At 50.1% G+C, this 285,625-nt stretch overlaps 3 protein-coding genes and 1 long non-coding RNA gene across 10 annotated transcripts in view; 3 read left to right on the forward strand and 1 right to left on the reverse strand.

The window, feature by feature from the left end:
- CNTNAP2 (contactin associated protein 2) overlaps positions 1–28,178 on the forward strand; it is a 1,162,155-nt gene extending 1,133,977 nt beyond the window's left edge. The window contains exons 22-24 of the mRNA XM_037515219.2: positions 4,173–4,412; positions 21,355–21,435; positions 23,270–28,178. Of these exons, the coding sequence (XP_037371116.2) occupies positions 4,173–4,412; positions 21,355–21,435; positions 23,270–23,469 (521 nt within the window). The 3' untranslated portion in view covers positions 23,470–28,178. The remainder of the gene's footprint in view (positions 1–4,172; positions 4,413–21,354; positions 21,436–23,269) is intronic.
- A 101,156-nt stretch (positions 28,179–129,334) lies between these two features.
- On the forward strand, positions 129,335–179,769 carry CUL1 (cullin 1). 2 transcript variants are annotated; one of them, XM_054692751.1, is made up of 22 exons: positions 129,335–129,382; positions 149,470–149,770; positions 158,541–158,715; positions 160,344–160,511; positions 161,511–161,561; positions 161,763–161,853; positions 162,502–162,665; positions 163,663–163,825; positions 164,536–164,666; positions 166,244–166,351; positions 166,432–166,538; positions 169,885–169,933; positions 170,261–170,392; positions 171,506–171,623; positions 172,638–172,714; positions 173,123–173,254; positions 173,965–174,057; positions 177,242–177,289; positions 177,367–177,449; positions 177,949–178,054; positions 178,369–178,482; positions 179,220–179,769. In XM_054692751.1, exons 2-22 carry the CDS (start codon positions 149,631–149,633, stop codon positions 179,298–179,300), a joined length of 2,331 nt encoding a protein of 776 aa, XP_054548726.1. In that variant the 5' UTR covers positions 129,335–129,382; positions 149,470–149,630; the 3' UTR covers positions 179,301–179,769. The 2 variants fall into 2 exon arrangements, with proteins under 2 accessions (XP_054548726.1, XP_037371640.1); XM_037515743.2 differs by lacking the exon at positions 129,335–129,382 and adding an exon at positions 129,757–129,813.
- A 4,079-nt stretch (positions 179,770–183,848) lies between these two features.
- Positions 183,849–235,561, reverse strand: EZH2 (enhancer of zeste 2 polycomb repressive complex 2 subunit). Of its 6 annotated transcripts, none has more exons than XM_037515346.2 (21): positions 235,540–235,561; positions 219,448–219,628; positions 215,112–215,235; positions 214,504–214,605; positions 203,460–203,576; positions 198,598–198,718; positions 197,732–197,872; positions 196,668–196,770; positions 196,124–196,287; positions 192,596–192,687; positions 191,021–191,261; positions 190,225–190,394; positions 189,744–189,838; positions 189,245–189,285; positions 188,796–188,921; positions 188,122–188,300; positions 185,801–185,896; positions 185,318–185,399; positions 184,830–184,910; positions 184,652–184,736; positions 183,849–184,173 (listed from the first exon to the last, which is right to left on the reverse strand). In XM_037515346.2, the coding sequence occupies exons 3-21, from the start codon at positions 215,226–215,228 to the stop codon at positions 184,113–184,115; spliced, it is 2,214 nt and encodes a 737-aa protein (XP_037371243.1). In that variant the 5' UTR covers positions 215,229–215,235; positions 219,448–219,628; positions 235,540–235,561; the 3' UTR covers positions 183,849–184,112. The 6 variants fall into 6 exon arrangements, with proteins under 6 accessions (XP_037371243.1, XP_037371228.1, XP_054548731.1 ...); XM_037515331.2 differs by having other exon boundaries at positions 214,477–214,605; XM_054692756.1 differs by lacking the exon at positions 188,796–188,921.
- Positions 185,234–188,026, forward strand: LOC119248866 (uncharacterized). Its single transcript, XR_005125996.2, has 3 exons — positions 185,234–186,085; positions 186,521–186,751; positions 187,465–188,026. It is a non-coding gene; the product is annotated as an uncharacterized LOC119248866 (long non-coding RNA).
- Positions 235,562–285,625: the final 50,064 nt, after the last annotated feature.

The following is a 285,625-nucleotide window of genomic DNA, read 5'->3' on the forward strand; positions in this document are numbered from 1 at the left end:
TCATCTTTATGCGAAGCTCTCCGTCAGACCTCACGGACGGCCTGAGGTCTCTGGCTCCGTTTCATAAAAAGTGGAAAATTAAGTTTACGATGTTGTTTCCTACTTCATGGTGTCATACCCCCAAAAAAATATTGAGGGGGGCTGTAAGATGAATAAAACGTAACAAAAACCAGCTGATGACTAGACCCCATGGGCTACACAGGACGAAATTAGGGATGATGAGAACTCTCTGGAGGAGGTGATCGAGAATGTTCAGCCAGCCCCGACAGACAGCACAGCCGCGGGTCCGGGAGGGGCGAGGAGCGGGCTTTTCTCCCGTCTCTCTCCCCCCTTCGTGTCTCACAACCGCCGGCCTGTCACTCGGTATTCAGGGCCTGCACGCAGCGGCGGGAACGCAGCGCGATGTCATTGCCCACTCTCCTGCAAGCCAGTGTCGCGCGCGTTTCATTGGAAGGTTTTCCCAGGAATCGTGTCGGTTTTGTAAGTGGGCAATTTGCTGTGGCCCAGAGCGCGATGAATCTATGACATGAAGTGCTAATCACAGCTTAAGCGGCTCATTTCAGGAGTGACTGGGCTGCGTTTCTCAGATCCGCATGCTTTAGAGCAGCCCCACCCCGCGCGAGGCCCCGGCTGCGGCTGCGGCATCTCCAGGCGGAGGGTGGCTTCTTACAGCAAATGGTATTTTAATCTTGGGTTTCTGTGCGAGACCAGCCCCGTCAATGTCAGAGATCTGCATAACTCACTTGTAATGAGCTCCAATCACAAAAGCGACAACTTAACGATCGCTTGTTGGGTGTTTGTAGTGTGAATTTTTTTCCAGAGCAGCATTTAGAGAACTTTCCGGTGCTTTCAATAACACTCACAAAACTTGACATCAGAAAACCATTTTGTTGCCTCAGGTACTAAAAACAAAAACAAAACAGTGTTTAAAGCCATCTCTAGAAGCCATTAAAATTTAAAAAACAAAACTCACTATCCCATTTCTTTACGGAGTCCCTGATTAAAAATACCCCAAATCCAAATGAATATGGAGACCATATGGTCTAATCCTCAGGGAGAAAACAAAACCTTGCTTTTTCTGTTTTTTATTTTTCTAGGAAATGTAAATATTTCTTCACTGGCAAAGCCTTCGCTTCTCTGGGCCTCAGTTTTCTCCCCCACGAAGTGGGGTAGTCCCACCTGGAGGGGAGGCTGAAGGAGACTTAGGGACGTGCTCCGTAAAATGTGCTGACCTTGGCGCTCAGCCGGTTTACAGCAGATGCGTCAGTGACACTGTTGTTGCCTCAGGCCAGAGCTGGAACATCAGGGCCCAAATTGGGGGCTCTGGTCCCAGCTGGGACCTCACCCCCGCCAGCCAGATCTGGAGCTGCTTCCTCTCCTGGGGGTCAGAATCCTTGTTCTTGTCCCCAGGGCAGCTTTCAGGAAAGAAACACAGGAAGGAGGAGAGACAGAGACGGCGGGATCCCCCAGGAGCGTGGAAAAGGCCAGATCCCCCAGGAGCATGGAAAAGCCTGCCTGTGATCCTTCACTCCCTGAACCCCCAGGCCCCCTCCTGGGGCTCCCCTCTGCCTTTCTGCTTTGTGTCTTTCTCCCTCCCTGGGGCACATCCCAGAGACACTCAAGGGAGACCCCTCTAAGAAGTGAGGGTCCCCCATGGCATCCAGAGCCCGCAGATAGAGGCAGCAGTGGGGCAGGGGTGCCTGCCGACTCTGTTAGGTGACATGAAGTGAATCCAGAGCCAGAAGTTCCCAAGTCTCTAGCAGAGGAGACAAAGCGACACCTGGGGACTCACCGTGGTCTTGTAGTGGCTGAAACAGGGCAGGGGACGCTGGCAACGGCCGGCACTTCATCCCCTGAGCAGCTAACCCAGGCCAAAGGAGGATCCTGTCTCCCCAGGGAATTTGGGGGCCTGAGGAGCTTGTGGGAGGCCTTGCTGGGAGCAGTCTCTGCATTGCTGCTAGAATCACCTCCCAGGACAGGGGCCAGCTCAGTCCTCTGTGGCTTAGACATCTTTGAGTCTCCCTGGAAATGCAAACGTCTCAGCTTGGGGTTCAAGGCCCTTCCCAGCCTGGCTCTCTCTGGTCTGAGGATGTTTCAAGGGCCGGCAGGTGGCTGGAGGGAGCGGATGGAATTCAAGTATCTGACCTGCTTGTGTGGAAAGCAAGTCGTGAAGGTAGAACAAGGAATTCTGATAGGAGGCAGGAGACCAAGGAAGTTATCAGGCAGCCTGCAATCAGGAGCTCACAGGAGGGCGCGAGGAGCGGCCAGCCGGGGACAGTGGACTTGGCCTTGTCCTGGCCGTCGGGGAACCGTGCAGGTTTACACCACGTCGTAGGTACATTCTACCTCCTGCGCCAAGTGGAAACCGTGCTCCGACTCAAAGTTACAGGCTGAATTTTGTTGCAGGAGAAAATTATGGGGACTCGAGTAGAGTGTCCTCTTGTGCTGGCCTAAGACCCTCTTGGGATCCCCAGAGCCACCCTTGTTCATCTTCCCGTGATCCTTTTCATGGAAATCCACATGGGGCCAGTTCACATGGGTCAGTGAGTGGATTCTTTACTATGGTAAACAACCAATACACCCACTTCCTCTACCCACAGGCCTAAAAGTTCCCTCTCTACTGACTGTTCCTTAATGGGCAGTGCCTTTTACACAAGACTATTTCACCTGCGTTGGTTCTTCAGTAAGAAACATCACATGGTGGGAGAGGGAGGACTCTCTGGTGGCGCCAAGGGGTTAAGACGCAACACTGTGAAGCTATCCACTGCCACTGCAGCACGAGTTCAATCCCCAGCCGGCAGGGAGCTACCCACATGGCACAGCGGACCTCTCCTGTCTCGCCTACTGCTCCCCTCAGCAGTGTATTTCAGTAGATCCTCCTGTTCTGCTCCCCACTCTGTCTCTGGTGAATCCTCTTACCACCCCCGCATCTCTGGCCTGCACCCCAGCTCTTGTATGCATAAATAAATCTTTAAAAAAAAAAAAAAAAAGAAACATCACATGGTCTGAATTGAGCCTTCTAAAGGCTTCTGTTTTCCAAAATCTGTTTTCTGCAGCTCAAGTGGAAGGGTCAATGTCTCATATCCTTGTCCGAGCAGTGAAAAGTAGCCTCGTGTTACCAGTATCACCTCCCGCCGGAGTATCAGTTGCTGTGCTCGCCTCTGGACCCCTCCGCACATCACCTGGGCTCGCAGCTCTGCATGACCACTCCCTGTGGTCACGGTGCCCGTTACTGTGGCCATGGGCATGAGAGTCACTGATGGGTTTGGAAAGACACAAATTGCAGGCTCCCACCCACCCCACCCCCACCAATTTTCTGCTTGGCCCAGATTTCACAATTCTAGAAGTTTCCCAGGTAATGCGGATGCTGCTAAACACACTTAGGAAGGCAGCCAATCAGAAAGGACTAGATGTTAGGTCTCTAACATGAATTTCTGCCAGATAAATTCTAAAACGTAGGGCGGAGGGTGAGAAGGACACTTGCTGTTACTAATTGAACTGGCGCACCAGGTGTGCTTATAAGTCAGACGGTGGCAGTGCCTTTGCTCGGACTCGCCCTGATGTGAGTGTTAGTTCAGGAAGATGTTGAGCTCAGTCGGAAGGAGGTGGTGATTCTTGAGTGTACTTGTGTGTCGCTGATTGGGCTGGGAACCTTCCCTGACTGGTAAACAGCCATCAGTTGAAGCTGGGGTCCTGTGAACCTCAGAATTTCAAGGGGATTGGATTCTGAAGATGGAAATGCCCCCGTTCTAGGCTGCAGGAACTGTTTTTATTTAAAATAAAGAATTCTAAGGAAGATATTAAGAGTCATAGTTGACCAGGTGACCTGAGCTGGGGCGTTGCTCACTCTAAGAAGAAAGAAAAATGGACCAGACCCAGGGCCGTGGTGTTAGTTTCAGCAGTAGCTCAAGTATCCGGAAGGTAATTGAACAGGCAGTATTTTATTTTAATAAATACCGTATTATTCTCACCCTGCCACGTCCTCGCATACCACCGAAGCCTCTTGGAAAATGACATCTCCAGCCCTAAGCCTTGTCAAGCCAGTCCGGCTCAGCTGCAGGAACACCTCCAGCGGAGGACGCCTGGACACCGACTCTCTGCATCAGACACATTTGACAGCTGGCCCGGGTGAGTGGGGCAAGATTTTTACTTTCTCTTTCTTTTTGTTTCAGAGACAGGGAAGATTGAGCAGGAGATTCACAAGTACAACACCCCCGGATTCACCGGCTGCCTCTCCAGAGTCCAGTTCAACCAGATCGCCCCTCTCAAGGCGGCCTTGAGGCAAACCAACGCCTCCGCTCACGTGCACGTCCAGGGCGAGCTGGTGGAATCCAACTGCGGGGCCTCCCCGCTAACCCTCTCCCCCATGTCGTCCGCCACAGACCCCTGGCACCTGGATCACCTGGACTCAGGTAACATCTGAAGAGTAGGGGGCAGAATGCTTTGCTTCTTTAAACCTCAGTTTCCTCCTCTGTACAGTGGGGTTAATAACAAGCTCGCTGGTGATGCAGGTGGAGGGTTAAGGGAGGGAAGGGACGTCAGGGGCCTGATTCACAACCGTCCCTGTTGCTCGACGCCAGAACACACCCAGGGGGAGGAGCCAACATCACAGCCGGGCAGTCTGATCAGATCACACCCTCGCCTTGCCTTGAAGGCCCCCTCAGTTTGCAGCTTCGGACCAAGTTCTAATATCAGAAGAACTTGCCTGAAGCATTGCAGACATTCAGCTCCTGGTGCCATCCCGCAGCCTCTCAGATGCTTCATGGGGAGTTCTAGCTCACAAGGCCCCGTGAATCTAGTCCTGCTGCCTCAGGAGAGAAGCCCTGTCACTGGAGAGCACAGGCTGAAACAAGAGGCTGTAGCTACTGGCTGCTGCACTCACTGGATGAAAGTGCAGGGTCCGCACAGCACCCAGTGGTGGAGCACCCATAGGAGCTACTCCTCACCACTTTCACATGGACCTTGGGCAACTCGGGGAACCTCCCCAAGCCTCTGCTTTTTTGCCCATGTGGGGACAGAGTCGGGTGTGAGTTCTCAGTGCCCTCTGAGTCCATATGGGTCAGCCAGGCACCGCATGCTGTTGCTGATGCTGAGGCCAGAGAGAGGCTGGGTGGGGGTGAGGCCTGGTTCCCACCCCATCACCACCTCTCACCAGCAGTGGCACCACCTCCTTCCAGGCAGTCAGCTCAGGGAACCCCGTGTGAGAGCCTGTGTAGAAAGCACTTAGCGGAGCTCGAGGTGCTTGGTGAGCTGTAAAGTGTGGTTCTTGTTAGACGCAGCTCGCTGTGATGCCTGCAGGTCCAATACCACTTCCACACCCACCCTCCCTGCCCATCTTGGAAACACGGTGCCTTGGATTGCTTTGCACACACCCCTGCCCGGGCATGGCGTTATCGGCTTCCAGGCAGCCCTGCCGCGGTGACTGCTCGCCAGGATCTGTGCAGCGAACTCCGTGAGCTTTGCAAGGAGCCCGAATTGCCCCTCGTCAGAGTAGCCAATTTACAGACTTAACAGTCCTCTTTGTTCCTCACCCATGGATTCCTGTGCTACAATGAGGGGCGCTGTGTGCCAAGGGCACTTAGGAAGAATCCCCTTTGTAAATGCAGGGAGGACCAAGCAGCGGGCTGGTGTCCTCCTGGGCTGGCTGGAACAAAGGGAAGCCTTCCTGATGCTGAAAGACAAAGCAGAAGTGCGAATCTGCGATGAGAAAAGACATGTCAGGGCCACAGAGGCGCAGAGACGTGGCAGAGAAGTTCCTCCCAAAGCCGGAGCGGACGAGGGAGGCAAGACTGGGTCGTTGAAAGGCTCAGTCGTCTGGGTTGTTCCAGGGCCCCCTGCAGAAGGCCACGCGTGCGTGGGATCTGAGTCAGCCACCAAGAAACTCGTCTCTAAAACATCTAGATGCTGCGTTGGGCCAAAACACGTCCCTATTCAGCATGCCAGATTAGCAGATTATTTTATAGGCTTTATGGTCTGTGAGATGCATTTGTAAGAGCCCACAGTGCGAGTCCGTCTGTCTTTTACATTCAAGGTTTGTGCAGGACAGCCCCATTCTCTTGATCGAAATAAGGAAACGCCTGTAGGGAACCCTGCTGATACCAACATTCAGGTAAAATTCTGCAGCCCGGAGATTACAGCAAGCCTGTGCTGTATCGTGTATGTTCCATTTGCAGAAAAATGTCCACTTGCCGGGAGGTATTGCCTGGTCTGACCAGTTGTGTTGATGGAATCATATACCATCTTTTCCATAATTGGGGAAATACCTATGAAGAAATATGTATCAATACAAATAGCTTTGTATTTTTTTTTTTTCATTTTTATCGAAGTAGCATTGGTCTACAACTACCTGTAGGTTTCAGGTGGACAGCATTGTAGTTCAACATCCGTATATGCTACATTATCAACTCCACCAAAGTCTAGTTCTTTTTTTAAAGATTAATATATTTATGCATACAAGAACTGGGGTGCAGGCCAGAGGTGTGGGGGGTGAGAGGATTCACCGGAGACAGAGTGGGGAACAGAACAGGCAGACTGACTGAAATACACTGCCGAGGGGAGCAGCGGGTGAGGCAGGAGAGGTCTGCTGTGCCATGTGGGTAGCTCCCTGGCCAGCCAGGGATCCAACAGTGGCTGGTGATAGCTTCATAGTGCTGTCTTTAACCCCGGTGCCACCAGGGAGGCCCCCACAAATGGGTTTCTAAATAAACAAAGGGAGAGAACGTTTACATGGTGCTTGTTTGTAAAGGTGCCAGAAGCAGTCTCTCCTCTGGAGCCTCTGGAGGGGGATTTGTGGTGGGTTGACCTGGGTCTCCTTCCCAGGAACAAACGCTATGCAAATGAGGAAACTTACCCCGACGATTTCCCAGAAGTTTCTACCTTTAGTAACATAAGGGAAACTCCAAAGAGATTTCTTTCTATACCAGTTGTATCCCAAATGTCTTCAGCCTAAAATCATCTCCCCCAACTCCAGGGATTCTGCCCGGGTCCCCACATCAGTAACAGCTCTGTCATGTGAGCCTGATTTTATTCCGAATTCTGATGTGAGGGGTTTGCTTTTTTTCAGATCATCTTCCATGTGTGACTAGAGTAAGAATTCTTGCTATCAGATATTCAGAAACCAAACAGCAGTGTGTACACAAACATGTCATCTCTAGCTAGAAAGCATGTGTTTCCTGAGTCTGTGTAAGAATGTGGGGCAGGAACAGAATGGGGCGAGCGCTTGCTGGTCCTGGTGTGAATAGAAGACATTTGAAGGAGGCAGATGGTTCACGCAGGGCCGTGGAAAGGCAGGCCTCAGAGAAGCTGCATGAATGGCTCCTGGGAGCTTGTAGAAATGCATGTCAGGCTCCACCCAAACCCATCGGCTCCACACCTACCTTGTAGTGAGATTCACGAGTGACTTAACAAGTGCACCTGGATTACCTGGGGGGCTTTCAAGAGTCTTCAGTATCCAGGCTGCCCCCTAACGAGTGAAATCAGACCTTCTGGGATGGGCTGCAGCTGTCCATATGGCTGAAGCTGATCCCCGTGTATAGCCAAGGTTGAGTGAGACTCACTCGCCAATAAGAAAGAGACATACTTAGAGGCCCCTAGATGTAAACCTTTGCAGGTTACCAAAAGAATAGAAAAGTAAATACCCAAGTAATGAGCACAGAAATACCTGTTATGAAAAACCACGAAGCCTTTAGGAGGTGAAGTCACAAATAGAGTCTGCAGCAATAAGTTTGCCAAAGCTTGGGGTCCTCTGGCCATTTTATAAGGAAGCTCACCCAGATAGGGAAGTTTTTATCTCAGCTCCAGGAGAAAGGATCTGGGTACTTGCAACTGGAAAGAGACTTGAAGCAAAGGAACAAGAAGTCCACAGCGGGGGCCCAACTCTGGCTCTGAGGAAGGTCCATCATCCTAGAAGTTGCTGTACCCCAGAAAGAGCCTCCGTTTGAAGTGGATGTCAAATTATTTAAATTATTGTTCCATTTTTTGAGTCAGCTGCAAACTTAGCTTGAAAAGATTTTTTTAATGCTGCCTTAAAATGGTCATTTCTACAAATAAATCATGCCTCTTGTTGAAGTATTAAAGGGGTCCCTTGGGTCACTAGCTTCATAGTCAAAACAGGGTGTTTGCTTTGCAGAGACCTGGTAATTAGAATTCAATTAGAATTCATGGCATTCTTCCTGCTCCCTCGCTTATATTTTAGATGACTGTAAGTGATGAAAAGAGAATGTATTCCAAGGTATGCTGGCTTCGTGTGATAAGATCCTTTTCTCTTCTGTAATCCTGCTGACTGAGCCACTCTAATGCCTTTTGGGCTCTGTTACTGTTTTCCAAAGTGAGGGACATTTACAGTCGGTCAGGCTGTGCACTGCACAACTCCACAAGGCCATTTGCCCTGCCACCCGTGACTCCTGGAGCAGCGCCACCTGGTGGTCTTGGTAGGGACTCACCAGATCATTAGGCAAAGAGTTGGCATTCTAGAACGTAATGTAAACTTACCTCTTGTTCATTTCTCTTCCAGTCCTTTTTATAATAATTTGGTCAGAGAAAGTGACTGTTTGGTTGCGACATGCCTTTAACAGGTCTCCCACCCTTACTGCCCCCCTTGAATAAGGAGAGGGTGACCTTCTGCTCAGAGGCTTAACAGGCAATAGAATTACTCAGCAGGGTTATTAAATTAAAAATTGCATCAGTGGGCCTCCCCGGTGGCGCAGTGGTTGAGCGCTGGGTTGCGAAGCTGCCCGCGGCCTCTGCAGCGCCGGTTCGATCCCCGGTTGCTCCCCAGCCACCGATGGAGGGTCCCACATGGCGCGCAGACCCCTCCTGCCGCCCGCTGCTCCCCTCAGCAGTGTACTTCGGTCCCTCTGCCTGCTCTGCTCCCCGCTCTGGCTCTGGTGAATTCTCTCACCCTCCTGCGCTTCAACAATTAGGTTCTGCATGAATATGACCAAAATTTGTGAAGGTCTTCCCAGGGAGTGGGGTTCTGTACCAAACCAGGCAGACAACAGGATCCTCACGAGTGTCAGGGCCAAGCCAGAAGCTGCATTTTCACAGGTGGAAATGATAAACGAAATGATGTTGCTTTAAACCAAAGCTGCAGGATTAGAAACATCCAGTCCATCCTTTTTCTACCTTGTTTTTCCCTTTGGTAATAGGTGCAGTCCTTCTCTAAGGCATACTATAATGACTATTTTCACAACAGTAATTACAAGGTAGAATAAGTCACCCCCAGCCCTTCCATTGACCGAGAGGTCACGAGCAGCAGACAGGTGCTGGATGGACCTTTCCAAGGTATGGGTTTGTTTTTTTTCTCTTTGTCAAATCCAGGGAATCTTGTGTCCTTGGAATGGCAAGGATTTGCCAGCAGAAAGTCGATTCCAGATGGCAGTGCGCTTTCTGTAAAATATAAAGGCACAACAAACACTAGAAAAACAAAATCCCAGAGTCTGATGCCATGAATTTCTGCACCACAAAACAATTTCAGATTGTAGCCCAAGCTGTTTCACAGGCCGTTCCTATCAAGCTCTAGGGAGTTTATTATCTGCGACGTTGGGTAGAGGATCGGACCAAAGGCCAGATTCGAGGATCATTTTAAAAAATATTGTGAAGGTCGACGAGACAGCTGAAGACGTCAGGTTTTGTTTCCTAAAGATTCTGCTGCTATCAAGAGCGGAGCCAGTTACTATTTCACAGGACTGCTGCCAAGTGTGCACAGGGCAGGGCCTGGCATCTGGCGAGCACACAGCTCTGCTCATTTACCTGTGCCTCTCTGCAGGAAGGCCCCGGGGAATCACCCCTGGAAGGTGTTGGCGGTTGGGGTCACCATCCCCAGGGTAGCCCTGTGATCTCTGGCTCGCACCCTAAAGCTTACCTGTATCTGAGGCTGACAAGGCTCTTGACCAGGAATTTTCACCACCCCTCTCAGAGGGAAGGGGGCTGGACATGGAAAACCCAGAACATTCTACATCTTCCCTTGCCCAGGTTCAAGGTCAGAGATGGTCAGGGATCCAGAACCCCAGCCCAGGCTTGTCTAGCAGACTTACTCAGGTTGACCTATAAACTAGCCCTCTTAGGGATCCAGTTCTCCCCAATAAATTGGGCCCCTCCAGGGACCCTTAAATAGCAGAGGGGTCAGGGGTGCCCACCCTAGCGCCTTGGAATAGCCAAGAAAAACTTAGTTGCCCCCCACAACCGGTCTGCGTGTTAAAGTGGACAAGTGTAGTTCAAACCCCTGTCAGCTGAGAGTGATGGTCCTGGGGCTCCTCAGTGTAACCCCACTTGTCCAGGAAGCTCCACAACGCACGGGTGCCTCATTGGGCACCAGGCCTCGGCTGGCCACACCCCACTGCACCCCACACGGAGTCTGACTCCTCCTGCCGCAAGTCTCCACTGCCAAGGATTTTAATGATTCAGTTTCTCATCTAGATTTCCAAATTTCCTTTCCACCACCTGAAGAGAAAATATTTTTAAATCTTCGCGTGCCCGCGTGCAGAGAGGATGCCCGCTTTACCACGGCTCTCGCCAGCCCCGCTCCTTCCTGGTCGCAAGCTGGGGCCTTTCTTCACCACCTGCAAGCACTTACCCTGTCTGCCCCGTTCAGGGGGATTTCATTGTCTCCGAGATTCCTTCTTTCATCCTTGTGCTAAGATGGCACGACTCGTGTGCTTCCTTCCTGACACCCCATCTTTTCATTACCTGCATCCCGCGTGCTCCTCAGGAGCCGACAGAACATGCGTGACCCCCATTTCCTCACGCGCCCCCTTCTCCTGCAGACCTGCCAGATGCTGCCTTTCTGCCAAGGCCGCGGGCACAGTTCTGTTGTTTAAGTCCAGCGTGATAATAAAGTTTCAGATCTTTGATCTCACGCTTGTGTGGGCAGCTGGCCCGGTCTTTCGTTTCCATGGTGAGTGGCTTTGCACACGTGATTTTGGTGAGTGGAGGCACCTGCTTTTTTTTTTAATCTATTTTTTTCTTACAATGTTTGCTTGCTTTTCTCAGGTGTAGTCCCCAAAGAATTTCCACCCCTAATTCACCAGTTCCCGCCCTCGTTTTAATCCTTGTCCCTCCCCTTCCCCTGCAGAATGTCTCTGATTCATAGTTGTCTGTTTATTTTTGTTTTGTTTTGTTATAGTTTTGTTGGTTTTTTTTCCTTGATCCCCTATATTCCTCCTATAAATGAAACCATCCAGTGTTTTTCTTTTTCCTTTCAATTTATTTCGCTGAGCATGATCCCTTCTAGCTCCATCCATGTTGCTGCAAAGTGCATGTGTTTATCTTTTTTGAATGCTGAGTAATATTCCATTGTGTATATGGACCACATCTTCTTGATCCAGTCATCTATTTTTGGGCTTTTGGGTTGTTTCCAAAGCTTAGCTATTGTAAATAGTGCTGCAACAAGCATAGGTATGCAGGTATCTTTTATATTAATGTTTCTGTGTCCTTTGAGCAGATCCCTTGGAGTGGAATTGCTGGGTCTTATGGCAGCTCCATTTTTAGTAGACTGAGGAACTGGAGGGACCTACTTTTAATCTTGACAGCAGCTGTTAAAGATCACCCCCCAATGATGCATAGCCCCTCTGCAGCCCAGTAAGATAGGGGTGTCTCCTCCTCACCTCTACCCACTCAGGACATCATATTCTTTTAAATCTTGCTGTAATATTTTATTTGGAAAGTGAAATTTTAATTTGGAACTTGTGAATCATGAGTGAGATGAGGTGACTTCATGTGAGCTTATTAGTCCCTGTATGTTTCCCCATGAACTTCCCGTTTATATTCTTTGACCAAAGAATCATCTGTCCATTTATATTCCTTCCTGTTGGTTTGTTGCTCCTTCACTACTTGACCCACCATTCTTTATGACGGAAATGAATATGTTGCTACGTGTTTGAATGTTTTCCCAATTTGAGCTCATTTTTTGTCATTACAGGGTTCCCCCCACCCCGGGGAAAAATTCCTTCTAAATTTTAATAGGTAAAATACAAAATGTCTCTTGGTGTTTGGTTTGTGCCGTGCTTTCTCCATTCGGAAGTTATTTTGAATATGTAGGGCCAGCAAGCACAGGGCAGGTCACTATCAATTTGGCAGATGGATAAAGGAGTCCCAGAGCCCTCGGTGGATCTTTCGGGCTTTAATGCTCTCAGGGAACCGGTCTCACAAGGAGGCAGGCAGGCAGGGAGGCAGGCCGGGCCGGGCAGGGGGCTGAGGGGGACGCAGGCAGGCAACGAGCCCCCCAGCCAATCTTTATACTTCTCTGGGCTCTCTGGCGTCATCTCATGGTCTCGCCCCTTCTGGACTTACACCGGCCGCCCCCTGCTTTTCACCCGCCTCCAGGCTCAGGTGTGCACTTATGCGTGCCCATGCTCCAGGCATCCACAACAGGCACGCGTGCCCCGCGCCCATGCTCCCCGGTGCCTTCTGCAGCAACACAATCAAAGCCACAGGTGCTCGCCAGAGGCTAGGGGTGCGAAAAGCCAGTTACCCCACACATTATTCCACTTTATTCCACAAAATCTCATGATTTTGTTTTATTTATAAGATACAGATTTTCTCCCCTTGAAATGTATTTGGATGGGAGAAGCAAGGGAGGAAGCTTCCTTCTTTCTCAGAGGCCGCCTGGTCTTTCCAGCCCTGTGGCTCTTGCTCCCTGTCCCCGCCCGTCCTATTCCGAATCGCCCTTGGTGTTTGGCTTAGTCACCTCTGGGTTCCCGGACCTGTTGCAGCAACCTGACTTCACAAAGCAGGGACCAGTTGTGCTAACGACTGAGCTTCTGTCATACTGTTAGGGGGAAGTTCCCAGTGTCTTTGGCTTTGACCTGGGGTGAGGGTGGAGTCCACAAAGCCTATATGGAATTTGCTTTGGGACATCCTTTTCCCCCTAACAATACCATTCATCTCGTAAAGCTAATTTCCCTTTTGTGTTTTCTTCCAGATTCTCCTATCCTCACACGTTTCCTTTACATTTAAAATAACCACATTATTTTAGAACTCCAGTCCTTTTTTGAGACTGTTTAGAGATTTATTGAAATTTGAATTTTATCTTAACGACAGCAGGATGGACATCCATCTAAATAACGTCTTCCTGTCTGCAGAGGATGCCTTCCCGGCCCCTCCTACAAAGTCGTCATGAAGATAATTTTAAAACATTTCCCTACAAGGGAATTTCTAACTTGTTCCTCCTTTTTTGGCCAAGCACAAAACTCAGAATTCCTAAACAAAACTCTCTTAGGTCAGCTAATCTGGCACCTAATTACATCAGCAAAATTGGCCACAAAGGCACCAGATGAGTGTTTCATTGATTAGGAGGAGGGGTTTGTCCACCAGGGGCCACGAATCTCAGGGACCACCTCAGATTTCTGCCTGCACACGTACCTGACACCCACACAGCGCTTCAGCCGCCCGGTGCTTTGCATAAGGATTCCTGTTTTGCTAAGTCTTACCAGGATGTTGCAGAGGGTCTAATGCCACCTCAGTGTCTACGGAGGTGACCATGTGCTTTCACTTCCGTGATGGGTTAGTGGGCTCCCTCGTAGGAATCGACCCTCCAGTACTGAACCAGACCTTCATTCCCTGCATTACCCACATTTTGTTGTGCTGGGGCATCCTCTTAAGGTGTTTTTTTGTTTGTTTGCTTGTTTGTTTTTTACTAATGGCTTTATTTAGTTTGGGGTTTTTTGTTTACAGCAACCATTGTTGGGTGAAATGGTTTATTGTGTCCTCTTACTGGAGGGGGATGGGCTTGAGTTTTAACCTTATGGCAACTTCATAAAAAGAAAGAAGGGCCCACCCAGCAGGGGAGGTGGGAAGTTTCTAGAAGACACTAGAAGAGAAACGGGAAGCTGTGTCTGACAGCCACAAGGCTGGACGTGGGACAGGATGGGCATGGAAGCAAATCTTCCTTCGAGTCCTCAGACGGAATGCAGCCCTGCCCACCCTGCAGCCCCCGGCTCCCCAGGCTGAACTTCAGTCTAATTTGCGGAATGATGCAAACCAGTGCTTCAGATCCCTGGGGGCATTCCTGCCTGCAGGTCATAGGTCAGAGGCAGCACCCAGGTGATGCCCATACTGCAGTGCCCGGGGCCCTGAGTGGCTGGGGTAGAAATAGCGCAGCAGCGTCCCCGAAGCCTGCAGGGAAAGCTCATTCTCCTGGAAAGCTCCTTCGCCTGCAAAGGCGCCACATTTCTTCGGGCATGGCTCTCTGACGGCTCTCTCCATTTCTTTTATGATAATTGGTCTAATTAGACTTTCTTTCTCATGTGCAGTAATGCTTTCTTAAAGATTTTTATTTTAGAAATTCATGCCTTGAATCTAGGGGTCAAATTCCTTTCTACAGCGTAGAAAATACGCTTTCATAATTTCCAGTCTCGAAAATTTCTTACTCGTATTTTTTATCCGTAAGCTTAGGTCTCTCACCCCCACTTTCTCTTTGATTAGGTTGTCTTCCTTAGTTTCAAAGAACGGGCTCTGGGTTTAGTCCGGTTTTTCTGGGTTTTTTTAACCTCTTTAAATTTGTTTCCTGCTCTTTCACTCTGGCGCTGAATTCAGTTCTGTTCTCGTCAGGACGCATGTGTGTGTCTCATGGAAGCCTCAGAGTTGAGAGATCTAAGGCCAAGCCTAAGACTCACTCTGAGACACCCCCTGCCCCCTGCCCCAGGGCTGAGGCCAGTCTGGACCTGAAAACCAGACTCACCTGTCACCCGAAGGGGCCCCCGGGCTAGCCAGGTGCCCGCGTCTGCGGAAGAGCAGATCTTGCAGACTGTTCTGCAAAACTGTAGGGATCTGGGGAAGAAATGCTGCAGGAGCAAACATCCCTGCGTGCCCCAGGGAAGGGGGGGTCCCCTCAATGTGCCTCCTCACCTGTGCTTTCCTCCGGCTTCTGTGCTTTCCTAAGCAGAATTCCTTAACCCTGAATCTACCACAAGGAGCACAGACCTCAGTCTGGGGGGCTCCTAATCTCCTCCCACTGTGGGCTTCTCTCAGTCCTAACCCTCCTCTTCCTCCGCCCGTCATCCCTTCCAATGGACTTGAGCCCAAGGAGGTTGGGCTCGGCCCGGTCTTCTCCCTGCCCTGGCTTTTTCTTGGGCATCTATGCCAGTCTGTCATGCCGTCGGGTCCCGAGAGGCCCTGGGGTGCACCGGTGCACGTGTGCCTCTGGCTTCCCCCTCCAGAAAAGGCTGAAAGAGTTTTGAGAATTGGAGGTTTAACCGTTAGAAAACCGGGGAGGCTAAGGGCAGAAGCTATAACCTAGATTTGTAAGCGACTTGAGTTGCTAAAATGCTCCCCGTGTGACTTTATTTTTATCCTGACCGAGGCCTGTGTGGCAGGCTGGGTGTACGTTATTTAGCCCCACTTTAAAGAGGAGAAAAGTGGGACTTGGGAAACGCCTTCACCCCCTCCGCGAACCCCCGTGGATGGCGGCTGGCTCCACGCCTGCCTGTCAGCGGCCCGGGGAGCTTCTTGAGCACCTGGTCACTGGCCCCTTAAGGTCAGACAGGGCTGGTGGTGAGGGCTCAGGGCAGGGGCGTCAGGTCTGAAGTGCTGGCGGGGGAAACACCCCTTCAGGCTCCTGCTTTCTCCACTCTCCTCCTGTGAAACTTTGAATTTACACGCGAAGGAATTCCAGTTCTCTACCCTGAACTGTTTTCCTCTCTTCTTCTGTCACCCATTAAATACATAGTGGAGGTCTGAAATAATTTTCCTACATGTGGGTAAAATTTCTACTACTCAATTTCTGCTACTGTTTTTCTTAATTTAGGGGGGAAAAACCCTCTGAGACTTCTAGAACCAATTAAATCTTTCACAGTCTGTTGACGTGAGTGTGAAGAACAGTGGTGACAGGGCCACCTGGGGAGGGCGGGGGTTGGTGTTTATCACATCCTCATAAGGACGTGGCCCCCAACTGCCAGCACCAAAGTGGGTCCCTGAGACCCAAGGCTCATTCAGGAAGAGAACAGCTCACAAGACCGTTCCTAGCGTGGGGAGGCAGACTGCGTTTTCTGCCGTCAGCCTTCTTGGAAGAAGAGACATTGTCTTGGGATTAGAGTGAAAATTTTCACTTGTGCTAATGCAGCTGAAAAGAGTATTTTAAAAGCCAGGGCCCAAGCGGGCACGGATAAGACTTGAAATATGTGCAGAATTAATTTTTAAACGTGCTTTCGCTTCGCTCACAGAGCCCTCTAATTGACCGCACAGCGGGGCCGGGCTGTGCGCACCCCCAGTTTCAGGCCCCCCACCCCGCCCCTGCGCGCTTGTGCATGCCAGGGCCGGCTTTACTGCTGATAGGGCCAAGGCCATGTGGACACGGGCAGGGCGAGGCTGCGGGGACTTGGGGCTTGTTCTCTGCATCCAGGCGGTTCCTGCAGGTTCTGCTCGTCGCAGATGAAGTGTTCCGTGCCCTTTATTCCTCACTGCACTACCTGGAAAGGTGTACACACAGGGTGACAAAACCAAGCGTGTTAATACACCGGTTTCCAAGAGAGCCTTCCGCAGGGGAAGTATGGCCTTGGGACTTTCTGGAAATTTCCACAGAGGGGGCGCAACGTAGACCTTGACCCTCACCTGATTCCTCGGGTGGCTAGAAGAGGCTCGCGTGGGGAGCTCAACTCTAGATGACGCTTCTGGTGCCGGCCTGTCGGGCACAGAGGAAATCCTCATGCCTCTGGGATCCCCCCGGCTGGCGAGGGATCCAGACAGCGTCCCAGGGGTTAGGAAGGAAAATCAATTTAACAATTACATATGTGGGGAGTTTACAGAGTTGTAAATTCTAAAAGTGGGTGCTGGGGATATTAATCTTGTGTTTAGGACCTGGGCCGTGACCTCATCCTGACCCTGTGAGTAGCGAGGCGCTAGTTAGCCACGTCCACTGAAGAGGCTACACCTGTGAGCCCCCGCCTGAGTCACGCGGGCCTTAGAGAGGGGCAGAGATGGCGTCACCAGTCAGGAAAAGGGCCGAAGCTCAGGACATGAGGATCCCTTTCAATTAGGGTGGGGACTTAGGCCAGAAGCTCCTCCTCATTGCTCTTATCCCAGAATTGGGGTGGGGGGAAGCTGGGTCACCCCCCTGGTGGCGCAAAGAGTTAATTCTCCACACTATGCCGCTATCTGCAGCGTGTGTTTCAGTAGATCCGCCTGTTGTGCTCCCCACTCTGTCTCTGGTGAATCCTCTCACACACACCCCCACCTCTAGCCTACACCCCAGCTCTTGTATGCATAAATAAATCTTAAATCCTTTGCGGCCAGAGAGGGCAATCTGAGGGGACCAGTTCTAAGGATCTTGGGGTATCTGATTTGGGCACCTTTGAAAGTCGTCACCAGGCTCCAAAGCCGAACCTGCTGGCGTCCAGCGCCCTTGCTGACCCTCGCCTGCCCCATGGAGTGCGCTCCCACGGAAGCCTCAGGCCCAGGCCTGCTGACGGCCGCTGTCTTCTGAACGCGCCCAGTGCTTGACCACTGTCTGGAGCAAAGGTGGAGGACCACGGCACGGAATGCCTTCAAAAGATGCGTTTGGGGCTTTTTTACTAGGATTGGCTGTTTTCCTCTTATTTTCTCACCCACTGTCTCCTTACATATAAGGTTGTTTCCACGATGCAGCACACCCAATTCTTGCGGACGCTGCCTGGCCAGTGAGGAGGCCACAGACATGATAACTGAGACCCGGTGACAGGGCTGCTCACGCGGCCAGGAAAGTGCCTACACCTGTCACCTGGGCATCATCAAGGGCAGGCGTCGACCTGGGGCCCCGGGCCACTGGGTGCCATGTTCTGACTGGCCAGGCCAGGCCCAGGGCTGCCTGGCACCCGTAGCGCCACCCGGGCAAGAGCCAGCGGTGCTGATGCAGGATTCTGTCAAAGAACAGAAAAACCAACCACCCAAGATTTACAACAAATGTGTCTTCTGTCTCATATCCCTGTGAACACACCTGTCACGCCAGGAAGCGCTGTGCTGAGAGGCACCCTTTTGTCTGAGAGACTTGCTTCGGGAGAACTAGCTTGTAATTTAACCAGGGAAGGTCTCTGAGGAGTTGCCTCCGAGAACCATTTATTGAGCTCCTTGACTTTTTTTTTTCCTCAACTGCTCTTCATATTGATTAGTAATAAACGCTTCCATCTCCATTCAGAACACTTAAGACTCATGCTCAGGGTTGAAAGTGGTGTCCCTACTGTAGCTTCCTCTGCCCTTGAGCAGAAACAGGGCGGGAGAAAAGAGAGCCACGGGACTTGGGCAGGTTAAGAGCACCCAGTGGTTCTGCCTCAAAAAGACTAGGTCCTCACTGCCCACCTAGCACCCCCTTCCATTAAAGCACATGCTCAACAGCTGGGGGGTGCCCAGGAGTCTCAGGAAAGCCCCGCTGCTCCAGGTGAGCCCTGGCCTGTTAGAAAGGCCACGCCTAGTCCCACTCCAGACCAGCTAGCTCAGAATCTGCATCCTCACAAGGCCCAGGGTATTTGGAGGTTGGAAAGCACTGGCCAAAAGCCCCCCCCAAGAACCAACTCAGTTACTGTCCCCTCAAGACACACCAGAATGAGGCCAAGGAGAAGGAAAAGCTGTGAGGCGCCATCGCCTGCCCCAGGGCTACCGGGAACAGGGCGGGGGCTGTTGGGTCCTGGGTCAGGAGGCTGTGGCCACACCTGGGTGCATTCCAGAAATTTTTTTCAGGGGTTTATTGGTGCCTCCCAAATGGACCCTACTCCCCAGCATTGGGGGCTCTTTCATTCCTGCCTTCCTGATAAGGCAGTGATATCACCTTCCTGATATCACCCCGTGACAGAGCCGGGTGGGGGGGGGGTCACCCACCCCCACAGGGCATCTGACAGTCATGAGTGAAGGAAAAGGCCACTTCGGGGTCCCCCAGCCCCTCCTGGGGCTCCCTGGACTTGCGAGGTTCAAGAACTGCAGTGAGAGGCACAGAAAGTCCTAACAGTCAGACAGCACCCTTGGGGCCTGCACCCGCCAGCTACCTGGCCTTACAGCTGCCTGCCTTGTAGCTGCTCAGTTGGAGAGGCAGGCAGGGGCCCACGAGCCTGTAAACGCCAGCGTGACGCCGTCACCCGCAAGGATGGTGACGTTCTCCAAGGACGGTCGACTCACAAGCAGGCATCACTGAGAATCCCCCACTGGCCATGGCGCCGGCCTGGGCCTCTGACATGGACACAGACACCCTCATCCCGGGTTTCTTTTCTGGAATGCAAAGTCTGGGCTTCTATCAATAACAAGCTCTTTCCAGTACAGACACCTTATTCATAATTCATCACAAAGAACGTCCCTCCAGTCGCGTCTGGGCGGGTCAGTCTTTTTTTGGAAAGGCAACTGAGGCCATTCAGAAGCTGGTGAAAAAATAGGAAGGAGGGACTCTCATAAAATCAATGGCTCATTCAGTCTTTTCCTATAAACGTGGGCGTTGTGTAAACGAGACAGCTGATGGTTTCTTTTACTCGGTGCCGTTTCACCTAGTCAACCCCTTTGGCCACTGGCTCTGGGACACTCGGGCAAACAGCTGGCCCTCGGCCTGTCCTTGAAGAAGCTGGAAACACTTTCAGAGTCAGAAGCCAAAAATACATAATCTCGTCCCACTTGAAATTGGAAACTCTGGCTGGCTCTTTCTTGAGCAACCGAGGGGCAGGGCCTAGGTGTAAACGCCGGCCTGAAGTTCAGCGCCAGACATGGGGATGACACCCTGCTGGCCGGGACATGCTTCCTGACGGTGCGATCGGCCACAGCAGCTCCCCAGATGAAGCAGAGAACCCTTCCTCTGCAGCAGCAGCATCTGTTTTCAGATCTGCTTCTAAACTACCAGTCGGGAGTGACAGGCCAAAACACGACTGGAGAAAAAGAATGCCGGACATAGAGCTCCGATTAGAAAAGAATAAAGTGAAATGCAATGAAGCAGCATGGAGAGAACAAAGGCATGTCTATGTCTACATCATCTGACCCAGGCCCCCTGCAAAAGCCGTGTTGCGGTTTAAATTAAATTCTAATTAATAGCAGTTGGGTTGAATTGACTCAAATTATCACTTTACATGCTGAAGCACCAATGGTTTCCATGGCAATATTTTCCCTGGGAGATGTCAGAGACTATCTAATTTTTTCGTCCCTGATATGTGACAACCTGAAGCTTTTAGTGCCTTTCATTGTGGGGCGGGCACGCTCGCTGTTAGATCATCTCAGTTTATTTCTGGGTGCACTTAAATGTGTGTGTTTTAGTGCAATTGGTGTCTGAGCCTGAAGTCTACCATTTTACATCTTTTGAGATCAGCACCCGGAGCACTTCATTTACCTTCTCGAGGAAAAGAAAGGGCTTTCCTGCTCCATCTCCTCCTGACCTGCTCTCTGGGACAGGAAGGAATTGGAGGTTAAAGAATTCACAAATTCTTACATATGCTGTTCTTACCACCAACTTCTAAATCACTCTTGCACCCGAGCACCTGCTTTAAAATTCCCCTTAATCGTTCATTCTGTAAACAGATTTTGTCCGTGCAGTTAGCACAATTCCTGAGCTCGCCGGTGTTTCTATGAGGAGGTGACGTTTCTCTCTGCGCCGTCCCATGTTGGAACAAGGGCATGTGCTTTCTGTACTTCCACAGCTGGTTCCCAGGTCTTACTCTACCACATTGCTCGGTAGATGCTGTGGATTTACCCTTGTCAGACAAAGCGTCTTACTCAGCTTCTGAAGTCAGGCCGAGAGAGCTAGAGGCCTTTCAACCTCACTGGCCTTCCTCGGCAGCCCAGCAGCCACCAGCAATGGGGAGAATACCTGGGCTAAATCGCTTGGTTGCCTTAAGACCATGAAATACGATGATAATTTGACAGCCAGTGCAGACAGTCCTGTTCTTACAGTGGATTCTGGGTTCAGATTCTAAAGGGTACCTTGAAATGACCCTTCACATTTGGACCTACTCAGTGTTTGCCAGCGGGTAGTTTCTTCATACTTTAGCTCCACTCAACCTGCTCAACCCTCCAGCAGATGGGTGCAGGGGGCCTCATAGAAGGGAGCGTGTGTGATGGGGAGCTTGCCGTTCAATGCGGTCTCTTGGGCCTCTGCATTTCCAAGAGGATGTTGGTATTGGGGCAAGGTCAGTTGCAATGAAATCATTTGAAATATATCTGTCAAAATGGTTATCATTCTGCTGGCTGGAATAAAATGGATTCTCCTCAAGGGAGTAAGCGCCTTAGGACAAGAAGGCTTAAGTTATCAATAAATCCCTGAAAGTAGGGAGAACAGCAGGAAACAAGGTGGGGAAGGCTGTGGCTCTTCGGGAAAACAAGAGCAAAACGCATCCATCCGAGGTGGGAAAGAAGGGTTGAGGAGTCACGCGACGAAATGCCCAGGGTTAATGGTACACTTGACTCAGCCTCCCTGTCTCTCCACAGCCAGTGCCGACTTCCCCTATAACCCCGGACAAGGTCAAGCCATCAGAAATGGAGTGAACAGGAACTCGGCTATCATTGGAGGTGGGTGCTCTCCTGAGGCTGCTCACCTGTGGGCCTCAATAATTTTCAATAAAGTCGTCGTCTAGGGAAAAAATTCCTTTCGGAGGCAAGTCTGATCTTGACACTACTCATGTCAATTTTGGCTTTATTTTGCCTCTTAAATATGACAAGATGGTAAAGTAGGGATGTGGAGGAACTGCTGACAGGCATAAAAGAAAGGTAGAGGGGAGGTAGCCAGAGTGGGAGTCCCCTATGCCAAGTCATTTCTTCCTCCTGCCTCTGTTGGTCTGTTTTGTCCTCTCACAGCTCACATGGGCCAGGATACCTTAGCACCAAATGAGGAGGGATAGATCAGATGTGGGTTTCTTCATAAAAATGATCAGGAATAGGCCAACATTTCTCAGATCTTCTGGTTGTCTCCTCGCCACAGACAGCTGGAAAATGACCATCCTGCTTGGCTCAGTCATGCTAACCCTGGGGCCCACTAGACCTCTTCTCTCCATGTTTCTTCTGTCTTCTAAAGATGTTTTGTGCTCGCTGAGTCTAGCTCATGTTGTAAACATAACAAGGATTTTAAAGGGAGCCGATCAACTTGGCTTAGCCAGTAGGTTTCTTTTCCATGCGAGGAAAGTAGAGACCTGGGAAGCTAGATGTAGATAGATGACTAAAATTAGAATGATTCAAAGTGGTGCTTAAATTGTGTTTTCCAGCATTCTGGCTTGATCTTATTCTCGTGTGTGTTTATTACTGAGGTATAATAGGCAGTTGTTTAGGGGTAATAGGTCAGTGACTTCTGACTAATGCATCTGCCCCTAATCACCCATATGTCTGTCAAGATGTAGAGCGTTTCCATCCACAGAAAGCTCTGGGGCCCTTGGTGGTCAACCCTGCCCCTGCCCCACTGCCAACCAGGGCAACCGCTGATCTTCTTTCACTCACATAGAGTACTTTCCCCTCCTTCAGAGTGTCAAATGAATGGAATCATAATACGTGACCTGCTGCACTCTGCCTCTCTCATGTGGTTGAGATGATCATATGGTTTTTCTCCTTTATTTTCTTAACATGCTAAATTAGTATGGCATTCCTGGTCATACTTCATAATCTTTTTTTTTTACATATTGCTGGCTTTGATTTGCTATAATTTCATTGATGAAAAATGTCCTATCATTTCCTTATAATATCTGGTTTTAGTATCAGGATAATGCTGGCTCATAAATGAGTAGTGTTTCTCCTAGAGTTCAAGATATGTAGGATTGGCATTAGGTCAAGTGTGTTAAGAGTGTTGTTCAGGTCTCTATCCTTGCTGATTTTCTATTTAACTGCTCTATCAATTATTGAGAGAATAGTGTTGAAATATATTAATACAAGCATGATTATATACAAGTATAATTCTGAATAGGTCTAATTCTTTCTATCCATTTTTGCTTCATTTATTTTGAAGCTATTAGGTATATATGTGATTTGCTTTCTAGAATCATTATTTATACATGTTCAGAAGCATTCTAATCTTCTGTCTAGAAATTGCCTTGATTCAGAAAACTAGGAAAAAGTGAAGGGTCTAAGTGTGTTTTTTTTTTTTTTTTAATCTCTTTTCTCAGATGTCACGGTTCTTTGCTTGTTGTCCACAGTTTAAAAACAATTATTTCATTATCTTGCCCAGTATTTTTACTTTGAGCTCAGCTACAAGTTACTCCTATTGTTCCTGTGAGCCCTTCAAGGCCAGAAAAAGGAAATCTTATTATTTAGAGTTTTGTGTTTTATAAGGGAGGGAGCAGTGTTTGAGGGAACCTAAGTGGGGAAAAGTGTTGGGGGGTACATAAGACGTGTTTAATCTCTAGTTCTCCCGTCCCCCCAGGGGTCATCGCCGTGGTGATCTTCACCATCCTCTGCACCTTGGTCTTCCTCATCCGGTACATGTTCCGTCACAAGGGCACCTACCACACCAACGAAGCTAAGGGGGCGGAATCGGCAGAGAGCGCAGACGCCGCCATCATGAACAACGACCCCAACTTCACAGAGACCATTGACGAAAGCAAAAAGGAGTGGCTCATTTGAGGGGTGGCTCTTTGGCTAGGGGACAGGGAGGGGGGAACTCTGGGGTGGAGGGATAGGGACAAAAGCACCCTGCTTCATACTCCTGAGCACATCCTTAAACTATCAGCACAAGTTGGGGGAGGCAAACAACAGAAAATTCTTGAGACTGATCACCACAAAAAATACTTTTTAATATTTCTTTATAGCTGAGTTTCCCCTTCTGTATCAAAACAAAATAATACAAAAAATGCTTTTAGAGTTTAAGCAATGGTTGAAATTTGTAGGTACTATCTGTCTTATTTTGTGTGTTTAGAGGTATTCTAAAGACCCATGGTAACAGGGCAAGTTTTCTACATTTTTAAGAGCCCTTAGAATGTGGATATTTTTTTCTTGAGAAAAGCTGATGCACATACATATGACCTCCAGCATTCTCTTCGTTTTGCTTATAGTCAACTTTTAATGGGCTACTGTAGTAACTAGTTCGTGTTCATATAATTCCTCTTCTGTCCTGTCAATGGTAAAGAAAGGGACAAAGGGAATTTACTATCTGCCAGTTTTCAGAGACCTCAGTCTAAGCCAATGGTCTGAGGTTCTACCTGACGCAGTGGAAGGAGGAAAAATGTGTGGCATCCTTTATGAAACAACATAGTCTACACAACAGAGGGCATCACAACAGAGGGGAATTAGCTTCCTATTGGGAATGGCTTTATTTCTCATCTAGTTCTGCAAGGTAATAGCGTCCCATGTATGTCGTCTTAGACCTGATCAGTATCACTATCAGCTACAACACCACAGTGACCAGCTATTACAAAAGATTTTAGCCTACACCTATTGGATCACATTATGTGTGTGAGCATCCCAGTGGGAAATGAGAGCTACTATTTGTTTCTTTCATAGTGTAGTGAGAGTGTGGACGCTTCCCAGTGAGTATGTGAATTAGGTTGCTCTTCTCATTTTGCTTTAAAACTCATTTTTAAGCCCCTGTGATACAATCCTAGCAGAGCGTCCACTGAATGGACATGCCGTAATAAAGCCAAGTTATGACCACTATTATTATCATCGTTATTACTCTGAAATCAAATGGAAAACACTGCCAAATTTTAAGTCCTCCATGTAGTGTTCCATCCCAAACAGACAGGCTGCCATGATTCAGGGATCTTCTGTGGCAGCACATTGGAACCTCAGTTTCACCACACAGCTGGTAATTGTTGCTTCTCAGACAACAAACATGTCTAGTCAATCACACCTTGACCAACTATTCCAACAAGTAACTCCCTGATTTTATCTGATGAAATAGGCTTTGAGTAAACAAGTGGGACAAAGCTTCTATAGGACGATCCAAAATAATCAGTTCATTTACTTCTAAAAAGATTACAAACTTTATTTCTTGCATAACTACCATTTAGGATCATTAGGGTTCAGGCTCTTATACTTAATAAACACTTTTAGGAAAAAACTAAACTTCCACATTTGGGGGCATTCAGCATGACTGCTTTTTTCCTTCTCCTGGAAAGGGGTAAGATGAGGTTTAAAATGTATTGGTGCCAGTTTTCTGATGGCCTGCCTCAATAAAATGGAAATTCTGGCTCATTTTGTTAGGGTTATTGATACACTGTCAGGATACTCTGTATAGCTAACTTACTGGAGGATCTCAACTCCTTGAATAATGGAAAGTGTTATCCAGAGCTGCCACGGTACATTTCACCAATACATACACATTCCAGAGGGAGTATTGACCAACAGTTTACTCCTTACACAAGTCAAGGCAACAGAACTAGAGGAAGTCCTTTTGCTCTTGGTTGCTGACCTCAGACATTATTAGAATTTGTCTTGATCATTTTTTAAAAGGTCTTGATCATTCTCCATAAGGCACATTTAAAATGCAAAGTATTAAAGAGTACTAAGTGTCAGCACAATGTAAGATTTGCAAATGACATGCTGAAGACAAAGGGTGTTTAGTTAATCAAGATGACTGCCATTAAGGGTTCTTTTATGTATTGTAAAATTGAAAAAGCTGATTTTAAACACTGTCTTAGAGATGTTTCGTGTTCTTTTAGACCTCCTTTGTGTTATATTACTTTTGCACTTCATGCACAATGCCAGATGGAAATTTATTTCTTGCATTTCCCATGATAGCTCGATTCTTTATGCACAGTCTCAGCACTTTCTTTCCAAAACGAGTAGGGGATTAAAAGAATCAAAAACCTCTCCTGATACTTCAGTGTTCTCACTGTTTCTCTGCCCTCACTACTTTCCTCTTTTTCTACCACCAGAGGCAAAAAATAAAACTAAACATTTCTCTTGCCGAATTTTGGAAGCTTGGGCACAGAAATTGACTGCAGGGATGAGGAGTGGCTCCACCCTTAAGGGGGTTACAAGCCAGCCAGGGGCCAGCACACAAAAGACAGAGAAGGTGTTAGTTGGCAAGGTGGGGTGGAGGGCTGGAAACCTGGGATTGTGATCTTGCACCAAAATTTCTAAGTGTAATTGTGCAGTCCTTATCCAGTGCACTCTCTGTGGTAAATAATTTGCTTGGGTGAAGAAAGAGAAGCAAGCTTTTTCATCCAGCTCCCCTCTCCCTGCAAGCTCAGAACAACACACCTGCCCCCCCACCCCTGCATTCAGACCCAAGCTGGCTCCCAGTCTCGTTTTGTCAGTCATTGACCAAAAAACCTCCTCCTCTGTATCCCGATACACCATCGGTGGAGCACAGATCAGCTGGTGGCAGCCTCTGGGAGTAACAAGAAAATGAAAACAAACCAAACTTTTCTTAGATAAGAGGCCGTTTTAAGCTTCCAGAAAACTTGTGGCCGGTGGAGGGTGGTTTGGGCAGGAGGCCTGCTCTGTAAATAACAAGCACCTGTGTTTCGAGAAGCTGGAAGGGGCTTAGACTGCAGCGAGCACAGTACCACACGGGCACCGCAAACCACTCCCTGGGTCAAGGAAACCTGCGCAGGAGGTAAAAAGCTGTATGAAGGTATATTCCCTGGCTTAATATAGGAAAACATTTCCCGGTGACTTTTAACCAGCTACTCAGAGGGAGAGACTGGTGACATGGAGGCTTTTCTTGAACTCATGTGAGAGTTGGGGTGCAGGTGTTAGACCAATGTCCTGTGGCCCCGGGTTTGATAGACAAGCATCCTTCACTCCCAGGAGCAGAAATTCCGAGGCACAGGAAAAAAGACTTGGCTCTCTCCAAAGAATAGATGTTAACGTGAGGGGTGAGCGGCCGTGGAACAGCCTCGGATGCCACACCGAGAGCTGGACCCGGCGCCAGGCCCTGAAAGCTCTTCAGGAAAAAGCTAACGGCCCCCAGGTGTGAACATGAGCAGTGTAGCGTCGGGAAGAAACGTCCTTCTGTCTCTGAGTCTGGACAGTCCTTCCAAGTGCTCGTTTCTCCCTCGCCATTTTCTTAAGGTGCAAACGTTCTGGTCATCCCTTTACATCTCGCGCCTCCAAACGATAAACACCTGATGAGCACGTCAGAGCTTCTTCCCTTTCGCCCTCCCCGTCAAGCAGTTCTCAAAAGGCAGTTACCCAAGGGAGTTCCAGGGAGCAGCCGCAAACAGGACTGGGATGGAGTCCCCCCGAGACCCTGATGCTAAAACAGGTGACAAACCACGGCCACACCCCTGGCTGATTTGAGCTAAAAACTGGGGGCCCCGTTTGTTAAATGTTTGGAGGACATAGACCCCGAGGGTCAGCTGAACTCTGACCTTTGTCATTCCTGAACCCGTCCTTCCTCACCCCGTTTTTAAGACAGATGTTTCACCTCCTCCATGAGACAATTGTGAGGCGCCCTGGGTTCTCAGTGGCAGGATGCTTTGAAACGAAAGGCCAAAGTCGGGGAGGCCCGTGGACACGCACCCGTGTGCAGGAACGTAGGGTCTTGTGGGTCGTTGCTCCACAGCTGCTCAGTTGTTAGACGGCCGGGGAGCAAATCCGTCAACTTGGGGAGATGCAAAGACGTCAGACCTCACACTCCTGAAGCCCTCGGGCCCCGCTGGGGGTGGCGTGTGGCTGGGCGGGCTTCTTAGCAAAGACCACATAGAAACTGGAGCTCAGCTCGTAGCTGGGGCCCTCGGCCTGTGCGTTCCCTGCATAAGGCTGGATCCTTCCCTCTTCTTCCCTGCAGTACCTCTTGGGCACCGGTAGTGTGTAAAACGCGTCATGACGCAGGGAAGCCGTGTGGAAAGGTGGGTCTCTCCTGCTGAGCAGAGACTGGTAGGAGGTCAGCACAGCAGGTGGACACACAGGGGTTAATAGCCAACGTGCATTTACAAGTTTATTTTCCAGATGAAAATGTGCTTTAAGAACAGGTCTACCAAGCTGGTCTGCACTGCTTCCTGGCCCGGGCTGTCCGCGGGGAGGGCCGGGTTCTGGGCCCGGGCAAACCCAGGGCTCCTCTCACTCGGCCAAGAAGCAGTGCCCAGTGATACTCCTTCTAAGTTCTGTTCTGTCCAGTTTTTGAATTTTTTTCCAGTGAGCATGGTGACTGCAGAGGTTAGAGTTGTGAAAAACTGGGCTAAATATTCTTTCTGTCAAGTCGATTAAGATTCCATCCCTGTGAAATAACACAAAATTTCACTCTCTAAAAGCAACAGCATGTAAACTAGAATGAAAGAAGGAAATTATGTATGTATGCCTAATATTCTTTGTGAATGTCTTTCATTTAACTAAAGTTATATTAGAAACCAGATTGATAAATAAAAAATCCAAAATAGTTTTAATTATCCTAAAAGTGAGTCTTTGTGTTTTGTTCCACTCGATTCTCTTAGAAGCAATTGTCCTACAAAAGAAACTCTGAGCACCAATATCTTTCCAAAATGATGATAATCTTTCCCAAAGTTATGGAGACAAGGTCGCTCCCTGTGGGCAAGTGTTTTCCAGATACCTCCACGGTCACTGGCTGCTGCCCTCCTCACTCTCCTTAGCTGGATGGATACTGGCTTCATGCTTTGGATTCACTTCCACACAGCTTGATAAGATGTGGCAAGGGCGAAGAGAGGCCCAGAACCTACTCAGAGCCGTGTTTGGAACCAGGGGAGTGAGCCTGGAGTGACAAATGGCTCCAAGTCAGTGGAGTAGGTGACAGGTTTCAACTCACTAAAGGTGCAAAACTTGGTAATCCACAAGGAGTGCATCCTGAATTACTTGATGATCCTGAATTATTTCTCAGACTTCAGTTACCATGGGAAGCCATTTCCTTTTAATCAATCCTCAGTAAAGCCTTTAAATGTACATCAAGTAAGTGTGGACTCTAGCACACGCCTCACCTCTGTTCTGCAGCAACTCCCAAGGCCAATGGCTAGTAATGGCCTCTCTGTGTGGGGATTCTGCTTTGCAAACGTGGCCCAATAGGTGCAGGGAGCATGTCATAAAGCCTCTTGGGAAAGAAAGCCAGCCAGAATTTACAAAGAGCACATGTTTAAAGGAGGAACCCCAAGTTCGGGCATAACGCCTCCAACAAGAGCTTGGCAGCCACAACTTGCTCCTTCTCCTGGTCACACTGACCATTAACCCGAGATCCATGGTTCCCGGTGTGGGGCTGTGACTGTGTTTTGCACACGGCCATATTTATTATGTGGCTGGGAGGTCTTGGGGAGCTGTGGGGAAGAGGTTCAGGGGAGGAAAGAGATCTCCCTTCACCTTGTCAGTCATGACATTGCAGGCCGACTTCCCAGAACATAGAAGAGGCACTGAGTATTGTTCTTGAAGGGTTTGTGTCCCCAGTGTACTAGTGCAAGTGTGCCGTGAGCTGTGGTTAGTACATGCTCACTTTTCTTTGCTCACCAGAAACGAGTTCAATGAAACCTGAGCTAAATAACCCCCATACCTGAAGTCTTTTCTACCAGCAAGTCCTGCCCCCCAACACCTCTTCCCAGACACGCCCAACCTGCTGATAGAGCTAAAACACCGCCACCGCAACTGGAGCAGCAGAAGAAAGCAAGTTTCCTGTTCTGATCACATTTCTGTGATTTTCCCATTCCTGCTGCTTCATCCTCTGGGCATATGGGAAGTAAAAGCTCTTGGGACAGAGTAAGGAAGAAAACGCCAATGCCAAGTCTTCATCGAAGGAACAAAATCAACAATTTTTAACTCTAAAGCATGAGAAACTTAGTCATTTCTTCTAGAAATAGGATGTCAAGATCATAGAATTGAAACTCGAGATGTGACAGGTGAAAAAAAGCCCATGATGACAAGAATGAATTTTTTGTGTGTTCACAAATTAAAAAGCTGGGGGATAAAATTCTCAGTGTAGGCGACAAACAGCAAGAATGGGACTCGAGGGCAAGCTTCTCAGTCATGAGCGACAGAAGGAAGCACTGAGCTGGCTTCCCGAGACCTGGAAAGTCAGGGTGGGGCACAGCCTCTGAATGCCAGAGGAAGCACATTTAGGACAAGGAAATTAAAACCTGCTCTAAGGGGGAGCTGCTAAAAATCGTTGCAGGCAAAAACACAGGAGCCTATGATTATCTTCCCAAAGTGACCACGGTAATTTCAATCATGACCTCACCCCTGGATTTTTAAAGGAAATCAGTGTAAGGGGCCAGTTGGTTATGTAGACTCTGGGATTCCCTGGAGAACAAGGCAGACACACCCCTGCTTGCATGAAACTTAGGTTCCAGTGGGAGCACTGAGGTATCAAGCAAATAAACAATATGCAAGGAAATAATTTCTAAGCAGGGAGTTAAAATAAGGCGGTGTGACCCCATGACTGGGTGAGGGAGGACTTCTCTGCTCGGGGACGGTGTCTGGAGACCCTCAGGGAGTGTCAGCCCAGAGTTGCAGGTGATCCAAGCATCTGTCATTAGAGAATCAACTCTGTCCAATAAGGCTGAGAATGCTGTTAGAAGTCACAATCTAGATCTATGCAGCAACCCTAAATCTTCTAGCTTAAAAATATAGTAAGCCGTGAAAAGAAACGTTAGATTCATAAAGCAGTAGAATTTATTGAAATTAAAAACCTGCACACAGCACAACAAAACATTATTCCAGGATAGATGAATCACTGAGGATGTGTGTCTGGACATAGATCCTTCTGTCAAATACACATTATGTTGCAGATAAAATGTTATATTCAGGAGAAGAAAATGGAGTGGGGAAGGGGTCCGAGATAAGGAAAGCAAAATGAAACAAGGAAGACCAATGATGGCCGACGGCCAGAGGGTGACCAAATGCCGCATTCCAAGAAGTATCGTCCTTTAAACCTCAGCCCCAAGGGAGGGGGCACAAACAAGGGTCCTGTGGCAGGAAGCACAATGAAATCAGGGTCTACCTATGGGGAGGGAAACCGATGTGTGTATGGCAAGAGATGTAACTGCTAACATAACAAATCCGTAAGTCACCGTCAGTTAACAGGCAGAAGCAAGGTGGAGGGAGCTTTTGCAGGCAGAGCATTTTGTTCTTTTAAATGCAACAATGGGGCCTCCCTCGTGGCGCGAGAGGTTAAGTCTCAGGACTATGAAGTTATCCACCGCCACTGCAGCATGAGTTCAGTCCCCAGCCAGGGAGCTACCCACATGGTGCAGCAGACCTCTCCTGTCTCCCTGCTGCTCTCCTCAGCAGTGTATTTCAGTCAGTCTGCCTGTTCTGCTCCCCACTCTGTCTCTGGCGAATTCTCTCACCACCACCACCTCCCCCCCCCCGTATACCTCTGGCCCACACCCCATCTCTCATATGCATAAATAAAATCTTTTAAAAAATAATAAATGCAACAATGATCCTCTTATTACTAAACTGGAGGGAAGGGGGCCTGACGTTCCACAACCCCTCTCCCCAGCAGATGGGGACGCAGCAGCCCCTCACCCAAATGGGAAAGCCAACATGTACTTCTGTATCCAGAGCCAGAAAAACCATCCGTATTCTAGACTGACCTGCAAATGACTTTGCTCGTAGCTGGGTGTCTGATTGAAGCATGCAAAAATAGACATTAATTGTGAAATCACTGTTGCTTACATTTATTGAGGAGACATTGGTTTACAGCGCTGTATATGACTTAGGGGTACAGGTTCACACCTCCTCAGATGTACATTATCATCCCCACTCACCAGCAGGGCACCCATAGTCCTGCACCACAGTCCATCGGATACCCCCTCTGCTTTGTTTCTTGCTATTCCACATGAGTGAAATCATCAGGTCTTTCTCCTTCTGTCTTAACTTCATTTACCATAATCCCCACTCACGTTGTCACAAACGACAAGAATTCACCTTATCATAGCTTATCATACACATTCCATTGTGTATATACACATCTTAATCCACTCCTCTGTCCTTGGCACTTAGGTTGGTGAAATCACCTTTTTTAACTTGTACAACTTGTACAGTCCTGCAGCTTAGGGCTGTTTCAGGAGCTGGGCAGAGGTCTATTGTCACCTGTTAGTTCCCTCATTGTAAAGAAAAGTCTCCTGATTAAATCACAGATCTTCCTAGAAGCACGCCTTGGGCTTTGTTGGAAACACAAGATGCTTCGGTAATATATTTCTGGGTGATCAAGTTATAACTCCTCTAAATTAAATTTACAGAACTCATTGGCTTTTATGCCAAGCAGTAACCATGGCATCCCCTTTAAATCATTACAAGTGCAGCAGATATATTGATTACTGCCAGACCTGTCATTGCGAATCTCAGTTTAAGCACTGCAGGAGTGAACTCTAAAGCTTAATTAGTCTCCCCGTCTGGTGTCATAAAACACAAGTCCGGGACATATGGGGAAGAAGCTTAAGTAAATGTGAATCATCTTCAAAACATGAAACCAGCAAACCGAGCAGAGAGCTGGATCTATTCTGAGTCAAAGTTCCTTCCTTGATGCCTGTGCTGCATTACGTGATTAATTGGGAGGAAAATAGCTGCTTGTCCTCCTCAAGAAGGCAATTTCCGTGACAACTGAGGAAAAGGAACAACCAGCCAACATCAGGTCATGTGGGGAGGGGATCTGGACACCATCTCCAGACGCCATCGCTCAGCTCCCGAGGGAACTGTCCCTGGAGAAACCAGCTGTCATTTCTGACACCGACTCCAACAGGCAGGGAGGTAAGTCACAGGGAATCTTTGATCCTTCGTAAATGAATATAATCACATTTCCTGTCCTTGGCACCCTATTCTACAACCCTAAGTGGTCACTACCAAAATTTTAATGGCTGCATGATTCCAACATGACTATCCCCACACTTACTTTACTACCTACTTTACCTGTCTTGCCATTAACTTTAGCTCTCGCATTGAATATCTAGTGTCTAAAATTTCCCTAGTATTGCAAAGAACGTTCTGAATGGATGTTTTTGTTTATTCCTCATTCCTTTATGATAAATCCCTAGAAATGGAATGCCCCACCCACTGGTACATTTGATTCACGTTGCCAGGGGTCTGCCCAAAACCTTTACCGATTTATACTCCTCACACCACCATCAACCACAGGCATGAGGCTTTTCCATCTCTGCCAAATTAAGAAGAGGGAAATACTATCTAAATATTAATCTAACTTCCTTTCACTTGCATTTCACTGATTACTAATGAGGAGGGAAGAGCTTTTCAAATATTTTTGAATTCTTTGAGAATTTCTGTGGGACTTGATCATACAGGAGTAGGAGGCTTTGATTTTTTTTTTTTTTTAATTTGCACCAAGTCCCACTCCCACCAGCAATCTTTGAGAATGTCTGATTTCGGGAAAGGGATGGAGTGGTGTGAACTGGACTCACTGGGGATTGAGCAGGGGAAGCCATTGGACCGGGTAGGGTCTGAACAGAGTGGTTGTTTTGAGCAGGGTGGGGTGTGTTTTAGGACCTCAGAGTGAAGCGGATTGGAGAGTGCAGGTTTGTGGGGGGCGGTGAATAGGAAAGAGTTAGAAGTAAGTTAAGGGACCTCAGTGTGGAGAGGCCTGATGTCTCTTGAAGTCAGCTTTTCCGGAGGGTAACAAGAAGCCATTCAGGTTCTCAAGCAAGAGAGTGATTTACAACGATTGACCCTCTTGCTTGACCAAGTATTTAAATTCTCAACATGTACATTGTTACTGAAAAATCTGTTTTCATTTTTAGGCTTATATGCACACTATCCCAACGCTCATGTGTTCAACTCTGCTCCTCAAACGCAGCCATGGCCCAGCACCCACACCCCCACTCCGCCGCCAGGTATCTGCACACACAGGGCATGTGCAATTCCACATACTGTTTGCCAAGCAACGATTCCTTCTGGCTCGAGTGTCCTCGTTCATTTCTTCACCTGATAAATTTTTGCCAAATCTTTAGGACCACAGCTCTTTGTCCAGGTGCTTGGAAGTTCAGTCCCCAAGCTCTACTGTAGTGTGTCCCCCCTATCAGTCACCTGCTACTCAGAGAGCAACCCTACTTCGCTTTTGAGGGTCTCATAGCAGCAGCAACTAACTCCACCCAGGACCCCCGCCCCAGCCTTAAGAGGTCTGTTTTGAGGATCCCCAGGCAACCTCTCCCACCTGAGAATCACACACACACACACACACACACACACACATCCCTTGGCCAAGAAGCCAGAAACTCTATTTTTCAGAATAGAAAACTCAGGGTTTTTCTTCCTCCAGCTCCCTCTATGAAATTGAAAACGCCCCATCTGCAACTCTCTCATGGGTCAATATTTGAATCACTGGCTCATGTGAGCGGGGATTAGGCAACAGCTCTGACTCAGCTGACGGGGCAGGGCTGGGCAGGCCAAGGCCCCCGAGAGGAAGCAGCATGTAACGAGGACTCGGCCTGGTGCTGGGGGCGGGGGCAGGCAGGAGCTTGACGATGCCGCCCCTGGAAGCAGAATTTAGGTTGGAAACTAGTCCCAGGAGCAGAGCTGAGCTGAGTATTGGCTCCGGGTCTTCTGTTGTCCGTCCAGCTTCCCAAACTTCCCCGGTACACCAACCCGGGCCAGGAAACAGTCTCTGAGCAGTGTCGTCGTGAGGTCTCGTGCACCCACACGCCAGGCGTCCCTGTGAATCCGTTAGACCGTATTTTTCATAACTTCCATGTCTCCATCCTGAATAAAACGCATCTCAGAACGGGCTCCTGCCCTGTTTTTCTCTCATCTTTTTGCCTTTGCACCTGACTTCCCCATAGCCGGGGGCTGGCAGGGGGCTCGGGCCTGGGAGGGAAATCAAGACCTCCTTCCTGGACTCTGCCCTCCCCCGGCACCTCCCCCTAGCCTTGCCTGTCACTGGGATGCTTGTGTGGGTGCGTGTGGGTGCAGGTCACCCCGTAACTCGATTTCCTGGTCCTCCTGAGAACACACTCGCCGCCTGAGCTCCATCTATCACCCCTTGTCAGTGTCCTGGTTACAGGGAAAGACATAAATATGAAAAATGTGCTTTTCGCCCTGTTTTCTCTGACTCTGATTCAAGTCTACCCTTAAATGCTGCAAGAAAAAATGACGAACAGCCACCGCGGTCCGTGCTGCGGCAAGATCAGGGGTCCCAATGTTTCTCCCTCAAACCTTGGGGGTGCAGATATTGGAGAGAGAAGACGGGTGAGCAGGTGGGGTGACGACGCAATTGCAGGAAACAAGCCCAGATGTTTTGTGGTTTGAAACAAACACCCTCTTAAAAAGAACTAGGGGCGACTCTTTGTACAGTTTCATTCCGGACGTTTGGGTTCAGATGCCCGGGTGATCCTGCAACGTGTGCGGAAAACCCGGCAGGGCTCAGCCCCCCGGAGGGAACCCGCACAGGGTCACTGGCACTGCGGGTGCCCCCAGGAAATCCCGGACAGCTGACTCAGAAAAGACCATCTTGTCTTTGTGAAAACAGAATTAAACACAACCTTCAAACTTGGGGCGCCTCCAGGCAGAGCAGAAAATTCAAGGTTGTCCAGGCCCAGCGAGTTTGAGAGACCTGGGACGGGTGGGCTCTGTTCCCTCAGTCCTCGAAAAGTCTAGAAAGTCCATGGCCTCTGAGTAACTTTGCCTCCAGAAACCAAACTGGTCCAGCTGACTCAGTTCCCATGGCTGGTGGGGGCACTTGCTGAGCAGCCCTCAGAGGCAGAGCTGTGCGTCCCAGACACGTGTCATCACTGGACACCCCCCACCCACTTACCTGGGTTTCCTCCAATCTGGGACCTCCTCAGAGCCATGAAGAGGAGGGCACCGTCCCTTCTGCCCACAACCCCCTCATATTTTCAGAGGAACCTGCAATGCAGGGGGTTTTGGGGGGGTGGCACGTGGTTCTGCACACAGACACCATTTCCGGAGCTCACATACTCTGGAGGGAGCAGATGTGACCCACGTAATCTATGACAGGCACAGCCCCCGGAAATGTCAGTGTTAATATTTAATACCATTTGAATAGCGGCCCTGTTTGTCTCACTTAGCCTGGCAGGCACCGTGGGCGGCTGGCGGGGTGGCTGGCCGGGCGCTTGGTGGGAACGCAGCTTGTAGAAAGTGCTCGATCAGCCTGTGTTCAATAATTCAGGCGCTTTGAGAACCATGTCGGGACTGACATAGCGAGACTCCAGCACAGCGGGGAGGCGGAGGCCGCTCCGTCCAGAGGGGGTGGCAGCGCTGCAGAAGTTGACAGCTGCTAAGAGAAGGTGTAAGATTTCGGGAAATAGTGACTCAAGATCTTTATTAAAACGTGACAATCATTTCTCACCCGAGGCCCCATGGCAGGAGCAGAGACCAGCTGTGTCTTTCTAAGCTGCCCCTACCTCCCCTTCACCCCCTCCACGGGGTAGAACTCAGGGCCTGGAGCAGAATCACACAACCATCTCGAATGCTGCTCAGCTCTCAAACCCTGGGACTTGGAGTCCTCTCGAAATCCTCGGAGAGTCCCCGGTGTGACTCCTGTGGGCCTGCTAATCCGAAGTGGCTTGTTCTGCCATTTTGTTACCTGCAGTTCTGCGTTCCCATACAGGGTCAAAACTGGCGGGCAATCAGTCATAGGAGGCCAACCCTGCAGGGTGCCTTTCAAATCAACCAAGAGCAGAAAACTTGATCACCCTGGGAAGGGCGTGCCTCATGATGTATGACCGGGAACGCCTGGGGGGCCAAGGACCTATGTATAAGGGACCCCAGAAGCTGATCAGTAGAGCCTTTTGATAAGATTGAAACCACACACAGCTGGGGGTCTAGGGCTTGATTTCCATCTCAATACTGAGTCACCGCAGTTGAGAAGCGCCTGGGGGCAGACTCCGGCCCCCTGATACTATGATGATGTAGCACATTTTCTAGTCTCACGCCTCCCTTTTCTCGGTCCTCCATCCCCTCAAAACGGATGCTGGACGATTATTCTAAGAATAAAAAGGCCAGGGTCTTGCTCTTTTAGCAGCATCCCGCCTTGTACAGTCTGCTCCTGACTCCTGTTACTCAGTGCGGTGTTGCCAACACAACAACCTCCTGCACAGTGTCTTCAGGACTCCACACTGGATGGTTTCAGAGAGGCTGGAGTCCCCTGCAACGCTCCGGAGCAACCTGCTAGGTTCTGCTGCTGGGGACAGGAGGGAGGACAGGGAGACTGGGCCACAGAGACCTGAGCCACAGCCCGAGCAGCACCCAGAGGCACAGGTGGGCGAGATAAATGACAGCCACGGACATGTGATCCACAGTCGCTGGGGGGCATCCACCCTCAGGAGACTCGCCTGCTTTGGGGGGGTTTCCCAAGCTTCATCACTCTGGGAACAGCCAGTGCAAGGTCAGCAAAACTCAGCACCCAGGCACCAAACCCCAAGGAGGTGCTGGGTGGGGCCTGAGGGCCAGTCTCCTTGGGCACCTGCTCCCCTCATGCTGGGCCTGCTGGGCATCATCCCCCTTCCTTCAGTGTCTCCCTTTTGTTCTAATCACATCGTTTCAGAGCTCTGAGAAGATACGTTTCCACCTAGAAGCCTCATCTGGGCACCCACCACACCGTCTTGCAAAATGAGTTATTCCACTTAAGTGTTTTCTTAGTTGAAGGTATTTTTCCAGCCTGCTGAAGGGTGCGGCCCACTCTCTTTCACCCAGGACTCATGCTTGGGGTCGGTGGCTGGTGAGATGCAAGAGGGGCACCCAGACTGGCGGGCGTTGCAAGCACCCACTCCCGTGGAGCCACACAGGTGCTGTGGGCAAGCCCCCCAGCCCCCCTGCTGCACCCCCACCCCCCACTGGTACAGAGAGAACAGCTACACTGCCCCAGCAGCGTGTGTGAGTCTGGGTTCTGCAGAGAAGCAGAACCAGCAGCAGCTATCCATGAAAAGAGACTTATTACAAGGAATCATGGTTACGGAAGCTGACAGGTCCCACGATCTGCACAGCAAGCTGGAGCAGGAGACGAATGCCCCAGCTCCAGACGGGCAGAGAAAGAGGATCCACTGTCCCCCAACCTTTGTCCCATCCAGACTAGGGCAGCTTAGACAATTCCACCTACATGGGAGGGGGATCCGCTTTTTCTCAGGCTGCAGACGCAAACGTTCATCTGGCCAGAAATGACCCTCACAGGCACACCCAGAATAATGCTTAACAATTACCACGTGGGATTAAACCATCGCAGAGACGCTGGGAGTATTGGCTGCGGGAATCTATATAAGCACCTGCAAATCCCGCCAGTCCCTGGTCCTGGTGCCCTACTGCGGGCCTCCACCAGGGGGCGCTCCTCACCAGACATAGCCACTCGCATAGGTCTGGGCTGATGGCAATAAAATTTGTTCAAGTTTTTTCTTGGGTCATTTCTACAAAATCTTCGGTGATGCTAATGCTCTCTGTTCTAGAACATGGGCCAAGGTACTGTCTCATTTGAGCACAAATGCATCAATTTGATTATTTTAGTTTTAATATATTAGCATGGCGATGATCCCCAGAGAGCTTATAGCTTCCAAGTTATTCCATCTCTAGGTAAATTTGTAAGTCGCTGGATAAGGGCAATATCTTCCACAGCCATGTGGCTTTCTTTGGTGCAGGCTTCTCTCCCTCCTGTCCCATCCCCTCCCCACCAACACACACCTGTCTTAGAATTGAGAACAGGTGTTGAACAGCTGTTGAAACAGCTGCCACGCTGTTTCCCCTGGAAGCAGGGGCATGTCCTTGCAGCCCGAGGGTCATAACTCCCACCAGAACCTGAAGACAGATTGGCGAGTGTTTGGGTTGCCTGGGAGTCTTTGGACGGTAGATGTGGTCCCCTGGGAAAGAGACACCCACCTTGCTTGGGTAGGGATTATAAGGACACTTGGGCTGAACTGAGATCTCACTCTATCTGAGAATAATCCATACGCAATAAATACCGATTAAATCATTCGTTTGAGGCTTGAGTTACATACCACTGGATGGTAAACAAGAGCGTCGGAACCACAGCAAACTTGGTTTGTTTACATTTTCTGGTCCTCTGACTCAGCGTGACCTTGGTAGGATTCATCGAAGGCGCCTCCGTGTCCTTTGGCAAGAGGCACTTAGAAAGTGACACCTTCAAAACCCAGCCGTGAAGGCGTCATGACCTGCCTTTCTAGATGCTTGCTCTTGCTGATTTTCCTTCGCTGAGGTATGCCCTTCTGTCCGTGCACAGCTACATTTCCCCCGGACCAACCTGTGGCTCACATCCACACAGCAGGTGAAGTCCCGCGTGTGACCAAGTGCCTGCCCAGACGTGACATCACAGCGCCACCGTCAGGACGCTCCGAGTCCTTACAAAGCACGACATGTCACGCCAAGTCACCTGAAAACCTCCCCGGGCTTGAAGATAAATCTCTCCCTGATGTTATGAGAAAAGCAGGTGAGGCAAAGGGCAAAGAAGGGGCAGCTCCTGCGGAGAAATGTAATAAAACTTTCCTGATAACCACCGAGACACGGAGGACTTAGGGCTCCCGGGGCCGAGGCAGGCGTGACGTTTTATGGCTGCATCTTCTATTACATTGACTCCAGCGGAGGCAAAACTTAAACGGGGGCTTCCAGGCTGCCTGACTCACCAGAAGATGCCTCCCTCATCCTTAACCTTTTGTGGACTGGTCCAGCTAGCAGGAAACCCGCACAGCTCAGCATGCTGGCCCTGGGCAGGCAGGATTTTAGGCTCCACCACCACTGCAACCCAGGACGCGGGAGAACTCGCTGGCATCCGTGGGGTGATGCCCTCCACAGTGTGGGCAGACGGCGCTCCCCCCGGGGTCCTCGCTTCCACCCTAGCCAGCAGGCACTCGGCGGCACCGAGCGCCAAATGAAGCTCTCTAAGCTGGAAGGCAGGTGGGCCCAGGGGACAGAAGGAGAGGCACAAGGAGAAGGGTCTGCTTCCCTCTCGGCTCCGGACTCGCTCCAGGGACTTGGGGGAGACACGGGGGGCTGAGACATGGAGAGACTCAGGAGAGACTCGAGGCTGAGACCTGCGGGGAGGCTGACAACGGTGGCCTTTATCTTGACTTGGATGTTGATTTTGCTCCTTCCCTTCCAGACTCACACACCCCCTCCTGCCCCTTCCCTATGGGTCCTCACCAGAAGGTGCCTTAGACTGTGGCAGGCTGTCGGGGCTCAGTGGCCCCACTTCGGGCTAGCCCCACGAGGGGATGGGTAACTTTGGGTGTTTCACTGGGAAACTATTATTCCTTCTCTCTCTCTCTCTGCACACTATCCTATGAAAGTTCCCTCACACTAAGAGCATGCTTTGTAATTGTGAGCACGGATGACTGGGCCCCATTAGATCATGCAAGTTAGGGGGCCCCGGGATCCCCCCTCAGCCTGCCCATTAACAACTACCCAAATCTGAAAGATATTTATTTATCTCGAGTGTCAGCAGAAAAGAGGAATTCAGGGCAATTGGAAGACTTTGCCTTGGAGGGGGCGGGGGGGGAATTTTAATTTATTCTCAGCATTCAATCAAGATTTGAAACATACTATTTATAGTTTTCCCTTTTACTGCTATCCTTGAATTACTAAGCCCTAACAATCCTGGTGAATGAAAAAGCCTTTCTCTTTTAAAGAAAAATATACTTTTCCCTTAGGAAAACATCCCAAAGTATTTCCTCCATCCAAGTGAAATAGAAACCTGAAATAAATAGATGCACCTGATGGACAGAACACAAAGCAGGCACCAGCTGCCTCTGAAGCGAATCTGCTCTCTGGGCTGGATTGGAAGCCCAGCTAGACTGGGAAGAAAACCAGCACATTCCAGCTTGCAAGTCCTTGTTGTCTTTGCCTTACTCGCATTTCCTTTGGGTTCTAAAGGCCTGTGTGTTGTGTCCCTTAATGCAGAAATGACCATCATGTGCGGCAGGCAAGACATTCAAGAACATTCTGAGTTGTAAGTAGAGTCTTGGCCTGGCACTCAGCCCTCCCAGGAAACCTCCCCCTTCCAGGTGGCACCCATAGCAGCCGGATTGCCTCAAAAGGACCAAACTCAGGACACACTGATAAAAAGTACAGGCCCCCTTCCCAGCCAGATGGGTCTGTAAGTAGTGTGACTGGACAAGCGCTGTGGGTTTGCAAGATCCCGAGGGGCTGGACGCAGGCCATGGCCTGAGAGGGAGGGGGCCCCTCAGAGACCAGCTTCCTTTTTGCCATATCTGCCTCATCCATTAAGACCTCACTGGCTCCCCCTCTGATTCCATAAACCTGAGAGTTTGAGGCCTATTGATCCCCCCAAAGCACAGCGTGGGCTCTGGAAGAGAGCCAGTGGTGGATCAACTCCTTCTGCTGTTGAAACTGCAATAGCCCCCCCCTCCAAGTGGATGCAATGAAAGGAGAAATGGACCAGACCCTGCACCCCACTCCCCCAGGGCATCTCACTGTGCTTCAGAAAGAGCTGCAGGCATTGGAATTGCCACTGGTCCCAACTGCAATTTGAGTCCTTTTCTTCCTGGTTATCGGGCCTTAGTGTGGATCAAGAGGAAGTGTGAGAGGACCGGGTGCCAGGTGAGATGGGCACAGGGTCATGGGGTTCCCCTTTGTCCCGCACGGGGCAAGAGAAAACATGGAGAAAGATTAAAGAAGCCGTGGTTCCCTGCAAGAGGAAGCCCTGAAGATAACAATGTTTTACTCCAGAGTTTGGGGGTTTTTTTGAAAGATGCTCATAATCGCTACATCATGAAATGGTAAACAAATCTTCACCTTTTCCACCTTTTTATTTTAAAAAAATTCTGTAGAGTTAGGGTGTTTCATTTTTTCCTCCTTTCTCAAATATATATGGTTAACAGTTTCCATGTCATCAACATCTTGTATCATTAAACAGCATTAAAAGTAAGAAATCAAAGAACTTGGGCTACATTTGTCACATATTCAAAGGTGGAGGTGGAATCACAATGGACATAATTATGTAAATATAAACAAATAATGTAAATATAAGCCAGTGCCTGAGGAGTAAAAGACCGGAACACAACCAGAAAGGCAGAGGGTGGTGAAATTAGAACAAATTTAAAGAATACCCAGCTGGGAAATGTAGTCACTACTGTTTTCTAAAGTATGACGTTCAGTGAGTCTCTTTAGGTTCTGCATGTGTGTATACACATGTCCATCCATCCATCCATCTATCCATCCATCCATCCATCCATTCATCCCTCCATCCATCCATCCATCCATCCGTCTATCACCTTCCAAGCCATTTGGAAGTTGAGAATCAGAAGTGTAGCTCTGGATAAAACTAAAGTCTTAACAACATTCCATGGTAGAACCTTCCAGAATGCCTCCCTTTCATTGAGCCATCTTCCCATCCACCTTGGTAGCCCATTGTCTGCTTCTACAGCCTCTGGCTCCATCACCCACACTCCCAGTGGTTCCCCTGATCTTCCTGCCTCAACCACCTGCCTCTAATTTTAGTCACATCTAAAATTTCAAGCACCACAGGAAATCTTATCTCCATCAGCATGACTGTGTAGACGTCAGTTTCCTCCTCTGTAAAATGGGACACAGCTAGTACTACTTCAAAGGTCTGTGATGAATACGTTAACACAGGAAAGACACTTAGGACAAAGGTGACAATGGTCTGCATTCAGCACCTGGTGCCTGCATCACGAGTATTAAAGACAGTATTTCCTCACGCCTCCGCTTGTAAACGGAAGCATTCCACTCCTACCTGTTCTCAGCCTCCTGTCTCCCTCCTCCAACCTTTTCAACTTCTGTGAGCTTCCTTTTTATTATCAACACTTGTACTCTTTATAGTGTTAAAAATAGAAAAAGGGCCCAAAATGGCATCCTTCGTACCAGCCCACACTCAGACTTAATACTTAGTCTCACTGCAGTTTCAACCTCTCCCAAAAGTGTAATGCTAAGCTAAGCAATCGAAAGTTCCCTAATCACTAATGGAATTTTAACAGATGTTAGTCTATTAAAATCATTCTGCCTCTTATACCTTCTCTCTATCATAACTCTTTCTTGGCCTGGCGCGCTCAGCTCTCCCAGGAAACCTCCCCCTACCATCTTTGGCTCAGAGGCCCACAGCTGAAGGACATTTCTTCTAGACCTTTATCCAAACCATTCGTAGGAAATGCTGAGGCCAAAGGCAAAGTCTTCTGCCCCCATAGCAATGTCACTGACTGGCTGAAGGCACTTCCACTCTGAGAGCTTCCATTTTGAATCCTAGGAAATACAAAAAAAATGACATGGTTACATGAAGAAAATGTTAACCAAAAAGAGCGTGTAACTTGTGGGTTTTTTTTTTTTTTCAATCTTGATAATTAACCATAACATTTCCCAGTTTGGGAAACATGGATCAACACCCTGAGCATGAAAATACGATGCCCCCAACACAAATGCAAAATTAAAATAATACTAAGCCCTGAAGAAAATAATATTTTGCAAAGTGACACCAAGCTTACAGGAAAGTGAAATTAAAAAGAGCTCCCCTTAGATTTTTCTCCTTTGGGTTGTGAATGGGTTTGGTGGTGGCGGTGGCTTCTGTTATCACTGGGTCTTCCTGCGGCCACCTCGGGGCCCCACGCATGTGACAACAGAGACTTGTCATCAAGCCTTTCTGAGCACATCTATCCAAACCCACCAGGCCAGTGGAAACAGTATTACTTGAAATTTTTTATGAAGTTACAATAAAATTGCAGAGTTAGAAGGAATGTCAACTCTAGCTAGCCCAAACCCCCATCATTAAAAATACACACGGAAACCCTGGGGGCTGTGGCGTCACCCTTTCCTGTTTCTGTTTATCGTGCAAAACCAGCAGGGCCTTTGAGAGTGAAAGAGTGGACGAAAATATTCATGCCCAGCTTCAATGCGCCTAAGACAGACTTTGCGTAAGTTGACAAGTTGTGTTTCAGATCATAGGCCCAGAGAGTGTTCGCGGCCTTCAAGGAGCCCCCTTGCTGCTCAGAACGAAAACCACAAGAAAAAAAGGAACTTAAATAGCCAGTTCATGGTCAAGTGAACAACATTCAGAAGCAAGGGGGGGCTCTGTTTTGTTACAGTGTCGCACCCCAATTCAAGTAGTGCTGTGATGCCACAAAAAGCAACCAACAAGACTACACCGACTTGCATTTTAAAGCATTTTCTTTGTTCCTCCATTCCTTAAATATTGCCCAAATTCCTATCCCTGAGGAGACCTTGGAGCCAGGTGGCCTCGCACTAAATTCTCCTCTCAGAAGTCCGTGGGGTGGTTACTGGTTTCTGTGGCACCGGGCAGAGGCACGCTCAGCAGCAATACCCTCCACCGTGAAACTCCAACATTTTCATCTGCATCATCTGCTTCTCAGCTTCACGCTGTCAGGGGACTCTACCCTCTTCCCTCTGGCTTTTGTCCATTTGTCCATTGACTTCAGTGAGCGCAGCCCTCGTTCCCTGGCCCAGAAGGGGATCCTGGATTGTGAGCCTCTCACCTAGAAAGTCTCCTTACCTAGAAAGTCTGCTTCTTGGATGAGGCACCTTCTCCAAGAAATGCCGCTGACGGGGCGTGCTACGTGTCCACTGAGTAAAATTTTCTGTCTTATGCGGCGCAAATCATCCCAACCAATACGTGAGACTTTGAGTTCCATTAAGAAGAGGAGACGAGGTTAGAGGTGTTAGGTTGCTCCCGCAAAGTCAAGGGAGAAGGGACCCCCATACACACGTTCTGAGCCACCTCGGGGTATCCCAACCCACACTTCAGCCACCCCAACAAGGCCCACTCTGTGTGTTCAGCTCATGTTTTGCTTATTGAAACCTAAAAGACATTCGGTTCTGGGTGAGGCAAGGTGGGTGGCATAGAAAAAGATGTCATTCTTGTTCCCAACAGAATAGTTCCTTTGGGCACTTACCTGGCCTGCCAGTTGGAGAGATCCCAAGACTGAAGTGCAGAGGCCATCTGTGAAACACACAGGCAGATGCTTATCAAGTTGGCCGCCAGCTGTTGTGAGGAGCTGGCATCAGGGCGGGCGGGAGGGGCAGTTACGATGGTCTCCAGCATCCACTTTCCATGCCTTGTTTGAAGGGCCTTGTTCAACGGAAACTTTGGGTAGAGAGCTCAGAGAGCCTGTGCCCCCGTGACATCATTTCACGGGTGACGTGAGTGAACCCTGATCGGCCTGAGCCAGGGGTGAGCTGAGGGTACAAGTCAGCTTCCCAGACTCCCAGCCCAGGGCAATCCTTGGTGCAATCCACAGTCACGGCTTGGCCTTCGTGCTCACCCATCCTTCTTCAATGGAAAGTCTCTTTACTGATACCGTGGAGATCCCGGTGTGGGGCTAAGATGCGCTCACCCCTGGAGGCAGGTATGTCTGGAGGACCCGATGGACAGGCCCTCCAGAGCCCAGGAGGCAAACCAGTTGCACAGACTTGCCAGCCAGCCAGCAGCAATCATCAGCCAGGCCCTGTGGGGAGGCCTGCGCCTGCCAATCTCCCCAGGAGGTAGTGACTGTTACTACCCCGTTTTATACGCGAGGAAACCAAGGCCTTCGGATGTTGCCAGTCATCCCCAGAGTCACACATCTGGCCAGTCACAGGCCAGGTCCCAGCCCGCCCCTACGCTGAATGGTCACACGTAGGACAGACAGCTGACATTTATGTATTGCCAGTTTGTGGAAAGAACAGTCTTCCAAGCCCTCCACGTGGGGCTGACTTAACCCGGGCCACCTCCAGGCTGAGTCTTCCAGAGCTGCCGTGACAAATGGCCGAAAATTCAGGGGCCTAAAACAACAGGAATTTGTTCTCTCGCAGTTGAGGACATCAGATGCAGGTCGAGGGTAAATGTTTCCAGAAAAGCATAGACGATTTAGCCGTTCAAGTCTCAGTGACCCCAAGGGATTTGTTCTTCTGTTGCTGTGGATTCGCAGACACCCTAGTCCTCGGTGTATGTGGAATTTCTGTCTGAAACTGTATTTTTAACAAGAAGCTTTGTGCTTCTTTCTGCCACCCTGACGGGTAATGTTCTGTTTCTCAGTGAAGAGGAGCATTCCGAATTTCCCTCCCTAACGCGGAGCAGGGGGAAAGCTGTGCCAGCATCGAGCCACTAGATGGCAAACGCCCACAGTCTGAGGCACAGACACCGAACAAATAAATTGCCAACAAGAAAGATGGTTTTATAAAATATGCTCAAAATCAAGCACTCGCTTTATATGTAATCAAGAGGGTGTTTGTGAAAGAGACTGATTCTATTACAGCATAAAATGTGACCCCCACCTACTCCCAAGCTTGCCCCCTAATGAGCAATAAAATTCGTGTGACCCAAGAGGGTTTATGGAGCCAGAAATAGGTTCTCTACGCGCTTCCAGCGGAGCCTCTGGATAAGCGAGAAGGGACTTGCAGGATACTGCCGAGGCCCTGACAGCCTCTCCCTCCCGTAACTCACCCCCGGCACCCAGGGGCCATGCTGGAGTCACACACGCCTGGAGGGGGCCTTCAGCGGGTGCTCATTTACGGCACTAAGAAGGGTGGGTGCAAAGCGTTGGGTCCTGCCTCTGGCACCCACCGCTGAACAGCGGGTCCCTTTGACTCTCTGAGGTGCAAGGTTCTCACCTATATTTACGATCCCTTTTATAAACACACAGATAGACACAATATTTTAAAATACATACTATTCATGTATTTATTGGCAGGGCTAAAGACAACGGCTTTCACAGAGCGTCTGGTTGTCCCATGATTACAAAGAGCCCTGTGGTCTTGGGCAGGGCCCCACGATGCCCTCCCAGGGGGATGCAGCTCCTGCTCCTCAGCCTTTGCCTCTTCTCAGCAAGGCCTCTCTGACCAGATGACTGAAAACTACAGCAAGTCCTCAAATCATGCCGTTGGTTAGGATGCTGTTGGTGAAAAAGAAAGAAAGCCCAGCGAACACTGAACAAAACAACGTCCTCTGTGAACCAGGTTTTGTTATATGTCATTTTGCTTACAGACACATTTTTCACAGCTGTGTCCCGGGCACCCCGGACAGTGCCTGCGGACGGCAGGTGCTATAGAACAATTTAGGAATGGATGAGTCTCGCTCGGACAGTTGCTGGAGATTTAAATGAGGAAAAATTTTTTTAAAGATTTATTTATTTATGCATACAAGGACTGGGATATAGGCCAGAGATGCAGGAGTGAGAGGACTCACCAGAGACAGAGTGGGGAACAGAAGAGGCAGATTGACTGAAATCCACTGCTGAGGGGAGCAGCAGGTGAGACAGGAGTGGTCTGCTGTGCCATGTGGGTCACCTCCCTGGCCGGCCGGGGATCGAACTCGTGCTGCAGAGGCTGCAGATTGCTTCATAATGTGGTGCTTAACCCCTTGCACCACCAGGGAGGCCAAATGAGGATATGTTTATAAAATGTACTGCAATTCCGGCTCAGAGGGTGGTAGTTACTGTGGTTATATGTGTGTCCCTGATCTGAGCCTTCGCCTGTAGAACCTTAGTTCTCCTGTTTCTGTGTGGACATAATCACCAGGCCCCAGATTTGCTACAGGATTCCGTGCCTGGCTCCTCCCATCCCGCCATTCTCACAACAGTCAAGGTCACGTGGGTGGTGGAGGTCCTGACCTTGACCTTGAAAAGAAATAAAGCAACTAACCCATTTGAGGCGCTCAAAGGGCACATTGTGCTCATTTTTTAAATCAGCAAAAGCAAATCAACACAAATATGGTGACAGAAAACAACCAAAATTCATTCTCTCACAGCTCTGGAGGCCAGAAGTCCAAAATCAAGGTGGCAGCACGGTCCCTTCAAAAGATCTAGGGGAGACTCCTTCCTCATCTCTGCCCGTCTCTGAGGGCACCAGCACCCCTGGGCTTGTGGCGCCCCCTCCAGTCTCTGCTCCAGCTTCTGGTGAGCTACTCCTCTAGCGCGGCCTCCCCTTCGTGTCTCTCGTCACGGCCATTGCATTTAAAGCCCACCCAGATGATCGCATCTCAAGAGCCCCAATTTACTTACAGGGCAAAGAACCTCTTTCCAAATAAGACCCCATCCACAGGTGTGGGGGCTTACACACGTATTTGGGGAGGCTTCTATTAAACCTGTTAATGCACCCTTTACTTTTGCTTGTGATTTGAAATTCGGGAAACGAAGCCCTGGAAAGCTGAAGCCCTCTGCACTGGCTAGTCGCGAGATCTAAGAGACAAATTCCAGGAGCTTCCAGCCTCCCTCTCCCGCCTTCACCGAGGTCTTGGCCTACGAATGGGCTGCCCTCCAAGTAGGGTTGTAATTCAAGACGTGGTTTCCCCAAGAAACAATGTCGTAAATGAAGGAAACGTTCTCAAGAAGACTATATGACCTGTGACGTGGTCGAAATCGTGTACGTGTGGATGTCAGAGTCAGAGCAGATATCGTGAAAATTCTACAACTAAAAATAACAAACCACAAAATTAAATAGGAAATAATTTTAGATTTTAAGTACTTAGAGCTGGAGGAGGAAGTAGATTGAGTTTTTGATGGCACTCCTGAGGGACTTGGAAGAGTGAGGTCATGTTCTTTGTCTGATTTAATTTCCTATTTTATGAGTTTCCTTTTCCTAGTACTGCTGCATAACGAGGGTGCGCTTAACCCCGTAAGCTGATTATGAATCAAGCCGGTGGAAGGAACAGGGAGAGAATTCCCCGAAACAACTCATCACCTCCTTTATTCAAAACACTTGCCTGGAAATATTCTGGAACATTGTTCCTGAGCGTGTAACCACTTGATCACAAGCAGCTTGGCTTCTTCCTTTGATTTCTGTGTGTTTTGTTTCTCTCTCCCAGTTTACCAGGTTTGGTAGGCACTTTCTTACAAGGTTGATCAGAGTGACCGTGGTGAAAACCCTTATCATTCTGACTTTAAAGAAGATGTTTTAATAGCATGCCACTAACTATTCAATTTGCTGGAAGGTGTTTGTTGTTGGTTTTTTTTTTTTTTTAGTCAATGCTCTTTATCAAAACCAAGAAGTTCACTTACAAGCTAGGAAGGCTAAGGGTTTTATTTTTGTTTAATTATGAACCAATGAACTTTTTTCTCTTTTTGAGATAACCGTAAATCAAAGATACCCTGTGATTTGCCTCCCTGCCTGTTTGGAGCTAGTGTCAGGGACGACAGCTGGTTTCTCAAGACACAGATCCCTTGGGACTTCTGAGCAATGGCATCTGGAGATGGTGTCCAGGTCACCTCCCACATGACCTGGTGTCCACTGGTTGTTCCTTTTCCTCAGCCTTTTATAGTCCCAGCTACCTCCTCCCTCCCTCCTCTGGGCCCGCTCCAACTTCAGGCCACCATGAATCTGACCATATTTTTACATGCATGGTTTATATGGACATATATCTTCATATGATTTCAGTGTGCTTAAGTTTTCGTATGTGATTGGGTTCGAAGACAATGACTGAATTTGAACTGTAGTTTTTCTTTCTCATACTATCCTTGCTGTTTGAATTTTAAGGTTACAGTATCTTAAGAGACAGGAGTTGGGTTTTTCCCCTTTTTTCCTAGAAGCATTTCTCTCCAATGAAATTATTTCTTCTTTAAGTTTTGGGTAGAACTCTCTAGATCAGTCTTGGTTTAGTGTTACCTTTGTGGACAGATTATTAACCACAGATTCAATGAATTTCTTCTGAAATTCATTGCAATTCATATTTTTCTAGGAATTTGTCGATTTAGTCTGAGTTTTCAAATATGTTGGCAAAAGTGGCCCATGATTTCTCTCCTCTTTGTGATCTCCTGTAACTGTAGCTATGTCTCTCTTCTTTTTTGGTAGTAGTATTTGTGCCTTCTCTATTTTTCAGTTAATCTTCACAGAGATTTTTGGCATTGTGACACTTTACATTATGTGCTTTTTATTCATTTCTACTCATTTACCTTTAATTCTTTTGCCATTTTTTTAAATTTATTTTACTGTTATCATTCTTGCTTCCTAAGGTGAAAACTTAACTCATTAACTCTTAGGTTTTCTGCTTCTTGTTTCGCAGGAGATGATTGATTTCAATGGAAAAGAGGTTATATGAACAAAGAATCAAAATATAACATGGTAGATGCTACAAGCAAATGCATAGTGGTGTTTATTATTTACCTCCTATTATGTAAAATTTCAAATATTCATATAAAGGAAAAAAATAATAATGAGTCCCAAGTACACACCTCCCAGTTTCAACAACTGTAAAGATTACGGTCATTCTCACAGCACAGCTACATTCCTGGCATCATATGAGACATTCCTGGCATCATATGACTTTATGACATCCTGAGACATTCCTGGCATCATATGACTATATCTATAAATATGTCAATATATATTTATAAAAGATGTGGAGTTTTTAAAACACACAACCAAAGACCACAATCACACTTAGAAAAGTAATAATAATTACACATTATTATCGGTGTTAGTGTCCAAATGCTCCTGATCCCCCAGGAAGCTGATTTTTGAACCTCGGGTTTGCTTGATTCAGGGCCCAGCGAGGTCGACACTTGGCATGTGGCTGCTCTGTCGTCACCTCCCGTCATCTGTAGTCTCATCCACTTCATTCATTCTTGAAATCTAGTTCTTGAAGAAATTAGTTATTTGTCCTATTGTTTCACACATTCTAGATTTTGTTTCTTGAATTCTCATCATGTTTGTCAAAATGGTCCTCAAATCCAATATTCGCTGTAACTGCATCAGATTCAGGGTCAAATTTTTGACAAAAGACTTCACAGGAAACGGTAGGATTAATTCTTGGACTAGGGTGTAGTAAGTCTTATCTAGGTATCATGAAGTTTAAAGGGTTTGCTACCATTAATGAAGTGAGTATGATATTGATCTGGTTTGCACCCAAAGAAGAACGTAACTGACTATAATTTCACTTCAGAAACATAGATGCAAAAATCTTTAATAAAACATTAGCAAACAAAATCCAAAGAACATTAAAAACTAAGAAAGGCTTTTTCCAGGAAGGAAAAAATGGTTCCAGAAATTCCATTAATACAATCCATCCTATGAGTAGGACCCCAAAGAAAACTTACACAATCATATCGATAGATGCAGGAAGGTTTTCAAACAGCAACCATTTGTGTTAAAAAGATATTCCCTCATGTTGCTAAAATATATACCTAAGCCCAAAGGTGACTGACTTAGCTAATGAAGAAATGATGGTTTTCCCGCTGAGGTCTAAAATAACTCGAGTATGCGCCCCATCCCCCGCTTCCTTGACAGCGTGTTGGAATTCTCAGCCATGCACGTAGACAAGAGAAATCAGTAAGGATAAGAAATGCAAAGTAGTTAAAGCCATTTCTAATAGATAATGTGCTACATAGCAGGAGTTTTTTTTTTTAAAGGAAAAACTCCTTTAGTTTCTTTTATAAGAAAATTTAATTAAATAGCAGGTTATGAGAGAATTCTAAGATTCTTCAGACCCATCAAAGCCCAGTTGCTCTACCTCCTCTTCCTCTGGTTCAGATGCCATCAATATTTCAGCCTCGTGAGTGCAGCTGGGTTGTTTCCACACACTTGTTTTTAGAGGTTTATAGGGGAACAGAATCACCAGGTTTTCCTGTGGGGATGAGTCTATAGTTTTGTGATTGAAGTTCCTTTGGTCCTTAGGAGGCAATTTACGCAGATTACAACATTATCACCTCGTCGCTTTTTCCAGAATCCTTTCCCAAATATTCTTTCCATCTGTTTTCAATTCTATTTTTTTAAGATTTATTTATTTATGCATACAAGAGCTGGGGTGCAGGCCAGAGGTGTGGGGGGGTGAGAGGATTCTCCAGAGTGGGGAGCAGAATAGGCAGATCCACTGAAATCCACTGCTGAGGGGAGCAGCAGGGAGACAGGAGAGGTCGGCTGTGCCATGTGAGTCAGCTCCCCTGGCTGGGGATAGCTTCATAGCACTGCATCTTAACACCTTGTGCCACCAGGGAGACCCCTCTAATTATTTATCCTAAAATGTAGCACTAATTCTTTTTTAGATCTGCCTTAGCACCTCCAAGAGTCTCTTTTTCCTTCATCAAATTTCCAACTGCTTGTGTCATTTCTTCATATGTATGAAGCATACTTATTTTATATTCCCCATCAGATAATTCTCACACTGGGAGACTTTCTGGGCCTGATTCTTTTGCTTATTGTGTCTGCTGATGGCGTGTGGGAGTGTGTTGTATTTTGTGAGTCCAGAGTCCTTGGAGCTTTCTGGGCCTTTCTGAGAGAGAGTTGAGAGGATATTACTCCAGAGCAAAAGGTTTATGATTTCTTTTCCAGATAACTGGCACAGAAGGTCCATTGCCAACCTGGCCTGGATGAAGTTTAGTTTCATCTGTCAAAACCTAATCTGCAGGAGTCATTTGCTCACAGGTGCCATTAGCCAGTCCCTGGTCTAGTCTGGGTTACTGTCCTGTTCCTCTCTCAGAAGTCTAGTTCATCCTGGTCGCAAATTTGCCACTCAGGCACACTTTCAGTAGAAGGAAGCTTCAGGTCTGGGCTAATCTTGTTGCAAGAGTGAACCAAACTCTTAGGGCAGCCCCACCGCCCCACCCTACCCCCCAGAGGATCCACACCTCATTTAGGCAACACCCTTCCCTCCTCTGCTCTTTCCTCCCACCAGGGAGAGTTAATACTCACAGAATTTTCTTGTGCCTGCTAATCACCGTTTCCACCAATGGATATTAACTACTTGAGGTCCTCACTCTTCCATACTCAAGTAGCTACAGAGAATAGGAATCTTAGTGGAAAATTGGGCAGTAACAGCACACAATGCACAAGCCAAGCCCCATCAGTAGGCCCTACGGGGGGATGGGAAGCAGCAGGGGGTTTGCACCTGAGCAGCCGCACTAGGAGGGCGTTCCTGGCCCTGGCCCTCACCATCACCATCAGATGAGATGGCCCCTGGCCAGATGTGCAGAGATGGCCACGGAGATCAGCAAATTTTTGCAAATATATAACCCATTGTCCGACTTCCATTGTCATGTTGTTCCAATAGATCCTGGATGTTTATGATGAGTATTTCCAGGTGTTTCATATTTTCACTGTTATTGCAAGTAGAAATTTTTTAGTATATTAACTAATTGGGGTTTTTTTTTTTTTAGAATGTATAAAGCTATTTTTTCAGACATTAACTTTCAACAAACAACTTCACTAACCTTTCTAATTTTGAATTGTATATTAGCCAATTGTCTTGGATTTTCTAGCTGTAAAATTATATCAGTAGCAGGCAATTAAAATTTTGTTTCCTTTTTAATAATTTTCAAATTCCTTGTTATGCATTTACTAAAACACTATTCATATACTCAATAACAGTGATGACAGGCCATCTCATTTCTTATTTAATCTAAAATGTGATATCATTTATTCATTCAATGAATATTTATTGTGTGACTGTTACAGCCAGGACTATTCTGAATTCTGGGAATACAAGAAAGGACAAAGCCATTGTAAAAACATGAAGACTTAATTTTTTTAAATGCCATTAGTTCTTATTTTAAGATACACCATTCTTTATAGAAAGAGTTTTTGGACAGTCAGAATATCCCTAGATAAATGGGTTATCTCAGGTGGTAGAGTTTTCTCACATCTGCAAGTGCTCAACCATAGACGAGACAACTCTGCAAGAACATCATAGAAACTATTCCTGCACTGGCTGCTGGCTGGGCGAGGTGAGTTAACAAGCATTCACTAAGCACCCTTCATGTACTGGCTACAGCATTTGTGTGGATTTTAAACACCTACTGCCTGAGACATTCAGAGGTCATGTTTAATTGCTGCTTCTGACAACATTTACCCATTGTGACTTCCCAAAATTCTCTGAAAATAAACCTGGAAACTCCCACTCTAGAACAATCATTCTCATTTCTGAGCCTTTCCAACAGACCAGTCTGGCCAACTGTGTCATAATAATGTATTGTTGTAATTAAGCTTTTTGACAGGAAAGGAACTTGTTTGTGTTCCCAGTCAGGGGACCCTGCTAGGTTTCACACTCTGTGCTAAAGACTGAAACTGAACAGAAAATCACGAAAGAAGCAGAGACATCCATAGGACTCAAACTGAACATCTCTGCCAGCCCCAGAATCTGGGGCTTCAGTGTTGGCCTTTCCTGTTCTGGCTCAGTGGCGTCAACTATATAGACCCAGAAAGCACTGGACTAGCATTGCTTCAAAGGCAGCCATTTGGGACATTCCCCTGTGTTTCCAGTCTTGGTTTGCAGTAGAACCTCCATCTGGTCAACCAAGCTGGATACCTTGGGGTGACCTTAATCTCTCCCTCACCTTCACTATCCATAATCTATCCACCACGCATACCTTCCATCCCATCCCCGAAAAGTGTCTGGACAAAAATCTCTTTGTTTATCACTGACAATACTCAGGCATAAATTTTTTTCCTGGACTATTACAATATTTTCTTGATTTGAGGGTTAGATTATTTTGCCTAGTTTGAGTCTCTCTTCAACTCACTTTCAATCTGCTGCCTGAGTTATTTTGCTGAGTCATCTTCTGATGATCCTAGTTTCCTTACAATACCCAACTGGCCCTAATCACCTTCAACAATATTTCCCAAAATGAGGTCCAAGTAACACTAATACGATAGAATTTTGGTAGGTATTACTAAAGTAAGGGTTTGGCCAACTAACTTAGGGAATGTGAAGTTCAAATATATCTTTACCCTTCTTTACCACAAAGCCTCACAGAGCCTTTCAAGTGCGATTGTGCAGGAGTGTAGCTTATGGGGCTCCCCAAACATATTGATGCTGGGACTCTTTAAAGAATGTTTTGCAGGAGATGACTCTGGAAGACACTGACCTGAGGGATAAATCCTCCTTCCTCAGTATGACATAAAACTCTTCATTATTTGCTGGTGACCAGGTCCCATCCTCTGTCCGGCCTGTTTTCAAACATGGTCTGGGGACATTTCCCATGCGTTTTTGTCACCTGTGGGGGTGGGGGAGGGAAGCCTTGGCAAGTGACTGCCTCCCAGTGAAATGAAAATGGTGTCAGCCTCCCCAGGGAAGCAACATGATAGTGATGTTCTGGAAGACTTAGAAAATGGAAAACTTGAGCCTGCCAAACTGTTCTCAGCGGTGAGAGGGCTGGAGGGGTGGGGTGCTAGCAGATGCAGCAGCTCCCCTGGCAGACAAGCCACTAGGAACCGGAGAGGGGTTTTCTGGGGTGGCGAGTCCAGAAAAGCTGGTGTTAGCATCCTTTCTGCAGACTGCCATCTACAGACAGGGAACCATGGGAATGCAGACTGTCTGCTGCTAGTCTGTCAAAGAAGCCCTTCCTGGGCTGAGTGTCACTCTCTCCCTATCCCACTGGACACCCCCAGGAAGGCTGACATCTCAGAGAGCTGATTCCAAATGATCTTAAAATCTGTCTGAGATGCCCTGCCTGTGCCACCTCGAAGGAGAGGCAGCTCTCCAGCTCCTGCCTTGGGGGAGGACCAGCAGGGCACAGAACAGCTCTGCTCACCCCAGCCTCCTGGCAGAGTCCCACCAAGGCGCTCAACTGTCTGACCCACGTGGCTCATCCTGGCAGCAAGGATCTCCAGGAGTCTCCGCCTCCATTTATCCGTCAGATTATCTGCAGCACAGCAGTTAACAGAGAACCCCAGAGGCTAACTCTGTTTCAAACCTTCTCCATTACTTGTTACCAGACGACCCAAACCTCTCTGAGCTTGCCGTGGTTCCATGTCTGTAGATGGTGGGCCAGGGAGTAATGGTGCCCTGCCCCGTGGTTGTTTGAGAATTGAGATAATACACGAAGAGCTTAGTACAGAGCTCCCTGTCACATAGTAAGTACTGTGGCCTTCGCCTGCTCGAGAACTTGGCCATTGATGTTTCCTCTTCTCTTTCTCACGAGATGCTCATGCATGTCTTTTGCCCATTTGTCTTGGGTCTTTCTCTTCCTGATTGATTTTCTTTCGCTGGCTTTCTGTTATCTTTTGACTTCTGACTTAGAGGACTATTTTATGATTGTTATATGAACTCCTAGAGGGCCCCTACTTGGGGTTCAGATGCAGAGGAGCCCACCCCACAGACACTCATGCTTGTGGAACCAAGTCCGGTGACTCAGATCAGGGCCCCAGATGCCACCTCTGGCCTGATCGCACGTTCCCTACCGGCCAGCAGGGATCACAGAAGACCCAGCACTGATCCCCCAGGATGCTGGTGTCACCTTTAAACGAGAGTAGCCGGCTGACACACTGGCAAAGTGAGTCTATCAAGGATAGCCCAAAAATTGCAATTTGGGAGATGCATCCTATGCATTAGTTTAGCAAATCCACACACAACAAAAAAATCAAGGGAGCTGGCTTATATAGGAAAAAAGAGGCAGAGGGTGGGGCTGTTCAACAGAGGAGTCACTGGATGAGAACTGAGACTCAAGTGGGGGTGACAGCTTCTCGTTGGTGGAGCTTGTTGCTGGGCAGAATAAACCTGGCTTGGAGGGCAGATGGCCACTTCCTGCCAGGGACGCAGTGGGGACAGGAGCCTGCCCGTGGGAGAGTGCCCCCTACAGGCCTTCCTGCCTCCAATTTCAGTCAGTTTCCTTATTTCAAGTAAATGCTGGTCTTCAAAGTCTAGACCTTTCTCCAGACAGCGTTCAGACGTGTTGGCTGAACAACGTCATCCTCTGAACCCCACACACGTGTCTGGTCACAGCCTCTTTGGTCACAGCTCTTAGTGTCCTGGAGTCAATAGTGCCCAAAGCTGCTGCTCTGCTCCAGAGCTGGTCAGTCCAGGGAGCTGAGGAGCCTGGTGACCGCCGCTGTGCTGTGCAGCTCTGCATCCAAAAACTCAGCTCAGCCAAGAGCCTTTGGCTGATGGTGCATGAGCTCCCCCTGCAAGTGTTGGTGGAGGCCCCAGCAGTTGGCCGGGCTCCTGCGAGGCCCAGCAGTCTAAGAAGCAGCTTGGAGTTCTCTGGCTTTGCCTGGAGAGCACAAACCAGGGTCATCCCCTGCAGAGGACACCCGCAGCTCCCTCCAGGCTCTCTGCTAATGGGCAGCTCTCCACTAATGGGCTCAGATGCAGCAGAAGCGCCCTCCGCGGCTGGCTGGGGGCAGGGAACAGAGGCTGGAAACAGCCTCTTTGTCCTCCCTCCCTGCCCCAAAGAGAAAACGTGGAAGCAAGTCTTAAGTTGTGTCCTCCAAAAGTGAAAGTGCAAACTGTGTGAGCTACTTTTACTTCATCTTTCATTTGCAGTAAGTTTTCCACATCAAAGAAAGTTCCCCCAGTTAAAAATCAAACTTGGTTCTGGCGGCATGTTGGGTGCCCTGCTTCCTCTTGCTTCAGTTATCTAAAAATTCTAGAGGTGAAAAGAAAACTCTGCCTTTATTTCCCACTGCTGCCTGGGCCACCAGGAGGGGCCGGCCTCTTTCTGGAGATGTGCTCACCCACGAGTCCCCAGAACCACCTGTGTTTGTCCACCTCCGTTCCCATGAGGCCAACGACATGTGAGCAGAATCCCTGAGTATCAGACACACACTTATTTCAGTTACTGATTGAAACTCCTTTCCTGGGAAAAGTAGAAAAGTCAATCAGTGTTTTCATTTTTTTGAATTCCTAAAATAGAGGTGTTCTTTGCCAGTCAGCTAATCCTACATGAGGAAGAAGGAGAGACAGTGGTCAGGATGAAGTGACCCCACCCTCCTACAGTGCTGACGAAACAAGAAAGCCTTCCGGAGAAAGGCCCTGTTGTTCCAGTGGTAACAGGAATGAGGAGGCCCAGGAACCAAGGCTTCTGGGTTAAATGCACAGGAATATGTTTGCACTGTCATCTGCTTCTCTTTGCCATAAAGCGATTCTGACCCTGGAAAAAGCCATTAAATTTTATTTAATGAATATTAAATCCCAAAGCAACATTGGGAAGCTATCAGAGGAGGCTGCCAAGTTCATCCTCATTTTTTCATCAAGAACATGCAAGGATGGGGCCTCCCTGGTGGCGCAGGGGTTAAAGTCTCAGCGCTCTGAAGCTGTCCATAGCCACTGCGGCACAAGTTCGATCCCCAGCCAGGGAGCTACCCACAGGGCGCAGCAGACCTCTCCTGTCTCCCCGCTGCTCCCTCCGCAGTGTGTTTCAGTGGATCATCACTGAGAGACGAGGAGGGAGGCAGGAAGGGAACCAGCTTGGAAGTGGATGTATCGTAGTTGTGTTAGGATAACGCCAAACCAGATTACAGGGCAATGTCAACGCTAAACTTCGGAGTCAGTGTCTGAAACATTGCCCCAGCTGGCATCTTCCCTCTGGCGCTTGTAATCCCCAGGGAGGCTGGAGTGTCCTTCCAATAGGAACGTGGGTGGGTCCTTCATTTAGGTTGATGAAAAAGGCAAAAGTGAAACCCAAGATGACCTGAGTGAGTTCTCGGTTGAGTCTGCTAAAGGTTCCAAACGCTGGGAGGACACGCCTCAGCATCTGAGCTCCTCCCCGCCACGGCTCACACGGGAACCCAGTTAGGTGTCGTCTGCCCTGTCAGCACTCTCTCCATCACTGACGCAAGCCCACCGCCAACCAAGCAGTGGGTCAAGCCCTGCTGGGCCCTGCGTCCATCGTCCTCCTTGGCTGACTCCAGGCCTGCGCAGGCCTGGGAAGACGCACACAGAGATCATGTGAGAGCATCACGCACTGTTGCAAGATGTGGCTGACCCGGGAGCCCAGATCGTTCGCAGCCATCTTGATTGTCCTAAAATTGTTAGGAAAGGATCTTTTGCTCAGAACGAGAAATGTGCCGGGGGGCTGGGCCAGTGGGATGACTGGCTCTTGCAAGCCTGTCTTGAATGAGGTTTGGAGTCCACAGCCTCTGGTTTCCGACCAGCCCTCTGAGTCCTGGGTGATACTAATGATTCTCCATCCCGGAAAATCACCCAAACTTCAGCTGGTGCTGACGATGCTTTCACGATGGTGGAAACCGAACAGCGATGTGCTTTTAGGTTTGTACCTGGCAAGATACTCTTCGAAAATGACTTCAATGTCCGATGACGATTTTTTTTCTCCAATGATTGAAATAATCGAAACCAGCTAAAAGTACAGATGTAAAATATTTCTGAGTGCTGTGCCATTTTGATGGAAGCTGACAGATTAAAATTCTTAACAAACACACCCACTGTGGAATGCTAAAGTACACTTTCGGGCAATTTTTCAGCGCAATGGATTCAATTTATTCTTGTCACCATAGCAACGGGAGGAACCGCGCTATTATTTTCATCATCGCCTTTCCAATTATTTTCTCTCCCAGTTTAGGCCGTAGACAAAACTGGAAAGAACGGTGTTGGCTACAAAACAGACCATAAACTCATAATTTCCTCCCAGGCTGCTCCTGGAGGCCTAATACCCTTTGGCCATTAGAATCCCACGCTAAAGGCTCCAGATTGGGAGGGAGGAGAGGGTTGGGGTGGGGTGAGGGGAGAAGAGGGGTGGGGTGGCAGGGGAGGGGAGAAGAGGGGTCGAGGAAGGGGAGTAGGGGAGAAAGGGAAGAAAGAAAAAGATTTACTTAAAAACTTGTCACTCTCTCCCTTTTGCGTCGGGGGAGAGCAGAGAACATTTACCAATTGTGCTAAGAAAATGTGCAGCTATTTCATTTTCTTTTTTAAAAAAGATTTATTTATTTATGCATACAAGAACTGGGGTGCAGGCCAGAGGAGTGGGGGGTGAGAGGATTCACCAGAGACAGAGTGGGGAGCAGAACAGGCAGATTGACTGTAATGCACTGCTGAGGGGAGCAGCGGGGAGACAGGAGAGGTCTGCTGCGCCATGTGGGCAGCTCCCTGGCCGGCTGGGGATAGCTTCATATAGCTGCGTCTCAACCCCCTGCACCACCAGGGAGGCCCAACTATTTCATTTCCAGAACGTGTACTCCTTGGGAGTGAAGCATGTAACTCATTGTAACTCATCCGAGGGCTGTGGCTTTTGCTGGGGAAACCCCTTCGGTCCCCTGGGCCGCGGTGCCCACCGCAGGGGAAGGCCACGGGGCAGCTGTAGAGCGCTGGAGGTCAGCGCCCGAGACACCGCTCCTGGGGGAGACCCCGGGGAAGAGGAGCAAGACGGCCGGCACCGGCTTTACCCAAATTCAGCAGCACGGGCCAGAGAAGAATGTACCTGCTGAGCAGCCACCACGTGCACAAGGGAGTTTTCTCTGCACCGGGCAGCAGGCTCAGGCCTGACAGTTTTGGTTTTAAAATTAGGTCACCATTTAGTTCCGCACCCTGGGTTTCAGGAACTAGCCCCCTTGGGTCTCTGACCCCTCCCGCTTCCACCGCCTCTCAGATCTCCTGGGGGCAGCCTAGAATCCAGCCTCAGGACCCCTCAGACACCCCCCCCAGGCACATCAGCCTCCACGCTGTCTGCTGCCCCTTCCTCAGCTCAGCTCAGGCCCCCCTCAAGATACTTTAATTTTTTTTTATCATTTCTTTTGGGTGTGAGTTAGTGGTACAGGGTACAGGTGTGAGTTAGGGGTACAGGTTCACCTCTCCAGCTGTCACCACTCCACGCCCACCCCCAAGGCACCTGCAGCCCACCAAGCCCCTGCAGCCCCTGCTTCCCACCCCCACCCCCATCCCCAAGCCCCAAACCTGCAGACAGAGTCTGGGGTCGTTGGTCTAATTCTGCCTGCGCCTCTGTTTTGTTCCTGTATGTTCCACATGAGTGAGATCATCTGGGCTTGCCTTCCTCCTTCTTGTTTTGCTCACCACCATCCCCTCCAACTGCATCCGCGTTGCCATCAGTGGCGAGATTTCCTCTTTTTTCAACAGCTGATTAGTATTCCGTCGTGTCTGTATTCTTTATCCATTCATCTGTCCCTGGGCACTTAAGTTGTTTCCACAGTGTGGTTGAATAATGCTACAGTGAGCATAGGAATGCGTAGATCCCTTTGAGTTAGTGTTTTGTATTCCTGAGGTAGATATGGAAGGGCAGAATCCCGGGTCATGTGGAAGATCTAGCGCTAGCATTTAGCAGAATCGCCATCCTGTCTTCCGTGGGAACTGGACTCACCGTCGGTCTCCTCTAAATTGCTCCCGTGCTAACTCGTGGTGAATTCGCATACCCTGTCCTCTGAGGGGCTCGGCCTCTTTTCTTCCAGTGATTTTACTCTTTGCCCAACTCAGGTGCTCTGACTCCTGTAGTCACCCCCAGCACTGTCACTACCAGTAACTGTGACCCCAACATTACCTTAACAGCAAGCATCCTACTCCCAGAAGTCCACGGCCATCCTGGCCCCCTCCCTCTTGGTAACCAGTCCCTGTGATCCTTGATCCTTCTGCAGAAGCAGAAACAGATCTTTGTTTCACAAGCAGCAACGATGTTAGAGAAAATTAATGTAAATACATGAGTATATTCAGGTACTTTCTAAGAAATCTTCAAGTATTATAATGATTCTGGTTTTCCCTACAGTTTTAAAGATATTCCTTTATCTCTACTTTTTTTTAAAGAATGATTCCTGGGCCCTCCCCGGTGGTGCAGCGGTTTAGCGCTGGTCTGTGAAACTGCCCGCAGCCTCTGCAGCACCGGTTCGTTCCCCAGCCACCGGGAGAGGGTCCCACATGGCTTGACGGACCTCTTCTGTCTGGCCCGCTGCTCCCCTCAGCAGTGTACCTCGGTCCTTCTGCCTGTTCTGTTCCCCGCTCTGGCTCTGGTGAATTCTCTCACCCTCCCGCGCTTCTGATTGTACCCAGTGCTTGTACAAATAAATAAATAAATTTAAAAAAAAAAAATAAATAAATAAAGAATGATTCCTTTATTGTAAGATTTTCATTTATTTTTGCATAGAACTGGGATGTAGGCCAGAGGTGCAGGGGTGGGGGGGGGTGAGAAGATTCACCAGAGTAAAGTGGGGAGCAGAACAGGAGGATCCACTGAAATACACTGCTGAGGGGAGCAGTAGGGAGACAGGAGAGGTCTGCTGTGTCATGTGGGTAGCTCCCTGGCTGGGGCTCGAACTCAGGCCTCTTGACCAACACAGTGGTAACGCTGAGACTTTAACCCCTAAGCCACCAGGGAGGCCCTATCTCTACTTCTTAATTACTGGTGCTTCATAGTTTAAAAATCAGTCTTGAAAACACTTCCTAGAAAATTTTCTTCAGATATAAAAAAAATTTACTGAAGTACTTTCCATTATAAATATAATATATAGTCATTGTATCTTATGGAAAATATGGGATACTGAGGAGATTTAAATCCCCCACTGCTGCTGATTTTGACAATCACACCTTCCACTCAGTCATGTGCCCCTGGTTCTCTAGCCAGGTCTGTTGCATTTTTTTGCAAGAAAGAGAAACTGGATTTCAGTTCCATGAGCCCAGTTTTCTTCTCCATGCGGCTTGGCTTGAGCCTGAAAGGTCACAACGCACACCCCGAGGCCTCGTGACCATCCTTTCTTCTACAAAGGTACCCAGGCTGATTCCCAACAGGCTGAGAACAGGATGCGAGCACAAGCAGAGGGCGAAATCAAGTCAAAGACCCACCCGCTCCACTCACGAGAGGGCCAGAGGGTGGTAAAGCTGGTTCCAGGCACATTTGAGGAGCTGAGTGTTTATAGGTATTTAGGGGGACAAAAAGGGGTTAGAATAAGACTTCTAGGTTATCCCAAACTGGTTAATATCCTTCAAAGCAAGAAGGCAATAACCTTTCAGTTATTTCTTCAGACAGAAATTATTTGCACCTCTATCAGACAAGCTCTCAAAATAGCATGTTAACTTCATAGACTCCGGCCCTTTAATCATTAATAGACAGCAAGACAAACAGGTACATTGCCCTAAATATTTAAATAATCCGTGGGTAGCCCTGTAAAACAGTGCCCCAAGATGACATTGACAGGGCATGCTGTGCTCTATTTGCCTGATTTCCAAGTTTTGAATATAAAATTAGCATTCAAGGACGCTTGCAACAGTTTCCTCTCTAATTCTATTTAAACTTTTTTAAAATAGCAGGCAAAGGGAATTTTGGGGAGTGGCCTACACTATCGACTGTGCTGGCCAGTGCCTGGGAGAAGGCCTGTGGTCAGGTTACAGGTTTAGCAAATCAAATACTAGCTGCTCAGTTAAAATGAAATTGCAGATAATCTGAAAAGCAGCAAATAATTTTTATATCACGTGCATATAATAAACACATAAAGAATGAATCATGTTTAGCAGGAAGAGTCCCCAAACACTGCTCGTCTGCACGTGATTTTTGTGTGTTCAGTTCTAACGCTCATGAAAACATCCCTTAGCAAGAAGTCCTCGCTGTAACAGACACGTTTTTGTAAATGCATTTTGAATCCATTCATGCCTGCAGCTTATCGCACTCCACAATGCTCTGTGTGTTTGAACACTGCACCCCATTCCGTTCCCTCTGAAATTAGCAATTTAAAATATCACAGAGAATCCTGGGCTAGATGACACAGGAAGACAATGACATGGCTTTGTGGTCGTACACCACCTGGGCATTGGCTCCTGGGGAGATCGACGTAATCACAAATGCTCACTTTGTTCCTGATCTTCCCAAGGCCAAGGCTTGAATAGCCCCCCGTTGTTTACCCTGACCTAATTCAGACTTCTCATGGCTCACCTCTCCTGAAAGCTGGTCTCCAGCGGCTACTTGGCTTTTGTTGATTCACCTCTTGATTCTACGCAGGAGTAGAAAGATTCCCAATCCTTTCTAGGAAATTAATTTTACTTTGATTTTTTTTTTCCAGGCATAACTGGGAGCCTAGGGCATTTCCCCCTTTATCTTTAATAAGAGTGACACGGTGATGGTAAATATTTTTTTCTGAATAAAAAATAGAAGTTGAATAGGTGCGGCATTCTGCAAGATAAAGTCGTATCTCAGAAACTAACACCCTGGGGACATAACATCACTGTGAACTTTCCCACTCATCTCACCTCTAGAACCTTCCAGGGAGGGCACAAACTCCATGGTCAGTTTTGGATCCATCTCAGGAGCAGCCACTCTAACTACAGCTACCTCGGGGAGCTGCTCTATACTCGTGCACTTGATTTCTAGGTTTAATGTAATTCTTCACAAAATCACAGCAGCCTTTTTGTTTTTTGATTCTTAAATCTATATTAAAGTGCCAATAGCCAAGAATGACCAACTCACTGTTGAATGTGCAGGAAAACCTGGAAAGATTTGCTTTCATCAGGGATCAAAACTTATGATTAAAGTTTTGATCATTACGCTAGCGTGATAGTGGCCCAGAGAGGGACAGATTAATAAATCAGAAGGAAGAAACAGACAACATACAGGAGACTTGATACAGACAGTGCTGGAGAAAGGACTGGACAAGGCTACCCGGGCTCATGGCAGACACAAAAATCAACTCCAAAGGAATTAAAGACCTAACAATGAAGAGGAAAAACTATCCAGCACTTTAGAAAGGCAGTGGGGGGCAACACCTTCAGGACAGCTAGCTGTGGTGACACCCAAAGACTAGCTCCAACATGAATCTTACATCCAAGCGTGTGTCACACCAGGAAAACAAATCATGTTTTGGAGACCAGTTTAACAAGGAGCCCAGATGTTGCAGAAGCACATACAAAATTTTCTGGATGCAAAGTATAGGCATATAAATTTTTATTTTAGCAGGGTCTACTAAATAAATATGGAACACCCCAGTCCACTCCCCATTCTTTTCATTCTCCTTTCACGGAGACTCTTCTTGCTTCTCACATGAAATTTGACCTTTTCACTGTAAATTCTAGTTCTTCATTCACTGTAACTCACTCTATTTTCTTTTTACTTCTTTCCATAGGAAGTATTTAAAATAAACGTTCTTTTAGTAAGACCTATTTTTTCTATTTTGAAAGCATAATACATACTCAAAGAAATATATTTGAAAAGAGAAAACCTATTCTGAAATGTCTCAAGTGTGACTCAGCATGTTGCATGGTGATTAGACCATTGGAAATGATGCTTCTATCATCCGTCTGCGTGGTCTCTCTTCCCAATACTTTTGAATGACTACATAAAAAAATCGTAACAGATAGAACTTGAAAGTGGAAAGCGCAAAAACAACTGCACACTTTCCTTCAAACCTGAGGTTCTGAGGAACAAACTTGAATGTTTGAAATATTTTTCAAGCTTTCTAATGACTGAAGAGACCGCCAAGTCATTTGAACAAAGTGATATTTGTACTTCTGGTGCTCATGCCCCTTTGCCTCTACAGAGAAAGAGGAGTGTGTGAGATGGTTCATGGCCAGCCCACGTTGCTGTAAAATCAAAGCCCTAAGTAAATTGGAGTGGTTCTTAGCCATGAGAGAACAGTCACCATGACAGGGGACACAACTAATTTACCCACTCGGAGCAGTTAAGCCCTAGATGCTTGTCAACAACCTCTGTGCCTCTTAAAGCACTACATTCTTTACTCTGTTTCATACAGTTAGGAAAACACAGATACAGCTTCCACTACCTCGTGTTAAGTGAAAATTAAATCTTTTAAACAAATTGTCTATTAGATCATCGAAGTGAGGATTTGAATTCAGGGATTAGTCAACAGATTTTACTCTGTGAGAGCTGTTACAATAAACATATGTGTGAGGGGGCCTCCCTGGTGGTGCAAGAGGCTAGGTCTCAGCACTATGAAGCTGTCCGCAGCCTCTGCAGGACAAGTTCGATCCCCGGGCAGGGAGCTACCCACATGGCACGGCAGACCTCTCCTGTCTCGCCGCTACTTCCCTCAGCAGTGTATTTCAGTAGATCTGCCTGTTCTGCTCCCCACTCTGTCTCTGGTGAATCCTCTCACCCTCCACACCTCTGATCTACACCCCAGCTCTTGTGTGCATAAATAAATAAATCTTTTCCAAAAATGTTTGAATTTAGCTTGTATAGGTGGGAACAGTGAGTTATTGACATTCAGGTGTAATTATTCTCCATAGGAGAGAATTCTAGTTCTAAGTTGTCCTGAACTAAAGATATGCTGGTGTTGGAGGAAGGCAAGGTAGCATTTAACTCTTCTAAAGACTGCCCTGCACAGATGCCAGGGCTGAGTCCCTGAGGTTAAATCTTGATCCGATCATCAGTGGAGGTGAAAAGACTGGTTTTGCTTTCAGACAAGAGAATTCTTGCATAAGCAAGATGGAGGCTGTTCACATATTAAGTCTATGAAGATGACTTAAATTTCTTGCCTGCCGAGACCGTTCCCAGAACATTTTACAATATGTTCACACGGTTACTGTAATAAAATAAATACCATCGTATTTCATTTTCTGAATTAGGACCTCATATTCTTTCGCAAAACTGAACTCTTCACTTAGAAAGATAGACACACCTGAAAATATATTCCATTCCACTAGGCTGTATTTATCCCACCTCTTCCTCTCAAGGTGAAATTTCACATTTTAAAATTGTAGTTCCCTCAGATGATTACCAAAATGGGGGTGTAATGATATCCTGCATTTATGATTATTGATGCACCTTTTTATAGATTCATTTTTATGTTGAACTACTTATTTTATATGCATTGATGAGCATAATGGTAATTAGTTGTCTAGTTTGGTAAATGAGTATCTGGGATAATTTATGAGTGTTTCTAATTTTTACTTTGGAGCTGACATTTTGATATTGACTTGAGCATTTTACATACCTTGCTGGATACATTTGGAAACTCACATTTACAGCGAAGAACATGGCTACAGATATGTGTAAATATAAACGTAAGTCTTTATTCATTCAATATTTATTTTCTTCAAAGTGAAGTAAGCTTCTACCACCCCAGAACAGACTCTCTGGGCTGGAGAAGAATTCCTAAAAATAGTTTGCTTTTTCCAACTTAAATTTATTCAAGTTATCAATTAGAAACCTAGTTGATGTTCAATTTATAACCTAGTCATGTATAAATCTAATAAATTGTATATAAAAATAATAACCATATCGACTGATTCCTTTACTAATATTTTCTTTACTAATGACCTCTCAGTTGACTGTAGTCAACTGGATCAAGTTAACTCTTCTAGAAATTGTGACCAGCTACCACCCACAATGCTTAGTGAAGTGAATCCATGAGAGGTACAAGCAAATCATCCTTAAACATTTAATGTTATTTAGAACATTAAATTTCTTAAATATTTCAAACTAATTACAATTTAATGCATCTGGTTCTCAAATACTTCAAACATTTTTTAAAAAAATGTCTTGGTTGAGTTCACAGCTAACACCTCGGAGACAAGATTCATGTAAAAGTGATTGCTAGGATATGACCCAGTAATCCCACTCCAAAGAAAACCAAAAAAAAAAAAATTAAAGAACAAGAAGAAACAAATTGGAAGGGAAATATGCACTCCTATATTCATTGCAGCAGGTTCACAATAGCCAAGTTATGCCAACAACCTAAGTGCCCAGGGATAGATGAGTGGATAAAAAGAGGTGGAATATACACAGTGGAATACTACGCAGCTTTAAAAAAGATATAATCTTGCCATTTGCAACAACATGGATGAAACTTGAGGGAATTACCCTAAGTACAATAAGTCAGAAGGAGAAAAACAAAAACAAAGTTATTTTACTCCTATGGAATATCAAGAAACAAAACAAAGGAGCAGACAAAATTAAACCAAACAAACCTTAGAAATCTGCAGAACTGAGGTGACCAGAGGCAGTGGGCGGGAGAGAGGAGTAAGTGTGGAGGGGCCAGGGGACTGCGGTGGAAGACTGTGGGTGCTGTGGCAGGTGGTGTAGTAACAAACATCTGAAGAGGCGTGAACCTGTACCCCTAAATCACACACACTGTTGAAATCAACGTTACTGAAATAATAATTTAGTACAAAAAAAGAAATCATATAGATAATAGTTCAAATACAAGCACACATTACCCCCCCCCCTTTTTTTTTTTTTTGGTAGGGAAATGAAGAATTAGGGGGAAAAAGTCCATAAAATGGTCCCCAGCCCCTAAGGGGTGAGAGAGTGGGGATCAATTTTACTCAAGCCCACACAGGAGCTCCGGAAACCCCTTAGGGCTTCCCTTAGAACTGCCCTAATTAGCACCACCAAAGCTGGAGTATGTGGGCCCCAGTACCTCAGTCCAAGGCCACACCTAGGGGAAGGGGAATTCTCAGCGCTTCCACTTGGGCCGCCTGAGGTAAAAGGGCGTCAGAGCGTATCCTACACCAACAACATCTCCCAAGGAAGGCAGACCCACCCTGACTGATCGAGTCAGTTCTGTGAGATAATAAATCATAATTATAAATCCGGTAGATCCAATTTTCTTAACTGTTTCAGTCAAGGTAGACAATTGTTATCACTCCTGTATAAACATATCTTTAAATGTGAGTTTTTCTTTATCTTCTCTACTTTTTTTCCCCCATACCTTCCCGAGGAATGATGATTTTGAGCAGCTCAGGTTTATTGCTTAAAAACAGGACCAAAGACACTCCAGGCCATTCGAGGTAAAACTGCTAAGAGAACCCAAAAGAATCTACCAGAAATTGTCCAGATGGAACCTTCTGAAGGTCTTCATTATTTGCCAGGTCAACGGGGTTTTCTAAATTCTTGTCCTTCAGCTGGGTTTGAAGCAATCACAAAAGTTTCAATTTCTTGAAACCCAATTCCCTTCCCCACAACTGACCCCTTTGTTGGAACAGTGGGGACTTTCTGGAGTCCCCGGGTTTCACTTCATCCTGTTGATAAAACCTCATTGTGTAACCTTCTGACTTAAGGTCTGGCTGTGGCCATAAGATTTGAACTTGACCAGTCCCTGCTCTACTCTCTTTCTCTTTATTACTCTAGTGCACCTCAGGGCCTGCCCACCCTTCAGAAAGTCTTGACTGACACACAGAAACGAAAGCCTGCGGTGGGACTCTGCTGAGACCTGCTTCCATCTGCAGGAGCACACGGCTGCGAGCACGCCCTCCAGGGAGCCGGCGCTCAGACCTCCCTGGAGGAAGACACGAAACTCACCATGCGCACTGCCCTGGGGAGCTCACCGAGTCTATGAACAGCCGCCTCCCGGGCCAGACCCCTGGAAATCCCCCTCCGGGTCCCCCAGTCCCTTCCCTTCCTCACACGCCTCTCCTCCCACCTCTCCCCCGGAGCCTGGCGTCCCTGTCCCTCTCACAGACGTGGAAAGCAAGCACCTGTTGCCTCTCATGCTCAGTCAGCCAGGCTGGGTCACCTTGATCCCCTACACAGCAAAAGGAAGTGGTTTAAGACCTATTTTTAGTGACATTTTATGCAGAAAAATAGATGTCCGGACAAAGGATGGGATGAGATGAAGGAATTCCAAGAAGCCCCCATGGGCCCCTGTATGACTCCCTCCAGCAGGGCCCGCGCCCCGTCGAGCACCCCACGGCCCTCCTCTGTCCCCCTAGCTCTCCACGTGCTCCCGAGGCGGCCCAGCTCGCCAGGTCAGGAAGGAAAGTGCAGCACTGAAGCAGCAACATGGCTGAATCTCCCCAACTGTTTTCAATGCTCTCAGCCATCCTTCTAGTCCTCCCCGGCAGTGTGAGTCTATGGGGCGTCCCGCAGTGGTTTTTGCAGATTCGAGACCAATCTGCAATTCCTTCAGGACACCTGGGACCTATTTACCCATCTCTCCCGAGCCAGTCCTGTTTGTTCCTCCCTGGCAACCTGTAAAATACTTAGCTCTGGGAGGCAAGTGTTGCCGGGCCTAGCTGCCTGGATATGAGCTAACATGAGCGTCTGGTGCCCAGTGATTATAGTTCCTAGGACCTTTGACCAGGTCTCCTCACCCAGGTTTTCCTGAGACTCCTCTGGGAACAGGAACACGTCCCCCAAGCCGGTCTGGATTGAAACTTGAGGGCTGTTGTCCCCTCCCTACCATGCGGGTAACTTCTGTCAAGTCCTCATCGGCTTCCTAAGCTGTTGAGTTCTCCCACACGCCTAGGTGAAGGCCCTTCTTGAATTCCCCCCAGGGATCGAGGAGCCATGACTTATCCATTTAACAAGGTATCTTGGGGAGCAAAGGACAGAAACCCCATTACATAGGCAAGCCAAATAGGGTGTTTATTGCTTCATATCACTGAAAAAGTGTAGGTATATTCTTCTCTGGCCAGGCTGCTTTCAGGGTCTCCCAGAAAGTCCTCGGGATGCAAACTCCCCTTCTTGGTTGGCCCTACTTTGCCTCCAGCAGAGGTCCCGGCAGCTCCAGGGTTGTTATGGCATTTATAAGAGGTGGGCATTTTCCCAGCAGCCCTGGCAAGTTGTGGGGCCAGCTCTGGTTGGCCCAGCTTGGGCTTTATGCTCAGTCACAAGCCAATCACTATGGTCAGGAGCACACAAACCTCTCACTGGTCAGCTGTGTCACATGTCGGGGGTGGGGGGTGGGGAGGAGCAGCCTGCCTGAAACCCAGGGAATATATGAGGAATCCAGTTCCCTGAAGGAAATGGAAGGTGCTAGTAGCAGAAAAGGGTGGCATTGCCTACTGAAAAGGTAAAAACAACAGATGTCTATGCCCTTGGGCTTTATAGAAAGGTAGAAAGGACCTGCAACACTGTGCTCCGTGTAGACATGGCTGTTTCCAGAATGTGCTTGATCCTGCCACATGGGTGCCTGCTCAGCCGTGACACCCAAGAAAGGGCATCTCTCCAGCCCTCGTCCAGGACTGGCCTCCTCCTGGGATCACCGGAGGTGGGCATAGCCCTTCCCTCCAGGGAAAACTCAATTCCTGCCAGCAGTGTGGTCTGACCTCAGGAGTCCGACAAGATATTCATCAACAAGCATTGGATTTCTTCAACCTCTGCCTTATCCAGTCTGAAATAAGACCATGAATGTGGCACCCGTATTTCAGCCAAGCCAAGTCCAGTCCCTTCTCTCCAGATGAATGTCTGTGTGTCTTTCCCTTTCTCCAGAAGCAACAACAGCCATGTCAACTACTGACGAGGGGCCATTCCCGCCGGAGCACAAGGCGTCCGTTATTGGTCTGGGGTTGCCCAGACGAAGCGGTTCAGGGGAGAGCATTTATTTGAAACGCTCAGCATCCAAGAGCTCAAGAGACACCGGATCAATTTTTTCAACTATCATAAAAGCATCCAAGGCAGGGCAGACTGCTCTGGTGTTGAAGGTCAGAACAAAGAGCCTCCAGTTGGGAGAATGGACAGGAGAAAGGGAGGAAGAAGCAGCCCCCCAGGATGGCAACAGAAAGATGAAGCACACGGGGCTCGGTTGCTCCTAGAGGACCCCCACCCCCCGCCAGCCCCAAGGCAGCTGTAGTCAGTCTCAGGAGGCCAGCAAGGCCGCAGCCCAGAATAGACACAGGCCTGCCTGGGGCGGCCGGATCCCCCTTGAAGGCTCCAGAAGGCTGCAGAGCCCGCGTCTCTCTCCACCAAGCCCCTGCCCTCCCTCCGACCCAACGAGGAAAGGCTGGAAACCATCCTGCAGCTTTGTGTTTGAGTCTCAGGGCCTGCCAAAAGCTTGCTTCTGAAAGTATTGCCTGCGCTCATTAAATTCCTCAGTTATCACCCAGTGACGGCCACATTTTTGTAGTTGCCTCTCAGAAGGCAGACACCAAAGGTACCTGTCGTGCACGAGAAAAAGACGTGTTTCAAGTGCTAAAAATTTATTTTGGTTTTGATTTTATTTTTAATAGCTCATCAATGTTACTTAGACTTTGCCTAGAGACTAAAAAGAGAGCAAAGGCCAGAAAGTGCCAGAGACACCTCCCAGGCAAGGGTCCTGGGGCCCCGCCTGGGTGTCCCTTCGCTGCTCCTGCACTTCTAGGGAGGCAGGGTCTGGACAAGGAGCCCGTTCAGTCCCCAGCACTGGGCTTATCATCTGGATGTTGAACATCAAGTGAACTCTGCACCTGGTTGTGGGCGGCTGGGGTATCCTTTATTAGAGTTGAAACTGAAGTCTCTGCCCTTGACTCAGCTGAGCAATGCTGGGAGACACGAAATAGGTGGCATTTCAATAAATCTGCCTTTTTTGTTCTCCACTCTCTGGTGAATTCTTCTTTCACCCCCGCACCACCAGCCTCACCCCAATATTTCTCCCCACTATATGGGGTGCAATATATAAAGTCACCAATGCAATCATGGGGTTTCTCTTTTATAGCAACAATGCCAGATAATTAGGGATTTTCTATGAAAATAAACTGCTTTAAATAAACTGTATTGTTAAATTCACAAAGCATTCATGTCAACTAATTAATCCTTTAAGCAAAGAAAAGCGTAGTTTAGAGTAAGGTGCAGCACGCACAGCCAGGGGTCATTAAGCCGATAAGAAAACACTTCATCTTGCCTTGGTTTTCCTGCTACCTTAAAAGGAACCCTTAAGCTCTCCCTTTCCTAAACAAAACTGTAATTTGAAAGAGCCTAGCATTTTGCAAAGATCACATTCCTTGAAATTAAATCACAGTGTTGGCTTTTCTCAGAGTCAGGCTTGCAAGACTTTCTCAGAGAGAGAAGGCTGGATTTTCCCTGCGGGCTCTTCCAATCAGCCCCCTGGCCTGGGCCCCCAGCAACTCTGTGCTCAGGCGCACCTGGGAGAGGGGTCCCGTGCAGCCAGGCCCCACCCTCACCCCCAGTTCCTGCGTGGTCACAGCTCAAGCGGAGCGGAGCCCAGGATATGGGCGTCCAGCAGGCCAGTCCCGTCCAGCCTCTGCCGGGACCGCTGTGACCTGATTAATTCGGGGGGACAAGATGCTCTTCTCCCTCCCTCCAGTCATTGTTCAGATATTGAAATTTCACAAAGAGAATCAATGGCGGGGGAGGGATTGCTGCTGGCTGGAGAGCAGGCCATCTGTTACCACGGCGACATTTTGGGGCATCTTTGATGAACCAGGTGCCAGATCTCTTTGCTCGTGTATTTCAGGGGGAAGTCCTCTAACAGGGCTCATGACTGAGCCCAGGCTGGGATTTACAATGTCCCCCGATTGGGTCTGGTTGACGAGGCTGCAGGCCACTGCCCCGAGGTCATCCTCTGTCCAGCTAGGAGCCCAGACACAGATCCAGAGAGGCAAGAGAAACCCAGATTTCTGTTCTAGAGGCAGAGATTTTTATTTTTTCCCAAGGGGGGCATCTGCCTAGCATCTCGCATCTCGGTTACAATGTGAGGAAATCTCAGGGTTGACGCGCTAATCACAGAAACGCATAGATAGTCCTTGCGTCTGCTTCGGTCATTACAGCAATAATAAGGCTTGGACTTTGTCTCCGCTCACCCCCGGGGGCACCAGCTGTCTCACCCCTCAGCCCACAGCCCCACAGCCCGGGGTTTCTTTGTCTAGAAATTCAATTTCTTCCTCCCTGGGAATTCTGAGTTATTCTCAACTAGGTCCCCTGGTTTTAACCCAATGTTAGATGTTCCTAAGTTTTTCGCCTTTTTAGAGGCAGTTTCAATAAATAATGAAGTGTGGCCAAAGACAAAAGCAAAAAGACACAACCAGCCTCTCAGCTGAGGGCTGCAGGTTCAAGCTTCCACACAAAGCTCTGGAACTCCAACCCGGCGGCAAGGGATCCTCCTCTGCACCACACACCAGTGCATCTGCAGGAAAGATCAGCCCCTTGCATCATCCCACAGGGGAGAGTTGAGCCCATCAAGCTTCCTCCAGTGACATACGAAGCAATCCAAGGACTCTGGTGGGAGAAAAATCCCAAATTCTGCTTCTTTCTGCTTCTCCAGATGGCCCCAGGGCACAGATGCTAATCAAGCTCTGGGAAGAGCCTCAGGTGTCTCATGTTCCCAGGGCCCATCTGCAAACTGGCTTTAATAGCAATGCTGGGTCTGCCTCTTTCTAGGCCTTTCTGTAAGGCTAACCTGTTTGGCACTGCCCAGAAATGCTAACTTTTCAACCATTTTCACAAACCTTAAGGGATCAATCACACTGCATGGTCATCCTGCCAATAAAGACGATTCCAACCAGTAACTTAAGGAAAAAGATTTTCAATCAACAGGCCCAGCCCAGCCCTGGTGATGGTTGACTCGGTCTGCCCAGGTGGAGCCTCTTCCATGATTCCTCATGATTCTACAAGCAACAATAGAAGGGAAAATCATCCCCTCCTACAACAATTCCAGCTTCTAAACCTTGAAATAGGGATGCCTTTGTGATATGATTCTACATTAACAACACACTTCACCTAACCCAAGTGAGATTTTTCTGGCTAGCATCCCAATACTTTATTTTTGACTCAGCTTAGTAAACTCCCACCCATTTTTTTTCTTTCGGGAGAAAAAAAATATAAAGCTTCTCATGATGATCTGGGACATTAATTCTGATTTTCGAGGGTTTTGATCATTTCTGTTAGGTGTTAATCAGTTCTGGCCATATGGTGAGGGTGAGGTAATTCATTATTACTTTACAATGAATGCCCTTAATTACATTTGCAGTGGCAATATTAGTCCCTTCTGTTTATTTGAGATCCTAAGAGCTGCAGCAACGTGCCCTGAATTACAGGAGGCTGAGTTGCAGCTGACTTTCTGGAAACGCCAGTCGGCATCCTAATCTGTGAAGACAGGAGCAGGTGTGGCTAATGATCACGGGGGGCTGCCCATTGCTGGACTGGCCCCTCTCTCCTCCGGTTTGCTCTGGGCATCTACACTTAGCTGTGACCTCACTCCCACTCACACCACTGGGCTGCTCAGAACCAAGCACCAGCCCTTTTTGAGTGTGCCAGCTGCCTCTGGGGACACAGGCGACTCGGTTTCAGGTTTTAGTGGTGAATTGTCGCCCTGCTTGACGGCAGCCGGGAAAGGCAGCTACTTTTCCAACGTGAGCGTGGGATTTCACAAGCCTCAGCCTTGAAGAGCATTCCCGGGAATTTCCAGCCCCTTATGGGAATGTGAAGCTGCTGCCTGGAGGAGGCCGGCCCGGGAGGGCTCCTTGCCTGGCGAGAGGGTCCGAGCCTGTCTGGCCCTGTGTGGGTCTATTCCAGCAGGGAAGCAGCTCAAGTCAGCTCGCAGGACTGCGGGGAGACCAAGGTAAGTCTGTGGCTCTCAGATGCTCTTAGTGTCATCTGTAGAATCCGCTCATTTGTTCATTCAGCAAGCGCCGCTGGCTGTGTGTCGGGTCACTGGGGCAGTGGACAGACAGAGATGGGGTCTCTGTCCCGAGAGATGGGGTCTTGATTGGCGAGCCGTCCTCACAGAGCAGCCCACGGGGCGTCTGCTTCACCCGCCTGAGGGTGACTTGCAGTATCCAGCACGGAGGCCACCTCCTGCCCGCTGGGGCACAGGGGTGGCCAGGCCTGCGCTCCTCTCTGCTCAGGCGCTTGGACCAAGCCTTCAGGGAAGGCTGCGGAGCCTGGCTCCTGTCGCCTCGCACGCAGGCCCAGCACCTTCCCTGCACACACCCAGCCCCTGCGCCCGTCTCTGTCCAAGGCCTGGGGTTCCTCGCTCTGTCGGACCTTCACCTCGTGGTTGCCTCGGATCCTGACGCCTCGCCCTCGCCTGCCTGACCCGCCTCTGGGCTTGCGTTTCTGCGCTGGGGCGGGTGGCGCGTTGGCACAGTTCCACAAGGAGCATAGGCCGCCACCTCTAGCTCCCCGCCTCTGATGTGCTTTCTACCCTGTCCCAGGTACTGGCTCCGTCCAGCTGCCCACAACTTCATTGCTCGATGTCCAAAGCGCCGCGGGCCCCAGGCCCAGGCAGTCCCCGGGCTGCGGATAGAGGGCAGGACCCGGCGTCAGCGCCTCCCCTGGGAACCACAGCTTCAGGGAAGCGGCCCCCAGTGGGTGCGTCTGCCGGCTGGTGGGGACGCCAGGGCCCTCGAGGAGGTCCACGCGGCGTCGGCAAGAGCCCTGGTAGCTCCAAAGACTGAAAGATGGAGAAAATCCCTCCTTGCTCAGGGCTACCTTGACGTGAGCGCATGAGGAAGTCTTGGAACTAGGAGTGTGAGTGATAGCTGAGGACATGGGTGCACAGAAGAGGTTATCACGGCCCATGCCATCTTTGGAAGGATGGATGGAGCACAGTGGGTAGACCGGATCTCAGTCAGATTAGCTCACTGGAAAATACATCACAGTTTATGGTGGCGGCTTCTGGATGGCTGTCTGGGTTTCCTGTGATTTTTTCCAAACTCCTAAATGTTCAGAATTGAAGTCATAGAATAGATATTTTAGATAGATTTCATGTTTAGATTTTTTAACTATGTTCTATTTAAAATTTAAAGCCAAGACATTTTATTTGAAGTCAAGATAGTTCGCAGGGCTCTGCCTCTGGCCGGGAGTCTCACATGTTTGGAGAAGGCCACCCGCAACTAGGGCCCAGAGGACGCACCTGTGGGGAGGGGACATGAAAAGAGCAAGTCCAAGCTGGGACCAAGAGGGGCGGGTCGGAGCCCAGAGCGCTGCCAGAGAAGTGAGCGCCCTGGAAGGGTTGCACCCATTTAGTGACTAGGCTGAGTCGAGATGAGCCCTAGGGCCCGGCAGTGGGCTGGTCATTTGCTCTGCTGGCAGGAGGGTGAGACTCTGCAAGGAGACCTGCTTACAATCCGCCCAGAGGCTCAGGGAAGGTGACGGGATCTGATGTGTGGGTTGCCCTGGAGGCCCTGGTCTGGCATGACCACCTGGGCGTCTGTCTTCACCCCTAAGGAGGATGTCATCTCTGTGAATGTTGTGGCTCAGGACCCTAAGAGGCAAGCCCCCACTCTGGGCGACAGGGAGGGAGTGAGGAGGTCCCCCCTGGGAATCTTAGGGACTCTAAGAAGCAGGAGGAGGTTGGTAAAGTGCCATTTTTTACTGAATAGATTTTATGTTAACATTAAACCTTCCAGAGTTTACTATCTCTATTCAGTGTTTGAAGCATTCTTGCAAACAATTATCTTTATAAAATGTGGATTTTTAAATATATTTTAATTAATAAACTTTAGCATCGAGGACCAGGCTTCAGGCCCTCACTTCTGGACATTCCCCAGCCCACTTTGTTTACTTGGTGGGTGCTTTGCTTGCTTTGTCTTTTTTCATAGAATCGTCTTGACTACCTTGCCTCAGCCTTGAAACTGATTAGATTTGGTGTCTTGAAAGGGTGCTTTGGTTTAAAAAGGTCACAGTCATAAAAATGTCATCGCAGATTACTAACAGTAAAACGGTGGTTACCAGAGGATGGAGGATGCAGGGGTAAGACTGGTGGTGTTTAAGGGCACAGATTTGTAATAAGGGGTAAATAAGCCACAGAGAGCACAGTAGAACGAATATGGGCCACAAATATTGTATTCTAAATATGTAATGTGACAAATATCACCACAATCCTATGTTTTTTAAAAAAAATACTGAGAATGCAGCAAAAATTAGCAACTATGAAATTATAATAGATCATGTGCAATTAAAAATTTTTACCATATAGATTTTATGGTAGCATGAAAACTTCGAGTTACTATCTCTATTCAGTGTTTGACACATTTGAGTTTGCAAACAAGAATTCATTATCTTGGGCCTCCCCTGGTGGCGCAGCGGTTGAGCGCTGTGTTGCGAGGCTGCCCGCAGCCTCTGCAGCGCCGGTTCGATCCCTGGCAGCCAGTGAGGGTCCCACAAAAAAAAAAAAAAAAAAAAGAATTCATTATCTTTACAAAATGTGGGTTTTTAAATATATTTTAATTAATAAGCTTTACCTTAGAGCAGTTTTAAGGTCATAAAATGAAGCAGAAAATTTCCATATATCCCACCCTCCCATGCGCAGCACCCCCCACCATCAACCCTCATGAGAAAAGTAGAGGTAACTAAAGAAATTTGACTCTTTTGAACTACTCATTAGTCTTTATATATATATATATTTTTTTTTTTTATTGAGGTAACACTATATATGATTTTGGTGTACAGGTTCACACACACCACACCCACCAAGGCTCCCATAGTCCTCAGCACAATCCATCAGAACCCCCTAACAGTAAAATGGTGGTTACCAGAGGATGGAGGATGCAGGGGTAAGACTGGTGGTGTTTAAGGGCACAGATTTGTAATGAGGGATAAATAAGCCATAGAGGGCTAATGCATAGTAGAATGAATATGGGCCACAATATTGTATTCTAACAATACAACCCTTTGCCCCCAACCCTACTCTCCTTCTGCAGCCTCAGTTCTGTAGTAGATTTCTAGGGTTTGTAGGTTTAGTTGTCTGTACCTTTGCTTTGTTTCTTTATATTCCACATGACTGAAATCTCCCACAAGTTCCATGAAGTGACCCTGATGTTCAGGCTTGTCAGGGTCTCCAGCACAAGCCATTCTTGCATTCCTGGGCGCAGCTCAAGCCTAGGGCTCAATATTCAGAGAGAGTTTCCAGCATAGTTTGGCTCCTGTGTCTGAAGAATTGAAGGAGGAAAATAATGGCAGTAACAGAAAAGGGCTTTCTGAAATATGTAAGGAAATGTACTCATTCATTGACGTTCAGCCATCAAGTCAGCTTTGAGTTGCCCTTGGTGATGTTAACAAGGGCTGGAGTCTCCCGAAGCCCCTGCCTTGGCCTTCACCACATCTTCATCAGGAACAGGACCTCCCCCTCCTAGCTGCAGAGTGGCTACAGAGTGAAAACTGGGGTTTCCTCTAAAGAGGGGAGCAGGGCATACCTCTCTCAAAGTGCTATAGTCAGAATGTGGTTCCAGGTCTATTCTGAAACCAATACCTGTCAAGAGGATGGTATTATCCTAAAATCTTTGAACCTGGGTGAGGTTTCCTCAGATACAGGACTGAGGGGAGGAGGTGGAAGCTTGAGTAAAGTCAGGGTTCTGGTAGGAAGTAGGGAGAACACTGAGCAGGCATGGCAGGGCGCCCCACCTAGAGGCAGGTCCTTGCTGAGCAGGTGCTGGAAATGGCTACATCACAAGCGCAGAGATGCAGGGACTCTTCCCATCAGCAGATTCCAAAAACCCTAGATAATCCCTCCCCTGAATCCATCCTTTCCTCACATATTAGCTGAGGTTCTATGTAATATTAGGGTTCTGTGCAGCTTCAGCAGAGATACCCCAGTAAATAACAACAGTTCCACATTAAGACTTCATGCAACAGGAGAGCCGGGTGATGTGTCTGCAAATCACATCAAAAAAAGTCAGAACCACCTTGTGGGCAGTTTGCTCTCCAATATGAGGTCAGAGGAGGGAAGAGGGAGCAAGGAATGTCCCTCCGAGCCAAGGCTGATGAGAGATCTAACTTCACAAGCAAATTCCTGGGCACAGGGAAGGAAATGGGAGGAAAGTTAAAGGACAGCCTGAGGTTGGAGTGTAAGTCGCTCTCCAGCCCCACAGCAGAGGAACATGTCTCACCTAACTTCGCAGTGACCACCTCCCAGTGACCACCTAACTTCTCCACGCTCGCCTCTCCGTGTTGTTCTGTGGACCCAGGGGCGACTTCAACCAGGTCCCCTTCCTGGGGGTCTTCAGCTGGGCTTAGCTGAGGGAAGGTGGAGCAGGGGGTCTTCAGCTAGGGAGGAAAGGGTTGGGGTAATCCCTGTCCGGCATCCCCTGGGCCTCACTGTGTGTGTGGTGGGGGTGGGGGGTGACATTTCTTTGCTAAAAGTCATGGCGTCCCTCAGGCAGCCCTGCCCTGTAACTGGATCCTGGTAAGTGCACCCCACCCTGTTCACCGAGTTATGACAGCGGCTTCCCAGAATGTGTACCCCTGGGGGCTTCATTGTCACTTGCTGGTTTCCCTCAACCCTGTTGATATCCTCATACAAAACCTCCTTCACGAAACTGCTCCCAGTCATCCTGCTTCCTGCCGGGGCCGGGACTGACAGCGACCTCACAGTCAACTGAATTAGCCAATGATTTTCCTGACAGACTTTCCTTCCTATTTCTTGTTTTTGCCCCACCATCATCCTGTTGGCGTCTTTCTCCCTCCCCACTCTCTTTTAGCCTTAAAAACCTCACTTAGCTTATTAGTGTCCACCAGTTGGTATAAGTATGTCACTTTGTCAAATGATCTGCTGTGTTAATGTCCAGAATTAGTCTTTGTCATTCTGACTCGTTCCATTACATATCATTCCCTCCAGCGCTCCTCGTGGCTGAATAGCATTCCCTAGTATAGACAGACCACATCTTCTTGACCCAGTCTTGTACCAATGGGTGTAGATAACCCCATTTTTTAAAAAGATTTTATTTATGCATGCATGCAAGAGCTGGGATGTAGGTCAGAGGTGCGGGGGGTAAGAGGATTCATCAGAGACAGAGCGGGGAGCAGAACAGGCAGACTGACTGAACACACTGCTGGGGGGAGCAGCAGGGAGACAGGAAAGGTCTGCTGCACCATGTGGGTAGCTCCCTGGCTGGGGACCGAACTCGTACTGCAGTGACTGCAGACAACTTCACAGTGCTGAGACTTAACCCCTTGCGCCACCAGGGAGGACCGATAGCCCCATTTTTAAATGAGCAGAGAGTGTGAACAGCCCTTTCTCCAAAAGAAACAAATGGCTGGTAAGCACATGAAGAGATTCTCAACATGATTAGCATTTAGGACGTGCCCTTGAAGGCACAAGGAGAGACCACTGCATAGCAGCTCTGGTGGCTACACTGAAAAGACAAATAATTACAAGTGTTGGCAAAAATGTGGCAAATCGGGCCCCTGTGCATCATGGCTGGGGATGTAAAATGCTGCCAATCACTGGTGCTTCCTCAAAACGTCAACCACAGGCTTCCCACGTGGCCCAGCAATTCCATTTCTGGCACGTACTCCAGAGAGATGAAAATGTGTCCATGGATGTTCATAACAGAATTATTCATAATAGCAAAAAAGTGGAAACCACGCAAATGTCCACCAACCAATCAACGGCTACGTGAAACATGGCACGAGCGTATGAGGGACTTCACTGGACAGGAACGTGTGATTCCACATACGAGACACGTCCACTTCGGCACACCCACTTGGGCAGAAAGCAGACTAGCGGTTGCCTGGGAGTCTAGGGGCAACATGGGGCGTGGCGGCTGACTGGGACAGGGTCTCTTTGGGGGATGGTGGAAAGTTCTGGAATTGGCTGCGGCTGCCACGCAGCACTGTGATTATGCTCCACTCTCTCCTCCAATTACTAGCTCCTCTGAGTTTTTCTTGGCAGCCTGCGAGGAGAGTGGATAATTCCTACCTAAACATAAATCCCAAAGGGACTTAGAACCTATACACTTAAGAAAACCCTCAGGGATCCTCTGAAACTTTCCTTAAAATTCCATCTTGGAGGGCTTGCTGCTTTCCAGCACGCCTGATATTTTATAATTCTCTGAATATTCAGCAAGAAACAAAACTGAGTGTAAGCTCTTTGGCCAGCATGTTTTAGGTTAGGATAAAAGAAAACACCTTTTATCGACCTCCCAGAGCATCTCATTACCACCCTGCCCGGTTCCTCCATTGTATCCAAAATAGCTACTGTTATTAGGAGAACTTATGGCAACTCGAACAAAAGAGAAGTTCAATCACAGGGATCATAGAGCTAAACTTGCTTATGCAAATGCCATTCCTGAGGCAGCTCCTGCCTCAGACGGAGGATGCTTCAGGAAGCCAGGGACCTCAGTAGTGCTGGGACCCTGCGGAATCCCCCAGCACACAGCTGCCTCCGTAAGCGTCCAACCAGCATGTCTCTTGGGGAAGCCCTCAATGAAAGAAAAAATCTCTCAACTTGAACGTTTATATCATCTGACTTAAGCTACAATCTTAAAATAATAGTAGTGGTAGTAAAGCAATGAGATCTCTCTAAAACAATTGTTGCCTCATCACTCTAACTCTGAGATGAAAGGAAACTTTCAAGGAAAATTCTACAGTTCAAAGCCAGTCAAACAGGCTAAATATTAATAAACACTTAGATGAAGCCAGTGACATTGATTTTGCTTGATTCCAATAGGAGCTAATGAGATAGTGTTTTAAACTGTGCTGTGGATGTTCCGGGGGAAAGATAAATCAGCCGAGATGACACAAACCGTGCAATTCTCATGAAGAGCAGCGGCATGAAGCACATGAGCCCCAGAGCCCCGCTGAGGCCTCCAGTGTTCCCAGAACTGGCAGCAGGAGTAAGAGTTTTGCACAATGGATGAGTCAGGCCTCCAAACAAGTGCAGACGGTGGACTCTCCTCTGGCCAGAAGCAAGAGTAGCAGCTGGAGTTGCGGGAACGACTTGGTCTTCTGAAGGGGGACTTGGAACAAATGCAGCAACGCTGAGGATTTTCTTCAGTGATGGCTGCTGACTCCGCAGGCACACCCAGGACTCTGCGTGGTGGGTGTGCACAGGGCAGCGCCCACAGGAACACCCAGCAGTGACAAAAACTAGGCTCTGAAGGAGAGGAAGCTCCCACAGAAACAGGACAGAGACATCTTCCTGACAGCCGGTTGCTAAGTGTGCCCCGGTGATGGGCCCAAGAGTTTGCACCTGCCTCGCTCTGTACCACACCTGGCTATTATGGGGGCCCAAAGACAGACCAGCAGACCAGGAAGACGTGGCTCATATATATACACAGTGGAATACTCAGCTGTTAAAAAGAATAAACTCTTGCCATTGGAGACAACCTGGATGGAGCTGGAAGGGCTGATGCTAAGTAAAATAAGCCTGAAAGACAAAGACAAATACCAGATGGTTTCTTTTATATGCTGGTTGATTGGATTAGCGTTCGCCCTGGTAAGCTCAGGAAGAACCTGTATCCAAATAAAGTCATATTGGAGGTCCTAAGGGTTGAGTTCAACATATGCAACTTTAGGACTAACACTCCTGAAAAAGGAGGAAAGAGAAAAACCACCTCTGACTAAGGCGGGCAGAGCCTTCTGCATGGCAGAGCCTCCTGAGAGAGAAACTGGCAATTCGTCCAGCCCAGACCTTCGGTGATGAGAACTGATTTGAACCAAATATTAGGAGAAGGCAGGGCAGGGCAGAGACCGTGGCCCTGTAGACACAGACTTCTGGCCCCCAGAGCTATGGGGGGACTGATTTCTGTGATGCTTTGTGCTTGTGACCCCAGGAACCTCATTGTAGGATGAGCACAGATCAGGATCTCTATGATCCGAGCAGACGGGTGAAGGAGGAGTCCTGGAGCCCTCAGTGGCTTTTTCAGGCTTTTATTGAGTTCACCAGGTGATGGCTGGCAGGCCTCCTAGCCCCCAGCGAATCTTCACTCTTTCTGGGCTCTCTGGTGTCCTCTCGTGACCTCTGCTTCTCTGCTGGTTCTCTTTCTGTCTCACTTGTTCTTCTGGTGGTTCTGCTCCAGTGACGCCGCCCTTAAAAGCCCAGTCTCAGCCCAGGTGTACCCACTTACATATGCCCACACCCCCCTCCAGGTGCCCGCCATCAGGCATGCATTCAGGACCGCAGATCCATCATCCATCCTACTGGCGGGAGGGCAGAAAAGCCTGATAAACATTTACCCTGCACTCACACAGTCGTAAAGACCCTCATCTCTGAGAACGGTGGGGAGGGGTTTGGGGAAGGGAAAGAGCCGGGCCAGGATGTCCAAGGGGGGCTGAGCATCCAGGCTGAGCAGTCCTGGGGTGTTAAGGGCAGTCCCTGACCCCAAGGAGGGCTGCCCCACTGGGCCTATGTCTGGGTAGAAACGTGTCTCCAGAGTTGGCGTGGCACAGAAAATATCTGGGACCTGCCCAGAGGCTGAGGGGCTGATCCCCAGACAGGAAACCTGAGCAACGTGGGGCTTATGCTGAGAGATTGGACCAGGTGCTGCATCTCAGAGGCCCTGCTAGTTGCCCTCATGCCCCCAGATGGTGTGAGGCTCCCAGAACCAGGGCCTGGCCCACGTTCTCTGTGGTCAGGTGGGCCCAAACTCATTTAGGGTCAGGATGTAGATTTAGCGATTCAAAACAGATTAAGCTAGAGTGTAGCTTGGTCTCCCTGGTGGTGCAGGGGTTAAGCCTCAGCACTGTGAAGCTATTACTCGCCACTGTGGCACAAGTTCCAGCCCAGCCAGGGACCTGACTCACATGGTGCAGCAGACCTCTCCTATCTCCCCATTGCTCCCCTCAGCAGTGTTTCAGTCTGCCTGCCTGCCCTGTTCCCCACTCTGTCTCTGGTGGATCCTCTCACACCCCCCACACCTCTGGCCTGTACCCCAGTTCTTGTATGCATAAATCTTTAAAAAAAAAAAAAAACTGGAGTGTAGCAAAAACAGAAACAAAAAGTGACTTTTCTAAAAATGTGTTCATAGTTAAGGGGGGGAAATATCATAAACTAGGGTTGGGGCAATTGTGAGGGAAAACACACAAGGACCTCGAAGTCAAATGGAGTGACCTGGTGACCAACCGCATATGAGGGGAGCAGAAAATCCAGACTCGCTCCAAGATTCCTGCTTCCTCACATTCCCAGGACGCTGATATCCTAACTCAAGGGGAAAATAGAAGCAGGGGACCTGTTTTCAGGAGGGGAGGGTGTTAATTCAGTTGTAAACCTATTGATTAGCAAGATGCTTTGGCCTCTGCTTCACCCACGCAGTTCCACTGCGCTGTGATATCTGACTTTTGCCATTTTTGTGAATAAAGATGTCCTGACACCTCACTTTTTTATCTTAAATCCAAAGGTGACCTCAAGAGGTTGGTTTGTGTTCAAAGCCAAAGTCATTTCAGTCATTCAGTGGCGGGCACCGGTCACCTGTCACGTTTCAAGGTATTGTCCAGGAGAGACGGAGCTCATATTCCCGAACGCGACATTTTCCTGCCCTTGAAGAGTTCACCAGCTCCAGGAAGATGCTTTGGTAACCTCCTCGAGGTTCTTGGGGAAAGGCCGCTTTTCTTACCATAAAATTGAGCTGGGAGCTTTTCAGTGACAAAGTAGGTCACACAAGCAGTGTGTTCAGTGATTTAGACTCGAATTCCATGGCTGCTGGGGCCTGGCACCCCAGGGCATGATTGCATGTTCCTGCTGCCACATGGCCAGAGGGCAGGGCTGTGTGGTGGCGTCAACCCAGACCAGGAAACACGAAGCCGGGTGGGAGAGTCTGACTCAGCACATGTAGAACATATCGGGGGCACACTCCTTCCAGCAGCAGCCCACCCGCCTAAAACTGCCTTGTGGAGAGCAGACCACACAGTGCAGAACAGCCCGGCCCCGTGTATGCACCGGGCACAGGATATATACTTGTGTGCACGTAGAGAATGCACCGGAAACTATTAACCCCTGGGAACCAGAGATTGTTCTGAAAGAGAGAGGCTGGGGGTAAAATGCGAGAGACTTCCTTTTCCTGTCTCCCCTTTTGTTCTATTTGAATTCTTCATATGAATATGTATTATTTCTTCAGCGAAAACCAGAAGGTGACTAAGCTTTCAAAACTTTTTCAAGTAAGTAAATACATAGACTTGCCACAGGACTCAGCAATTCCACCCCAAGCTATGCTGAGCCAAAAGAACTGAAAGCAAGGACTCAGAGGCTGGGAGACTTGTACAAGCACGCTCCTAGCATCACTAGTCACAGTAACCGAAACAGGAAAGCAACACAAATGCCTATCAACAGAAGAATGATACATAAAGGGAGTTCTAGCCATGCAGTGGAATATTACGCAGCCCTAAAAAGGCATGAAGCATTGGCACCTCCTACCATGTGGCTAAACCTCAAAACCAGTGTAGTAAGGAGAAGTCACAAAAGCCATACATTGTATGATTCCATTTAGAGGAACTATCTGGAATAGATAAAGGCACATTGGTGGATGCCAAGGTGGGGGGGGGCGGGAGGAAGGAGGTTGGGGAGTGGGGAGAAGGGACAAGAAGGAAATGCAACTGCTCTGTGGATCTGGGGTTCGGGTTGTCTCCCCAGGTGATGAAACTGTCTTGGAAATAGAGAGGAGGTGGCTGCATAATATTGTGAATGCACTAAGTGCCACTGTCTTGTTCACTTAAAAATAGTTAATTTTATGTTAGTTGATTATCAAGCCAGTGAAAAATTGATTTTTTTAAAAAAGCGAATGAGTGTGGGCGGGAGGAGCAGGTAGGGGTCAAGGCACAGATCACCTTGGCAACAGCAAACTGTGAGTGTGGGTCAAGGCAGAAGCTGGAAAAACCGGCTCACCACACACAGCCCAGTCTACTCTTTCAAAACATCTGAAAATGGAGCAGACCGCGATGAAGTCAAAGGGCCAGGACGCTTCTCTCGAAAGAGGGTGGAGCATCTCAGCGCAGGGAACAGACGCCACTTCTAGGCGGGCACCGTGGACCTCATTCCTGGAATGCTGTGCTGAATGGGGCCGCGGAGAAGGAGCAAGGAAGAGATGTAAATGGAGGTGGAACAAGGGAGGGGGAGACACCCTGGGGAGAGCCGTGAGGGAGAGACAGGAGGAGAGGCGGCTGCTCTTTGTCCTCGGCAGGGATGGTGGCGACCTTTCTCTTGAGCTCATTGTATGGTGCAGTTTGGATTTCAGGTCTCTGCTTCTGTCCCAGCTCCCTGGGGCCTGCCTGACCCCTTCCTGTGGTTCCCACCAGAAGGTGCCTTAGACCTGCAGCAAGGTTTGCGGCCCAATTGTCCTTATATGGCTGGGTGTTTGCCCACAAGGGGGTGGGTAATTTTTTGGAGGTTTTGTTTGTTTGCTTTTATTTATGCATACAAGAACTGGGGTGCAGGCCAGAGGTGGGGGGTGAGAGGACTCACCAGAGACAGAGTGGGGAGCAGAACAGGCAGATCCACTGATATCCACTGCTGAGGGGAGCAGCGGGGGGACAGGAGAGGTCTGCTGCGCCATGTGGGTTGCTCCCAGGCCGGGGATCGAACTCAGGCCACAGTGGCAGGTGGTAGCTTGATAGCACTGTGACTTTAATCCCTGCGCCACCAGGGAGACCCCCCAAATTTTGGAGTTCTACTAGGAATAACCTTTCTTCCCTTTCTCCTCTGTTCCCCCACCCCCCACACACTAATTCTGTTAGATATTTCGCTTCCTTTGCCTTTGTGTGTGTAGATGGCTGCACCCTCTTCTAGATCGCCCTTCAACAACTTGGGGTGCCTGGGCCCCCCTCAGTCGTGCACTCACAAAAATTCAAAAGAGCAATCACAAGGCCTCCACACCATCCCATCCCACTACGGGCTATTTTCATTTTCTCCCAGCGTGGTCTCAGCCACACAGTTCTTGGAAAAGGCTGAGCCAGCAGCCCCCTCCCTGACACCCCCGCTGTCAGCGCACATCCGCGTGTCGGGATGAACTGGGCACGTCCCTTCTTGCCCAGCCAGGCACAGGTCCCCCCTGAACAGAGAATTGTTCGACTGCAGGCAGGGGCCTGTGGCGTGTGTTCCTGCCCTGGGCAGGTGCGAGAGCACGGCTGGGGACGGCCGCTGTGGCCGGAGAGGGGCCCTGCCATCCCTCCAGAGGCCGGGACAGTGCGCTGGCCCCTGCCCCCTCGACCCCGCTGGCCACCTCATCACATGGTGTGAGTCTGCCTTCTGACTCCACACCTGCGCAAGGACCGCAGGGAAGCTGGGGGTCCATCCTGCACCTTCCTTTGGCCCAGAGAAGATGCACATCACACAGGTGTCTCCAGTGTCACCAAAACATTTGGAAAAGGGCGCACGGAGTGTGAAGCTGGGATCTTTATCAGCTCAAAACAGGGGTCAGCGGCCGGTCATAACCTCACTGTGTTACTGCCCGCAGCTGACATGACAGAGTATTCCAGACGGGGCGGGTCAAGCAACAGAAATCTGTCTTTCACCCCGAATTAATGAAGTAGCAGACAGATATCGACTTTTTACCTAGAAAAGCGGGGAAACATTTCATAGCTTTTCACATAACAAGGCCCCTGTGGATTTGCAAGGCCCTCTGGGCCGCAGGCCGGGACCCTGCCGCTGGGCTGCGCTGCTGTGCCCGATTGATGTGCCCGGAGGTCGGACATTTGTGCTATTCCCCCTGTCTTGCTGTTATAAGCCACCCTGCAATGGAAATCATCCGATTTAAGACCTTTCACGGAGCCAGAATGCTTATTTCCTTTCAACAAATTCCTACATGCAGACTTCGGCGACTTCTAAGGGTTTTTGTGCTGCTGTTTAGAGTCCTGTCTGCAGTGGGGGGGGGAAATTGTTTTTTCAGGGTGCAAGAAATGAGCATATCGAAAGGTCTGCCTCATTAAGCCAACAAGAGGGGGAGACTTAAAACACAGGAGGGAAAGTGACCAGCGACAGAGCAAGGTTCCTGGAAAGAGAGCCGGACTGGGAGGCCTTGGGGCGGGAACACACATCTCTCCCCTCTTAACTGTGTGGGTGCAATGTGCTCAGCGTCTGCCCTCTCCATGGAGCCAGAGTCAAGTCGTCCTCTAGAAAGGGGGCAGGGCGGGACTGGGCTCGAGGCTGCCGTCTAAAAGGATGTCTCTGGGACACAGGGTCATCGCTTCCTGCATTCACCACTCCCCCATAGATACTAGCTGAGCCCTGAAAAACAAGGCCTCTTGGTTGAAAAGACCCGTCCCATCTGAAGCCCGTGGGCCCTGCATACTTGCCAAGCCCACATCTCCTGTCCCATGGCCTGAAACTCCACGTCCACTCAGCGTCCATCCCCTAGGGAAGCAGGTGCATCGGCTCCAACGCCCCCTTCCTAAACCCCCCCACCACCGCATCCCCAGTCCCGCCCCCTGTGGCGACATAAGCAGCATCACCCATTCTAGCCCCTAAGCCTGTTTCTCAGAAATCCGCCCTTAACCAGGTCCGGAGTCCCACACCACCCCCCAGCATGGGCTTCGATTTCTAAGCCTGTTAATGAGTCTCTGGGTGTCTGTCATACTCCTCTTGAAACCTGTCAAAGGCTTGAAGGTTTTCAACACAAAAAGTGAATAAGAACCTGCCCAAATCCTTTTCCAAACAAATCAGCTTGGGTTGTATCCCCCCATGAAGAGCCAATGCCTCCCAGGGTTGGGGTGGGGAACCGTCAGTGGCACTCACGAGCAAAACCCCACTGGCCTAGCCCCAGAACAGCCCCCAATTCTTATATGCATAAATAAATCTTAAAAAAAAAAAAAACCATGAATGATATCCAACCTCACTCATAAAATGCAAAAGCCAGTTAAAACTACCCTGAAACATCACTTTTACCTGTCGATTTGGCAACAATCCAAGAATCTGGTACCCAATTCCGTTGCCAAGGCCACCAGCAGACAGGCCACCTTGCACATCACTGGTGGGAGTGTAAACTGGCAGAACCTGGGAGCGCAGTTTAGCGGCAGCTATCAAAATTACGAATGCTCTGGCAGTTCCCCTTCTAGAAATTTATTTTATGAATCCTCTCCCATTAGTGTAAAATGATTAGAGAGAAGGTTCCTTCTCCCAATGTAGTTTGGCATGGAATATTTGGAATATAGTCAATATTTAGAAAAATAATAAAGATTAAAAAAATTTAATTAAACCTTTCAGCTTGAACGGTCTCTGCACAGCATTTCTGAGGCTCTTCTAGGTAGTAGATGGCCTTTTTAAAAAGATATCACTGCTCAAGTCATTTTGTGTAAAATATGATAACCAAATTTATTATCAGAAATTAATTTTAAAAACCCTTGATCGCCTCCTGAATTAATTCATAGGGCATAGTTTCCATATCAAAAGTTAAAGATAATGAGCCAATAATAATAATCAACATTTTAAAGACTTTTTTATTGTGTTAATAATACTTACCATGAGATCTGCCCTCTTAACAAATTGTAAGTGTACAATCCCTTCCTGTCAACAATGAGGGTTTTTAAATTTTTTTATAATTTAAACCATTTCATTTTATAATTTAAATGATTTTGTAATTTTTGTATCATTTAAATAATTCTAAAATATTTTTTAATAATGAAATCCATAAAAAGGCTCAAGAGCTCGTTCAGAGGTCAAATATCAAAACTTTGTCATTTTGTCACTCTGGCCCTGCATCTGGGACCGCAGAGTTTTGAACACTTGGCACACAAAAGCCAGGGGGTCTGTGCACTGAGGAGTCAGCCTGCCCTGCTCACTGGGGGGCAACTCGGAGCCTGGGGTTGGTGCCACTCCCTGGAGCCTCCAAGTATGGGCAGATGGTGTAGCAGCCAACAGACTCCACGTGGCAGAATAAAATCAATGAAAAAGAAGACAAAAATGCTCTCCCCACACAGATTCCTTGTTATTCTAGGAAAATAGCCCTGGATTTTTTTTTTTTTTTTTTTAATAAAAGCCACACAGAAAACAACATATTTACCACAGGTGTGCTCCATATGAGGCTCCTGGGGAAAATCTCACAACTAACTTGGGCTGAAATGCAAAACCTTTTCCAGGATTTTTGTGAAGGCTGATCCTCTCAATCTTTATAGAGCCATGAGGAAAAAAAACACGTTTTTAACAGGCTTCATCACTGCGCCACCATCGCTTTTTTTTCCCCCTAAGTATGCAATTAATTCAAAAGCTTCATTTAAAGGTAAATTGAGTGGATCGGTGTGGAAAAGCACCGCAGTACGCACCAGATTAAAGATAAAGGAGTGCCCTATCTCTTCGGAACGTCTTAAGGAGGATCGTTTGTCTTTTTTGCTCTTTGCTAGAGGAAGAAGCAGTTGGAAGTTGATAACCAGCCGGAAGCTGTAAAACTGCCTGCCCGAATCTGTTCCTTTTTGTGGTCATTGGGCCAGCCCCGCTACCTTCAGCACCAACCACTGCCCACCTCGGCACAGGCCCTGTGCGGCCCTGCAGCCAGGGCCTCACCTGCCGGGCCGAGGGCTCATCCCACCGAGATTGAATGTGACAGTCACTATCATGTTCCATATGGAGACTGAAAGAAAAGCTGGTATTTGAAAAGTGCAGCTTTAAAAAAAAGTGTAGAAGCATGAAGAGGTTTTCCTGATTTCATTTGGCAAAATTCATCCACTAAAAGTTCACTTTTGAAGAAACAACTGTACTAAGCACCATGGGGTTTTTTGTTTTGTTTTTTTTTTTTACAATTTATGCATACAAGAGCTGGGGTGCAGGCCAGAGTTGGGGGTGATAGGATTCACCAGAGACAGAATGGGGAGCAGAACAGGTGGATCCAGTGAAATACACTGCTGAGGGGAGCAGCAGGGAGACAGGAGAGGTCTGCTGTGCCATGTGGGTAGCTCCCTGGCCGGGGATCGAACTTGTGCTGCAGTGGCTGCGGACAGCTTCATAGTGCTGAGACCTAACCCCTTGTGTCACCAGGGAGGGCCTAAACACCTTATTGGTAAAAGCTAGCCACTTAGCCCTCTAATCGTGGCCATTTTCCCAATCGTTCAAAGTCAGAGTTGCTGTAGTATCTGAAAATATTTGTATTAAATCCTACGGGATAATACATGGAAGGAACTCGGTTAACAGCATGAAGTTCAGCTGCATTAGTTCAACAGGCTGGGTCTAAATCTTTTCCAAACTGTGAAGTTTCCCCCTCTTTGTACAGGAAGTTGGAAAAGAAACTAAAAATAAAGCAGCATTTTACTTTAATTACTGACAGGCATCCAGGCTTTTATTTTTTCCCTTCTGGAATATTCCATTCCATATTGGCAAAGCACATATTTCATAACAAAAGTAGACCCAGAAGAAATGTCGATGGAAACAATCCTACATTAAGGTAAAAAAAAAAAAAAAAAAAAGTGAGCCCTTCTAAAACACTCTGTGCCTGTTCACGCCCTCCCAGAATGCAAGCTTTATTTCAGGTAACCATCCCTCCTCCAAGTGGCTGGTGTCAGGCAGGAGAAACGAGGCCAAAGGCAGGTTGAGCTGAGGTCAGGTTGCTGGAGATGCCAAAGGCTGGTACCAAGTAGAAAAGCAGAACTGGGGATGGTGGAAGTCAGGAAATAAGTCAGTAGCCAGATACCCCAAGTTCAAGCCAGGACACGTTAAACAGGCACTCAGGGATAGATAGATTGGACTGACAGACGTAAGAAGTGGGCAGAGCTGCCTCTGCACAGATGTTCTCTTTAGTCAGGACTTCTGGACACACGGCCTGCTGCTGCCTTAAAGGAGCGGTGCTCTGAGCATGGGGGGGATGGTGGGTTCGGGGTTGTGCAAGCACCACAGCCCCCAACACTGGGGAGGCTTATAAGAAAAACATAAGCTAATAACCACATCACTGTTGTCAGAATAGTAAAATATAGAAAAATAAACTATAGCAGCCTCAAAACACAGAGTAAGATGGGCCTAACACTCATCCCATACATCATTTATTAAAATGGTTTCTGAATACCTGCTGTCGGCACTGTGCTGAAAACTGGGGAGAGAGAGTTAAACGAAATAGCCTGTGCTCGCAAGGAATTCACAGAGAAATAAATAGGCAAGGAAATAAGCAATTTCATCACGGTGCGATACATACACTCCAGGGGGGAATGATGGTGCCTTAAGCTTCGATGGGAGTGTAAGTGCATGACTGCAGGGCACCCAGGGACCCTGAGCTGTTAAGGGTGCATGTTCTAAAAAGGGTCCAGCCACCCCTGTGCCCAAAAGCAAAGAAAGCATACTCTTAGTGTGAAAGGTCTTTAATAGAATTGGTGTGGAGAGAAAGGAAAAAAATTTCAAATAAAAATTACCCCTCCCCTCCTAGGCAAATGCCCACCCAAACAGGCTCAGCCCAAAGAAGGGCGCCTGAGGCCTCAACTTTGCTGCCAGTCTAACATGCCTTCCAGCGGGGAACCACAGAAAGCGGCTAGGCAGGCCCCAGAGAGCTGGGACAGAAACAGAGACCCAAAATTCAAAATGTATGACGTAATCCACATGAGGTCAATATAATGGGTGCGACCGTCTCTCCCAAGAACCAAGAGCAGCCACCCCACATCTCATCCACAAGCATCTCTCCCAAGTGTCTCCCAAGTCTCTCCCTCTGCATGTCTCCTCCAGGTGTCTATCCTCCTGGAGACTTCCTCCTGCATCCCACCTCCATTTATATTTCCAACTTGCCCCTCCCAGCTGCCCCCTATTCAGCATGGCAGGCTGGGAATTATAGTTCAAGGTGGCTGCATGTTAGCAGGGATGAGGAAAGGGTTGCGCAATCATTGCACTGCAACCCTCCACGCTCCCCAGCCCCACCCCCACCACCACCTCTATAGAGGTGTATTCTGTAAGAAAATCCCAGCTGCCCCCCCAACTCCTTCCCCCCAACCCCTGGCTTCAGGAAGTCTGGTTAACAGCCAACAGAGATTATAAGTCCTTGGCACCTGAGCTCTCGTTGGCAAGGAGATGGGGGTGCAATTCGTAAAGTCATCAGGGGGTGGAGTTCATTCAGGGTGTCACTCACTGGCTCAGAGTTCACTTCTTGCCGTGCCTCTAATAGAAAGGTGATGAAAGGCTTCCAGAAGGTATGACATCTAAACGGAGGGCTGTGGGAGGAAAGCAGGAGAAAAGGCAAGAGAATTTCTCTCTATACTTGAGGGTTGAGTTTAATTACTCTCCAGAGCCAGAGAGACTTTGGAAAGAGCTCAAAGGAAGACAATTAAATGAAGGGAATCCCCCCACCCCCTCCCTCACATGATCTATCTGTAAGGAGTGGGGGTAGTAGATAGTTTGGTCTGCGTTGTGTCAAAAGTACAACTCCCAGCATGCTGAGAAGGACACATATGGAGCACACCTTCTTGGTTTCTTTCATAGTGACTTCCCACCGGTGTCGCAGAATGTCTGGGCCCTATTCCTTATCCACAGCAAGTTAAAGAAAGTGATAATCACTGAATGTCAGCTCATCCTTAGGTGGACTTGACGCCCTAGCATCACAATGAACACCACACCACCACACACTTGGGTAACCTGTTTTATAGAAACCCTCTGAAATGCACCAAATATGAAGACATCCCACAAGGAGAGTTGTGACCATCCTCAGTGTCCACAAATAATGAAGTTATGACAAAAAAAGATTCTTCCTACCTGATTCTGAAGCATAAAGATGATGAGAACCACCCACGTTCCAAGCAGTTTTTACATTTGTTTTCTCATTATCATCCCATCAACCCCATGTAGTAGGTTTTACTGTATTTAATTTCTCTAGTGGGGGAAACAAAGGCTCACAGAAACAAAATGTGCCCCAAGTATAAGCTAGCTGTTTGGGAGGGCAATTTGGCAGTGTCATTCCAAATTTAAAGTATGCATCTCGGGCCTCCCGGGTGGCTCAGGTGGTGAGGCTGTCCACGGCCTCCGCAGTGCAGGTTCAGTCCCGGCCAGGCAGGGAGATACCCACATACCACTGCAGACCTCTCCTGTTTTGCCCACTGCTCCCCTCAGCAGTGGATGTCAGTGGATCTGCCTGTTCTGCTCCCCACTCTGTCTCTGGTGAATCCTCTCACCCTCCCGTGCATCTGGCCTATACCCCAGTTCTTGTGTGCCTGAATAAATAAATCTTTAAAAAATTAATAATAAAATAAAGTATGCATCTCCTTTGACCCAATTAATTTTCCATTAGGATCTGTCCTAAAGGGTTGTTTGCTATTTGGCATGACAATGTTTGTGTTAGCAAAGGGGATGGAAGGAAGGAGGGAGAAGGGGAGAGGATAGAAGGAAGAAGGGAGTTTATATATTTTTTTCTTCTAAAATTTTGAGAACTCTGTACCAGAACACAACTGCTATTCATTCTGTTCACCAAGAAATGCCATCAAATTCAGCATCTAACTCCGATATTCTAATCTCAAGGTAGATGCTCAGTCTCAGGAACAATCTGGAAGGTAGAACAATTAGGGTTCAGATACTCATCAAAATATGAGTCAGACCCAGCTGTCAGGCTAGCTCTGCTTCTGTTGTCTCAGCAAAAAGTCAGGATTCATTCTAAAAGCCACTCTGACAGCAATGGTCTCTTAAAGATGTGGCTGGAGCACTTGCCTGGAGATGATACCTTGTAAGAACAGGGTATGATCCGCCATGACAGGTTACAGATCCTAATCAACATATATATTGCTATGTTCTCAGTAGGCAGAACACATGGCTCTAGGTACAAAGAGGTTCCTTGCCACCACTCCCAACCACCCTCTGGGAATCTGTACTTCTGGCCCTACAACATGTGAGTCTAACTATACTTATTCCCAGAGGTGATTTCACTTCCGCCAATGACAGAATAACAATCCCATTGGCCCATGAGCCATGGCTGCTGCCCAGTCACTGTAGAATGCGTGTGCCAGGAGAAAAGGGGCAAAGGAAAGGAGTTACCATGTTGGCAGGGAAAACTGTCTCAGGCCTTCAGTAGGAGGTGGCTGGGTAAGTACACAGGCTGCTACATATAATACCCTATGTTTTACCCTCAGATGATCCGCTGGAACATCTCTTAGTGCTTCACACTGAGTTTTAAGGTAAATGGATGCAAATGGTGGGTGTGGATGGTAGATACAGCCTGAGAAAAGCAAGGCAACCAGAAGCTTACACCCTTCAGAGATGAGACCTAGAATCACTTGACTTGACAAGATCACACATAGATCAGCCAAAGTACTAACTCAGCAAGACAGTCAGAATGGGTCACAGAGGAAGGTGATGATCAGTATCAGTGACAGCCTTGAAATCAACTATAAATAAGAGCAGGTGCTATAGTTCTTCCTACCAACTCTTTTATGTATTCCTGAAGAAATAGGACTAATGAGAATTCTTGAGAAGCGGACCTCAGAGAGGACAGACATGCTATCAGAAATGGAGCTGAATGGCTCAAGGGGTGGACTGTGATGGACACTGGTACTCACTTAGGGTCCCTCTTCAGCACCAGGTCTCCTGTCCTCCAGCTATGATGGTGACAGCTGCATCCCTCCCCGGGACTTCTCTCAGTCATAAGGCACTTTTTTGCTCAGATGGCAGTCTCTTCCCAGGACAGCCCTCCAAGGGGCCAGACCTTGCCAAAAATGTAACTGGCCGACAGTCTTTTAAAAACTGAAAATGTCTCCTTTTTAATGAATGGGGGAGAGTCATTTTTCAAAGTCTATTTCTGGATAGGTATTCTTCGGGTTTAGCAAGGATGTGGGTTAACTCCTTGTGGCAGAGTGTAGCAGGGGAACTGGTTATTCTGCATTCAAACTTGAGTTGAAAGGCCACAAGGACAGATGTTTCCAACTTTTTTTAATATCTTCTCCAGCCAGCTCTGCAACTGCACACCCGCTATCCCAGTCCATCAGCCTTGCTAGTTCTCACAAGAGGCTCTGCCCCCTAACCTAACCCCTGCCCCTCCTCATACCCAAATCCTGACTCGGAGGGTTTTGATCCTGATCTCATTTATTTGTTCTTCCTTCTTATCTTAAAACTTGTGGGTTTTTCAGTTGGCAAAGTTAGACTCTGCATTGGTTTCCTCCATCTTCTGAAGCCTTTCCGCTCAGGGGTTAAATATCGAATGGCTCCTGAACATACCAGGGGCAGAGATATGTTAGCTTTTGAATATTATATGCATACCTCCCTCGCTCACTGGAAGACGGTTTTAGATGACAACGATATGGGGTGCAGCATAGCTTTCAGCTATGGCTGGGCTGCTTTGCAAAGTGTGTGTGTGGTCCAATTGCATGCCCCTGATCGTAAAGTCACCACGCTCAGAACTAATGTCTGTCTGAAGTTAGACAGCAATTGAGCAACCGAAACGCCCCCTTTTCCTGTAAATGATGAGATTCAATCTACTGACTTCGCATAGTCAAGAGAAGAGCCCTGACCTCAGAGAGATAATTATTTAAAAGCTAGAGCTCCTGCCATTTTTAGAGTATGTTATGACTCCCTTATCTCTGAGTTAAGTAACTTAATTAGCTCAAATTCCATGCACTTAATTGGTATATTAGAAACAGAAGAAATAATCACTAATATGATTGCTCAGAGCTTGAATTGAAAGCTTAGCTCTGCTCCTTTTGAACCATGATTAATTTGTGTTTGTTGGGAAATAAGGGTGCGTTTTGGGTACATCAAAATACATTGGAGAGCTGAAGAAGCAAACTGTAGTTACAGTTAAGTATGCCAGAGGGCACTATGGCCCAAGGTTTATGGTTTTTATTCTTCAGTCTACTGGTTTGGGGCAAAGCGATTTTGAATGGGATTAGTCCAAACTGTATTTAACATAAAATGTCTCCTGCAGATTTTTCTCTTTTCTTTGCACACATTCTGTTTTTTTCTTCTTTATCTTCTATTTATGATTATCTCTCCCCCCCTTTTCATTCTATAGTAGCTCTCTTTTTAATGTCTCTTTAGTAGTTTCTCCTTCATTGAACCTCTCTATAAATGAGGGTTGAAACTTTTCCTTTTTGAAATAACACATATGCTAATGATATGCTAATTTTGCCGGGTAAGGAATACCCAGGAGCTCACACATGCTGAAAATGGAATCAGTCAACAGGCCCAGGGACCACATTTTCTGAGTCAAAAATTGGGATGTGTATTCTGGTAAGTCTGAGAGTACGTTTGAGAGCAGCCAGATAAAATGTTTGGCATTGAGACTGTACACTAAAATCCAGGTCACACAGTTGAGTGGGAAGGGAATAATGTGCCACCTCCTACACTGAGGGGTTCCCCACATAGGCTGACACAGTGTTCTAGCATCTTAGACCTAAATCTCCTCTCATTAGTGTCCCAACTCTGGATTATACAATAAAATTGTATTGCACACGGTCACCTGGTCAAGAAAGGACCTCCAGGTGTCCTCATTGGTTCCCTGGTATCAACTGGTGTAAATGCTGTCTTGTAAGGTACAGGGAGCCCCTCTGGAGACAACTAATCCATATGAATGGGGAAACAGGGAGGTCGGGGGAACAGCAGGATAGGAAATAGCTAGGCCAGGTGGGGTGACTCACCCCAAAATCAGGATTGAGAAATGTAGCTATGGATGGGTCTGACCTGGCCAAGAAGAGGGAGGAAGTCTATTTGTTTTACTTCGTATTCTTCTCCATCTCCATCATCCTCATCGGCTGGCCTCTTTCTCTTGGCTCTCTGCCAGATTCGTGTCTTAGAGAAAGAAGTGAGAGGGTCCCAGAAGGGTAGATCTGGAAAGGGAAATTCAGAGTCATCTCCTCCAAGCCCTTGAATTAACAATCACTGAGTCTGGAGCCCAGAGAAGTGGGGTGACTTGCCCTGCTAAGGAGAGGTCCAACTGGAATGTAGCCCCAAAATAAGGACTTTAAAATCAACACTATAGTGTCTCTTTTTGAGAGAATTTTGTAGACAGTGAGAAAGTGGTAATGAACCCTGTCAGGTGATGAAGAAGAAAGAGCATGGGTGGCTTATAGGAAAAGGCAGTGATAGAAGGAAGTAATCGCCTCTCGAAGGAAGAAGAAAATGGTGAAAAGAAAAGATGGACAGAGGGACAGAGGCATAGGGTGTTCGGAATGATAGTGATATCACCAATTAGCGTTAAACTAAGCCATCGGAAATAACACTGTGAGTTCTACTTCTGGGTAGTTATCCAAGAAAAGAAAAAAACATGTCTACAAAAAGACTTGTGCCACAATGTCCACAGCAGCTTCATACATCATATTCAAAAGCTTAAGACAAACCCGCTGCCCATTAGTAGGAGAATGAATAAACAAACTATGATGTAGCCACACCGTGGAATGCTGGCCAGAAATACTGAGGATACTCACATGAACATGGGAGATTCTCACAGACTTTAGGTGAGCAGAGAAAACAAGACACAAAGGACTTACCTGATGGTTCCGTTTGTATGAAGCTCTAGAACAGATGATATTCATTGTAGTAGGGAAAAAAATCAGAACAGTAATTACTGGGGGCAGGTGGTGGGAGGGATGGTGGTGCTGGGGTAGCTGGGTAAGGACATGAACTTCCTGGTGTGATGGTCATGCTCTGTGTCTTGTTAAGGATTTAGGTCACACAGTATGTGCATCTGTCAAAACTCCTGGAAAAATACACTGAAGATCTGCATATTTCATTGGGTGTGAACTTTGTCTTAAGAAAAATAACACCAGGGCCTCCCCTGGTGGCGCTGCGGTTGAGCGCTGGGCTGCGAAGCTGCCCGCAGCCTCTGCAGTGCCAGTTTGATCCCCGACCACCGGCGAGGGTCCCACATGACGCAGCAGACCTCTCCTGCCGCCCGCTGCTCCCCTCAGCAGTGTCCTTCGGTCCTTCTGCCTGCTCTGCTCCCTGCTCTGGCTCTGGTGAATTCTCTCACCCTCCCGCGCTTCTGACTGTACCCAGTGCTTGTATAAATAAATAAATAGATAAATCTTAAAAGAAAAATAACACCAAAAAAGAGTGATCTCTAGTTGATGATAGGCATGTTCAAGTCTTTCGGGGTAGAGGATAAAGCAGTTGACTTAGCAGTGCATCCAAAAATCAGATGGGTTGATGGATGGCAAGATGGAAGCTGTGATAAGAAAGTAGAGTAAAATGTCAACTGCCTAGTCTCAGAGGTGGGTATATGGTCGCTCGTGATGTATTCTTGCAGCTTTTCTACATGTTTGAAATCTTACATTAAAAACTGTTGAGGAAAACTCACTAGAGGATATAGGACAATTTTTTTAATTATTAAAATGCTGCATGTATCAGGATTTTTAGCTGGAATTTCTCCTTAACATAGGTGTATGGAAATATGTCAGAGCAAGCCTAGAATGTTCCTTCTCCCATGTTCTTTGCCCCTTCCTACCTCCTTTTCCTGTCTTTCCCTTATTTTTTCCACTCCTAATCAGATCTGTGGTTAATACAACCTTAGCATTTTAGCCTCTTCAAACTCCTTGTCACCACTTTCCCCGGTGATCCACGTGCCACACGCAGCTCTGCTGCAGCCGGGTACTGCGTCCTAAGAGTTGGTATCCAAGCACCACTTCCTTTGTGGACCCAACCCCGGGCCAGGCTGAGTTCTGATGGGCAGAACTTTGTAGTAGTTGGTGCCCTGGGACTCCAGACTTGCAGTGCTAAAACCACCATGTCGGGAACCCACATTCAGCATTCAAGTTCATTCTTAAATGATAATAGTGAATGAATTCAATTCAATGATTTTTTTTATTTGCAATATCTGATAATGCTTGAATCAGATTCTGCAAATAAAATGCCCTGAAACACAGTGTCTCTTACCCAAAATTGGTTGAAAATTCACATAAGCTTATGATGCCGTTCATGAGAGCCACACATGTGTAAATGTGCAAAAACATGTGGCCTGCCTGCCTTGCCTGTGACCTTCACTTGTGGGGGCCCTGACCTCGTTGCCACCGGCACCCGGCCCTTTTCTGGGCCTCACAACCGTTATAAGTCTATGTCCAAATGCTTCACCTTGACCGTGAACTTGATCGATGATTATTACCACTAAAAATACAAGTTCTTAAAAATATGACCTTCCCACATGCGACATTCAGGGGATGTTCCTTTTTTGGTTTATGGCAGTTTCCCATGCCTCTTCCTTCTTTTCAAGCTTACATATTTTTTTTTTTTTTTTGGCTTCTGGGAAAGAAGCTAATTTTATTTGTCACCAGAAGGAGAGCATGTGGAAAATTGTTCTAGAACTTTCCTTGCTGTGTGTGAATTATTGGCCAAAAAAAAAAAAAAAAAAAACACCCAGGGAAAAGGAAAAAAGTAACCATTCTCAATGAGGCTGCTCCTTATCCCCAAAGGCATTAGGGGATCACCTGCCATTCCCTGAGTACCTGTAACACCCCACCTTTCCCAGCCTCACCCTCCTTTGGCTCTGAGACTAATAACACCCCCTCCTCCTTAGAACATTCTCCTCGCTTGACTTCCCTATATTTATGTTCTCTGGACAGTCTGCCTCTCTCCAACTGCTCCTGCATTTTCTTCCTTTTTGCTTTCACCAAATTTAGACAATCCCTGATGCTTCCGTCATTCCTTGGGTCTCATTTCCCATCGCTGTTCTCTCTTCAGAGCATGGACGGCTACCCCAGTGCACACCTGCCTCTCTCTCCCGCACACAAAGAGAGCTTCTGCCAGACCTTCTCCGCACCCCCTTGGTGACTCAACATTGGTGTTTCCTAAGATGAAACACCCACCTCCAGACGCAAAAGGGGCCCTCTCCTGTTTGTCTGCCCTGGTCTCTGTTTTCTCTGCATAAACAGTTCTTCACCTACTGGGATTGTCAGGGGCAGCTTCCCACTGGCCGGAGTGGGAGGGGACGTGGCCACGCCTTCGCCAACCAGCAGCATCGGATCCTCCTGTTCACAGACACACGTGGAAGCGCAGATAGCAGGTGGCAGGAGCCGAGTCTGCATCACAGCAAGCTCCATGGTTCTTGAGTTCCTCCCCTTGCAACCACCACAGCTGCCAGGGCTCCGAGCATTCTCAAAGTCTCCGCTAAGCCCTTCTTTCTCTGCAGTGATCTAGCTACCGAGAATCCTTCCAGTAAACCCATTAGCTTTCTTTAAGTGAGCCAATGTTTATTTCTTTCATATGCAACCGAACATTCCTATTGATTTGCTTTGGATCCCCAGGGCCCAAGCCTCATATGAGGCGTAGCACACCCTGTCTCGGCCTCAGGTGACACAGCTCCCGTGTCCCCGCTCTTCTCTGCATCCGTGCAGCTCGTCCACCTGCGTCCGTTGCCTTAGAGGGACGTGATGGAGCAGAAACGAGAGAAAAGGCAGAAATGGTCCACAGCGTGGGCGAGTGCTCTGGGAGAAAACCTTCCTTGCGGTAGTAGGATTCTCCACCCAACCCCCACCCCCACCATCTTCCTTGACTAGAGCATTCCCAGGTGAGACAGGAGGAGGAAGGACAGAGCAAGTGAGGAGAAGTGGAAAGTCAACTGGCCCTGGAGGGGGGAGGCTTTGTCCTCTGTCCCAAGGAGAACTTCAGGGAGGTAGTAAGGCCCCACGAAGAAAATTAACGCCTGGGGTGTGTCTTAGTGCGTTGGGGCTGCTATAACAAATGCCATAGAGCGGGCGCCTTGCAGACGACAGTCATTTGTGGCTCACTTCTGCAGCCCCAGAGTCCAAGGTCAAAGCACTGGGAGGTTCAAGTCCGGTCAGAGTCCACTTCCAGTTCATGGGGGGCGTCTTCACCGGGTGTCCTCTCCGTGATCTCTTTTCTAGGGGGCACTAAACACATTCATGAGGGATCCTCCCTCATGAACTAAACCCCCAAAGACACTCCCCCCCTCCGGCCCTGCCATGCCATCACCTTGGGGAAAGGATTTTTTATGAAATTTTATTTATTTATGCATACAAGAACTGGGGTACAGGCCAGAGGTGCAGGGGGTGAGAGGACTCACCAGAGACAGAGTGGGAAGCAGAACAGGCAGACTGACTGAAATCCACTGCTGAGGGGAGCAGCAGGGAGACAGGAGAGGTCTGCTGCGCCACGTGAGTAGCTCCCTGGCCAGGGTTCGAACTCGAGCTGCAGTGGCTGCGGATGCTTCATAGTGCTGCGTCTTCACCCCTTGCACCACCAGGGAGGCCCTGAGACACTTATTCTTGATGTCTGTGGAGCCCCCTGACATTTTTGTGCATTTTTGTGAGAAGATGAGAGAGTTGCATCCGGGGTCTGGAGGCATCGCTGGAACTTGCTTCTGTAGCACAGTGAAGGTTGCTTGGCCCCAGTGGTTACAAGGTGGCAGTGTCTGCCACTCCTGCTCAGAGGGGGCCTGCCTAGTTTGCAAAAGTGAAGTGTAGAATTTTAGAGCTGGGAGGGATGTTAAGTCGCCAGTCAACACCCTCACTTATAAGTGGGGCCAAGGGCAAATTGCAGCCCAGAGATGGGTGGCAATTTACCCAAAATACCAGTCCACGAGGAAACCTAAGCAAGAACCTGCCCTATTCTCCCCACCTTGAGATTCCATGACCTGCCCCTTCCGGCCACTCTCATACAGACCCTCGACTCGCTGTCCATCCATCACCCTGGGAAAACCTCAGCTTGGGTCAAGCCGAGGCTCTGCGCTCTGCACCCTGGGCTGCCAGCATCTGCTGAGACTATCAGACGACCTCACAGATTGGGGCCACCACAAACCCACGACAGCCAGGCTCTGAGGGGCCACCACGATGTCAGCAGCCCCAAACCCTTCCCTGCTCTGCTATCCTCGTCTGCGCTCCAGTATTTCCCAATTGTTCTACCCCCATCCAACTGCTGCCCCCTTCTCTCCTGTTCACGAGAGATTCTTCTGAAACGAATTCCTCTGCTGAGAAAGCCTGGGCTTCCCACCACCAGGCCCACATCAGCTTCCCCATGTTCCCCTTCCCCTGCATCTGAGGCCGATCCTTCCTCCCATGCTCCCAATTCCATCTCTTTTCAAAAAACATTTTGGCTCCCATCAGATGGAGTCGGTGCAAATCCCAGCTCTTCCAACTGGATATGCAAGAAACTGAGCCTCTTTGTTGCTTCCTCATTGGTAAAAAGTGGGTGATGAGACCCAACCTTCCTGATGGGGGTGCTTGTGAGGGTGGAGTGAGATGGTGCATGTAGCTCTTAGAAAAGCATTTGGCACATTAGACCTGGACATCTTAGACCTGGACACCACCGTCCAGAGCAGCCAGCTCTGGTGTCTTCTTCGGCTCACCCTCTCTTCCCGTCTAGGATCTTGTCTCTCCTGCATCTACCATCAAAAGAAGCTCATGAAACACTCAAAGCTACTCAAAGCTTTACGATGGCTTCCCATGGCTCCTGAAATACAGTTCAATTTCTCAACATGGCCGAGCAGGTCCCATGCAGCCCCACTCCTGCCTCCCCTTGTCTCAAGCCCTCGTAACATTGGTTGTTCTGGCTCCTCATTATTCTGCAGGTCTTGGCTTCACCTCACTTCCTCCGGGAAGGCAGATTTTCTCCTCTTAAAGCTAAGGAGGCCCCACCCACTCTTGCCCATAATGCTCGGCTCCGGCCTCAACATTGCATATCACCTGTTTGTTGCTACAGAATACGAGTTCTCTCTCTTTTATTTATCACTGTAATTATTTTATTGCCTGCCTATGCCAGACTTTGAGGTCTTTGGAAGCCTCCTTTGGTTCACGGATGTAGCCCAAGAATCCAGGAGAGGGTTGGCATGGAGGGGTGTTCAGCAAGTACCTGTCAGATGAACTAATTGATACCTGGGTGTCATTTCTTGACAGAGATGGCAGTTTTAAAAAACTTTGGAAAACTGAACTTTGGAAAACTGAACACTGAGAAAAATCTTAAGAGAATCTCTTCTTGTTCAGAGACCCCATCCCTGGAGACACCTGTACAACCTTCCCAGGTGGCGTCTGCACCTCTACTGTACAATAGCAAGGAGAAGCAGGCCCCAGACACCCTTCACTTTGAAGAAACCTCAGTTCTTTCTATGGAAAGATTTTTACAGTAGAAATGACTGTGGGCTACTCTAATGCAGAATAATGACCTTAATCACGTTTGACAGCCCTTTCTACTTAAAATTATTTATGGAATTCCAGTGAGACCTTAGTAAATTAATGACAGACTTAACTTTCAATGGTCCACCCGTCCTAGTGCTTGTTATAATGACTTGCAATATGAGGTTGCTTTCGTTGGTTTTAGAAAGTAGAAAAAGAGAGTTTCTTTGGTTTAGCAATATTCCTTTTAAATTGCTTTCCTTAGGTTGTAACAAGTGAGATTCCGAAAGGGCACGTGTCACTAATTATAATGATTAAATAGTTATTCTTTTTATATTAGTGTTTGGGTTTTTTTTATTTTTGGCCACTCAATCTTGTCCTTTCTTATTCTTCCCTTCTCTCTTCTCTTTCCTCCCTCTTCTTCTTTTAAAAAGATTTTTATTTATGCATACAAAAACCGGGGTGTAGGCCAGAGTTGTGGGGGGATCAGAGGGAGATGAGAGGATTCACCAGAGACAGAGTGAGGAGCAGAACAGGCAGATCTAACAGAAATCCACTGCTGAGGGGAGCAGCGGGGAGACAGGTGACCCACACGGGTGGGTCACTCCCTGGCCGGAGATTGAACTCGTGCAGCAGTGGCTGCAGACAGTTTGATAGCGCTGAGACTTAACCCCTGTGCCACCAGGGAGGACCTTTCCTCTCCTTGCAGGAAAAGGGAAGAATAAGAAAAAGTATATAATATATACATGTGTACATAGGTGGAGGGAGAGGAATCTTCTAATATATTCATATATGGAGAAAAGTTCGTATAAACCCGAATCTGTTAACATATATGTATATTTGTGTACATGTGTGCCTGCATGTCTGTGTGCCTGCATGTGTGTGTGCATGTGTGTGTGTACAGCAGGTCCTTGAATAACATCATTTTATTCACCATCATTTCATTATAACGTTGATGAAGAAAAACAATGAGCACCGCATTCCTGAATGAGGCCACTGCCTCATTCAAGGGTTTGCACACTTCCCACGTCTGCGGGGTGTTCTCCAGTTTCCACCCACATCCTGAAGTTGTGTGTGCCCCATTTGTCAGCGTGTCCACGTTATCCTAGTGTGGGTGAGTGTGGGGGTGTGAGGTGCCCTGAGGGCAGGACAGGCTGGACCCCCTGAGATCTGGCACTGGCACGTGCAGGCTGGAGAGTGGGTGAGTAGGGGAATCAATGGCTACAAATGATTGTTTTGAATTAGAAGTGGGTAGCGTCTTCTCAGAAATTTGGTGGTGTTTTTATGACCAGAAATGGGCCATAGGACTTAAGTTTTGTTTACACCAGTTAGTCTTCAGTCAAATTGGTTTCATTAGGCTATTCCACTGGAGGTCCCTGTATTCAAAAACTTAGTGAGGGCATGGAGGATTTAATGTGTGTGTGTGTATATTATATGTGTATATATATTATACAATACATAATATAAAATTATTATATAAGTATATTAAAATGTAAATATATAAGCTCTAATATATAAAAGAGCTTAGTATGTCTCTTATGTTTATGATGTCCAAGGTCATCTTAATTGGACAAAATTTCCATAAAGGCATATGAACATATGAATGTGTGTGCATGAATATACATATATATGCATATTATATGTGTACTAGATTACATATGTGAGTATGTAATATACCTAAGTAAAATCTACATGTTGGTATATGCCCTGTACGTGTGAATGCATATATGTACACATGTGAATAAATACATAACATGTATGTGTACATGACATAGACGTCATATCTATATCCAGAAGTTGACGTGGCATTCCCGGCACACTGTCTGGCTGCTGAGATGGGTGTCTATAAAACTCTGGAGGAGACTGGAGAGGACAAGTTATGGGGACTCTCAATTTCGTATTTATGTATGACTTGTTGAAACACCTGCTGTCTTTGGGTTCAAGAAAAGCGATAAACAAAAGTGATGGAATCATAAGGAAAATTAATGATAAATAAGATCAGTTACCACTATGGATTTTGATCACGTCCCCACAGAGTTGCCTTGGCTACAGTGGGGACTGTCTAGTGTCATCCCACCTGTCTCCTCCCCTATCCACCAGGGAGAAAGAAAAGTCTCAGTGAGGTAGGATTAAAGGAGAGACCAGGGCTTGTCTCTGCCAGCCAAAGGGGGAATGCCACAAGTATTTTCTCAGGGAATTTCCTCAGTGTCTCCTCTGCCTTTTCTCTGGAGTGCACTCATGTCACAGAATCCCGTGTCCCCCCAAGCACTGTGGGGGACACTCTCTTACTATGACCACTCTCTTACCATGGCCACCACAGGCAGGGGTCTTTGCCAAAGTAGAAGACTTGCTGTTGCCGACAGAATCTGGTTGAAAATTCACTAATGTTTCAATGAGAGTCTCAAGCAAATGTACCCTCCACTACATCATATTTTTCTGATTTTAATCAAGTTGGGCAATTTTGCTTGTGGCTAACTACACTACAAGGAGAGAGTCGTGCAGAAGGAAGTTCCTGAAGTTAATATTGCTCATGTCTCTGTTACCTAGTGTAGGACAAGTCCTAGTTCTCCCCAGTATCTATTTTATCCATCTTCTACACCAAGGGCCAGACTGCGACCTGTTATTATAAATAAAGTTTTATTGGAACACAGCCAAAGATTCATGTATGTAAATTTCAAGCCTGTAGCGCTTTTTGGCTGCTTCCACATTTTAATGGCAGAACTAAGTAGCTGAGACAGAGGCCAGGCAGCTCAGAAAGACTAAAATATTTACTGTCTGGTCCTCTACAGAAACAATTTGCTAGTCCTCATCAATAATCGTGTGACTATGCAGGTGCCTCTTTCTTTCTGCCTTTCCTAATATGCCTGTACTTTTAAAAGGTAAAGAAGTAGTAGTAGTAGTAGTAGTAGTAGTAGAAGTAGAAGTAGTAGTAGAAGTAGAAGTAGAAGTAGAAGTAGAAGTAGAAGTAGAAGTAGTAGTAGAAGAAGAAGAAGAAGAAAAAGAAAATTCAGGTTTAAGCTAGGTACAGGTTGCCTGGAATACACTTCGTGTCTCCCTCCAGCAATTATGCCCGGTGAAGGGTGACTGGTAAGATGCAGTGGAAGTTGAGCACAACTGCATCTCCCAGGAGATGACCCTGAGGCCACCCCCAGTGGGTTATGGAGTGTTATTCAGGGTGCAGACATTCTCCCCAGATCTCCAGAAAAGAGGGAAATCGATTCTTATTCTGGCTGTTTTGCCCCACAACTTCACCTAAACCTTATCGCTTGGGGTTATGTCCATGTTTAGCATAACGTGCCTAAAAAGATCTTGAGAAGACATTGCTAGAAATTCTTAAAGTGATTCCAAATCTGGGACCTGCAGACCATTCCATAAAAACGTGATGGGGAGCTGGCCGGGCCCCTGGTTGGCCTCTGAAGCTTTATTTTTATAAGCGATCATTTCTCAGTTCATCATCCTCGTCCTTAACTAGGTAGGACAGGATGTTATTTCTTGTCATTATAACAACTATTAAAGTTACCACACCCTGCGTAATAGCAAATGCTGAATTCTAAGTGGCTGTGCTCAGGAAGTGCCCTTACTGATGAATGGGCATCTGGGGGGCAGGGATATGCTGGCTACGGTTTGTCTCCTTCTTGCTGTTATTTTCTATTCGCCTTCATTGTTAAGTGATAAAACTGTTCCATCACCACAAGCAAGAAGCCTGTGCCTGGTGACACAGCAGGTGTGGGGCACACGTTTTAACAAAATGCCTTTTTATTAATTTAATGAGCACCTGTGATCCCAGGCTGGTGTTGCAAGAGCTGAAGCCAAGGCGGGAGCCCCACCCCACACACCCAAGGTCTCTCTGGGTCTCATTCTACCGCATCTTCTTCCAGTACAAAGTCTCTTGTCGTTTGCCCCTGCCCTCACCTCTGGTCTTCACCATTCTCTGTAGCACTAAGGTGAAAATACGGGCCGTTCTAGAAATGGAGGAATCTATCTAAATATTTTGTTGTTATTTGATGAGAAGCTGTTGGAAAACTAGAGAATGAATCCTCAGTAAAATAAATGATTAAAGAACATCTTAGGGCTTGGGGAGGGAGGGGCAGCCAGAGAAAGGGAGCCCAGGGGACTAAGGCGGAGGAATAAGGGTGCTTAGGTGTGGGATGTGGGGTGGCCACATACCTCTGAAGAGGTGTAAGCCTGTATCCCTAAATTATGCATAGCTGTAAACTAATTTTACCTCAACCAAAACAAATTAAAGTTCTAGAAAGGAAGAAAAAGATAAACAACTCAAAAATAAAGTCATTTACCATCAGCTCCTCGTGTTCTGGAAAAGGAAACATAGACCCAGAACGTGAGGTATTTTGTCCAAAATCATGGGAAAATTGGGGCCAGGAAACAATCCTGAATTTCCAGTTGAGGCTCTTTCCACCAGTTGCGTCTGTTCCTTTAGCCTCAGGTCAAGTTGGTGGGGAGAATACAACACTGAGCTTGAGGGTTTCACACCTCAGAGAAAGCTTCTAGGCACCTGGGCTGCCTTCGGTGCACTTCCTCGGGTCGCATATGGTCGGGCAGGGCTGCAGCCCACAGCCCACTGCGCTCAGCAAGGAAGCTGACTCTTAGATTCACATATTTCCTGACCAAAGATGAGCACTGGGGGGAAGGGGCACAATGACCAAGGTCTATGAAGTCGGCATTTTACTAACCCAGGAGTCTCAACCCCAGGCTCTGGAAGCCAAGGCTCTTGGGGGACTCCAAAGGGACTCCAAGCTTCAGCCCATGACTGCACACAGCTCTGTCACTCACTGAGTGTCCATGACAGCTCCGTTACAACCCTAACGTGACTTTTTTTTAAAGATTTATTTTTATTTATGCATACAAGAGCTGGGGTGCAGGCCAGAGGTTCAGGGGGTGAGAGGATTCACCAGAGACAGAGTGGGGAACAGAACAGGCAGATCTATTGAAATACACTGCTGAGGGGAGCAGCGGGGAGACAGGAGAGTCCTGCTGTGCCACGTGGGTAGCTCCCTGGTCGGGGATCGCACAGGCCACAGCAGTGATAGTGCTGAGACTTAACCCCTCTGCCATCATGGAGGCCCCCCTAACATGATTCTTAAAAATTATTTTTATTGGGCCTCCCTGGTGGTGCAAGGAGTTAAACATCAGCACTGTGAAGCTATCTGCAGCTACTGTGGCCTGAGTTCGATCCCTGGCCAGGGAGCTACCCACATGGTGAGCAGACCTCTCCTGTCTCGCCCGCTGCTCCCCTCAGCAGTGTATTTCAGTAGATCTGCCTGTTCTGTTCCCCACTCTGTCTCTGGTGAATTCTCTCACCCCCGCATCTCTGGCCTGCACCCCAGTTTTCTATGCAAAATGAAAGAAATAAAATCTTTGAGAAAAGAGCTTGTTTTTGAAGATGATGGTACGTAGTCACCAGAAAAGCTTATGTCAACCATACTTCCGAACACTTCAGGGTACCTGAAAATTATTTGCTCACTTTGAAATCTTAAAAAAAAATGCTAATTTGGTTTACAAGTGTTTTTTCCAAGGAAGGCATTCTGGCAAAATGTAAGTGAGGCCCTGTCCAAATTTACTCAAATGTTGTATTCGTCGGATCCAAAATATGCAATTTCACTATGAATGAAACTCCACAGTAACTCCTCTCTGTCATTTCCTTTCAGCTGTCCACAGTGTGGAAGCTGGCCAAACTTGACATATTTCAGAACTACATAAAAGTGACTTCAAATTAGATGACCACAGTGAGCCAGCCCTTTCTGTGGGTTCTCGGAGGAGCCCACCCATTTCTTAGCACGGGTTCCTAGGGGGACCGCGAACATCACATGAGATTTTCACGTTGGATACAGGCTCAGTGCTGGATCCAATGGCACCATTTTTCTTACCTTTAGAGGCAAAGTCATTTTTCTGGTAAGAGAATTAAGACAATTATCACTTAATCATCTTAATTGTTCATACTACATATTAGAAAAAGTCATCCAGCCTCGAATGCTGTAATTACAGTGTCTTATTCAGCCTTTACTACAGCTGTTCCCCAGACATTCCCCCACCTCTCACTAAAATTGCTTCTTAACATTATGCTGTTTGGCTTCTGGCTGGAGTTTCCTCATTGAAAGGAGATTTATACCATGTATCTGAAGCCCTCGCCTTTTGATTTTTATTTCTCAGTCTGGTGGGGCCAGCTGCCTTTAACAGATGGAAATTCGGTCCTTAAAAAGGCGGCAGCTGCCAGGGTACTGCTGGCACTAGCTCTCCCATTCCATGTTGAATCACATCCATGTTTGCCTGTGGGCTCGCTAGCCACACTTTAAATCATACCTAAATTTAATTTTCATTCCAAACACACTGTCTCAGAGCAGTAAATAAAAACAAGTAATTAGAAGTTTGCAAGTTCCTGATATGGCGATCGTTTGAAGGAGCAGAGAAATGGTGTAAAAGTGACATTTGAGAAAGACTATGTCAGAATCACAAATGGTGCTAAATCTCCGCCCACCCTTCACCCCACCACCCAGGGAAACACAATATTATTAAACCGTAGTCAGATTCCCCCTCAGTCCCAAGGTCTTCTGGAATGTGGTTTTGCACAACTCACTTTCTGAAGCAGTTGACCGCATAACTGTGCCTTTAAGAATCAAAATGGAATGATCCTCATTTGAATACTTTGCAAGATGTATTCTATTAGGTTTATAAATGGAACGCAATCCATTTCTTAATGACTTGCAGCCATCCTTAGGAACAGCCTTCACTGTGCTTTGCTGTTGTGACAGCAACCAGGACAAAAATAAATCTTGTTCATTTCCATTCAATACCGCAGACATTTAAGCCTTGACTGCTCCACACCAGACATGGTGCTGAGTCTAAGAATAGAGATGAATGAAGCCTGGGCCTGTCTCCACGGTGGCTTGTTCTCACTCCAGGGGCATGAGTACAGAGGATGTACAGTGAGGGTTGAGGGTGCACGGTCTTGGAGGTGACGGAGCTCAAACTTGACCAACCTGGGGCCTCCCTGGTGGCGCAGGGGGGTGGGCACGGCTCTGTGGGGCTGTCTGCAGTCTCTGCAGCACAAGTTCGATCCCCAGCTGGCCAGGGAGCTGACCCATATGGTGCAGCAGACCTCTCCTGCGTCACCCGCTGCTCCCCTCAGCAGTGTGTTTAGGTCAGTGTGTTCTGCTCCCCATTCTGTCTCTGGTGGGTCCTCTCAACCCCCACCTCTGGCCTGTACCCCAGTTCTTATATGCGTGAATAGATAGATCTTTAAAAAAAGGAAGAAAAAAAACAACTTGACCAACCTGGGCCCCTTCAAAGGACCAGCCAGAGGGCAGATGAAGGACGGACAAAGTCAATGCGGAACTGGGACAACGAGCTGAGTTTGGAGAAGTCTGAGCTTCTCAACGAGAAGCAGTGGGGACCTGGGGGAAGGCTGCAGAGGGTTCAGCAGGCAGAGCCAGCAGGTGGTGTCTATCTCAGTGGTGGGGAAAGGAGAGGGAGGAGCCCAGGAAGATTTCTGAGTCTCTACCATAGCAACGCGGTGAATGATCTATTAGCCATAAAGGACAACTCAGAAAGAATGGGCTTGAGTTTGGTTTTTCATTCATTTAGTAACAAATCCACATCGACTCTCTCATAGGTGCCAGTCGCTGGGTTGGCATGGAGGGTGCAATGGGAAATGGAGGCAGCATGACCCCACCCTCCTGGAGCTGACCAGGGAGGGGAAACTGGGTGGCCAAGTGGATATAGCTGACCCTGGGACAGCACGGCTTTACACAATATGTTTATGTTACCTGGAAGGCTCCTACTCCGCGGCGGGCTGTTAGTAATTAAATTCTGCAGGAGTCAACAGTAACATGTGGATTTCCAATGCATGGGGTCCGCACCTCCCATCTCAGTGCTGTTCTCCAACCATGGGGATGACAAAAAGGGGAAGGACCTGGCGCTGCGAGAGCTTTGTGACTGTGGAGTTTGACCTTGGGAGGTCACACAGCTCCCGATGAATTCACTTTTGAGTTGGAGCTAGGAAGGCCGACCGGGGCTGGGCTAGTGGACAGAGGGGTGTTCACAGAGAAAACACAATAGCCAGGGGCCCTGGGATTTTCAAAAGCTCAAAGGAACCAGTGTGGCTGGAGCAGGGAGGTCAGGGATAAAGTGAGATGAGCAGGTGCAGCCTGACCACAGAAGGCCTTGGAAGCAGTGGTCAGGGGAGGGACACATGTGTGTGCCTGCTGATGAGTAGCTGCTGCACTGACCCACCCCCGGGTGCCCCCACTGCACCCCACACCAATCCAGCAACCAGTCCCTCTTGTAAACGCCACCTTGATCTGGCTACCAGAAGAGTAAAACTGGTCAGAGGGTCAGCGAGGGCAAGTTCCTTAAAAAGCAGGTGGGAGGGGCTGGGTCTGTCCTGCCGTCAGGATACATGTGATGCTGGCTGCTGGCTTTGCTCACTTCTTTGTGCTCGATCCCTGCTTCGAGGCCATGTAAGGAGATTTTTACTCCAGGAATGATGTGATAGCTTTGAAGAAGGTGACATGGTCAGATACATGTTTTGAGAATATCATTTCAGCAACTCAACACCCAAAACCAAATTACCTGATGAAAAAAATGAACAAAAGACACATGAAAATATGCTCATCATCATTTATTAGGGAGATGAAAACCAAAACCACAATGAGGAACTCCCTGGTGGCCTTGGGATTCAGTCTCAGCACTATCACCGCTGTAGCCTGAGTTGGATCCCCGGCCAGGGAGCTACCCACATGGCGCAGCAGACCTCTCCTGTCTCCCCGCTGCTCCCCTCAGCAGTGTATTTCAGTCAGTCTGCCTGTTCTGCTCCCCACTCTGTCTCTGGTGAATCCTCTCACAGGCTGCACATCTGGCCTACATCCCAGTTTTTCTATGTCCAAAAAAAACCCCGTAATGAAATATCACCTCACACCAGTTAGAATGGCCATTACAAAAAAGAAGAAACTACAAGTGTGGGGGAGGGTGCAGAGTGGTGCAGCCGCTATGGAGATTTAGCCCAAACTTAAGTATAGTTACACCATATGATCCAGCTATTCCTCTTCTGGGTATTTATATGAAAAATACAAAGACACTAACTTGAAAATATATATGGACCCCCATGTTCACAGCAGCATTATCACAATAGCCAAGAAATGCATGTGACCTAAGGGGCCACGGATGGACGGATGGATAAAGAAATGCATATAACAGAATGCACTCAGCTATAAAAACAAGATGAAATCTTGCCATTTACAACAGCAGGGGTGAAACTGGTGGGCATTTTGCTAAGTGAAGGAAGTCAGACAGAGAAAAACAAATACCATATGATTTCACTTCACCATATGATAAAGAAACAAAATAAAACAAAACCCTTAGGTTCTGACAACAGATTGGTGGTTATCAGAGAGCATGGGTGTGTGAAACAGACAAAGGGGGGCAGTTGTCTGTTGGTAAATGGAAACTCGACTTACAGGGGTGACCACAATGTACCATATACGGTGGTCACCCTACAAAACTGTATATCTGGGCCTCCCTGGTGGCATAGCAGGTTGAGCGCAGCGCTGTGAAGCTGTCCACAGCCACTGCAGCACCAGTTCGATCTCTGGCAAGGCAGGGAGAAACCCACACAGTGCAGCGGAACTCTCTTATCTCGCCCGCTGTTCCCCTCAGCAGTGTTTTTGGTCATCTGCCTGTTCTGCTCCCTGCTCTGTCTCTGGTGAATCCTCTCACCCTCCCGTACTTCTAGCCTGTACCCCAGATCTTGCATAAATAAAAATAAAATCTTTTTAAAAAAAAAAACTATACCTGAAATTTATATTACGGTACACACTAGTGTTACCTAAAAGAAAAGCTGAATAACAGACTGAGGCAGGTCCAAAATAAAAGCAGATGGACCAGTCACTACATTAGTGTCCATTCTGCTTTCTATTAGGGTGTTGATTGTGGAAGAGATGGGCACAGACTTGAAAAACTCCAATCAAAACCCTAGTAGCCTTCCTCAGAGAAATCGGCAAACTGATTATAAAACTTATATAAAAAAAAAAAGGCATAGAACAACTAAAGCTATTTTTAAATAGAAGAACAAAGTTGAAGGACTTACAGGATCTGATTGCAAATCTTACTATCAAAGTGTAGCAATTAACTCACTGTCAACGCCTAAAGATGAAGGGCTATTCTAAGTGGAATAGTCCGCCTTTCGTTTTTAGATTGTCCATTGTTGTATATGAAAAAACAACTGTGTTTATTTCATATCCTCCAACATTATTGGATTCATTTATTAGCTAAAAGATTTTAGGGCTGGATCCCTTGGAGTTCCTACGCAGAAGATCGTGTGATCTTCCTATGGAGAAAATTTGACGTCTTCATTTCCCTTTGTGTGTGTGTGTGTGTGTGTGTGTGTGTGTGTGTGTGTGTGTGTGTGTGTGTATTCTTTTTATTTCTTTCTCTTCCCTGGTGACACTGGCTAGAACTCCTAGTACTACACTGAACATGAGAGGTGAGAGTGGACACTCTTGTCTTGCTCCTGACCTTGCAAGAAGGACCTTCAGTCTTTGGCCACTGAATATGTTAGCTGTGGGATCTTTTCAAGGTGATGAAGACAGCTGTCTTTTAAAGGCAATTGACAAGTCAGATGGATGACAAATCAGGGCGATGGTGTCTTAGGTATTCCAAAGAGATGGCCCCACGAGATACAGGATTAAGATACATTTCTCACAGACAGAAGACTGTATCTAACAAAAACATTGGCTGTGGAGTATAATTCAATGATCTTCACAAATGGATCACTCCACCTAAGAAATAGTTTTTTTTTTAAAGATTTATTTTATTTATATATTTATGCATACAAGAACTGGGGTGTAGGCCAGAGGTGGGGGGTGGGTCAGCTCCCTGGCCAGGATCACACTCAGGCCACAGTGGCTGGCAATAGCTTGATAGCACTGAAACTCAACCCCTGCACCGCCAAGGAGGCCCCCTCAACCTAAGAACTAGGATGGCAAAGGGTAACGTGTACCATAAGTCAGTTGCCCTCCCTCATCCTACATTTTACTTGGTTTGGATTTATACAAATATATATATATATATATATATAGATAGATAGATAGATAGATAGAGATATAAAACCAATCACCAATGTTTTCTTCTATGTAGTTTATTGTTGCGGTTTTATATCTAAATCTTTATTCCATTTGGAGTTTACTTTTATATGGTATTAGCAAATAATCCAGCTCCTTTCTTTTATGTGTGGCTTCCCATTTTTCCCAGCACCATTTATTAAAGAGACTGTCATTCCCCTATTTTATGGTCACAGCTGCTTTATCATAGATGAGGTATTGGTGTGTATGTGGATTTATTTCTGTGCTTTCGACTCTGTTCCATTTCCCATGAATCTATTTTGCACCAATGCCATATTGTCTTCAGTACTGTAGCTTTGAAGTCAGGTAATGTGCTACCTCCATTTCTCTCCTTTTTTTCTCCAGCTTGCTTTTGCAATATTATTTCTTGACTTTAAATTTAGACAAACAAAACTCTATCCTTGTTATTTTCTCTGAGAATACTAGTCAGAATGAAAACATATACAGAAAATTCACCTCTCAGCAAAGCACTATTTTCAGAAAATCCTGTTGCAAATACTTTTAATATACTTTCCATAATGATTTTCAAAAAGCATCCTTACAGACCATCACATTTGAGCTGTGATCTGGCATTTTCATTTTATGTTATTCAGTAGAACTCCCTGCTATTAAGTGCATATATAAAATATAAGCTATTAGGAACTTTAAAATCAGACTAAAGTTACCTCAGAGATTCTTAAGAAAAGCTTTCTATAACTTTTTTTATTATTCTTTGACATTTATTTCAATCATCATTTTCTAAAAATTATTTCTTGAGATCTGATTTGACATTGTGCTTTTCTTATAATAATTATTCTACCCTCAAATGTTTGGGCTAAAAGCACATTTAATTTATCCCTGTTCTTTCACATGAATGTACCCTTGACTAGTTCATCTTCCTAAACAGAAGAAATCCTAATTAAATAGTGCAAACACAGCAATTGTTCTCTTACAGTATTTCTGTGATATTTAACTTCCTTTTCCTACCTCTAAAATGAAGTCAAAAAGTAACATAAAGTCAAGAATCATCATTTTAGCTGTAGTTGGGAGTGAGCCTGTGAAGGTCTTTGAGAAGAGGCAGCTATTTTAACAGATGGGCCTGGGCTCAATGTCATGTCAAGGTCATTGCCTCGGTGGTGAAATTTCATAAGACAGCCACTGTTCCTGTGTTTCAAATTTACTCAGCAAGAATCAGCCTTTCGTTCTATAGTTTGTTTTAAAGTTGAATGAGAACACGACTATGTATTTGAAACATAACAGTGAACAAAACCTGTCCTGTGCATTAGCCCACATGATCAGTCCATCAAATCTGTGAAATATTATCATCACACGCCGACTCTCCTTCTAGGGTGCATGGGATAAAGTGACTCAACCAAGATGGCCCATGTCATGTTGAGTATCGCTCAACTGGTGAATGCTGGGGCCAAGTCTAGGCCTTTCATTTCAAAATCCCCTCTTTCCATTGCTTCAGGCTGACTTAACGGCCACCAATGTATAAGTCATAACTCTCAGAGTTGTGCCTTGGAGCACTGTGCTGTGATGAGGTGGGAGAGGACAGGTCTGGGGAACCCAACCCAGCGGGGGCAGTAGCGGCCACTGCACAGTCCAGGTGTAGGAGCTACAGGCTGCACGCACAGTGGGTTAAACAGAAGTTGGCCATAAAGAAGTGTTAATTACGATGAATGGGAAACTCTTTGGTACCCTGGGGTGAGAGAGGCTACCCCAGAAGGGACAAACTTGGAAGAGGTTCAGATCCTGTTGGAGAAGATATGGCTCAGCTCACTGGACAATAGGGAAGTTCATGGCGCTGCCAGGCCTGGAGCTGCAGGTGGGAGTGTGGGGAGCAGGGAGCAGGCAATGAGCAGGTCAGCAACTACAGGCGTGGCCACCGCCAGTCTTGGAGCAGGCAGGCAGGCAGAGGCCTTCAGGAGCAGCTGTTGAATGCCTGCCCCCTGGCTCCACTGCCCTAGGCGGCTGTGTGCGGGCAGTGTGGGGAAGGGGGTGCAGCGGGAGTCCAGAGCCAGAGGCTGCAGAGTGTGGTGTCCAGTCTGCAGAAAGGTTACGCCTGGCCAGTGCTACAGGGACACAGAAGACAGACTCAACATTTTAAGAATCAGTGAGCAAGTGCAGCTGAGTTCGCCTCCAGCAAGCACTTGTTGCTGCCTTGTTCTTCCTTTCGGCGACAGTCATGACAACATCCAACACTGCCGGACACCGAGTCAGATGCAGCTGTTTGTGAGGTGGTGGATCAAAGCATCTATCAAAAAGAAGATATTAGCTGGCACTCAAGGCAGGAGAACCTATGCTCACAGGCCAGAGGGGCGGAAGAGAGAACCCAGAAATAAAACCACACAGTAGTTCAACCAAATTTTGACAAAGGTACAAAAATAATTCAACATGGGAGAGGCAGCTTTTTCCACAAAGATGCTGGAGCAGTTGGCTGGAGGGGGGAGGCCAGGGAGGGGGAAGAGCCTGGACCTAAACCTCACAAGTCAGACAAGAATTAACTCGGAATGGCTCCCAGAGTTCAGTGGAAACTGTGAACTGTGTGATGTTTAGAAAGACCCACAGGAGAAAATCCACAGGACCTAGGACTGGGGCAGAGCTTCTCAGACTTGGCATCAGAAGCATAAGACATAAAAGGAAATTTCGATAAACCGGACACTGTCAACATTAAAGCGCTTTGCTCCGCAGAGGACCAGATTAAGAGGTGAAAAGCACAGCAGCTAAAGACGACAGCAACGGGAACACAGAAAAGAGGCCCATGTGTCCCTCGCAGGCCCGCCCTGGAGAACATGCGGGTCAGGGAGGGTTGCAGACAGGGATCCAGGAGCGAGAGGAGGAGGGACGTGCTGTTAGCAGAAGCCACGGGAGGGGAGTGTGCGAGTCACAGTTACACCACGAGTTATCCCCAGTGTGGATTATGGTGCAGTGGAGGGTCCGCCTGGAAGGGTGGGTTGGGGATAAAGTGCATACCTGGGGCACTGGGGAGCCTCGCTTTCCAATAGCTTAGAGCTGGAAAATGCTCAATACAACCCCAGGTCAGAGAACCCTGGTGGGCGGGAGGCTGGGCAGCCAGAGGAATGGGGGGGTCACCTTGCTGGATGCTGGGATGTGCTCCAGGCTGAGAGGAAGCAGGGGTAGTCAGGGTCGGGGGGCGTCTGCCTCTGTCTCGGGCCCCCAGGAGCCTCTTCCCAGCCTCTGCCCACAGCCTTTCTCAGCTGAGGGAGAAGGTGGGGGGCTCACCTGGGGAGTAGCTCAGATGGGTCCAGCCTGGGTTGGGGAAGGCACCTGCCCCCCACTCTGCTACAGCGGGGTGAGAAGCAGGTGGGTTGGCAAGTGGATGATGGGGTGCCTCCTCCAGAAACACCTTCAGTAAATGCTTTACTTTTCAAAGCTGTGACTACCTTGGGGGGTTTTAAAAATCACTTTATTTTGACCATTAGTTTCACCTCTGCTCTGTACATGTACACACCTAGTTAGAGGACATTTTGAAATTCTGTGGTTGAAAGCAAACTTGGCTCCATGGCGGCTTCTACCAGGGAGTCTTGCTGGTAGGGTCGGGAATTAAGCCTTTTGCACCAGCCAAACAGCATTTCTGAAGTCAGCAATCGCTCAGCCGCTGGGGAGCAGTGGCAGGATACATACCTACTGCTCATCTTTTAGAAAAAGGTTAGTGTGTGGGAAGGAAAGAAGGAAGGAGAAAGCAAAGAAAATATCATCAGTGAAAGAGTGGGAACATCACAAAAATCTACAAAGAGCTGATGAAACTCAACAACAACAAAAACAAAGTAAATAACCTGGTCAAAAAATGGACAGAAGAGCTAAAAAGAAACTTCTCCAAAGAGGAAATGCAAATGGCCAATAGGCATTTGAAAAAAAATGTTCAGCATCACTTGTCATCAGGGAAATGCAAATGAAAACTACCATGAGATACCATCTGACACCAGTGAGAATGGCACCTATTAAAAAAACCAGCAACATCAAATGTTGGCGAGGGTGCAGTGAAAAAGGAACTCTCCTGCACTGCTGGTGGGAGTGCAAACTGGTCCAACCACTATGGAGAGCTGTGTGGAGATTCTTCAACCTGCTAAAGATGGAGCTTCCATATGATCCAGCAATTCCACTCCTAGGTATTTACCCAAAGGACACAGAAACACCAATTCCAAAGAGCACCTGCACTCCTATGTTTATAGCAGCACTGTTTACAATAGCTAAGCTTTGGAAACAACCCAAATGCCCAAAAATAGATGACTGGATCAAGAAGATGTGATACATATACACCATGGAATATTACTCAGCCATCAAAAAAGATAAACTCATGATATTTGCAGCAACATGGATGGAGCTGGAAGGGATCATGCTCAGCGAAATAAGCCAGAAAGAAAAAGAAAACTACAGGGTGGTCTCACTCACAGCAGGAATTTAGAAAACCTAAATAAGGGACCAGGAAAAAGAATAACTATAAGAAAGGAAAAATCAAAATCAACAAACAACTATAAACCAGAGACACATGGGGCGGGGTGGAGAAGAGAGTAGGATCAAAACAAGGAGGGTGGGATGAAAATGCATACATTGTGCAAAAATGAAAAATGATGTAAAAAATATATAAAATAAAATAAGTGAAAAAAAAAGAAAAGAAAGAGTGCGAACATGAGCTGGCTTCCCAGGCGGGGGAAGTTTGAGAGTATTCTGGATACTGAGTTGTGAATTTCCCACCTACCTTGTAGCTCTGTTCCCCGCCCCGTCTGCTCCAGCCAGGGTGTCCCATCCTGGTCTTGGGGAACTGCGGCGAAAGCATCCAGAAGCAGACTTGATGCTTTCACGGTGTCTATTGAAAAACAAAACACCTGCCGGTGGTATTGATGGTGTTGACCTGAGTTTCTGGGACATGACTGGCAAAAGGAAAGCTCGCTCTTGGGAAACAGGATAGTGTGGTTTCTGGACTTTGTCTGAGAGCAGACTAGTCACAAGCTCGTCACCTAGATTCTAAATCTGAATTAAGCACTATCTTTCAAAAGTGGCCAGAGAAATTGTGCACATTCTAAAGGGATCTATTAACTTGCTATTCCACAGAGGAAAAAAAATAATGGGGTGGAAAATAACTTCTCTTGTAAAACAGCAACATGTTATCTTTCGAGGATATGATGGGTTCATTGAGAGCTCCAGCTGCAGCCTCCTTTACCCATTTTTTTCAAGATTTATTTTATTTATTTATGCATAGAAGAGCTGGGGTGTAGGCCAGAGGTGTGTGTGGGGAGGAGGGATTTACCAGAGACAGAGTGGGGAGCAGAACAGGCAGACTGAATGAATTACACTACTGAGGGCAGTAGTGGGGAGTCAAGAGAGGTCTGCTGAGCCATGTGGGTAGCTCCCTGGCCGGCTGGGGATCAAACTCGTGCTGCAGCGGATGCGGATAGGTTCACAATGCTGTGCTTAACCCCTTGCGACACCAGGGAGGCCCCAGCACCCATTTTTTACCCCCCCATGGGAATATGGAGTCAAAAAAGCAATTGATCTCATGGATCAAGAAAACCAAGCTCTCAGGTCATTGGAATGTCTTAAATTCTCGCTGCACATTCTCTAAATACTCTAGCTGTTCTTCAAAATGTATCATGTAAACAAATGGCGTTGATGGGCTAGAAAGTTTTTCCTGGCACAAATATAGCATGACCTGGAGAACATACTTCATCATTCATGACTAGAACGTTCTGTCCAATTGATGCCAATAAAAACTTGAAATAATCCAAGATATACTGCACATGTATTACATTAAATACATGGACAGAGGCACAAAAACCTAAACCCCATTTTTGGCAATTGAAAAGTGAGGGGGAGGAGGACTTTCTCAGAGGCCTGTTGGCCAATGTTTCCGCCAAAGTCTCTGGACACGGTGAATGGAGAGAACAGCTGAGGGGCCTTCCTGGGGAAGGAGGCCCGGACCGGGCACCTGGGAATGACTCATGTCTTCGGGGAAAGAAAAAGGAAGGACATTCCCAACCAAGGACTCTCTCAGGAGACCCGCTGGTTGTCAGCATGGCCACAGCACAGGCCAGGAGGGGACAAGACTGCTGGAGGAGTGGAGCTAGGGAGAGACACTGAGCCACCCAGCAAAGGGGATTAGTCAGTGTCTTTTTTTTTTTTTTTTTTTTGCATAGAAAAACAGGAGTGCAGGCCAGAGATGGGGTGATGAGTAGAGTCACCAGAGAGAGAGTGGGGAGCAGAACAGGAGGATCTACTGAAACACACTGCTGAAGGGAGCAGCAGGCGAGACAGGAGAGCTCTGCTGTGCCATCTGGGTCCCTGGCTGGGGATCGAACTCAGGCTGGAGAGGTGATAGTGCGGAGACTTAACCCCTAGACCACTGGGGAGGCTCACTAGCTAGTAGTGTCTTTCTATGGAGTGGGAAACTGCCAGGTGTTCCTAGGTGAGCGCTATGATGGTACTAGGCCAGATGCTCACCGCGTGCCAGCGATCCCAGGCCAAGAACTCCTGCAACCTGTTTCTTAAAACCATCCTGTGATGGAGGTTCTGGTCCCATCTTATGGTAAAGAAGGTGTGGCATCGATCAATGGAATAGCTTTGCAAGGTTAAACAGCAAGTAATTGGGGGAGCCAGGTCATGCCGCTCCAGAACCCTTGCTATCTTCTTCTTAAGAACCACGTTGGGGGCCTCCTCAGTGGCGCTGCCGTTGAGCACTGGGTTGCGAAGCTGCCCGCGACCTCTGCGGCGCCGGTTCGATCCCCGGCTGCTCCCCGGCCACCGGAGGAGGGTCCCACATGGCGTGCAGGCCTCTCCTGCCGCCCGCTGCTCCCCTCAGCAGTGTACTTCAGTCCTTCTGCCTGCTCTGCTCCCCGCTCTGGCTCTGGTGAATTCTCTCACCCTCCCGCGCTTCTGACTGTACCCAGTGCATGTATAAACAAAACAAACAAACCAGCAAACAAATAAATAAAGCATGCCTCTATTAAAAAAAAAAAAAAAAAAAAAAAAAGAAAAAAAAAAAAAAAAGAACCACGTTGGGCCTCCCTGGTGGCGCAGGCGGTTGAGCACCACGCTGTGAAGCTGTCTGCAGCCTCTGCAGCGCATGTTCATTCCCGGCCAGCCAGCGAGAATCCCACATGGCGCCGCAGACCTCTCCTGTCTCGCCCGCTGCTCCCCTCAGCAGTGTATTTCGTCAGTCTGCCTGTTCTGTTCCCCGCTCTGTCTCTGGTGGTGAATCCTCTCACCCTCCTGTGCATCTGGCCTGTACCCTGGTTCTTATATAAAAATTAAAAAAAAAAAAAAAAGAACCACGTTAAGCCACCCGCTGACTTGTGGGGGATGAACCAGAGGTGAGACTGGAAGCAGGAGACCAGCTAAAAGGCCATTGCAACAGTCCACATGAAAGCTAATACGGGTCTAAACTTGATAGGATTTAATGAACAAATGGATACAGAGGTGAAAAAAAGGGCAGAATGAAAAACACCCGAGACTTAACTTGAATGACTGGTTGATAGAGCTGCCAATGACAGAGACAGAGCTCGAAGGAGAAGCTATAGGGTGGATCCAAGAAAGGAGAAAGAACAACAGTGGGCTTTGTTTGAGGCCAAACAAGTATGAAGGATGAAATAAGAGGGATGTCCCTGCAGAGGAGCACAGCAAGCAGGTAGAAAATCAGACCTGGAGGGCCTCCCTGGTGGCCTAGGGGTTAAGTCTCAGCACAGTCACCACTCTGATCTGAGTTTAATCCCCAGCCAGGGAGCTGACCCACAGGGCACAGCATACTCTCCTGTCTCCCCGCTCTCCCCTCAGCAGTGGATTTCAGTGGTGTAAAGGCAGGACTGGACACAGTGCAGGTTTTCTGATCCAGCAGACCGGGTAAAGGTCAGAGTCAGAGTCCTCAGTGGTTTTTTGCAGGTCTTTTATTGGGATTTACCCGGTACACGGCAGGCAAGGGTGCTAGGGGACCGAGAGGCTGGCAGGCCTCCCAGCCCCCAGCAAGTCTTCACTCTATCTGGGCTCTCCAGTGTTCTCTCTGCTTCTCTGCTCTTCCATTTGTTCTGCGGCTTCTCAGCTTCGCTTTCAACTTCTTCTGGCATCCCCATGACACCACCCTTAAAAGCCCAGTCTTAGCCCAGGTGAATCCCATCTACCTATGCCCACGCCCTATTCCAGGTGCCGCCATCAGGCATGCATTCAGGACCGCAAGAATCCATCATCTCTCCTGATGGAGGGAGGGCAGAAAAGTCTGACATTTTTCCTTACCCTACAAGTGGATCCACCTTTTCTGCTCCCCACTCTGTCTCTGGTGAATCCTCTCAACGCCCACCCACCCGCACCTCTTGTCTACACCCCAGTTCTTGTATGCATAAATAAAAAATAAATCTTTAAAAAAATATATCAGACCTGGGTGTGGGAGAGGTCACAGCTGAGGACACACGTGGAGACAGATATTCTCAAAGACTTCAGCCCCTGTCAGAGGCCCCAACTATTCACATATGTGCTTGTAAATATCTCATAGGTAGGTTGTTTTAGCTACAATTGATTAAGGCTCCGACTGACCCTCTTTCTCCCAACTTCTTGCTCACTCTTCACCCCCCACCCCCCAGGTCTGGTGGCACTGGGGTGAGCCAGGCACCCTGTTTAGGCGGATGCTGGGTCCATATGCAATACAGTTTGGACCTGATGAGACACAGCCAGGTGTTTTCCATGCTTGTAGCAGCTGCTGCTCGTTGTCCTAGGCTAGAGCTTTTCTTGAAGAATCTCCTTCCCCCAATTGTGTGTAGAAGAGTATCGTTGTGAAATCCGATGTGTCCCTCAATTGAGTTGAAGTGGTAATTTGATATAGTTGACAACTGGAGCCATGGAAACAATAAGATTGCACAAAAAGAACGTAGCAAGGAAAGATCATGAGAATAGGCACTTCAGAAACCCACATTGAAGTGGTGGGTGGAAGATGAAAAAAAGGCTATTAGGTTAAAAGAGCCATAAGAAAGTAGGAGTTTGGAAGCCAAAGGATGACTGGTTCCAAGATGGAAGGGCAGGCCAGATGGGGCACCATGGCAGTGCGTAGAAATGGGCCGGAGAGTTCCTCGGAGGTCAGAGTCAATGAGTACAAGTGACTTTTGAAAGAATTAAAGCGTCATGTGCTACATCCAGGGTATCCTGGTTAGTGCTTAGGAATGTTAATTTTATGTGTCAACTTGGCTGGGCCATGGTGCCTGGATATTTGGCCCAACATCATTCTGGATGTTTCTATGAAGGTATTTTCTGGTTGAAATTGAGACAAAAATGTGTAGACTTTGAGTGAAGCAGATTGCTTTCCAGAATGAGGGTGGGCCACATACCATCAGTTGAAGAAACAAGACTGACCTTCCACCCTCAGAGGCCTTTAGGCTTGATCTGCAACATTGAGTCTCCCTGGGTCTCCAGCCTGCAGATTCGGACTTGCCATCCTGCATAATCACATGAGCCAATTCCTTAAAGAAAATCTCTCTTTATCTACCTACACCTCCTACTGGTTCTGCTTCTCTGGTGAACCTTGCCTAACACAGTGCTGGAGGGATACAAACTTGCTTAAGAAGGGCCTCAAGAGGCTCCCCCATGGTGAGGAAAGGGGTGGGAGTCACATAGGGTACAACAGCAGGACAGGATTCACTAGAGAGTTGCTGCTGCAGCTGGGCCCAACCGGGTGGATGGTGTCTGGGTGAGCGATGGGGAGGAGTGGCTGATAGATATGAAGGTGTCCTTAGAGGAGGAAGTGCAGGGAGCCATTTAGACACTCCCAGGAGTCTAGTTTAGAGCTAGTTGCATGTGTACAAGAAACCAGAAGGAGGTAAATAGGGGTGAATCCACTGAAGCCAAATGCAGAGGGTGACTCAATAGCAGCAATTGTTTTGGAAGCAAAGAAGGAATCTTTGAGCAGGAAGGTGGCATTGCCGAGTTTTGTGGTATGAATAATCCCAACGAATGCATGACCTGGGTTTTGTTCTTTCAGCAGCCCATGTGCCAGGCACTATGATAAATACTGTAGACATAGCATAAAGGACACAGTCTGTGAATTCAAAGAGTTCAGTCTGTGAGGGAGTGGGAGATAGAGATGAGAAAAAAGAATGCAGTCTTGATAAACTAATGAGCAAGGACATGGTGTAAAACACAAGGCCATCTAGTTCACATGTGGGCAGGGACTGGGTTGAGGTTTAGAGCGTAGATACTTCTAGAAGTGATTTTAGGACAGTTTTCTGGAACGCTGAATAACTTCCTTATAGAAATCAGCTGAATACTTTGAAAACGAATTGCAATTTCATATGGTTCAACCTAATCAAATGTCATGACAGTGTTCAGGTCCGCAGCTCAGGCCTCAAAAACTTAGTTAATTCATGCCTCTTACAACAGTATTTCTGACTTATGGATGTCAGTGCAAGAGGGCTAGGCCTCTAAATATGCAAAACAGAAATTGGGCAGTTGGGTTTATAAGTCCTTCCATCTCCTTCTATTCCTTAAGACTCTTCTCCCCAGAACCTCTGCCCTCGAGGCCTTCAGGAGATACGCGGTCCTCAGTGTTTCTCTCAAATTTCATTTATCCAAAACTTGCCTTTCTTAGTTGCTAGTAACCTGTGCAAGAAGGAAGGCATCGTGACTGAACTAGCTAATGCTCCCGTGTGATTGACTGTTACCCACCCAGCGCTACTTGAGTCCGTCAGAGAGGACTGCAGGAATGTTTGGTGGGGTTCCAGGCAAGGAAAGCAAGCCTCTGTGTATCTTTCCATAGGGCCATTTATAAGCGAAGGGTTGACAGGTGAGGGCATCCAATCCTGTCCCCCTTCAGACACAGTGACTTTGGTTAGTCAATTTCTGCTTCCTATTTTATATCTAGTTACATTTAATATCAGTAAAATATTGTTTATTTGGCATTTGATGAACCAAAATGAGCTATAAATTTTTTTCTAATGAATTAGAGGATTAAAAAACCTGCTATGACTCATTGTCCTAAGTGGTAGAAATCATATTATTTCATCTCTTTCCTGCTTTCTTTAAATACTAAGCTGATTTAATTATGCCATGTCGTGATAGGATATGGGTAGTTATTTTTCTAAGAGGAGCTAATATTTTAAAAAATCACGAATAATGTATACTTCATGACTTGGATGAAATTAACAAATTAAATGGAAAAATATGATTTGGCTGCTCTTCCTTAAAATACATTATTTCAAAACAAATAGGGCTTTTGTAATATGTTCTAATGCTTAATACAAGAAGTTTTAGGGCTGTAACATTTGAAACTTGAACAAAGGAAAGGGTGGTTCATCAAATCAGTGGTTTCCAAACTCACATCATCAGATTGGTAATTATATCATCATCACCGTCATCATCATCATCATCATCATCAAAGGCAATGTTTATTAACTACTTAATTTACAACAACCTCTGGGGAGATACTATGAGCACCACCATTTCATAGAGAAGTGAAGCAACTTGTTAAAAGCTACCCAGATAAGAAGTGGTGAAACCAGGATCTAAACACACAGCAGTTCCAATTCCCCCGCCCCCCGCCCCCTCCCACCCAATTTCCACTCAGCAGATCTGGAGCAGGCCCTGACACCCGTTGTTAAGAGCCCAGGTGATTCTGACGCAAAGTCGGGTTTGGGGACCGCCCCATTAAATGAATTCACTTTGCACTGGGTGACTAGTTCCTCACTCAAGTCTTAGACATAACAGTTCATATGACCAGTCAAGGGACATAATACCCTCTCGTTCGATTAGTAAATAAATGTGTTCTTCGGGCACAAAGCTGAGGGTCCCCCGAGCCCCACCCCACTCCACCTCACCCCAAGGCTCAGACCATCTGGCACGTGTGAGATGCTGGCAATCAGGGAAAGATTGCAAAAGCCTATGTAGAGGGTGCAAGGCAGGCTTCCGGGGAGGGGACATGAGCTGGTCTTGAAAGTCAGCGTGAGCAGCAGCTGGAGGGAGGCGGGCGCTGTTTCTGTTAAGGAAGAAATGACCGCCATTCGTGAATGCTGTCAAGGCTGGCCCAGTGAGTAGGTCCAACAGGGTTGGACAAAGCTGAGAACTCCTTTTGGGAAGTGACTGGAAATAAATTTGGAGAGATAAATTAGGACAAGATTATGGTAGACTTCAGTGCTGGGTCCCAATTTGGACTGAACCCTTTAGGCAGTGGGGGGCCACTGACAGGTTGGAAAGGGCGAAGATACAGAGATGAAGGTATCGGTCTAGAAAGAACCATCTGCATCGGTTGTGGGGAGACCAAGAGGACAGACCCGGGAGATGAGAACCAGAACCATTTAGAAGATTAAAGGAACCATCTAGTGTGAGGGATATGTCACAGCGTAGCAGATACACGCGACCCGGGAGGAACTGGGCCAGGCCGTGCCTCCAACCAAGTTGAGTGATTTGGAGCAAATCCTCTAATACCTCTAAGCCTTCGGTTTTCTCATTGGAAAATAGGTTTGGTGATAGCAGTGCTTGCCCTGCACAGACTGAGCCAAGATGGACAAAGGATTTCTCTAGGCTGTTGACAAGCTCTAGGATATAAGGTGGGTTGGTGGGTTTTCAGGCCTGTATGAAAGAGGAAATGTCAATGTTATCCATAGCAACTGGGTGTCAGTTGGCCTTCCTTGGTGAAAAATGAGCAGAGGAAGGGAATTAACAGTATTTCAGGAATTCTGCTGGAACTGCAGAGGAATCACTGTTCCCGACAACATTATGAAGTAGGTTCTTTTTTTTTTTTTTTTTGAACCGCCATTAAACAGTTGACTTCACTAGAGCAAAAGAAAGTTTGGGTCTGGATCTAATCACGGTCAGCTGATGCTAAACTTAGGCTTTCTGAACTTCAACATCGTGTCTAGACTTGTAAAGGCATTTTTCATGTCCGTGGCTCTGGCCTACATCTAGTCTGAGTCTACTCTGAATTTTGATACTGACTTTGATCAACTTCAGGATCCCCCTACATGCTGGGTCATCTGAACGAGGGATGTGGATTTCGCTGAGGTGGGTGAGAAAGGTAGAGCCCAAGAGTTGGCCTTGACCTGGTCGGTGGGAGGAAAGGAAGAGGAGGGCCCGGCGGCTGCAGGCCGATTACGAAGTGGACGTGAAAGCCGATGGTGGCCTCTGACTGCTAAAGAGGGTCGTGTGGATGGGAGAGAAAGAAAGAACAGCCAGAAGATGAGGCAGTGAGGAGTGGAGGGTGGTCAGGTGGGCTGGATGCTTCCGTGGAGGAAAAGCAGAGCGGGGGAGGGAAGACAGTAAGGGGAAGGAGACACTTCGTGCCCCATGAGCTGTGGGAAGTCACGGGCCAGATCTTCACACTGAAGATGAAATGGGAAAGGCAGATTAGACAGTGGCCTAGCGGTTAAGCCTCAGAGCTATCTCCACTCTGGCCTGAGTTCGATCCCCCGCCAGGGAGAAACCCACATGGCGCAGCAGACCTCTCCTGTCTCCCTGCTCCTCCCCTCAGCAGTGCATTTCAGTAGGTCCACCTGTTCTGCGCCCCACTCTGTCTCTGGGGAATCCTCTCACCCCCCCCCCCACACACCTCTGGTCCACACCTGTTTTTCTACGCAAAATAAATAAAAAATAAAGAGAAGACACAGATGAGTTATCTGAAGGAAAGGACAGGTTGAGGGGGGTGAGGATATGTACAAAAAATAACGATGTAAGAAAATAAATTTCTTTAAAAAACTATGAAAATACACGCCAACCAGTTCCACAGGCACAGCACTTCGTCTTCACCTGCGAGCTCACCCACAAAGGTGTTACATTCATCCAGGTCTTCTTTTAAGGAGGTTATTCAGAAGAAGTGTCTATTTTGAGGCCCTCCCACAAACTGAAGCATCCCTCACTTTGGGGATGAGGCAAATGCAGTACTTCCACAGCCACCGAGCAGGCAGCTTGAGAAAAGACCTGTCCCCGGCCCTGTTCTAAGAGAAACCCGACCTACTCAGGCCTCGGTGGGCTCTGGGCCGGGCCCCTGTCCCGGACCTAGGATTTCTCCTCCGAGGGGGCACCCTAATCTCTGAATTGCCGGAGTTTGGGGCCAACAGCCATGACTTTCCTCGCGTCTTTCGCCCAGGTCGGCTGAGGTGAGTCCCTCCCGGCCCGCTGGTGTGGGTGCCCAGCCACGTGCCTGCTTCTCCCGCCGGGACGAGTTTTTTGCTGCAAAAGTGGTATTTTGAGGCTCCCCACCCCCACCGCACCCAGCTGTGACAGTGAATTTCAAAGGGACGCGCTCAGCTCCTCAGGCCACGCGTGGCCACAAGCGCCGCCGGGCCCCGCGCGCCGTCCGCCCGGCGCCCTCGCCAGGCCCGACGGCCCCGGCGTCTGTCAGCACCTGCCCCGGAAAAAGTTGGCGAGGAGTTTGCCGGGGCGCCTCGCTCGGCCTCATTCTAGAACGGCCCTGAGGGCGGCGGCCGCGGCCCGCAGGTGTCCGGGGCTGGGGCGCCGACCCCCGCGCCCGCGCCCCGGCCCCCGCGCCCCGGCCCCGCCTGCCCCCCCGCCCGTCGGGCGGCGGCCGCGCTGCTCCGCGCCGAGTCGGGCGGCGGTTCCGGGGGCCGCGGGTGTGGGGCGCGGAGCGGCGGCGCCCGGCGGCGGGGGGCCGAGGGTCGCGCCCCGAGGCCGGCGCCCCGCCCCCTGGGAAGGTGACCCCCGCCCCGCCCCCACCCCGCCGAGCGGCCCGAAGTGGCGGGAAGCGGCTCCTCGGCGGCGGCCCCGCGGCCCGGGCGGCTGGAAAACCCGGCGGCGGCCCCGGAGCGCCGGGCCGGGGGCGCTCAGGTAGCGAAGCCCCCGCGAGCGGGGCCGGGGCGCGGGGCCGGGGCGCGGGGCCGGGCCGCGGCGAGTTTCCGGGCCCCCCGCTCCCGGGCCGCGGCCGGGGGCCATGGCGGCGGCCGTTCCCCGGCGCCCCCGCCCGGGCCTGCCGCCGCGCCGCCCCCCGCGGCCCCCCGCGGCCCCCGCGGCGGCCGGAGCCGGTGAGGCCGGGCGGGCGGGCGCGGGCGCGGGCGCGGGCGGGGGCGGGGGCGGGCCGGCGGCGGCGGGCGGGCCGGGAGGCGGAGGCGGAGGCGGGAGCCGCGGCGCACGCAGCTCCAGGCGGGGCGGCCCGGCGGCGGCGGAGGGACGCAGCCAGACCTTGGCGGGACGGGCGTTCTCGGGGCGCGGGCCCAGCGGCCGGGGCGACGTGGCCGAGCCTGTGGGCCGCGGGCGATGCGGTGAGCGCCGGGCGGGCGGCCGGGCGGCCGGGCGGGCGCGCGCGGGCGGAGCAGGCCCGGCCGGAGCCGCGGTGTCGCAGTGACGGGCCGCGGCGGCCGAGCCCCGGCGCCGGGCGAGGCCTGAGCAGCCGCGCCGCGCCGGCGGAATGGCGGCCGGGCCGGGGCTCGCGGGCGCGGGCGGGGCGGCCGGGGGGCCGGGGCCTGGCGGGCGCGGGGCGGCCAGGCCCGGACTACGCACCGGGAAAAAGCCCGATTCATCGCGGCCGGCGCGCGGCCTGGTGGCGCCGGCCGCCCGGCCCGGCCCCTGCCTGCGGGCCCAGCCGCGACCCCCGCGGCCCGGCCCGGCCTCCCCGCGGCCCGGCGCCTCCTCCCGCCGCTTCCCCGGCCCGGGCTCGCGCGCGGGAGCGGCCGCGCCGCCGGCCCCCGCTTTCCGGCGGCCCCGGCATTGTGGCGGCGGCCGGGGCGCCCGGACGGGGTCGCGGCGGGCCCGGGGCGCCGCGGCGGGGAGCGGGCCGGGGTGCGGCGCGGCGGCCGGGCGGACCGGCGCCCGCGGGTCGGGTCGGGCCGGGCCTGCCCTGCCCGGGCGCGCCCCCGGCCCTGCGCCCGGCGGGAGCGCGCGCTGACCCCGCAGGTAACCGGGGCGCGGGCGCGCGGTGTGGGGCGCGGCCGCCCCGAGCCTCAGGCCACCCGGCCAGGGGGCGGCCCGGGAGCCGAGCGCGTGGTGGTGGTTCCCGGGGACGGGGCCCCGAAGTTGAGGCTCTTCTCTCCGCCAGAAATCGGATTCCCGGTTCCGATTGGAGCCCGGGCTGCTCCCCGGCGGCGGCGGGGACCGCGGGGTGAGCGTGCGAGGCCGGGTCGCGCTCAACGTGGCCGGGTCCGGCGGCCCTTCCCGGGGTGCCGGGGGCGCGGGGTCACGCCGCCCTGCAAGGCCCTCGTCGGGGGACCCGGGGACCCGGTGCCGGACCCCGAGCCCGGCCTCTGCCCGCTCTGCGCGCCGCGGGTCGGGCCCCCGCCACCTGCTCGTGTGGCGTCTGGGGACTTGCTGGGTTGTCTGGCAAAAACAGGGGATGCTGTGGGGAAAGCAAAGCCAGTCGTTTTGTTGGGGAAGAAGTACTTGGACACGAGGCTGCCTTTGTTTAGGAAGGTTTTGGAGCCGAGAAAAGTTTTGCTTGGAAGTTGAGTCTGTGGCTCCCCGGGGCGAGTGGAAAGAGCCGCTTCGCACTTGGAATTGCGTCTCGAGTTCCCAAACGCGCGCGCCCGGCCCGGCCGGCTCCTCACCTCTGTTCTGCCCATGTTTGGAGGTGGAGCGAGAGGGCCGCGAGCTGGAGGAGGGCGGCTGGGTGATCCTCCAGAGTATTTAAAGGCTTGGTTTTTTGTCATTGGTGTCTTTTAAAAACCATCTTGCCAAATGTTTTAAAAAAAAGTTTTAGCTCTACCAGGATTTCTCACCACGTGCGGTGTCTTTCCCTTGTCAGTGCAGGCGCTCGGGGCCCGGCGTGCGTGCACCCCACTCCGCCAGCGGGTGTGGATGCCTGAGCCCACCTGCAGTTCCCAGACTCCTTCCCGTCCCCCTGAAGTGCCCGGAGATCGTGCTGTGGGTGCAGCCTCGAGCCCCACACATGCCCGCCGAATTCCTTGCAGGCAGGGACAGCCCTTACTCTGCGCTCCTGGAGTAGCACGTTCAGCTGCTGCTTGAGTGGATCCACATTCTGGAGTAACGCTGCCACACCAGGGGTTCCACCGCTTCCGACTTAGGGTGCAGAGCGCAGTGGCTGCAGGCGGCTGGTTGAGCACGCGGCTCCCTGGGCACCACTGCCCAGCCCCTCCGTGGTGAGCGCCTCGCTGGCGAGATGGATGCCCAAGCTTCCCTTAGCTGTGGCCATCCAGGAATGTGCCAAGAAAACAGTTGTGAAGCTTTAGCTTTTTTTTTAACCTCAAAACTAGTTTTAAAGTGCAAGTTTTACTTATTTTTTTAACAGATTGCTTATTCCGCCCTCCCCCCCCCCAATAAATAATACAGCAGCCTTGCTTTTAAAAAAGAAGCAGTGTGTGTTGTTGAGGCTCTTCCTGATAGGAGCCAGGAGGGCCCCCCAGCCGGGTCCTGGGTGTCACGACTCCCAGAGTCTGCTCTTGGCCTGGTGCCTTTCCGCCTGGACAGTTATATTGGAGTTCCTCCTTTCTGTTCTCCACATTAAAAATCAGGGCCCCCAAAACCCAGGAACATGTTTGTGTACTGACGCTTTGCTCTTCAGCCCTCCTGGGGTCCCTCCCCTCAGCACAGGAGTCTGTTTGGGATGAAATGTCTTTAGGGCTCTTGGCTTAATTATGAACTTGTCTTTTCGCTGTGTCTGAAGAGAGCGTGTACCTTTTTAGTGACCAGCTCTAGCTTCATCTCCTGCTTTTCTGGATAGCTGCTTCATGGCGGAGAAACAAACAGCAAATGAATAAGTCAAATTTGGATAAAACCCTTAAGTTTATCCACTTGCTAAGGACTTTAAGCTCCCTGTTTGTAACGTGCATTTAATAATGTACACCACAGAGCTACCCTGACACTTAATGGCTTTTAAATTTTATATTCACTTAAGAGAGATTTTCTAAGTCTAAACGAGGCCGAGTATATGGTATTTATTTATTCATGTATTTTTGCTGCAGCAGAGAGCATTTTCCTTGCGAGAGGAGACGTGAGATCTAGCCCCAGTTGAACTTTGCAGGGCCTCTATTTTCTATTTCCTCATCTGTAAAATGAGGTGGTTTTTAATTGACAGGGTTTTAAATTCTCTGGGTCCTCAAAACGTGTGGATTCCATGGGACTGGCATAGATTTTAACATCAACAGCATTTGAAAAACCATCCTGTAAACCACCATCTCCTCCTTGTTTGCAAGCGGAGTTAGGAAGACATGTCTCTAAATTTGAAATTAGTCTTTACATTTCCCTCGGGAACTGGACCAGGCGAGCCGCTCCCCCTCGCTTGGCTTCTCACCCCAGGTCCTCATCCATGCAGCGCCACTTCTCAGGGCCCCCCAGGCTGTTCCCTCTCCCCATTTCCTAGAGAACTGGGGCGCTTCTGTCACTGAAGGGCCGGCTCAGGCCCTGACCTGACATCCCCTCCCCCCGCCCGCCCTGCAGTGCCAGGAGGCCCTGCCTGGGTCACTGCCCTGGCCCTTCTCCCAGACTGGACCAGGCTGGCATGGGGTGCCGCTGCCCGAAGCCCAGCGCATGTTCCCCTCCACCTGCCTTAACGCCTCCTCGGCCCGTGGACGCCCTCCCATTGAGCTCTCTCCCAAGCCCCGTGGAGCAGCAGGTGCTGCTTTTTACCCAGTTAGCAGCGTCGGGGGAGAAACGGTGCCTTTGAGTGGTGAAGCTGGAGTTAGGACAGAAGGACCGCAAGTTCCCTGCACGTTTATGTGATGATGGCCAAGGGGAGGAGATCAAAATGGAGATGATCTGAGCATTGATGGCTGATCATTGATGATCACAACAGAGTTCATCACGCAGCAAACGCCGGTGGGCTCACCAGGAAGGAGCTCATTCTCTTGGTCTGTTAGTAACTGCTGGGCCTTGAAGGAGAGGGTGGGCGCCGATGGCTGGAAGTGAACAGTTCTGGGACTTGGAGACTGTTGTCAGGTCGGGGGTGATACTGTGACTCACTGGGCCCGCAGAAGCCGACACAACCACTAAGAACGGTTCCCATCTAACAAAATGCAATTTTTTTAAGCACTGTGTCAGAAAACACTCTGGAAAACAGATTGTGTGAAATGTGCCGCCACCTAAACTGTGTGTGCCTCAAGTGTGTGTGCACTGGTGAAACACTCCCGTGGTGAAAAGTAGTTGTAATTTTAGGGGAGTGAACTTGTATGCTTTGAAAATATTCTTACTTTAAGAGCCAAAAGATAATACAGATGGTCTCAGGATAGACAAAGTCTTTGTAAGCCTCGTGCCAGAAGTAGGCATGGTATGGGGAAAATCTTTTGATTACTTTAGAGTAATAAGCTTGTGTATGTTAAAATGTCAGAAACAGAATTAAAAGGCATGTGGCAAACTGAGAAAAATACTGTAACTTACATGCAGATTTACTTTCCGTGTTATGAACAGGTGACTAGTAAAAAAGACCTGTAGATGAAAAAGAGGACACCCTGCCCTCCTGGAAAAAAGTGGACAAACTGGTCATTTATGAAACGAAAAGAATTTTCAGCTTCTCTAACAGTGCTCCTAGAAATCAGTAAACCCGCGAGATCACTGTTTTTAAAATTTGGGGAATAAGGTAGAAAATCAACTGCTTCTGGTGCAAGTGTGGGGAGATGAGGTCAGTAGTACTTGGCTAGGGGGTGAGTTCATAAGGTTTTCTGGGAGAAATACCTCGCAGGTGCGCACGGAACACGTGTGCGCTTTGGCGTGACATCGCTGGTCCGCTCCGCAGGATCTAGTCAAAGAAAATACAGAAATGGACAAGCAGATTAGTATCGTCAGGAGGGCACTGTTACTGAAAGCCCTGCTGAGAATCTGTTCTTGGGTTTTCATTATTAAGGTGATGATGTCAGCATTTGGATACATGAGTACGTTTCTGTGATTCTGTGTTTAATGGTAACCTACTGAATACTGAGCTGCTGCTGCAGCAGATGTGATGTCTTGAGTTTTGTTCTTTTGGTGTATGAATATATACTTAAAAAACGTGGTGAGTGTTCAGGGGAGGGGCAGTGGTCTTGGAGGGTAGATGTGGACATCAGCCACAGGTGTGCCGAGGCGCTCGCGCCTACCTGAACCCTGCATCCGTGGTACTTCAGTGGGGGAGGGGAACCCAGAAAGCTACTAGTGATTATTTCTGAGCAGTGGAATTAAGGGTTATTTTCAGTTTATTCTTCCTGGTTTTCTCCCCCTCCACTTCTCTGCAGCGCACGTGTGTTTGTGATGCAGTGGCGTCAAGTGTGGAAACCAAAAACAAGACTAGAAGTGGCAGAGCTGCCTGTGAGCCAGGTGTGTCCTGCTTACCTGAAGGCCCAGCTCACGCTAGTATTTGCTGCCCTTGCGGGCCCCCTCCAGGTGTGTCGGCTTGTCGGTGGTGAGGCCTTGCAGGGGGCTGCGTCCAGAGGCCAGACTTTGTCTCCTCTGACCCTCCCTCCATCCCCTGTGATTTAACCCTTCAGCTCCCTTGGATACCCTAAATTTTACGCCCGCCTTAAGCTCATGAGCCCCGTGTATGTTCTCTCTTTCTTAGAGTTGTCGCCGTGCCTGAGGAGCTGCCCTGGGCTTGCAAGTGTCCTTCTCATGGCAATGCCAACCCCTGTCTTTTCCGCTGGCCTCACGGCTCCTGGGCAGAGGCGATGTGGTCTGAAATGGAGTGTTTCAGCCTGCTGGCATTATGCTTAAGAATATAAATTTGCTAATAGTTAGAAAAAATAAGGTCTTTGGGCGTAGTTTGTGCCGTAGCTGGGGAATTGAAAGCTCGCTATTGACGAGAGTGGGCTCTGCATGGCACGGACCAGACCTGTTGTGGGGAGCGTGCACAGGCCGGTGCGCAGAGATTGTCAGCATCTGCCTCTGGAGAGAGCAGTTCATCATCCCTTAACCAAACGGGTGTGCACCCAGCGCTTGGGGGTAGAGAGTGTGCCCGCCCCCTTTGGGGTGAAGGGCCTCCCCGAGTCCCCTCTGGGAAAAGGTGGACTTGCTGGGCCCATGTGGAATCCGGGCTAGACCAGGCTGTTACCCTCTGGGAATTTAGCTTTGAGCATTAGGGGGTGTTTAGTTTGGAGGAGGTGGAGAAGATAAAAGTCCCCAAGTGCTTTCTTCCAACTTGAAGATTTAAAATCCTTCCAGGGTTGACTCCCGGTCCAGCCCCGCTGTAGTCCTGCCGCTGTGTGCTCCACATTCGGTGCAGCCAAGGTCCAGCGGACACACCTTGTCCCTTTGGGGCGTCTCCCGCCCAGCTTCCTGCTCCTTGCAAAGGTCTGGTGTTGGTGTGAAGCCTGAACTCTGCCCTCTGGGGGAAAGTGGCAGGGAGGGCTTATTAGCCGGCCACTGGTGAGATCAGCAGTCTGTGACTCGGTGTGATGTGAGACTGCCAGCCTGGCCTCCCGGGAAGCCGTGCAGCGAGGACTCGGCCCTATGCAGTCACCTGCTGCAGTTGTGCTGGGCCATAAATGGTGGCACACGGCCTGCGTGTGGCCGCTTGACGTTAGAGCTTCATTTGTCCCAGTCACTATTGTCTTTATAATACAGGAGCTCCGGGTCACCACTGCACCTGTTACTGCACTTTTATTTGTTGTGAGCAATATCGGCCCCTCTATAGTCTGTGACACGTGGGGTACGGGGCTGGGAGGGGAGACCTGTGAGCATAGACGTGTAGAAACGCTGGTTGCAGACTGACGGCCTTTAATGTGTTGGGGTGCACCTGTGCCCATGCATGAGATGTGCCCCTCACTAGTGGACAGAACCCCACTGCTGTGTATAGCGTGGCTCATGCCGAGTTGGGCGCCTTTGCCAAGTGGGGGTGTTCGTCATTCTGTCCTGGGTGGGCGCTGGCTCCAGGGCCTTCGGGAAATACCAGAGGGACTAGGACCCCAGCAGGTGACAGGTGTAGTTGTCTGGAAATAATTTTTACTTCCATCTATTCTGTCTCTAAATCCTCAACCTTATCACGGGACGCATCTGAGAAACGTCTTGAAGCACGTGGGTCTGAATTCTCCCGTCGGCCCTCCTGAGGAGCAGCACGGCACGGCGCCTGCTCTTGGGGGGTGGTAGCTCAGCACGTCTTACACCTGGGGATACTGGTTTGGAACACTTATTGCCAAGCTGCTTCAGTTTTTTCAAAAAGCGAAACTGCCAGAATTCAGTCCACCCAGCAGCCGCTGTCCATTTCTCTCAGGCCCTTCCCTGGCGGGCCCGCCTGGTGGCCTGCCTTCCTCGCCCAGTGGGCCTCAGAAGTGGACGCTGCTCACACGACAGGTCAGGTCAGTTCGGGACCTGTAGCCAGATGTGGTTTCTGGGTCACTCAGGCACCTCTAAGCCCACCTCCCGGGCCAGGTCACCAGCTGTTGCGCGTGGTCTCGGCTTCAGCGGTCGGGGCGATGGCGTCGCGCTCTGCTCAGGGCGTCTGCGTTCAGGAGAATGCCCGTTGATGCCTGTCCTCGTCCACCTGGCTGTCGGTTTCCAGTTCTGTTCTGGCCGCGCTGGTTCTGACCGGAGTCGCCTCACCTGAGCTCCAGTGGGTCCCGCCTGCGCTCGGGGCTCCCCCCAGACCCCCGCCCCCGCGGCTGCAGACCTGCCGCACCTGCTCCCTCGGCCACACCCAGCACCGCTGTCTCGCGCTGGATTTTCCTCTCTGTCCACGGGTCTCCTGTCCAGTGTCCTCTCCTTCCATTTCCTCTCATGACGAAGTCTCTTCCTGATTCTTCGGCTGCTCTGTGTTCAGGCCTTCTGCCTGGTGACGCGGCTGTCGCCTGTGTAGGGTTTGTCCCGGCAGGTGTGAGTCACCTGGACCTGTGGGGCGGCTCTGCCTTTGCACCTGGTCAGCCCCTCACAGTCCCATTGACCCGAGACTGCTGAGCGTCCGGCGTGGGCGCTGCACGGCCTGGGGCTCTGCTGGTGCCATCCTCCAGGCTGGGTGCAGCTCCCAGAAATAGAGCGGCCTTGTGAAGCGCCCCAGCTTGGGAGGAGTTCTGTTAACTCCAGGAGTTTACCTGTAATGATACATTTTGGAAATTTCACTTTGATGAGGCTGATTTATGGGATCCGCCCTTGACTAAGGAACCCACCGGATGATGACCAGGCCCAGCCTGCTAGCACCCTGGAGGTGTGGGTGTGCCAGGAGGTGAGTGCCCGCCCTCCCCCTCCCAAGCTGGCGGCCACACTTGGTGGTCCCCGAGGGCCGCAGTGGAAAGAGCTGTAAAGCTCAGTTGGACGGCTCTCCTGCCTTGCGGGGAGTCACGCTGCAGCTGTACCTGAATAAGAGTATTTTTGTTCGAAATGCCAGCGGAGTGGACCAAGGGAGGGCACCGCCTCCGCCACGTCGCATCTCTGCCCTGCTCAGGTTGCTCTGTCCACTTGCCGGTGCCAGCGTGTGCATCGGGGTGACGGCGTGTTGGTGGGGGTGCGCCGTGTGTGTGGCGGGCTCCCAGGGCTGCCCGCGGCCTGGGTGTGACGCAGCATTTGTCCACACACCTGCGGCCGGGGCGGTATGCCTGTCTCTGCTCTCGGTGGATGCAAAACCCGGGTTTGACGGCACTTCTGTGCAGCATGGAGCACGTGCCCTGCCTCCAGCATTTGTAATGACTGAAAATAACTGAATTTTAGTTACTTGACAGTGGTAGTGACATTTTCAACACGAGGCTTTTTATCACTTGCAGCCCAGAGGGGGGTGGGGCAGAGGGGGTGGGGTCTCTGATGGTGTGGGGGGCTGCAGCAGGAGGTGGTGTGGGGCTGGTGGATAAATGGGTGATTGAAGTGAGAACAAATCAGCCGTAGATAGCACGTAGGAGGGGCGTCAGGGGCAGTCCCTCCCTGGGCAGCCAGCGTGGAGTGCGAGGGTCTGAAAGTTCACTTGCAGGGTGAGGTGCTGCTCAGTTTTTGGACTTAGGGTTAGTTTATCCATATTTACCCCAAAAGAGGAGTAACGCAAAGGGTGAAAAGCCTGAGTCAGGTGAATATCTGGTTCACTCAGGGAGAGGGCAGCTTTCCAAACCTGTTTATTTAGCAGGTGTGATTCGGGTATCGGCGCTCACCGTGGCCCAGCAAACAGCCCCCCACACCTGTGGAAGTCTGGACAGCAGCCTGGCGGCGCTTGGTACCACCATCATGGGTAGCCTCCCCCTGCAGAGAGACCTGCTGCTTGTCCCAGCTGCGCCCCAGAAAAGCCAGTCCCTGGGATGCTGCTTGGTGATGGTGGGCTGCCTGGAGGAGGTGGTCCCTGCAGCAGCATCCCGACACCCACCGGTCAGATGTGCAAGAAGTGTTTTCAGGTTGATATTTGAAGGATTCTGGTATCTTGTGGTAGAAGGAAACGTTTGCTTTAAGAACGAACGGGATTTCAAAGTAAGTTTGAGCTTTTAGTAGCTGCTTCTGACTCCCTAGGCCCACCAGGACACAGGGTTCCCCCTTCTGAGGAGAGATGCCCTTTGGTGGGGACTTTTGGGACTCCTGCCTCCCCAGCATCGTCAGGCATCAGGATCCAGTGAGGCTCTCAGGTGATTAAACTCATCGTGACTCGAGCTGTGAGCACACTAACATGGGCCTCTCCCTTCTGGGAGGATTTCTGTTGTTTTCCTTCAGAATCATGAACCGTGTCGAGTAATCTTCCCAGCATTTTATTGGCATAACACCTTTCTCCCTACAGCAGCCTCCTAAGACAGACAACTGCCATCCCATCCCAGGAGGCACTGCCCCAGCTCTCGCCCTGCGGACGGCCCCACGTAGGGGGTGCGTTCTGCAGGCTGCCCTGCACCTGCGCAGACACTGAAACCAAAGCTGCATGGAGGAGAACACTCACCTTGTAAATGTTCTGTGAACTTTTTTTTTAATTCAAATTTTTGAAGACTGCCGCTCATCACTAAGTTGACCTTGTGGCCCACGCGGGCGTGGATGGCCGGCCTCAGTTTGAAAGTCGTGTGGAGAGAGGATCGTGATTTCCTTGCTTTAGAGAGAATGCAAATGCTTGGAATTAACTACACCCAGGTAGCAAGCAAGACCATTGCCTCGATCTGTCGCCAAAGCACCAGGCCAAACGGGGACTGAAATACAGCCCTAGAGTCAAACGGCCAGATGGTGCGGACAGACCAGTCTGCAAAGCACCTGTCCAGCAGGAGTGATTGGGGCGGTCTGCAGGTTTTCACATTTTCTGAGAAGATGTATGCCAGCCGTGCTGACGGCATCCTTCCTGGAAATTCCATGGTAAAGTGGGAGGAGTCTGAGTGCTGCCTGGATTAAAGTCAGCTATGAATAGAACAATGTTAAGGCTTTGAGCGTGAATGTGGATTAGGATTTAAAAGGATCCTCTTAATTTCTGTGTACCAAATCTAAGGGTACAAATTGTCTCCCAACCCCGAAGATGTTCACAGGAGAAAAGTCCATGCTTTTATGTAACGATACGTGAAGCGTCTCGTAATTACAAAACCACGTGTGTGTTTGGGAGAATAAATTGAATTAGTATGTGCGTGTGTGTATATATTATGTGCAGGTGTCCCCCGCTTTTCAAAAGTTTATGTCATATCACTTTGACAAAGAGTCTGTATTGGTACTGTTTTGCTCACTGAAAGGCTCCAATTAAGACTTTCTCTTTTTAAAAAAAAAAAAAACATTCATGCATACAAGAACCAGGGAACTGGCTAGAGGTGCCAGGGGGTGAGAGGATTCACCAGTGACAGAGCGGGGAGCAGAACAGGCAGACGGACTGAAATCCACTGCTGAGGGGAGCAGCGGGGAGGCAGGAGATCCTAGTCTGCTGCGCCATGTGGGTATCTATCTCCCTGGCCAGCTGGGGCTCGAACTCATGCTGCAAAGGCTGCGGCCAGCTTCACAGCGCTGCGCTCAACCCCCTGCGCCACCAGGGAGGCCCTAAGACTTTCTTTTGTGACAAAAGGCACAACGTGAAAGTCGCTTTTGTTCTGCAGTGGCTACCTGTTCTAGCAGCACCTGCCTGTTCTAGCGGCACCTGGTCCGAAAGATGCCGGCCTGCTCCAGCCCTGGGCGCTTGTGCTCTGGCTGCACGTTGACCCAGCATTCCTGCCTTGCTGTGCTGGGTTATTCTAGGCTTTGTGTCTCATAGGGTATGGTTTGGTAGGTTATTTTATGCTCTAGGAACAAAGTTTTTCTGCGTTAAAAAAAGGAAATTGCTTCTTTGCTTTGTACCATTGTGGCTTAGGAAGGTCTCGCAGGAACACTGTTTTCAGATAACAGGGAGACCTGGAATTAGAAATCCACAGCCTGATCACAAGGAGGCAGTTGTCACACTTCACTTGGGGTACGTCTGAGAGCCTGCTGATTTCAGAGCTCTGGGAGTCCTTAGAAAGTGTGAGAAATAGAGAACATTCAACTGTGAAACTTTACATTTGTTTTTACCCCTGAGTGGTAGATCCTGGCCTGTTTCTTAATTTTTCTAAAGCCATCAGTTTTACAGTTTCTATGACTTGTTTGAATATGTCTTTTAAATTTTATACGCAGTGTAAATGTTATGTGTCCCGCCCCCACCCCCCCAACATACACACGCACCCCGCCTGGTTTCCTCAGCACTGTTGTTATGCGGGTAGAAAATAAAACGACCTAAAAGGAACCATACTCCGGCATGTCCCTCACTTGGCAGGGTTGTAAGCTTGGTGGGATTTTTGGTTTCGTTTTTTGAAGGATCTTCAGAGATTCGGGTGTGCCCCCAAATACTTGAAGTCATGAATTCACCAACATTTCTGGAGCACCTGCGGTGGCCTGGTGCTGGGGCTTCAGCTGTGGATCAGACTTGACTGCCATAAGCGTCTGTGGTCAGGACTTTATGTGGACATAGATTTTTCAGCTGCTTTAAGGACATACCAAGCAGTGTGATTGCTGGACTGTGTGGTTAGAGTAGGTCTAGTTTTGCAAGAAGCCACCAAAGCGCCTGAACCATTTTGCATCCCCCCCACCCCCCCAAGGGCTCTCCTCCCCGCCAGCATTTGGGGCTGCCAGCGCTCTGGCTTGGGCCATCTGACCACGTGTGGTCTGGTCAGCGTGCATCTCCCTGGCGACGGGTGTGGCGTCTCTGCATGTGCGTGCTTGCTTGCCATCCGTGTATCTTTTTTTGGTGCAGTCTGTGGCCCAATTTTTAATAGAATGGCTTTCTTACTGGGCTTTAGGAATTCTTTGCATTTCAGTGCACGGTGCTCCGGGCCCACCATGCCCTTGGCGTTATCTCCAAGCTCCTCGGCGACTCTTGCATGGGCCGCCTGGGGTGTTGTGTCTGCAGCATCCTCTCCAGTTTACCTAGGTTTTCTCCCGTGGTACCTTCTAGGAGTTTTCTGATATTGTCCTTTCATTTTTAGCAAAGGTTTTGCAAATACTGCAAAAATAACGTTCAGCATACTAAAACTACTCTTGCATCAAATGAGTTCATCATTTTTTGGCACAAGCCAGGTGAACCAGAAGTTTGCGGATCGTTTATGACTTTGGATGTTTTCAGAAGGGCGAAGCAGAGCTCACTTGGGGAATTCTGCTGTGTGCCCGGTGCCGAACCAGAGTTTTCACAGATGAGAAGTTGGTATTTGGGTCTTTACTCAACAATCGGAACTGGCCTCACAGAGGGGCCCAGGCGCTGCTGGTGTGTGCCCGGCACTGCCCGTGATCTGGATTCCACTTGTGTCTCCTCTGTGGTCGGCTTAGTCCCATCTGGGGGTGATCTGACTTGGGGGTCATCTTGCCAGGACGGTCAAAGGACCCTGGGTAGAAGGTGGCCGGAGGCATGGGCGCGGGCAGGACGCAGGCAGCTGCGTGTCGGACTTCGCACTCACTGCTGACCACGCGTGCTCCCGGCTGTGCGTGGTGCTGGCGAGGTGTCTGCGCTGGGGTGGGGGGTTGAGGCACAGTGGTTGCCGTGTGCTGTTGTTTCTGAGAGTTGTGCTTTTCGCCGCCTTCAGAATTTAAAGGGAAACTCCCTCGTCCTTCTTCCCTGATGGTGACTGAGGGGGGTGCACACCCCTTCATCCGGGCTGCCCGGGGCTCCGGCGTCTGCCTGCGCCCTCCCTGCAGTGGGGCCTGCTACGCTGCCGCACCTGCCTTTCGCTGGGCTGCTGTCCCGAGCCCGCGGGCGCCCCCTGGGCCCGTACACGGGTGTGCTGGTCCGGCCACCTGCCGGAGGGTCCGAGGCAGGCTCGGCTTGACCCCTTTGGGGCTGTTATGAGTAATAGTCACGAGCGCTCGAGTGCAGGTGTTTGGGTGGAGTTTTTTTCTTTTCCGGGTGGGCCGTTTTCTCGTTTGGGGGCTGGAGCTCTGGCAGCGGAACCAGTGGGTCATGGGGTAAATTTAACTGAACCTGGTCTCTTAATTAGCCCCACACATTCAGTCACTGGCTTAGGGTGAAAACACAGGCAGCTCATGCGCTGGCGGTGCAGTCAGGTCTGGGGGACCCTAGGAGGGGGTGTGTTGAGAAATCCCCCGTTTGGGGGTGTGTTTTCTGTTGTTCCTCCTGCATTGTAGGCCTGGATGTAAAGGTTTACAATGACTTTACCAAGAAGAGACGAAGCCCCGCTGACGTCTCTAGGAAGCCGTCTCTTGGGGTATTACCTGGATTTTATATACTTTCTTGTCAGATGTAGTTGTTCAAACTAAATTGGAAACGTCCCCTTATAAGAAAGTGTGGTAAGAGTAACTTCCGCAAGCCTTGCCTTTCAGCAGAGAAGTCACTGCGTTTATCTGAAGGGAAACATCCTTCCTGGTAGATTACTGATTGCACTAGTTGCTGGTCTGTATTTACAAGATACTAGTCCTTGTTTTGGTATCTTCGAGATTCCTCCTTGATTAAAAAAGTGAAAGATTCTAAATGCAAGCTAGTGAACATTCAGATGAAGTGGACAGCTTCAGTTTGGGGGGTGTCAGGACAGATGTGCCCAGCTCGTGGTTCTCCTGCCCTTCCTGATGGGGCCCGGGACAGCCCGGGCTCGGCCCAAGACACGGTCAGCTCTCCTGGCCCTGCTGCTCCCTTGGAAGTGTGTTGTGTAATCACCCCCCCCCCAGGAAGTGGATCAGAAGCCCCTTCCTCAGGGGACGCCTGGGGTCGCGTGCTGGGGCCTTTGCCACTCAGTAGAGGCTTTGGGAAATGACGGCCTCTGAGCCAGAGTCCCCTTATCTGAGAGAAAGAGGCGGCACCCCGCAGAGCAGAGCAGGCAGCTGTGTAGGGCCCCGCAGCGCCGAGCCCGGCAGTGCACAGTGGACGTGAGGTGTCTTCTCCGCAGCGTCGGGCGTGGCGCAGGGCTGGCGAGCGCAGAAGCGGCTCCTGGAGGCGTGTGCCCAGGGAACGGGCTGTGGGCAAGACCTGCCGCGGGGACGGGGGACTGTGACACTGAGACCTGGGGGACACCCGTTGGTGGTCCAGGTGAGGTCAGAAGGCCTGGACTGTGTGGCGCACACAGAAGGGGCTGGGGTGGAGATGAGGCAGAGGGAGGGCTGATGGAGCGGACTCCAGGGGGCCCGGATGGGAGGATCAGAGCCGACTGGCCCAGCAGCTGGGGAGACGGAGGGGCTCAGCGGGAAGGTCGGCCAGTTGGGGCTGGTGCATCCGCAGGGCCTTCACGTCAGCCTCCAGCGAGGGGCGTGTGACGCGGCCGCGCTGGTGGGTGTTCGGCATGGGGGTGCAGTGGGGCTCTGGGGTTCTGAGTTGGGCATGAGGCTTCTGCCAACTGATTGAAAAAGAGTCGAGAGGGAGGCGCCGAGCTGTTTTCCACATGGGGGTCTGTAGCCCCTTGTAGCGGCGGGAAGGGCCAGAGCAGGATCTCTGTGGTCCTCTGCAGACAGGGTCACGGAGAGTCCTGGAGCCCTCAGAGGCCTTTTCAGGCTTTTATTGCGTTTACCAGGTACACGGCAGGCAGGGGCACCGGGAGGCTGGCAGGTCTCCCAGCCCCCCGGCGAATCTTCACTCTTTCTGGCGTTCTCTCGTGGCCTCTGCTTTGCTGCTGGTTCTCTTCTGGTCTCTCTCACACTCTGCTGGCATCACCGTGATGCCGCCCTTATAAGCCCCGTCTCAGCCCAGGTGTACCTACCTACACACGCCCACACCCCACTCCAGGTGCTGCCATCAGGCATGCATTCAGGACCGCAGGGATCCGTCATCCATCCTGATGGTGGGAGGGCAGGAAAGCCTGACACTTTGTTACCTTACCCTGCGCCCCTGTAAGTCTGGGGAGAGGAGAGCAGGTGGAAGAGCTGAGTCAGGAGCAGCTTGGAGTCGGGCTACTGGCACCCAGGCCCTGGGACAGCACCTCGCAGCCCCACCTGCGGGTCCCAGGGCCAGAAGCCCCAGGAGAGTCGGGCGGGCTCCCAGAGCCCCGTGCCCTCACCGAGCAGTTGCACCTGACCTCAGGCCTGCACCTCCCGGCCTCGGGGGCAGAGCAGCCTGCCCTGTCCAGGCGGCGGCTCATTTACATTTAGCCCAGTTTACAACTCTCTTGACTCTCCACTCGGGACCTTCCCAGCCTCATTCTAAGTGGTGTCGAGCACCCGCTGGTCTGCCAGCTCCTGCTCCTTGGCATGTGTCAGCTCCACTCTGGAGACCTGGCGATGTGGGGCTTGTGGGTGGGGTGCTCCCTGGGCAGTGCATGCCCATCCTCAGGAATAGCAGCTCCCCAGTTCTGCGGGGGCTCCCGGAATCCACCCCCACCCCACCCCTCCTCTTGCTTTTCTACGTTTACTCACATGCAGTAGAGGTTTGCTGAGTTGTCCGGTTCTCATTATGGAAACTAGAACTGCCACGCACCTCTCTTACCGGGAGCCCAGAGTGCAGGCAGCCCCGGGGCCGTGCTGTCCGCAGAGCATGTGGCCAGCGCCTCACCCACTCTACCCCATGTGGGGCTCTTGGGGCTTCCCATTCATGTGTGGGGGTGGCCAGCGTGGGGGCCGCCTTGCCTGTGCCCACGGCGCGAGCGCATGGCTGTGTGGTCCAGGTCTGGGGCCCCGTGCGCACCTGTGCTGCCTGCCGACCCGCAAGGAGAAGCCAGGGCGGGGCAGCCGCAGCCCGTGCGCGGAAGAAGGGAGGCGCCGAGGAGCCCGCGGGGATGTCTGACTTTCCAGCAGACTTAAAATTTACTAAACCAGAAAAGCTCCGCTTGGTCTCCCTCTTTCCTGTGAATGTTACCTGTTCGCGTTACTTCTAACAAAGACTGTATTTGTAGACAGTACAGTAATATTTTGAGCCCTCCCCCCCCCTTTTTTTTTTTTTTTTTTGCATTTTTGAAAACAGGGAGCCTTGCTGGAGCAGCTGTCAGTGGTTTTTTGGGAAAACTTGTGTTTCTTGGTTCCTGCTACAGCTCAGGTGTGAATGATCTGGCACCACTTAACCCTCTGAGCCTTGGCGTCGGCTCCGGCATCTGTCAGCCCTGCTGGGCCTTCATTGATAGAAACAGAGGCAGATGCGAGGCTGCGTCAGTGGGGGAGCCTGGCGCTGGATTTGGGGTGTTTGCGGTGGGGTTGAAGAGGCACTCTATTGTCTCAGTCCTTCAAAATTTACAGATTCCACCTCCAGCGTAGAGATGTCACCAGTTCCCCCAGGCCTTACGGATTTACGTCTCTGTCCTACATGTAGGGTTTGCAGGGAAATAGCGTCTGAGGGGTGCAAAACCGTCATTGGTCAGCCTCTGAGGAGCCCTCGTACCCCTGGCCCTGCGTCTTCCTCACGGTCTACAGGCCTGACTCCACGCCCAAGGTGTTCTGAGCAGCACCCCCAGGCCCCCACTGCCGGCCACATCCGCTCTGCCCTGCGACTGCTGCCTCCCTCCCTGCTTTCCCTCCTCAGCTCTTCGTGGCACTTTCCAGGGGCTGTGTTCTGTCTCCGCACCCGCAGCCCCTTGCTCCTCCTCACAGGTGGGCTCCTGAGAGCCCAGGTGTGGCCAGGGGTGCTTCCCCGTGGCCCTGGCGCCAGCTCAAAGTCCTCCCCATGCCCAGCACCACTATCTCTGGTGACTCAGCTTCTTCACAGAGAGTCGGAGAGTTGCCTCCCGGAGCCCATCCCGTCGGGCCTGCCCACCGCCTGTAGGCCCCCAGGCCACGCCACCGGCGCCACCACTCCTGCCTGTGCTGGCAACCAGGTTCTTGAGGCCCTTCTGTGTCCCTGCGCCCCCAGCCCTTTCCAGCTGGACTCCACCCTTCAAGCCACAATGAGCGCAGTGAGACTTTGCTCCCTGAGGTCTCTGGGCCTTGCGTCGGCTGGAGCAGAAACTGGTTTTAGGGGTTGATGTGGCGGCAGTCACTGCTGTGTCGTTCTACCCCCACTGGGGTTTCCTGGCCTCCAGACCCCACCCTGGCCTCTCAGTAGCGCTGTTGGCTGCGGCTCTGCAGGTGCCAGTCCTTGAGTAGCTAAAAGTTCCTGTGGCTCCCTTCGGCCCTCCTTCCTGCAGTTTCCTGCTTCGCTCCCGAGCTCTGCTTGCCCACGGCCTCGAGGGTCCCGTGTACCTCGGGGTTGCCGTCTCGGCCCTGTCAGCGGAGTCACGTGTGTCCCTGGAGGCCGTGTCACGTACACCAGCGAGGAGGCCACGGCCCACGCTTGCTGCGTGGCTTGCAGCTGGTCAGGGGCCGCCGGGGAACCAGCTTGGTGCAGTCAAGTTTTCATCTCCCGCAGACCTCGGCCCTTGGCATTGAGGGGTGTCGTTGCTGAGTGAGAGGAGTTGGGGCGGTGCGGAGGACCCCAGGGCCATGGGGCCCAGTCGGGACCCACACGCCACAGTCCTTGAAACAGAGCTTGCTTTCCTTTTTTTTTTTTTAATTGAAGTCAGTGCGTTTTTGCATGGTAGATCTTCCGGGTGTTCATTTAGAATCAGTTTGGTTTTGTCTTCTTAGCCTGTGTTCCCTGACTGCCCGTGCGGACCCTGGCGAGAGTGTTTCCTGGGAAACTCAGTCCTGAGCTACATTCAGGACAAAAGGCCTGGCCCAGTCGGGGTGGGTGGGAGACACTGCCGCTTCCCTGAGGAACAGCCCGAGGCACGCTCACCCTGCGGCCCCTGGAGACTTGTTTGGAGAGGACACTGACCTTTGCTCCGGCTCTGCTGCCCGCACTCCTGAGCGCCAGCGCGTGCCTAGCAGAGCTGCTCCGCGCGCGCGCTTTTGAGAAAGCCCTTTCACCCTCCCGAGAGCCAGAGTCCTGGGCGCTCCGTGGTGAGCTCCCACCTGCGCTCACAGGCCCCTGCGCGCCACTAACCTGGTGATGCCGCGCCCTGCGGACCACGCGGTGGTTAGGAAGCCGGTTTCCAGCAGCTGTGGGCGCCGCCCAGCCCTTCGGTCCACCTCCCTTCTGCTGTCACCCCCTGTGCACCCGTTGTCCGACTGTCCTGGGGGAGAAGAGGGTGGGCGTGTGCCCCACCGCCGTGGCCCGGCCAGCCTGGCTGGCTGCCACCTTCAGTGGGGTGCTGGGGTGTCCAGCGGCTTAGGGCCGCCCTGGGTGGTCATGCCCACTGTCACTGAGCCCTGTGATGCCAGGATGTGTTGGAAAAGGATCTGGGACCTAAGTAAGATTCTGTTTGTTTGTTTGTTTGTTTGTTTGTTTGTTTGTTTGTTTGTTTTACTGTCTGCCCTCCGGGCCTCCTGGGGCTTTGGGCTACATGACTGGTTTCCTGGGGAGCTGCTTTTACCCCTTACCACAAACCTCCAGACCTCTGGCTTTTATGACTTCCACTTAAGGTTTCTGACATGAGGTGGAGGGAGTGTAGCGTGTAAGGTGGCGTGTTCCTGAAGACTCCGCAGTGACAGACGCGCTGGGCTTCCGCGGGCGCCTGTGCTGCAGGAGCAGACCCAACCCCTGAGCCGGGGCCCGAGCGCCTGTGTCCCCCGGGAACGACGGGGGTGTGGGGGGGACAAGGTGGCGAGGGAGGACTGGCCTCCCAGCTGGGGGAGCGGTCAGCAGTCAGCCCGCCCGGCAGGGCCCGCGCGCGTAGGACGACGCAGGAAGGTAGAAGGGGAACGAGGGCAGTGCTTTCCCCGGTGCTGGCAGCAATGACAAACGTTTAAAAACAGAGCAATGGAGGATTTCGGTGGATGTGAGAAAAGCTCGTCTAAGAATTAGCTGGGGTGAGAGTGTGGGGGATTTAAGTGATAATTTCCCCAAAGGGGTGAGGGGTGCGGGCTGAGCGAGGCAGTGCCGTGGGAGCCATTAAAATGGTTCTGTGTTTCTTAACCTCTCGCTAGATACGCTGTCCCCGAAATCCTCAGGTTTGGGCGTGATGGCGTGGCACGTCCGCGGTGTTTGCATGCGGAGAACTGACTTAATCCAGCCCGGAATAGCTGGGGCCGCTGTCGGCGAGCCAGGGTCTTGAAGCTGAATTATAAATAGTTTGGTGGAGTCGCTTGATACATTTAGAAACACTTCCAGGACCTGTGTGTTATGAGGGCAGGTACTGTGCAGCCGCAGTTTCCCCCACATCAGCTTGTTTGAACTCCACAAGAACTATTTGAGGAGGGTGATTCAGCCCCATTTTGCGGACCAGGGAATCGGGGCTTAGAGAAGCTGCGTCTCTTGGCCACAGGCCTGGCGGGTGTGGAGCTCAGCACCCGGCCGGTTGTCTGCGTTCAGCGTACGCTTAAAATTTTGATAATTCTTGCCAAATTCCTTTCTCAAAAGGGAGTGACTGTTTTCCTCCACCGTCAGCCACACCAGCATCCGCGTGTTTCCAAGGCGCTCAGTGAAAGAGCATAAAAATCATGGATGGTTCACGAGATCTCATGTTTTTTTCTGTTTATTAGCTATTTGTTTCTCTTTCTTGGCATTTCCTCCGCCTTCCCTTCCTGTGTAAGGTTGCGCCAGAGGTGGGGGGGCGGGGGGATGCGGGGTCCTGCCCCCCGCGGAGCCAGGCCTGGGCACCATGACCTGGCTGGGGTGTGGCTGGGCTCCCGCTGGCAGGGCCATGTGCTGGCGCATTCCTGCACCCCGGGGCCTTGTCTTGGGGCTGGGGGGTCCTGCCCGGTGGGGATGGTGAGGAAAGATTAACTGAGGCCCTTTATTTCTCCAGGTTTGCCTGCGATGAGACTGGGTTCTCTACACGGGACGGACATCCTTTCTGAGCTGCTGTGAATACGCTTGGAATGATCCTGTATATTTTCATCTAATGGAGAATTAGCTGAACCTTGGAGGAGGAGCGCTGCACTGACGACTTCAGAATAGCCATTCACAATGTCATCCAACAGGAGTCAGAACCCCCACGGGCTGAAGCAGATCGGCCTGGACCAGATCTGGGATGACCTCCGCGCCGGGGTGCAGCAAGTGTACACCAGGCAGAGCATGGCCAAGTCCAGATACATGGAGCTCTACACGTATCCCCGCCCCGCGGTGCCCGGCCGTGACGGAGGCGCCGGCTCATGTTTTCTCTTGCCGGTTCTTGCTGTGGTGTATTTGGAGTTCATTTTTAAGCTTTAAAAATTAATTCATTTAGTTCTTAAGATTTTTGATCGGAGGTGAAATCGGCTGGTTGTTGTCTGAAGCAGACTGTTCCCGACAGTGGCTGCTGGCCGTGTGTGGCCATTCACATGTAAAGTCAAACTTGGTCCCTCCGTTGCGGGCCCCACGTTCCAGTGCTCGGCAGTGGGTTCATGCACTTTGTGCGTGGCGCAGAAGGCGCTGGTGGCCCAGGGCCCGCCTGTTCAGAGGCTGTGGCTGCCGTCCCCCTGAGGGCCGAATGGAGGAGCTGCCCCGGGGCGGTCTGTGCCGCACAGCCAAGGACAGGCCCTCACCAGCCCCGGCTGGGGTGCGTGTGCCCACTCCCGGCCGAAGGGCCCCACGCAGAGCCAGGGTTGTGCTTTATGGTAAAGGTTTGCGCTGTGGCTATGTCTTGTGCTGAGAACATCCGCCACTGACCCGTGGCTGGGCCCATGGTGTGGCGTGTGTGGAGTCATGAGGGTGAGAAGGGCGTGTCCTGTAACTTGTGTCCTGTAACTTGTGGACGTTCTGATGCCCTTCAGGTGTGAGAGACGGGCGAGATCTGACCTCGGTCACGGGGCACGGGAGGCCGGCTTGCTGGTTCTTAGGTTTACAGTTGCTGGTTAGTTCTATGGAGGCTTAGGGTGGAATCTTCGCGTGTCAGAGTGCCTTGCTGTCAGATGGGGTGTTCTAACTTAGTGCGCTCAGCTGGATGGTATCTGAGAATCTTAAAAAGTTAATTTTAATTCAAATACTTAATGATACTAACGAAACTTAAAATTTGTTGTTGGTTTCTGTGCATGTTCATGTGTATCTACACTTACACTGTGAAATGCTTTTTTGGAGACAGTTTTATTGCGATTTAATTGTATGCCATCTTGTTCGCCTTATTCTGATATGCCTGGCATCCGTGTCCCGTGGGTACCGGGTGGGTGCAGCGGTGATCGTAGGCCACTCCGTTCCCCTAGCCCTAAGGCCGCTGTCCAGCTGTCTCCGCACTGTCAGAAGGAGAGGTCACACACCTCCCGGGCCAGCCACCCTCTGGGTGCCGCCATGTGGTTGACCCGACTCTCTGGTCCCTGACAGCGCCGGGCTCCCCACCCCTGAGGTGAGGGCTGTTGTCAGGGCTTATGTGGACAAGGCCCTCAGCTCCTAGGCACGTGCCACAGAGGGACATTGGGTCATCTGGCACATGAGGCCAGTAGGGAGACAGCTGCCCAAGGGCCACGCCATATGCCACCCCCACCAGCTGGTGACAGCACAGAACCCTGCTCGAAGGCATCATGGTGGGCGCGTGCCCTTGGCCAGCGCAGTCTACCAGCCTGGGCCAGCAATCTCTGCTGCTTCTGCTGGTCTCAGGTCTGGGTGTGCAGGTTAGCTTGAGCGGTCACGTGGCTTTGTGGAGTCCAAGGCCTGGGAGGGCTGGTTCGTGGCAGGGGGCGCCCTCAGAGCTTACAGAGCACAGCCCGATGGAGCAGGGCCGTCTGACCAAGTGGGTGAGGTCCCTCTTGGGCGGGATATCCTGTCACATCCCAGAATCCTTGGGCCTTTTCTCAAACACGAGGGCCTTTTCTCGACCTTCACGAGGGCCAGAGTCGGGGCCGCATTCTTGCTCAGGCCTCCTTCCCTTTCAGCGTCTTGGGCTGCAGGAGAGAGCTCGATTTCCTTTCCTCTGAGCTGCAAATCCGTGATGGGATTTCTTCTTCAGTGTATTGACAGCGTTATGTTTCAGGCGCTGTTCTTGGCTCAGAGGTCAAGCTCGGGTCCTGATGAGCAGAGCGGGCCTTTGTGGAGGGGCTGCGGTGAGGCCGAGAGCGGCCTGTCGGTCCAGGCATCGGGCCATTGGCGGCAGCGTCTGTCTGTCTTGCTGGACCCCAGGCCCTGCCCTTCCAGGTCAGCTCTTTCCTCTGTGACCATCTTTTATGGCTTCCCTTGGAGTCACCTTGAACTTGCTTGTTGATTTGTTTTTTCTAGATAGAAAAAAATGTAGGTTCTTCCTGTAGTGCTGGGAGCTGCATTTGCTCATTGTTTTCTTAGCCTGGGTAGATTTTCTGCTAAGTCCTCTTTTCCCAGCCCATGCACTAAGGACCAAACCTGTCTTTCCTAGTCCTGCTGCTTTCTTCTCCTAAGTCAGCCTCAGCACATTCAGAAACCACATTTAATCTCTGTCCCGATGCTCTGAGACACAACTCAGGATCAAGGCGTGCAGCCCACAGCAGCTGCCAGCATGTGCCATGCAGGGGACAGGCCAGGACATGCCGGGCCCGCTGCGCCCAGCACCCGCCAGCTGCGTGGCCTTGTCACAGCTGCCGCTCTGCCCAGGTGGGGAGGGTGCTGCGGGGGCCCGCAGCCCCCCTTGTGGGCCTCCATGAAACTAAGGGGAAAAAAAGGAAAGCAGATCAAACAGAGTAACATGTTTTCACAATTGATTGGTGATGACCCTGAAGAAGCCATGTAGAGGTGTGCGTGCGTGCGTGCGCACGCTCTTTATTCCAGACTCTCACTTTAATCTGATGCTGCCCACCTGATGGTCATGGTTTACATCGCATAGACCGGAACGTGTAAGCGTGTATTTTTTTCAAGTGCAAGCCGTGTATTCAGAGATGTATCTGTACTGCTAGGCCTAAGGCTCTGAAGGACATAACTGGTTTGCAGAGAGAAGAAACACAAATGATCGGTGGACACGGGGGAAATGCCCAGCCTCGCAATTATTAAAGAAGGGAAGAATTAAGCACTCCGTTTCCACCCGCCGGGCTGGGGACAGTGTCGGGTGCAGGCAGCCTTGGCGGGCGTGCCGAGACGGCTGCTGTGCTCAAGCTTAGCATCAGTTTGCTCTGATCTTAGAAGCAAATTTAGAACTACAAATATGGAAAGATGAGCTTTGACTTGGTTTTTTTGTTTTGTTTTGTTTTGTTTTGTTTTGTTTTTTTAAACTCTTAACTGTATCCTAAAGAAATGGTTGCGTTCACACTGCGCGTTGCCTGTTCTAACAATAGGAGCAGCAGAAAACAAGCCTCTGTCCTCAGCATGGAGGATTTGGTGCCGGGTGGCTTCTGTCTTAAACACTAGTATTTGTTCTTGTGTGATCTAGAAACAGGCACCTTTGTTTAGAGACAATAAAAATACCACTTTCCCCGGGTATCTTTGATAATCTTAATACTTTGGTCAGAAATAGGAATTACTTCAGCAGGCGGTTCTGGGACCTGGTGCCTTTAGCAGCACTGACCCAGGCCAACTGGCAGCGGCCCCGAGCATGGTGTGTTTCTGGTCACTCTTGCTTTATTTGTTCAGGTGAAGTTTAGGGTTCTGACCTGCATAGTGTAACTTTGTATCCTCGTTTTCTATTCTGCTCATCTTTTTTCTGGCCTTTTGCCTTTCTGTCATGTTGCATATATACATATTCTTTCTAGCTTTCCGATGCCTACTAAATGGGCTGGCTGGGAGAGTAACGGGACCTTGGGCTGGGAAATTCCTCTCGTGGATTAGCAGGAAGAACAAGACGGGCAGCGAGACCAGCTGATGTTGCCAAGGAGGGAGGAGCGTGCTGTCCCCAGGGTGGAAAGGCCCCTTTCGTGGGCTGAGTGGAGATGAGGAGGAAAGTCACAGTGTTTCCTGGAGGGAAAAAGGTGCTCGCGGAAGTGGGAAGTGGCACCTCCAGGGCCTGGAGTTCGTCGACTGGGCATCGCAGAGGACTGGCCGTGGTGCTTGGCGTAATTGGCTACGACAAAGGATCCCGGGAACCTCAGAGGCCCAGTGAAAGAGTGTGTACATGCAAAAAGAAAAAAGGTGTATGTTCATAAAGATGGGTAGGACTTGAAAATGGATGACTTACTGTAAACGCGTGCTGGGCCGAGGATCAGTCTAGAAACTAAGTGGGATTAAAGCAGAACTGTGAGAAAGGGGTCTTCGTATCAGAGCCACCCGCTGTGGTTTGTGTTAGCAGCCTGGGTACACTGATAAGGGCCTTGTGTTGATGGCATCTTCCACCTACCATGTTTCCAAACTTCATCCATGTTGTAGCATTTATCAGTAATTCGTGTTTATGACCAAATAATATTCCATTGCTGGAAAGAACACATTCCGTTTATCCATCACCCACTGACGGACGTTGGGTTGTTTCTGTTACAGGGCAGGGAGGGGGGCACCTCAGGCCCCACAAACCTGCCCGCGCAAAATAGGCTCTGCCATCGGCTGCATCAACACAAAACATACGAGACTTTCATGAAAAGGAACGTTAATACAATTAGTGAAAAATACAGGAAAGGCAAAGAATATACTTTCCAAATCAAGCACCCAAAGTGACCCGTCCCCTCGTGGGTAAAAGTCCACCCAAGCAGGATTGGCCCAGAGCAAGGCCCCAAAGCCTGTCACAAGTCTAAGGCACCTTCCAGTGGGGACCCACAGAAAAGGGTCAGAAACAACCAGACAAGCCCGGAAGGAAAAGAGCAAAATCAACATCAAGATAAAAGCTGCCATGGTCACCTCCCCACGGGTCTCACCCACATCTGTGTCACCCCGTCCACGACCAAAAGGCAAGCGCAGCTTCTTCGTGTGTCTTTCGGCTCCATGCGCCTCCTCCAGGGCTCCTTCTGGCTCCATCCTGCTTCCTTCCTTCCTCAGTCTCCTCTGCAGCTTCTTCTCTCCCTGCTCAGCTCCACCCTCCCTTGGGTGGGGCAGGAAACCTGGAACCTCCCCCTTTCCTGGACCCCCCTGTTACATTTCTACCTCTGGCTGTTGGTGTACTGGTATAAATCTGTCAACAGGTTTTTGCGTGGATGTGTTTTTGTTCTCTGGTAAATCCTAGGAGTGGAATTTCTGGGCCAGATGGTAGTGCTAAGTTGAACCCTTTTGAGACCCACCAGACTTCCAGAGTGGCTGCGCCATTTCATTTCCCACCTGCAGCACGTGAGGTTTCTGTCTCTCCACACCCCAGCTAGCTCCGGGCAGTATCTGCCTTCCAGGTTCTAGCATCCTGGTGAGTGTGATGTCTCCCTGGATGTGTTTGTTTTGTTTTGTTTTTTAAAGAATTGTTCCTTTATTGTAAGATGTTTATTTTATTTATTTTTGCATAGAAGAACTGGGGTACAGGCCAGAGGTGCGGAGGTGAGAGGATTCACCAGAGACAGAGTGGGGAGCAGAACAGATGGATCCACTGAAACTCAACTGCTGAGGGGAGCAGCAGGGAGACAGGAGAGGTCTGCTGCACCATGTGGCCTGCACCTCTCAGGCCAAAGAGGTGATAGCAGCAAGACTTAACCCCTAGACCACCACCAGGGAGGCCCCTTGATGTGGTTTAGATGTGCCTTTTCCTGATGACTCATGTGTCCATTGATTTTTACACCTCCCTTAACTGTGTATTCAGGTCCTTTAACCGTTTTCTAAATGGGTTGTATTTTTAGTTTTGAGTTGTACTTTTGGATATATTGTGAATGCAGACACTATCAGACAGATGATTCCCAGATGTTTCCTCCTGTTCATGTTATGGGTTGTCTTCAGTTTTCTCAGTTGTGTTCTGTGACACAAAAGTTTAAGTTTTTGATGAAGTCCGACTTTTTTCTTTGGTCACTTATACTTTGGTATGGTTTCTAAAAATCCCTTGCCAAATTCAAGGTCATGAAGATTTTTCTCTTGAGTTTTCTGCGAATGTTAGTAATCTTGGTTGTGTTTACATCTTTTATCTGTTTAGAATTGAATTTTATATGCGGTGTGGGGTCAGGGCCCCACCTGAGCTGTTTGCTTGTCCAGTCCTGTCAGCACCACTCACAGAGACACCATCGCTCCCCTTGAAGGGTCTTATCCAAAATCAGTTGTGCACAAACACACACATGGTTTCCTCTGGAGTCTCGAGTCTGTTCTGTAGGTCTCTGTCTTGTGCCAGAGTTGATTGCTATTGCCTTTTAATTGAGTTTTTTTTTTTTTATCTTTATTTTTCAAGGTTTATTTTTATTTATTTATTTTATGTATTTATACAAGCACTGGGTACAGTCAGAAGCGCGGGAAGGTGAGAGGATTCACCAGAGCCAGAGCGGGGAGCAGAGCAGGCAGAAGGACCGAAGTACACTGCTGAGGGGAGCAGCGGGTGGCAGGAGAGGTCTGCGCACCATGCGGGACCCTCCTCCGGTGGCCGGCCGGGGAGCAGCTGGGGATCGAACCTGTGCTGCACAGGCTGCGGACAGCTTCGCAACCCAGCGCTCAACCGCTGCGCCACCAGGGAGGCCCGCAATTGAGTTTTAAAATCATGGGAGTGTGAGTTTCTCAACTTTCTTCTTCCCCAAGATTGGTTTTGGAGCCCTTATAATTCCACGTGACCTTTAGGATCCGCTGTAACCTGTGTAAGAAGCTGCGGGGCCCTGCTGGGAACCACCAGCCGTGACTCAGTGGGGAGCACTGTCCTCCTACCTTTTCTAATTCAGGTATTTCAAGGTATAAATTTCTTGTGAGGATTTTTAACTTTATTCCACAAATTTAGATATGCTATATTTTCATTATCATTTAGTGCAACACATAATTTTCCTTATTTTTGTTTGACCCTTGGATTACTTAGAAATGTTTGTTGTTAGAAATAGTTGGAGTTTTGTATATCAGATCATTGGCAGTGATTTCTAATTTAATCCATTTTGGTCAAAGAATAAACTATGGATCCAGTTCTTTAGACTGTATTGAAGGCTGATTTAAGAAAATGGCCTGTTTGGAAAGTGGACTGTTGAAAACGGGGATTCTGCAGGATGTGGATTGGTGGGGTGTTGACGGTGGTGCTGGGGCAGGAATGCTGCTGCTTTCGGGTCATGGCTGAGCACCTGTCCCCTGCTCCCTGTCGTGGGATGTCTTGGAGGTAGCCCGAACCTGCCGTAGTGGGGGGATTACACCCCTACACCTGGGAGGAAATCAGTTTGCCAGCATGCTGGGTAGAGAGCCAGGTGGAGGTAGTGGAGAGTGTCTCGTTATCTATGTCTTCATTGATTTTCCTCCCACCGCCCCCAGCTCCTAGGTCTGGCTGCTGAGAGAAGAGCGTTAAAAACCTCTCGGGATTGTGGACTTTTCTCCTCTCTTTCATTCTCTCAAATTTTGCTTCGTGCACGTTGAGGCTTTGTTTTTAGGAGCCTATACGTATATGTTTGCCTTCTGAGCGAGGGGACCCTTCCTCACTGTGTCATGCCCTCCTCTCTGGTGGTAGTTTTATGGAAGTCTGTTTTGTCTGATAGTTATTGCCTTTTTGGTCTTTTGATGCTTGGTGTCTGCACGATAATCTTCTCCCGCCCATTCGCTCAGCCCATCTGTGTCCTCACATCTGACTGTAGCTCCTGCAGCAGCACAGAGCAGCTGTTTGTCCTTCTGACCATCTCTGCCTGTGACTGTAGGTTTTACTCTCTTCACATTCATTTCTGAATGTTAATAGGTTGATTTCAGGTCTACTTTTTTTTTCCTGCTCTTTCAAAAACATTTCTTTTATTCCTGCTTCTTCCCTTTGGAATTATTTGAAGATTTTTAGAATTGCACTTGAATCTAGGCCTTGGCCTTCTAGCTCAGCATGTGCTCTCAGGCATTGCCACATACGTCCACTTTTTCTTTTCTTAACATGCTGGAGTTAATACTGTTTGACATCACAGCAATTATTGGGAGTTTCTCTGTGTTATTTCATCTAACTTAGATATCCGTTGATGGAGAAACCTTACATTTTAACACACAGGAAATCTAACCACTAAGTAGTATCTTCAGCCCCTGCTGTCTCATGCTGCTGGCGCTTGGTTGGGTGATGGTGATGCTAATTTGGAAATGAATGTGGAGCTAAACTCTGGGTGGGAGCTTTGATACAGCTTTTAAGAGGTTTCCTTTCCATTCAAATTGTGCCTTTTGGTTTTGGGGGGTGGTCCTCTTTGAGGAGGTGAGCCTGGGAGGGAAGGAATAGCCTTGCCTCTCTGAAGAATACTTGGAAAGAACGAATTCAGTGGTTAAAAATTTTTAAACACTCAGCCCTGCCCTTCAGAGCTGTGAATGTCTGGATACATAAACTTAAGATTTTCCAACTTAAGCGACTGTTCCCCCTTGTCCTCCCTGCCACCAGATGAATCCAGTTGCCTCTGTTCTGTGCTCAGTGAGGCAGCTGAGTAGGAGCCTGGAGGGCAGGGCCAGCCCGTCGCAGTGTGGGGGCGAGGGCGCCCTGCAAGTCTCCTGCAGGCCAGGGCAGCCGCTGTGCGCCGTCAGCCAGGGAGAACCTCCTCGCACCTTCCCTGCCCTGGTTTGAGCCGAGCAAGGTTTTTGGTGTCTCACTTTCTTCTGCTGCATCCTCCATGTCTCTTTCGCTTCCTCCAGTTTTAGGCAAAGTAGCTCCAGTTCTGGGGGAGCAGCTCCTTGGGTGGCACGGTTGGGTTTCTCTGGGTCTTCACAGAGACCCCGGTGCCACGGGCGAGCCCTGCAGCACCCTCCTCAGCAGGCACCTTGGATCTGGTGACTTGAAAGGCCCATTGTGCTCTTGGTGACCTTCCTGCCGAGTGTCCAGCCTCCTCAGCTGGTGCTCTGGGTGACATTCCACCCGATTGATTGTGCTGCCTCGGGAGGGGCTTTCGTTGCTACGCCGGGAGCCGCCTGGTTCTGATATGTTTATTAGGAAAAGACTCTCGTATGAGTCGGGTCAACGACGCGTGTTGATTTCCTTGACATTGCTCCAAGTCACGTCTACAACTACTGCACGAGTGTCCACCAGTCCAACCAGGCGCGAGGGGCTGGCGTCCCACCGTCTAAGTCAAAAAAGGGGCAGACGCCCGGGGGAGCCCAGTTTGTTGGCTTGGAATTATACAAACGACTTAAAGAATTTTTGAAGAATTACTTGACAAATCTTCTTAAGGTAAGAAGTTTTACGTACTAAGCATTGATAATAGTTGTATTTTGTGTGTGTTTGGTTTTTTTTAAGTCGTGAAATACTGGTTTTAACTTCAGTGCCAGACGTTTACTGTTACCTGTTCACTTTCTTCAGGATTAGGTGCAGAAAGGTGTTACCTGGTAGGAAGTTGAAACATTCAACATTCATAAGCCATATTCTGTTTTTTGGTTAAATTAAAAGTTTCTGGTAACTGTTACATCACAATAGTGCTTCTCTTATTACTATTTTGTATTTAGTTGTTAGAAACTGGGGAGCCTTCTAATTTAAAGCACAGAATTGTGAATTCAAGTAAGCTACGCCTGTCCTGAGCCCCGTGGGCTGCAACACCTTCCTTCCGGCCTCGCGATGATTAATGGCTCCTCCGTTGGGGCCACCACTGACCGAGGGGGGGGGGGCCTCGGGCTCTGCCCAGGCTTATGTTCTCTGGGTGTGACATTCAAAGATTTTTGACTTACACAGATAAGGCCACAATGGCAGCATCCACAGTTGTCTTAACATTGTCACAAACTAATTGGCATCGTGCGTGTCACTGTGACAGGTCCTGCCCAGGGTGAGGTCACCTTCATGCTTCCCAGCCATGTGTCCACAGGCCCGAGGCCCTTGGCTCTTTCTGCTTAGTTGTTCCTCAGTGTTAAAATCAGGAGCCGCCTGTGAGCTGTGAGAAGCACGGGTGGCTGTACTGTCGGTGACATCGTCACATTTTTAAAACACTCACATAAATTTTAGCCCAGAATAACTTCTTGTTAACATGTTACAGCTCACAACAGCTCGCATCTTTCTTGGATTTCAGTGATCTGAAGTCTGGCTGTGTTGGGACAGGACCAGGTTCTCTCGGGCTTGTCGGGCCCCACGGGCGGGAGAACAGCCCGAAGGGGCAGCGCCTGGGTGGGGGGCTCTTCCCTCCTGGCCTGTCTTCGGCTCAGACTCTGCCTTTGAGGGCTCGGGTTTTGCAGACATTATTAAACCAAAGGAAAACTCCAAGTTCATTTCCATCAAATGAAAATTATGGTTCACGTCATGGACTTCTCAGGGAAAATGAGGTCTTATTAAAGAAGAAACGTGTACTTAGTTTATTCTCACGACAGTGGAGCTGATGACCACGAAAAACTTAATAGACTTTTATACTTTTAAGTAAATTTAATGAAGGAGGAAGATGCATTAAAACAGTAATTAGTGTTGCCCTCATGACCTAGATTGTTAATAGGACATGTTAATTACATCTTTAACAGAAAATATCAAAATAGGGATGATTTTGGAGTAAATTCCTGACTTGTTAACATGCAGGAATTATCCTCGTATTCTAAAGTTTGAGGGCACCTTGCATGTGTGTATGTACGTAGTTCATGCCATGAAGAGAGACCCATCCCATTTGAGGTACAAAAATTTTTATTAAAATTCCCTCTTGAGCCTAATCCTCGTGAGATGCAGGGGTGAGGATTTGTGTTAAGGAGCACGTTTTTGTAGATGGAGTGACTTGAAGAGCCCGTCTAAGATACCACATACGTCGGTGTGTTTTAGTCCAATAGGATTTGCCTGACTCTGACCTTTGTCATGTGACAAATGGCATCTGACCCCTGCTCACTTGTTCCCAGGACGGGGAGGACCTGATGGATGAGAGTGTGCTGAAGTTCTACACCCAGCAGTGGGAGGACTACCGCTTCTCCAGCAAAGTGCTGAACGGCATCTGCGCCTACCTCAACAGACACTGGGTGCGCCGCGAGTGCGACGAAGGCCGGAAAGGGATCTATGAGATCTACTCGGTAAGCCGGCCGCGGACGCCATCACCAGTGCCCTTTCCTGGTGGCCTGCCATCCTGAGGGGCGAGGCTAGCGCTGAGGTCTTCTCAGAGTAGCCGCCCCTTTCCTTGGTGTTAGTAGCAGGAGAGGGAGCACCTTCTGCAGTCTGTGGCTAGAGTGTCTAGAAGGGAGGAGGGTGAGCAGACTGGCTCCTGAAGTGCAGCCCGCACACTCAGCATGTGCTGTCCAGGGGCCTTCACCCTGCGCGGCCAGCCATATCAGTGGTGCAAGCCCCGTGTCCTGGCAGGCCTAGGGCCCCCCACCCGACTCGGCACCCCCTTACCTGGACTTGGTACTCCCTCACCTGGACTCCGCACCCCCTCCCACCCAGACTCGGCGCCGCCCCCTCCTTGGGACTTCACACCCCCTCCTCTGGACTCAGCGCCTCCCCACCTGGACTCAGCACCCCGGACACACACAAACACCCACCCCCATCCCCTGGACTCGGTGCCTGTGGGCTCTTGTGTCTGGGAGTCTGCTGGGGGCAGCTGGCAGCTCCATTCTCCCCTTTCACTTAACCAAATAGTAGGATCTGCCATGATTCTAGCAGAGTCTTAAGCCGAGAGGGTCTTTTTTAGATTGCAGGAAAAATACATTCTGAAGAGGCAAAATCTGTTTCTTCAACCAGTGGAGCTTTTACTTGGCCCATGGGCCTTCAGAGTGTGGTTTCCAAACCCACAGCGTGGTCCTGCCCACCTGCGGGGCCCCAGCCCAGACGTACTTCATTAGAAAGTGTTGAAGAAATGTCTGGGTTTTCTTTCTGTCCCGCCTGCTAGTGTGAGCTGGCAAGCTGCTTTGGTCAGATCCGCAGCTCTGACTTCACCATGATGATGGGTTTACCACGTTGGGATCTAGAAATCATGATGAGTGCACTTGGGGTCGGGCTTTTTCCTCTGCCTTCTCGGGACATCCTAGTGAACGCACAGGTGCTTTACACGTCCCTCTCCCTTTCTTCTCATGCAGCTTGCGTTGGTGACCTGGAGAGATTGTCTGTTCAGACCGTTGAATAAACAGGTACCTCCTGCTCATGTGTGTTCATGTTTTCCTCGTAAAATCCATTGGAGATTCGCTGTGGGTGGGTCTCCCCTCCTTCTGGCTGTCTCGAGGTCATCTCTCCTCTTGCGTGTGAAAGGTTGGGTGTTGACGAGACACAGTGATACGCGCTGTAGCCTGCAGTTTGCACGCCTTACCTGTTGTCCTGTGTCCTTTCTGAAGGTAACAAATGCTGTTTTAAAATTGATTGAAAAGGAGAGAAATGGCGAGACCATCAACACAAGACTCATCAGCGGAGTCGTGCAGTCTTACGGTACATAGTTCCCTCATTTGGGTGACGTCTCCTAGCCGATGGCAGTCACAGCACTGCTCACCCAGACTCGTTGCAAATGTTTTATTACTATCAAGAATATTGTTAGCATTTGCAGTGGACTCATAGTCCTCTCTGAAGAGCCACTGTGATTCTCTTTGATTGTACAGTCATCATAAATATGCCTTTAAGGAACTTGGATGGGATAGACGTTGAATTGTTTCTGGTCTTATACTGAACTACTGGGATGATAATGTGATGGAGTCATTAGTGGAACTGAGTCATGGCCAGAAGTCTTTATCAGTTTGAAAAATCAAGATCAAGAAACCAATAAAGAAATACCATGTTTTAAAAACTTCAAGTAGCGTTGTATTTCTTTGGAAGTTTTAAATCAGGCCATTTTATTATTTTTAAGGGTTTTTTTTTTTTTTAGAAACGTGAGAGTTCTCGAAATGAACTTAATGGGAGCTTTGAAGCATGCCTGACTAATTTTATGTATCTTAGGGTTTTTTCCTTTATTTTATTGAAACAGTAGACTTGATAATATGCCCTGCCATCCCACGCTTGTGTTTCAAGCGTAAGTTAGACTGGATGCTGCGCTCGGCCTGTTCTGTAGAACAGGGTGATGAAATGCAGTGTGTTTGTTCCCAGTGGAGCTGGGGCTGAATGAGGACGACGCCTTTGCGAAGGGTCCGACGCTAACGGTGTATAAGGAATCCTTTGAATCGCAATTCTTGGCCGACACGGAGCGGTTTTATACCAGGGAGAGTACCGAATTCCTGCAGCAGAACCCGGTCACCGAGTACATGAAGAAGGTGAGCGGAGCCCCACGCTGGCCGCCAGGAGCTGGTGGGCGGGAGCTGGTGGTGTCCACTGGGCTGGGGTGCTCCGGCTGGCCAGCGGCTCTTATGTACTGACTTCAAGTCGTAGCCCAGAGCTGTGCTGTCCGGGGCACAGCGTGGCAGCTCCACCTTTGTGGAGAGAGCGGCCTCCGGGAACATGTCTGCAGCGCGGCAGCCACGGTTTGCTGTGTCTGTGAGGAGATAGGCTCTCAAGAAACAGACTTTCATGTCTGCAGACGTTGAGCTTTTGCTTCAGAAGTGCCCCCGACCATCAAAGTCGTACTAAAGCAGAGGCCCTTCAGAGACCCTGGGTCCTAAGTCCTGGCCTTGGGAGACCAGGCTTCTGCACCACGCATCTTGCTCTCAGCGCAGCGATTCTGTGAGGAGGCTCTGGGGCTTCTGACAAATACAAATACTCTGAGCTTTGTCACTTTCAGTCAAAAATAATGGTTTTTAACTGGGTGTGCGGGTTTCTCTGAGTGTGAAATGGGGCCAACCCCAAAGGGTGAAATAACCATTTACTGAGAAGTGTTGATATGAAGACGTTTGAACTGTTCGTAAGGAAAGGGGAATATTAGCACAGAGAACGTGGGACACGTCAGGACCATTTAAATCCTCTTGGCACTTACAGGGCCCCCTGGTCTGTAGAGGGTGGGTCCCAAGACCCACACCAGGGCCTGAAACCACAGGTAGCGCTGACCCCGTGATCCCGCCTTTGCTCCTGCTGCTGTGGACTGTAAGTGAGGCCCAGTAAGAGACAGTGACAGTGATAACAGCAATCTACTGCAGTGACAGGGAGGTGAGTGTGGCCTCTCAAGATCCCTTCATTGTAGGTATTATTTTGGACCAGTGTTGACCGGGGTGCCCGAAACCAGAAGAGGGGGACTTTCTGTCGCGTCTTACCAGGCGGGGCTGCGGGTGAGCTGACTGTGGCTCAAGCGGCAGCCCTCACTCCTGACTGCACCCCCAGGCGGAAGCCCGTCTGCTGGAGGAGCAGCGCCGGGTCCAGGTCTATCTGCACGAGAGCACCCAAGACGAGCTGGCCCGCAAGTGCGAGCAGGTGCTCATCGAGAAGCATTTGGAGATCTTCCACACGGAGTTCCAGAACCTGCTGGATGCCGACAAGAACGAAGGTGAGCTGCCCAGCCTCGAAACGCGCAGGTCTTTGCCACGGTCAGTGGTTTGGGAATGTTCACGGCTCTGGACTCAGTTGACATTATCACCCCAGTCACTTTCAAAGCGGGGGGCTGTGCCTGCATGTCAGTGTCAGACCTCTGTGTAAGGTTCTGGAAGTGGCTTTAGGGGAGGGCGTCTTCCAGCTTAACTTGGAATGTAGCTGGTGTTTTACCACCAAATACTCCTACCCCTAATTTTTTCCTGGAGTATTTTTCCCGTGAAAAGCCTCCCAGGTGAGGTGTTACTGTGTTTCCCTGAGCCCTTCCCTGTGTCACTGGTACATGCCAGGAACTCAGCAACTGAGGTTGGCCTTTGGCATTGGGACTGTTCCTCTTTGGATCCCAAACACATAGTAAGTGGAAACTTTGGGGGCCCTTTTGTGACTTGTTTCCCAGTTGCGATGGGTAGTCACATATACCCCTTAAATTTTTTGTTCTTGAAATAAATGTGTTTCAGAAACCCCAGATGACGTTTCTGATTACAGAGATTTTTTCCTCTGCCAATGGTTTCTCACACGCAGGACACAGGGCCTTGGCTGCAGCGTGACGGTGTCCTCCCTGTAGCTGAACGCGCACACCTGCCTGGGGCCTGGCTCCCTGCGGCCCGCCCTTCGCAGGAGCAGGTGTGTTTGGTGGGTAAGCAAGGCCTGTTCGCCTTCTGCTTTCAGACTTGGGCCGCATGTACAACCTTGTGTCCAGGATCCAGGACGGCCTGGGAGAGCTGAAGAAGCTCCTGGAGACGCACATCCACAACCAGGGGCTCGCGGCCATTGAGAAGTGTGGGGAGGCCGCACTGAACGTAAGTGCCGGGCCGAGGCTCCAGGCCACTGCCGCCGGGCGTGAGGCTGCGTGGCCCTGCACGTGGCTGTGTCAGGACTCAGTAAATCCTCCATAAGCCCCACCCCCCCCAACCCCCACAACTTTTAGGCATTAAGAACGTCCTTTCTTGACATCTTTTTCCCTTTGTGTTGTCTCACTATTACCTGCTGGCCTAGGGGGCTGCAGAGGCCCCGCCTGTGCACCCCACCCACCCCCAGGGGCGGGAACACTCAGCTGGTTTTCTCTGATGCGAGCGTAGGCAGTGCCTGGAGTTTGAAGAGACGGCTAAGTGTCCGCTTCATCCCTGTTGCGAGCTCCCGTCTTGGGCGTGTGTGGGAAAGCTGTGGGGAGGGAAGCCGCAGGTCTGTGACTTACATGTGAACCAGAGAAGCGTGCCTTGTTACTGGCTCTGCGTGTTTCATGTTCGTTATTTCTGACATACAGTCTTTAATATGGTTTTAAAATCCTTTTCCACCTTCCATTTTGGGGGTTGCTGCCTCAGTGTCACATCTGTGAATTACTAGAGGGATGAATTTGAGCCCCTTCTGGAGGGTGGGAGGGCACTGACTTGGCACCAGGCTCTGTGAGAAGATCTCCAGGTGTCGGCCTGAGCTGGGGAGAAGGCGGGCACTGGGGCGGCGGTGGAGCGACGGGTGCGGGCCCAGGCCGTCGGGAGTCACCCGGCTCCCCCGTGCCACACCTCGCGCTCCAGCGCATGTCCCCAGTGGGTCCATCCAGATCCTCCCCCCCAGACTCTGGCCTGCCAGCAAGCACACCTGGTGGGGACCAGTTCTGGCAGAGCCTGAGCTTGAGGACAGCGAGTGGCGCTGCCGGGGCCATCCGGTTTGACTCCTGGGGGGACAGCGGTGCTGGGGCTGCCACAGGCCGCCATCCTCACACATCGGCAGCGCAGGCGTCATGCAGAGGATATGCTCCAGTTAGTCTCCAGCCACAACGAAGCCCAGAATATGAATTATGAGCAGCACATGTTAGTTAAGCAAAGCTATCGTTTCATAAACCTTTGTTTTCTGTGATCCCTTTTGATTTTTTTAAAAATCACTGTTTTTCTTTTTTTAAGATTTATTTATTTATTTATACAAGCAGTGGGTACAGTCAGAAGCGCGGGAGGGTGAGAGAATTCACCAGAGCCAGAGCAGGGAGCAGAGCAGGCAGAAGGACCGAAGGACACTGCTGAGGGGAGCAGCGGGCGGCAGGAGAGGTCTGCGCGCCATGCGGGACCCTCCTCCAGTGGCCGGGGAGCAGGCGGGGATGGAACTGGTGCTGCAGAGGCTGCGGGCAGCTTTGCAACCCAACGCTCAACCGCTGCGCCACCAGGGAGGCCTGAAAAATCACTGTTTTTCATACAAGCTTGAAATCAGTGATTTTGAGTCCCCAGAATGTGTTTTCTCTTACTGCACATAAACAGACATCCTGTGTGTTCTGAGGGCGACGCCAAGATGGAGACTTTGAGGCAGTGTCTAAACTTTGTCGAGATGTCTTACAGGAACAATTGATAATCCAGTTTAATCCCTGTAATTTTTTTTCTCCCTACGTAAGGACCCCAAAATGTACGTGCAGACGGTGCTGGACGTCCACAAGAAGTACAACGCCCTGGTCATGTCCGCCTTCAACAACGATGCTGGCTTTGTGGCCGCGCTGGACAAGGTGGGTGCCTGGGGTGGCGCCTCTGGCGCGTGAGCCCACCAGCCCGCGTGCCCCCTAACTGTGCTGCGTGTGACCCACAGGCCTGCGGTCGCTTCATCAACAACAACGCGGTCACCAAGATGGCTCAGTCCTCCAGTAAGTCCCCCGAGTTGCTGGCTCGATACTGTGACTCCCTGCTGAAGAAAAGGTACCAGTCACTTGTGTTTTTCTCAGTAAACCCCTTTAATTCTCAACTATCGGATGAGAAAATAAAGTAACATTTTACATACATTAAATTGTAAGTTTTTTAAATTTCACCTTGAGAGCTTTTGTTGAAGCACAGTGTGTGGAGACGCCCGGGTGTCGGGCGGGCCCCAGATGGGCCCTGCACGTGCTTCCCGCTTCCCGGCCCTGTCCTCATTGGGCCTTAGACTCTCGAAGTCTACTTTTGTCTTAATAAACTCCTTTTCTTCGTTTCTCTGTGTACCACGCGAGTGAAATCATGTCTTCTTCCATTTGACTTTTCCACCAAGCACAACACGCGCTCAACGCGCGTCGCAAAGGGCAGGCTTCGTCTTGCTAAGGCTGAGCGGTGCCCCCGCGAACGCGCACGGCGTCTCCATCCTCCGGCGCCAGTTCCTGGCCTCTATGAAAAGGCTGTGTTGACCACGGGGTGTACGTGTTTCTTTGAGCTAGTGGTTCCTGTTCCCCAGGCGAATGCCCGGAGTGGGACAGCTGGATCCTGTGGAGTTTCTGATTTTGATTTTTACGCTGCTGCCGTGAGGCTGCGCCGGCTCACGCGGGCGGGCAGGCAGGCCTCCCTCTCCCCATCCCTGCCTGGTCTCTGGATGAAAGTCGTTCTCGCAGGTGTGAGGTGACGCCCAGGCCCGAGTCGCCTTCCCCTGTAATAGGAGGTGATGAGCCGCCCTGCAGGGGCCTCCTGACCGGCTGTGTGTCTTCCCCGGGGACAGACTATCAGGTCCCGGGGCGCCGGGTGGGCTGGCCCGTGGTGTCTTCTGCGTGTGGTTTTGCCATGTAGGTGACGTTGGTCTCACAAAACGTGTTTGGTAGTTTTCCCTCCTTTGCGACCCTTGGACGCAGCCGAGAAGGAAAGGTGCTGGGTGACCCCTGTGGTCGGTGGCTCCCCAGAAGCCCGGGCCCTCCCCCGCCGGCCATTCGCTCTCTCTTCTGATAGTCTCGATGTCCACGTGTTTGCCCGCTTGTTCAGTTGTTGCCGTAATTGTTTCTGTCCTTTCTGTTTCTGTCGTGTCCTGTGTAGCTTCTCCTTCCTGGCTTTCAGTCTTACCTTTCCAGTGAAGCAGCTCTTGGTGTCAACAGTCTCCTAAACTGCCTTTGATCATTTTTATTATTTCCTTCCTTCCACTGACTTTTGGGTTGTGTTTTTTCTTCTTCGAGTTCCTTCGGTATAAGCTTAGATTTTTTGGAGTTTTCCTGTTTCCTGAGTTATTAGTGACTTTGTGTTTATTCTTAGTAAACCTATTTAAAATACTGCATTTTACATACATCAAATTGTCACTTTTATTCTTTTTGAGAAAATAGCCTAATATGCCTCCTTTACTTCCCTAAACACACTTCATGTTTTATATCACACCCTGCTCACTTTCCCTTACGTTACCAACGTCCTGAAGAACTGCAGGGGGCGCGACCTGTCAGGCGGCCCTCACTCTCGCCCTCGCCCCTGCCGGCGCGTGCTATAAGGAGGAGCCCCTTCTCATCTCCTCCCCGGTGGGTCCTTCCTCCTGGCCTGCACCCTGTTTCTCCAGTTGAGAACTTTCGTGTCAGCACCCACTGGTGGTTTTTTAAAACAGATGTTTAAGCTCCTTGTATTCTGGTACTTTCGCTGCTCTGTGTGTTTCACAAACCTGCCTTCACTTGGGGAGTTGTTTGCTGCTTCACGGTCTTCATATTTTCATCTTGTTACCTCTCCACCGGCGTTTCTCTGACCAGCATGTAGGTGTCCTGAGCTGGAGGCCGCGAGACCTCACGCGGGCCCCGCCGTGGTCTCGTTTGATGTTCTCGGTTTTGTGTGTTTTTGTTTTCCTCAAATTCTCTTTCACCTAAACAGTTGCATTCGTTTCAGAAATTATCACGGCCTATTTATTTTACTTTTCCAAACAGCACATCCACAAGCGTTGTTGCAGTAGTTTCCAGGCCCACAAATTTTACTGGTTTTGATACTGATAAATTATCCTTTAAACAGTTCAGCCCCATTGCAATAAGCAAGACCAGGGGTGCTTATCTTCCCAAGAAAAAGACTGAAAATCAGCCTCACTTAGCAACAGTATTGTTGAAACTCAAGACATTAGCAAAGTGAATCTGTGAGTGAACTAAGGAGCGGTTCCCAGGACGAGATGGTGCTGGCAGAATGCAAGGCTGCCTCGATACGTTGGCTGGGACTCACCATCTGGCAGCACCGGGCAGAGCGCGACGTGGCGTCTGGTAGACGGGCAGAGCGTGTCACTGGCCAGAAACTTTCTCTTTGCACTTTGCTAGAAAACCGTTCCCCAGGCCAGAAAGGATTGAGCATTTGGGGTTTTTTTCCTATTTCTCGCACTGCCAGTCTAACGTGTGGCTTACTGGTAGCTTCTCTGATGTTGTGTCTCCAGCAGTGAAAGCAGACGTCACAGTGGAAAGGCCTCTTGTGACCTGATTTCATTTCTCAGAATTTTAGACACGAAGGTACTTGAGTTTGTTTGCAGAACACAGAAAGTCTTTTAATCCATTGTCCTTTCATCAGTGACCTCATCAGGCCTCTGGTTATGTGATCTGAGTGACGCTGCCGCAGCTGGCAGCGTGCAGACGGGCCAGCACGGCGCTGACCACCGCTGGGGACTAGGCGGAGTGGGCGCTGAGCTGGCCGCTCCAGGAAAGGGAGGTGCCGGCCTGGCAGGTGGGGCCGGCGCTGGGTGTCGCAGCTGTTTTTACGCAGCTGTCCCGCCAGAGCCCATCAGGTCTTTCTTAGGAAGGACTCTTGTAGCAAAACCTTAGAAAATGCATTTGCCCTAAACTGGCCTTCCAGTCAGTACTGGTTCACGGGACTGAATGAACACGTCACGTCCGGACAGACAGCCGCAGACAGAATGCAACCCTTAGCAGTGGTTAAACCCTTCATTGCCTTTCGTGATGAGGCCATTGAAAAGAAACCACGCCTTTCTAATTTTTTAAAGCTAAAGCATATCTTAAAAGTGCCCCGAAAAGCAAAGCATTATAGAAAGCAATTTCTAAAATGAAGCTCATTTACATGTTTAAATTGACTGTCTTAAATGAAAATTCCACAATTGGAAGGACCTTTTCACAAGTATCTTCTGTTGATTTTCACCTTGAATATTGTACGTCATTGCTTCATAACCTGTTACCTCCTGGTGGAGCCATAGTGTGAGCCTGCGGGTCTCTGTAGGTGAAGAAAGTCAACCCTTCCCTTTCCCCACATGCTCAGCTGAAGAGAGCTGGTCGTTTCAGTGAGTCTGGCTGAGGTGATACCTGTGATATTTAATGATTTGTTTTAAAACACTGTCCTCTCTTAAATTTTTCAGCTCCAAGAACCCAGAAGAAGCAGAACTAGAAGATACGCTCAATCAAGTGGTAAGAGGCCTAATAATCACCTCCATTTCCAGTGACCATGTGTCTTCCGGTTGTTCTAAGGTTATTGTGCAGGGTGGCGGAAATGTGAATAGAAACTGAGTCAGTCAGATAACTTGGAAGCTGTGATTTTACTCCCTGTGTTCAGGCCTTATTTTAGCATCTGTCCTCCCCTCATACGTGCTAATTCTAGACCACCTTAGCATGGCTCAAGGGGTTGAAGATAATGGTGTCTGTGAAGACCCGGGGCGGTGTCCTTGCCGTGTGCGTGCCGCGTGCCGGGCACCGAGGCTGTGAGGTACTAAGTTGCTCTCTTGGTGGCTCTGCTAGATGGTTGTCTTCAAGTACATAGAGGACAAAGACGTGTTTCAGAAGTTCTACGCCAAGATGCTGGCCAAGAGGCTCGTGCATCAGAACAGTGCGAGCGACGACGCTGAGGCAAGCATGATCTCCAAGCTGAAGGTAGGTTTCATCTTTCCTTGAGACCTTCCGCTTGTTAAGTCCCCATTAGGTTCTTGGTTTCTCCGGGCCACGTGTCGTCAGTAGATAACGAGTTTGCACACCAAGCTCTGTCCCAGCTGGGAAAGTCTCCCTGGTGTGACCTGATGGGCCGTCCCAGGTCCATTCTCACAGGCGTTCCAGCCCCTGCCCACATTGGGGCCCCTGGGCCTGCTCACCTTTCCCCCCCGCCAAGATTTATTGATGCATACAAGAGCCGGGGTGCAGGCCAGAGGTGCAGAGGGTGAGAGGATTCACCAGAGACAGAGTGGGGAACAGAACAGGCAGATCGACCGAAGTACACTGCTGAGGGGAGCAGTGGAGAGACAGGAGAGGTCTGCTGCGCCCTGTGGGTAGCTCCCTGGCCGGGGATCAAACTCAAGCCTCAGTGGCTGGGGATAGCTTAAGAGCGCTGTCTTTAACCCCTGCACCACCAGGGAGGCCCCCCTTCTGCTGGCTTCGGGATGAGTGGGTGTCTGGTGCTGCTCTGGGCTTAGCTAACTGTTGATGACCTTGTGTCTGGGGGAAAAAGCTTCAGCGCTGCTTGCTGTTGAGTGTGTGTCCAGCCTCTGTTGCAGTCACTGCCCTGTGAGCTGCTGGCCTGTGTGTGTCACAGAGCATGTCTCCTGCCCTGAAATTGTAGTGACGTGGGTGTCTTCTTCAGCTTGGGCTATCGTGACAAAAACACACAGATGGGGAGGCTCAAACAGCAGGCATGTGCGCACAGCTCCAGGGTCTGGGTGCCGGCCGGCCCCGCGTCATCCTGGGGACTAGGGCTGCAGCAGTGGGTCTCAGGGAGCACAGAGGCACTCAGTCCACCAGAGTGAATAAGGAACAAATGGTGTCGTCTTCGACTGCAGCCGGTGTCAGGAGTCCTCACCCGCAGATGCTTGAGTGGTAGTCGTCTGTATTTAAAGACTTAACTCTTCAGTTTATAGGTGCATTACTTGTAAAAGTGTGTCTCCAGCCTTAGTGATAGTTACATAAAATTAAGCTCCTGTCGCGCTGCCACCCTAAGGTTCCCTATGTCCATGCATGTTTCTGCAGAAGGTAATGGCGCTGTCTGCTTCCTTTCAGCAAGCCTGTGGCTTCGAGTACACCTCCAAGCTCCAGCGGATGTTCCAAGATATTGGTGTCAGCAAAGATTTGAATGAGCAGTTCAAAAAGCACCTGACGAACTCGGAACCCCTGGACCGTGAGTAACCCAGCTCGGAGCCCTGCCCCCCAGCCCGGATGAGGGGTGACAGGTGTCACATCAGACTGGTGGACACGCTGCCGGGACAGACGGCCATGACGCCAGGGCGTGCGGTCGGGCTGGTGCCAAGCACATCTGTGCGAGTGGCTGCAGTTGGGCTGCGCCTGGGTCCTGCTTGTAGCCAGGGCCACATAGCCGGGCCCTCTGCCAGCCTGGGCACCACATGCGGTTGTCCGTGTTTTGTTTTGTTTCCCAAACTATCCTTGGGATCATTTCTACGTTTTTTTTAATTGTGGAAGCCGGTTTGGCGGCGTCAGGAACAATCCCGCCGCAGCCTTTGTGGCTTCCGCATGGTGTGGGGCGTGGCCAGGCCCCTGCTGGCTCCCCTCGTAAGCCTGTCACCCCCCAGTGGGGGGGAGGGTTACGCTGTGTGATCAGATGGAGTCCTGTTTTTTTTTATGAAAAATGGGAGTTTCATTTTTCCACAATTAAGGAACTTCCATATTTAACTTGACAGTTGAGTCAGTGGGCGGTTGTCAGCATTAGTGATGAAGGACTGTGGTCCATGGTCACCATGCGTGTCTGTCACACACAGTGTGCGCTCGCAGTGTACGTGCTGCACAGACACCTGCCGTGAGCCATCACCTCTGGGGTCCCGTGGCTCAAGTTTTGTTGAGGGCACTGGTGGCCCTGGGCTTGGCGAGCTCAGTGGGCCTTGAGTGACCAGAGGTTACTCACAGCAGGTAACTAAGGAAGATGAAGCAAGAGAGGCCGTTGATGTCAGAGTTTTGAGTTAGACGTAAAATGAAAAACTCTTTAGAACAAAAGAATCTCTGACTCACACCTTTTACTATTTTTGATTGGCTAAAATGAAATTAAATGCGTTCTGTTAGTAGCTTTATATTGGGGTGGGGTCTTCACTAAGTGTGTGTTAATGCAAAGCCGCTCGCCTCAGACGGCAGCGTTGGCCCCGCCGTGGGAGACGCTGAGTGTGCCCTTAATTTCCACCCACAGTGGACTTCAGCATCCAGGTGCTGAGCTCGGGGTCGTGGCCCTTCCAGCAGTCCTGCACCTTCGCCCTGCCGTCCGAGGTGAGCCGCCTCCTGCTGGGCTAGTGCTGGGGACTGGCACACGCACCTCCAGCCCGGTCTGCGGAGTTTCCCCGGGGCAGCAGGGGCGCCCACGCGGGGAGGGGACAGCGGGGGCCAAGGACTGGCTGCCTCTGGGCCACCTCCACAGAGCACGTCATTTGCATGCTGTTCACGGTCGGGGTGGGGGCCTCGACCTGTGGTGAATCTTGACGTCCTTGTCTTGAAGCATGGCCTGTGGGGACGGTGCGTCTCCGCGCAGTGGGCTCACGGGAGCGCCGGCCGCCGGCGCTGGCCTGTGTCGGGCTGGTTTGTGCCATAAACCCCGAGCAGTGCGCTTCGGTTAGAGATGCCGGCTGTGGAGTAAGACGAGGTAAACCCTCCACATAATCCCACTCTCCTTCCGTCCAGCTGGAGCGTAGTTACCAGCGGTTCACAGCTTTTTATGCCAGTCGTCACAGCGGCAGAAAGCTGACGTGGCTGTATCAGCTGTCTAAGGGAGAACTGGTAACAAACTGCTTCAAGAACAGATACACTCTGCAGGTAAGAGCCCTCTTGGTTTGGGTGTTTTTTAAGTCTAAGTGAAGTGAAGACAGGCGAGAGACCCCCGTCCCGTGATGCAGAAGGCGGCAGCAGGCCTTGGCCCAGAGTTGGGGGCAGCGGCTGAATCCTCCTCCTCCGTGGCCCAGACCTTAGGGTACACCTGAGTATCAGGCGCCGGGTCCTCTGTCGGCGCTCACGCGCAGGAAGTGTGAAAATTAAATGAAAGGTGCCATGGATGCCTGGCTCCTCTCACAGAGCGACTTGCCAAGGCGTGTGGGGGGAGCGGGGGGTTCTGGGTTGTGGAGAGGGTGCTATCAGGAGACCCCATGGACATCCGTTTCAGGACACGGGCGCAGCCCATGTGCCGGTCACCTGAGGTCAACGGTGCGACCAGAGGCAGTTTTCTTCCACGTTTGTGCAAAAACAAATCTGTGGCTGGTGGCTTGCCTTTCTCTGTGGGCCAGAGGGCGCGCGTGTGTGTGGTGTGTATCACAGGGACGGGACGCCTTAGACGGAAGTGCAGTCGCTGGCTTCAGCAGGCGGGAAGCGTGGCGGCTGTGCCTTCGGCACGACTCCCTTTGAACTGGCCTTTATGTTTGGCGTCTGTCTGAAGAGTTAGTTGTGTAAACAAGGCCTTCAGACGTGGGCTGTGTTTCTGGAGTTTTCCGCACATTTAACTCTCCTTTTTCTTTCATTGGGGAACCCCGAAGGCGTCCACGTTCCAGATGGCCATCCTGCTGCAGTACAACACAGAGGACGCGTACGCCGTGCAGCAGCTGACCGACAGCACCCAGATCAAAATGGTACCTGCCGCGCCCTGGGTGCAGGCGGCGGCGAGGGGGGTGGGCTGTGTGCTCGGCCTGAGAGTGTGCTCCTGCACGGAGGTTTCCTTCTGTGTTCGTCACAAAGCTGCCCCTACTGGGCACGCGACGGGCGTCCCTCCTGTGTTTGGCCCGTCCTCGGCTCCCTCCAGCAGAGCTTTTCCTAATGCGCAGCTTCAGTCTCACTTCACGTCTCCGGTTTGTGGAGCATTTGATGGAGCCCGTCGGATCTTTGCCGTGGACGCTGGGAACCCGCTCACAGCGTCCTCTCATGCCACGGTCTCCCCCTGTGGGTGGGCCTGGCCATCTGTCTGAGCGGCCGTCGGTGCGGGGCTGCCCATCTGTACTTCCTGACGACCCCCCACCCTGGGGACCCCACCTTTGAGCCGTTGGTGCATCTGGCTCTGTTGAGTCTGTGCGTGAGCGGGGCTGGCGGCGTCTCCGACTGACCTGCCTCGCGGAGCCCAGGCCCTCGGCCACCTGTGCCATCAGGCGCGGTGTGTCCCCCTGGGCACATTCCCCGCGCGAGCGCGCCCATGGGCTCGTCAGCGTCTTAAGGAAGTTGTCGGGGCACCACACACCCCCCAGCCCTCGTCCTGACGCGTGAGCTGCGCTGGTGCCCGTTGGGTGCTGGCTGGCGACCGGGGACGTCAGCACCCTCCCTGCCTGTTAGCCCCTGGGTGTCTTCTCTGGAAGAAAAGTCTATTGAGGTTTTTTCCTTGGTTTGGGTGGGTTTTGCCCATTTTTTATTGGATGATTGGGGGGGTTTTGCTGTTTGAGTCCTGAGCTGCCGCAGTAGTCCACCGCCCCGCGTCAGGCGTGCGCGCGCGGGCCTTCCTCTTTCCTCGGCCACCTCTTGTGTTTGCCGAAAGCTTTTTGGTTTCATGTAGTCCCAGCTTATTTTTCATTTTGTTGCTTGTGCTTAAGTGTTTAGGCACTTTTCACGGCGCTGTATTTCATAACACATAAAAGCCGCCATCCCACAGCGCCCGCCCGCGTGTTCTGCGCAGCAGCACCTTGCTGGGCGCCGGCCGCCCGCTCCTTCCAGCCCGCGGGCTCTCTCTGCACTTCCTGTCTTGATTTTGATGACGTCCGCTTTTATTTTTCCTGGTGTTGCTTGCGCGTCTGCCGTCGGTATCTCAGGGCCGCGGTCTCTCCAGGGCCAGACGTTCTCGCCCTGCGGAGGGTCCGGGCAGCCCCGTCGCGGTCAGGACCCCTCCGGAGGGCGACTGTTTCTGGATTCCCCGGTTTCCCACCCATCTGTGTCTTCATCCTGATCCTTGGCTTTGTCCTGCCACGTTCTGTTTTTTGCTGTTGTTGGTACTGAGTTTTGGAGCGGAGGCCTCCAGCGCTGCCCGCTTTGAGGAGCGCGCTGGCGTCTGCCCCCTCGCCTTTGCGCGCAAGGTCCGGGGTTAGCAGAAGCGGCAGCTGGGACGGTGGTAAGGATTGCATGGGGGCGGGGGTGTGGACAGCCTGCGCTACGAAGTCCTCTTACTCATGGACGTGCGACGTCTCCCCATTGATTTGGGTTGCCCTTAATTTGAAAGTTCCAACTTGGACAACTTCAGTTACGTCCGTCATAGCTTCTAGCGTGCAAGTCTCAGACGCCTTTGGTCAGCGTTGTGTTGTATCTGGTGCTGCTGCAGAGGAAACGGCGTGTCCATTGCTGGTGTTCGAGAAATACAACTGGTTATTCTCTTCCTCTTGGACCCTGCAGCCTTGCTGAACGCATTTATCCTGATACATTCTGGGTGAATTCTCTAGGGCGAGTCGTCGTTCAGTCTTGTCATCTGCAAATAGAGTTTCACCCTCCCTTTCTTACTGGGTCGGATCCCTTTTCTTCCTCTTTCTTGCCTGATTGCTCCGGATAGAATTTCTGGTACAATGTCCAATAGAAATGATGAGGATCCGTTTTTCACGGTTGGCTGTGGCTCCCTGGCCGCCCTTTACTAGTGAGAAAAGATACCCTTCCGTTTCTGCTTTGTCGAGTGGTTTGGTCATGAAAAGGAATTGGATTTTGCCAGAGTGCTTCTCCTGCTCTGCTGAGGCAGCTGTGTGCGTGTGTTAACGTGTTGTCACGCCGGCTGCGCAGTTGGGCTAACCCACCATCGCCTTCTCGGAATAAACCTGCCCGGTCATGCTGTCTGTCAGCACCTGCTGTGTGCTGCTGGGCTTGGCTTGCTTGTGTTTTGTGGACAATTTTCTTGTCTGGATGTGATTTCAGGGTATGACACTGACCTTGCAGAATGTGAATTAGAAAAGCCACGCATTTTTAAATCGTTCTCCAACTTACTTTCGAGTTCTAGTAACAACATGAGTTTCTGCCCCCCTGTGTGTCAGTCCTTCCTCATCCCTCGCTCCTGTCGAGGGCGGAGGCTGAGTTAGGGTGGGGGCTTCGCTTGCCCCGCGCCCGGGGAGGCGCTGCCTTTCAGCCCCTGACCAGAGGGGCAGGTCCATCTGGCCCACCTGGGCTTGGCTGTCCAGTCAGGACGCTGGCCTGTCCCTCCAAGGCCTGGCGTGGAGCCTTCTGTGGGAGTGGCCGCGCTCGCCCCTGCCTTGGACATCGCTCGTCGGCATTGGCTCCTGAAGGGACGCCTTCGTCACGCCTGCCCTCCACGTGACCAGCGGCTCTCCAGGCTGGCTCCCCGGCAGAGGCATCTCACTCCAGCAGCTTTAACGTGCACTCCCTGACCGGAGTGAAGTCCTTGGGGGGGGGGTAGTAAGCGAGGCCCCCGGGCACGGGGGCCGCGGCGGTGCCCTCCTGCTCCCTGGGATCAGGACAGGAGGCGCCGAGGGCACGGGGAGGGCGGGCAGAGCCGCCGGAGACCGTCTGCAGCGGCCAGTGTCCGGGATGAGCTCGGGACGCGGAGGCCTCGTCCGTGTGGTTGGGGCAGCGGCGTGGTTCCGGGATTCACGCGTAACGGAGCCAGCAGCTTTTCTCCTGGGGGGCAGCGCAGAAAGGGGTGATTTCCCTTTCAGAAGTGGGTTCAGAGAGGTCGTGAGTTTGGGGGCGTTCTCGGGAGCGCCTCTCTCCCCTTCGGGTGTGTCTTCTGTCTGAGGGGCTGTGGTTTTGGGTGGAAAAGTGGGCTGCGGAGCTGCCTGTGTGGCTGCTGCTTCCTCCGGAGGGAGAACTGCCTCCCCCGACCGTCTCTTCCCTCCGTTGCAGGACATCTTGGCGCAAGTCCTGCAGATTCTGCTGAAGTCGAAGTTACTGGTACGTTCGCGCCCTTCTCACGTTCCGCGGGGGAGCCGCTCCCCGAGCTGCAGCGCGGTGACACTTGTTCCCTGCAGGTCTTGGAGGATGAAAACGCGAATGTCGATGAAGTGGAACTGAAGCCAGATACCTTAATAAAATTATATCTCGGTTATAAAAAGTAAGGAGAATCTGCTGAGCAGGTGGTTCTCACCCTCAGCCCCTGGTCTGGCTGCAGGTGGGAGCTGGGGCCCCGGGGGGCTGCCCCGGCCGGCTCAGGGGTCTGGCGTAGACCTTCCCTTCCCCCGAGCCTGCGTGCTTCTCCATTTGACTGGCTTTTGGGTTCTTTATTTGGAAAATAAAGAAAACCCTTAAATGACTCACCCAGAGAGTCTGGTCTCTGGCTGCATTTCACCTGGTGAGGCGCGGGGTGGGGGGCCGGCGGAGGGGCTGAGTCTCCCGGGGCCCAGATACCCGGCTCGGGGCCGCCCGGGAGGAGCCCCTGGCGTTGGGGTCGGGGGCGTTTTCCTTCGCAGAGGAGGTGGTGGGTGGTGGTGACACCGCAGCGGGAGGCGGGTCGGCACGGGCGCCCCCACGGGGGTGCCAGGCACTCCCCAGAGACGCGACGCCTGCCTGCCTTGTAGACCAGGGGTGACGCGTGTCCGCCGTTTCCTTGACAGTAAGAAGTTAAGGGTCAACATCAACGTGCCGATGAAGACCGAACAGAAGCAGGAGCAGGAGACCACGCACAAGAACATCGAGGAGGACCGCAAGCTGCTGATCCAGGTGCCCGCGGTGGGCGCGGGGCGCGGAGGGGCTGGGCCGCACCGGCAGAGAAGTGTTGGGAAGCAAAGAGAAGCGGCCAATGAAGCGGGCAGGCGGCGGCCTGGGCGGGCCGTCCAGAGCTGCTGTTCGCTGTTGTCTTAATGCCTGTGGCTGGGCTCAGGCGTTCGCTTGTCCCTAAGACCTCAGCGCGTGGCATCAGCTGTTCGTTACCTGCTGGGACGTCACCGCGTGGGCACGGGTGGTGCCTCGGCGGCCTTCGGTCAGGACGGGTGGTGTCACGCTTAACGCACCTGCTTTCCTGACTTGGTTTCCAGGCGGCGATTGTGAGGATTATGAAAATGCGGAAGGTCCTCAAACACCAGCAGCTCCTTGGCGAGGTCCTCACGCAGCTGTCCTCGAGGTTCAAGCCGCGGGTCCCCGTCATCAAGGTACAGGGGGTGGGGCGCAGGCCTGCACTGGCGGGTAGAGAAGCCGTAACGAGAGGGCCTGGTCGCTGTTTCGTGGGAAGGAGCGTATCGCGCGCGTGGATGTCTGCAGAGGAGGCTTGAGGCCTCAGCTTTGTGCTGACACGATCCAGAGACGCGCGGATGGGAGCCCGCTGCAGAGCCGGCCCCCCGCCGGGCTGGACCCTGGCCGAGCCCCCCCCCGCTCCAGCGCCCCCTCCACCGGGCCTGTGTCGGTGGTTCTGGTGTTCACAGCGGAGGCCCAGGGTCACCCAGCGGGTCCCCTGGCGTGCTCGGTTTCGGGTATCACCCGTGGGCTGTTCAGGGCGGGAGGAGGCACGCGTGGGTGGAGGCGGTCCTGAGGTGGGGGCATGGCGCCTGGCCTGTATCTGGCCACGAGCCAGTTTGTTCCAGGAAGCCACCCCGCTTCCTGCTAGTGATGTGCTCATTAAGGGGGAGTCTGGCCCAAAGGGCTTCGGCAGCCCCTACCCTGTTCCGGTGTGGGAGGCCACGGCTCCGGGCCAGCTCTGGAGGACTCGTGTCACCCTCGAGGAAGATGAGGAAGAGACGCTGCAGGCTTCACCTTGGGGGCGAGCTTGCTGCCCCCCACCCCGGGCTGTCGTGGGCGGGACCCACACGAGGGTGGCCGGTTCCTGGTCTGATGATAAACGTGTTTTGCTCCCCCTTTCACTACTGCTCCGTTTCTAAAAAACACCCCCCAGAAATGCATCGACATTCTGATCGAGAAGGAGTACTTGGAGCGCGTCGACGGCGAGAAGGACACCTACAGCTACTTGGCTTAGCCTCCGGGGAGGGTCTCGCCGTCCGACCCGCAGCGCCCGGTACCCGGCGGAGGAGCGGAGACCGCCACGTCCGCAGCAGCCAGCCTGCCCCGTCGGGACTCCCTGTTCAAGACCGAGACCCCGGCTCCCCCCCGCCGGTCTCAGGCGCACATCAGAACCGCTCAGGATTGACACATTTCAAGTCTGTAAATATGGACGCCGACGCCATCGAGCCTGACCCGGGGAGGGCGCCCGCCCCGCATCTCCCCCCCGGCCGCCGGGCGCCGCCTGCAGCCCTTGGAGAGCAAGTCTGACTGGACCCACGTGTAACCTGCTATGGAAAACCATTTGTATAGTGTGTTTCATTTTTTAATGTGTGAAAATAAAGAAAATTAAAGGATTTCTGTACAAGTCGCATTTGCTTTTGTTTCAAGGTTTACTAATTTCTATATGTAAATAAAAGCTATAATGATTGTGCAAATTTATATTCCCAGTGTCTTCCTGTAGTGGAAAAGGCTGCATTCTGTAGGCATCTTTAGCATCTTCAAATTGCAAGCCCGTGTGATGTTTGTAATTCATTTTCTCCCAACACCGGGGCTGGTTCCTGAGACGCCGTCGGTCGTGCTGCACACCGGGGCCCCCCCCTCAGGCCCGCGCGTGGTTCCTGTCTGCCGAGTGGCCCCGTCACCCCATCGGCCCCAGGAAGGCAGAGACGCAACGGCCACGCGCGCCAGCCGCAGCCGCAGCCTGCCGTCCACTCCGGTGTCCGCGGCGCCCCGAGCCAGGCCGGCCTCGTTTCTCGCTAAGACCCCTGCGGTCCCTTCCCCGGCGGCGGACGGCGGGAGCCACGTGGAGCCCCCCTCGCCCGCAGCTGCCTGCTTGATGCGGCCCCCGGGACGTGGGCCAGGCGACACCCAACGCGACGCGAAGAGAGTGGACGAGGAAGAGGCCAGAGCCGCCTCCTCGCGGATACCCAGGACATTTTAGAAGTAGCGGTGAAGCAGACGGAGCAGTGCAGCGGGCGGCTGCGCTGTGGACGCCGCCTTCCGGGCGAGTGCAGGGGCCAGTGGTGTCACTGAGCCAAGGGCTTCGGGGCAGCCCTCCCGTGAGCAACTCGGCGTACGAAGCAGGAAGCAGCAGGAGGGGAATTAGAAGCCTCCCGGGACGGCTTCCGAGAGGCCCGGAGGAGTAAAGCAGCTAGTTCAGTGCGCCCGGCGCTCACAGGCCCTTCAGGGGACACTAGGTCCTCACGCCCGACTTGCCACCTCTGCGCCCAGAAGCTGCACAGCAGCCGCGGCTCCTGCCTGCTGGCGGGGCGTCCGCGGGGCGTGTCCGTGAGAGCTCTCGCCGGTGTTTCCAGGCCCTCCAGGGTCAGAAGTGCCTGAGGTGAGTGCCAGGGAGTGGAGGCCCAGGGGCCGGGTGGGCTGGGACGGGCACCCCACCGCCTCAGTTCAGTCCTGTGGGCCTGCCTCGCCCCTCCGGCGAAGGTCCTGTTCCCCGTGGAGGCCCCCGTTCTCCCCCAACTGCCCTAGCCCAGTGGGGGTGGCGCAGGGCCTGCACACCCCCTGCCCTCGGAGGTAGAGGTGTCCTGTGAGGAAGGTGTTTTCAGGGTGATGTCACCTCCCTAAGCTGCTCAGGGGTACCCGAGCACAGTCCTGGGAGGAATCCCCCCTCACACCCCCCGCAGCTGAAGGAGCAGGTGTCCCCGGGCTGGACTCTGCTGTCCACTTGCTGGTCAGCAGCAGCCTGAGAACCTGCAGGCCCGGGGAACGGGCACAGGGGAGCAGGAGATAGAGGACCAAGGGGCCCCTGGAGTTTCACGGGACGTCACTGAGCCTGTCAAGCTGACGGACCTCTTCTACTTTTACAAAGTTTAGGTGTTACCAGAGGAAAATTCTGAAGATCATTCTAGAAATCCCAGTGACGTGACAGTTAACTTGATGTTACCTTCACAGCCACGCGCCTGCCAGGGCAGGTGGACTCAACAGGTGAGTGTGGACCGGGCCCTTTTTGACCTGCCCGGGGTTCGGGAGGCCTTCAGCGCGCGGCACGTGTTAGATGCCCTGCGCCAGGCGATGCGTGACCCTCCCGGGACGGCTTCTAAGAGGCCCGAAGGAGTAAAGCAGCTAGTTCAGTGCGCCCGGAGCTCACGGGCCCTTCAGGGGACACTAGGAGCTTTGAGTCGTGTTCCGATGGGGTGGACATCAGGCCCTGGCGGCCCGGCCACCGTCTAAATGACCCTTCGTAGCTGGCGGTGTTGGCTGGCGGAGGCCGCTGGAGACCGGGAGGCCCGGGGCTGTGCGTCGGCGGAGGGGCTGGGTGAAGGCGCGAGAAGGACTGCGTCGGGGAACAGGAAAGCTGAGGCAGCTGGATTTTTCAGTAAATCACCAAATACTGGAGAGAACCCGGACAGGCAGGACAGTGTCACCTCGCGGTGCCTCCCAGTTTGCCTGCGAGCTCGCTGGGGGTGGGTGCTGTGCGTGGCCTGCCGGCTTCCGGCCGGGGCCTGTGACCTCTGAGAGGAGAAAAGGCTTGGGAGGGGCCCGCAGGCGGCCGGCCAGGCGGCCCGGTCAGGCTCTCCTCCGCCTCCTCGACAACGGCTCCCCCCAGCCGTCTGGATGAAGCGTCTCCACCCTGGTAAGATCCTTAACTCCGTGACCCTGTTCACACCCATGTGCGCGCGTGTGTGCTGTGCACACACACCACGAGGGACACCAGTTCCTAAACCTAGTTTTTCCCCAAATTCATCTTTGTTCCAGGGTGTTTGAAAACCGGTGCGGGCGCTGTCTTTCCTCACCACGAGGCCAGCGAGGGACGCCCTCCTGGTCTGGTCAGGGCCTGGCCAAGTGCGGAGGCGCTTGAGATCCAGCCGCAGCTGCTGTGAAGGGCGCCCCAGCCCTTCTCGGGTCTCCTGGGTGCGGCCCCGCAAGCGAGCAGCGCTCCCATCACGCGGCCGGGGTGGCTGTTAGGGTGGAAAGGCCACAGCTGCGAGGAGCCCCCAGCGGGTAGGATGGGGGGCGGCGGGCAAGCGCTGAGCAGGCCCGCGTCAGGGCAGGGCAGGCTCGGGCAGCTGCTGCCGTGGTGGCACCATGCGGGGTGGCTGGAGGCGGCGGGGCGATGCCGTGGCCAGCGTGACGGCCGGTGGGCTTGTGGCCGTGGCAGCAGCACAGGACACGCGTCGCTGGGCTCACGCACCGCGCGTATTTGCTCCGGCGAGTCCCACGTTCTGTCACGCACGCGTCCTAAAGGCAACGAGGACCCCGCGCTGCGGCCTGACTGCAGCTGTGCAGGGCTGCCGGGAAGCCGGCACAACAGGCCGGTGAGGAAGCCACTCGCACTGCGGTGTTTCCTGGTCTTTGTTTCGTGTTGGAGCTTCTAGACGGCGCCCGAGCCGCGCAGGTGCCTAAAACCCGCCTCCCCCGGCTGTCACCTTCTGCATGGAGAACGGGATTGACACGCGGCCCCCCACTCAGCCCCCCTCACAAACCCGTCGTGCTGCGTGAGCGTCTACCTTGCGCTGCTGACGCCCGCGGCCCGGTCATGCAGCTGTGCTCGGAGACGCGGGCCTGAGGCGGCCTCTCGCGGCGCCCTTGTCCGGACTGCGCGTCAGCCCTGCTGACCTGGGGAGCCGAGACGCGCCCCCCCTTCAGCTACGGGCGTCGGGTAGCCCCCACGGGGACGCCTGCCGCCCCGGCCCTAGATGCTCGTCCGTGTGGCCGGCCCTGAGCGCGGCTCGGCTCCTGGTCTGGGGCTGATGTCTCGCGAGCCGGGCCCAGAGGGGCGCGCGCCGAGGAAGGGGTGCGTGTCTTCTGGGCCGTCCCCGCAGCAGAGCCGGGCCCCCTCGTGCCCGCTCTCCTCCTCCTCCGCGAGGGTAATCGGGTTTGCCGGCTTTGGTTTTGCTCGAAGCAGCTGCTAACTGGTCTCGCGGCCCTTCCGCCGTCTCGTTCCCTTATTTCTGACTTTACTCTCGCGGTTTCCGTCCGACTCTGGGCTTCGCGTCGCGTCATCTGGTCCGGTGACGTTCGTGTCTGCCTGGGGCGGGGCCGCGGTTCCGTGTCCTCCCGGTGCTCTGGCCGCCAGGGCTCCTCTCGGGAGCCGCCCCAGGCCCCCTGCGGTGCTGGCGGCGCCCGTCCGTCCGGAGGCTGCCGCACGCCCCCCCACCCCGGTTTTGGGGTCATTTTTCTGCCTTTTCCTGCTCTCACTGGTGACCCCGTAGCGTGTTCGGCTCCACGTGTGTGTTCTTCCCGCCGCTTACAGTGGCCGGCTGCCCTGGGGCCGCTGTGGCGGGAAACGTGGCTGGTGCGGCCGGCGTGTGTCCCCGAGGTTTCATTTGCACGTGAGGAAAACGTCTCTCCTGCTCCGGGGCTGGACCGTTCGGGGTAAGCACGGTGGGGTGTGCAGGCCCCCACCCCCGCAGCGCCGCTACTTCCCCACCGCCTGACCCCCTGCGCTGGGTGCGTGCCCCGGGGGTGACTCCCCGCAACGACCCCGTGCCCGCGTCCCCGCGGAACTAGAGGGATCAGAGGCGTTTTCTCAGCCGGCGCAGCTGCAGGAAACACACCCCACGAGAAGTTCAAGTATCTTTATTCAAAGTTGAAAAATGTACCACACTGCATTATTGCAAAAATTCACTGGTACAAAACACTTTGCAGCTGGTGAGAAGGCAATAAAAAGTTGATTTTTTAAACTCATCACTATAAATTATTCTTACAGTACTTCGCAAATTCAGAATTCCAAACTGTATTTTCTGTTTCCAGATCGCCCACAGTACTCGAGGTTCCTGAAGCTAAGGCAGCTGTTCCGTGGAGGAGGAGGGGGAGGAGGTAGCAGAGGTCAAGGAATTTCCATTTCTCGTTCGATGCCCACGTACTTGAGGGCATCCGCCTGGCTGTATCTGGAAGGACACGAGAAAGCCGTGAGCGCCTCCGGCCCGCAGGGCGCCAACGCGGCGGGGACGCTCGGGCCTGGCTCCAGAAGTGCAGCGACTCAGGCCCCGGTGGCCAGGGCCAAGAGCAGCAGCTGAAAGAACCAGGCTGTGGCGAGCAGAAGGCACCCCCACCCCTGGCGCCCCGCCTGGGGTCACAGGCTCTGCCCTCCACCACGGGCCCTGGTTCAAGCAACTCCGCGCTCGGGAGTTTCCGAATGGGGCGGGGGACACAGGCGCAGCGTGGCCGGCGGGACGGGCCTGCCCTGCCCTGCCGCGCCGCTGAGGCTGCCCCTGTGAGCGCGAGACCGTCCGCTCCAGAAGGCGAGCCCAGGGCCAGGCACACGCCATCAGGGCCCACCGCCTGCAGGAGGAAACGGGGGCTTTCTCGTGGCATTTTCAAGGATGTGTACTTGGCTACGGCTACGCCCCGGCGCCCGCCACCAACCTGTAATCGAAGAAGAGCTCTTCGCCAGTCTGGATGGCCCTCTTCGCAAAAATCCCTATCCTGTGGTCGCCGTTGACCATCATGACTGGAAAGAGACAGGCGTCAGGGACGGGCAGCCCCCCGCCGCCCCCCATCCCAGCGGTGTCGGCGGGGGTGACCGGGCTGCTGAGACGCTCACCTTTTGCATAGCAGTTCGGATTCACCGAATGATTCGCAAAACGGATTTTATTGCCCTTGCGGGTTGCGTCCACCACAAAATCTAAAGAGGAAAAAATAGCACAAGCCAGTGAACAACTCTGGTGGTAGATCCAACGACGAAGCGGTCATCATTCCGGAACCCTCGGCTTTGCCTTCGGAGGTGCGTAGACCAGGGAGCGCGGAAGCCCTGCCTCCCGAGCACACGCCGCGGAGGGTGGGATCCAAATGCTGCTTTCACACTTGGAACTTTGTCCCCATGTTCATGGGCAGCTCGGGCCTGACGCCGTCACCCCCGCGCGCCCCCCCAGAGCACAGCGGCGCCCTGCCCTTCTCCGGTCCGAGGCCAGCCGAGCGCGCGCGACACTCACGCCCCTGGCACGCACCCGCCTGCCGGGACGGGGGCCGGCGCGGACACGGAGGGGAAGGCGCCCAACGGCAACCCAGACGCCCTCGGCCGCAGAGACCTACCGTTATTCAAGTTGAAGAGGAAGCTGCACATGTATTTATCGTACACTTTCCCTCTCCTGTCTGCCTCATCTTGGGAAATGATCTGAAAAGACAGGGCACAGGCCGTTTTGGAGGTGACGACCAGGCCCGGTCGCCTCTGGACTTCCGGGCCACCCCCAAGACGCCCGGCCGGGGGCGGTGTGGCACTTCACTCGGTCCCGTTCAGTTTCGACTCAGGAATTTCCACACCCAAGTCACTGCTCGGAAAGTCGTCAGCAGGCCCCAGTTGCTGCGTCCTCGTGCATCGGGCCAAGGATCAAGGAGGAGAGACTGTGATGTTCTCCCCAGGGTCCGCTGTGGCAAAAACTGACCGGGACTGACACAGACGCTTTAGACCAAACCCACCTGCGGGAGCCAAGTCCAAGTTCATCGAACCCAACGGATCTGCGCAAACCCAGCCCCGGGAGGGGTGCGTCACCCCCGCGGAGCTGGACCAGGCCTCACCTCACCGCAGTACTCGGAGATGAACTCGTTCTTCTGCACAGGGTCTTTGATGAAGATGCCCCAGCCCGCCACGTCGGACGGTGCCAACAGCAAATGCTAGAGAACGAAGCAGAATCACAGTCAAACAAGGAGAGCAAGAGTGGGCGGGTGGCAGCTCAACCACGGCTGGTCACTGCAAACCCCCAGACCTGCTCTACAGCAGAATGAAGGCCGCGGGGAGGAAGGCCGAGGTGCGCCCGCGCTGAGGGCACGGCCCAGGGCTGACCGCCGCTGCACGTCGGCAACGTGAGTTCCGCACCCACGTTCACCTTGAATGTGACACAGGAGACCAAGTCCGCTCCCCGGGACCCCGACCCCTTGCTCCTTCAAGTCCAGCCACGGCCCTTCCGGCTCTCCAGGGGCCTCTGCTGCTCCCCAGGCCCCACGTCTCGCCCCAGCTGCTTCCTCCCTCCCCAGAGCACGCGGCCGCCAGGAGGTGGCAGGGGCCTGTGGGCCAGCACGCAGGCCTCAGCCAGTACGACGACCTTTGCTGGCGCATTATTCTGCTTTCATTGTACATTTCCTTTCAAGACGTGTCCCTGATGGCCCAGGCCATTCCAGCCCCGCCTCGGCACCGTCCGGTGCGTTCCCAGCTCCCTCCCTGAGCGGCATGTGAACAGAGTACTGCTAAGTAGATAAAACCCAGTGATAGAAAAACATCAGTTATCTTTTCTGTTGTAGGGATCAAAGGGTTTCTGGAGGCGCACACGTCAGCATGAGCAGAATTACCCACTTTGTGAACAGAGGGAGTTTCTCGCACTACAGTAAGGATGGCGTGGTTGAGAAATGGTGAGATTTTTTGGTTGGAACGATGTGCCGGGGGCACTACCACCACGGCGACCTGAGGGCCTGAGTGGACATTAACCGCCTGGGGTCCGATGCCGTCACAGAAGCCACTGCAAGGCTGTTGGGGTGAGCAGATCAGCCCCACCCCCAGATTTTCTAGCACAAAGGGCCTGTATCCTCTGGCCAATGGCGTGATCTCAAGATACCACAGCGCCTGGGGCTGGTCTGGGGCAGAAGGTCCGAACTTGAATTTCTGCTCCTTTTAAGTCTTTTTTTTTTTTTTATAAGATTGATTTATTTATACAAGCACTGGGTACAGTCAGAGGCGCGGGAGGGTGAGAGAATTCACCAGAGCCAGAGCGGGGAGCAGAGCAGGCAGAAGGACCGAAGGACACTGCTGAGGGGAGCAGCGGGCGGCAGGAGAGGTCTGCGCGCCATGCGGGACCCTCCTCCGGTGGCCGGGGAGCAGCCGGGGATCGAACCGGCGCCGCAGAGGCTGCGGGCAGCTTCGCAACCCCGCGCTCAACCGCTGCGCCCCCGGGGAGGCCCTCCTTAAGTCTTTGAACTTGGCGTTTCCTTACCTATAAAATGGGGTTAATTATTCCTAACACCTGAGAGCGAAGGACTGCGTTCAGCGCCTGGTATGTATGTACGAAACTACATATAGCTCTGTATGTATGTACCATGTTGGCTTTTACTGTTACAAAGGTGATTAGGGGAGAAGAAACACATCATTTACCCTGAAAAATAAGATACAGGAGTAAAATTCCTGACCACACAAGCCACCTGCCTCTGGTTCCCAGGCTGCTGCTCTGTAACTCTGGCTGGTTGTTTTCAAGGTGATTAAAGAAACAGGAACGGAGACGGCAAAGCCTCCATGGGAACCTCACGCTACACCCCAAGGAACCTAGAGCCTGGCCGACGAGGACAGCCCTGCCCGGGACGGGAGTGCTGCTGCACTCGGCACCAGGGACACCAGGGAAGTTTACTATTCTTTTTTTTTTTTTAAAGATTTATTTTTATACAAGAGCTGGGGTGCAGGCCAGAGGGGAGGGGGGTGAGGATTCACCACAGACTGAGTGGGGAGCAGAACAGGTGGAGCTACTGACACACACTGCTGAGGGAGCAGCAGGGTGACAGGAGAGGTCTGCCACGCCATGTGGGTAGCTCCCTGGCTGGCCTGCTGGGAATAAAACCTGCGCTGCAGAGAGCTGCACAGCACTGCGCTCCACCCGCTGCACCACCGGGGAGGCCCTAAATGTACTAGTTCTGACGACTAAACGTACAAAGAAATTCCATCTGTTGCGGAACTAGGCAAATGCTGCTTACTCCAAATGTGGTACTACTAAGGGCTCCTCTCGTGCCAAGTACAGTGCTCTGGGGGCGGGGGCGGGGGGCAGGGTGATGCGCAGGGCGGGGCGGTGCCTCAGGGTCTCAGCTGACTGGCCTGAGACCGCCCTGGCACTGACAGGATCCCCTGGAGGCGCCCCACCTACCTTTTTGGAGCCCCGCTGGATGCTGCAGTTCTTGCAGGACACATTTTTACTATCCCAGTGGTCAGCAGCCCCGCAGGTGAGACAGAGGTCAGGGTCGCACTCTCGGACAGCCAGGTAGCATGGGCACTGCTTGGTGTTGCACTGGGCTTTGCACCGGCATCCGGGAAAGCGGTTCTGACCTTGAGAGAGACGTTCTTCATCACCACCACCACCACCACAGAAAAACTCGCAGAACAGCAGGAGCAAGCACGGGGCTGAGGGGCCTCCCGCAGCAGAGGCCAGCCCAGCTCCAGGTTTCAAGGGCATGACAGCTCTACACGAAACAGGTGTGGAGGGGGCGGGGCTCATAATACCCACGTTCTCGTCCACAGGCGCAGACACTTCTGGGATCCCCGCTCACATTCCTCGACTCCGCAGAGTACACCACCTACCTCGGACGCCATCTCTGGCGCCCACCAAGTACCGGAGCGCTCCTTCTGTGGCCTCTGCGGCCTGACCTGCCCGCTGCGCTCCCTCGGCCAGAGACGCCTAAGCCCTAGGACGCTTGGGCTGTGGGGCTCTGGGTCCTGGCAGGGTCAGTGGGGTTCCTCAAGGACACTGGGACGCGGCCGCCTTCTCTGGTGACTGAAATGACTACTCGCAATTCCCATGCAGCAGCACGAAGCAACACTTACATTCTGAACTACACTGACAAAACTTTTCGCAAAAATTTTGTGCGATCACACAAGGGCAGGAGCTATCGCAAGGCTGCCGCGGATGGTCACAGGGCTGATAGTTGTAAACGTGGTTGGAGGAGCCGTCTGGAAAGACAACAGCGTGCAGGTCAGTCACCCACGGCCAAGGAGCCGCTCTCCCCAGGGAGCGGAGCGGGCGCCTTGCTACAGCCCTAGGCCCGGCTCCAGGATGGGCAGAACCACCCCCGGCCAGGGTGCGCGCTGGCGCCCCACCGGCCTCCACGCCGCAGGCACGGGCTGCCAGGGCGCCCCCGGACCTCCGCCGAGCTGGCCTGGTGCACAGACGTCCGTTACGCCAGAATCTCCCAGACTAACGCAGTCGCTACTCAAAACGAACGAGAAGTCGACATTTTTAAGTGACTAATGACGCTGAAGGGAACGCTGCTCACCCTTCTTCAGCTGTATTTTCCTGCAGTGCGCAGCCCACAACCTGCAAGAGCAGAGAGAACAAGGTAAGGCTTCCCAGGGAGCAGGAGGACGAGCACCGCACCCCGGCGGGGGTGGGGGGGGGCGCACCCGGCTGCGTGTTCTCATGTGGCTTCTACTCTCTCAGCTCGGGCATCTGCCGCCACTCCGCTGAGCTACGTGATCAGAAATAAATCCCACTGAAAATTTAGCAACACCTACTACGAAAGCCTGGACTCCCGTGGGGACATTTCCCAAGCTGTCTCCTTCCTAAAGCACGCTGATCCTGAGTTGATTAAAGACACGCGCTCGCACCGTCGTCTGAGGCAAGTCTGCCGGGCCATGGCGGAGCCCCCGTCCGCTGCCCCGGCTCCTAACAGTGAGGTCAGTGCACAAAAAATGCCAGCAGCTGCCAGGGGTCGCCCACAGCTGCCCCCAGGAAGCGCCCCGCAGCCCTCCCTGAGGCCCGGCGGGCAGACTCACCTGTGTTTCCTCTTCTTCTTCCGAGGAGGGGTGTCCACATCCTCGGCGGGGGCTGGGGCGATGATACTAGACTCTTTGACTCGAAATTCATACACCTGACGAGAGCACAGACCCGTGAGCCCCTGGTTCACGAAAACTGGCCTGACGTTCCTTGCCCCCAGAACCGCCGCAGGTCTCCAGGGAGCGTCTACGTGCTGGGGCCATGGCAGGAAGCCAGACCACCGCTGCCTCGCCGGCCCCTTGCAGGGCAGTGCACTGGGTCACATTCAGAGCCAGAGTCACAGATCCGCACCCCTGCCGGCTTCTTGAAGGCACTGCCACCTTCACACCTAACCTGGGGAAACTGCGGCATGACAGGAGGGCGTTCCCTCAGGCCTCTCGGCGGGCAGTGTCCCAGGAGGTAGCCAGGAGCTCAGTCCCCAGCCCGGGCTGCACACGGGCCCTCTCCCCGAGCTCTCTCTGGCACTACCAGCCGGCTTACCTGTCTACATGTTTTGGTCCCAATTAGCCTAGCGATGGCGCAGAAGTTGTCATAGTAGGTGCCGATGAGCACCCTGAACATGGAGGCCTCGGCGCCGCTCCACTCCACATTCTCGGGAGGCTCAATATTTGGCTTCATCTTTATGGGTGTTTGACACCGAGAATTCGCTTCTACAAAACCAAAGGTAAGCAGCGGCTGAGAGGCAAATGGGAGGCCGGCATCAAGTAAACCCCAGCGTGTGCCTCAGGAGGCAGGACAGGAACCACACTTAGACGACACCGAGGCTAGAAACACGGGTGACGTCTCCCCCGTGGATACCCGGAGCTGTTCTCCCCTCAACAGTCTCCCCCGGCAAAAGCCGACGGGGCTAAGCTCACTCTCGGGCTGCAGGCCCACTGAGACCCCCACCAGGACGGCGCTCGTGGCCGGCAGCTGTCCTGTCCTGTCCTGTCCTGTCCTGTCCTCTCCTCCCCGACCTCTCCCGGGGCCTGAGGGCGAGCCGGCCGCATCGGCGCAACCTCGTCAGGCCCTGCCTGGGAAAGCAGGACGGCCACGGTGACACGGGAGAGAATGGACAGGACCGCCAGCTTCAAACAACCCGGGCGGGCACAGAGCGCTGGCCAGTCAGGCTGGGAGCAGAGACAGCAACAGGGTGCAGGGCCGCACCCGTGAGAAATCCCCTGCTCCGGGGCTCTCATTCCAGTGGAAGCTCATCAACCACCAGAGCTACTCCGGGCCCCCCAGCCCCCCACCGCACAGCTGCCGACCGCCAGGCGCAGCCCCAGGTCTGGCTCACCAGAAGAACTGGAGGTTTCGTCTTTCTTCTCCTCTTCCTCTTTGTCGTTGTTCTCGCCCCCCGTCTCAGCCCCAGCCTCCCTGTCACTGTCCGTGTCCTTCGACTCCAGCACGTTGATGGTGGGGGTGCTGGGGCGGCTGCTGTTGTTGGGGAGCCGCCCTCTCCTACGGCCCCCGGGGCGCTTTGGTGGGGTCTTGATCCGCTCGGCCGTCAGGGCGGCAGCAAACTCCTTCGCTCCCTCCTGCAAAGTGAGAAACGTAGACATCGAGGTCAAATGCCAAGACTCATCTTGATGGAGGGAGGAAAACAAAAGCATGGCAGTAAGGCAGGTCACTCAAGAACATGTTCAGAAACGCCCCTCTATCACAGACAGCCCCTTGCAGAGAGATTACTCGTTCTCAACATGCTTCTGATGGTCTGAAAACTTTAGGAAGGTAACTCTGAGTTCCACACAGGGCTCAAACGGTGCCAAACCAGGCACAGCAAGGCAGCTCTGCTTGAGAACCCTAAATAGTGATTGTCATTAGCAAACTAGCGTCGAGACTGTTTTCTGTAACGTGATCTATTTGAAGAGAACTTTTACAAAAAGACTCATTTGCCTAGCGCGCGTGTCCAGGCAGACTCCCCCTCACCCCCTCCACGGTCATAAGTGAAGTGCACGGAAAGAAACCAAAACTAGCATGCCGGACACAGTCCCCTCCTTCCTCACTACTAACACAGCCAGCTTCGCCCGGGACGCACACAGCGCCCCCAGGAAGACACGAAAGGCGCGCTGGGAGTGAGGCTGGAGGGCTACATTCTGCATCACAAGGTATGATCATCCAGACTCAAAGCATGTAACGTCGGCAAGGACATGGGTTACGGAGATATTTACATGTGCCAAATAAAATTCTGCCATGTAAAGAATATTACAAAACAGTGCTTAATTCTATTTTTTTAAGTGGCGATAGAAGGGAGAAGTTGAGAGCAGCCAACAGTTTATACTTCATTCTACAAAAACCAAACTGCTTAAAAATAAGATACCTTCTGCAGGTGCCATTCAATGAATCTTCTGTCCAAAATCCAACGGGCAATATCTACCCATTTAGTTCCTAGGTGGGAGTGGCTTGGTTCAAAGAGGGGAAATGGTAAAAATAAGATAGTACCCATGAAAGAACAGACTTCCTACTTCCTATTTTCCTAACCCCTTACCTTTTCTCCAGAACATTAGAAAACCCTGTGGCTTGTGATAATACAGCCGCGGCAACTCTGGTCTGCAACTCGCCGGGCCCAGCGGCCGCCAGCTACTAACCCCCAGGACTGAGAGCCTCCGGCTCTGGGGGCCACCTGTGCCTCGCTCCAGACCACGCCTGGTCCGAGGCTGGCGCCTGGTCCTAAAGACTGCGCACTGCTAAGAGACGGCAGAGCGGAGCCGTCGGACAGCAGCACGGGCCCGCGCAGGGCACAGGCTGGGGGCTGCAGCAGGGGACTCTTACTACACGGCCCACAGCAGGGCCCAGCCGCAGACGCTCACTTCATAGACCTCCCAAGTGCAGCCAAGCCCTGCACACCCTCTGGCTCTCAGCACACGCTTACCAAGTGCTGGTAACACTGTGGCCCACAAGGCTTGTTGTCCAGAGCTGTCTCTGTGTTCTTCCGCTTGTAAGTGTTGGGTGTGGCGTGGAAAGCTGCAAAATAAATGAAACATAAAGTAGCCAAATACAACATGAAATATTTGCTATCCATCCCACTGTCTGCCACCCCATGGAAAAGGTAATGAGCATGCTCAGGGCAGAAGTCCCCACCTTCCAGGACCTTCCCCCCTGCCCATGTTGCAGCACTATGCCGCCCACCAGCCCCCATCAGAGAAACTGCAAACCCTGCCATCTTTAGCAATATGTAATTTGTCTCCTTGCAAACAAAATCGATGCACGTAACCTCGAAACTCTGATTATAAATATTTGAGTATTTAATCACCATAGAAAAACAATTGATGCTGGTGCTATAATGAAATCAGACTTCCTACTTCTTCATTTTTAAGACGATGTCTTGATTTCTAAAGAAGGCTGGCAATCAGCTTGTCAAATGGGGAGAGAACTGGGGCACCCCTTGTTGAAGATTAGTATTTTAAGATAAAGTTGACAGCCGCAGGACACTGAAATTCCATTTCTTTGAATCATACACAAGTCAGAAATCTCGTGAGAACTTGTAGAGTCCGCACCTTCTCACAGAAAAAACACCAATAAAAGGTTTTAAAAAAGAGAAAGCATTTGAAATTTAAAATTCCCAAACAATGTGATAAGAGGAGGCCGCAAGTGAGGACAAGACAAGGGTGCGCAGGCCAGAGACCCCGGGGAGGCAGGAAACTGGCCCCCGCAGAGCGCTCTTTCGGGGCCTCCTCATAAACGCCTGAAGGTGGTTTCGATTTGCATAAAAACAAGTGTCATATTCATGAAACAAAATCATTTTCTAAATATTTGTAAAAAGCCAGACACCTTGGAGAGAAAATGAAGACAGAAAAAGGGAGGAAACGGTCAAACTGATTGTGTTTTTAAAGCAGGAATTCAAGGCTCAGATTCTGCTCCGAGTGTCTCGTTTCCCCAGAACGTGTGCTCGGCGGTGGCCGGGGTGCCCAGGGAAGGCCTCACGTGCGGTGCGGCCACCCACCGGCAGCAAGCTCTTCGCAGCCAGAGCTCCCAAAGACAGTGTGGGTGGCTCAGACGGGCCCCTAAACTATATACACCACAGACTGTACCTACAGATTGACAGTCTCACCAAATTCAGAGAAGACAAAAAGTGCATGTGTCTGCGCGTGCACACGGCCCCTGCCAGTCCCGAGCTAGAACACGCCCCTTAATCAGAACTAGCTAGGGGAGACTCATCAGAAGCCACAATTACACAGTCTAAGATGAGCCAAGAACAAGTTCAAGCTACAGTAGAAAATTTACATAGTAGCAGTGCTGTAAAAAGCAAAGTATTTTTTTTTTAAAGATTTATTTATTTACGCATATAAGAACTGGGATACAAGCCACTGATGAGGGGGGTGAGAAGATTCACCAGAGACAGAGCAGGGAGCAGAGCAGGCAGACTGACGAAGCACACTGCTGAGGGGAGCAGCGGGCGAGATGGGAGAGGTCTGCTGCACCATGTGGGTCACTCCCTGGCCGGCCGGGGATCGAACTCACGCTGCAGAGGCTGCGGATTGCTTCCTAGTGCAGTGCTTAACCCCTTGCGCCACCAGGGAGGCCCAAACCCAAGTATTCTTAATTTCACATTGCATTTAGTTAAACAACACAGGACTGACTAGGAGGTTTCTCTTAGCAAAGTTCCAGCCTTCAATTCTTTAGGAAAACCAAGTGTATAAACAAGAGTCAGCAAAGCGGACAGAACTGTTGTTCCTTCCCTGGGGCGAGGGCTTGACCAAGGCCCAGTCCTTGTGGCTCAAGGAGGAAAAGGAGCCGCTCCAACTGCCCCGGAACCAGAACGGGGGGCCGCCCCCGAGACCCCAGCGAACATCGCCACCGCTGACGGGACTCGGCAAGAGAACTTCAGAAAATTCAAGAGGACGTAAAGTGCAGGCCCCGGAATGCAGCCCGAGAAAGGGCGTGCAGCCCGGCCTGCGCGCACCCAGGCACCTAGGCACCCTGAGGGATCTGGAAACGGGGGAGGGGGCTGGAACCACACTGCTATCAGGATAACTCCAAATGGAAAGGGCTAGAGGTAAGAAATGAAGCCTAAAATGTACTCAAACCCGAACAGCACAATGGGACACTGGTGACACGCACAGTGAGTACCACTCGTGCTTCACAGTCTACACAGACGCAGCAGCACCGACACTGCCCGTCCATTGTCCATCGATTTAAAAGATATTTTAAGTGTGTTCTACTTCTTTGGTTCATTTGTACAACAAAAAAGGTACATTAAGGGTTTCATCTATATGACCAATTAAAAAGGTTATTTCACTGACTCCAAAGTAGAGTTTCCACCTTTTTTTTTTGTTATAGTGATCACTGAATGCAATTTACCATGGTCTTAATAAAAGTTAGAGGTATTTTATGAAATGACAGTGTATAAAGCAGAATTCATTCAAGAGGACTGTTCTTCAGGGCTGTGTGAAGACAACACTGACAAGTCCACTTACGACATCTCGTGAAATCTCACGTGCACACTGCTATTTCCAGACCAAACACTCATCAGCCGGCAAACCAGGCATGAGCCGCGGCTGATGGAAGGAGATGGAGCGACGACTCAGTGAGGTGACACGGCTGCTCAGGGGGCTTATTAAGTAAGAGGTGCCAGGGACTCGGAGGGGAAGATTCTGTAAAAGGTGGCACAAGACACAAAAAGGCAAGGCCATTGGGGCGTTTTACAGGGAAACAACTCACCCAGGGGAACAGGCCCCAAGGGTGCCACCGCGCCAGGCGGCCGCCCGTCCATGTAATGCGAGAGGCTGGCTTGGGTCAGGGGAACTCGGCTTACAGAACTGGGAGGTAAGAAACATTCACACATTTGAACGTATTGTTCAAAATATGTGCCTCAAAAGTAACAGAAGTGTACTTTCAAATTATGCTTAAAGAAATTTGTTACCTAGAATATTTACTAAAACACCTCATTTCCCAACAAACATCAGAAAAATACTCCATATATGATCACGGACACTTCGTTAAGTTTACGCTTACCTGCATTCAAGTGCAGGGATTTTTAAAAGGAAAAGGTGACGCATGTATGTGGAATTTTAGTAGTTTAGTTATATCGAAATAACTTGAGATAGATTTTTAAAAAGAACCGAAACAAAGTAAATTGAACACTAAATACTGGGCTCTCAAAAAAGTCATGACACACTTCTTGCTTGAAAAACAGAAAAAATAGGTCATGACTTTTCCAACAACCCTACAGGTAGAAATTTATATCAACAATCATCTTTCCAGCCAACTCCTCAGCTGACACACTTGGTCATCAGTATGGGCAGCGCTGCCCGGCCCTCAGCAGGTGCACAGTAACGAGTCACTGTAAAGCAGCCGCTTGGCCAGCAACAAGCCAGGAAGTCAGAGCCTGCTAACCCCGTGCTCCCCCCACCCCCGTCGCGGCAAGTCGGGGCGGTGCCCCCAGCAAGGTGGCACTTACGGTGCAGGAAGCAATCATACTTGAAGCAGCGCCGGCAGAAGAGCGTGTGGAACGAGTGCAGGCTCTGCTCCCGCTGCACGGACTTGGCGTTGGGCCCGTCGATGTTCGGGGTGCACTCGGGGGGGAGCGCGCCTGGGAGCTGCTGCTCAGTGAGCTCCTTGTACCTGAGCAAAGCAATAAAACACAGTAAAGGTAAGCCGAAAGGCACTTTTCTGGACGTGGTTTCTGGGAGGTTTTCTGTTTGATGTTCACCCTGCCTGAGACCGGCCTGTTAAACACGATGCATTCACAGCAATGATCAAATCCAAAGATGCGATTCAGATCACAGCAAAGCTAGCATTTTCATTTTAAATAAACATCAACTACACTAATATTTCTACAAGTGTCTACAAATTTTCTGTGTGTGTGTGTGTCTGTGTGTGCGCGCGCACGCGCGCTCCCTCCAGTGACGGGAGCCCGCACACGCTGCGGGGCAGGGCGGGGCAGGACCAGGCTTGCCTGTCCATAAACCCCCGAGTCCCGTGCGTGCCAAGCAAAGTCTTACTTTTCTTTTAGTTCTTCTGCTGTGCCCTTATCTGGAAACATCGAGGAAATGGCTTCAAAAATTTTATCTGAAGGAAATTTTCGAGGTGGCCGGCTTTCTTTATCTACACAGGGAAATACGAAAGGGAAAAACAGAAGCAAAGTTAACAAGCTTTCGATCTCTCGTTTTCTTCTCCAAACTGCATCTAAGCAAGGCTGATTTTCTAAGAAATCATCCATTTTGTGGTTCACCTACTTCAAATGGATTTTACATGTGCCTGGGGAATGCTGGTAGGTCAAGCTTAGAATTCAAACTGAGCAACAGAACGTTTTCAGTGCACCAGGAGGCGGGAAACTTAGGTTCTAACTGCAGCTCTGCTGCTCCCTGGCTTTGTGCCAGGGGCTGGCGCTGCCCCAACCAGGTCTGCTTCTTTACCTGCATAAAGAGCTGAACCAAATGATCTCTAGGGTGCCTGCCTGTGATAACAATGTTACGCTTCTTTGAAATTGAAACTTCCTCCAAACTCTTCTATACTGGTTAGTAACCAGTTGAGCCCAGCCTCTGCGAGCTTGGGATCTTGGGATCCACTGTTTTCCTAGGAAGCCACAGCCAGTGCTGGGCTGAGTGGGTATCACTCAGGCCTCGTCATCCCCAAGGTGTTCTGGGTTCTTTTTCGCCCCAACAGTTGGCCTGCAATAGTACTGCACCTTTGCACCCCCATCTCAACTAGAAAACAGACCCAAGGAGACACCACCTTGCGCAAGGAGCGGAGTGAGGAGGAGTAAGTGGACCTACAGCAGCCAGCTGGGGCCGGCCAGACGGGGCGTGTGCAGCACATGGTGATGACACCCCCCCCCCACCAGACACCCAAAACGCAGACTGCTCTTCTGCCAACCCAAGGAAATCAAGATGCTCACGTAGAGATTAAAATGTTACAAATCATATTCTAATTTTGATTATACTATAATGCATGTGATATTTAACAACGGAAAAAAAAACAGAGAAAGACAGAATCAAGATCTACTTGTATTGACTGTTTCTGGGAAAACGTCCAAAGCTCCGGGCGGGCCAGAGCCCAGACACACCGTCACGGCTGTCCTCCAGGTCCTTCTGCTTGTCTTCTCGCTCCTCAGGGTCATCCACCTCGTCGTCATCATCGTCGTCATTGTACTGGCCCAGCGCGTTCACCAACTCCACAAAAATCTCGTCATTTATAAACCCACATTCTGGCAAATCAAATAAAAGCACACAGAGGAAAGTGGAAGGTTTGTTTACATGAGCTTTTCAAATCTGGGCCGGTCAGAGCCTGCCAGTCAGCATTAAGACAACAGCGTTACAGTGGGGGGAGAGTAGGCTGGCCTGAGACAAAGCCAGGAAGCAAAATCTAGCTGCAAAACCTTCACCTTCTTGCACCACCCCCCCACCCTCCAAAGCTTCCAGGCCTGGTACGATAACCCGGTCCTCTTGAAGCTCCCTGGGGCCTCTGCCTCCTCCCAAACCATGAATCTGAAGGACCTGCTTCCCAGTCAGCAACAGCTGGTGGTGACAACACACGGCTGCCCCTCCCAACACAGTGTCCCTGGCACAGGAGGCAGCAGCCACATTCTAATGGCCAAAGTTCGGTGCTGCTTAGTCAGCAGAGGGCCTATGCAAGCCCGAGTCCCACTTACTTGACTAATAAAATCTGCATCTACCCCAAAATTAAGAAAATTGTATTTAACGGAGATGGCACTGACAATATTCTTGTTTTAAACAACCATATAAATATCTAGTGCAATCATGATCTTTCAACTCAAAGATAGTGGAAACACTGAAAATTTTAGTCCTTTAAACCCAAGCCAGTACAACACAAAATGTAACCTTGTTACTTTTTCATGCCCTATGCTTAGAAGATCAAAGTATCTCTCAACTTTTTGGCCCCCCTTTCTAAGAAAATACACGTAAGGCTCACCTCTATCCCCGTGCACCTTTCCATCGTAATTTTTTATTAGTTCTTCAATGAAAGTCCCATCTTGGTCTAAAACCTCGTCTCCCATATAAGGAATGTTATGTAAAACAGTTTCATCTTCTACCTAAAAGTGAAAGTACATACATACATTAAAAAGCTTATCCTAATAAAAATATTTTTAATCAAAATAACTAAAATACAATGTTTTTCTTAGACGGTTCATCTTTCCCCTGCTACCACCTCTTCTCCGCATCTGAAATTACAGACGGCAAACGAAAAGCTCCAAGAAATAGAAGGTCCCTCCTCGCCAACGAGCACACCTGAGAAAACAAACTGGTGGGGGGTAGGGGGTGGGGAATGTAACAAAAAACATCGCATGTGATTCACCTAACATGTTGTCAACTATTCAAGTCTCCCGTTCTTTTATGTGCCTCTAAGAAAGGGAAAAATGCAGCAAATTACAATTTGACCCACATTCAATCTGAACACATTTTTATTTCAGATGTTAAAATCTCAGAATCAAAGCATTACTGCTTATGAGAATCAACTATAAACATCATCAGGTGCCCCCCTCCAAAAAAAACCTAGCCTAAGTAAGGAATACCTTGACCACATTTGATAATCTAGTAATTAAGAAACAGTCAACATAATAAAATTCTGAGGATATAAAACAGTATCAAGGAACCACTAAAGTTTATATAAAAAATGATGTGCTCTCATGCATAAATTAAGAACACTCCACAATACCAAACTACCTCAACACTGACAGCACTGAAATGCATGTGGAGCCAATGCCCAGCAGCCTACAGCAAGGTCTGAAGACAAAGGAACAAGAAGCTTTTCTAGAACACTGAAGAGGAAACATTTCCTGACTCATTCTATGAAGACAGCAATATTCTGAAGCCAAAGACACAAAAAGAAAACTACAAGCCAATATCCCTTATAGACGGTGATGTAAAAATCACATAAAATACTTGGGAACAGAAATTGGAAGCATATTAAACTGAATTATACACCATGACCAAATGGAAATCATTCTGGAAAAGCAGGGATGGTTCGACATGTGAAAACTGATCAGAAGAGTAAACACACAACACAGTCAGGACAAAGGGAAAAACACCCACATGATTATCTCAGTTGATGCAGGAAAATCATGTGACAAAATCCAATACCCTTTCTTGACAAAAACACTGAATGGACTAGGAATAAAATGAAACATTCAACAGTGAACATCAAGTTCAATAGGAAGATTGACAGCTTTCCTGCTATGAACAAGGCAAGAGTAATCTCTCTCATTCACCACTTTCATTCAACCTAGGCCTAGGAGCTCTAGCCAGAGCAACTAGGTAAGAAAGGGAAGCAAAAAGCATCCAATAGGACAGAAAGAAACTATCACACTGGACAATACGACCTGTGGTGTCAAAACCCCTAAAGACTGCAGAAATACTGCCAAACTCCTAAATGAACGCGCAAAGTGGCAGGATGCAAAGTGCACACACAAAAGCCAACTGCATTTCTGCACACAATGAACAATCTGAAAAGGAAATTACGGGGTCTCCCTGGCAGCGCAAGGCGTTAAGCACCACACTATGAAACAATCCGCAGCCTCTGCAGCACAAGTTCAATGCCCAGCCAGCCAGAGCAAAAAATCCACATGGCGAAGCAGACCTCTCCTGACTCGCCCGCTGCTCCCCTCAGCAGTGTATTTCAGTCAGTCTGCCTGTTCTGCTCCCCACTCTGTCTCTGGTGAATCCTCTCACCCCCTGCATCTCTGGCCTGTACCCCAGCTCTTGTATGCATAAATAATCTTTAAAAAAAATGAAAAGGAAATTACGAAAGTAACGCTATTTACAGTAGCATCAAAAAGAATAAAATACAGGCCTCCCTGGTGGCACAGGAGGTTGAGCGCCGCACTACGAAGCTATCCGCAGCCTCTGCAGCGCGGATTCGATCCCGGCCGGCCAGTGAGGGTCCCACATGGCGAGCAAACCTCTCCTGTCTTCCCGCCGCTCCCCTCAGCAGTGTATTTCAGTCTGCCTGTTCTGTTCCCCACTGTCTCTCTGGTGAATCCTCTCCCCCCCCCCCCCGCATCTCTGGCATGTACCCCAGCTCTTATATGCATAAATAAATAAATCTTTAAAAAAAAATAAAATAAAATACTTAGGAATTAGACTTACAAACCAGGTGAAACACTTGTACAATGAAAACTACAAAAAACAAAGACAACCTGGGGGTGGAAGCACATCTCACACTCCTGCCCCGGAGACCTACCGTGCTGGCTGGCACCACATGAGCACTACCCAAGACCCTCCCTACCCGAAACCCCACTGCTGCTTCAGGCAGAAACAGAAAAACCTATCCGAAAATGCACATGGAATCCCAAGGGACCCAAAGTCAAACCAATTTTGAAAGAACAAAGTGGGAGGGACTCACACTTCCTGCTCTGGAAACTAACGGCAAAGCTACAGTAGCCAGAACCGCAGTGGGATGGAATCAAGGGTCCACGAGAGGCCTCCACAGACAGCCAGGTGACCTGTGACAGAGGCGCCATGAGCAGGCAGCACCATAAACAACGGGTGCTTGAAAAGCTGGACATTCACAGTGAAGAAAATAAAGCTGGACCTTCACTTAGACATTTATAAAGATTAACTCAAAATGAAGGAGCTAAGTGTAAGCTCTGAAGCCAAACTCTCACAAGAAAGCATGCAATACAAGCCTCATGCCACTGGTCTGGCTTTGCTCTCTTAGAGGTGCACCAGACATAGAAAAGGAAAAACAAGACAAACTGGATTGTATCAATTTTTTTTAACATTTTGTGCATCAAGAAAATCATCAGTGAAAAATCAACCCACATACTGGAAGAAATTTTGTTGTGAAACATTTACCTGGTAAGAGGTTAATATACATATATACCGAGAATTTCTAAAAGTCAACAACAAGAAACCAAGCTTGTCTCAAAACTGGACAAACGACTCAGACAGATACTTCTCCAAAGGCAACACTCGAATGGCCTGTAAAGGTGAAAAGAGCTTGACATCACTAATTATTAGGGAAGTGCCAATCAAAATCACTAGCTACACCTCTCACCTGTGAGGACGGCTACCCTTAGGACAGGAACCCAGAAAACCACCAGCACTGGGAGGAGGCTGTGCACTCTACGGGGGACAGCGTCAACAGCACAGCTGCTGTGGCCTCAAAAACTAAAAATACAGTAATTATATGATCTAGCGATTCTACCTCTGGATAATACTCAAAAGTACTGAACACAGGGTCCAGAAGAAACCCTTGTAAATTCATGTTCATAGCAGCATTATTCACAGCAGCTGAAAGGGGAAAGTGCCCAGGTGTCCACTGCCGGAATAAACGGATGAGCAGCTGGCTGCGCTCACGCAGGCATGTTACCCGGCCACAACGCACACCTTGAGAACGTTCCGCTAAGTGAAATACACCAGTGACAAAAAGACAAATGCCACGAGCTCCCACTTACATGAGCTATTTAGAATATAAAAAAAGACAGAAAATATAACCATGTTTGCCAGGGGCCAGGGAGGGTGAAGAGCGAGTTGTTCGGGGGGCACAGAGGTTCAGCTCACTAGAGGAAGGCGCTCTGGAGCCGATGGCAATGACAGTTCACTACCCCGAGTGGTGTCCTCCAAAACGGCTGGGGTGGTGTAGCTCATGGTATGTGTATCTTACCGCATCCTCCGCCACCCTACCTCTGTGAAGAGGCACTGAATACTGACAGCATCTCATGACAGAAGCTACTGGGCTGGTGCTGTCCGCAGACAAGAGTGCAGGCTTCGTTTTATCATTTAACAACATGCTGCCTGAAACCACTGTAAGCAAAAAGCTCTCAATTAACAAAGCCTCAAAGTCAGACTGAGATGACAGGATACTTTAAGATTTATAACAAGAACTCTTTTACATTTATTTTTAATCCTAAGGTTGGTTTTTGCTTAACACTTGCAATTGAAGATATCTCAATTAGAAAGACAACATGAGAAAAGCAACCATGCAAAGGGTTAAATCTCTATAGATGACATCATTTTGTTCAAACACTAGTAGGAGAACGAAGAAAGCTATTCAGGGCCTCCGTGTGCGTGGAGCCTGCCTGTCCACCCGCGCCGGCGGGCATCCCGTGCAGGGTGGGCCCCTCCTCGCACCCTGAGCTGCTGGGACCGGCTCTTGTCATCCGGCCCCTGAACCAGAACGAGCATGATGGAAAATGAACGCAGAAATACAAGTTAGTGCTGAACATGACACGTATGTGGGTCTCCATTTACGCCCCTGGTTATGCTCCTGTGACCAGAAACATGCCACAGGAACCCAACTCTTGCTTGCATCGATTATTGAAGGTCAAATTCGGCTTCATTATATGCTTCAAGGAGCAATTTCCAAGAATCTGTCAGTGACATGAAATGCAGACGTACTGCTGTGTATTGACCAGTTAGCCCATTGTTAACATTTTGAGAGCTTTTATTAATTTTCTTTTTTTTTTTAAAGATTTATTTATTTTTATACAAGAACTGAGGTAAAGGCAGGGGAGGATGAGAAGATTCACCAGAGACAGAGTGGGGAGCAGAACAGGCAGACCGACCGAAGACAATGCTGAGGGGATCAATGGGCGAGGCGGGAGAGGTCTGCCGCGCCATGTGGGTATCTCCCTGGCCGGCCAGGAATCAAACCCACGCTGCAGAGGCTGTGGACAGCTTCACAGCGCTGCGCTCAACCCGCTGCACCACCGGGGAGGTCCTTGATAGCTTTTTTAACTTACAGTGTATCTTGATTCACCTTGACAAGAAAATAACCTATGCTTTTTTAAGCAAATTATTACCAAATAAGCAGAAGATACATTATTTACTTACCATAAAATTCTGCTGCAGGGGAGACCAAGAATACATTATAGGGACTGAAGCAACCGCATTCAGAGTCTTTAATGGGATGACTTGTGTTGGAAAATCCAAATCACTGGTCACCGAACACTAGAAAAGACAAAATAAAAGTGACTCATAAGAATAAAAGGACCCCTTAAGTCACAGTTATCATGTTATATAAAAAGAGGGGCGCTGCCTGCTCTAATCATCTTGAAGAGGAAATTCACCTAAGACTGCAAAGTTCATTGCAGCAAGGACTCTCTTCCCTCTCTCCTCTTTTTTTTTCCCTCTCTCCTTTTTACTGAAGGAGAAAATAAAGCTTCCAAATTTGCACATTTTCAAAACCTTCAACTTCCCATACTTACCGGTATCAAAACAATTAAAAACAGTATTTAAAAGTTCATCCCAGATTAACTGCTCCGTGCTTTTACTATGCATTTCCTATTTCAATAATTAATGCCTTTCACATCTCAATCATGTGGAATAATAATATATACCAAATATGCTACTTCAACCTCACTTAATAAGAATGTGAACACTTGTTAGATTAACCTTTCTTATCTCTATCTTTCCTTTTAAAAAAATTCAAGTGTCATTTGCTGATATCATGGTACACAAATATTAAGAGTAACAGATCTGAGTTTCAATCACAACAAAACAGATTCAAATCAATTCTCTAAGATTATAATCTCCAATAATTATAGCAAAGCTACCCCTAAGCACTTTCCACATCTAGGCACTACTTTAAACACATTATCATATTTTGTCCTCGTTACGACACTGTAAGATGGGTACTACTCTTAGTGTCCATTTTACAGGTAAGAAACTAAGAGAGAGAAAGCATGAGCAGCTGGCCAGAGCCAGCCATTAGACAGGGCTAGAGTTTAAACCCACAAAGTCTGCCTCTGGAGTCCCTGTTCTGCCCCACAGAGTGGTACCTTAGTCATAAAACCATCTTTCTGGAATGCCGAGTGCACGCATTCTCTTGAAAACCGTATTTCATGCAATCTATGAGACGTCGATGTCAAGGCATATATATCATCACCTCTTGTATCACTAGGAGAACCCTGCTGGCAATTAAACTATAACACAATCATTTCTGATCACAGGAATTCTGAGATGCATGCCAATTTCAAATGTTCAAGTGTTAAAATCTTTGCATCTTTGATTCTATGAAATACGGTAAAACCTGTGCACTTTGCATTGTCTAGGAATCCAGCTTTTCTTGACAAGTATCATTACCTAATTATCAGGCCTCCAGCACCTTCTCAAAAATACCCTGGACATAGATTCATAATCTACAAATCAATGAATATAGAGCAAAAAGAAACACAATCGAGGCAGCAAAATGAAACAAAAAATGAGATACATACACACACATAACTACTAAATGTTTAGTTTTATTGAAGAGTTCTTAAAAAACAGCAGGACCGATTTGGTGAAATCAGAGTGGACATCTTTGGCATCAAGGCCATGCCTGGCCCTGCATTTCACCAGGCCAGAGGCCACCTGACAACAACAGTCAGTCACTGAGGCACAGAAGCAGCTCCTTCCCTGGTGGAACTGGAGGGTAAAGACAGAGCACTTAGGAGGAACTGTGACAGTGACTAATCGTTCACCTGCTTTCGCAGAGGGCAAAGGTAAAGATAACAACACTAGAAAACACATGGCTCCACCAACTAGGAAGCTGTGGCCTCTTAACCAGTCTTCCCGGGCCTGCACCCCTCCCTGCTTCACTCTTTGGCCCCTGATTCAGTTCTTCAACCATCCATTCAACAATGCGACAATAACAGCAGTGAACATTTATTGAGCACATACTATGTTGCAGGCACTGTGCTAAGTGTTTTATAGTCCTCACCTTGGCCTTCACACATGAGGAGACTGAGGTTCAGAATATTAACCTGCCTAGTGGCAGTGGGGTGAATCACCCACCCAGGATGAAGACCCAAGACCGACTCCAACACCAGGAGCTTAATCAGGGTGCTGAAGTGCTTGCCCTGAGAGGCTGTGGGTAAAAGCCCAGTGAGCATGCCAACGCAGGAGGCGTGGGGTTCTCAGCACTCCCCCCGCGTCATCCTCTTCTTCCCAAGTCTTCTTTCCTCTACTGAATTGGTAACTTCGGGACAAGGAACCGTCATCAATACTGAACAAAGGATTACACATCGCCCGGTGATTTCAAGTAAAAGATAAATTGCATTTTAGTAAAACAACTGGAGTTTGGGGTTTTTTCTTGTACTGGGGTGGGGGTCCTAAATCTATGTGCTGGCCCCTCTGAAGTTTTGGAGGTAGGGAGCAGGCTGCCCCTCCAAGCCTGCTCATTGGCCTGTTTTAATACCCCGATCCAAAGTCACACGAAGGTCAAGCAGCTGAACATTCCATCAACCGCTAGACACCTGTTCCATCAAGAGATGCAGAAGTGCTCCGAGTCTACTGAGCAAGGTCAGCTAGTTCTTCCTGGGAACAGAAGGCCTTGCAGAAGCACAGAAACCAAGCCAGAAAAGCCTGTGGCACCAAGGCCGCCTCCAATCCCAGCCTCACCATAATCCCATGACCCGGCTCTCTCAACTGAGTTACACAGGGCCACTGATGGGTGGAAATTAGCTCTCTTCGGAGGGCCACAGCAGTGAGGAGGAGGGGGGCTCTACCTCTGTCAACACACTCAGCACAGTGTCTCAAAGCAAACGAGTAGGCACTCAAAAAATGTTTCTGACATCACAGGCCACATCAGATGTCCCCTGATGAAGAACGCAACCTCCATCTCTCTTGAAAGCTGAGTGCACCTTTTTAGAAAGCAGAAGGCCTACACCCAACTCATTGTCTTTGAAAGTATCCCTAGAAATCGATCCCATTCTTTTACCTATTAACCTTAACTATCAACCACATTCCTTTCACTTATGAAATAATATTCAAATGCAAAGGCATTTGTAGGTGAAAACAAGTGTGGGAATTCTTATTTATGACTTACAGGAGAAAAAAAGTACTCAAAAATCCCAGTTACTTACCAGTAATTTTTTTTTTCTTTGAAAATGTATCATCCTTGACAGTTTACATAACCAACTTTCAAACCACTCGAGTACTGAAAAGGATTTTGACCTCAGGTGTCTCCACAGCATTTTACCTGATCAGCTGCATGGCCTAGACTCAGGGACTCCCTAGGAGACCTGTACCGAGTTACACTCTCTAACCCTAGTTCCAATTTGAGGATCGTGCAAAGAAGTTGCTAGTTAGGATTCACCACCAAAGGTAAGGAAAGAAAAAAATTCTATGAGTTATCAAGGATGCTACATTTTCAGAGAAACACAGCCTACTGGTAAGAAACCAGGTTCCTCTGAGGATGGATAGACTTACATCAACCAGCTGGTACAATAGGCGACTGTGTGGCTGGACCACTGGGAGCTGGAGAGGGAAGTCAAGCCAAAAATAGTGCTGTAGGAGTACACAACCCAACTGAGACTCTTGGCAGAAGGCTGGTTCCAAGTAAAAACTGTGTTATGGAAAATCGTAGAGGGAAGAGCAGGTGAATGGCCTGCAGGGAAGGGAAAGAAATTAACACACCCTACTATGTGCCAAGCACTGTGCTAGAGACTTTACCAAAGTTTACTTCTTTAAAATTCACAACTACCCTATGAGGTAGGTATGACTCCCCCTCTTACAGCAGAACACCCCAAAGGACAACAGCCATAGCTGCTCAGTCCCTGAATAATCTTCAACATCAGGGGGCTAAAGTTCAATTCCATACAACAAGGAGACACAGGCCAAGTTAAAAATATTCTTGGATACTGGTTGGTCCATTTAATCATGCCAGAGACACAATGAACTGCTGATATTGTCTAACATTCTTTTTCCAAGTAAAAACAGTAACACACCGTATCTCACACCCCAGTGTTGGTAGAACATCAGCCCAGGAGTCAGGAGGAAGCCCTGGCTGCCGCCCAACTCTAGAGACCCACCAGGGTCAACTCCCAAACTGCCTGCGTAAGTGGAGAAAAGATAACACCCAAGTTTTAAATTAGCTAGCCTTTCTGATGAAATGGGAGCATATGTAATTTAATTTCAGGTCCTGAAGGAAAAACTGGAATAAGAGAAATATCAAGTGTGGATAAGAAAAACTTGATCACATTCGAGAACTCATAACCGGGTTTGGAAGGCAAACAGGAGAAGGGTAGTTAAGCGGGGGGAAGCGTTTCATTCAAATAGAAGAGTCAGACTGAAAAATGGGGAAAAGTTAAGATCCTGACACAGACATGATCAAAGCAGCTTATCCAGGGTGTTGGAGCTAAGGACTGAAAAAGAGAGTGGCTCATGCCAGACTTTCAGTTATTTCAATTTTTGTTGTTAAATATTTATGTTACGAGCCATTCGGATTAGGGGGCAAACCTCTCAACCCTGCAACGTAAGGTTATTGCTTCCAAGTTCGCTTATAAAAGAAAGATGTTGTCTTCTAAGTGTCAATGGTTATATGTCTTCTCAGGGGAAAAAAATTGTGTGCGTGTGTATATGTGTGGTGTGTGTGCACACGCATGTGGGCATTTAGCATGAAACACAGAGCATTTGTGATATAATTTCAGAAAGGTTAGACCCTTAAAGCTCCTCCCTGCATTCTACCTTCAGAGGTCAGGCTCTAGATAAAAGGGATCAAGAAATACACAAACTCACTTAATCCTATTAAAACCTAATGCACTCTGAGTCTGCAGAGGATGTTTAGGGCAAATCACCCCCCTCAAAATCTGCAGTTTCATTTGAAACTCCAGTTGTGTTAAAATACTGCAGATCCGAAACACGTAGTTACAGGACATAAACTGGTAAACATAAAAACTACAGAAAACATGAAGCAAGTAACCTGAGCAGTGTTCCTTCGTCACGCGCAAACGCAAGTACCTGGTTAAAAACAACAATCCCAGTTACGTGGAAAAATAAGACCATTTCTGTCATTTAAAAAACCAAAAAAAGAAACGGAAGACTAAGACGCAGAACGGAGGGAGCCACGCATGTGTCAGCCCTGCGGTGTGAACAGGCTAGTGGGTCTGGGCAGCGGAGGCCTGGGCGTCCTGAGGAGCAGCTGGCCTGCCCGGGCGGGCGCCCCCTGCAGGTGGGCCGACTGCATGGATCTGCCAAACAGACTCGGAGGCGCTCAGAGCTGCACTAATTATCTAGCGAGGGGTGTTGAAAAACAAGGAAAGTAGAAAAAATTAAAACCCAAATCCCCCACGCGTTCTTTATACCAAAGGGTTCCTGACAGACTGAATACTATGAAGTAAAAATAAAAACAACTAAAAGGAAAGATGAACAGACAATTTTTAATCTTAAAGTAGAGAAAGACTTTCTAAGCCTTTAACACAGAAAGCAAAGAAGTTCTAACTTGACTACATAAACATCTGAAACTTCCATATAACCAAAATACCAGAAATAACATCAAAAGGTGGAAAAAATCTTTAAAACAGATTAAAAAAATTATAAAGTCTTTAAAAATCCTAAGAGGGGCCTCCCCTGGTGGCGCAGCGGTTGAGCGCTGGGCTGCGAGGCTGCCCACGGCCTCTGCAGCACTGGTTCATTCCCCGGTGCGTTCCCCGGCCGCCAGCAAGGGTCCCACAAAAAAAAATAATAAATAAAATAACACATAAGAAAAAGTCCAACCTAGGGCCTCCCCTGGTGGCGCAGAGGTTGAGCGCTGGGCTGCCAAGCTGCCCACAGCGTCTGCAGCGCCGGTTCAATCCCCAGCCGCCAGCGAGGGTCCCACATGGCGCGCAGACCTCTCCTGCTGTGCCCGCTGCTCCCCTCAGCAGTGTATTTCGTCAGTCTGCCTGTTCTGTTCCCCGCTCTGGTGAATTCTCTCGCCCTCCCGCACTTCTGACTGTACCCAGTGCTTGTATAAATAAATAAATCTTAAAAAAAAAAAAAGTCCAACCTAGTTTAAAAAGAACCAAGACCAAAATAACCAATTCATCAAAGAACAATAACCAGCTCTTAAACCTCACTGAAAATTAAAGAAAGCAAACAAGCAAACTGTAATTATTATTTACCTATCACACTGAAGACTGAACTTGATAATATACTGAGTTGAAAAAATAGAGATGAGCAGACATTTCCACAAACAAGTTGACAAAAGTGTAAATGTAAAACCTTCGATGGGGCAATTTTTAATACCTACTAAAATATTAAATACGCATATCCTCTTGAGCTACTTCTATTTCTGGAACTTATCCAACAAAATTACTCCAAAGATGCAAAGATATACATAAAGAATAGAAATACTAATTGCAAAAATAATAACCTTAATGGTCATCATTTAAGGCAATTAATGATGGTCTATCGTAGCCTCAAACATCACATATTATTAAAGAGACTGGAGACCGGGGCTGAGGTGGGGAAGTGACAGCCCTGAGCGGCAAGTCTGTTTTATCTGGCCAGTAATGTCTTAAAACATATTATTAACATGCTATCATACTTAAGAAGAAAAGAAATCCCAAAGACTCAAAGCCACAGGGGGTTCGCCTACTGCTTTATATATTTCTCTTACTTGAATTTCTACAATAATCATTTTGCAATGACCTTTTAACTGGAGAGACAAATAAAACAAGAGTTTCACTGATCCAGATGACATTAGCTAGTATAAAACTGAATCATTCAGCTGCAAAGGCAGCCCACAAAATCTGTCCAACCCTTTGAAATTGGAACTGAAGTAATACTCTCCTACAAAACCTAGTAAAGGAAGATAAACAGAATCCCTAAGCAGTAAATTTAAGTCAACCCACATTATCAAGGGGACTTGTGACAGAAGTTTTAGGTCTAATAAAATGTTCTTATTACTTCAAAACAAAAAACAATGTTTAACACTATGGGCTGGACAATCATTTCTTTCAGTTTTGAAATAGCTGTCTCTCAGTTTTTGAAATAGCTGTCAAAATTTGTTTCTGCAATTTGGAAAGAAACTTGATCTGTGTAACAGTCAATTTAACAATAATTATCCAAACACACACAATATTCTAGGAAAAAAACAGCAAATTAAGAGAAACTGTTGGTTTATCAGTTGCACAAAATAAACATTTGAAAATTTTGAAACGTGTACTCAAACCTCACAAGTTATGTGCTATAGCATTAATATATGGCGACACAGAAATGCAATCACAGCTGACTTTTTTTAAAATCACCTTTTGGAAAAACAAAAAATGCTTACATTAGTTTCCTTCCAAAAGAAAAGGAATCCCTCCTTTAAGAAATGTTCCATCTTTCATTTCTGCATAGAGACAGGCAGCGAGGAAGAAAAAGCTGCAGTGACATGAAAGGTTGAACAGGCAGGAAGGACAGGCAGTCACCGCTCCACAAAAACACCAACAAATGGTTGAAAGAGGCAAAGAACAGCAAGAGCAGCTAAGAAACCGTTTCCTGGAGGCACCAAGAAAGCATGGAGACATTCGGACTAGGAGTCAGAGCAGACACTTAAAAGGGTCATCCATTTATTTCTAAGACGTGGGAAAAATAACCCCACTTCTGCCGCCTGCCCAAAGGCTCACAAGAATCTAGGCCTGCTGGGCCAGATTCACGCTGGTGACACAGGGATCGACGTGTGTCACTGCCCTGGAAGTTAAGTGATCATCAGAGCGCTCTAAACATTGTTACTTTGACAGATGCCTCTCCCCACCCTCAAAAAAATAACAAAATAAAAACACTTCATTTGCAAGTAACAAATCACAGGGGGCAAACTAACAATCCTTTCATATGTTACCAGGAAGGGCAAAGTGCCTGAATTCCTTCTGAACTGGAAGGCACTGGCGTCTTCCTGGTGCTCCTTGTAGGTCAACATTCTGAAGTAGCCCCACATTTAAATACATATTTTAAAAATCTAATGCTTCTCATTAGCAGCAAGATAGAGAATGCTTACAAGATTATATTCTCCTGGGCATCTCCAAATGCAGCTGCAGGATGTAAATTACCAAGCCAACTAACTGCTTGCCCAGGTGCTGGGTGCACAGGTGAGGGCACAGGTGAGGACCCAACATGAGGGGCCGGTGCCCGGGAAGGCGCTTGAAGTTTGCAGCAAGAAACAGATGGATGTACAGGAAGAAATGCACTAATAAGAGTAGCTCCTGGATCCGTTTCTTCTTTAAAACTGGAAAACCCCACTCACCAAAGCCTGTGCACCAATGTGAAGACTTACAGAAAACAGCTTCCAGATAACGACTGAGAAGACAAAGTGACGAAAGTCACCTAGTGACAATCTTCTGATGAAGTCACTTATGATGGTGACCAAGTGTGCAGCCTCTGGCCTGTGTGTACCTTCCCACATTGTTAAGCTTAATGCTCCTTAAATGATTAACTGGAGAGCAAAATAAATAAATGTAAAACATATCTGTCTTCAAGTCAGAGGTGGTTTTAAAGGAAAAAAGACACATCTTCTGTATTAAACTGCACCAGACGTCACCCATGCTCTATAACCACAATAACAAAAAACTAGCTCCCAAAAGTGACTTAAAAACACTCCATACGTAATGGAAGAAGCCAGTGTGGCCCACAGAGGTTAGGGCACCCTCAGACCCTCTGCACTCACTCCAAGCTGCAGCCCGGCCAGGAACATCCAGGAGGGAAGAAGCACAAGACGCCAGTGAGAAACAGAGCTGCAGAGGACTCAAACTGCAGACAGCACTTCTAAAGGATCAACTTAGAAAAATAAGTACTTAATTGAAGCAATGTTAAGACAGCATTTCCAAACATGGGCAGCCTTAGACCTGGGGTAGTGGACACCTTACACCTGCTCCCAGGAAAACCTCAGCCAGACAGGCTGACTTATTTATCCTTCTGCTGCTGACCTACTTTGAACACCCAACTTTTAAAGCATATAAAAGAAATTGATATTTAGCTGGAAATGCTCAGTGAAGAAAAAATAAATAGGGGAATACTCTCGGCTGAAAAGCAGTATTAGACTACTAAAGTCCTTCCCAGTCCTAAAACTTTGATTTACTGTGTTAACAACAAAAAGCTTATCAGAAACTGTTATGAACCTTCAGCAATAGTCAGCGATGGTTTTACAGGGGCAGAAGGGAGGTGGTGTGCAGGACAAGCTCTGGAAACAAAGTCCACTTTTGGGAGCAGCTCAAAAATGAACACGTGCCCTGAGTTTCGAAGCAACAGAACCTAAAGCTGGTGGCTGGAGACCACTTTCCTCCCTCTGCCCGCCTGCCTCGGAAATGGTCTTTTCTCAACCTGTGTGGGGTACTGTGAAGTACCAAGTTTAGAAAAGAATTGTTTTATTAAAATGCCATTTTTGTCTTACAATTTCTCACAAAATTTACAATAAAAACTGAGGTATCTTTACATTCATTGACATTTATCTGTAGCTGACAAAATTTAAAGTAAAATTCAATTAGTAAATGTTGTTTCCAATAAACTATACTCTTAAATTTAACACCCAAACTTACATCATGAGCAATTCAAGCTGTGCATCAATAATGAACTTCACTAATTTCTTAATGTGTCTGAGTAAAGCAAACTCTTCTGGGCCCTCATCAGATCTTTAGAGCAAGCAAGCTGACTTGACTCTGGTAAAGCTTAGTTTCCTCAGTGGGGACCAGGAAGTGGGAGGGGTACAGAGGAGGGGGGCACAGTACAACCACCACAAAATCAAAAGTGTCCCGGTGTGCCAAGTGCCCAGCTGCTGCTGCCCTCTTTCATTACGCTTTGGGTTGCACTGCGAGGCTTGTGATGGGTGGCAAAATTTCTAAATTTTATTCCTACGAGAAAAATAAATGAGGTTTCTTTTTCCTTCACCTCAAAATTTCCGAAAGGTCAGACAAAACTTTCAAAGGAAAAAAGACACAATGTTCCTTTCGAGAACATTCAGAATATTCTGGCTAGCATAGAAAATAATCCCTTTCACACTTGGTATATTAATAAACAGCCATTTGCCTCTAATATCTGGGCCCTGACCTGTCCCAGGTGATGTGGAAGCTGTAAGCACATTATATATACTTACATATATAATTGCAAGTCAGAGTTCTGAAAAGTTGTTACAAGAAAAAAATGCCTAAATAAGAGTCATTCCAAGCCCGTGTCACCATCAAGACCACCATGACGTCACTGAGACCATGTTCAGACAATGTTCCCAGCAGACTCTGCCAGAGACAGAACTGACACTACTCGGGAGCCAGCACGTCACAAGGTCAACAGATCTCAGACGACAGCGATTTATGGCTTGATCGCTGTCTGATATAAAAATAGCTACTCACTGAAAACATTTTCAGAACAAATTCCATTCTTTTGATGCTTCCATCTATTACATAGCATAATTTAAATTCTAAATCACTTTCTTCCCTCTTCCTGATTCAACTCTAAGTGGCATTCCACATCCTATGCCAGCACTTTCAATACGAAACAAGTACTTAAACAGATGCTTTAACCAGAACCCCACTAACTTGTTCTATCTTCTTTAAACCTTTGCCATTTTCTTTACACCTTGCTGCAACCATTTTCATGTGTTAATTATAGAATCTATCACAGGCTCACTGCCTTCCTTTGATATCAGAAACCTGACCAGGGCCGACCTCATTCAGAAAATGCCACAGAAAAAGGAAATTCCAACCTCTCAACACCAAATTAAAAATTCCTATGGTGAGCCTCAGAGTTTAAAACAAAGTGTATAATAAAAACCACTCTCAGTCCATTAGTACGAGAGGAGGAAACAGGTGCTAGGCATGCCTAACTCACACTGGTGGGGGGGTGGACAACTCGCGTCAGAATGGCTTGTTCTAAATAGTGATCTGATGAGGACGTTACAGAGCATTTAAGAGGTTTTACTTAAGTCATAAGAATCAAATTCACTTAACAACAGTGAAAGTACATCCTAGACACTACAGCTCTGGAACCAGTGTGGCCTGCGTGTCCTTAACAGCTGCGGATTAGAAAGAAACAGCAATAAGAAGGCGGCCACCTCGAGTTAGTAACTTGCGCTCAATAACCAACCAACATTCCAGCGGCAAAGCCCAGCGGCCCGAGTCACTGCAGCGAGTTCACCAACCTCCCTGGTCCCGCGCAATGAGCTCACAGAAGTCAGGATGTGCACGGGCTGGATCCTTCGCTGCTTCCATTCTTGGTTTAAGATCTCCGTTCTTTCCAAAATTTTCTGACGGTTGGAACTAAACATACTCTTTAAAAAAGATGAAGGAGAAAAAGTGTTCATTGTTAGAAAATCTGTCATCTCTAAGACAGGCTAAAATCTAGGGTTTCTCCACGATACGGGGAACATGCCCTCATCTGCATGTGGCATTAGTCTAGACGGTCGTCCCCACATTCAGATAATAGGCAAGCGCCGCGCGATGACTCTGTTGAGAGTGGGGGGGGGACAGGAAATTCCTTCCATTCTTTTTTTGTTAACATTGTACTAAAAAAAAATCACAATGACTACAAACATGAAACCCCTTCCTCTGTGTCTGGGCCCAGAGTTCAGCGCAGGACCGTGTTTCAGGGGCGCGCGGTCCCCGTCGGCCACCATCGGCCCACGCCGGGGGTGCTGCGCGGGACCGTCTTGCAGGAAGACAGGGCCCCGCAGATCCCAGTGCTCATCGCTCCAACTATAAAAAACGGTCCCCGTTTAAGTTAAACGTCATTGGGGGGGGGCCCCTAACGCACAGCGTCCTGGGGACAACGCCGTACCTTGACTTCGTCGGCCCTCCGGAACCGCTTGAGCTGCCGCAGCCGCATGTACTCGGACTTGACGCGCTTCCGCCAGCAAACGGGTCCCTTCTCCGACTTCTTCCCAGTCTGGCCCATGGCTGTTCTAAAAGCAAGGGTTTCGCATTAAAATCACTAATTTAACCAGCCTCAATATGATACGTGCTTTGACCCCCAGCCAACCATCCACCACTGCAAGAAGCGACACACGCACACGCGCAGCTAAGGGGGTTCGGCATGCACCGATGCTCTTACAGCATTTCCTTCAAAGCACCAATTCTCATCCAGTATGACTTTTAAAAAAGGCAATATTATTCACAAAGATTCTCCACTCCTGAAGTGGACAAATGTAAGCCCGTGACAGGATTAAAATACACTGTAACAAGTTACTTTTCACCATGAGATCCACACTTGTGAAGGGGGAAAAAAATGTAGAAACACTCTAAACTTTTATCACTAAATTAGCTGTTCCAGACATAAATGCGTAACTTCAAATAACTCCATAAAGCAAAATATACAGCACCAAAAGTAGAAAATACACATGATGTAATAAATGCACACATTACCCTCATTCCACTTACATTTAACCATACTTCTCACCTTAGACAGTGACTTCAAAGTCTGCATTTTTCTATCTGGCACCACCTATTTACCACAGGGGTTTTCAGGCAGCAAGACTAATGGGAAGTGAATCCGCCCATCGTTAGCTGCAAGCTCCAGCAGCTAAATTATGTTTACATGTGTGGACATTATTCCGGATGACCAGCGTCTAATCTCCAGTGGAGCCACATTTCAAATCTGAACACGGGTCCTCTCCTAGAACACTGAAACCATCCTTGTATCTTCAAGGGGTTAGAAGGAGTTTCTCTGATAGGAGAGCAGTGGAAAGCTCTGGAGGTGTAAGTGCAGGAGGAGAAATTGCACAGAGAAAAGCCCTGCAGCCCAGGGCAAGAGGTGGAGAGTGAACCTCAGGTGAGGCCAGGCCGCCGCAAGTCTCCAGACAAGAGGTGCTGGCAGTTTCAGCAACTTACACCGTGACCAGAGAAAGTGACTCAAGAATTACTTCCATCAAAACTTGGAAAGGATATAAAAGTGGCAGAAGATGACTCTCTGGCTGGAATATTCGAATCAACGAGGTGCTTATATAACACCCCCAGGCATAGAGAAAAGTGCCTAAGGGGAAGACTGAGAGGAAGAACAAGGGCCCAGAGGTCAGCGGGTAGCTAAAACCACCCAAGAATGCAAGCAGCCGGTGGTCGGCAGGGCGGGAAGAGGACACAGCATCAGGGGAACAGCGGGAAGGTTGAGCAGAACACAGAACTCGCGCTTATGGAGCCAAGAGGGCGGGAAAAGAAAACATCCGGTGCGACACAGACACAGAAACCCGGGGGAGCAGACCGGGAGGCGGGAAGAGACAGAAGGAGCCTTGAAAGTCAGTGGATTTCAAACAACAAAGAACGAACGCAGGCAGCCCGCGGCCAGCAAGGGATAGGTGCAGGGCAAGTCAAGGCAGAGGTCGGACTTGACCTGTGAGAGGTAGCCCCAAATGACAGGGTCTGCGGGAATGACGAGGAGGAGGAGACTTCCAGGAGGAGGAGACTTCACAACCTGGATCAAGGCTGGGGGAGCTGCAGGGCTGCTCCGCCCTGGGGCGACCTGCTATGGTGGCAGAGGGGGAGCAGACAGTGTGCTCAGAACTGAAGTCTGAAGACAAACCCCAAATGACGGTCTCTAAGGGGCAGCAGAAGAGCGCAAGAAGAGTTCGGAGGTGGTGAGGAAAGGGCCAGAGGACACCAAAGTTAGGGACAGGTGAGTTTTATTTTTAATAATGATTCTGCGGCAATTCTTTGTTTCCATATCTATTAGTTATTGAACAGATAAGCAAGTACTTTCATGCAGACTGTTTTCAGACAGTTAGCACGTCAAGGGCTGGGAACAAAAAAAAGGGGTTATCTGCGCCTGCACCAGCTCAGAGCAACCACCGCCAGCCCACGTGGCCCGCGCAGGACTGCCCAGGCCACGCCTGACCAGACTCCTGGCGCACAAGGTGGCGCCACTACCGCCCACTCCTCTGAGGGCACAGGCCTGACCCCCTGAGGGCCACCGTCCCCCGCCACCCACACTGCTTGGGATAACACCACCACCGTCTCTGACCAAACTAACAGTAAGATTCCCAAGACAGCATCTCAAAGGCGACTCTAGAGCAGTCTCCATCAGAGGCATACATGGATAAAAACCCACCTCGGCGAGTGCCACAAAGCTCTTCCAAATCAATAAGCACAGAAATGAAGAGCCGATGCTACTGGGCGAGCTGGTGAATGTGCAAATGAATGATTCACTTTGGAGAGTTTGTGAAATAGAAATAAGGATCACGCCCTCTTAATCACAGCCTAAGAAGTAAATCTAAAAGTATTCAGACCGATCTTTGAAAGTATGGGGATAAACACGCATATCCATGAAGAAATAGTAAAATTTAAGACACGATTTGGACAAGCCGCACTGCCGGAGTATTCACAACATGTTCAAATCAGTCTCATGCTTTCCACTCCCGACCCGACTGAAAGCTTTCCAGGAGCAAGAGCCATTGTTCCCATCTCTGAGATCGCCGAGCTGGTTGTGTGACTGACAACCGGAAGTTTAAAAACACACACCACAGGCACATGGGCCTGCCCTGAGGACAGGCCAGGCCTCCCCACGGCACGGCACGCAGCCCCGACCTGGCTGCCGAGGGTGTGGGAAAGGAGGTGGCCGCTGACAGCACAGAAAAAGAGGGGGAAGCGCCCCACTATCAAGAAAGCCCAGAGGACGTGACCCTCGGGCAGGCAGGGGACCGCTGCTCCGCCGTCACAAGGCTCGAGTCTGCCTCCCGGAGCTCTGGGATTTCCGCACGAGGCAGCTGGCGCGGCCGTCCAGACCCTGCCCCGAGGAGCCGCAGCGCCGTCCTCAGAGCGGATCCCACAGCCAAGTGCCCCGCGCCCGCCCCCCGGCCCGCGGCTCCGACCCGCCCGGGGACGGCTTCTCCCCCGCCCCGACGGCGCCGGCTCCGGGCCCGCGGCAGGAGGAACCCTCGAGCCTCGGGAGGCGGCACCGCTGTCCAGCTCCTGACCTTTGAATTTCCCACTGGAAGGGCGCTTCCCGCTCCGCAGAGACGCACCCGCGTCGCGCAGAGACGGAAACGGCTTCTGAGCGGAACCGCCGCAGCGCCCGCCCGCGAGGCCGCCGCCCCCGAAGGCCCGGCCGGGCCCCCGCGCACAGCCCGGCCCTCAGAGCGCGGCCCTCGGAGCGCGGCCCTCGGAGCGCGGCCCGGCGCTGGCCCCGGCTCCGGCTCCGCCGTCGGCACCTCCCGGGGCACAAGGCGCCCCGCCCCGCCCCCGGCCCCTCGCGGACCGCCACCTGCGCGGGGGCGCTGGTCCTCCCTCCCCACGAGGCTCCCAGTCCAGGGGTGTCGGCACCCCGCCCCAGCGCCCGGGGCTCCCGCCTCACCCGCGGGTCCCGCAGGGCAGCGGCCGGCGGGAAAAGGGGCCGCTTCCGCTTCCGCTTCCGGGTGGCCCCGCGCGCCCAGGCCTCGAGGCGCCCAGGGTGGCCCCTCAGCCACGCCGAGGCCGCTGCCCGCGCCCCACCTCCTTCGCGGCCTCGCTGAAGCCGCCCTCGCTCGGGCGCGGGGTGCACGCACAGAAGGGGGGGGCTGCGCGGAGAGGGCGCCGACCCCCGGGGCAGGGCCGCGCCCCCGGGACGGCCGGTTGGCAGCAGGTGCGCGCGGCGGGGACACCACCCCAGGGGCTCTCCGGGGCCCAGCTCGGCAGGACAAGGCCCCCCGCGGACACGGGGTGCAGGACGGGGAGCCACGCTCTCCAACGCAACCAAGTCCCGTCGTGACCGCAAGACACTCGGGCCTGGTACAGCCCCAGTCCCAGCCGCGCGCCCGCCGGGCTGCGTCAGGCTCCCGGCGGCCCCGAGCCGCGAGGCGCAGTGGGTGCGGGCGCGGGGCGTGGGCACCACCACGCGGAGGGCAGCTGCGGAGGGCAGGGCTCGCACAGCTGGCGACCGAGCTCATCGGCCCCGACTTGCGTCTGCAGCGCCGGCCGCGCGGACACGGGGCGTCGGATCGGGACAGGCGCGCTCCCCGGTGGACGCCGCGAAGGCGCAGACTGGACAGAGGCGCCCAGGGCCGCCAGGCCCAGACATGAACTCTCACCGCGCCAGCGAGGACTGAAACAAAAGGAACTTCCACAGGAAGAGCCAGGTCTCCCAGGGGCAGAGAAAGAGAGCGCGTGCCGGGCAGCGTGGACTGGAGTCAGAGACACCTGCTCCAACTCACTTGTTCAAACAGATGTGCAGACACGAGAAGCAGCTCTGCCAGCTGAGATGGGCAGCAGACAGCACCGCCCAGCTCCGTGCACAGGCCTGGCGGGGCTGACACGCTGGGAGCCGACACCCGGTCCTCACGACGTCTTCATTCTCAACAGCAAAGTGCAAGGAGGCGGGCTCTGGAGCAGGTTCTAGGACAAGGACAGAAAAAAACAAAAGCCCACATCAGGGAGGAAAGGAACTCTGTCTGACAAGATGCAAGGAGGGGGACACGCCAAAGGCAGGCCCCAACCCAGAGGGCCTCCCAGCGCCGTCCAAGGCGCACCTGAGCAGCCTTAATGGCATCATAACCACGTCGCTGAAATAAGGACCATGCGCCCATGAGACACGTAAGTGACTAAATAAGTGGGAGAGAAGGGGCGATTCTCCCTCGACCCAAATAAGAGGCGTGTTCGCAGCTCTATTCTGGAGCGAGAGCTCAAGGCCCTTCCCTGGAAGACGCAGTGACTGTTCCCAAAGCAGAGCGGCTGGACAGGGAAGGATGATGTCACGCAGAGAAGACACCACCTGCCCCACGTGACCACGGTCAGCACGTGGGTGGAGTCGAGGAGCACAAGTGTCCTGACAAGGTGTGAGCAGAGGGCACCCACCTCCGTGGGCCCTTCCCCAAACCTCATAACCCATAACCTCAGTTTAATCCACAGAAACAGCAAATCAACCCAAACTGATGGACATTTCTACAAAACACCTGGCCACCGCTCCTCAAAACTCAGGTCATAAAACCAAGGAAAGAATGAGAAGCTGTCACAGATGAGAAGAGACTAAGGAGCCGGCCAACACACTGGGCGTGGTGCTGGCTGACAGCCGAGACCCAGTCGTGAGAAACTGGCAGGCTCCAAAGATGGGCTCCAGCTCAGGTAATGGTGAGAAAGCGCTGGTGGTTTCTAAATTCTGACAGATGTATCAGTTGCAGAGATTTTAAATTATTCCAAAATAGATATTACTTTCAGAAAATTAAGTCACACAGCAACCAAATGTAAATAAAGATACTCATTTCTAAAAATGACAACCACTTTAAATGAAAAACAGAAGTATATAGAAAATGTTAAAATGCTATGCAAAATGTTAATAGAAAAAATATATACAAAGATGATATTAGATCTATTTAAAAACACGAACTTAGAGAAAACCAGGTACTAATTTCAACAGCCGTGCCTTTGTAATTCTTAATTTCAAGGGAATTTGAGGGAAAAAATTCCCACATGTAATCCTATTTTAAAACTGAGACATCATTTGAACAATTTACAAGTGGGGAAAAGAGCTCCATGAGCTGATGAGATGATCTACTTGAGGTGTGATAAGGCTTTCCAGCTACGCTGACAGAAGTCAAGAGCCTGAGTCCAGGCGAGGGCCACTGACACACATGAGGAGGTCACACAGACCAGAAGGGGCCCGCGTAGGTCCACACTCCTGCGTGTAAGCTGGAGAGAGATGCCCGCCTTTGCCCCAGCTGGAGACCTGAGTCAGAAGCACCAATCACAGAAAAGTGCATGTGAGTTTGCTGTTTGAATAGAGAAGTGTCAATACACACTCATTCGACAAATATTTATGGAGCATCTAGTTAATACATGCCAGGTACTATTAAAGACACTGAAGACTTAGCAATTAGCAAAACAGACAAAAAAATCTGTGAACACAAAGAACTTAAAATCTACGTGGATAGGGCCTCCCCTGGTGGCGCAGCAGTTGAGCGCTGGGCTGTGAGGCTGCCCGCAGCCTCTGCAGCACCGGGGAAGGCGAGGGTACCACCAAAAAATAAAAAAATAATCTACGTGGATGGAAGCAATCAAAAACAAAGGTGAATGTTTAGCACAAAGGACAGTGTTAAGAGCTGTGAGGGGCAGGTCTACATAGGGAGGACGGATCCAATGAGGTGGCAAACAAGGGCACCCTGACAGCCTGGTGGAGTGCAGGCCGCCGCCCTGCACGCTGCTCCCACTACCAGCCCCAGTTCATCAACGGCAAGTCCAGGAGTAAAGCATGTCCTAATAAAGATTCCAAGAGTAACTGAAGTGCAGGTTTCTGTGACAACACAGTGCTTAGGTGACTGACACAGCTTTCCAGAATCTTCAACTGGCATACAAGGGTTCTGACCTGTTGCTGTTAGAGGAACTACAAAGAAAGGCTAAAAGATAACGTGACTTTTAAGTCATTTTTGTGCAAACAGCCATTGTGTTGGCATTAGAAAGCCATATTACAGAAACAGATTTATTATAAAACTGGCCCTGAAGCTGTATCCTTCTAATAAGCTCTAGTGCCAGCTATTCAGTTTTAACAAAACAGCATCATTAAATGTACTGTAGATTTAATTGTATTTAATTTGTAACTTTCGTTTTGCCACAAGTTTATATATCTGTAAGCTTTTAGGGGGGACATATTAATAAAATTAAAGCAACGTCAACCCTGGGGTTCCAGTCAACATTCAACTTTGAAAGGCATCAAATAGAAGAAAGTGGAGTGCTGAAGTCCTTCGGGAATGGAGGGACTAGGGTGCCGGCTGGGTCCTGCAGCGTAAATGGAGATGCTCTAAGACTGAAACCGCAGTTGTAGTCACATGAAGGACAGACAAGAGAGTGAAGAGAACACAGGCCCCAGGCAAACCACCCTAGCAAAGAACCTGGACTTCAGGATACAAACTGAGACATTAGCGAGCACAGAGCTGTGACTGGCACAGACACACCGACCAGGCAGGACGCTCAGAGAAAACGCCACACGCCATTTTTGAGCATTTGGTCTCAGGACCCTCTTATTTATGGGCTTTATCTATATTTATTTTTAGCATATTGGAAATTAAAGACAGAAAATTTTAAAACCTCAATTCATTTAAAAGTAGGTCTATTGGGCCTCCCTGGTGGCTCAGGGGTTGAAGTCTCAGCGCTGTCAAGCTACTGCCAGCCACTGCAGCCTGAGTTCGATCCCTGGCCAGGGAGCTAACCCACATGGCACAGCAGACCTCTCCTGTCTCCCGGCTGCTCCCCTCGGCAGTGTATTTCAGTAGATCCACCTGTTCTGCTCCCCATTCTGTCTTTGGTGAATCCTCTCACCCCCACACCTCTGGCCTGTAACCCCAGTTTTGGTATGCATACATAAATCATTGAAAAAAAAATAAAATAAGACTATTACATGTTTGAATAAATAACATTTCAAAAATCATCTTTTGGGGCCTCCCTGGTGGCGCAGGGGGTTGGGACACAACCTATGAAGCAGTCCACAGCCTCTGCAGCATGAGTTCTATCCCCGGCTGGCAAGTGAGCAACCCACATGGTGCAGCAGACCTCTCCTGACTTGCCCGCTGCTCCCCTCAGCAGTATATTGCAGTAAGTCTGCCTGTTCTGCTCCCTACTCTGTCTCTGGTGAGTCCTCTCACCCCCTATGCCTCTGGCCTGTACCCCAGCTCTTGTATGAATAAATCTTTTTTTAAAAAAAAGGAAAAAAAATCTCTCTAAAAAAAGTCAGTGGCATCGTTTTACATTTCTGCCAATTTAATACCTGTTTTACTGAGTTTTTTTTCCTAAACCTGTCTTAATAAAAGACAGCTGGATTCTGAGCCTCCCTGGTGGCACAAGGGTTTAAGCACCGCACTATGAAGCAATCCGCAGACTCTGCAGCACCAGTTCCATCCCTGGGCAGCCAGGGAGCTACCCACATGGCGCAGCAGACCTCTCCTGTCTCACCCGCTGCTCCCCTCAGCAGTGGATTTCAGTAAGTCTGCCTCTTCTGTTCCCCACTCTGTCTCTGGTGAATCCTCTTACCCCTGCCCCCGCATCTCTGGCCTGTACCCCAGCTCTTATATGCGTAAAGAAATCTTTAAAAAAAAAAATAAAACACAGCTGGATTCTCATATGTTTCTGCACTTAGTCTATTGTTTGGTTGAAGAATATGAAGAAAATATAGTCCCAATCAGAGTATTTAGCTAGAATAGAGTATTTGAATACTCTTTTAGGAACCTCATGCTTGGATGCTACATGAAAACTGTTCCATGAAAAGAAATTCACCCTGCAAGCCAGCCTGCATGCTGCTCCTGAGGAGGACACTGGTCTCCAGCAGTCGGTGCTGGTTTCTGAAAGTTTAGTTGCCATGAAGCATCTGAAACTGTATCAAAGAACTTTTCCCGCTCTGCTACCTTAAAATGCAAAGTCTACCCATTCGGAATGGCTTGATTTCATAACATCATCACTCCTCACTTGAAAAACACCAGTTCACTAAGTTAACGCAGATTTTCCAGAAGTAGTCATAACACAAAAAATCATACTTGATAACCCACTAATCTCATCAGAAAGATCTCTATTACAGACACAAGCTTTCCAAAGCTCCTAATTTTTGCTTAAGGGTCAAATGTTATCACCACCACAAATACAGCCAGTTGTTTTCCTAAAGTAACAAACAGGTTCCTTTTGCTGAAAAATGTTCCCCAAACACCCAAGTCCAAATAAAGCCCTGTTCAAGGAAAGCTGGTGTTCCCAGCACAACAGTGGTGGCATAGCCACCGGGGCGCGAGGGAATGGGCCCTTCCATTTCTGCACAAATATAAAGGGCATGTGCCCTCAGGATCAAGAGTCAATGAAATTGATGACTTTTATTACTCCATCAAGGACACTCTTACATAAAATTGACTTTTTTCATACACCAGATGCTAATATGCTGGTGGTTTTTATCCACCATTGCCAAGTATGTCAACACAGTAGAAAAAGTCTAATAACAAGAGCATTGCCACTGAAACAGTTTTAACCTCACAGACCCTCTCTGTGGTCCAGACCACACTTTGAGAACAGCTGCTGTAGCACATGCAGACAGTGCAGGAATGAGAAATCACAACACCCGCCTTTTGCTCACCTAGCAAAGAGCCTCCAACAGGCAGGACATTCAAATACTTCTACAAGACATTATTTTGTAGGAATTGAAGCCTAAACCACCACTTACAACTAAAAAAAAAAATCTATGTGAATATATAATGAGTGAAACTTTCCTAAAATTGCCAAATGAGTTTGCCAAACATCTGAGCCAAATTAAGAGACTGACATCTAACAAGACGTGCCAGGATTTCATCCTACACGTCACTACTCTGCAACAGCTCACCAGCCAGTCACACTCCTGACCCTCCTGCTCCCCAAAACAACCCCATCCTACCAACCAACTCCTCAGTAGGCATACTTCACTCTACCTCCATAAAAGAGGAAAAAAAGAGTCTGGCTGCAGGGAACTTTTTGCCTCTACTTTTATCCTGCAAAGAGAGGACACAAATACATGAGTTCACTGCTTGGGGACCCAAACATTCTGCCCTGCGACTTGCAAAATGCTAGTGAAACCTGAGTTTGATGTACTTGGAAAAGCAAGGAATAGAAAGGAGTATTATCAACCTGTTGATAAGAATTTAGCAGCATTCTGAAAGTGCTAAATCTGGGAGCCGAGTGAGAGACAGGCCAGAGTCTCCTGGAGGCTGCCGGCCCTGCCTTTCTCAGGCTGCAGACAGTAGCAAGGGGTCAGGGCTCCCGGACACTGGCGTGCAGCGCTACTGACTGAAGACAGGTTCTTGCCAGCCCTGGCTTAGTGCTGAGGCAGCACAGGAATAGTAACGTGGCCATTGCAGCTGAGAGACAGAAAAGATTCACCTGATGAAACATAAAACATATGGACCAGAGGGCCTCCCCGGTGGCACAGCGGTTGAGCGCTGGGTTGCGAAGCTGCCCGCAGCCTCTGCAGCGCCGGCTCGATCCCCGGCCGCCAGGCGAGGGTCCCACATGGCGCGCAGACCTCTCCTGCCGCCCGCCCGCTGCTCCCCTCAGCAGTGTACTTCGGTCCTTCTGCCTGCTCTGCTCCCTGCTCTGGCTCAGGTGAATTCTCTCACCCTCCTGCGCTTCTGACTGTACCCAGTGCTTGTATAAATAAATCTTAAAAAAAAAAAAAAAAAGGACCAGAAACTAAACTATGAGCCCCTCAGTATAATTCAAAGATGAGACGCGAGATACATACTCTCCCTTCCACATCCCACCAGATGAAGCACTAAGAATAAAAAGGCAGGTGAAGCCCGGCGCCTTTCTAATTAGTTCTGTTGCTTTCCTTCTAGAAAGTCAACTTTAAATCTTACATCTCAAATGAGCCAACATGTAATCACAATCTAACATGCACCGAGTAAGATACTACAGCCATCAGCAGTGCGCTTCCCCAAGTGACTCCAGCACTGACCCTTGCGGGTGGACGGCACCACACAGCGCAGCCCCGAAGCGCACACCTACAATTCTGCACTCGAAAGAACAGTAATCTGTTCTCACACCAGAGGGAGGACGGGCTGGGCTGGCCCCAAGAAGAGGGCATTGATGATATGGCATTTTCTAGCAACTTCCATGGTCATTTTGCTGACATGTTGTTACCATGTATATCGACCCTCAACATTCTGAAGGCAGAATCATAAAATGGACTGGGTGGCTCAAATTACAAATCCTCAAGTATTTACAGAACCTCAGAATTCCAGGCACAGAAAGAAAAAGAAAAATCCTGGGTGGTCTCATAGCAGGAATCTAGAAAACCTAAATAAGGGACCAGGAAAAAGAATAACTATAAGAAAGAAAAAATCATAATCAACAAGCAACTATAAACCAGAGACACAAGATTGGGGCGGGAGGGGGCCCACACTCTAAGGAGGATGCAATTGTATGGGGAATATAAAAAAGAATAAAAAGAAAGCGAAAACAAAAAGAATTTCTATAAACATTGCAAAAAAAAAATTCCAGGCACCCTCCAACCAAGTAACCATCAGCTGGTCGTCGGGAGCTACAAAGTGCCACTTCTTCAGCCACTGGACCCACAGAACTGCCCACACCAAGGCGAAGACCCTTCAGAAACTCCTTTGGCTCCTCTGGACCCTGAATATCATTTTCTCACCCAAAAAAGTGGTAGTTTCAGGAAGAGGTGGAAGTAAAGGAGGCCGGGGCAGGTTAGAGCTATAGGCATCTGTTATCCCCCACACTTAAGGGTACTGCTGAGGTCCTAGAAAACTTCAGGGCCTGAAAGTATTACTTACATCAGTAGTCATCTTTTGATGTTTTTTCTACCAAATACACTGTCTACTGAATTACCTCATTACTAGAATATCACTGATCACCAATAATTAAGCCCTGAGAAAATGCATTTTGAGGTCTCAAGAAATTTACGGGAAAGCTACAAAAATTGACCAACTACAGGGAAATCAGTTGTATAATCCCTGCCATTATGTCTCTGCAATTTTCAGACCAATACTCAGATTTTCAGGCAGGAGAAAGTGCTTCCCTCCAAGCACACACATGTTGGAAAAGAAGAAACAAGGGGGACCTCAAACTCGGGGGGGCTAGAGAAGACAGGGCACTTGACAGTCAAGGTCTAATAGCTGGTATTTCTGTGGGTGCAGCCTCCTAGGGCAAGGAGGAGGCACCCAATAAATACTTGGAGAAACTTCCTTCACTAGAGAATGCGTATGGCAACAGCGAACTGTTCATTACCTGCCGTTAGTGGGTAACTAGTAACAGCAGAGAGTAGAGAAAAGCTGTTTTATTTAAACCCAAGAGTAAATTCTATAGGAAGTGCTTTAAAGTATGAATATGCCAAAACAGATCTGTGTAAAAAGAAACTCTACCACTTTCGTTTCCATTACACACAATTCCGTGAACAGAACTGCACTTCTCTGACACTGTGGTCACCAAATGCGTGGCAGTTTTTCTTTCCCACACCCAACAACTCTGCAACACCAACCCGGCGTTCTCCAGTTTAGCTCACGTCTGACACTAGCCACCTGGAGATGGCAGCAGATCCCACAGGGCACAGACCTGGCAGTTCCAGGTCTCACCACTCCAAAGCCAATCACAAATCCAAGCTAGAGCCTGTGCTGCTGACCCACAGCCTTAAATCAGTGGTTCCCATGACTCCTTCCTAGAGTTTAATTTGCTAGAACAGTTCACAGAACTCAGGAAAGTTCCTTTACTATATTACCTGGTAATTACAAAAGGTGATGCAGGAGCAGCCAGAAAGAAGAGGTGCAGACGGCAAAGCATGAGGGAGGGTATGGGATATCCCTGCCGTCTCAGAGCCCCGCACTCGGCGCCACTGTCCCCAAATCTCCAGGTCCTCAACGACACACAACCCCCACCCCCACCCCTGCCTCCAGCCAACCTCTTTGGGTTTCAAAGGCTTCATTCCAGTGACTAAAACACTGGCCAGTGGTGACTGGGCTCCGTCGACAGCCCCCCGGCTCCCCTCCTCCACTTATCAGGCTGGTTACCCTGGAAACCAGTCCCCTTTCTTAGGTGCTTCCCAGAAGTCTTCTCATTAACATAAACTCAGATGTGGCTAAAAGGGGTTTGTTATAAATATCAAAAGACACCTTTATCATTCTAATCACTTAGAAAGTTGCAAGGATTTCAAGACCTCAGGGCCAAAAAAAAAAAAAAAAGAGAGAGAGAAAAAGGATTAAGACCAAATAAGGAATATAGCATTCCTGATGATAAGTTAGAGTATCCCAATTTGATTGTTTGCGAAGCCAACCTAGTCAGAGACGTTTTTGTCCCAAAAAGCCTTCAGTGCTGCGGCACCGCTGTTGCAGGGGGCAGGGGGAAGATCGGCTTAAACAGCGTCCACTATTATGAATTGACAGAGAAAAGAATTTGAGAGAAATGTATATGATTCAATTAAATACCAGCTGGGGAGAATCACAATTACCTGTGATATCAAGCAATGGCTTGGTATGAAATCAAGCCCAACTTGTCAACCTCTCCAGAAAAATAGCTCGAAGTGGGCAGCAGCAACCAAGCGCCAAGCACCCCATCCTCTGACGCAGGGAGGCAGCCAAAGCCGACTCTATAGGACCTGGTCCTAGCAGCTGTGTGAATCCAGGCAAGTCACTACCCTCCTGGCCTGTTTCTCTATCTACAAATGGAGGCACCTCCTTAAAGGTACCCGGCAGACCCTCAATGACCACAAGGCAAGGAGCAGGGGAGCCACAGAAGCTGCTTGCGCAGGAAACAAGCCTGCTGCCGGCAGAGCCTCGCCCAAGGTCTCCGCACCTCGTCCCCACAGCTTAACCGGAGCTCTGCATTTTGGGCAATTGTTCTCCAAAGAAGTGAAATTACTGACAGGGCAAAGTGAGACGGCTCGTTTCGTCCTTCCTCCTCTAAGCCTGGTCAAGTAATGTTTCTGTCTCTTAAAAGTCCTTACTGCGATGCTCTAGAAATGTATTTTCCAGTCTTTTCTGACCCATAAAGACTTCATGGTAACACAGTACCTTCTAGAGGTTTTAGAAATAATTTTGGAAATTCTGCTTGCACTAGTAAGCAATTCAAATAAACATTTGAGGCCAGAATTTTATAAAAAGGATACCTCACTGCAGCTTTTCTCCACCTACACTAGATCAGTATACTTTTAAAAATGACAAACTTCATCTTAATAGAATCTTTTATAATATTCAAAAAGAGACAACACTTTCCCCATTTAACAAATAATAAGTGGTGTTTGTTTTTAAATAATTAAAATGCTCAATTTTCAACAAATATCAAAAGTAATGTGCTCGGGCTAGACACTGCATGTACCCCAGGTGCGGGGCCAGCCTCAGCCAGCAGTGTTAGTTCTGTCACTTGCAGCCACACAGCAGGTACTACTGTACCTGCAAAGAGAACACAGTGGAATTTCACAACAGGCTATGGCATTAAAACCAAAGAAAAGCTGTTTTTAGTGATGAACTTCTTCCACTGCTTAAAGAATTTTAAATGTTTATATTTTGCTTATAAAGCACTTCTCAAATGGTGTTTAGCATCAAAAGCCAAGGCACTAAAATGGATGAAAAGTCACGGTGCTTTATCTTTTTGACACGTTTTTTTTTTAAACATACTATTACTAGAGACATCTTGAGAGGCTTTGTATGGATTTAACAAATATGAGTGCAACTGGAGAATAAAGATCCTCAGGTAAGTTTGCAGAATCATTCTCTTATGATCCCAATATCAGAGTTTCTCAAGCTGTTGACTTTGCTCAACAATAGATTACAAATATATCATAAATTAAAATCCTGCAACAAGAGCTGACACCACATAGCCCAGCTCCCTGGGGGCCTGCACACCGCAGCCGAACAAACTCACCCGCAGCTTGAAGACTCTGCTTTGGTGGGGAGGGGTTGATCAAATTCACAAATATTTTATTTCTATCTACTATGTACAAAACCCTTTCCCACCAATATTTGCCACAGAGGGGTTTAAAAAAAAAAAAAAAAAAAAACACGAGCTTAAACCACAGGGAAGCAACAAAAGTGCAGTTGGGCTGAGGAGGGTCGGGCTGGGGAGATCCGGAGGGGAGGGGAGGGATAGGGGGGGTGCTAGGAGCCAGGGGGCAGACCAGCGCCTTAGAGGCAAAAGGTGGGGAAGGTGTTTCAGAAAGAGGCCCGCAGTGGGATAGTCAGCACGTGTCAGGGGCCACAGTGTCAGGTTGCGGTCACTGGATGCGTGTGGGATGGGGAGAAGAGGAGGCCCCCCCAACAGCCACCACAAGACCGTGACCTCATGGCAGCCGGCACAGTGGCTTGGGGAAGGTTGGGCAGTTTCTTATAAAGTTCAATCAGTATTTGCCACGTGACCCGGCATCCAACTCCGAGGTGTGTACCCAGGAGACACGGAGACGTGCCCGCAACAGACCAACACAGTGGCCACTCTACTCCCAACAGCAAGACCACGGCCCGCTCCATCCAGAGGCGGGTGGACACAGCCGGTAACTGGGGCAACAGAACACCCCTCGGAAGCGAGGGGACAGCAACACGGGTCACTGGACGCGGGGAAAGGCAAGGGCGGCCAGCCGCGAGACCACACGCGGCACAATTCCACTCACACGACACCTGGACAGGAAAGTCTGCTCGGGGACGGGCTCCATGTCAGCGTCTGTCTGGACCGAGGCGGTGGGTGCGCGGGGTTTCGCATGCGCCAGCACTCCCCACCGCCCCCTCACGCGGCGCATCTTACTGTATATAAACTGCACTCCAATAAAGTTGATTTTTAACTGAAAAATTGATACCTTTCCAAAAAGCAATCTGACATCTAGTCCAGGTTGAAATGCGCAGGATCTTGAAACACCAGCTCCCGTGCGGAAAGCTGTCACACAAACGCTCCGGGACATGAACGTTGTCCACTTCCTTCGAGGAGAGAACACAATGTCCACCAGAGGACTGGCTGGCGGAGGACACACTCAAACTAAAACACTCCGCATTCTACTCACAAAACGGCCACATAGCCCGGAGCAGGGAGCAGGGAGCAGCGAGCGCCTTCTGCAAAGGGCCACATGGCAAGCATTTTAGGCTTGGCAGGCCACATCAAGTCTCTTCGCTTATTCTCTTGGATTTTTGGTTGTTGCTTTACAGCTGCTTAAGAAATGCTAAAATAACTGGTACTTCCTGAACCTTACAAAAATTTTTTAAAAGCCCAGCCTCAAAGTCTGCGTTTCGAAACCAAAGTGCTCCAGTGCACTTTGCCTGAGTCTTCCACAATCGAGTTGTTACCTCACCTCTAGGTCGAGTCAGTACAGTATCTATACAAAGTAAGTGAAAGCACTTGGGGCCAAGCAGAGCAAGCTCTGAAGAAACTGGCTAATTCTTAACAAAGTAGATCTCTCTGTCAAACCTAAGGAAGTTTTCAGAAGGAAATACAGTTCAACCCTATATTAGTAAAATACATGTATAAAACATTCATAAATGAATGTGCTGGAAAGTTTGGGAAGAACATAGTAGGGGACGGGATGATGGGGTAACAGAAGCTTTGTGGACAAACATCTACATTGTGTCAGCATTTTAAACCCAACACTTAAGTTAGATGTCCTTCCATGAATGAGAAAGCACTTGGACTCTTTAAAACAATAGCAATGCAGCAACAGGAAGTCACCTGACAAACATCTGGTGTCAGGTGTAGTTCTGAGGGCTTCGCCTGCATGGATTCACTCAGGCCTCCACAACCAGTGGGGTAACATCACTGCGACGCACAGGGAGGGAACCAGACACCAGTAACACTCGCCCAGGGCACTAACTGGCTGCTCCAGGGCAAGAACCCGAGCAAAGCAATGCCAGAGCTCACACTGAAAATCCCACCGTGGACACACAAAACAGGGTTCACACCATCAAGCTCGGGATGAGAAAGAAATCCTCAAACATCTCTCAGTCTACCCAGGGCATCAGAGTGCACCTCCCATAAAACCACTGTTATGTGTTTTTAAATCAGAAAGTTTTCTGATTCAAATAAATTCACTTTTCTTAGAGCCCACATGTCTTTAATTACCCAGGAGACAGGGAGATAACAGGGAGCAGACTATGTGGGTCCAACAGAATGTAGGTTTGGCTCCTGACCGCACAGTCCCTAGCTGGAGACTCCTGGGTGAACCCTGACTGCCCTATTGGCCTTATCCGTAGGCTTGCCAGGCGTACACTTTGTTGTTCTTTTATTGCAAAATCTATATATAAACATAAAATTTCCCATTTCAACTATTTTTAAGTGTACAGTTCATGGCATAAGTACATTCAAAATGATGTTCAACCATCACCACCACCGATGCCTGAAGCATTTCCACCATCCACACAGACACTCTGCACCCACTAAACAATAGCCCCTCACTCCATGCCCAGCCTGAGTTCCTGCACCCTGACTCCACGTCTGCCACCAGGGCTGGCCTACTCTAGGTAGCCCCCTTTTGGAATCACATGGCAGTTTTTTTTTTCCTTTAGGATCCGGTTTATCTCACTGAGCTGGTTTTCAAGGCCCATTCGTGTTGTGACACATATTGGAGGGCCGAGTGGATATGCCACTGCGTGCATACCACATTTTGTTCACCCATTCATCTCCTGATGGACCGGGGGAGGGGGTTAGAAGAATTAAAAATAAGGTATCTGATGTGACTGTTACCACAAGGAACACAATAAATGAGTAAAGCATCCAGCAAATTGCAGGCACCTTAACATTAAGGTCTTTTTTCCCCACTTTCTTTGGTCTCATTTCTGCACCAAGGAGGGTGCAGAGGCAAGACAATGGGGGGGGGCGACCATCTTAGAGATGGGTGGGTTTACTGATGTACATTTATCAAGCCACTTAAAAGAACAGCCAGGAGTATCCCAGCAAGTGATCCACTGTTACACTGGACTACCTCCTTCAGTTTTACCCTCAAAACCTACCTCCAATCATTCTAATAAAGAACTCATCAATTGGAACTAGATACCTTTTCAATTAAAAGATTTAGCACTCTCGCTAATGCTTCCTCTTTTTGCATTTTTTATACATGGATCATCAATATTGACATCAAAATCAAATCCCACAGCTATTACAAGCTAGGTATCAGGATGATTCATCAAGCTCCTCTCTGGCTGCTAGAAATGCCTAACACGAATACCGATAGTAGCAGCTAAGCCATATCCAATTTTCAGTACCTCAGAGTATTAAACTAGGACACTCGTTGACACTTACTTTTCCTTGTAATCACTTCCTTTCAAAGAAGGAGAAAAACACCTTCTAAGTCGCTTGTGGTGGAAATATTACTATGCCTTGTTTACTTTGCAAATTCTTTTCTCAAATTGTACCCCCTCCACTTCATATTTCCATCATTTATTCAACTATTAAATCCCCATTCTCCAGCCAGCGTGCTGGGTGCACAAAGAAAAATGAGAGGGAGCTTCTGCCTCATGGCACCTGCGTGCAGGAGGCCGTGAACAAGTGCTCACAGCACAACTTGATACACGAGATGTTGAAATCCGGACAAAGCCCTGGGGACGGGAGTCAGGGAAAGTCCAGAGAAGGTAAGTGCATCCTCTGACCAAGAACCTTTCTCTGACTTGAAGGAATTACCCCTCTCCACTCATTGCTCTCCTCCCAACAAAAGATTTCAAAAATGTCTTCATCCCATGCACTGACCTAAAGCGCTTGCCGGTAAGTTGTCCAAGGGGCCCCTCCCCACCACTGCCAGGACGCATATATCCTAGGAGGACCCTTCCCCGCTGCTGGTCTTTGAAAAGCAGATCAACTTTCTTTATCACTATTCATGGAGGCCAACAGAAAAATTAATCCACACTCCTTGCGCATGCCAGCTCGGAGGGAAAAGATGCTGAAAAACCTCAGTGTAACCTAAAGAAACGCACTGGAAATGTTTAAATAGCAACGCAAAGATAATCACATGCAGGCGCAGAAGGCAAAGCTGGTATAAAAGTATGAGAACTTTTTTCCCCTCACTACACCAAGTCAACAAGTGTTTTTTCAATCACTTCTTAAACTAAGCACATTCTCATAAACTTATTTTAACAAATTTTTAAACCAATTCCCCAAAATCTTTTCTTTAAATCTTGTGGCAAATCCAAAGATAGTGATTCTCAAATACCATAATACACGAGAAGGGAAAAGTTAGAATTCATCCCAAATACAAATTTCTGCCAACATCTGCAGAACTAGCCGATCTCATACACCGGGCAAGACTGCCAGTAAGGCCTTTTTAACACGTAATTTTTGGTACCACGGTGAGTGGGAACACTCACCATCTGAACACCCAGGGCAGCACCTGGAACACCTGTCAGTTCCGCTCACCACCCCACGGGCGTGAAACACACACTTGGGCACCGCTTCTGTCTCCATTTTCTGGAGCCTGAAGACAGCAGCACGCTACAGCCTGTCAGGCAGAACACTGTGCCCACGTGCTCCCCAACGCCTTCCTCCGAACACACTCACTTTCCATGAAAACTGAAAGTTTTAGTGAACTCCCCGGCATCTCCGGGGCTTCACAACATCTCCCCTAAAACGGCTGCAAATAGGAAACAGGACTCTCTGCAGTTAGGACTGGAGTCCCATCTAGCGCTAGCCTGAGACTAGGAAAAAGGAATCAGAATGTGTCCTCGCGACTCTCCTCACCTCGCAAATAAAGTCACCGGGACGCGCGCCCGGGCGGCGCACCTGCGCCACCTCTCCTGCCCGAGGACGCAGGACCCGACACCCTCCCGGCGCCCTGGGCGCATCCGCCCCGCTCCCCGGCGCCGCCTCGCCGTTCGGAGGGACCGTCCGCATGTGTGCGTGAGACGCCGAAACGCCGTCGAAATTCCACGGCAGACTCGGAAAGCTCGAAAGTGGTCGCGGGAGCAAAACATCTCCCAACCCCGCGCGGCGGGCGCGCCCCTCCCAGACAAGCTGGAATCCGCAGGCTCCGGGCCACCAACAAAGGAAGTTTGGCCGAGCGGGGACCGCGCACTCCGCGCCGCCGCCGGGGTCGCCCAGCGCCGAGGGCCCCCGCGCCCCCGCAGCGCCCGGCCGGGGGCCCCGCGTCCCGGGACGGGCGCCCCCGGCACCTGTCGCCCCGCCCGGCGGGACCCGCGGGCCGCCGGCTCCGCCGAGGTGCGGACTCCGGAGCGAGCGCCGGGCCGAGTTCCCCAAGTTCGCCGCCCGGACCCTCCTCGGCGAGAAGCGCCCGCGCGGGCCGGACGTGGGGGGGCCGTCGGGCCGGGGCGCCGGGACCGCGCGGAGCCCACGGGGGGCCGGACCCCGACCGGCCCGCGGCCGGCAGGCGGGGGCGCGGGGCCGCCTCGGCGAGCGGGGGCCGGGGGCGCGGGGGGGGTCGGCCGCGCGGCCCCCGCGCCCCGCCCGCGCCCCGCCCGCCGCCGCCAGCCGGGTCGGGCCCCTTCCCGCGCCGGCTCCCCGCGCCCGGCCGTCCTTTGTCTGGGGCGCACTCGGCGGCGCGGGCCAGAACTTGTGGCGTCCCGAGCCGGCGCCGCCGCCGCCACACAAAGGCCGCCCGCGCCCCGCGGCCCCCGCCCCGGCCCCCCGCCCCCGGCCCCCCGGCCCCCGCCCGGCGCCCCCGCGCGCCCCCCGCCCCGGCCCTCGGGGTCCCGCCGCGCCGGCGCGCGGGGCGGGGGCGACGGGCCGGCGGGGGCCCCGGACCCCTTCCGGGGGGACCCCCGCCCCGCCCGCCCCGGCGGCGCCCCGCGCGCCCGCGCCCGCGGCACCGGACGGGCAGACGGCGGCGGGGACGTCCGGGCGCCGCCGCCCCTCGCGGGCTCCGAGCCCCGCCGGCCGCCGGCGCGCCTTACCTGCGCCCCGCGCCCCAGCCCGCGCCGCTCCCGCGCGCCGCCGCCGCCGCCGCCGGGGCCCCGCCGCCGTCTGCGCCGGGGGGTGTCGGGCGCTCCCGGACCGAGCGCCAAACCCGGCAGCCCAATCGCCATCGCTTTTATTTGGCCCCCCCCAGTGCCACCAAGCGCCGCCCCGATTGGCGGGACGCGCGGCGCCGCCGTCCAATCACAGCGCCCGCGGCGCGCGGCGCGCAGGCCCCGCCCCACGCCGCGGCGCCCCGGGACCAGGCCGGGCGGGCGGCGCGTGCGCGGGCGCGGGGAGCCGGCCGCGGGCCGAGCCGGGCGCCGGCTCTTTGTTCTTTCGCCGGGCGCGCGGCGCCTCGGGAGGGCGGCGGGCCGGCGGGGGCGCGGGCGGGGGCACGGGCGGGGGCGCGGGCCGCGGCGGGGGCGGGAGCGGCCGGGCGGGGCGGGGCGGGGCGGGGCGGGGCGCGGGCTTGGCGGGAACCGCCGCCTCGGAGTTCCCGGGCCGGGCCGGGGCGGGGCGGGGCCGAGAGCCAAGTTTGAACCAGTTCGAAACTCGGGGGCGGTAACGGTCCCAACCGCCGCGCGCCGCCCCGCGCGCCCAGCGAGGCCCCGCCGCGCCCGGCCCGGCGGGGTGGGGGGCGCGGGGACCCCCTCCCGCCGCCCGGGGGCTCCTCGAGCCGCGGCGCCTCAGCCCGGAGCAGCGGCGCCCCTCGCGCGCCCGCCCCGGGGGCCCCGCCCGCGCCCGGCCCCCGGGTCGCCGCCCCAGAACGCGCGTCCGGCCGGGGCGCCCCGGCCCCAGGCTGACGCCCCGCGGAGTGCCCGACGCCCGCCACCGTCGCGATGCCTGAGGAGAAATGAGCGTGGGGTGAAGCAGCCTGCGCCCCGGGGACCCGGCCTGCGCTGCTGGGGGTGCAGCTCCCCCTTTGCGTTCTCTGGCCGCGAAGTTAAGGTCATTGTGAAGTTGCAGGAGACGAGCAGGGGGAGCACGGCCGCCCGCCCCCGGGTAAAGGGGGTGCGTTGAGCCTGGGGGAGTGGGCCCCCGAGAACTGCCGGCCTAGAAACAAAGACATTGTGTGGGGTTTTGTTGGGGTGTTATTTTTCATCTTCGATTACATTCTCGAATGACAAGATTTTCCATGACCGTTTGGTGATTGAGGGGTGTTATTCCATAATTTCCCCACTTCTCCTCAGCGCCCCAGCTCGCGTGTCCATCCCAAGTGGACTGTCTGGTGGGCGTGTACGTGGGAGAGACCCGCGGACTCGGGAAACAGCGCTCAAGTACAAGTGCGAGTCTGATGAGTGCCTAGAGTACAGAAAGAAGTAGGTTGTGTGTCTGAAATATGACAATGAAATCAAATTTCGTCTGCCGTGCCCCAGACCCTGCGGGCATCTTCTATGGTAAGGGCTGCCAGCAGACGGGCAATTTACAGTCACTTTTTGAACCGCCTAGTTAAAACTCAAAAGTTAACTACTTATTCTTAAATTGCTTCTCATGGTACGGGTCTTGTGCTTTCTGTTAAAACTTAAAAACTGGGCATTTTTTAGATAAACACATGCATTTTGCAGCAACATGGATGGCGCTGGAAGGGATCATGCTCAGCGAAATAAGCCAGAAAGAAAAAGAAAAATACCGGATGGTCTCACTCATAGCAGAAATCTAGAAAACTTAAATAAGGGACCAGGAAAATAAATAACTATAAGAAAGTGAAAATCAAAATCAACAAAAAACTATCAGCCAGAGACACTCTATGGGGGGTAGAGGGCGGGAGGGGAGGGATTGGGGTCAAAATAAGGGGGTTGCAATTGTATGGGGATTATAAAAATAAAAAATAAATAACAAAAAAAACTGGGCATTTTTTGAAAAAAAAAAGTCATCAGATTTTAAGAAAGCAGATCAAAACAAATGGTGTGAAATAGATCAATTGTTAAGGCATTTAGAATCAAAGAATGATGACAGATCGAGATGTAAAGAAAAAAAATAGCAAATTGTAGAACAGGACATTTCAGCTGGCCCCTGGAGAGGCACAAGATCTGGATTGATGGGCACTTGAGATGGAAAATGGGAGAGGAACTTGCATGGAACAAAAGGCCAGCGCTCCAGCTGGGGCAGCAGTGAGCAGGCTAGAAAGCTGAGGGGGGCCTACACTAAACAGGAGACTGTGATATACATATTTATCGATAAGTTAAATGTGGGGCGCTGACTAGGAGGAGTAAGGATGTCACCGGCTCACCCTACTGTCTTAATTCAGTACCATCATTCAGTGATGGCAGGGGAAAAAAAAAAAAAGGATCTTTTGAAAACATCACAAAAGGACGTCCTTAGGCGTGGAGAACGGTGATGTCCTGCAACTTTTTGTGTGCCGACAAATATTGGGAAGTTGCGGGAGTATTTCATTTTTAATACTAAGAAAAATTATCTGGAGATTTCCAGCCAGAAAAAGCAAGAAAATAGGCGTGCAAGTGTGTGAGTGTGTGTGTTGTGTGTGTGAATGCTGGTTATTAAAGGGGCCTATGTGAACAGAAAACCAGGGTCGAATCAGCCTTTTCTTTTTGTTGAAGATTCTCAGATTAGTTTCCATACTGTACCAGGGGGGTCCCCAGGGAAAGGGGAGGTTCCAGGTTCTCTGCCCCACCAGGGAGGAGGAGACCCTGGATAGGAGTCTGGGAGAAGGGAGCCCTGGAGGAGGCGCAGAGAGACATGGAAAAGCTGCTCTTGAGTCTCTGCCTTGGACTTGTACCCGGTACATAGAGGATATGGGAAGAGACCCTTGAAATAGACGTGGGTGAGACCCATTGGGGAGTTGACAATGGTGGCCTTTATCTTGATTTTGAGTGTGCTCTTTTCCTTCCATACTTTCCTGGCCCCTTCCTCTTTCCTAGGGTCCCCACCGGAAGGTGCCTTAGACTTGTGGCAGGCTAACAGGCCTCAGTGGCCCTGCTTTGGACCAACCCTGTTTGGCTGGGCATTTACCACGAGGAGATGGGTAACTTTGGGTGCTTGATTTGGGAGCTACATTCTTTAATGCACACGAATTGTATTAAAGTTCCTTTCCTTTGAAGGCGCTAGAATATGTTTTGTCTTGAGCAGTGGATGGCAGAACCCATTTAAAGTGGGCAGGTTTGGGTGCTTTGGGGTGCCCCTCACCCTGCCCTTTAACAATACTACTGGTAGGTCATTCTGATTCACTAGTAATGGGTTAAAACCAAAAACACAAGTAAACTGAGTAAGGAGCAGCTCTGCACTGGTCCCAGCTGCGTCCTCTGTCCTGTCCTCAGGGCTTGCCTGGGGGCACGGGAGAAAGTGAAGTGTGCCTGAGTCCACAGCACCTCCCTGCTCCCCTTTCCACTAAAGAATGGGATTTCCTCCACACATCTGTTCATTCACTCAGCATTCCGCAAGCATTTATGGAGGGCTTACTTGGTGGAAGAAAACTTCAGGGGCAAAACTTCCAAGTAAAAGAAAAATCCTCACTTTCCTGGTGTCAACTTTCCAACGGAGAGAAATAAGCAACAAATTAGGTAGCATCTGAGACGGTTAATCAATAAAATGGAGAACGACATGGGCTGCAGGAGTCAAGTGTTGAGTGCAATTTTAAAATAGCAGCCAGTTTTAGCTTTAGCCAGTTTTAGCCACTTTTAGCTTCAGCAGTTTTAAAATACCTTAGGATAGACTTGAACTTTTTTAAAATAAATTTATTATTTTAATTTGGGGGGTCATGTTTTTATTCCTCCATGGGTGCGCATGGACCACCCACTGTCCCTTCTCCAAACCCCTTACGCCAATAAACTGTCCATTTCCCTCCTCCATCCCCTCCCATCCCATCCTCCCACCTTCCCTCTGTAACCAGTAAATTTTTCACTAAGTCCAAGGTTTGTTTTTGCTGTATTTTGCCAGTGTCTTTTTTTAGATTTATTTATTTCTGTATACAAGAACTGGGGTACAGGCCAGAAGTGTGTGGGGTGAGAGGGTTCACCAGAGACAGAGTGGGGAGCAAAGCAGGCAGACCTACTGAAATTGCTGAGGGGAGCAGTGGGGAGACCGGAAAGGTCTGTCGCACCATGTGGGTGGCTCCCTAGCCAGCCAGGAATCGAACCTGCGCTGCAGAGGCTGCGGAGAGCTTCACAGCACTGCGCTCAACCACCTGCACCACAAGGGAGGCCCTGAAAGGTGAAATTTGAAGAAAGACTTGAGGGGTGCTCATAAGAGACAAGGTCCAGGCAAAGGGCAGCCCAGCGCTGGGCCTTTGGTGGTGCTTGCCGGGGTGGTCAGGAACTGGAGAGGGGAAGTGGGAGAGGTGGTACAGGCAGCAGGGGGCCCAGGCAGATCTCAGGGCGTTGGGGCCCTTGTTCAGGCTCCATTTCAGACTTAAGTGAGGACTGAGCAGAAAGGCCACCTGATCGTGAACAGGGAGAAGGCGAGGGCACAGACACAAGCACAGTTTCTGGGGTGGGCCTCGCAGACACTCCCTCCGTGGGCACCACTACCCACTGGTCGTTACTCCGAGATGGGCAGCCTCTGATCGGTCTGCAGCTTGTCAGCACGAAACTGTTCAGACCATTATGTTGTGACTTTGCATTTTTTGCAGCTCTCCCTCCTTTCTCTTAAAATAATTTCTCAGTCCTAGCAGAGATAGAAAACTGATGATTTGAGGTTTTACGCATACAGAATGCAGAACAAAAGTGAAAAATCTGAAAGATTTTGGAGGTTCCCATCTCTGCAGCTCCATGTTATCACACCGCCTGCCACCCAAGACCCATCGCCTCCTCCAGGGTCTCCTGGGGCCCTCCCCGGCCCCCCGCCCCGGGCCGCTCAGGCCTGCAGTCAGAGTCCCAGGCTTGGTGTGGGCTTGGTTTGGTTTTGACTGTTCCTTTGTTTAGTTTCTTTATATTCCACATATGAGTGAAATTATGGTATTTTTCTTTCTTCTTCTGACTTATTTTTCTTAGCATCATCCCCTCCAGCTCCATCCATGTTGTCGCAAATGGCAAGAATTCATCTTTTTTCAATGGCAGAGCAGTATTCCCTTGCGCATGCGGACAGCATCTCCTTTGTCCACTCAGCTGTCCTTGAACACTCGGGTTGTTTCCACACCTTGGCTACTGTAAACAGGGCTGCAGTGAACACGGGACTGCATGTTTCCCTTCAAATTAGTGCTTTTGTATTCTTTGGACAGATACTAGGGAGTGGAATTGCTGGATCATGTGACAGATCAATTTGTAATACTTTTTGAAATATCCACACTGTTTTCCATCAGGGCCGGATCAATTCACATTCTGACCAATACTGAAAAAGTTTCCTTTTTCTTCAGCATGAGTTCAATCCCAGCCAGCGAACTAACCCACATGGTTCAGCAGACCTCTCCTGTCTCCTTACTGCTCCCCTCTGCAGTGGATTTCAGTAAATCCACCTGTTCTGCTCCCCACTCTTCACATCCTCGCCAACATCTGTTTCTGGTCTTTTTGATATGGGTCATTCTCACTGGAGTAGGGTAGAATCTCACTGTGGTTTTTATGTCAATTTTCCGGCTGATAGTGGTGAGTATTTTCTCATGTACAGTTATCACTATAAACTTAAAAGGGAAATTTGAACAAGTGAAATGAACAGATTTAAAGAAGAGGACAATCTAGACATTACCTGGCAGTTTTAAAGGAATTCAGGTATGAAACTGAGAAATACTTAACCAAAATATGGTTACAAATGACTCTGGGGCAGAATATCATTTTAGAAAAATGATACTTGTTCTATAAAGGACTAGTGAGGATTTGAGGAAGCTAAAAATTGATGAATCTGACCATTATCCTGAGCTGTACTGAAAAGATCAACAAATACTAAAAGACATATGAAAGAGAACAATCACTTTAGCAAGCAATAAGAGTAGGGAAGGAAAACTAAAGCTGATAACATGATTTTATATAGAGATACTCAAAATAATCTTCAAAGTATCAAAATTAATGAAGTTAGCAAGGTCACTGGATACAAGCAAGTTTACAAAAATCCATTTCTGTATACCAATAATAAACAAAGTAAACCATTTATCTTTTTAAAGATATCAAATACATAGTAACAAATCTGATTTTTAAAATATATAAGAAGGCCTCCCTAGTGGAAGGTTAAATCTCAAGGGTTTAAGTCTCAGCACTCAGAAGCTATCCGCAGCCACTGCAGCACGAGTTCGATCCCCGGCCAGGGAGCTGACTCACATGGTGCAGCAGACCTCTCCTGTCTCCCCATGTTCCCCTCAGCAGTGGATTTCAGTTGATCCACCTGTTCTGCTCCCCACTCTGTCTCTGGTGAATCCTCTCACACACACACCCCAGGCACTTCTGGCCTGCACACCAGTTCTTTTTATTTATTATGCATAAATAAGTGAATCTTTTAAAAAAAATAAAATATTTAAGACCCATACACTGAATATTACAAAACAATATTGAGAAAATCAAAAAAAGACTAAAAATAGAAGGAATGTCATCTTTTATGATTTCGCAGTTACCCAGACGCAACACAATTCCAATCAAACTCCCAGTAGGGTTAATGAGGGTGTGTGTGCATGCGTACATGCATATGTAAATGTACAAGTTGATTCTAAAATATATGTGAAATGCAAAAGGCCAAGAACAGCCAAGACAATCTCGAAGAAGAAAAATGAAGCTGGAAGATTTCACCGCCATATGTCAAAACCTAGCTTTTAAAAGTTATAGTAAGACAGTGCTACTGAAACAAAGACAGACAAATAGACCAACAGGAAACGAGCTGGCGTGAATAGTATCAGACCCACACCGCTGAGGTTACCTGACCTACAACTGGCAGGCCTGGCTGTGTGCTGGAGGGAGGGCAGTCTTTGTAATCACTGGTCTGGACCTCTTCCTGGAGGGAAAAATCTTAGTCTCTATCTCACACCAGATGAGTCACTGATCTAAATGTGAAAGAAAACAGAGAGAAACATCTTTATAATCTTGGAATGGGCAAAAAGTGCTTAAAGCAGAACAAAACACTCACCATAAAGAAAACAATGATAAATCATATTAAAATTTAAGAACTTCTGGGCCTCCCCAGTGGCGCAGCAGTTGAGCGCTGGGTTGCAAAGCTGCCCGCAGCCTCTGCAGTGCCGGTTCGATCCCCGGCTGCTCCCCGGCCACCAGAGGAGGGTCCCACATGGCGCGCAGACCTCTCCTGCCGCCCGCTGCTCCCCTCAGCAGTGTGCTTCGGTCCCTCTGCCTGCCCTGCTCCTGCTCTGGCTCTCGTGAATTCTCTCACCCTCCCGCGCTTCTGACTGTACCCAGTGCTTGTATAAAAAAATAAATAAATAAATAAAAATTTAAAAAAATAAAGTTCAATGTACTTTCTCTCCTTTAAATAAATAAATAAATAAAATTCAGAACTTCTATTCATCAAGAGATGCCATTAAGTTATTGAAAAGGCAGGCCAAAGAATAGAAGAAAGTCACAAAACACATATCTGAAAAAGATATGTCATCAAGTTATGTCAAGAAGCCCTACAAAACAATTAGAAAAAGAAGCCAAAATATTAGGAAATAGAAAGCCACCTTGAAAATATGATACTTGTCCTATAAAGGACTAGTGAGAATTTGGGGAAGCTAAAAATTGATAAATCACCCAAAAGAGTAAATGAACAAACATCTAAATAAGCATATAAAAAGATGCTCAATTTCACTAATTATCAGAGAAATGCAAATCAAACCACAATGTAACACTACTATATAGCTACTGGAATGGCTAAAACCAAAAAATACAGAAAGTACCAAGTTTTGGGACAGTTATGGAGTAACCAAAATTCTTACACACTGCTAATAGCAATAGAAATTGCATTACAAATGGCCTCCCCAGTGGCACAGTGAGTTGAGCGCAGTGCTGTGAAGCTGTCTGCAGCCTCTTCAGCGTGGGTTCAATTCCTGGCCGGCTGGGGAGAAACCTACATGGTACAGCAGACCTCTCCTGTCACACCCGCTGCTCCCTTCAGCAGTGCTTTCAGTCCCTCTGCCTGTTCTGCTCCCCACTCTGTCTCTGGTGAATCCTCTCACCCTCCCACGCTTCTGGCCTGTACTCCAGCTATTGTATCAATAAAAAATAAATCCTTAAAAAATAAATAAATAAATTGTGTTACAAAGTGAAACAGCCACTTTGCAACCCAGCGCTCAACCGCTGCGCCACCAGGGAGGCCCGAAACAGCCACTTTGGAACATTGAAAAGATAGAGCATCCTTCTAAACTTGAACAAATACTGAAAAATCTATAACCTAGCAATTGTCCTAGGCATAGATCTAGAGGGTGGGTATATATGTGTATATGCATGTGTGTATATTTACCAAAAGACCTGTGCAAGAATGTTTATAAGACACTATTCCTAGAAACCACAAACTGGAAACTACCCAGATGCCCAACAGCCGCAGAAGGCATAAATGAGGAAGAAGGAAAGCCACAGTGTAATGGCCTGAAAGTCGCATGAAAACAGTTTTATAAGAAGGTTGAGGTGTATCCATAATATATAAAGAGTTCTAACAACTCAACAATAAAAAGCAAATGTCCCATTAAAAATGCATAAAGGACTTGAATAGACATTTTGACAAAGAAGATATGAGTGGCTCGTAGGCATGTGAGAAGGTGAATATCATCATTAGTCATCAACAAAATGCAAATCAAAACTAGAATGAGATTTGATTTCATACCCACTTGGGTGGCTATAATTAAAAAGACCTGCAATAACAAGAGTAGGCAAGATGCAGGGAAATTGGAAAGCTCCTACATTGCTGGCAAGGGTCAAATGATCCAGCCACTTTAGGGAAGTGGCAGTTTTACAGACCTTTTGGCAGAGTCTGGCAGGTCTGAAAACTGTGAAACAATCCCACCCCTAGGAACATACCCAAGAGAAGTGAAAATATGTGTCCATTCAAAACTTACATATGAGGGCCTCCCAGGCGGCACAGCGGGTTGAGCGCCGCGCTGTGAAGCTAGGTTCGATCCCGGCCAGCCAGGGAGAAACCCACATGGCGCCGCAGATCTCTCCTGCCTCGCCCACTGCTCCCCTCAAGCAGTGTTTTCGGTCCGTCTGCCTGTTCTCCCCACTCTGTCTCTGGTGAATCCTCTCACTCTCCCGTGCCTCTGGCCTGTACCCCGGCTCTTGTATAAAAATAAATAAATCTTTAAAAAAAAAAAAAACTTACATATGAACAGTTGTAGCAGCATTATAATAGCCAAAAAGTGAAAACAACCCAAGAGACTCCCTAGCGGTGCAAGGGGTACGAACAGCACTATGAAGCAATCTGCAGCCTCTGCAGCATGAGTTCAATCCCTGGCCAGGGAGCTACCCACATAGCGCCGCAGACCTCTCCTGTCTCCCCACTGCTCCCCTCAGCAGTGTATTTCAGTGGATCCGCCTGGTCTGATCCCCACTCTGTCTCTGGTAGATCTTCTCACCACCACCCCCCACCTCTGGTCTATACCCCAGCTCTTGTATGCATAAATAAATAAATCTTTAAAAAAAAAAACAACCAAATTCCATCAACTTTATCTATATCCAACTATGGATGACAACATCCATGCAATAGTGCACTAGACTACTATTCAGCAATCAAGAGGAATGAAGTTCTGATACATGCTACACCGTGGATGAGCCTCAGAAGCACCATGGCAAGGCAAGTGGCCACACACACAAGGCTGCATGTTGTGTGGTGCTGCTTTATATGAAAGTCTCAGATTGCGCATCTACAGAGACAGAAAGGAGATTAGCCTTGCCTAGGGCTGGGGGGAAGAGGAGGAGGAGTAGGAGGGGGTGGCGGGAGGAAGGAGGACTCTCCACTACATCATACATGGTTTAGGGTATGATGAAAAGTTTTAATGTTCCAAAATTAGCTTATGGTGAGGATTGTACAAATCCGTAAATATACTAAAAACCACTGAATTGTACAACTTAAAAGGGTGAACTTTATGATATGTAAATCGCATGTCAAAGTTATTTAAAGAAAAGAAGGAAGGGGTGATCAGTTAGGGGAACAAAAATAGAAGAAGTTGGCCGTTCCTGTCACCCAAAGACCCTGCTGCCAGAGAAATGATATTTGCTCCTAGGGAACAAACGTTCAAGCTAATTCTATAGGAATTTCTATAGTAATAAGACAAGTCCCTTATACATTAAAAAAGGCGTGTGAGCCGTCACCCAAAGGGCTAGGGAAGGCACCTGGGAAGTCAGTCACTTGGAAAGAAGGTCTTAAGGCCCCAAAAGGCAACAAAACGTTAATTGTATTAACATCAAACTCAAAACAAAACAGAACAAATATTATAGGCAATTGTGATGACAGCACCCAAAAGGATGAAGAATGGAGGAGACAGGGCTGGGGGAGAGAAGAGTCTGCCCAGCAGGCACGGACAAGAGAGGGGCACATTTTCAGCTAAAAACACAGGAGTTGAGAAGTGACTCCAGTGTTCAAATTCTCTGAAAATCCAAGTGAGCGGATAAAGTGAACACAGATTTTTTTCATCAAATCCCAAGACGTTTCAATTAAAAGCACCATCTGCATCGTCTTCAATGTATATTGAGAACAATTCAGAATTCCTTCATTCAGTAAATAACTTAAGGAATTCGTGACCCAGAAATACAGTATCATTAGACAAACATAAAGGAGTTTGAAATGCTTGCATAAATGTTTAAAAGTCTGAGTCACTCATGGCCATTCATTCCAAAGACCTTTACTTAACATTTGCTTTGGTCCTGCCCTGTTTGTACCAGGCCATACATATTTCGATCCTAATTTTGTTTTAAAGTGAAGTATATGTACATACATATACATAGGTAGGCATGTCTTTATATATGCACACACTCTCATACACACACACATAGGAATAGAGCAAGTAAAAGAGGAAGACAGGGGAGCGTGGGTCTGCTAATCCCAAGAGGCCTGTTCGGCCACCATTTCCGTCACCTGTGGTTCTGCATTCCTGAGGTCAGAGCTGCCCTGTCAGTCATAGGAGCCCAACCCTACAAGGTGCCTTTCAACTCAAGCAATCAAGAGCAGAAAGCTTGATCACCCTGGGAAGGGTGTGACCAGGAATGCCCAGGGGTGGGGGGGTGGCTCTCTATCAACTGATGTATTAACAAGGGACCCCAAAAGCCCATTGGTGGAACACCTTGATAAGATTGAAACCACAGCTGGGGGTCTAGGGCTTGATTTCCATCTCAATACTGAGACACCAAGCAGATGAGAAGCGCCTGGGGGCAGACTCGGGACCCCTGATACTATGGATGATGTAGCACATTTTCTAGTCTCACGCCTCCCTTTTCTCTGTCCTTCTTCCCCTCACAACAGATGCTGGATGATTAGTCTAAGAATAAAAAGGCCAGGGTCTTGCTCTTTCAGCACCGTCCTGCCTTGTTCAACCTGCTCCACGACTCCGTTTGTCAGTGTGGTGTTGTCAACGCAACAGGGGAGGGAGGCTAGGGACACCGAATAGGAATATTCAAGAAAGCAAAAGGAAACCAAGAAAGGAAGGGTGGGGAGGGCGGAAGGACAGTGGGGTTTGGAGTCGAGGGGTCGTTAGCAATGTCACGGTCAGAAGATGGCCCAGTCAGCGACAGGTCACCGAGACTTCTCCCCAGAGCAGAGTGAACAGGTCCTCTGCAGCCAGTTCCCATGACCTGTGGGGAGGGGCATGGTTAATTCCCTTGGCCTCTAGAGTCATCTTTGTCTAGGATCTCAAAAGCAGTGTGTGTAACCAGGACCCTGAAGTGAGGACCAATCTCCAGGAAGCTTCTGGCGGAGCAATTCCTGGATCCCAGGACAGGATAGGGGATCTGACTCTGGATAGCAGACCTTCCCGACAAGATCCTGAATCTACTGTCTCCCGCTGCCCCAGGTCCAGAGCCACACCCTCCTCCAGCTCTTGAGTGTTCTCCTGGGTTTGAGCGGCACATTCTCCATGCCCCTTTGTGTCTTCCCCCTGTTAGGGGGAAATGATGTCCTGAGCTAATCCCATACATTCGGGGTTGCTCTACAACACCCCCACCCCATCCCCAGTGGACCAGTGGCACAGACTCCTGGGGACATCAGCTGGCCTCAGCTGGCACAGGACTCCAGGCTGTTCTTTTGCAACTCTGGTTTTGCACCAGTCCCACAACAGGCGACTGACATGCTGCTTGACAATTCCCAGTGTTCTATTGACTGGTGACTACAGACTTACCCCTGCCCTTCACAGAACAGCATGTTCCAACTCAGTATTTTTAATATAAGCAATGTTTCCAACTCAGAAATTCATTCCTAACTTGAGGAGAAAATATTTTCCTGCTGATGAAATTTATCAAACTGGTGATAATCTTCTGGAGGAAAAAAATAGTAGCAGTGATAAAACTTCAGCTGGGAACCATATGTTTTAAAAAAACAGCCATTTAAAACTAAGGGCAATATATCAATGAGCATGCTGATCACTTTGCAATGTTGTCACACACATTCACCTATGAAACTCCTGCAAAAAAAAAATCACTGACTAGATGATTGCATTGGAAATTGACCTTGAAAGTTACTTTTCTATAACCTTTCCTACAAGGATTACCCTAGGATAATCTTGAAAGAATGATCAGTGAGTGGCTCAGTAGTTTATATTGTGTAAATGCAAAAGAAGTTAGTGTGTACCAATTCATGGGCATTGCAGAACCATTTTTGCCCCTAATTTTATTATGTTTAATATCTTGTTTATTTTACAAACCAATGTTCTTTTAAAGTAGGCTGGATTCTGGGCCTCCTCGGTGGCGCAGCGGTTGAGCGCTGGGTTGCGAAGCTGCCTGCAGCCTCTGCAGCTCCGGTTCAATCCCCGGCCACTGGGTGAGGGTCCCACATGGCACACAGACCTCTCCTGCCGCCCGCTGCTCCCCTCAGCAGTGTCCTTCGGTCCTTCTGCCTGCTCTGCTCCCCGCTCTGGCTCTGGAGAATTCTCTCACCCTCCCGCGCTTGTGACTGTACCCAGTGCATGTATAAATAAATAAATAAATCTTAAAGTAGGCTGGATTCTAGCAGAAAATGATGAAATTAGTACACTTTTCCTGTGGCGTTTATATTTTCAGATTGTAATGGTTATATGAGTGTTAATGTCATTTTAGAGAATCCACACTCTAATGTCTATTCCAGGTAACCGGTTTTTGCCCTGAATTCCCAAACTAGCATTGTTCTGCAGTTTAAACAAGCCAATCCTACCCTATTGGCTGACGAAATGGACAGGGATTTTTGAGGTCACTTTCCTCTCTTATATTTTTTAGACTTTTTTTCTCTAACATTTACGTTTGGGGACATTCTTGTTTTTTCAGATTACAAAAGAGAGGAAAATCGCCCCCAGCCTATCTCCCAAAGAAAACTATTTTGACCATTTTGGTGTGTTGGCTTTCAGTCTTGAAAAGCAATGTTTCCATTTAATTTAAATTTTTTTCTCGTTATAAAAGGAATGCATGGGGGCCTCCCCGGTGGCGCAGCGGTTGAGCGCTGGGTTGCGAAGCTGCGCGCGGCCTCTGCGGCGCCGGTTCGATCCCCGGCTGCTCCCTGGCCACCAGAGGAGGGTCCCACATGGCGCGCGGACCTCTCCTGCCGCCCGCTGCTCCCCTCAGCAGTGTACTTCGGTCCTTCTGCCTGCTCTGCTCCCCGCTCTGGCTCTGGTGAGTTCTCTCGCCCTCCCGCGCTTCTGACTGTACCCAGTGCATGTATAAACAAAACAAACAAATAAATAAAGCATGCCTCTATAAAAAAAAAAAAAAAAAAAAAGGAATGCATGCTCATTCAAGAAATCTGTCAACGATCTTGATAAATGTGTTGCGTTTTTCAAGATGTGCTGTTAGTGAAGTGCAGAGACCTGAGGAAACGGGGCTCGAATGGGGGGACAGGGGGGACAGTGAGCGGCAAGTCTTGGAGGAGCCTGGCCTGTATTTGTTATCGAGATGCCTGCGCCCTCGCAACTTGAGGCTCCATTTCTCGGAGTCTTTCTTACAAAAATCCTTGCCCATGTACAGAAAGATAAGGCCAGACACTGGCAGTGTTTATAGTAGAAGAAATCAGGAAACAGCTTGATCTGGATCATTGAGGATGCAGCTAGATGAATTGTGGTACAGCTGTGTTATACTTACTTATTTTATTATATTAAAAATGCCATGGGGCGGCCTCCCTGGTGACACAAGGGATTAAAACACAACCTATAATGCTCACCACAGCCACTGCAGCATGAGTTCGATCTCCAGCCAGGGAGATACCCACATAGCACACCAGACCTCTCCTGACTCGCCCATTGCTCCCCTCAGCAGTGTATTTCAGTCATTCTGCCTGTTCTGTTCTCCACTCTGTCTCTGGTGAATCCTCTCACCCTCCCGCATCTCTGGACTGCACCCCATTTCTTGTATGTATAAATAAATCTTTTTTTAAAAACTAGAATGAATGAATTGAAGTGAATAAAGTCAAATATATTTTTATTTTTTGAATGAAAAGTATGAGATAAATCTACATAACACCGAATTAAAAGATCTCCCAAGATGATGGGAGAAATCAAATATGCTTCGAAAATGAACAAAGATATAAAATAAATAAATAGGGGCTCCCTGGTGGTGCAGGGGTTAAATACACAGTGCTACCAAGCTATCCGCAGCCACTGCAGCATGAGTTTGATCACGGGCCACGGAGCTACCCACATGGCGCAGCAGACCTCTCCTGTCTCCCATCTGCTCCCCTCAGCAGTAGATTTCAGTAGATCTGCCTGTTCTCCCCACTCTGTCTCTGGTGAATACTCTCACCCCCATCTCCGGCCGTACACCACAGCTCTTGCGTGCATAAATAAATAAAATAAATCTTTAAAAAAAAAAAAAGAAAGAAAGAAAGGGAGGCTGGGAAGTTGACTATGCAGTGAAAGAGGATGAGCTTGTCAGGACTGGCCTTGAAATACCGGAGTCACAGCCTCAGGCTGCACCTTCTGTCACCTGAGCACGCCCAGGGTCCTGTTAGCAGGAAGGAGGGAGACGACTCCCGGCAGACAGCTCTGCACAGCCGCCCTCCCATACCTGGTCTTCCTGACTTTACAGAGACGGGAAACCAGACGTGGACTTGGGGTTTTACTCTCTTTTTTTTCCTCTTGGTCAGTCAACTGAAATTCTTCTGAGCGTCTGAGTAAGCAGCAGAGACTGCCCTTCCCCCCAGGTGTCCACACAGGGCATTGCAGGGACTCCTCAGAGCCCTGCAGGCCATAATGTGACTAAGACACCCCCCAAGTCAACTCAGCCTTTCCACCTGGCCCCCCACAGTACACGGCACAGTGGTGTTTGGCCGATCGCTGCTGATTAGGATGTAGTAGTGTAACAGGGGGGTCCCCCGGAAAAGGGGAGATTCCAGGTTCCCTGCCCCCCCCTGAGGGAGGGTGGAGCTGAGTAGGGAAATGAAGAAGCTGGAGAGGAAGCTGGAGGAGAAGGAAGCAGGATGGAGGACAAGAAGGAGACCTGGAGGAGGCACATGGAGCTGAGAGACATGTAAAGAAACTGCGCTTGTTTCTTGGTCCTGGACTGGTTGGAACATGTGGGTGAGAGACCCGTGGGGAGGTGACAATGGCAGCTTTTTGATTTTGCTCTTTTCCTCCCCAGACTATTCTGACTGTTTCTGACCCTGTTCTATGGATTCCCCGCCAGAAGGTGCTTTAGACTATGGCAGGCTTTTGGGCCAATCTAGCAAGCCCAGAGATTGCTCTGGGCCAATCTCAAGTGGGTGGACTTTTACCTACAAGGGGACAGGTAACTTTGGGTGCTTGATTTGGAAACTATATCCTTTGTCTTTCCTCTATTGCTCACTAATTGTGTTAAAGTTCCTTTCCATTAAAGGTCTTGTATGTTTTGTCAGAACCTATTTAGAGCAGGCAGGTTTGGGGGTTTTGGGGGTGCCCCTCTTCCTGCCCTATAAAAGTAGTATCTTTCCCCTTTGTAACCAAACTTACAATTGAGGAACCTGATGACGACTCAAATGGTAAAACAACAAAAATGATCCTTTCACTATTATCGTGGCTCATTATGTTAAAAGTAAAAAGACCAAAAGTTAAAAACTGAGTCCCTGCTTCAAAGCATGTCATAATCAGGCATCTAATTGCAAAATATTTCACCTGGGGAACTTAGCTCCTGCTGCTGGGTATCTATAATCTCCGACAATCTGCTCATAACCCATTTAGGTCATCAAGCCTGAGGGGTGGGGGCAGATAATGTTATTAAGTTATTAAGTAACATAGGATTACTTTTAGAAGTATAAACTCTTTGGAAAATACAAAGTTCTGGACTCAGTTGTTAAGTCTATTTTTTTTTTTAAGATTTATGTTACTTATGCATATAAGAGCTGGGGTGCAAGCCAGAGGTGTGGGAGTGAGAGGATTCACCAGAGCCAGAGTGGGGAGAACAGGAGAATCTACTGAAATACACTGCTGAGAGGAGCAGCGGGGAGACAGGAGAGGTCTGCTGCACCATGTGGGTTAGCTCTGTGGCTGGGGATCAAACTCATGCTGCAATGGCTGCCAATAGCTTCATAGTGCTGAGATTTAACCCCTTGTACCACCAGGGAGGCCCTATTAAGTCTATTTTTCCCCCCTTAAGAAAGGCCTGTAGTGGTGTTGGAAATAAGCTTGAAAAGAGTAACCAAGGGATAGGGCTGGAAACCATGGAACTAGGATAGGAGAAGTAGGGTCCATAATGGGAGGCCCTGGAACAGCTTTAGGAACAGCCATATGGGTGGCTGGGAGGCAGAAGTTAGAGGGTATAGGGCATGTATATCATGGCATAACTATTCAGATTCTGGTGCACCAAAAAAAAAAAAAAAAAGAATTATTACCACTGAACAAACATTTCCTGATTTGGGGAGGAAGACAGTAGGCCCTGTTTTAGGATCCCTCCACTGTGCCATCAAATATCAAATCAGGGCCTCCACTGGTGGCGCAGGCGGTTGAGCAACGTGCTGTGAGGCTATCCACAGTCTCTACAGCGCCGGTTTGATCCCGGGCTGCCAGCGAGGGTCCCACATGGCGCAACAGAACGCTCCTGTATCGCCCGCTGCTCCCCTCAGCAGTGTATTTCATCAGTCTGCCTGTTCTGTTCCCTGCTCTGTCTCTGGTGAATTCTCTCACCCTCCCACGCATCTGGACTGTACCCCGGTTCTTGTATGAATAAATAAATAAATCTTAAAAATATATATCAAATTGGGCCTCCCCGGTGGCGCAGCGGTTGAGCGCTGGGTTGCGAAGCTGCCCGCGGCCTCTGCGACGCAGGTTCAATCCCCGGCTGCTCCCCGGCCACCAGAGGAGGGCCCCACATGGCGCGCAGACCTCTCCTGCCGCCCGCTGCTCCCCTCAGCAGTGTACTTCGGTCCTCCTGCCTGCTCTGCTCCCCGCTCTGGCTCTGGTGAATTCTCTCACCCTCCCGCGCTTCTGACTGTACCCAGTGCTTGTATAAACAAACAAACAAACAAACAAATAAATAAATAAAACATGCCTCTATTTAAAAAAAAAAAAATCTTTAAAAATATATATCAAATCACTTTAAAATGAGTCCTTCCAATTAGAATGTCAATCACCTTACAATTTAATATTCGCTTTACATCACAACTAGACCATGAGGATAGGGCACTTGTGGGTGGGGCATTTGAATAACTGTTAGCATTTGAGTCAATCCAATTTATCAATTTGATCTTTTGTCACAGAAGTCTGAGGTTTTTTTCTTTTTTTTAGTGAAGTTTAGAAATGTTTTCTTTTTTACTAGCCTCATGTATTCTTTCATACAAGGTGGTAATTGAAGTGTATAAAAATATGGTGGTAAGCTCTACCCATGGGCCCTAAAGAGCATATTAAAAAGTAAATTTCAATTAAATTGAAACAAAAAATTATTAAAAAGCATGCTAAAGGTGTAAAAGTGAACTTATAAACCAAATATAGAATTTGGTTTTTCCCACCCACTCCATTAGCAAATCCTAAGTAATTTTGACATAACATTTCCCAATTTTAGTTGCTTATTTTTTTTTAGTTACTTATTTTTAATGTAATCTTTTTAATGTCAATAAAAGTGAAATTCTCTCAGCATTTTTGTTGTTTTATGGTATAAATCAGTCTTAGGTAAGCTTAGTTATGTGCCGAAAGTTTTGAATCATGCAACACATTAGTTCATTAATGGGGTCACATTACTGTATTTTCACTCTACGATCAAGTCTGTACAAGGTACAGGATGGTGAAGCGGGGGGCACTATAATAATGACAGCACTGAGCTGCGTGGCACCCAGAAGCATCTGGTAAAGACTTGTCACCATCATCCTCACTAAAGCGTTGCTCCCTGTTCATTAAGTCTCCTTTGTAAAGGAAGCTACACAAGTAAGAGATGGTGCTGGGGGTCTGTATACAGTCATTGCTTAACGACATTTCAGTCGATGCCCATTGGCACACACCACGGTGGTCCCAGTGGACTGCACCGTCCAGCCGAGGTATACAGTAGCTGGACCACCCAGGTGCGTGTGATTACACCCCACCATGTCCGCGCAGGAACGAGGCTGCCTTGGGGTGCATTCCTTAGAACTCGGGGTCTTGTAAGCACCGGCAGCTGTGTGGGTGATGCTGTGGTCCTCCCAGAAAGAACCAGTTGTTACATCTTGACCCGATGTTCCAGCCAATCTCTGATCAGAGATGGCCAATCTCTGATCCCCAAATCAAATCAGAGATGCCCAAATCGCCTCCACTGACTACCCTATGACAACAAACCCACACGCGCTTGACTGACAGGGTCAGGACACTGATTTCCAGGCATGGCTGCTGGAGTCTGCCCCTTCCTTTCGTGTCACGCCTGGCAACAATGAAGACAAATTTCTGGTACTAACAGAACGATGACGCAAAATTCATTCTTGGGGCCTCCCTGGTGGCGCAGGGGCTAAAGTCTCAGCACTATCAAGCAACTGCCAGTCACTGCAGCCTGAGTTCGATCCCCAGCCAGGGAGGTGACCCACATGGCGCAGCAGACCTCTCCTGTCTCCCCGCTGCTCCCCTCAGCAGTGTATTTCTTAGATCAGCCTGCTCTGCTCCCCACTCTGTCTCTGGTGAATACTCTCACCCCTGCATCTCTGGCTTACCCCCCAGTTCTTGCATGCATAAATAAATTTTTAAAAACTTAAAAAAAAATTCATTCTTGGGTAGAGAAAAAAGTATATAAAGGAAGTAGACCAGAAAATTGTGGGGTAAATGTAAATCATTCTTTTTTCTTTGTTCTGACAAGAAGAATTTGCTTTTCTATTTGAGTCCGTTCTCTGCCAGGCCAGTCAAGCAGTATCACTGGCAACTTCACGCTTAAAAAAAATCTAAGTTTCTGGCTCAAGTTATCCACATTTCCTCTCTAACCACAGACATTCTCCACAGCTCTTTCTCTTGGTCTCTTTGGGATTCAGTGCTTTGCACACCATTCTGAATTTGTGAAGCCCTGAATCATTCTGTAAGCAGATGTGAAATGTCTCCTGAAGAGTCACAGCCCAGAGAAGATGGAGAATTTAAAGGAGAGGGCCTCCCCAGTGGCGCAGCGGTGAAACACTGGGTTGCGAAGCTGCCCGCAGCCTCTGCAGCGCCGGTTCGATCCCCGGCTGCTCCCCGGCCACCGGAGGAGGGTCCCACATGGCGCGCAGACCTCTCCTGCCGCCCGCTGCTCCCCTCAGCAGTGTACTTCGGTCCTTCTGCCTGCTCTGACTCTGGTGAATTCTCTCACCCTCCCGCGCTTCTGACTGTGCCCAGTGCGTGTATAAATAAATAAATAAATATTTTTTTAAAATAAAGGAGAGATGAGGACTCTGAGGGTTCAGACAGTGTGGACGGGATCTCGGTGAAAGTCTGGAGCTGAGCTGTCCGTCCCTCCCGGCCTCACAGACCCGCCAGCCAGGCCCCGCTGCAGGAGGGTCTGGGCTCAGGTGTCAGCCTGTGGCCTCAAGATCCTGTTTCCTCCCTGGCTCAGCCCAGTTATCTAAGGCAGGTGCTGCTGGAAGCCCCTGGTCACTGCCTTCGAGCCCACGCTACACCAGCTGCCCCCCGTGTCCTGGCTGAGATGAGTGACCCCAACTTTTACCAGGCTTCAAAAGGTGGGTGAAGGCCTGGGCCCCAGGGAAAACAGCATGAAATTTCTCCCTGACATAATCAAAAGCACAGCGACTTCACATCTACTTTCTTTTCTTTCTTCCCTCTCTGCTTCCTCTTTCCTGGTCTACACACATTGACAGCAGAGACCTGCCATTCTGGTCATTTTGTGAGTTATTTCACTCTTGAATTAAAGACGCCCTGTATAACAGAGCTCGTAGTTCATGAAAATTTATTTCCATACATAGGAACTGGCAATTGCAAAGATGCCGATGCATATAAAATTAATAAACCTGAACACAGCCTGAGAGCAGGACCATGGTGAAATCTACAAATTGAAATTACTGTTGCAGCCCAGAGACATGCGCATCTCAAAGCTAGATGGGTTCCTAACAAAGAAACCCACGCCCCAGGGTGAGCCTTGTGGGGTGGGAAAGGGGTACAGTAGGGACACGTGTGGGATCCCCGGCCCTCCTTGTTCTCAGAGGCATGGTCTCGGTGCCCAGAGTTCCTGCTGGTCAGCTAGGCAGGCAGGAGGCCTCTCACCAAGGACCAAAGTCCTAGTATGCAACATACTTGGAAACCAGTATCCACGGAAAACAACCGGCAGGTATTTTGACCAGATTAGCAAGATCAGCTCGGAACACCTTACTCCTTACTCGTAAGGATTAGCAGGAAGTTAGGTCAGAAGAGAGAACAGGGTAATATGCTTGGCAGGCAGGACAAGGGAGTCCCCCAAGCGATAGCCCCGGGTCACTCCGCCCTAGTCTACAAGCCCAACAACTGCGCACCCCACACCTGTACACTCCCTACGAACTTGCCCCAACACCTTTCTTCTTGACTGTAACAAATCCGAGATGGCCTTTGGATGGGGCGGCACGTTACTGCCCGCGTCACGCCTCTAGGCCTTCCGTTGCCCTGGCACGCTCAGAATTTGGGGGATCTTTCCCTCCTTGCACACGGCTCGCAGCGCTGCCCTTTGCAGGGCAACAGACACGTTCCGGCATCGACATCAGGGTAAGATCACAGCAGACGGTCTAGAGTGGGGGCCAGGGAACTGTTCTGGACACACACAAGAGTGGACAGGAGCCTGAGTGACCCAGGCTGGCCCAAGCTCTTGCATCAAATGTGGGGGGAGAGGCCGGCAACCCCTGGGTCAGCCTGCTACCCACCAACCACCCGTCTTCCAGGGGAGGGCCCCCCTTCGAGCAGATCTTGCAAGACCTTAATTAATTGAGGGTGCGCTCTGTTTCCTCTGAGGCAGGGGATCATACTAAGTCTCAGTTCCCTGATACGAATCAGCACCACGTGCCCCCCACATCTGTCTCCGGCTCGTGCTCCTGTCAGCGAGAGCTGGTGGGGCAGCTTCTGGGGTCCCCAGGCCAAACCCTCCAGCTGGTATCTCTATCCTGCTTCCTCAGGTTTCTCCAAACAAGGTGAACACATGACACCAGGATCTTTTCTCCAGGGGCCCACAGCTCCGCCACTGCGGGTGTCTTTCCTCGAATATTGTGTCCTGAGTCCACGGGAACACTCCAACAAATGCACATCTGAATGTGTTGTGCTCCTGGGAAATCTGACTTTATGTCTCCATTTGTCTAACTCCGCCTAGACTGCAATGTCTATGTATTTCACGATCACTGTAACAGAGAGCAGCAAATCTTTTCATTTTCTCTTCTGATTTATTCAGTTACACCACTGTGCATCTAGAAAAAGCAAGAAGATTGTTTCTCAAAACATTTGAGAAGCTGAGGCCATTCTGCAGGATCCAGCTGTGCACTTGCCAATTTCTCTGGAGTTTTACGCTCCTGGGTTTTCCTTGCTTCCCACCCACCTTCAGCAGATCCCACCATCACTTTTCTCAGCAACAGGAAACTGACTTTTAAAGCATTTTAAACAATTTTAGACCGGAAAAGTTGGAAAACAATACAAAGAATTCCCCTGGACCCTTCACTCAGATTCCCTACATGTTTTTCTACATGTTCACACGCTCTCTATAAAAAGACATATACTTTTTTTTCCCTGAAATATTTGAAAGTAAACTATCTGCTGGTAATAGTTGGCAGTTATCCTTACCAAAGCCAGGACATTAGCACTGATACGGCTAATAAGAGTATTACCCCGCCACAAAATTCAGATCTTACAAATTACCTTACTGCTTAAAAAGAGGCAAATAGGGCAACAGCCTGAATTTCATCTTGTTATGCCCTTTCTTGCCATAATTCTGAGCAGGCAGTAGAGCTCTCAGCGGTTTTTTTGACTGAGAAATTTTTTTGATGTCGACGAATAGAATTTCCTTTGGTCAAAGGCTCTCCCAATTTCTCCTGAAAGCCTGGCTCACTGAAGGTGTAATCCAGATGTCCTACCTGGGGGAGGAGGGAGGAAAAGTGCCTTGAAGAGTAAAAAGAGGCAGGGGAAGGGCTTCCCCTTGGCCTGGAAGTGGTGGCCCTCCCCAGCGCTCGCTGCTGCCCCAGGGAGGGGTCCCACAAGCAGCCTCACTGATGCGGGTATAGAGGCAGCAGGGTCTGCCAGCTCCGAGGACTCTGTGGTCTCCAGCATGGCCATAGGCCTCCCCCTCCCAGCAAGCTTGAATGAGACAGACGATCCTCAGACCTCTCTATAACCCTGGGGGAGGGAGATCCCAAAAGACAGGACCCCAAAATGAGGTTTCTTCCAACTCAATGAACTAGAGTCTCAGAGTAGGATCTCAGTTGACATAAAGAAAACAAAGATGATTTCAGGTTAAACATGGCAGACTGGGGCCTCCCTGGTGCAGCGCCGGTTGCACAGCCTCTGCAGCGCCGGTTCGATCCTCGGCGGCCAGCAAGGGTCCCACATGGCGCGCAGACCTCTCCTGCCATCCACTGCTCCCCTCAGCAGTGTATTCAGTCTGCCTGTTCTGTTCCCCGCTCTGGCTCTGGTGAATCCTCTCATTCTCCCGTGCTTCTGACTGTACCCAGTGCTTGTATAAATAAATAAATAAATCTTTAATAAAATAAAATAAAATAAAAACATTCTGGGGCCTCCCCCGGCTGGCGAGGGTCCCACAAAAAGAAAAAAAAAACACCACTCTGACAAGCACAAATTAATTTCCCAACTATGTTAGGATAACAGAGGTAGGGATTTGGGTTGAAGTGTAAACCCTCATTTTTCAGAGTAGAAAATCCATATGATATGTTTAAAATTGATAAATCAAGACCCAGTTGTAAAAAGCACATTATTTGGAAACATGAAAGTTACTTTCAGGAAATGCAGCTAAAAGAATTAAAAGTGGTTATCTCTAAAGAGAGGATGGGATGAACAAGAAAGTCCTTTTTCTTGTAGAAATCTGAAATATTTGATTTTTTTTTTTTTTTATAGAGGCATGTTTTATTTATTTATTTTGTTTGTTTGTTTGTTTTTGTTTATACATGCACTGGGTACAGTCAGAAGCGCGGGAGGGTGAGAGAATTCACCAGAGCCAGAGCGGGGAGCAGAGCAGGCAGAAGGACCGAAGTACACTGCTGAGGGGAGCAGCGGGCGGCAGGAGAGGTCTGCGCGCCATGTGGGATCCTCCGCCGGTGGCCGGGAAGCAGCCGGGGATCGAACCGGCGCCGCAGAGGCCGCGGGCAGCTTCGCAACCCAGCGCTCAACCGCTGCGCCACCGGGGAGGCCCTGAAATATTTGATTTTTAAAGCTATTCATCACCTATACGGTGACTAATACACCTTTCTTATTTTTTTTTTAAACTTTTTCTTTTTCTTTAAGATTTATTTATTTATTTATACAAGCACTGGGTGCAGTCAGAAGCGCAGGAGGGTGAGAGAATTCACCAGAGCCAGAGCGGGGAGCAGAACAGGCAGAAGGACCGAAGTACACTGCTGAGGGGAGCAGCGGGCGGCAGGAGAGGTCTGCGCGCCATGTGGGACCCTCCTCTGGTGGCCGGGGAGCAGCCGGGGATCGAACCGGTGCTGCACAGGCTGCGGGCAGCTTCGCAACCCAACGCTCAACTGCTCTGCCACTGGGGAGGCCCACACCTTTCTTATTTTTATCTTTTAAATTGTTTTATTGTTGAATAAAGTTGGTTTGCAACACTGCATATGATTCAGGGGAGTGGGGTCACGCCTCCTCAGGTGGAGATCATCACGCCAAAAAGATGAGGAATGTTCATTATAATATCAAATTTCGTAAGATGCAAAATGATGGCACCAGTTCCATTTACAGTATTTATACAACTACTGCGTATGTATTATAAAAAAGACCAGAAGAGGGGCCTCCCTGGCAGCGCCAGGGGTTAAGCACTGCACTATGAAGTGTCGGCAGTCACTGCAGCACGAGTTCGATCCCTGGCCAGGGAGTGACCCACATGGCGCAGCAGACCTCTCCTGTCTCCCCGCTGCTCCCCTCAGCAGTGTATTTCAGGGGATCCCTCTGTTCTGTTCCCTGCTCTGTCTCTAGTGAATCCTCTTACTCCCCACACCTCTGACCTGTACCCCAGTTCTTGTATGCATAAATAAATAAATCTTTTTTAAAAAAAAACAGACTAGGGCCTCCCCGGTGGCGGTTGAGTGCTGGGCTGCAAAGCTGCCCGCAGCATCTGCAGCACCAGATCACCGGTTTGATCCCCAGCTGCCGGGTGAGGGTCCCACATGGCGTGCAGACCTCTCCTGTTGCCCGCTGCTGCCCTCAGCAGTGTGCTTCATCAGTCTGCCTGCTCTGCTCTCCCCTCTGGCTCTGGTGAATTCTTTCACCCTCCCGCGCTTCTGACTGTACCCAGTGCTTATATAAATAAAATAAATAAATCTTTAAAAAAAAAAAAAAACAGACTAGGAGAGAGGTAGAGACCATGAGTCACCTGCCCTGCCCCAGGTCTTCCTTAGTGGATCCCTCCATTTCTTTCTTTTTTTTTTTTTTTAAAGAAACTGCCACGCCACGTGAGTCATCTCCCTGACCAGGCATCAAATTCGTGCTGCAGTGGCTACAGACAGCTTCATAGTGCTGTGTCTTAACCCCTTGAGCCACCAGGGAAGGCTAAGCCCTCTGTTTCTAACTGGGTCTTGGATTCCCAAAGAAAGACCAGATTACACTCCCCCTGGGACCAAGATCTGGCCCATGAGGTGCAAGCAGAACTGTGTGGCAGCTCCCAAGAACTCTCCCTAACATCTATCTGTTCCAGGCACTCCGCCCCTCTGTAAGGTAAAAGAATCAGGCTTTTCTGTCCGCCTGCCATTAGGATGGATGAGGGAACCCTGTGGTCCCAAATGCATGCCTGATGGCGGCACCTGGAGGAGGGTGTGGGCCTAGGTAGATGGGATTCACCTGGGCTGAGACTGGGCTTTTAAGGGCGGCGTCACAGAGAAGCCAGCAGGAGCAGAGAAGCCAAGAGAGAAGTAGAGCCATGAGAAGAGCAGAAAGAATGTGAGAGACGGCCGGAGAGCCCAGAGTGAAGACCTGCTGGGGGCTGGGAGGCCTCCCAGACTCCCGGGCCCCCCAGCGCCTCTGCCTGCCGTGTACCTGGTAAATCCCAATAAAAGCCTGCAAAAGCCACCGAGGGCTCCAGGACTCCTCCTCCTTTACCCCGTCTGCATAGAATCATAGAAAACCTGCCCTGTGGCCCATTCCTGCCATTACACCCTCCCTGCCCCAGCCTCCTCTCTGTCCTGCCGCCCAGACTGGGCAGGTGATGCCTGGACGCTCCTTGCCAGCAGGGTCTGTGGGACCCACACCTGGGTCCAGCGCAGGCATGGGGTATGCGAGGGGAGGCCTAGATTCTCGCCGTGGACAGTCCACTCCCAGCCTTACCAGATGTTGTGGCCTGAATGTGTGTCCCTCCCCCATGCACATAGTGGAGCCCCAACCTCCTCTGTGATGGTGTTAGAAGGGGGGGCCCTTGGCTAGGTGAGCAGGTGGAGTGCCCAAGAATGGGACCCGAGGTGACCACGTGTGGCCCCAAGAGCCAGCCAGCGTGGCGTATCCATTCAGCCAGGGGATGCCGGTGGTTCAGAGGCAAACCTTTGGCGTTTCTACAAAGTAGCAGCTGGGAGGCCAAGCAGGACCAGGACGGTCTTGGAAACAGCACATGGAGGGTGAATTGCTGCTGCCCCCGGCCCCATCCCCCAACAAAACCCTCAAAATAAAGAGGAAACAGATGCCCGCTAAGAGGCAGAGTGGAGAGAAATCAGCTGGGTGTGGGTGGAAAACAAGTCCCACACCCTCGCGCGCCAAGTCCTCACAACACACACATCCCCCAGCTGGGGTTCATCTGAGTCAGACCCGTGGGGCCCCCGCCTGCCCTGCCCACACCCGCGGGTCCCCAGGCGCCCGCGTCAAGCAGGCAGACACTGAAGTCTTCACATCCGCCTCTTCTCCCCGTCCCGGTTCCCCTTGGGGACACTCACCCTAAGCCTTGGTTCTCCCCTCCATGAAATGCTCTTTCCGCTCCAGCTCCTGGTTTCTGTCACGCTGGGCTTGTGGGGTCAGTGCCAGCAAGAGGGACAGGTGAAAGGAGTTTGGAAGTGGAGCTCTAACTGGGGAGCCCGCCACCCCCCTGCTAGCTCCTCAGTCCTGGGCGGCTCCTCAGAGGGCGGGGAGACCCCAGCCTGCAGAACCTGCCTGCCAAGCCCTGCACCAGCTGCCCAGCTTCCTATTGCTAAGGAACAGCTCCTTGTTTTGCTGTATTAAAGGCGAGTATTTGGCTCACGGTCTTCAAACACACTCAGTCAGGTCAAGTCTAAACTAGACTTGAAGGTGTGTAGTAGGGTTGGTGAGAAGAGAGGAATCCTCAAACCCCAGAGACAAAATCTGCAGACCTCGCAGACTAAATAAATGTGGGAAGTGAGAACGAGGTGGGAGGGCGGCAGCTCATCCCGATTGAGGCCCTACTGTGTGCCAGGGGCCTGGGCGGTGCTTCACCTACACCCCCATCAAGGCAGCCTGCATCACCCATCTCCGGCCGAGAGGGGAGCTCGGAGAGGTGAGGGACTTGCCCAGGGCCCTAACACATTTTCTCTTTTGAAGCAACATAACCCGATCTTCAAATGGAGCCTTAAACAAAAGTCCAGTTTGTAGACAGATCAGCTCCGGTCGGAACAGGGTAAGGGAAGGCAAACTATGAGGACCACAAAGAGATCAGAGGCTGCCAGGGGCGTAGGGAGGGGTGAGTCGGTGGAGCACAGAGGAGTTTTTAGGGCAGTGAAACCACCCCGCATGCTATGACCGGAGGATACACACGCACGTTGCACATTTTGCACAGGATGTACAACAGCGAGAGTAAACCTCATGGAAACTACGGACTCTGGGTGTCCCTGCCGGCCCATCGCAGTGACGATGCCCCCCTCGGGGGGAGCCAGAGGGGCAGAGGGTACATGAGAAGTCTAGACAATAAAGTCTGTTTGAAGACAAAAACAAAAGACCAGAGGCCTCAGTCAGTCCCCTTCCCACCTCTCTCCTCTCTTCGGGGTCGCTGGTGCCTCCAGAGTGCCACCAAGGACCCTGCCAGAGAACAGCCCCCCTGCATCACCCACCTCGCACCACACACCCGAGGGCCGGGCAGCTCTCTCCTCAAACGGCTTTGCATTCTGATCCTGGCCTCCTCCGAGGTGGGGACCAGAACCTTTTCCTGGGGCGTGACCCCGCCAGGCACTAGCTCCCCCTGAAGCATCTCAGATCACAAAGCGCTCCCCTGTCAGGGGAACTAGAACCAGACCCGAGGATGTGCTGGCCCCAGGCTGCAGCCCCCCTGAGGCTCTTCAGGCCCTGACAGCATCTCAGCCCAGCCCCCAGCTTCCCACCCTACCCCATGGGAAAAAGAGGCCTGACTACGTGATCGCAGGCAACTCCACCTGCCGCTGTGGGCGTTACTTTCACTCACTCAACAGCCCGCATGAGAAGGCTGCGAGCTGAGCTGGCCGGAGAAGCTCTGAGAGTTCACACAGCGCCTGCCTCACTTGACAGATCGGGGTCACGCCCTGGAGATTGGGGGAGCTGCCTCTCACGATCCGGCACACAGCTGGTGCGGCAGCAGAACAGGGCACCCTGACAGCGCTCGCCTGCAAAATCTCGGGCTGGGGATGAGTTTTCTCAACGGCTCTTTCCAATCATTAAATCGATTCTGACTCGTAAACCATGCATCTTTATTTCCCCGTTTGAAATTAAAAAAACAAAAAAACAAAAAACCTCCATTCAACCCAGCTGAACGCCGGAGACTCAGAGGTTGTGACTGCAAAATTATGTCACCACAGCTTCCTTGACTTTGATGCTTAGGAATTAGGAAGCCAGCGAATGAAAAGTTTCATCAAACCATCAAGAACTGAGAGGCCACGTTTTGTACTTGGCTTCGAAGGTCCTGTTTGCACTAACCTCGCGAACCTCTCCAGGCTTTTAAAAGCCCCAGAAGGTCATCACGGCCAAGTTGAGTCACAGGGCCGTGTGTGAAGAGCCCAGCTCCTGCGCTCGTTCACCACCGTGGTCACACGACGCGCTCCACGGACACGCTCCGTCCCCGCCTGCACCCCGGGGCTCGGGCAGACAGATGAGCGGGCGCACACCGCTTTCCTTGCCAGCGGGCGAGATCGCCCATGTGGCGTGGACACGGGTGTGGGTCGCGGGAGGCCCCGGTCGCCTCCGGTGACGCCGGAGTAGGTCAGCTTGAGGTCTGCGGGGCTCGCCCGAAGGAGCTGCTCCAGGGAATGGAAGGCAGCTTGAATGACAGAAGTGAGACAGCGCCCCAAAGCCTGTGCTGGTGAAAAGGGACTTTTCCACTGCACCGGGAGAAGCTCCGGGTGGATAAACGCAGTTCAAGCCTGGCCTGGTCTGCCCCGGTAGCCACACGTGAATGCAAACGTCCTGGGCCGGCAGTGTCTGCCCCCTTGTCAGCCGCGACCTGGGTTGGTCCCGGTCGCTCTGGGTGTCCCGGTCGCTCTGGGTGTTGCCAGCCTGGGTGGGAGCAGGCAGGGGCGCCCGAGGGCCACTTTTTCTGCCACTCAGGGCTTCTTCCTCACTGTCCCCAAGTTGTTCTTTTTTTTTTTAAGATTTGTTTTTTTTATGCATACCAGAGCTGGGGTGCAGGCCAGAGATGCGGGGGTGAGAGGATTCACCAGAGACAGAGTGGGGAGCAGAACAGGCAGACGGACTGAAGTACACTGCTGAAGGGAGCAACGGGGAGACAGGAGAGGTCTGCCGCGCCATGTGGGTTACTCCCTGACTGGCAGGGATCGAACTCGTGCTGCAGAGGCTGCTTCATAGTGCGGTGCTTAACCCCTGTGTGCCACCAGGGGGGCCCTCCCCAAGTTGTTCTTAAAAGCATTTCTTTAGCACTTGACCCGGGGAAGGTCATTATTACCCTGTGGTCCTCCCCGTTTAGGCTGCCATGTCTGGGCAGAGAAATGAGGTCTGCGCTTGCTCGGCCCCCCAGGGTGTGCCTGACACAGGCAAATGCGCTGGTCCCACCATCCCTCGGGGAGCGGCAAGTGCAGGTGGGAAGAGGCGGCCGAGGTGATGTGGATTTGCAACAGAACAGATTTTTCTTCCCAGGCAGCTACCTCTACTTAAAAAATCTACTCACGCCCTCCCATCGTGTCTCTTTGTGTAGGAACTAATGACCTGGACTGTGGTGGAGGTTCTTGTCACTGTCACCACCTGCTGCACAGCTGTCTCCCGGGCACCTGCCGCTTACTCAGAACCAAACTGAGAGCACCCCCCATGGCGCCCCACGCATGCCTGTGACTCACCCTGGCGGTTGGGAAAGACAGGGGAGTCTTCTCAAGAGTTTCGGAGACAGGACCCCGTGGGGCACGCTGAGCCCCTGTCCCAGGCCCACCTGACACGGCCCCAGCCCTGTGTCTCCACCAGCTGCGGGAGCCTCGCGGCCACCACTGGCCCCATCCTGTTCCGAGAACAGGAACACGGGAGGGTCTGTTTCACAGTGCCCTGAGCCAGGCCAGTGATGCCAGGTGCCCGCCGGGCCAGGTCAGGACAGGACACCAGAGCCAGCTGGGCAGTCGCTTCAGAAGGGAGCTGGAATTTGCTGGGCGATCCCTCCCCACAGTTCCTGCCAAACCCTGAGCTGGCTGCGCTGGGGCGGCCTCACATGCTGTGCTAGACGCTTCTTTCCACACAGCCTCTCCTCTTCCTCCCTGATCGTCACCAGTGCACCAAGGGGGGCCTCGTTCCGTTTCCAAACGGCCTCGGGTCTCACAAACCGTGCAGCTTGATACCAGCTGGCAGGGTGGGGTCTCTGGTGACAGGCCTTCTAGTCGCCTTGGCACGGATGTCAAGGGCATCTGGCAGGGCCCTGACCGGGGTGCCAGCCCACACGTACTCTGTCAGCTTCACATGGAGTTGCTTTCTCCGCAGGGGAATCCTACCCTTCCCGGCCCGCGCAGCTCTGCCGGCCTATGTTTCGGGGAGCCCCCTCCTCAGAGAGGAGGAAGGTGAGAGCGGAGCCTCAAGCCCCACTGGAGAGTCAGGAGGCCTGAAACCAGCCAGGCTCCCAGGTTCTGACCCCTGGCAGCGCCTGGGACAGGGGCTAGGGGTGGGGGGTCAGGGGTCAGGCACCTTCAAAGCCAATACTGACACCTCATCCTCACCAGGTGAGAAGCAGGGGCTTTCCCAGGCTCCCCTGCCAGCGGGTCCCCAGAACCTGTGTGCTGTCCACAGAGGACTGGACGCCCTGCCAAGCCCCACGCCCCTGCGCTCCTCCGCTGGGCTGTTTACGGGGCCGGCGCTCCAGCTTCCAGAGGTACAGAATTCTGGGTGAGTTTAACTGGCAACCTAGCTGGGCCAGGGCTGAGAGTAAGTAGATTCGGACAGTCTCCCCTGAGGGCAGCTCCAGCTCAGGGTCCAAAAGTGGGGACAAGGACAGAGACGGCGCTTTGGCCCTTTGAAAGCAGGGTTCTGTGATCTCAGCATAGTCCTACTCTGCACCCCCATTTCCTGCACATTATAGGATGTTTCCTTAACAGCAGCTCTGGCCTCCACCCAGCAGATGCCAGCAGTGCCTCCCTCCCCAGCTCTGACAACCAAGTCTCCATACGTTGCCAAATGTCCCCCAAGGGACAAAATCACACCCCCACCCAGTCCCAGCCCTGTTTCAAAGCAATTTGCCAGAGAAATTTTATGTCTGTTTGATCTAATAATACAAATATTGGGCCTTGAATGTTGTATGTCTTGGTTGCTTTTTAATTTCATTTTTCGAGTAATTCATTTTTATTGATTTTATTAAAGTATCAGTCTGCAAGGCAGTGGGGAAATAAAAACAAAACAGACACGTCTTTCACCATCGATGGCTCGAGAGGCCCTGTCCCGGGAAGACTACAACAGACGCCCCAGTGTTAAGGCCCATGGGACGAGCAGCATCCATCCCTCGACTCCTGCCCTACCTCAACTGGAAGTAGCAGTTTGTGGGGCCCGGTAGAGCCTTTGAACACTTTAACCTCTTTATTTTTTAAAAAAAAGATTCAATTTTATTTATTTATGCATACAAGAACTGGGATGTAGGCCAGAGGTAAAGGAGGTGAGAGGATTCACCAGAGACAGAGTGGGGAGCAGACAAAGTGGGGAGTAGAACAGACAGACTGACTGAAATCCACTGCTGAGGGGAGCAGTGGGGAGACAGGAGAGGTCTGCTGTGCCCTATTGGTCACCTCCCTGGCCAGGGATCGAACTCAGGCCACAGTGGCTGGCGATAGCTTGATAGCTCTGAGACTTTAACCCCTGCACCACCAGGGAGGCCCCCCAAATTAACCTCTTTAACGTGTGGCCCAGGTACATGGTACAAAATGGCAAAGACACAGCCCCCAGCCACACAGGTTTCCCGTTCAGCTCACCAGCTTCTCCTCTGCGGGATCTTCCTGGGCAGAGGGACCCACCACCCAACCTTCCTCTCCCTCGGGGCAGACTCCAGCCGCTGGCAGGGCTGGCAGGTCGTCTGCGCCTGGGGCTGGCAGGTAGTGCTGCAAGGCAACTTTGCAGGGGTTCCTCCCCGCCCCCCATCTGAAGGGAGGAGGTTGCCATTTGGCACGTCTTCGGGGGTCATGTTTGAGTCTGGGAATGCTATTACCATTAATATGGAGCCTTCCCAGACTTAAAACACAACCCGCCAAGGCGAACAGAACAGGAACCTGCTCCTGTCCTGAGGGGCGGTCCCTGCCTGGGCCAGCAAAGGCAGTTTTGATAGATGGGCCAGAGCTGATGGCTTCCAGCTCTCCGTGATGATATTTTTACTCAGCGTCATCAACTTCAGCTCAGTACATTAATATTTCCTTTTCTGATTACAAAAGCAATAGACGATTATTGTAAAAATTCAAACATCACAGAAATATGTGACTCTAAATGAAAAAATACTTCATAATCTCACTGTGCTGTGCTCCTCACCATAACCACTGTGAAGTCAGCTGTTCAGTATTCCAGAGTCATCTATATATTATATGTATATTTTTAAACAAATGGGGGTCATACTGGGTATTATCCTGTCATTGTCATCCTTAATTACTAAAGGTTACCCACAAAGCACCTTACATAGGTCTCTAACAATCAATCCAGACCAGTTGACAAGAATCTATGGTAAAGCAAAGAATGACCCTGAGAGCATCCCTCCAGGTCTTAACAATGAGAGAAGCTGCCGATGCGCAGCCATATGGTATTATGTTTATTTCCTGCAAGTTCACCCAAAAGAATTGTTCTCATGCAGAATTTATTTAAATGTATGTTTTCTGTCGAACATTATTGAACAAAATAAATATTTCTCCGGACCAGTCTAACCATCTTATTAACAGTAAATTGCATTATCTGAAATGCAATCAATATTTTTCTGGTATACAATGCTCCTAACATATAATTCTAAACCACATTAGCAGAGGGAGAAGCTGGCAGAAGATTTAACAGGCTTTGTCTTGTCCAGCTATTGTTCAGATTCCTTCATCCAAACCCTGCAGTCTGCACTGAGCATTAATTATCAGGGAAGGGAAACGTCATTTTAAAAAAAACAACCTTTGACAAATGTAGGTAAAAAGACAGCACTTTCAGATTTGGAGACCCAAATCAAACATTCCTTCCCAGAGTGTGTTTTAGACTCTAAGAGCTGAGCTGGGTGCTGTGGGTAATAGAATGACGGTTTAAACGCAGTCTCTGCCCTTGCAGAAATTTAAAAGATGTTTTCTCTCCTTAAGAAAGGAGAGAAGAAAACATTCTACTGTGGGCTGGTGTGAGCTCATGCACTGGATCTGAAACAAAACCAACTGCTTTCAAGTATTGCTGCTGCTTAGGGGCATTTGAATATCCCTTTATCCGCACAGACAGCTGGAAAATGGCAAAACCTATGGCTTTCCCGTTCTATGTAGGGGAAAACCCAGTTCTCTCCTCCTGTTTTTCTTCCCTGAGTATCTCTTTACTTTCACTCCTGACACCTCCACCACAAGGAATCCTCTGGACACCAGCTGGGTGTCCTGCCATTTAACTCAGTCAGATACTATCTGTCTGGAGTCATGCCAGATGCCCCAGGTGACGGGGTCAGCCCCAGGACTGACCCCACCCTCTTGGGGTCAGAGCAGCTCACAGAACTCAGGCAAGGGCTGCGTTTATTAAAGGATGAAGGACAGGGCCTCCCTGAGGGTGCAAGGGGTTAAGTCTCAGCACTATGAAGGTATCCGCAGCCGCTGCAGCACGAGTTCCAACCCTGGCCAAGTTGCTGCCCACATGGCAGAGCAGACCTCTCCTGTCTCACCCGCTGCTCCCCTCAGCAGTAGATTTCAAGAGATCCCCCTGTTCTGTGCCCCACTCTGTCTCTGGTGAATCCTCTCCACCACCCCGCACCTCTGGCCTGTACCCCAGTTCTTGTATGCATAAATAAATAAACCTTTAAAATAAACAAATAAATCTTAAAAAAGTAATAAAGTCATTTGGATTCACCAGAAACATTTGCCTTTTGACACCTGTCTGAATTCTTACCTAATTTTTTTTAGGGCTTTAGGCTAGACAGCGAACTGTACCATGTTCTTCCAAAACTGTATACTTACAGAACCATCTGTAATCCCTTCAAAGCAATCTCTGCAAGTCACTACTGGAAAGCACGATGTTCTAAATTCTGCTGGCTCACAAACTACAGAGCCGGAGGCCTCCAGTGAGGGGGCGATTCTTCATCCCATACGCCCCCTCTGACTCCCAGCTTCACCTTAAGGAGGCCAGGCATAAATGACCAAAAGCATTTGTTCCAAAATCCCTTCCTGCTTTCACCTCTCCAAGCTGTACCAATATTTTCATGTACAGTGAGACCAAACCCCTAAGCCTTTAAATTAAAAATGGGAATTAGGGGAGAACATGCCAGTGTGGGGCTCCCTAACACTTTGTCTTCCCAAGCCACGTGTAAACACTCTGTAGCTGAACTTTCCAAGGTCTGAGGGGCTATAGACACAGACAGAAGACAGATATTAAAGTCACAAACTGAACCCAGCCTCTGTTGGTCGGCAACACCACGCTGCTAAGCGTGGAGCAGGCTGCATGGTACAGGGCACTGCTGAAGGAGCAAGACCCTGGCCTTTTTATTGATAGAATAATCATACCGCGTTAGTGATGTGGGGTAGGAGGACAAAGAGGAAAATAGGGGTGAGACTAAAAAACATGCTTATGTCATCTAGGGCTTCAGGGGGACGTGAGTCTGCTGACCAGATAATACTCATCTGCTTGATAACCAAGTGTTGTCATCAAACCAGACCCCCGGCCATGGTTCCGATCTCATCAACAAGGCATCCACTGATCAGCTTCTGGGGTCCCTTAGCATACATCAGTCAACAGCCCCCCAGGCATTCCCAGTCATACATCATGAGGCACACCCTTCTCAGGGTGATCAAGCTTTCTGCTTTTGGTTGATTTGAAAGGCACCTTGTAGGGTTGGCCTCCTATGACTGATTGACCGGGCAGCTCTGACCTCGTGTAGGAATGCAGACCCACAGGTGACAAAAATGGTGGCCGAACAGGCTGCTGAAGTCCAGCAGACCCACAAGCCTCCCCAAGGCAAACATTCGGGTCATCCGTGCATCCTGTTCCTGGGTTCTCAGACAGGACAGACACCAGGAACTTAGTCCCGTAAACTGAGCTGACACCTCCCCCCCACCAACAAGTCCCCATTGCAGATGCAAACAGAAATGTTTACATTAAAACAGTGGCTGGGACCTCCCTGATGGCACAAAGGTTTAAGTCTCAGCACTATCAAGCTATCAGCAGCCACTGCAGTATGGGTTGGATCCCCAGCCAGGGAGCTACCCACATGGCACAGCAGACCTCTCCTGTCTCGCCCACTGCTCCCCTCAGCAGTGTATTTCAGTAGATCCGCCTGTTCTGCTCCCAACTCTGTCTCTGGTGAATCCTCTCCCCTCCTGCACCTCTGGCCTGCACCCCAGTTCTTGTATGTGATGGAGGATAAGAATATAAAAACTGGAAAGGAAATACAAGGTCAAGAACCTAACTCACACAAGGAGGTGGGGGCAGAAGGGATGAGCGTAAGCCATTAACCCAGTTATAGAAACCAAGATCCTTAGGCATCAACACCCAGATCAGGAGGCGCAACACCCAGAAACTATCAGACTGCTACAGGGAGTGTCAAGGGCACAAACCCTCCACCCACAAGGATGAGCCCCTCCCTGAAGATGATAAGACCTAATGTAGCCCCCACAACAGGGCAGCACTCCGTCTGCCCACCTGTGACTACGCAGGTGCTTCCTTCCACCAACTCTCCCTCTGCAGGGCAGCAGCCTCCTGCCTGCCATGACCTGTACCTGCCGGGACTTCTCCTCTCTGACCTCCCTCAGTGGAGGCCGCTCTCCTCAAGGACCCCACCTGTGACCATGCAGGCCTCTCTCAGCCAACCTGTCCCTTTCGGGGCAGCTCTTCCTGCCTGCTGGTGTCTATGCAAGTATCTTTTACTGTCCTATCCCTTTTCTAATAAGCCTGCTCTCCAAATATCACTACCGTCTCTGTCTTGTGGAGAAACTCGCTGCGTGGTGCTGGAACAGGAGCTCTGGTGACACCTTGCCCAGAGTGACCCCAAGGGCCCCGCACTCCAAAAACCCCATATAGACATAAATACATATATATATATATTTTTTTTAAAGCAGTAGCGCCTTTAAAAAGTAAAAACAGTGGCTGCTTATCACCCCAGCCAGTTTCCTCTTAACAGATAACCACTAAGAAGCACTTTCCATAAGTAAAAGCAAGGGCGTCCTCTCCGACATGCACGTGTGCATTAGAGTGCTGCTCTCCCTCCGGGGCCCAGGGCCACGCTTGCTTTCCCACCCTCTCCGAGCTGAGCTCGTCGCCTCCGCCCAAGCCGGCAGATGGACACGCTGGACACTCCCTCACGCAGCGTGTCCTTGAGCACCTCACCCTACCCGTTCTCTCCTCTAACCTTTGCAGTGACTGATGTGTGTGCTGTGACGCTTCCCACTCAGCTGATAAAGGAACCAAGGCACAGAGAAGTCAAGGCCCTTGCCTAAGGTCACACAGCTAGGCCAACAGTAAGGAGCCCCCGGGCACTTGGGCTGAAACCTGGAGCAGGGATCACTTTCCAAGGCCCCCAGTGGATGCCTGAAACCCCAGATGGAACCAAACCTGCACAGACTGTCTTTCCCAGGCACATGTGCCTATGATGAGGTTTAATTTAAAACCGAGGCACAGTGAGAGGTTAACAACAAGTGAAGGAGCTAATATCCAAGATACATAAAAAACTAAAAGAATTTGAGGAGTCTGGACAAAAAAAGATAATGAAAAGAGCAACACCCAGGAGAAAAGGGAGGTGAATATTTAACTGAAGTATCCATCACCTGAAAGACTGTTAAACTTAAAAACAATGGAGAAAACAGGCAGAAGATGAGACCACTGAAGAGCAACCCAAGTTGTCTCATCCCTTGGCAGCCCCTCTGGCCGCACGAGTAATTCCTTCTCCAGTTGATGGAGAACAAGAATAGAAAGACTGGAAGGAGGTGCCCCAAGACCAGAACCTGACTCAAAAAGAGGTGGGGGTTGAGGGGAATAACATGACCATCAACCCAGCTGTAGAGGTTGGCCCCTTGGGCACCAGGGCCTTGTCACAAGGCGTGACACCCAAGCAGGATCAGATGCTCCGGAGTGGAGCACAGGCCTGAGGGGAAAGATATGGAGATTGGGCCTACCCTGGAATCTCTGGTCCCTTTCTAGTTTTGCCTGTTACCCACCATCGGCATCAAGCAGCCCCTTCACGGAGGCCTGTGTCTCCCAAAGAGAAAGGGACTCTATCTCTGCAGTCTCTTCACAGGCTCGGGGCAGCACCACCCCTGCCCGCCTGTGACTGTGCAGGTGCCTCTTTTCACCAACTCTCTCCCTCCAGGGCAGCGGCCTCCTGCCCACCTGTGGCCTGTACCTGCTGGGATTTCTCTTCACTGACCTCCCTCAGCAGGGCAACTCTCCTCAACAGTGCCCACCTGCGACCATCAGGCCTCTCTCAGTTAACCTGTCCCTTTCCGGACAGCTCTTCCTGCCCGCTGGTGTCTGTGCAAGTGTCTTTTTCTCTTCTGTCCCTTTCCCTAATGTAGGGTAAAGAAAATGTCAGGCTTTTCTGCCCTTCCGCCATCAGGATAGATGATGGATCCTTGTCCTGAATGCATGCCTGATGGCGGCACCTGGAATAGGGTGTGGGCAGAGGTAGATGGGATTCAGCTGAGCTAAGACTGTGCTTTTTTAAGGGCGGCGTCACGGGGGTATGCCAGCAGCAGCAGCAGCAGCAGCAGCAGCAGCAGCAGCAGCAGCAGCAGCAGCAGCAGCAGCAGCAGCAGCAGCAGCAGCAGCAGCAGAAGCCAAAGGAGAAGCCAAAAGAGAAGCCGAGAAGCAGCAGAACGAATGCTAGAGAGCCCAGATAGAGTGAAGACTTGCTGGGGGCTGGGAGGCCTGCCAGCCAGCGCCCCTGCCTGCCATATACCTGGTGAACCCCAAATGAAAAACCTGCAAAACTACTGAGGACTCTGACTCCTCCTTTACCCGGTCTGCATAGGATCAGAAAACCTGCACTGTGCCCAGTCCGGCCCTTACACCTAATAAACCTGTTCTTTAAATATAACTAAGGTCTCTGTCTCGTGGAGAAACTTGCCTGGGAAACTCGCCGCGTGTCGCTGAAAGGGGAGCTCTGGTGAAACCTTTCCAGAGTGAACCCAAGGACCCCGAACTAACTCCAAAAACCTCATCACAGTCATGTCAATAGTGGTCATATTCTACTAGAGAACCGAAAAGGCAAAGAAAGTAGTGTTAGGGTCTCGGTGGTGCATGGGTTAAGTGTCAGCACTATCAAGCTACCATCAGTCACTGCGGCATGATTTCTATCCCTGACCAGGGAGTTGACCCACACGGCGCAGCAGACCTCTCCTGTCTCCCCGCTGCTCCCCTCAGCAGTGGATTTCAGTAGATCCGCCTGTTCTGCTCCCCACTCTGTCTCTGGTGAATCCTCTCACCCCTGCACCTCAGTTCCTGTGTGCATAAATAAATAATTTTTTAAAAAATATTAAAAAACAGGGCCTCCCTGGTGGCGCAGTGGTTGAGCGCTGGGTTGCAAAGCTGCCCACAGCCTCTGCTGAGCAGGTTCGATCCCCGGCTGCTCCCCGGCCACCAGAGGAGGGTCCCACATGGCGCGTGGACCTCTCCTGCCGCCCACTGCTCCCCTCAGCAGTGTGCTTCGGTCCTTCTGCCTGCTCTGCTCCCCGCTCTGGCTCTGGTGAATTCTCTCACCCTCCCGCGCTTCTGGCTGTACCCAGTGCTTGTATAAATAAATAAATAAAAAAAAATCTTAAAAAAAAAATATTAAAAAACAAACAAACTCTGGCGGCGCAAGGGGTTAAGATGCAGCCTATGAAGCTATCCACAGCCACTATAGCATGAGTTCAATCCCCTGCCAGCCAGGGAGATACCCACATGGCGCAGCAGACCTCTCCTGACTCACACGCTGCTCCCCTCAGCAGTGTTTCAATCTGCCTGTTCTGTTCCCCACTCTGTCTCTGATGATCCTTCTCATCCCCCACACCTCTGGCCTGTATCCCAGTTCTTATATTCATAAATAAACAAATGTTTAAAAAAACCCCTCTGTTTAAAATAAACAAATGTTTAAAAAAAACCCTCATAAAGACTCAAATGAACCTTTATTGGGTGTGCATGACCTGTGCAATGCACTAGATTAGGTACTTTTGACTCCTGTGAAAAAACAGGGAGAGAAAAATGCATGGGATAAGAAGTTGCTGCTGGCAGATAAGCATTTACCTGTTCCACCTTTTACAGAATGTGGTCCTGGGGGAAGTTATTCATTTCCTCTGGTTTAACTACCTGATGGATTGTTTTAAGGGTAAAATGAGATAACTCTACTAAATCTCTTAGCTGGGCAGGGAAGTAAATCTCAAAATCACACTAAAGGGAGCTGGCAGTGCTAGGACTAAGTGCTCTGGACATGGCAGTGCTAGGACTAAGACAGTCTACAAAGATGTGGGGCTAACATCCTCTCCCCACACACATGGCCCCCACCTCTTTGATCAACACCTGTTCAGATATTTCATGTTATTACCTTTAGGTCAGTAAGAGGAGGAGAAAAATGTTTCCTCTACACTCTCGTGTTCTGTGCTGGAGGCCTGTGAATTAAGCTGAAAAAAAAAAGAATAGTAAGAGGGGGAAACCAGAGTTTGTTTATGGTTGTTGCCCTCAGACATGTGGGAGGGCTCAGTGATGCTCACTAAAAGGAAGGTTAGAATTTGAGATTTAAGTATTTAACATAGTAGGGGAAAGGGGAGGAGAGAAAAGGCCAAGTGAAAGAACAAATGAGCGTCTTTAGGAAAGACAAATGGGTTTGGGGGAGAATAGGAGATAAGAAAGCTTGTGATCATGTTTGTCTACTATTTTCAATGGCCGCTCTATCTTCAGGGCCGTAAAACTCCCCACAAAGCATTTAAGGGCAGACCCACTCCAGAGAGGAAACATACAGCAGTTTCATTGCCCCGAAGAGGCAGCTTTTGGTCAAAAAAGGGAAACTTGGAGAAGGCTTCTTTTTTCATCTGTTGATTCTCAACTGCCTTCAGCTTAAAATAATTTCATGCCAAAATGGCATATTTTAGGGTGTCACATTCACACGATTCCCTTCAAGTCTAAAAAAAATTATTACAAAGAGGAAAAAAGTCCATGTATCTACCAACTTCTAAAACAAAGATAGCAGTAACATAATATGAGATAATATAAAGAAATGGTTATGCAAACTACAATGCCTAGTATATAAATTCCCACCCTAGTTAAAAGACAAGATCTCATCAAGCTGTCGCTAGATTGATGACCCCCCCTTTTAAAACGCAGCATTTGACAACATTACTAATATCTTTCTTAATCTACTGTCTTTCACAGATTATAGGTATTTTTTTAAAATTACTGAGTCAGCTAGCTTAGACTTTAGAAATCTCTAAGCTTTTTGTACCACTGTTTTCTCTAGAACAATTTTTGAATCTTAAAGATCGTAAATCTGTTTTTCTCATTTTTCCAAAATTCTCAACCCAGCCCTTAGGTTACCTATTTCCAAGGTTTCTCTCACTAGCCACAATAGCACATTCGGAAGTCAGCTTGGGTCTTTTCTGAACTACTTCCTGGTTTTGTCTTTCCAGGAAGAAAGCACAGTGAGTTACCCGGAAAATCGTAAGAAAAATGTTGAATTCGCAGCTTCAGTTTGAGAAAAGTGCAGGAAACCGATCCAAGTTTGCCAAAAAGGATTTGTTTAATAATAAAAAATTTATTTTTATTTAAATTTTTTTTCCTATCCTTAGGAAAAAATCAAATGAGACCGCTATTTCAAAGGCCCCATTAATTAAACCTATTATTCTGGGACGTGATTCAGACCCTCCACACGAAACAAGGTCTGGCCCTGTGTGTTCACCGAAACCCTCTCCCTGAAGGGAAAAAACATGTTTTCTTGGCAATGGCTGTTTATTTGCAAACTACTTCGGCTTCGGCGTGGGGGATCTGCTCGTCCTAGACCCTGCAAGCAGGTGGAGCTTCAGGTGACTATTCCCAGCCAGGTCTTGAAAGAAGGACCTGCCCGGAAGTGGGCTGCGGCAGGCGGAGAATTTCTCAGGTGACTGAGATAACCGAAAACTCCCAGAGCGGGCGGGTTTGCTTTGTGTTGAGTTCATGGGGGACTCCTGGGGGTTCTCTACAGCTGTAGAGGAGGAAGGAGACGGTCTCGCTGGGGCCGCCTGCGTCGCCCCCGACCCCGTGCAGGGCAGGGCGCCCAACAATGACGGAGGCTGACGGGCCCCCACGTGCGCGGGCCGGCCGCGGCCACGCGCTCCCGACACTGACGCGCAACTGGCGGCGCGACGGGCCCCGCCCCTGCGTTTGCGCGGGAAGCCGGCCGGGCCCGGGCTTCCGGGGTCCTGCGGCGCGGCGGGCCTGGGGGCGGTGCTCGCCGCGGCGGCCAACCTCCCGCCCGGGTACTCGCGGAGGGCGGGAGTCGCTACCCACAATGCATTTGGAAAAATGACATGCAAAAAAGGTTACTGATTAACATAATCCTTAAAAAACACCACTTTAAAGACCAATTTTTTGGTTTACATTGCACTTAACATTGCATTTAATTGGAAAGTTGTATATATCTTATTTTTCGTGGTTGTAAGAGAGCTCAGAAAAAGTCTCCTCACTTAGAAAAGAATTTCTTTGGGCACTATAAATAGTCAGCGTTTTACCCAGGTCTTTAGTTGGTCCGAGGGCTGTGGGTATTGTTAAGCTGTTTAACATTGTCTCCCACCCACAACCATACTTGACTGGCTTGGTCTTTTGTTTCACTCAAACGTGAAATTGGCTGTTTACATAGATTTATCAAAAACGCTCTATAAAATTAACTTTTAGCTTATAACTTGAATAGAGAAGAATTTTCAGCCTATTTGATGATACCTTTTTCTAGTAAAGTTAACAGCAGCATTGTATCCTTCAAAGTGCCTGGGGGGAAAAAACCCTACGCTAAGCTAAAAGAATAATTTTATTTTAATTAACTTTAAACATATTAAGACAATCGGTTTTTTGGGAATCTCATAATGAAGATTGTTAGCTCCTGGTTAAACAGCTATGTTAGCTCTCATTATAAATCAGGAGGAAGGAGAGGAAAGTCAAGGGAAGAAAGTGCCTTTCTGGCATAATCTCCTGTCTGAGTGTGCATAAAAATACATGGGTATATTTGCATTATCGGTCAATAGAAATCATGGGGAAGTAGACACCAATTATTAACAGTGTTTACATAACTCTTGAGCGTGAGATTTCTGGTGAGGGCATTTAAAGAAACTTCCAGAATAAAAAAGGCCTAGGAAGTTGCTGTAAATTTGATAATTTTGTAGGTGTCTGTGAATGAGTAGATAATGTGTATTGTGCTTTGTTTTGCTGGTATTCACTCGTTTATTTGTTTCACTTATTAAAGTACAAGATTAACGGCCCAGGATGGACATCCAATTTAAAACCAGCCGAAAATGGAGGCGTAAGTCAGTCCCTGCTCCAAGGTGAGCCTTCCCTGCTCCAGGTCCATCCATCCTGTCTGCGGTGTCCAGCCAGCAGCTGCCACCCCTTGGTTCAAGTGTCCGGATCAGTTAGCAATTACAAGATTTCAACACCCTGGCTCTCTTCACTAGCCAACAAAGGTGACTGCTTTGTTGAGAAATAACGCGCCCTCTGTTGTAAATTTGCTGGGGGGAGCTTGAAAACACTGGAAAGAAGACTGTTAAATCTTGACACCTGCGTGGTCAGTGCAGTTCTTAGCTGTAAAACCTCCCCAGAGGTCACCTCCCAGGCTGGCGGCAGCTTGTTGAAAACAGTGGGGTGGGGGCTCTGACTTTGCACTTAAATCCTGAATTAAAAGGCCCCAAATTTTAGGCAACTGGTAGTCTAGAAATGTTAGATTGACATGCCTTTCATGTGACAGGCACTGCAAAATCTGTTTCAGATGATTTTAAAAATCTATTAGAAGTGAGTTTTCCCCTGGGGCGGAAATGAAGATCTACTTCTTGCAGCCCCCACCACCCAGGCGCAAGATAGCAATGATTAAGATCAGTTCATGTTCCGAGTGGCAGATATTTTTTCCACAAAAATTATCTATTTTGTAAAAAAGGAGACCTACAACATAACAAAAACTTAAAATTTAAAAACAATCAGATTATATATTAGAGAGTAAATGTTATGCATTTAGATCTAGTTGAAATGTGTATTATTATTCAGTATCATTCAGCCCTGTCACTCACGGGTTTAACAGTCATCTGACTCCTTGTTATCAAGCCCTTGAGTAATCGCTTCTCCTTTGGGGAGACCTGACCTTGTTGACTCATTTCTAAGAATAGGGCCAAGGCAAAAGTAATGGGGTGTCCCTCTGAGGTGAGGTTAAAACAAGAGTAAATTCTACGGCCCTTCCTCTCTCTCCCTCTCCCCTCGCTGGGGGCGGTGGGGGGCGGCTCTCTCTGCTGGCTCCCCCCTTGCCTGGACCTGGGCCTCAGCTGAGCCCCCACTCTCTGGGGTAGGACAAACGGGCGCTGGCCACATGCCTGCCAATACATTTTCTTTTCTTACTTTCTCTCCTGGTCCTCCCTTGTCCTCACTGAGAAATAAATGTTTGTGGTGGAAGGCACAGAGGCTCAGTAATTTGTTTCTGCCACCTGAGCTGAGACACCCCTCCTCTGCACCTCCTGATTTCATTTCTGCCACATGCTAGCAGCTTGTTCACTAGTTACTCTTTGGAGGCTCACTTTGTTCATATTTGAAATGGCTATCATGAGACAGGGTGGTAAGGTCCTTGGTGATGATTATTTGGATTTGACACCAAAAGCAACAAAACCCCAAATTTTTACTTGAAGTAAAAAAAAAAAAAAAATTAAAGTAAAAATTTCTGCGCTACAAAAGACACCAACAAACTGAGAAGGTAACAGATCCAATGGGAGAAAATGTTTCCAAATCATATAGCTGATGAGGGGTTAATATTTAAAACATAGAAAGAATTCATAAAACTCGAGAGCAAAATAAAAAAAAGGCAGATCTTAAAAATAGGCAGATCTTAATAGACATTTGTCTAAAGAAGACATGCAGGGACCTCCCTGGTGGTGCAAGGGGTTAAGATGCAGCTCTGTGAAGCTGCCCGCAGCCACTGCAGCACGAGTTCGATCCCCAGCCAGGGAGATACCCACATGGCGCAGCAGACCTCTCCTGTCTCCCTGCTGCTCCCCTCAGCAGTGTACTTCAGTCAGTCTGCCTGTTCTGTTTCCTGCTCTGTCTCTGGTGAACCCTTCCATACACACACACACCCCCCACATCTCTGGCCTGCACCCCAGCTCTTCTATGCATAAATAAATAAAATCTTTTTAAAAAAGAAGACATGCAGCTAGTCAACAGGAACCCACACAGATGCTCCCCACACCCATCACCAGGGAAACGCTGCCCAAGGCCGTGCGCACAACCACCTCGCACCTATTAAATGGCCAGCATGGAAAAGATTAAGAGTTGGGGAGTAAAGTAGAGAAAAGGGAACTCTGGTGCTGTTGTGGGAATCAGCACAGCCAATATGGAGAACAGCATGGAGTTCCCCAGCCACCAGATGGCCTGGCAAGTCCACTCCTGCTATTACCCAAAGGAAATAAAAAGTCATTCCAAAAAATGCATGAACACTGCCTTTTGGTGACCCGAGACCAATTTCCACTGGGGGTGTAGGTAGGCTCCCCCACACCGCGAGCAGTTCTCAGACTTCAGCAGGATGTCTGAGAATTCAACTCAATTCTGACACTATCCAGCAGGCAATAATGTTGGGGGGCCTTAATCTCCCAAGACCTTCCTTCCCCTCACTTCCACCTTCACCCGCAAGGCCAGGCTGCCACCTGGGCTTCCTACCAACCGACTTCAGACTGGGGATTTCCACCACCTTCTCCTCAGGCTTCAGGGGCCACCAGCAAACCCCTGATGATCACTGAGCTTCTGACCCCCCGGCTGTAGATCAGAGGGTCCCAGGACCCCCACCCCGGGCTCCATTCATTTGCTAGAACAGCACACAGACCTCGTTTGCCATTAGGTCAACCGTTCATTACAAAAGCTGTAATTCAGGAGCAGCCAGACAGAGCAAAGGCGCGGGCGAAGACGTGGGGAAAGGCAGGCACTTCCACGCCCTCTCCAGGCACATCTCCTCCAAACATTTACATGTCCCCCAGCCTGGAAGCTCTCCGACCTCACTTTTTGGACTTTTACAGAAGTTTCCTCACATAGGTCTACTGATTAACTCATTGGCCACTGGCAACTGAACTCCCTTCCCCTGAAGTCAGGGGGCAGGACTGAAAGTTCCAACTCTCCAGTCACATGGTTGGTTCCCCTGGCAACCAGCCCCCAGCTTAGGTGCTTCCCAAAAAGTCACCTCTTTAACACAACAAGAGATACCTTAACGCTCAGAACAAGTAGGAAATTCCAAGCCTTTTGGGAACTGTAGATGAGGACCAAATGCACATGAGAAATACATGCTGGCCATCTGAAAGACCAACTATGTATATTTCCTCTAGTCATAATATTGTGCATGTGCATGTTTATTGCAACATGATTTACAATAACCATGACATGGAAGCAACCTAAGTGCCCATAGAGAGAATATACACACACACATATATACCTAGGGTGGAATATTATTCAATCACGAAAAAGAAGTAACTCTTGCCATTTAAGACAACATAGATGGCTCTTCAGGGTATTTTGCTAAGTGAAATAAGTCAGACAGAGGAAAACAAATACTGTATGATCTTACTAATATGTAGAATTAAAAAAAAAAAACAACTCAACCTCAGAACAAATTGGTGCTTACTGGGTAGGGGCAGTAGGACTGGGGGACAGGGAACAGGTTAAGTGGGTCAAAAGGTACAAACTTCCAGTAATAAAATAAGCCATGGGATGTCATGTATACAGCATGGTGACTAGTCAGTACAGTACCATGTACTTAAACATTGCTAGGAGAATAAGTCTTTAAAAATCCCCTCATAAAAAAAATTTGTGGCAATTAGCACAGTCCCAACCAGCAAGAATTCAATTAATGTTATTTAACTACTATAACAATAATTACTCTCACCTACTCCTTATTTCCTGAATGATCTTTTCCATATTGCACAGCTGAACGACGCTTTGGTATAAACAACACTATGTGACTCTGCTCTAAGGGTCGCAGGACAGAGAAGGAACTTGCACCTGATCTGAGAGCCCAAGGACCAGCAGGGCCCACCTGCTCGTGAGTCTCGGGTTTATTCTCACGGCCCCTCCTACACCCCTGCCCAATCTTGGGGTCTGTAGGGTAAAGAAAATGTCAGGCTTTTCTGCCCTCCCGCCATCAGGATAGATGATGGATCCTTGTCCTGAATGCATGCCTGATGGCGGGCACCTGGAATAGGGTGTGGGCATAGGTAAATGGGATTCAGCTGAGCTAAGACTGTGCTTTTTTTAAGGGCGGTGTCACGGGGACGCCAGCAGCAGCAGTAGCAGCACCAGTAGCAGCAGTAGAAGCCGAAGCAGAAGCCGAAAGAGAAGCCGAGAAGCAGCAGAACGAATGCTAGAGAGCCCAGATAGAGTGAAGACTTGCTGGGGGCTGGGAGGCCTGCCAGCCTCCCAGCCCCCCAGCCAGCACCCCTGCCTGCCATATACCCGCTGAACCCCAATAAAAAACCTGCAAAACTACTGAGGACTCTGGCTCCTCCTTTACCCGGTCTGCATGGGATCAGAAAACCTGCACACTGTGCCCAGTCCTGCCTTTACAGGGTCTCATCCACCAAGTCGTCCTCCACCAGCTCTGGGTCTAAGACAGGGACTTAATCTCAGTGTCCAGTCTTAAGGCCTTGCTCTGAACCAGCCTGGCCAACACCCTGATGGGCCAGAGGCTCCCCCACCCCACAGCTGACTTTGAAGCCGAAGGAGAAGACGGAAGTGGGGTGGGCATGGCCAGCCGGTTTGGCCAGCTCGGTGAGGGCCTTACCTTCACACACTTCTGCCTGGCCAGAAGGGGCCACACTCCAAGCTGGCCCCTCCCGCCCCCTGCTGCCTGGAGGAGAACCTACCAGAAGAGTCGGTGTGTCCACAGGATGAGCAACAGGTGTGGGCTGAAAGAGACAAGCACAGAGGAGAAATGAATAAGAATGAAAAATGGAATTGGGGTGAGGGGTGGGCAGTCTGCTGCCAGGGGCAAACTGTCCAAAGTAGAACCCACAAAGCGCTGCTCCAGGTGGTGCAGCCTCACCTGGCTTTGAGGGGTCCACCTGGGCCCAGGGGCCCTGGAATGTGGCTCTGAGCTCCGCCCACCTCCTAACAAGCTCCAGAGGAAATGCTGGCTGCTGATCCTTCAGGGAAGGGGCCCCAGCACCTTCCCCAGAGGTGCAGGCTGGCCCTGCCTGGCCCACAGACCACCTGAGCCACAGGTGGGCCTTCTGGAGGATTCCCCAGGTGATATCCCACCCACAGCCCCAGAACCCTTGCCTGTTGAATGACAATTGCCTTCACAAAACCCAAACTTCCCCAAGAGGAGGGCCAGTTAACTGGAAACACCGGAGGCAATCTGTGTGTAAGAATTTTCCTTTGTACTAGCCCGGCCTAATTCCCAATTTTAAACCTGCATAACTTTCTCAAATAAAAGTATAAAAACATACTACGTTTCCTATTGTTAGATACCATCTGGGGAGACAGAATTTTTCTAAGGGCCAGGGGTACATGTGGCGGCAGGGGCACCGCTCCCAAGGCGGGTGTGGACAAAGGGCTCAAGAGGATGAAGCCAAGGGCAGAAGCTGTAGCGGCGCCATTTCTGCATCAGCCACCTGACATCCAGCTGCAGGCCCGACCTCCTTAACCTGCGCTGCACACATAATGCTCCTCTACAAAGGCGGGCAGCTCTGTGGACAGAGGCGTTCCACTTCACTGTGAAGATTTTTTTTAATATATTTATGCACACAAGAACTGGGGTACAGGCCAGAGGTGCAGGCGGTGAGAGGATTCGCGAGACTGAGTGGGGAGCAGAACAGGCAGATCTACTGAAATCCACTGCTGAGGGGAGCAGCGGGCGAGACAGGAGAGGTCTGGGCACCATGTGGGTTGCTCCCTGGCTGGGGATCGAACTTGTGCTGCAGTGGCCGCCGGTTGCTTCATAGTCTAAGACTTAGCTCCTTGCACTACCAGGGAGGCTCATTCTGTGAAGATTTCTTAAAGACTTTAAGAATGACTGGTATTGAGAGCATTGGGGATCAGCCTCTGGTGGGGGGTGGGGCTGGAGGATGACACGAACCAGGAAACTCGCAACAATGCACCTCCACGGTGAGGTCACTCCCCAGGGCTGGAAAGTGACAGGGGAAGGGCAGACCAAGACTTTCTATTTGGGTTCAGGGGAGAAAAGATTCCTTCAGGTTGAGGAGAAGAGAGAAACAAGGCCTGCTGAGAGAAGCGACCTCAGAGGTGCCTTTCCCAGAGTGGGGGGTGTGGTGTGCACAGGAGGCCAGAGGGCAGGCTGGAGGGTGTGGAACAGAGAGGGAGGCAGGGCCAAGGGGTAAGATGTATCACTTAATTGCAGGTAGCTTTCTCATCTCCTGGTGGCCTCTGAAACAACTCGAGATGACTTGGATTCCCCAGGGCCTCTGGTGGCCCAGGTGCCTACCCCAGAGATGGCTTTGCCCCTCTCCCAGTCCAGCCTGCAGTCTCTCCTGCCCACCCCCCACGGCTGGCCTGCAGCTGGGGTTCTTTCAGGCTGACACAGATCTCAGCCATTACTTGAATGAGGCTGGTTTGCAAAATGCAGAATCCAAGTGACAAAACGAGCCAGTCTGTCCCCCCGAATAGTTACCCCCAGGACCCATGAGGAGGTGTTCAGTCAAACTCCCAGGAGGTCAGGGCCAGGGCGGAGCAATGCGTGTCCTCAGCAGTCCCAGGGCTTTGCTTTCAGCTCATGTCACCCTCAGCGACAATCCTGTTCTCCTGTTGCAGATGCTTCTCCAGCTCCAGACACCACCCTCCGCCCAGGCAGAAGGAAGAACTACAAGTGTATCTTCTCTTCCTTCCCCCCTTGGGATTATTTACTCTTGAGGTTACAGAGGAAGACACCTGGTGGGTTCAGGCTACCATGTCGGACAGGAGCTGACGGCTACATTTAATAAGTTGTGGGTGTAGCTACAAGACTCCTTTCAAGTTAGACAAGAGCAAATGCTTGATCGCCCTGGGGCAATGGGTCTACATGCCCAGGTATGACTGGGAGCGCCCAGGGAAAAGGTGACTGGTATGCTTTGCGCCCCGGGGACTGATCAGTGGAACGCCTTCTTAATAAGCTTGGAGCCCTGGGTGGAGGTCAGGTGTATATCATTGGACTCATCCTCCCTAAAGCCCAAGATCCAGTGTTCAGTTTGACCCACGGGTCTCTGTCAATAAAAAGGCCAGGTTCTTGCTCCTGAGGGGCATCCTACATTCTGCATACTACAGCCTGCTCCATGACCCCCATTTCTTTTCTTTATCCCCGCGGTGTTGCTGATGCCACAATAAGTGATAGTCGAGACCAGAATGACCTCACCCAAATAAATGGGCGCAATGAAGGAGAGAGGAAAATATCTTTGCACTGACCAGGCTTCCAGGGAATCCTAGCCCACTTTGGCAACTGGTGCTGCTCTAAGCGCTGCCTCGGAGACAGGAAGGATGAGAGTGAGGACTGAGTCTTCTCTATTTTCCTTCCTTCAAAAGGCTCAGTCCTTTGCTTGTCTGAGGCCCAGGTCCTGCAGAACGATCCTAATCTCATTTCAATTACTTTCAAAAATGTCCCGTTACTGACAAGAGTTCAGTGCAGCCTGCAAAATTATTCTCAGAAACTGACATTTCCTTAGCATTCCAATTAGTCATAATTTTGAAGACATGTTTTCTTCTGCCCTTGAAGCCTTCAATAACTTCAATGCGTAGCATTTTACAATACGAATGATCAAAATGGGAAAATTAAAACTTGGCAGGCACAGATAGTAACTAAGATTTATTGATCA

Source organism: Talpa occidentalis, unplaced genomic scaffold (genome assembly GCF_014898055.3).
Source record: "Talpa occidentalis isolate TD23 unplaced genomic scaffold, MPIMG_talOcc4v2.1, whole genome shotgun sequence".
Lineage (NCBI taxonomy): Eukaryota > Metazoa > Chordata > Mammalia > Eulipotyphla > Talpidae > Talpa > Talpa occidentalis.

What these genes read in the sequence shown, in the direction of transcription:
- CUL1 (XM_054692751.1), top strand. Translation starts at nt 149,631, where the DNA reads ATGTCATCCAACAGGAGTCAGAACCCCCACGGGCTGAAGCAGATCGGC. An exon ending in AGATACATGGAGCTCTACAC is followed by an intron (nt 149,771 to 158,540) that starts GTATCCCCGCCC and finishes CATTGCTCCAAG; the next exon opens with TCACGTCTACAACTACTGCA. An exon ending in CCTTCGCCCTGCCGTCCGAG is followed by an intron (nt 172,715 to 173,122) that starts GTGAGCCGCCTC and finishes CCTTCCGTCCAG; the next exon opens with CTGGAGCGTAGTTACCAGCG.
- EZH2 (XM_037515331.2), bottom strand. Translation starts at nt 215,228, where the DNA reads ATGGGCCAGACTGGGAAGAAGTCGGAGAAGGGACCCGTTTGCTGGCGG. An exon ending in AAAGGTGCACGGGGATAGAG is followed by an intron (nt 197,873 to 198,597) that starts GTGAGCCTTACG and finishes TTGATTTGCCAG; the next exon opens with AATGTGGGTTTATAAATGAC. An exon ending in CGAAACCTCCAGTTCTTCTG is followed by an intron (nt 190,395 to 191,020) that starts GTGAGCCAGACC and finishes TTGGTTTTGTAG; the next exon opens with AAGCGAATTCTCGGTGTCAA.